General features: G+C 48.1%; 4 pseudogenes across 1 annotated transcript; 2 read left to right on the top strand and 2 right to left on the bottom strand.

The window, feature by feature from the left end:
• Positions 1 to 51753: 51753 nt before the first annotated feature.
• Positions 51754 to 73071, bottom strand: LOC147119614 (uncharacterized; annotated as a pseudogene).
• Positions 73072 to 111779: 38708 nt separating this feature from the next.
• Positions 111780 to 127272, top strand: LOC147119613 (uncharacterized; annotated as a pseudogene).
• A 4738-nt stretch (positions 127273 to 132010) lies between these two features.
• LOC147119611 (uncharacterized) lies at positions 132011 to 246065 on the top strand (annotated as a pseudogene).
• LOC147119612 (uncharacterized) lies at positions 155784 to 202688 on the bottom strand (annotated as a pseudogene). Its single transcript, XR_015078047.1, has 2 exons — positions 202417 to 202688; positions 155784 to 157081 (listed from the first exon to the last, which is right to left on the bottom strand). The product of XR_015078047.1 is annotated as an uncharacterized LOC147119612 (transcript).
• Positions 246066 to 261631: the final 15566 nt, after the last annotated feature.

Raw genomic sequence — 261631 nt, 5'->3', positions numbered from 1 at the left:
TTGGAGAGTAGGAGTGAAAGAGGAGTTGGGGTGAGGGGTTGGAGAGTGGGGGTGAATGAGGAGTTGGGGTGGGGGGTTGGAGAGATGGGGTGAAAGAGGAGTTGGGGTGAAGGGGTTGGAGAGATGGGGTGAAAGAGGAGTTGGGGTGAGGGGGTTGGAGAGTCGGGGTGAAGGAGGAGTTGGGGTGAGGGGGTTGGAGAGTAGGGGTGAAAGAGGACTCGGAGTGAGGGGGTTGATGAGTATGGGTGAAAGAGGAGTTGGGCGAGGGTGTTTTGGAGAGTAGGGGTGCAAGAGGAGTTGGGGTGAGGGGTTGGAGAGTAGGTGTGAAAGAGGAGTTGGGCTGAGGGGGGTTGGAGAGTAGGGGTGAAAGAGGAGTTGGGGTGAGGGGGTTTGGAGAGTAGGGGTGAAAGAGGAGTTGGGGTGAGGCGTTGGAGAGTAGGGGGGAAAGAGGAGTTGGGGTGAGGGGTTTGGAGCGTAGGGGTGAAAGAGGAGTTGTGCGGGGTTTGGAGAGTATGGGTGAAAGAGGAGTTGGGGTGAGGGGGGTTGGAGAGTAGGGGTGCAAGAGGAGTTGGGCTGAGGGGTTGGAGAGTAGGGGTGAAAGAGGAGTTGGGTTGAGGGGGTTTGGAGAGTAGGGGTGAAAGAGGAGTTGGGGTGAGGGGTTGGAGAGTAGGGGTGAAAGCGGAATTGGGGTAAGGGGGTTGGAGAGTAGGGGTGGAAGAGGAGTTGGGGTGAGGGGGTTTGGAGATTGGGGCGGAAAGAGGAGTTGGGGTGAGGGGGTTGGAGAGTAGGGGTGAAAGAGGAGTTGGGGTGAGGGGGTTGGAGAGTGGGGGTGAAAGAGGAGTTGGGGTGAGGGGGGGTTGGAGAGTAGGGGGGAAAGGAGTTGAGGTGAGGGGGGTTGGGGAGTAGGGGTGAAAGAGGAGTTGGGGTGAGGGGGTTGGAGAGTCGGGGTGAAAGAGGAGTTGGGGGTGAGGGGGTTGGAGAGTAGGGGGGAAAGGAGTTGAGGTGAGGGGGGTTGGGGAGTAGGGGTGAAAGAGGAGTTGGGGTGAGAAGGGTGGGAGAGTAGGGGTTAAAGAGGAGTTGGGGTGAGGGGGTTGGAGAGTAGGGGTGATAGAATAATTGGGGCGTGAGGGGGTTGGAGAGTAGGGGTAAAAGAGGAGTTGGCGTGAGGGGGTTGGAGAGTAGGGGTGAAGAGGAGTTGGGGTGAGGGGGTTGGAGAGTAGGGGTGAAAGCGGAATTGGGGTAAGGGGGTTGGAGATTAGGGGTGAAAGAGGAGTTGGGGTGAGGGGGTTGGAGAGTAGGGGTGGAGGAGGAGTTGGGGTGAGGGGGTTTGGAGAGTGGGGTGAAAGCGGAGTTGGGGGTGAGGGGTTGGAGAGTAGGGGTGAAAGAGGAGTTGGGGTGAGGGGTTTGGAGAGTAGGGGTGAAATGGAGTTGGGGTGAGGGGTTTGGAGATTGGGGCGGAAAGAGGAGTTGGGGTGAGGGGGTTGGAGAGTAGTAGGGGTGAAAGAGGAGTTGGGTGAGGGGGGTTTGGAGAGTAGGGGTGAAAGAGGAGTTGGGGTGAGGGGGTTGGAGAGTGGGGGTGAAAGAGGAGTTGGGGTGTGGGGAGTTGGAGAGTAGGGGGGAAAGGTGTTGAGGTGAGGGGGGTTGGGAGTATGAGGTGAAAGAGGAGTTGGGGGTGAGGGGGTTGGTGAGTAGGGGTTGAAGAGGAGTTGGGGTGAGGGGGTTTGGAGAGTAGGGGTGAAAGAGGAGTTGGGGTGAGGCGTTGGAGAGTAGGGGGGAAAGAGGAGTTGGGGGGTGAGGGTTTGGAGCGTAGGGGTGAAAGAGGAGTTGTGCGGGGTTTGGAGAGTAGGGGTGAAAGAGGAGTAGGGGTGAAAGAGGAGTTGGGTTAGGGGTTGGAGTGTAGGGGTGAAAGAGGAGTTGGGGTGAGGGGTTGGAGAGTTAGGGTGTGAAAGCGGAATTGGGGTAAGGGGGTTGGAGATTAGGGGTGAAAGAGGAGTTGGGGTGAGGGAGGTTGGAGAGTAGGGGTGAAAGAGGAATTGGGGGTAAGGGGGTGGAGAGTAGGGGTGGAAGAGGAGTTGGGGTGAGGGGGTTTGGAGATTGGGGCGGAAAGAGGAGTTGGGGTGAGGGGGTTGGAGAGTAGGGGGTGAAAGAGGAGTTGGGGTGAGGGGGGTTGGAGAGTGGGGGGTGAAAGAGGAGTTGGGGTGAGGGGGGGTTGGAGAGTAGGGGGGAAAGGAGTTGAGGTGAGGGGGGTTGGGGAGTAGGGGGTTGAAAGAGGAGTTGGGGTGAGGGGGTTGGAGAGTCGGGGTGAAGAGGAGTTGGGGGTGAGGGGGGTTGGAGAGTAGGGGGGAAAGGAGTTGAGGTGAGGGGGTTGGGGAGTAGGGGTGAAGAGGAGGTGGGGGTGAGAGGGTGGGAGTGTAGGGGTTAAAGAGGAGTTGGGGTGAGGGGGTTGGAGAGTAGGGGTTGATAGAATAATTGGGGCGTGAGGGGGTTGGAGAGTAGGGGTAAAGAGGAGTTGGCGTGAGGGGGGTTGGAGAGTAGGGGTGAAGGAGGAATTGGGGTAAGGGGGTTGGAGATTAGGGGTGAAAGAGGAGTTGGGGTGAGGGGGTTGGTGAGTAGGGGTGGAGGAGGAGTTGGGGTGAGGGGGTTTGGAGAGTGGGGGTGAAAGCGGAGTTGGGGTGAGGGGTTGGAGAGTAGGGGTGTGAAGAGGAGTTGGGGTGAGGGGTTTGGAGAGTAGGGGTGAATGGAGTTGGGGTGTGGGGGTTTGGAGATTGGGCGGAAGAGAGTTGGGGTGAGGGGGTTGGAGAGTAGGGGTGAAAGAGGAGTTGGGGTGAGGGGGGTTTGGAGAGTAGGGGTGAAAGAGGAGTTGGGGTGAGGGGGTTGGAGAGTGGGGGGTTGAAAGAGGAGTTGGGGTGAGGGGGGAGTTGGAGAGTAGGGGGGGAAGGAGTTGAGGTGAGGGGGGTTGGGGAGTAGAGGTGAAAGAGGAGTTGGGGTGAGGGGGGTGTGGAGTAGGGGTGAAGAGGAGTTGGGGTGAGGGGGTTGGAGAGTAGGGGGGAAAGAGGAGTTGGGGTGAGGGGTTTGGAGCGTAGGGGTGAAAGAGGAGTTGTGCGGGGTTTGGAGAGTAGGGGTGAAAGAGGAGTAGGGTGAAAGAGGAGTTGGGTTAGGGGTTGGAGTGTAGGGGTGAAAGAGGAGTTGGGGTGAGGGGTTGGAGAGTAGGGGGTGAAAGCGGAATTGGGGTAAGGGGGTTGGAGATTAGGGGTGAAAGAGGAGTTGGGGGTGAGGGAGGTTGGAGAGTAGGGTGAAAGAGGAGTTGGGGTGAGGGGGTTGGAGAGTAGGGGTGAAAGCGGAGTTGGGGTGAGGGGTTGGAGTGTAGGGGTGAAAGAGGAGTTGGGGTGAGGGGTTGGAGAGTATGGGTGAAAGCGGAATTGGGGTAAGGGGGTTGGAGAGTAGGGGTGGAAGAGGAGTTGGGGTGAGGGGGTTTGGAGATTGGGGCGGAAAGAGGAGTTGGGGTGAGCGGGTTGGATAGTAGGGGTGAAAGAGGAGTTGGGGGTGAGGGGGTTGGAGAGTGGGGGTGAAAGAGGAGTTGGGGTGAGGGGGGGTTGGAGAGTAGGGGGGAAAGGAGTTGAGGTGAGGGGGGTTGGGGAGTAGGGGTGAAAGAGGAGTTGGGTGAGGGGGTTGGAGAGTAGGGGTGAAAGAGGAGTTGGGGTGAGGGGGTTGGAGAGTAGGGGTGAAAGAGGAGTTGTGGGTGAGGGGGTTGGAGAGTAGGGGGTAAAGGAGCTGAGGTGAGGGGGGTTGGGGAGTAGGGGTGAAAGAGGAGTTGGGGTGAGGGGGTTGGAGAGTAGGGGTGAAAGAGGAGTTGGGGTGAGGGGGGTTGGAGAGTTGGGGTGAAAGAGGAGTTGGGGTGAGGGGGGTTGGAGAGTGGGGGTGAAAGAGTAGTTGGGGTGAGAGGGTTGGCGAGTAGGGGTAAAAGAGGAGTTGGGGTGAGGGGGTTGGAGAGTAGGGGTGAAAGAGGAGTTGGGGTGAGGGTTGGAGAGTAGGGGTGAAAGAGGAGTTGGGGTGAGGGGTTTGGAGAGATGGGGTGAAAGAGGAGTTGTGGTGGAGGGGTTTGGAGAGTTGGGGGTGCAAGAGGAGTTGGGGTGAGGGGTTGGAGAGTAGGGGTGAAAGAGGAGTTGGGGGTGAGGGGTTGGCGAGTAGGGGTAAAAGTGGAGTTGGGGTGAGGGGGTTGGAGAGTAGGGGTGAAGGAGGAGTTGGGGGTGAAGGGTTGGAGATTAGGGGTGAAAGAGGAGTTGGGGTGAGGGTTGGAGATTAGAGGGTGAAAGAGGAGTTGGGGTGAGGGGGTTGGAGAGTAGGGGTGAAAGAGGACTCTGGTGAGAGGGGTTAGAGAGGAGGGATGAACGGAGTTGGAGTGAGGGGGTTGGAGGGTGGGCTGATAGAATAATTGGGGTGAGAAGGGTGGGAGAGTAGGGGTAAAAGAGGAGTTGGGGTGAGGGGGTTGGAGAGTAGGGGTGATAGAATAATTGGGGTGAGAGGGGTTGGAGAGTAGGGGTAAAAGAGGAGTTGGCGTGAGGGGGTTGGAGAGTAGGGGTGAAAGAGGAGTTGGGGTGAGGGGGTTGGAGAGTAGGGGTGAAAGCGGAGTTGGGGTGAGGGGTTGGAGTGTAGGGATGAAAGAGGAGTTGGGGGGGTGAGGGTTGGAGAGTAGGGGTGAAAGCGGAATTGGGGTAAGGGGGTTGGAGATTAGGGGTGAAAGAGGAGTTGGGGTGAGGGGGTTGGAGAGTAGGGGTGGAGGAGGAGTTGGGGTGAGGGGGTTTGGAGAGTGGGGTGTGAAAGCGGAGGTTGGGGTGAGGGGTTGGAGAGTAGGGGTGAAAGAGGAGTTGGGGTGAGGGGTTTGGAGAGTAGGGGGTGAAAGAGGAGTTGGGGGTGAGGGTTTGGAGATTGGGGCGGAAAGAGGAGTTGGGGTGAGGGGGTTGGAGAGTAGGGGTGAAAGAGGAGTTCGGGTGAGGGGGGTTTGGAGAGTAGAGGTGAAAGAGGAGTTGGGGTGAGGGGGTTGGAGAGTGGGGGTGAAAGAGGAGTTGGGGTGAGGGGTTTGGAGAGTAGGGGTGAAAGTGGAGTTGGGGTGAGGGGGGTTGGAGAGTAGGGTGTGAAAGCGGAATTGGGGTAAGGGGGTTGGAGATTAGGGGTGAAAGAGGAGTTGGGGTGAGGGGGTTGGAGAGTTGGGGTGCAAGAGGAGTTGGGGTGAGGGGTTTGGAGAGTAGGGGTGAAAGAGGAGTTGGGGTCAGTGTTGGAGAGTTGGGGTGAAAGCGGAATTGGGGTAAGGGGGTTGGAGATTAGGGGTGAAAGAGGAGTTGGGGTGAGGGGGGGTTGGAGAGTAGGGGTGAAAGAGGAGTTGGGGTGAGGGGTTGGAGAGTAGGGGTGAAAGAGGAGTTGGGGTGAGGGGGTTGGAGAGTGGGGGTGAATGAGGAATTGGGGTGAGGGGGTTGGAGAGTGGGGGTGAAAGAGGAGTTGGGGTGAGGGGGTTGGAGAGTGGGGGTGAAAGAGGAGTTGGGGTGAGGGGTTTGGAGAGTAGGGGTGAAAGAGGAGTTGGGGTGAGGGGTTTGGAGAGTAGGGGTGAAAGAGGAGTTGGGGTGAGGGGTTTGGAGAGTAGGGGTGAAAGAGGAGTTGGGGTGAGGGGTTTGGAGAGTCGGGGTGAAACCGCAGTTGGGGTGAGGGGGTTGGAGAGTGGGGTGAAAGAGGAGTTGGGGTGAAGGGGTTGGAGAGATGGGGTGAAAGTGGAGTTGGGGTGAAGGGGTTGGAGAGATGGGGTGAAAGAGGATTTGGGGTGAGGGGGTTGGAGAGTCGGGGTGAAAGATGAGTTGGGGTGAGGGGTTTGGAGAGTAGGGGTGAAGGAGGAGTTGGGGTGAGGGGGTTGGAGAGTAGTGGTGAAGGAGGAGTTGGGGTGAGGGGGTTGGAGAGTAGGGGTGCAAGAGGAGTTGGGGTGAGGGGTTGGAGAGTAGGGGTGAAAGAGGAGTTGGGCGAGGCGGTTTTGGAGATTAGGGGTGCAAGAGGAGTTGGGGTGAGGGGTTGGAGAGTAGGGGTGAAAGAGGAGTTGGGCTGAGGGGGGTTGGAGAGTAGGGGTGAAAGAGGAGTTGGGGTGAGGGGGTTTGGAGAGTAGGGGTGAAAGAGGAGTTGGGGTGAGGCGTTGGAGAGTAGGGGGGAAAGAGGAGTTGGGGTGAGGGGTTTGGAGCGTAGGGGTGAAAGAGGAGTTGTGCGGGGTTTGGAGAGTAGGGGTGAAAGAGGAGTTGGGGTGAGGGGGTTGGAGAGTAGGGGTGCAAGAGGAGTTGGGCTGAGGGGTTGGAGAGTAGGGGTGAAAGAGGAGTTGGGGTGAGGGGTTTGGAGAGTAGGGGTGAAAGAGGAGTTGGGGTGAGGGGTTTGGAGAGTAGGGGTGAAAGAGGAGTTGGGTTAGGGGTTGGAGAGTAGGGGTGAAGGAGGAGTTGGGGTAAGGGGGGTTGGAGAGTAGGGGTGAAAGAGGAGTTGGGTGAGGGGTTGCAGAGTAGGGGTGAAGGAGGAGTTGGGGTGAGGGGGGTTGGAGAGTAGGGGTGAAAGAGGAGTTGGGGTGAGGGGTTGGAGAGTAGGGGTGAAAGAGGAGTTGGGGTGAGGGGGTTGGAGAGTAGGGGTGAAAGAGGAGTTGGGGTGAGGGGGTTGGAGAGTAGGGGTGAAAGAGGAGTTGGGGTGAGGGGGTTGGAGAGTAGGGTGAAAGAGGAGTTGGGGTGAGGGGGTTGGAGCGTAGGGGTGAAAGAGGACTCGGAGTGAGGGGGGTTGGAGAGGAGGTATGAACGGAGTTGGAGTGAGGGGTTGGAGAGTAGGGGTGAAAGAGGAGTTGGGGTGAAGGGGTTGGAGAGTAGGGGTGAAAGAGGAGTTGGGGTGAGGGGGTTGGAGAGTAGGGGTGAAAGAGGAGTTGGGGTGAAGGGGTTGGAGAGTAGGGGTGAAAGGAGTTGGGGTGAGAGGGGTTAGAGAGGAGGGATGAACGGAGTTGGGGTGAGGGGGTTGGAGAGTAGGGGTGAAAGAGGACTCGGAGTGAGGGGGGTTGATGAGTATGAGTGAAAGAGGAGTTGGCGAGGGGGTTTTGGAGAGTAGGGGTGCAAGAGGAGTTGGGGTGAGGGGTTGGAGTAGGGGTGAAAGAGTTGTTGGGCTGAGGGGGGTTGGAGAGTAGGGGTGAAAGAGGAGTTGGGGTTTGGAGAGTAGGGGTGAAAGAGGAGTTGGGGTGAGGGGTTGGAGAGTAGGGGTGAAAGTGGAGTTGGGGTGAGGGGGTTGGAGAGTAGGGGTGAAAGCGGAATTGGGGTAAGGGGGTTGGAGATTAGGGGTGAAAGAGGAGTTGGGGTGAGGGGGTTGGAGAGTTGGGGTGCAAGAGGAGTTGGGGTGAGGGGTTTGGAGAGTAGGGGTGAAAGAGGAGTTGGGGTCAGTGTTGGAGAGTTGGGGTGAAAGCGGAATTGGGGTAAGTGGGTTGGAGATTAGGGGTGAAAGAGGAGTTGGGGTGAGGGGGGGTTGGAGAGTAGGGTGAAAGAGGAGTTGGGGTGAGGGGTTGGAGAGTAGGGGTGAAAGAGGAGTTGGGGTGAAGGGGTTGGAGAGATGGGATGAAAGAGTAGTTGGTGTGAGGGAGGTTGATGAGTAGGGGGGGAAAGAAGAGTTGGGGTGTGGGGGGTTGGAGAGTAGGGGTGAAAGAGGAGTTGGGGTGAGGGGGGTTGGAGAGTAGGGGTGAAAGCGGACTTGGGGTGAGGGGTTGGAGAGGGGTGAATGCGGAATTGGGGTAAGGGGGTTGGAGAGTGGGGGTGAAAGAGGAGTTGGGGTGAGGGGGTTGGAGAGTAGGGGTAAAAGAGGAGTTGGGGTGAGGGTTGGAGAGTAGGGGTGATAGAATAATTGGGGTGAGGGGGGGTTGGAGAGTAGGGGTGAAAGAGGAGTTGTGGTGAGGGGTTGGAGAGTAGGGCTGAAAGAGGAGTTGTGGTGAGGGGTTTGGAGACGAGGGGTGAAAGCGGAGTTGGGGTGAGGGGGTTGGAGAGTGGGGGTGAAAGAGGAGTTGGGGTGAGGGGTTTGGAGATTAGGGGTGAAAGAGGAGTTGGGGTGAGGGGGGGTTGGAGAGTAGGAGTGAAAGAGGAGTTGGGGTGAGGGGTTGGAGAGTAGGGGTGAAAGAGGAGTTGTGGTGAGGGGTTTGGAGACTAGGGGTGAAAGCGGAGTTGGGGTGAGGGGGGTTGGAGAGTAGGGTTAAAGTGGAGTTGGGTTGAGGGGTTGGAGAGTAGGGGTGGAGGGGTTGGAGAGTCGGCGTGAAAGAGGAGTTGGGGTGAGGGGGGTTCGAGAGGAGGGATGAACGGAGTTGGAGTGAGGGGTTGGAGAGCAGGGGAGAAAGGAGTTGGGGTGAGGGGGGTTGGAGACTAGGGGTGAAAGCGGAGTTGGGGTGAGGTGCTTGGAGAGTAGGGGTGAAAGAGGAGTTGGGGCGAGGGGGGTTGAAGAGTGGGGGTGAAAGAGGAGTTGGGGTGAGGGGGTTGGAGAGTAGGGTGGCAGAGGAGTTGGGGTGAGGGGTTGGAGAGTAGGGGTGAAAGAGGAGTTGGGGTGAGGGGGTTTGGAGAGTCGGGGTGAAAGAGGAGTAGGGGTGAGGGGGTTGGAGAGATGGGGTGAAAGAGGAGTTGGGGTGAAGGGGGTTGGAGAGTGGGGGTGAAAGAGGAGTTGGTGTGAGGGGGGTTGGAGAGTAGGGGTGAAAGAGGAGTTGGGGTGAGGGGGTTGGAGAGTAGGGGTGAAAGAGTAGTTGGTGTGAGGGAGGTTGATGAGTAGGGGTGAAAGAGGAGTTGGGGTGAGGGGGTTGGAGAGTAGGGGTGAAAGAGTAGTTGGTGTGAGGGAGGTTGATGAGTAGGGGTGAAAGAGGAGTTGGGGTGAGGGAGGGTGGAGAGTCGGGGTGAAAGAGTAGTTGGTGTGAGGGAGGTTGATGAGTAGGGGTGAAAGAGGAGTTGGGGTGAGGGAGGGTGGAGAGTCGGGGTGAAAGAGGAGTTGGGGTGAGGGAGGTTGGAGAGTAGGGGTGAAAGAGGAGTTGGGGTGGGGGGTTGGAGAGTAGGGGTGAAAGCGGAGTTGGGGTGAGGGTTTGGAGAGTAGGGGTGAAAGTGGAGTTGGGGTGAGGGGGTTTGGAGAGTGGGGGTGAAAGAGGAGTTGGGTTGAGGGGGTTTGGACAGTAGGGGTGAAAGAGGAGTTGGTGTGAGGGGGGTTGGAGAGTGGGGGTGAAAGAGGAGTTGGGGGAGGGGCTTGGAGAGTGGGGGTGAAAGAGGAGTTGGGGTGAGGGGGTTGGAGAGTGGGGGTGAAAGAGGAGTTGGGGTGAGGGAGGTTGATGTGTAGGGGTGAAAGAGGAGTTGGGGTAATGGGGTTGGAGAGTGGGGGTGAAAGAGGAGTTGGTGTGAGGGGGTTGGAGAGTAGGGGTGAAACAGGAGTTGGGGTGAAGGGGTTGGAGAGTGGGGGTGAAAGAGCAGTTGGGGTGAGGGGTTGGAGAGTGGGGGTGAAAGAGGAGTTGGGGTGAAGGGGTTGGAGAGATGGGGTGAATGAGGAGTTGGTGTGAGGGAGGTTGATGAGTAGGGGTGAAAGAGGAGTTGGGGTGAGGGGGTTGGAGAGTAGGGGTGAAGGAGGAGTTGGGGTGAAGGGTTGGAGAGTAGGGGTAAAAGAGGAGTTGGGGTGAGGGGGTTGGAGAGTAGGGGTGATAGAATAACTGGGGTGAGGGGTGTTGGCGAGTAGGGTTAAAGTGGAGTTGGGTTGAGGGGTTGGAGAGTAGGGGTGAGGGGGTTGGAGAGTCGGGGTGAAAGAGGAGTTGGGGTGTGGGGGTTGGAGAGTCTGGGTGAGGGGGTTGGAGAGTCGGGGTGAAAGAGGAGTTGGGGTGAGGGGGATGGAGAGTAGGGGTGAAAGAGGACTCGGGGTGAGGGGGGTTCGAGAGGAGGGATGAACGGAGTTGGAGTGAGGGGTTGGAGAGTGGGGGAGAAAGGAGTTGGGGTGAGGGGGTTTGGAGACTAGGGGTGAAAGCGGAGTTGGGGTGATAGAATAATTGGGGTGAGAGGGGTTGAGAGTAGGGGTAAAAGAGGAGTTGGGGTGAGGGGGTTGGAGAGTAGGGGTGAAAGAGGAGTTGGGGTGAGGGGTGTTGGCGAGTAGGGGTAAAAGTGGAGTTGGGTTGAGGGGTTGGAGAGTAGGGGTGAAAGAGGAGTTGGGGTGAGGGGGTTGGAGAGTAGGGGTGAAAGGAGTTGGGGTGAGGGGGTTGGAGAGTAGGGGTGAAAGAGGAGTTGGGGTGAGGGGGTTGGAGAGTAGGGGTGAAAGAGGAGTTGGGGTGAGGGGGGTTGGAGAGTCGGGTGAAAGAGGAGTTGGGGTGAGGGGGTTGGAGAGTAGGGGTGCAAGAGGAGTTGGGGTGAGGGGGTTGGAGAGTAGGGGTGAAAGAGGAGTTGGGGTGAGGGGGGGTTGGAGAGTAGGGGTGAAAGCGGAGTTGGGGTGAGGGTTTTGGAGAGTAGGGGTGAAAGAGGAATTGGGGTAAGGGGGTTGGAGATTAGGGGTGAAAGAGGAGTTGTTGTGAGGGGGTGGGAGAGTGGGGGTAATAGAATAATTGGTGAGAGGGGTTGGACTGTAGGGGTGAAAGAGTAGTTGTGCGAGGGTGTTGGCGAGTAGGGGTAAAAGTGGAGTTGGGTTGAGGGGTTGGAGAGTAGGGGTGAGGGGGTTGGAGATTCGGAGTGAAAGAGGAGTTGGGGTGAGGGGGATGGAGAGTAGGGGTGAAAGAGGAGTTGGGGTGAGGGAGGTTGGAGAGTAGGGGTGAAAGAGGAGTTGGGGTGAAAGAGGAGTTGGGGTGAGGGGGATGGAGAGTAGGGGTGAAAGAGGAGTTGGGGTGAGGGGGTTTGGACAGTAGGGGTGAAAGAGGAGTTGGTGTGAGGGAGGTTGGAGAGTAGGGGTGAAAGAGGAGTTGGGGTGAGGGGGTTTGGACAGTAGGGGTGAAAGAGGAGTTGGTGTGAGGGAGGTTGGAGAGTAGGGGTGAAGGGGTTGGAGAGTAGGGGTGAAAGAGGAGTTGGGGTGAGGGGGTTGGAGAGTAGGGGTGAAAGAGGAGTTGGGGTGAAGGGGTTGGAGAGTAGGGGTGAAAGAGGAGTTGGGGTGAGAGGGGTTAGAGAGGAGGGATGAACGGAGTTGGAAGTGAGGGGGTTGGAGGGTGGGCTGATCGAATAATTGGGGTGAGAAGGGTTGGAGAGTAGGGGTGAGGGGGTTGGAGAGTGGGGGTGAAAGAGGAGTTGGTGTGAGGGGGTTGGAGAGTAGGGGTGAAAGCGGAGTTGGGGTGAGGGGTTGGAGTGTAGGGGTGAAAGAGGAGTTGGGGTGAGGGGTTGGAGAGTAGGGGTGAAAGCGGAATTGGGGTAAGGGGGTTGGAGATTAGGGGTGAAAGAGGAGTTGGGGTGAGGGGGTTGGAGAGTAGGGTGGCAGAGGAGTTGGGGTGAGGGGTTGGAGAGTAGGGGTGAAAGAGGAGTTGGGGTGAGGGGGTTTGGAGAGTAGGGGTGAAAGAGGAGTTGGGGTGAGGGGGTTTGAGAGTGGGGGTGAAAGTGGAGTAGGGGTGAGGGGGTTGGAGAGATGGGGTGAAAGAGGAGTTGGGGTGAAGGGGGTTGGAGAGTGGGGGTGAAAGAGGAGTTGGTGTGAGGGGGGTTGGAGAGTAGGGGTGAAAGAGGAGTTGGGGTGAGGGGGTTGGAGAGTAGGGGTGAAAGAGTAGTTGGTGTGAGGGAGGTTGATGAGTAGGGGTGAAAGAGGAGTTGGGGTGAGGGGGTTGGAGAGTAGGGGTGAAAGAGTAGTTGGTGTGAGGGAGGTTGATGAGTAGGGGTGAAAGAGGAGTTGGGGTGAGGGAGGGTGGAGAGTCGGGGTGAAAGAGGAGTTGGGGTGAGGGAGGTTGGAGAGTAGGGGTGAAAGAGGAGTTGGGGTGGGGGGTTGGAGAGTAGGGGTGAAAGCGGAGTTGGGGTGAGGGTTTGGAGAATAGGGGTGAAAGTGGAGTTGGGGTGAGGGGGTTTGGAGAGTGGGGGTGAAAGAGGAGTTGGGGTGAGGGGGTTTGGACAGTAGGGGTGAAAGAGGAGTTGGTGTGAGGGGGGTTGGAGAGTGGGGGTGAAAGAGGAGTTGGGGGAGGGGCTTGGAGAGTGGGGGTGAAAGAGGAGTTGGGGTGAGGGGGTTGGAGAGTGGGGGTGAAAGAGGAGTTGGGGTGAGGGAGGTTGATGTGTAGGGGTGAAAGAGGAGTTGGGGTGAGGGGGTTGGAGAGTGGGGGTGAAAGAGGAGTTGGGGTGAGGGAGGTTGATGTGTAGGGGTGAAAGAGGAGTTGGGGTAATGGGGTTGGAGAGTGGGGGTGAAAGAGGAGTTGGTGTGAGGGGGTTGGAGAGTAGGGGTGAAACAGGAGTTGGGGTGAAGGGGTTGGAGAGTGGGGGTGAAAGAGCAGTTGGGGTGAGGGGTTGGAGAGTGGGGGTGAAAGAGGAGTTGGGGTGAAGGGGTTGGAGAGATGGGGTGAATGAGGAGTTGGTGTGAGGGAGGTTGATGAGTAGGGGGTGAAAGAGGAGTTGGGGTGAGGGGGTTGGAGAGTAGGGGTGAAGGAGGAGTTGGGGTGAAGGGTTGGAGAGTAGGGGTAAAAGAGGAGTTGGGGTGAGGGGGTTGGAGAGTAGGGGTGATAGAATAACTGGGGTGAGGGGTGTTGGCGAGTAGGGTTAAAGTGGAGTTGGGTTGAGGGGTTGGAGAGTCTGGGTGAGGGGGTTGGAGAGTCGGGGTGAAAGAGGAGTTGGGGTGAGGGGGATGGAGAGTAGGGGTGAAAGAGGACTCGGGGTGAGGGGGGTTCGAGAGGAGGGATGAACGGAGTTGGAGTGAGGGGTTGGAGAGTGGGGGAGAAAGGAGTTGGGGTGAGGGGGTTTGGAGACTAGGGGTGAAAGCGGAGTTGGGGTGAGGGGTGTTGGCGAGTAGGGGTAAAGGTGGAGTTGGGTTGAGGGGTTGGAGAGTAGGGGTGAAAGAGGAGTTGGGGTGAGGGGGTTGGAGAGTAGGGGTGAAAGGAGTTGGGGTGAGGGGGTTGGAGAGTAGGGGTGAAAGAGGAGTTGGGGTGAGGGGGTTGGAGAGTAGGGGTGAAAGAGGAGTTGGGGTGAGGGGGGTTGGAGAGTCGGGGTGAAAGAGGAGTTGGGGTGAGGGGGTTGGAGAGTAGGGGTGCAAGAGGAGTTGGGGTGAGGGGGTTGGAGAGTAGGGGTGAAAGAGGAGTTGGGGTGAGGGGGGGTTGGAGAGTAGGGGTGAAAGCGGAGTTGGGGTGAGGGTTTTGGAGAGTAGGGGTGAAAGAGGAATTGGGGTAAGGGGGTTGGAGATTAGGGGTGAAAGAGGAGTTGGTGTGAGGGGGTGGGAGAGTGGGGGTAATAGAATAATTGGGGTGAGAGGGGTTGGACTGTAGGGGTGAAAGAGTAGTTGTGCGAGGGTGTTGGCGAGTAGGGGTAAAAGTGGAGTTGGGTTGAGGGGTTGGAGAGTAGGGGTGAGGGGGTTGGAGATTCGGAGTGAAAGAGGAGTTGGGGTGAGGGGGATGGAGAGTAGGGGTGAAAGAGGAGTTGGGGTGAGGGAGGTTGGAGAGTAGGGGTGAAAGAGGAGTTGGGGTGAAAGAGGAGTTGGGGTGAGGGGGATGGAGAGTAGGGGTGAAAGGAGTTGGGGTGAGGGGGTTTGGACAGTAGGGGTGAAAGAGGAGTTGGTGTGAGGGAGGTTGGAGAGTAGGGGTGAAAGAGGAGTTGGGGTGAGGGGGTTTGGACAGTAGGGGTGAAAGAGGAGTTGGTGTGAGGGAGGTTGGAGAGTAGGGGTGAAAGAGGAGTTGGGGTGAAAGAGGAGTTGGGGTGAGGGGGTGAAAGAGGAGTTGGGCTGAGGGGGTTGGAGAGTAGGGGTGAAAGAGGAGTTGGTGTGAAGGGGTTGGAGAGTAGGGGTGAAAGAGGAGTTGGGGTGAGGGGGGTTGGAGAGTAGGGGTGAAGGAGGAGTTGGTGTGAAGGGGTTGGAGAGTAGGGGTGAAAGAGGAGTTGGTGTGAGGGAGGTTGATGAGTAGGGGTGAAGGAGGAGTTGGGGTGAAGGGTTGGAGAGTAGGGGTGAAAGGAGTTGGGGTGAGGAGGTTGGAGAGTAGGGGTGAAAGAGGACTCGGGGTGAGGGGGGTTCGAGAGGAGGGATGAACGGAGTTGGAGTGAGGGGTTGGAGAGTGGGGGAGAAAGGAGTTGGGGTGAGGGGGTTGGAGAGTAGGGGTGCTAGAATAATTGGGGTGAGAGGGGTTGGAGAGTAGGGGTAAAAGAGGAGTTGGGGTGAGGGGGTTGGAGAGTAGGGGTGATAGAATAATTGGGGTGAGAGGGGTTGGAGAGTAGGGGTGAAAGAGGAGTTGGGGTGAGGGGGTTGGAGAGTAGGGATGAAAGAGGAGTTGGTGTGAGGGGGGTTGGGGACTTGGGGTGAAAGAGGAGTTGGGGTGAGGGGTTGGAGAGTAGGGGTGAACGAGGAATTGGGGTAAGGGGGTTGGAGATTAGGGATGAAAGAGGAGTTGGTGTGAGGGGGTGGGAGAGTGGGGGTGATAGAATAATTGGGGTGAGAGGGGTTGGAGAGTGGGGGTAAAAGAGGAGTTGGGGCGAGGTGGTTGGTGAGTAGGGGTGATAGAATAATTGGGGTGAGAGGGGTTGGAGAGTAGGGGTAAAAGTGGAGTTGGGTTGAGGGGTTGGAGAGTAGGGGTGAGGGGGTTGCAGAGTCGGGGTGAAAGAGGAGTTGGGGTGAGGGGGGGTTGGAGAGTAGTGGTGATAGAGGAGTTGGGGTGAGGGGGTTGGAGAGTAGGGGTGAAAGAGGAGTTGGAGTGAGGGGGTTGGAGAGTAGGGGTGAAAGAGGAGTTGGTGTCAGGGGAATGGAGAGTAGGGGTGAAAGACGAGTTGGGGTGAGGGGGTTGGAGAGTAGGGGTGAAAGACGAGTTGGGGTGAGGGGGTTGGAGAGTAGGGGAGAAAGAGGAGTTGGGGTGAGGGGGGTTGGAGAGTAGCAGTGAAAGAGGAGTTGGGGTGAGGGTTTTGGAGAGTAGGAGTGAAAGAGGAGTTGGGGTGAGGGGGTTGGAGAGTAGGGGTGAAAGAGGAGTTGGGGTGAGGGGGTTGGAGAGTAGGAGTGAAAGAGGAGTTGGGGTGAGGGGGTGGGAGAGTGGGGCTGATAGAATAATTGGGGTGAGAGGGGTTGGAGAGTAGCGGTGAAAGAGGAGTTGGGGTGCGAGGGGTTGGAGACTGGGGTGAAAGAGGAGTTGGGGTGAGGGGGTTGGAGAGTAGGGTTGAAAGAGGAGTTGGGGTGAGGGGGTTGGAGAGTAGGGGTGAAAGAGGATTTGGGGTAAAAGAGGAGTTGGGTTGAGGGGTTGGAGAGTTGGGGTGAAAGCGGAGTTGGGGTGAGGGGGGTTGGAGAATGGGGTTGAAAGAGGAGTTGGGGTGAGGGGGGGTTGGAGAGTAGGGGTGAAAGAGGAGTTGGGTTGAGGGGGTTTGGAGAGTAGGGGTGAAAGAGGAGTTGGGGTGAGGGGGGATGGAGAGTGGGGGTGAAAGCGGAGTTGGGGTGAGGGGGGTTGGAGAATAGGGTTGAAAGAGGAGTTGGGGTGAGGGGTTTTGGAGAGTGGGGGTGAAAGAGGAGTTGGGGTGAGGGGGTTGGAGAGTGGGGGTGAAAGAGGAGTTGGGGTGAGGGGTTTTGGAGAGTGGGGGTGAAAGAGGAGTTGGGGTGAGAGGGTTGGAGAGTAGGAGTGAAGGAGGAGTTGGGGTGAGGGGGGTTCGAGAGGAGGGATGAACGGAGTTGGATGAGGGGATTGGAGAGTAGGGGTGAAAATGGAGTTGGGTTGAGGGGGTTGGAGAGTCGGGGTGAAAGAGGAGTTGGGGTGAGGGGGGTTGGAGAGTAGGGGTGAAAGAGGAGTTGGGGTGAGGGGGTGTTGGAGAGTAGGGGTGAAAGAGGAGTTGGGTTGAGGGGGTTTGGAGAGTAGGGGTGAAAGAGGAGTTGGTGTGAGGGGGGTTGGAGAGTAGGGGTGATAGAGGAGTTGGGGTGAGGGGGGATGGAGAGTGGGGGTGAAAGAGGAGTTGGGGTGAGGGGGTTGGAGAGTCGGGTTGAAAGAGGAGTTGGGGTGAGGGGGGTTGGCGAGTGGGGTTAAAAGTGGAGTTGGGTTGAGGGGTTGGAGAGTCGGGGTGAAAGAGGAGTTGGGGTGAGAGGGGTTGGAGACTAGGGGTGAAAGAGGAGTTGGGGTGAGGGGGTTGGAGAGTAGGGTTGAAAGAGGAGTTGGGGTGAGGGGGTTGGAGAGTAGGGGTGAAAGAGGATTTGGGGTAAAAGAGGAGTTGGGTTGAGGGGTTGGAGAGTTGGGGTGAAAGCGGAGTTGGGGTGAGGGGGGTTGGAGAATAGGGTTGAAAGAGGAGTTGGGGTGAGGGGGGGTTGGAGAGTAGGGGTGAAAGAGGAGTTGGGTTGAGGGGGTTTGGAGAGTAGGGGTGAAAGAGGAGTTGGGGTGAGGGGGGATGGAGAGTGGGGGTGAAAGCGGAGTTGGGGTGAGGGGGGTTGGAGAATAGGGTTGAAAGAGGAGTTGGGGTGAGGGGTTTTGGAGAGTGGGGGTGAAAGAGGAGTTGGGGTGAGGGGGTTGGAGAGTGGGGGTGAAAGAGGAGTTGGGGTGAGGGGGTTGGAGAGTGGGGGTGAAAGAGGAGTTGGGGTGAGAGGGTTGGAGAGTAGGGGTGAAGGAGGAGTTGGGGTGAGGGGGGATGGAGAGTGGGGGTGAAAGAGGAGTTGGGTTGAGGGGGTTTGGAGAGTAGGGGTGAAAGAGGAGTTGGTGTGAGGGAGGTTGGAGAGTAGGGGTGAAAGAGGAGTTGGTGTGAGGGGGGTTGGAGAGTAGGGGTGAAAGCGTAGTTGGGGTAAGGGGTTGGAGTGTAGGGGTGAAAGAGGAGTTGGGGTGAGGGGGTTGGCGAGTAGGGGTAAAAGTGGAGTTGGGGTGAGGGGGTTGGAGAGTAGGGGTGAAAGAGGAGTTGGGATGAGGGTTGGAGAGTTGGGGTGAAAGAGGAGTTGGGGTGAGGGGTTTGGAGAGTAGGGGTGAAAGAGGAGTTGGGGTGAGGGGGGTTGGAGAGTAGGGGTGAAAGAGGAGTTGGGGTGAGGGGGTTGGAGAGTGGGCGTGAAGGAGGAGTTGGGGTGAGGGGTTGGAGAGTAGGGGTGAAAGAGGATTTGGGGTGAGCGGTTGGAGAGTGGGGGTGAAAGAGGAGTTGGGGTGAGGGTTGGCGAATAGGGGTGAAAGAGGAGTTGGTGTGAGGGGTTGGAGAGTGGGGATGAAAGAGGAGTTGGGGTGAGGGGTTGGAGAGTAGGGGTGAAAGAGGAGTTGGGGTGAGGGGTTGGAGAGTAGGGGTGAAAGAGGAGTTGGGGTGAGGGTTGGAGAGTGGGGTGAAAGAGGAGTTGGGGTGAGGGGTTGGAGAGTAGGGGTGTAAGAAGAGTTGGGGTGAGGGGTTGGAGAGTAGGGGTGAAAGAGGAGTTGGGGTGAGGGTTGGCGAATAGGGGTGAAAGAGGAGTTGGGGTGAGGGGTTTGGAGAGTAGGGGTGTAATAAGAGTTGGGGTGAGGGGTTGGAGAGTGGGGTGAAAGAGGAGTTGGGGTGAGGGGGGTTGGAGAGTAGGGGTGAAAGAGGAGTTGGGGTGAGGGGGTTTGGAGAGTGGGGGTGAAGGAGGAATTGGGGTGAGAGGGTTTGTAGAGTAGGGGTGAAAGAGGAGTTGGGGTGAGGGGGGTTGGAGATGTAAGGGGGAAATCTTAATTTGTAAGTCTCCCTGCTAACTAACATGAACTAAATCAGCTGATTCTATTATTAATTGTAGTTTACAGATTTCATTGTGTTGTCGCTGCCCTTATAATCCGGCTTTTAAAACCAGTGTAATCTGCCCTGTGTAGAAGCGGTTCGATTTTAAATGCCGGCCTTGGGCCTCCCTTGACACAGATTTTAAAATGAGGAACAGACAGCTTGTCTGTGGGACACAACTATCAAGGTCAGATGTGGTGCCACTGTGTGGAATGTTAAATCTGCCGAGAATTAAAAACATCGGCAAACGGCAAGGACACCATATCTCTACCGATGGAGACATGTTCCCTTTGTGTTGCTGTAACTACCCCACATACAGGTCTTGATGGTCAGAAACAGCTGATGTCAGGGTGTCGTGAGATGAGGAGCTGACAGGGGCAGGCAGGATCATTTGTGACGGGGCATCCCTGTAATTGGACAGGGCGGTTTCAGGTCTGAGTCAATGATTGGGTTAACTGGGCCCCACAGGCTTTGCTGGGAAGAAGAAGTATAAGAAGTGCTCTCTCAAATACTTCGGTTTTAGAGGCATTCGGCCTGAAACTTGGGAACATCTACCAGACGCCCCGAGCAGGGTTTCGGGTTGGCGGAGGACCCACACCCATCACACCGGGCGGATGAGCAAGCCTAGAGACCAGGTCCGATGGGGGGTTGACCTGTGGAGATCGCGTCTTCTACCCAGGGCCCAATGGGTAATATAAACCTTGATTGCACCTTGTTTAACTACTGCTCTGATGCTGTAATGTATGGACTCTCACTGTTCCTGAATGAAATATAATAACTGTCACTAACACGGGTAAAGTCGAATATTTCAGAACTCGGGAGTGAAATGGTTAACTGGCACAGCAATGAATAAACATTTTGTTCAGTGGAACTGGTGTCCTGAGATCTGTGGCCCAGTAATTTTTCTCGGCCAGGCTATCGATCCAGGAAGGAGAATCTCGGCGGGGTGTAGGACTAATCTCCTACCAGTAGTTGAGCGATCGGTTTGCTGAGCATGGCTAACCTGACAGAGCGTGCCAGGGACAAGGAACATGGGAAGCTGCTCCCTGCCACTGACTTGGTATCATTCCTCGCCAGTCCAGAAGGTAACTCGTACCGAAAAGCGGTCGATTCGGTCCAGAGTCAAATTGACGACGGCAAGTTCAAATTGGACAAAGGGAACCGTATATTGGCTTACGCAACCCACCTCTGCACGCAGACTTGAGAATCAAACAGGTGAGAGAGGAGAAGCATAAAGAGCAGGAGAGACAGTGGGAGCTAGAGAGGTGAAAAGATCTAAGGTGCAAGTTAACCTGTCTGAGAACTCAGCAAAGGGAAAAAACAGGGAATTCGGGAATAAGTTGCTGAGACGACAATTTAAAAGGCGAAAAAAAGAAACTTAAAGTTATAGAAGCAAAAGACAGAAAGGAGAAAAGCAAAAGGGGCAGTGAGAGTAATCAAGGGTTTAAATCAAACATGGCCACAGTAAATAATAATTCTAAAAGGTCTAAGAGTGTTAAAAAAACAAGCCTGAAGACTTTGTGTCTTAATGCGAGGAGCATTCGTAATAAGGTGGATGAATTAGCTGCACAAATAGATGTAAACGGATGTGATATGATTGGGATTACGGAAACATGGCTCCAGGGTGACCAGGGCTGGGAACTCAACATCCAGGGGTATTCAATATTCAGGAAAGACAGGCAAAAAGGAAAAGGAGGTGGGGTAGCATTGCTGGTTAAAGAGGAGATTAACACAATTGTAAGGAAGGATATTGGCTCTGATGATGTAGAATCTGTATGGGTAGAGCTCAGAAATACCAAGGGACAGAAAACATTAGTGGGAGTTGTATACAGACCCCCAAACAGTAATGTGGAGGTTGGGGATGGCATTAAACTGGAAATTAGAGATACGTGCAATAAGGGCACAGCAGTTATCATGGGTGATTTTAATCGACATATAGATTGGGCTAACCAAATTAGTAACAATACTGTGGAGGAGGAATTCCTGGAGTGTGTACGGGATGGTTTCCTGGACCAATATGTCGAGGAACCAACTAGAGATCAGGCCATCTTAGACTGGGTATTATGTAATGAGAAAGGAATAATTAGCCATCTTGTTGTGCGAGACCCCTGGGGCGGAGCGATCATAATATGATAGAATTCTTCATTAAGATGGAGAGTGAAGTATTTGACTCAGAGACTAGGGTCCTGAATTTAAATAAAGGAAACTACGATGGTATGAGGTGTGAGTTGGGTAGGATTGATTGGGGAATGTTACTCAAAGGGTTGACGGAGGATAGGCAATGGCAAACATTTAAAGATCGCATGGATGAACGACAGAATTTGTCATAAAAATAAAACAAAAAAGCTGAATCAATCATGGCTAACAAGGGAAATTAGTGACAGCATAAGATCCAAGGAGAGGACATATAAATTGGCCAGAAAAAGCAGCAAACCTGAGGATTGGGAGCAGTTTAGGATTCAACAAAGGAGGACAAAGGGATTAATTAAGAAGGGGAAAATAGCGTATGAGAGTAAGCTTGCAGGGAACATAAAAACTGACTGTAAAAGCTTCTATAGATATGTGAAGAGAAAAAGATTGGTGAAGTCAAGCGTAGGTCCCTTGCAGTCAGAATCAGGGGAATTTATAATGGGGAACAAAGAAATGGCCAATCAATTAAATACATACTTTGGTTCTGTCTTCACAAAGGAGGACACAAATAACCTCCCAGAGATGTCGGGGAACATAGGGTCTAATGAGAGGGAGGAACTGAAAGAAATCAGTATTTGTAGGGAAATGGTGTTAGGGAAATTGACGGGATTGAAGGCCGATAAATCCCCAGGGCCTGATAATCTACATCCTAGGGTACTTAAGGCGTGCTGTACCTCTGTGAAGACGAGGGTCAGGCTGCGCGTTGCTACCGTGAAAATCGTTCACAGATACGGGGTCACCAATTGTAGTGTAGGAATTGATGAACTCCCGTACTCATGTCGTTGGGTCACCAATGTAACGGTTCGTGTAGATCGCCACTAAATAAGAGAGTTTGACTTCGACGAACTATTAACAAGTTGTTTATTTACAGGAACAGACTAATTACATCAGGTAAGATGGCAGGTAAGATGGCTGACTGTAGGAGCATCGTGGTATAAGTCTTGTCCCAGCGGGGACTCCACGAGGACTGAGTTCGCAGTCCTGTGGGGAGCGTGATGACGTCATCGCGTTTGTATTGTGACGTCATCACGTTCGCATTTCCCGCACTTAGGCTGTCACGTGATGCACGTCGTTGCATCGCTGGCCGTTGAGGCCGAGGCTGCGAGGCCGGGGTGTGCCGGTGCTTGCCGCAGGAGCGGAAAATTGCGTTGCTCCCGTCGGCTGGCCGTTGAGGCCGAAGACGCTAGGCCGGGCTGTGCCGGCGGCCGTCCTAGAAGGCCGAGTCGGGCCGGCGGCCGCCGCACGCACGTCACGTCGTACGTGACATGACATCAGCGCGCTAGGGCGCGTCTTAAAGGGGCAATGGTCCCAACAGGTAAGTTAAAAGGGCAACGGCCCCAAAAGGTAAGTTAAACATACAGTAAGGTAAGTTAAAAGGAATTATGTATCTCAATGTAAGGGACAACCAGTGGTACCGCCACAAGGGCAGGTTGTGCAGTACATGGGAGTTTATGAACAGCGAGACTGTCCCAAGCAAACACATCAGCAATAGATGTCTCCATCTCGAATTTCTCTGGCTCAGAGACATTGAGCTGGAGTGTGAGTTGGAGACTCTCCAACACATAAGGGAGGGGGAGGAATTTCTGGACAGTTTTATCTAGAATACCTTCACACCCCAGGGGAAAGCACAGGTTCAGGAAAGGGAGGGTGTGACTGTTAGGGAGCCGGGTAGCAGGGATTTAGGAGAGGTTGAGAAGGAAGTCCCGCAGACCCTGGTCCTGTCCAACAGGTACGATGTACCTGTGAGGACAAGGATAAAGACTGGAGGGAGGACAGCCACAATGCAGACCAAGGCACCATGGCTCAGAAGGCTGTCCAAGGGGGGAGGGGGGAAGAGCAGAATAGAAATGCGGTAGTGATAGGGGACTCTATAATTAGGGGGAGAGATATCTTTCTCTGCAGCTAAGATCGAGAATCCCAAAGGGTGTGTTGCCTACCTGATGCCAGGTTAAGGGATATCTCATGGTGGCTGGAGAGGAACTTGGAAAGGGAGTGTGGAAATCCAGTTGTCATGGTCCATGTTGGAACAAACAACACAGGTAGGAACAGGGAGGAGGTCCTGCAGAAAGCGTATCAGGAGTTAGGATCTAAATTAAAAAGCAGGTCCTCGAGGGTAATAATCTCTGAATTATTACATGAGCCACATGCAAATTGGCATAGAAGCAGAAAGATCAGGAGAATTAACACATGGCTAAAGGGCTAGTGTGGGGAAGAGGAGTTCCTTTTCATGGGACAATGGCACCAGTTCTGGGACAGGAAGGAGCTGTACCGATTGGACAGGCTCCACCTGAACTGGGATGGGAACCGTGTCCCAGCAGAAAGGGTAAATAGGGAAGTGGCAAAGGCTTTAAACTAATAAGATTGGGGGAGGGATCTACAAGAAATGTAACCAGCCTAAATATAAATAGAACTGGAAAAGAGAGCACAGGAAAGAGTAAAGTAAGGGAGGACATTCATGGCAAGGGAATAAATAGAGTTATAGAACAGAAGTCTAAAAAGATGGTGAAACAGAAAGTGAGAGGAAATGAGTTAAACTGTCTGTACAGCAATGCACACAGTGTCTGTAATAAAACAGGGGAGCTGGGGGCAATCATACATTGCGAGGAACCGGACACAGTAGGGTTTACTGAGACGTGGCTACAGAAAAATCAGGACTGGGAATTAAACATTGCTGGGTATAACATATTTAGAAAAGATAGGGAGGGAAAAAGTGGAGGTGGAGTAGCTGTACTTATTAGGATAACATAATGGCAGTAGAAAAAAGTAACGCAGATATCAGTGAGACAAAAATAGAATCCATATGGAGAGAGATAAAAAATAATAAAGGACCAATCACACTAATAGGCATAGTCTACAGACCACCTAATAGTGGAAGGGAGGTGGAGGAAGAAATATGCAGGCAAATTAGGGAAATGAGTAAAAAACATAGAATAATAATCATGGGGAATTTCAACTACCCCGGTATTAATTGGACAGAAGAGGTGGGTAACGGGGATAAGGTAATGGAGTTCCTACAATGTGTATTGGACTCCTTTCTAACCCAATGTGTAAAAAGCCCAACAAGGGAGGATTCGATATTGGATCTAGTAATGGGGAATGAACCAGAGCAGATAAGATAATTAAAGGTAGGGGAACATATAGGCAATAGCGACCATAATATAATACGCTTTAAGATGATAATTGAGGAGGACATAAGTATGATGAAAACCAGGTTGATAGATTGGAGAAAAACTGATTTTGAGGGGCTGAGAATAGAACTTGGGAAACAAAAATGGGCAATAATATTGGCAAACAACGATGTAGAACAGCAATGGGAAACATTTAAAACGGTGTTCAACAGAGAGCAGGAAAAATATATTCTGCTAAAAGAAAAGAACAAACTAAACAATACTGAGACTCCATGGATGAATAAAGCCATAAGGGAACAATTGATGGTAAGGAAAGAGGCCTGCATTAAGTACGCAGACAGCATGGGAGTGCATGATAAGAGAGGATACAAAAAGATTAGGAGCGAAGTAAAAAGAAACAATTAGGGAGGCAAAGAGGAACTAAGAAATTAAATTATCAAGGAACATAAAATAAAATAGTAAAATATTTTATAGGCACATCAATAAAAAAGGAAGGTTAGGATGGGAAGAGGGCCATCAAGAGATAGTGAGGATAATACCACAGGTCATGATAGAGAGATGGCAGAAATATTAAATAATTAGTTTGCTTCAGTATTTACCAGGGAGATAGAACAGGTGGACATGACATTGGATGATGAGATTAGTAATGAGATAAGTGCATTTAAAATAAAAAAGGGGATATATTAAATAAATTAATCAAACTCAAAGAGGATAAAATCCCTGGTCTGGAGGGATTCCATCCATGCATTGTAAAAGAATCTAGGGAAGAGATAGCAAAAGCATTACTATGCATATTTAATAATTCGTTAAAAGAAGGTATAGTGCCAGGGGACTGGTGGATAGCTAATGTAATACCGATATTTAAGAAGGGGGATAGAACATGTTCAGGAAATTATAGACCAGTCAGCTTAACATGGGTGGTAGGGAAAATAATGGAATCCCTACTAAAGGAGAAAATAGAAGAACATCTAGAAATCAAAAACATAGTAATGAATAGTCAGCATGGATTTCAAAAGGGAACGCCTTGCTTGACCAACCTCATTGAATTTTTTGAAGAGGTAACAGAGAGAGTAGACAATGGTAATGCAGTAGATGTAATCTATCTAGATTTACAAAAGGCCTTCGATAAGGTACCCCATAATAGATTGACGAACAAGGTCAGAGAATGTGGAGTCAGGGGACAAGTAGCAGAATGGATAGCTAGCTAGCTTCAAGACAGAAAGCAGAGAGTAGGGGTAAAGGGTAGCTATTCACAGTGGCAGAAGGTGGGTAGCGGTGTTCCACAAGGATCAGTGCTGGGACCACAGTTGTTCACAATTTATATTAACGATTTAGACTTTGGAATCAAAAACACAATTTCTAAATTTGCGGATGACACCAAGTTGTCAATACTGAGGAGGACTGCAACAAATTACAGGAGGACATTAATAAATTTTCAGAATGGGCATATAATTGGCAAATGAAGTTCAACACAGATAAAAGTGAGGTATAACATTTTGGTAGGCAGAATAGGGAGGTCACTTATTACTTGGAGGGTGTAAGTCTAGGTGGGGTGGAGGCACAAAGGGATCTCGGAGTACAAATACACGAATCACTAAAGGTTGCGACACAGGTTAGCAAGGCCATAAAAAAGCAAACCAAGCACTGAATTTATTTCTAGAGGTATAGAATTGAAAAGTAAGGAAGTTATGCTAAACCTGTATCGAACCTTGGTTAGACCACACTTAGAGTACTGTGTATAGTTCTGGTCGCCATATTATAATGGTCTTTAAAATTATGAAAGGTTTTGATAGAGTAGATACAGAGAGAAGGTTTCCACTTGTGGGGAAGAGCATAACTCGAGGCCATCAATATAAGATAGTCACCAAGAAATCCAATAGGGAATTCAGAAGAAACTTCTTTACCCAAAGAGTGGTGAGAACATGGAACTCGCTACCACAGGGAGTGGTTGAAGCGAATAGTATAAATGCATTTAAGGGGAGGCTAGACAATCATATGAGGTAGAAGTGGATAGGGGGGTTATAGATAGAGTTAGATGAGGAAAGCTTGGAGGAGGCTCGAGTGGAGCAATCTATATTAATGATTCGGAGGAGGGAACCGAGTGTAACATATCAAAGTTTGCAGATGATACTAAGATGGGAGGGAAAGTAGTGAGTCAGGAGGACATAAAAAACCTGCAAGAGGACATAGACAGGCTAAGTAAGTGGGCAGAGATTTGGCAGATGGAATACAATACTGGAAAGTGTGAGGTTATGCACTTTGGCAGGAAAAATCGTAGAGCAAGTTATTATCTTAATGGCAAGAAACTGGAAAGTACTGTAGTACAAAGGGATCTGGGGGTCCTGGTGCACGAAACTCAAAAGGTTAGTATGCAGGTGCAGCAAGTGATTAAGAAGGCCAATGGAATGTTGGCTTTCATTGCTAGGGGGATAGAATATAAAAATAGGGAGGTATTGCTTCAGTTGTACAAGGTATTGGTGAGACTGCACCTGGAATACTGCATACAGTTTTGGTGTCCATACTTAAGAAAAGACATACTTGCTCTCGAGTCAGTACAAAGAAGGTTCACTCGGTTAATCCCGGGGATGAGAGGATGGACATATGAGGAGAGGTTGAGTAGATTGGGACTCTACTCATTGGAGTTCAGAAGAATGAGAGGCGATCTTATTGAAACATATAAGATTGTGAAGGGGTTGGATCGGGTGGATGCGGGGAGGATGTTCCCGATGATGGGTGAAACTAGAACTAGGGGGCATAGTCTTAGAATAAGGGGCTGCTCTTTCAAAACTGAGATGAGGAGGAACTACTTCACTCAGAGGGTGGTAGGTCCATGGAATATGCTGCCCCAAAAAGCTGTAGAAGCTACATCATTACATAAATTTAAAACAGAAATAGACAGTTTCCTAGAAGTAAAGGGAATAAAGGGTTACGGGGAGCGGGCAGAAATTTGGACATGAGTCTAGGTTCGGATCGGTCATGGCCCTGTGGGTAGCGGAGCGGGCCCAGGGGCCGTGTAGCCTGATCCTGCTCCTATTTCGTGTGTCTAATTCTGTTAGATTCAGGAGATGGTTCTGTGATAGTGGATTGGCAGTTAGGATCAGATCAGCCATGATCTTATTGAATGGTGGAGCAGGCTCGAGGGGCCGATTGGCCTACTCCTGCTCCTATTTCTTATGTTCTTATGTTAACCCTGGCACCGGGCAGGCAACACAACCTTCGGGACTCTCGCTCTCAGCTGAAAAGAACCCTATCTATCCCCCTTATGATACTATCCCCTACCACTACAACATTTCTTTTAACTCCCCCCACTTGAATGGCCCCCTGCTCCACGGTGCTGTGGCCAGGTTGCTCATCCTCCCTGCAGTCCCTGCTCCTGTCTCCACAGGGAGTAAGAGCCTCGAACCTGTTGGACAAGAGCAAGAGCTGCGGCTCCTCCAACACTACCTCCTGGATCCCCGTACCTGCCTCACTCATAGTCACACCCTCCTGTCCCTGACCAGGGACTACATCTGAATTAGTTAATCTAATTGGTGTGACTACTTCCTGGAACACAGAGTCCAGGTAACTCTCCCCCTCCCTGATGTGTCACAGTGTTTGAAGCTCGGACTCCAGCTCATCAACACGGAGCCGGAATTCCTCGAGCAGCCAACACTTACTGCAAATGTGATCACCGTGAGCATCAATGGTGTCCACCAGCTCCCACATATTGCAGCAGTAACACATCACCTGCTCTCCCATTCTATGTAATTAATTACATTTATTAGTATAATTTTTAAATACCCTCTGCCCCGATTCTAGATGATGAATATCACACCTTAGAAACTATAAACCACAGAGTTTATGTTTAAAAAGAGAGAAATACTCACCAACCAATCACTTACCTGCTTTCTGGTGACTGTAGAAGTGCCTTACTTCTTAGCTCTGGGTAATGACTCAATACACACTTGGATTCGTCAGACGGACAAGCCTTTTATTTTCCTTTTCTTGCAAGGGGAATCAGCACCTCTACTCAAGGGGTGAGGCTACTATTCCAATGATACAGCGTAAGCGTTCCATATTTATACAGTGTAACAAACAAGTTTGATTGACATTCCTTTGTTCCTCTATCAGGATACATTTTAGATTAATCATCAGGTAGAAATAACATATTGACAGAAGTATCCTGGACACATAAGTCAACCGTTAATGTATAACAGGGCATGAATCGTGTAACCGGAGGTCCTCTTTAATCATATATAGGGAGGCTAGCTTTACTTACGGTCACAAGTTATCAGGTCATTGGTACATCAAAGGAACTCATTATTTCACTTCTACATTCTCATTAGGTGGGCAGACATCTGTTCTTGGCTGTAGTCCGAGTACTTACAATAGCTCTAGTTACACATCGACACTTGCCCAGTGTCAAGTCTGAAAGCTTTTACCCAGCAAGCACTTGAAATTAACCCCTTATATCATGTAGATTTCCTCATTCCCCCCTTTTGTCCTTTCTAAGGACAATCTATTTCACTAAGTTTAAAAAACTCTACATCAAAGGTCTCACCCTTAATATCCTCATATTCAGACATCATTGGTACTGGAGGAGTTGACGTTAATAAGGAAAGGACTTTTGTACACAATAATTTTAAACAACCAATCAATAAACTAATTAAAATTATCATCACAATTGCGATTAAGGCTTCCAAAATTTGCTTTCCCAATGCTCCTCCCCATCCTGAAATCCAATCCCACATGGACCATGGTTCAGGTTGACGTAGTTTCTCTACAGCCTCCTTTATGTGGTTTACCAGGTTGGTGATATTCTCTGAGCTATCTGGGATATAGGTGCAACATTTGGTTTTTATGATTGCACATGTGCCCCCTTCTTTTGCCAACAACTAGTCCAGAGCCATGCGGTTTTGTAAGGCAACAGTGCGCAAAGCCACCATTTCTGCGTTTCCATCACTAAGAGCATCAGCAGTATCATTGGCTATTTGTTCCAACACTGCTGCCATGTTTATAGATTCTCTTGCTAACTTCCCTGTTCCATATCAGGGAAATGCTATAGCAAAGAACCTTTCAGTTTCTGTAATGGCTCGTTTTGCTCGTGTCCCAGGGTGGCTATCCTAAGATGAAATATGATGTATATAGGGCACTACATATCCCAAATAACATGACCCAGTCCAATTTTGTGGCAACCAAGGGTATGCTCTATGCCCACAGATGAAATAGGTGTTATTATAGGCTTCAAATTTGTTCCATATCTGGTGCATCATTCCTATTCCTTGTTCTCCTTTCCAGATTTTTTTTTACTAGTCAAATTTTGTACTGTGGACAGGTTCCACCGTCCCCAATAGGGCCATTCGACTGCGCCCGGTGGTTTAGTAGTAGTTTTAGTCAAAGTGTAGTTACATTTGCACTTACTCCATCTATCTTCTTCTACTATCTTATTCTGCCTAATCCTAAGACTCAGGGGTTGATACGGGGGTACCTGCATAGTGTGATCCTGAAGCTGAACCTTCATAGTCTCGTTATAGCATATAATATAAAAGAAATCACTGTTTAAAAGTACACATTCTTCTATGCATGGTTTGCCCTTCAGGGGATCTGGGTAAATCAATGTGGCAGTTTCAATTATCGTTGACAAAGAGAACAGTCTTGTTAAAGTCCAAATCCAGTTCATCTTGGCAGTGTATTATCTTCGACTGATGCCTTCTTACAATGGGATGCGTGTATCCATGTTGGTCGCTCCTTTACTTTCACAGCGGTGTTTGTGGTCAGGAGTACTTGGAAGGGTCCCTCAAATCTGGGTTGAAGGCTATTCTTTCGCTTGAAGATTTTTATATAGACGTTATCTCCTGGCTCGAAAGTATGGCACTTTCCTTCAGCGGGGTCGACCTGGGCTTCCTTCACCTGTTGATGGAAACTAGAAATGCATTTGGTTAGTGCAATGCAATAACTCAACATATCTTCCTCCATTTTATGAATGTCCATTTGTTTAGCTGTTAAAGGTGCCGAAAAGGGCAATCTCTGTGGCCTTCCCATGACGATCTCGTGAGGCGACAATCCTGTAGTTCTGTTGGTAGCAGACCGCATTGTCATTAAAGCTATGGGTAACAGATCAACCCATTTAAGTTCAGTTTCTTTACACAGTTTTGCAAGCTTGTTTTTCAGCATCCCGTTATATCTTTCCACTAGTTCAGCCGACTGTGGATGATAACTGCAATGGAGGTGCTGGTTAATCTGTAAGGCTTTGCATAGTTCCTTAATCACTGTTCCCGTAAAATGGGACCCATTGTCACTTGACAGTTTTGCTGGTATCCCAAAGCGAGGTACAATGTCCTTCAATAAACATTTAGCAACAGTGGTAGCGTCACTCTTTCTACAAGGAAACGCTTCAATCCATCTTGAAAACATATCAATAATAACTAATACATATTTAAAGCTCATACATACAGGTAATTCAATAAAATCCATTTGCAAGTGTACAAAAGGACCCATGGGGTTTGGATGGGATGCGGGCTGTACCTTCTTTATTTTTTTTTTCCTGCATTCATGGTCTGGCAGATAATACAATTTTCACATATTTGTTTTGCCAACTTTGAGATTCCTGGTGCATACCAGGTCTTGAGGATATAGTCCGCCATCCCCCTTTTGCCCGCATGGGTGAATTTATGAACACATCGGGCAATTGGTGATAGTAATGATTTGGGTGCCACCATGCGGCCGTCATGATGAACCCATAAGCCGTCAGTGTTTTTTAAAACAATGATTAACAACCCATTCCTTTACTTCATCAGAACTGGCCCTATCTTGATGGGTCAGCACATCATCTAAGGACGGGGGCTGCGGTATCTCTGGCTTTTCCCTAACAGGGAAGGCTGAAACTTGTCGTTCAGTACTTGATATAGCTACTGACTTAGCAGCGCTATCTGCAGCAGCGTTTCCAAGCGCAACCTTGTCCAAATGCCCCGTGTGCGCTTGGCACTTAATAATTGCAATCTGTTTACGTCTCTGAATAACTAGTAAAAGATTTTGCACTTCTTGTGCATTTTTAATCTGGGTTCCCGAGGAAGTCAGGTAACCGCGAATTTTCCAAATTTGTCATGCTCATGTCTGGTTATTTCTGAATAGTTCAATATCCATTGTCTACAATAGCCAGTCATTCCTAGAAAATGCTTCATTTCTCTTTTAGTTTTTGGCAACGATGTGTTGCAAATGACCTTTATTCTATCCGGCGTTAACTCCCTGTTTTAACAATGATTCCATCATTGGCTCAATTCCTTTTTCTGCTTTCTCTGACAATGGATACTGTGGCCTTTTGGGTAATGGTGCAGCTGGATTAATTGTAACTTTATAGGGCTGTGCAGTCTAATAGTTAGGTATTTTAAATTTAAAAACGGCTGATAATCTTGTCCTGTTTTGTCATAGCAGGCCGTGCAGTGCAATTTTGGATGCCATTTCCCTAGTTTCAGGGATTCCTGGTATTGTTTTATGGAGCTTGTAACGAATCCCCACGCTCCTAACAGACTGACAAGTTTGGGACTCAAACTTGGGTCGGCAATTTCCCATGCGTAAAGAACAGGGTGTTTTATTTCTGTTACTGGGTACGCATATGCCTTATCTACTTGGATTTCTACCATTACTCCTGATGGGGAGCAAATGATTGTAGCATTCATTTTGCACAGCAAGTCTCTTCCACATAAATTCATAGAGACATCTCCTGATAACAGAAAGGAGTGTTCTTCCTCAAATTCTTCTACTTTTACTGTGAGGGGAGTCGATTGATTCAAGCATTGTAGTATTCCAGCCAATCCAGCTATCGGGGTCTTTTTCCCATTAATAGGCATTCCTTCAGAATATCCTTTCCCTAACACCGAAAAGGTTGCTCCTGTATCTACTAAAATGACATAGGTCTCCCAGCTATTTGCATTTTAACTTCAGGTTCGCTGCGTGAATTTAAAGAAACAACCGGCATTTGGTGGTCTGTGGCGCCTGGGGCTGCTGGTGTCAGTCAGTAATTCTGATCTCTATTTCTCCTAAATCCCTGTCCGTTTGTAGGATAACCTCCTGACTGGTCCGAAAAAGGGTTATGGACAGTGAAATTAGGACCTTTATTCTCTAACGGAGGTCCATTATTGGAGGTTTTGTTCTGACGATTTTTCGCAGCACGGTGGCATAGTGGTTAGCACTGTTGCCTCACAGCGCCAGGGACCCGGGTTCGAATCCGGCCTCGGGTGACTGTCTGTGTGGAGTTTGCACATTCTCCCCGTGTTTGCGTGGGTTTCCTCCGGGTGCTCCGGTTTCCTCCCACAGTCCAAAGATATGCGGGTTAGGTTGATTGGCTATGATAAATTGACCCTTAGTGTTAGGGGGATTAAATACGTGGCGATAGGGTGGGATATGTGTTGGTGTAGGGGTTACGGGGATCGGGTGGGATATGTGTCGGTGCAGGCTCGATGGGCCGAAATGGCCTCTATCTGCACTGTGGGGTTTCTGTGATTCTGTGATTGGTTTGCCCAATGTCCGGGTTGTCCGCAATTGTAACAATTACCAGATCGTCCATACCCTCTTATTCTACCACGTCTTCCTCTATATTCCCCTCTATTCATCCTTCTATAGTTACCTTGTTATCCTACCATAATAGAGGAGAAAGGTGTTTCTTCGGGGTAATTTTTTTTTTTTTTCTTCTGACTCAACAAACATAGAGGCAGTCTTTTTATCTGGCTGTTCTCTATTTCTCCGTTAAACATTCCTCGAGGCAAGTAATTCTTTCTATGTTAAATGACTATCTGAGGGAAAGGGTCTAGTCTTATTTACAGTCCATTTGGACCAATTTGGTAGGTGATCAATGGATGATTGACCAGTTCTTTAACATAAAGGCTGCTGGCGTGCCTTTCTCGGGTGGCTTACTGGTGCTAGCACTCATTATAGCAGCTTAAATGGTTCACTTAAAACAATCTAAACTCCCGTGACAATCCATGATCTGCGTTGTACGCCTCTACAGATCAGATTAATAAACTATACATACGTATAAAACTCGAGGGTTCTCAACCCTCGTGGAAGGTATTTCTAACTGGGGAAAATACTGAATCCACAATAGCTTAGTGGATCATGTAAAAGACATCACTATTTTCTCAATAATACATTCCGCCGCGGGACTCACTTCCCCGGCTTGGGTTTTTTCCAACCCCTTCTGCAGTTTTTTTTTCAGCTTAAATATTTTAGTTAAAACATACAACAATTCCGTAACACTCTATGATCTGCGTGGGATGCCTCTACAGATCAGACATGACTAAACATTAATACATATAACAATAAACAATAAACAATACACTTGTTAAACAACAACCAAAGTGTTACTAAATCCCCAACCTATGCAGCCTTACTGGACAAAGCTGCAAAGTTGATTGACAATAACAAGTAGTTAAATACTCACTCTCATAAACATTAAACATTGACACTGTGTTTCAAACAACCGCCCACTCTTCTCTCTTTTTTTTTACCCTATTCCCTTTAGCCAAATCTTTAGCAAAAAGGGCCTTCAATTTGTCCCAGCTAACTTCAAGCTCTTCTCTCCTTCTACCCTACTCCCTTTAGCCAAATCTTTAGCAAAAAGGGCCTTCAATTTGTCCCAGCTAACTTCAAGCTGGAACCTTGCTAGTTCAATTTCCAGTAAATCGCTAGCTCCTTAGTTATCAAATTCCTGACTTAACCTTCTCTCTCAGCAAGCTGGAACCTTGCTAGTTCAATTTCCAATAAATCGCTAGCTCCTTAGTTAATCAAATTCCTGACTTAACCTTCTCTCTCTGGTACCTTTATACAGTCCTTTTCTGCACGATCCTGTTCGCGGGGCGTCAGCACCTCATGGCTGGTCCTCTGTTCCGTTTCTGAAAGGGAAGCAGTCACAACGGCAGTTTAACCTCCGAACCTTGTGAGTCAATTACCCGATGGCAGTACTGTCCAATGGAATAAACAGACTATGCGCAGCTATGCTTCTGGCAGGGAAAGTCCTAAAAATGTGGCAAAACACCACCTTCGGCCGATGGGATTTTCCCAACCGAGCAACGTACTCAGCGTCTGTTAACTCACCAATTGGTACAGCAAGCCATCTCGGTGGGACCTCCAAATTGTAGAAGTGCCTTACTTCTTAGCTCTGGGTAATGACTCAATACACACTTGGATTCGTCAGACGGACAGGCCTTTTATTTTCCTTTTCTTGCAAGGGGAATCAGCACCTCTACTCAAGGGGTGAGGCTACTATTCCAATGATACAGCGTAAGCGTTCCATATTTATACAGTGTAACAAACAAGTTTGATTGACATTCCTTTGTTCCTCTATCAGGATACATTTTAGATTAATCATCAGGTAGAAATAACATATTGACAGAAGGATCCTGGGCACATAAGTCAACCGTTAATCTATAACGGGGCATGAATCGTGTAACCGGAGGTCCTCTTTAATCATATATTGGGAGGCTAGCTTTGCTTACGGTCACAAGTTATCAGGTCATTGGTACATCAAAGGAACTCATTATTTCACTTCTACATTCTCATTAGGTGGGCAGACATCTGTTCTTGGCTGTAGTCCGAGTACGTGCAATAGCTCTAGTTACACATCGACACTTGCCCAGTGTCAAGTCTGAAAACTTTTACCCAGCAAGCACTTGAAATTAACCCCTTATATCATGTAGATTTCCTCATGACGTCACACTTCGATTATTTTTTACCTCTCTCCTTCCCTCTGAGTTCCGAGTTCAGAGACTGGTAAGCCTTACCTGGTCTCTGGAGCCTTTTATAGCCCCGCTGCTGCTGCTGAAATTCCCGCCAACGCTCTGACGCCTTACCTGGTCTCTGGAGCCTTTTATAGCCCCGCCGCTGCTGCTGCTGAAATTCCCGCCAACGCTCTGACGCCTTACCTAGTCTCTGGAGCCTTTTATAGCCCCGCTGCTGCCGCTGAAATTCCCACTTCATCCAATCTGCTGACAAACCAGCGAGTTCACACCGGGGAGAGGTCGTTCACCTGCTCCCGTGTGTGGGAAGGGATTCACTACTTCATCCAACCTGCTGACACACCAGCGAGTTCACATTGGGGAGAGGCCGTTCATCTGCTCTGTGTGTGGGAAGGGATTCACTCAGTCATCACACCTGCTGACATATCAGCGAGTTCATAAGTGACTGCAGGGGTTGGGTTTTGCTGTTAATTCTGCTGGTAATCACATCCCGGACTGAACCATGTTCACACTGACAGTTGGAGTTTGTTTCTGCTGATGTTAATAACCCCTGTAACTGGGCTGGACTTTAACATTCTGCGTAGATGCCAAATAAATCACTTTGTTTCAAGCAGACAGTGTGTTGAGTCCTCAACGTCTCCAAGATAAGAGGAGACTAATTGATGTCCTGTTACTGACTGCTCCATTTTTGGGCCTTTTCTCTTTTCTAATTTGAGCCTATTTCAGTTCTCATACCTTCGGTTACTCTCATGGACAAGTCTCAGCTCACCAAACCTTCCAAACTGCTAATTGGAAATTTCTAACTGATTTTTTTCTCTTTCAGAGTTTCAAGCGACCAGTTCCTTCTCTCAGAGAATCTCCAAGGAGACTCTTTGATTTAAACACAGCTCTCCCCTTTCATATCCGGGATTAGAGTCAAGGGGAATTTGAATACCTGAACACTCAAATGTAGAAGGACCTGTCAGTCATGTACAGACTGAACCAATCACACAGCTGAATGATTCCTCTCTCCAGCCTGTAACCAAGGAAACTTGTAACACTGAGGCTGAAATTCCACTTCCGTGAGCCGGGGGTGGAGGCAGTGCTGGGCACAGAGGGAGCAGCAAACCAGGTTCAGAGTGGGCACGCTGGGATTGCCCTTGACCGGGGATTGGCGATTGAGCCTGTGCTGGGGCCCAGTGGGCTTTCCCTGCTCCGGGGTATTTCCAGGCTTGTCCTCGCTGCCCCTGGAATTCCCAGGGTGTGAGGCCAGCGCTCTGTGCCTTTAAACACTGGAGCAAAGCCGAGTCCTGCAGGCACACAGTCACCAGGAGGAGCTTCTAACTGTCTGCACCCACCTTTTGGGGAGTTTAGTCCCACTTTTGGGCCAGTTGTGGTTTCTCCCCATTGTCCCGTTGCTTGTTCCCTTGGATTGGATCTTCATTTGTTCACTTTGGTTTGGTTTCAGTTTCACTGCTGGACCCACCACTCAAAGCACTTTGTCTGATCTTCCCCCGGGATGAGCAGACTCCTGCCTCACCCCCCACACTGCACCATCTCTCCCCGCGGTGTGTGATGCGCTATCAATTACTCATAAAAGACTGAGAGTTAAGAGAGTAACTAAAGGCTTTTATTAACAAAAGAATGAAGGTGTGCCTCGAGTGGTCGACCGGTCCAGAATACAAAGGGCTGGGGAGCAGTCACCTTTATACTAGGACTTGTGGGAGGAGTCAGCCGAGGCATGTCCAGGCATGTACACAGTGGAATACAAACAGTGGTTTACCACATTCACCCCTTGTTTAAAATTGAGTCCGGCGGGGTGAAGTGTATTAAAAGTTAGTGTATTGGAGTCTCTCCGGAGGTCTTGTCTGCTGCTGTGATCGGCGTGGCGACGGCAGGGGTAGTGGAGCTTCCGGCGTCGAGTCCTGCGTGGGCTGTGGCACAGGCGTGTCGTCCTCGTAGATGTCGAGCGGGTCGCGGGGCCCAGGCCTGCCGTCTGCTGGGGCTGGATATCAGATCGTGGGGGGGGGGTGGTGGTAGTGAGTAGTGGGTTACTGCGGCCCCCAAGGGTGCAAGGTCTCTTATGGAGACTTTGTCCTCCCGCCCGTCCGGGTATGCAATGTAAGCATACTGGGGGTTGGCGTGGAGGAGTTCGACCCTCTCGACCAGGGGGTCCGTTTTATGGGTCCTCGCGTGTCTTCTCAGTAGGACCGGCCCTGGGGACGTCAGCCATGGCGGTAGCGATGTCCCCGATGTGGACTTCCTTGGGAAGACAAACATTTTCTCGTGAGGGGTGGCGTTAGTGGCAGTGCAGAGCAGTGACCGAATAGAGTGGAGCGCATCGGGGAGCACATCCTGCCAGCGGGAGGTTGGAAGGCCCCTAGACTTTAAGGCTAGCAGGGCGGCCTTCCAGACTGTCGCATTTTCTCTTTCCACCTGTCCGTTCCCCCAGGGGTTGTAACTGGTGGTCCTGCTTGTGGCAATACCCCTAGTTAGCAGGTACTGACGGAGTTCGTCGCTCATAAACGATGAGCCCCGGTCGCTATGGATATAGCTGGGGAAACCGAACAGGGTGAAGAGGTCGTTCAGACATTTAATGACCGTGGCACTGGTCATGTCCGGGCAGGGGATGGCGAACGGGAAACGGGAGTACTCATCAATAATGTTGAGGAAGTACACATTGCGGTCGGAGGAGGGGAGAGGCCCTTTAAAATCAACGCGAAGGGGCAAGTGGCTTTTATCAGGTGGGCCCTGTCTGGTCTATAAAAGTGCAGTTTGCACTCAGCGCAGACTTGGCAGTTCCTGGTCATGTTCCTGACCTCCTCAATAGAGTAAGGCAGGTTGCGGGCCTTGATGAAGTGGAAGAACCTGGTGACCCCCGGGTGGCAGAGGTCATTGTGGAGGGCCCGCAGTCTATCGATCTGCGCGCTGGCGCAGGTGCCACGCGATAGCGCATCCGGGAGTTCATTGAGCTTCCCGGGCCGGTACAAGATCTCGTAATTGTAGGTGGAAAGTTCGATTCTCCACCTCAAGATCTTGTCATTTTTGATTTTGCCCCTCTGCTTGTTGTTAAACATGAAAGCAACTGAACGCTGGTCAGTGAGCAGGGTAAATCGTTTTCCGGCCAGGTAGTGCCTCCAATGACGCACAGCCTCCACAATCGCCTGGGCCTCCTTCTCAACAGCGGAGTGTCTGGTCTCCGGGCCTTGGAGGGTTCGTGAAAAGAAGGCCACGGGTCTCCCCGCCTGATTAAGGGTAGCGGCCAGGGCAAAGTCGGACGCGTCGCTTTCCACCTGGAAGGGGATGGATTCGTCCACTGCGTGCATGGTGGCTTTGGCAATGCCCTCCTTGATACGGTGGAAGGCTAAGCGGGCCTCTGCCGTCAAGGGAAAAGAGGTGGACTTGATCAGCGGACGGGCCTTGTCCACATAGTAGGGGACCCACTGGGCGTAATAGGAGAAAAACCCTAGGCACCTCTTCAGGGCCTTGAGGCAGTGGGGCAGTGGGAGTTCCATAAGGGGACGCATCCGGTCGGGGTCGGGGCCGATGACTCCGTGTTCCACAACACAGCCAAGGATGGCAAGGCGGTTTGTGCGGAATATGCACTTCTCCTTGTTATATGTCAGGTTCAGGAGTTGGGCGGTGCGGAGGAATTTTTCGAGGTTTGCGTCATGGTCCTGCAAGTCACGGCCACAGATGGTCACATTGTCCAGATATGGGAAAGTGGCCTGCAACGCATTTTGATCTACCATCCGGTCCATCTCCCTTTGGAAGACGGAGACCCCGTTGGTGACGCCAAAGGGAACCCTCAGGAAGTGATAGAGGCGGCCGTTTGCCTCAAAGGCTGAATACTGGCGGTCCTCAGGGTGGATAGGGAGCTGGTGGTACGCTGATTTCAGGTCAATGGTCGAGAAGACGCGGTACTGCGCGATCTGGTTGACCATATCAGCTATGCGGGGCCAGCAGGGTGTAGCGATTTATTGTCTGGCTGTAGTCGATGACCAGGCGCTGCTTCTCGCCGGTCTTAACGACCACAACCTGGGCTCGCCAGGGGCTGGTGCTGCCCTCAATAATCCCTTCCTTCAGGAGCCGCTCCACTTCGGTTTTAATGAAAACCCTGTCCCCGGCACTGTATCGCCTGCTCTTTGTGGCGATGGGCTTACAGTCGGGGGTGAGGTTAGCAAACAGTAGGGGGGGGGGTGAATCTGAGTGTGGAGAGGTTGCACCTGGTGCGCGGCGGGCAATTTGGAAGCTGCTGGCTGCGGACTGTGAGTGGGGGTAGGGGTCCACCGTACGCCATCGTAACACTTTTAAGGTGGCACTGAAAATCTAACCCCAGCAGGACGGCAGCGCAGAGGTCGGGCAGGACCAGAAGTTTAAAATGATCGTACACAGTCCCGTCTACTACGAGTGTCACCACGCAGTAGCGCCGATGTCCGCCGACTGGGACTCGGAGGCCATAGAAATCCGCTGGTGCGCAGGCAGGACTGGGAGAGAGCAACGCCACACCGTGTCGGGGTGGAGGAAGCTCTCCGTGCTCCCAGAGTCAAAAAGGCAGATTGTATCGTGACCATTTACCTTAATGTCCATTGTGGAACTGGCCAGCTGGTGCGGTCTCGCTTGGTCCAGTGTAACGGATGCCAGCGTAGGGGTCGGTGTGTCGCTGCGGGTATCAGATGAGGCGGTGTTGGGGGCCTGCTGCGTTCCGGCTGTCGTCCAAGATGGCGGCGTCCATGATCCCCATGTGGCTGGAGGCGTCCAAAATGGCTGCTGTACCGGTGGTTCGCACATGGCCGGGGAGGCCCAAGATGGCGGCCCGCATGGCCCACACGCGGCGCTGCTGGGGTTCGGGGTGGCTTTGGCCCTGCAGACGCTAGCGTAGTGTCCCTTCTTCCCGCAGCCCGAGCAGATCGCGTTTTTCACCGGGCAGCGCGCTCTGGGGTGTTTTGCCTGGCCACAGAAGTAGCATTTCTGGCCTTGGGGCACTGCTGTCTGGCCTTGGGACACTGCTGCAGTAGTTGGGCCGTTGCTGGGGTGGCACGGCGCTATGAGGCGGTCCTACCGTGTCCCAGGCTGTCATTCCCCGCGGCGTCCACGGTGCAGAGGAGTAGGCATCCATGCCCCGGTAGGCTGCATCCAATGATAGTGCGAGTTCAGAGGCCTTGTTGAGGTCGAGGTCACTCTGCTCCAACAGTCGCTGTCGGGTGTAATTGGATCTGTGGCCCGCTACAAAAGCGTCCCGGATAAGTTCCTCTGTGTACACGGCGGCCTTTACATCCTTACAACCGCAGGCCCGGCCAAGCACAGACAGTGCCTGAAGGTATTCCACGGTCGATTCCCCAGGTTGTTGTTTACGACTCCCCAGAAGGTGCCTGGCGTACACTTCGTTCACTGGGCGCGTGTACTGGTCCTTGAGGAGCTTGATAGCGTCCGCGTACGAGGTCGCGTCTTGGATGACCGAGTACACTCGGTGGTTCACTTTGGAGGTCAGGACATCCAGTTTGTCCTCGTCCGATTTGATTGCTGCGGAGGCGGTCAGGAATTTTTCGAAACACTTAAGCCAGTGAGTAAACTTGGTGGATGAGTCCGCCTCCCGATGATCTAAGTCCAGGCATGCTGGTGTGAGGATCTTCTCCATTATAAAAATTTTGTTAATAAAATTGATGCGCTATCAATTACTCATAAAGGACTGAGAGTTAAGAGAGTAACTAAAGGCTTTTATTAACAAAAGAATGAAGGTCTGCCTCGAGTGGTCGACCGGTCCAGAATACAAAGGGGCTGGGGAGCAGTCACCTTTATACTAGGACTTGTGGGAGGAGTCAGCCGAGGCATGTCCAGGCATGTACACAGTGGAATACAAACAGTGGTTTACCACAGTGTGCCCACATTCTGGGCCTTGGACCTTGCCCGGGGATTCTCAGTATGAACAGGTGGGGTGTGTTTTGAGACAGGGTGTCCCCGCTCTCCTCTTTTGCCCTTGGTTGTGTTCTACACTCTGGGCCTTGGGCCTTGCCCGGGGATTCTCAGTATGAACAGGTGGGGTGTGTTTGGAGACAGGGTGCCCCCGCTCTCCTCTTTTCCCCCTTGGTTGTGTTCCACACTCTGGGCCTGGGGATTCTCAGTATGAACAGGTGGGGTGTGTTTGGAGACAGGGTGTCCCTGCTCTCCCCCTTTAAAGGGACAAGGAGACGACCAGCTGGGCTGAATGGCCCTGCTTTATGACATCACTGCAGTGCCTAGCAACCAACCTCCCTGAGCCCTGCTCATTATGGGCTGGCAGTGTTTGATGGGACAGTGTAGAGGGAGCTTTACTCTGTATCTAACTCATGCTGTACCTGCCCTGGGAGTGTTTGATGGGACAGTGTAGAGGGATCTTTACTCTGTATCTAACCCGTGCTGTACTTGCCCTGGGAGTGTTTGATGAGACAGTGTAGAGGGAGCTTTACTCTGTATCTAACCCGTGCTGTACCTGCCCTGAGAGTGTTTGATGGGACCTGGAAGAATGAAAGGTGATCTCATTGAAACATATAAGATTCTGAGGGGGTTTGACAGGATAGATGCTGAGAGGTTCTTATGTTCTTAAGGTGACCACTGTTTTTGTTTGTTCATTCACAGGATGTGGGCATCGCCAGCAAGGCCAGCATTTATTGCCCATCTCCAATTGCCATCGAAGGTGGTTGTGAGCAGCCTTCTTGAATGCAACTGCATGGCTTGCCAGGCCATTTCAGAGGGCTGTTAAGAACATAAGAAATAGGAGCAGATGTCGGTCACACGGCCCCTCAAGCCTGCTCCGCCATTCAATAAGATCATGGCTGATCATCGACCTCAACTCCACTTTCCCGCCCGGTCTCCATATCCCTTGATTCCCCTAGAGTCCAAAAATCTACCGACCTCAGCCTTGAATATACTCAAAGACTCAGCATCCATAGCCCTCTGGGGCAGAGAATTCCAAAGATTCACAACCCTCTGTGAAGAAATTCCTCCTCATCTCAGTCTTAAATGGCCAAACCCTTATCCTGTGACTATGCCCCCTATACCTGTGACCCCTTCCACCTAGAAGGACAAGGGCAGCAGGCGCATGGAAACACCACCACCTCCAAGCACCCCTCCAAGTCACACACCATCCAGATTTAGAAGTATATCGCCGTTGCTTCATTGTCGCTGGGTCAAAATCCTGGAACTCCCTCCCTAACAGCACCGTGGGAGTACCTTCACCACACGGACTGCAGTGGTTCAAGAAGGTGGCTCACCACCACCTTCTCAAGGGCAATTAGGGATGGGCAATAAATGCTGGCCTTGCCAGCAACGTCCACATCCCATAAACTAATAAAATAAAACGTTCTAGACACTCCAGCCTGGGGAAACAACTTCTCAGCATCTACCCTGTCAATCCCCTTCAGAATCTTGTATGTTTCAATGAGATCCCCTCTCATTCTCCTAAACTCCAGAGAGTATAGGCCCATTCCAGACAACCTCTCATCATAGGACAGCCCTCTCATCCCAGGAATCAATCCAGTGAACCTTCGTTGCACCGCCTCCAAGGCAAGTATATCCTTCCTTAGATAAGGAGAACAAAACTGTGCACAGTACTCCAGGTGTGGTCTCACCAAGGCCCTGTGCAATTCACAGAATCACAACAGTGCAGATAGAGGCCATTTCGGCCCATCGAGCCTGCACCGACACATATCCCACCCGATCCCCGTAACCCCTACACCAACACATATCCCACCCTATCCCCGTAACCCCACGTATTTAATCCCCCTAACACTAAGGGTCAATTTTATCACAGCCAATCAACCTAACCCGCACATCTTTGGACTGTGGGAGGAAACCGGAGCACCCGGAGGAAACCCACGCAAACATGGGGAGAATGTCTGTGTGGAGTTTGCACAGTCGCCCGAGGCCGGATTCGAACCCGGGTCCCTGGCGCTGTGAGGCAACAGTGCTAACCACTATGCCACCGTGCTGCAATTGTAGCAAGACTTCCTTACTCTTATACTCCAAACCCCTTGAAATAAAGGCCAACATGCCATTTGCCTTCCTTATTGCTTGCTGTACCTGCATGCTAGCTTTCTGTGTTTCTTGTACGAGGAAACCCAAATCTCTCTGAACACCAACATTTAAAAGTTTCTCACCATTTAAAAAAATTCTGTTTTTCTATTCTTCCGACCAGTGAATAATTTCACATTTCCCTACATTATACTCCATCTGCCACCTTACTGCCCACTCACTTAGTCTATCTATATCCCTTTGCAGGTTCTTTGTGTTCTCCTCACAGCTTACTGTCCCACCTAGCTTTGTATCATCAGCAAACTTGGATACATTACACTTGGTCCCCTCATCGAAGTCATTGATATAGATTGTAAATAGCTGAGGCCCCAACACTGATCCTTGCAGAACCCCACTAGGTACAGCCTGCCAACCTGAAAAAGACCCGTTTATCCCAACTCTCTGTTTTCTGTCCATTAACCAATCCTCTATCCATACTACTATATTACCCCCAACCCCATGAGCCCTAATCTTATGTAATGTTATCTTATGGTATGTTGGCCCTCGTAGCGAGAGGGTTTGAGTACAGGAACAAGGATGTCTTGCTGCAGTTGTACCACATCTTGAGTATTGTGTGCAGTTTTGGTCGCCTTATCTGAGGAAGGATGTTCTTGCCATGGAGGGAGTTCAGCGAAGATTCACCAGGCTGATACCTGGGATGGCAGGAATGATGTATGAGGAGAGATTGGGTCGATTGGGCTTATACTCGCTGGAGTTTAGAAGAATGAGAGGGGATCTCATTGAAACTTATAAAATTCTGACAGGACTGGACAGACTAGATGCAGGAAGGATGTTCCCGATGGTCGGGGAGTCCAGAACCAGGGGTCACAGTCTAAGGATAAGGGGTAAGCCATTTAGGACAGAAACGAGGAAGAATTTCTTCACCCAGAAAGTGGTGAACCTGTGGAATTCTCTACCACAGAAGGCAGTTGAGGCCAATTCATTAAACATATTCAAGAAGGAGTTGGATATATTTCTTAAGGCTAAAGGGATCAAGGGATATGGGGAGAAAGCAGGGACAGGGTACTGAATTTGGATGATCAGCCATGATCGCATTGAATGGGGCCGTATGGCCTACTCCTGCTCCTAATCCTCATTATAGAATCATAGAAATTCACGGCACGGAAGGAGGCCATTTCGGCCCATTGTGTCCGCGCCGGCCGACAAAGAGCTATCCAGCTTAATCCCACTTTCCAGCCTAATCCCACTTTCCAGCCTAATCCCACTTTCCAGCTCTTGGTCTGTAGTCTTTTAGGTTACGGCTCTTCAAGTGTACATCCAAGCGCTTTTTAAATGTGGCGAGGGTTTCTGCCTCTACCACCCTTTCAGAGCAGGGAGGTTATGCTTGAATTGTATAAAACACTTGTGCACCATCAGCTTTTCAAAGATCTCTTATCTTCTCTAATGGCTGCTTTCATCTCTCTCCATTGTGGGTGATATTTCTCCCTATTCTCCTGTAAACTGAATCCATCTTGATCTGAACTGGGTTCAATGTGAGACAGTTCGGGGAGTCAGGCATCATTCACCCCTAGACTGACAGGTTAAACATCAGAAATTCAGTCTGGCCACTTTTGGGGCGGTAAAGTCGGGCGGTCGCTAAAGTTAGCGCCCGCCGGAAAGTGTAGGCCACTTCGCCGAAATTCAGTAGATTTGGCCAAGAGTTTGGGCGAGCGCTGAAACTGGCGTTGCACTGCTATCTTCAGGCGCTAAGCCGGCGATGCGGACTGATAACGCCGAGGCCGGGCGCAGCGCAGGTGCGGTCATGTTTTGATTGACAGCAGACACCCTGACGCCGGCCAGCTCTTAAAGGGGGAAGGGTCGACTTTGACTGCTGCCACGCCCTGCATAGTGGAGCCCTGCAGCTAGGCCTCAACACTGCTGGTGGACCCAAATAGCGCCTGAAGCCATGGAGAAGGCCCGTGAACGAGCGCAGCGCTTCTCAGAGCATGCTTTGAGGGTGCTGGTTAATGGTGTGGAAAAGAAAAGAGAGATCTTGTGCCCGGACAGTGGCAAGAAGGTTCCCAGGAGGCAGTACAGGAGAGCCTGGAAGAAAATCGCCCACAGGGTGTCATCCACCAGCGATGTCCCCAGGAGTGCGGACCAATGCCGCAAGAAGTACAACGACCTCACTCGGATGGTGAAGGTGAGTACCCTTTCCAGTGTCCTCCTCATCCTTGCATGTGCACCTCACATTATGGGCAAAGGGACCTCAAAGGCCTAATGGGCAGCCCTCCTCCCGCAGCTATGGCACTGGCATGATCATCAATAGCACTTTCTGCACTTAACACACTGGCCAAGCTATTCGACCATGGGAGGCAGTGCACACAGCAACAGGGCACTACACTGGCCAAGCTATTCGACCATGGGAGGCAGTGCACACAGCAACAGGGCACCACACTGGCCAAGCTATTCGACCATGGGGGGCAGTGCACACAGCAACAGGGCACCACACTGGCCAAGCTATTCGACCATGGGAGGCAGTGCACACAGCAACAGGGCACCACACTGTACATGGAGGCCGTCCTTTCTCTTGCAGGCCAAGCTGGCGTGGAATTTGAGGAGCCAGTCTGCCACCGGGGGAGGCCGTCCCCAGTACCAGGCACTCAGTGAGCTGGAGGAGAGCGTGGCTCGACTCATGCGTGGCCGGGTGACTGGCCCTGTTGCCATTGGAGATGCGGACCCTGTACTGGGACCCACTGGTAAGGACATGACCGGTTGGACCTCTCTTGTTGCCCTTGCGTTTCAGATCTACATCCTTTCCCACTGTCCGACCAATGCGCATAATGCCACCACTCATGCCTCCCTCGCTGACGCCCTGTCCTCACTCTAAAGCTACTCTTGTGCCTTCCTGCTTTCAGCTGGTGAGGAGGAGGTGGTCCCTGAAGCTCAGAGTGCCAGGCCCTTGGAGGAGGAGGACGACGAGGACCAGGAGGAAGGCGGCACATCGGGGGAACCCTCATCCGCGCCAGGGGATGGCAATGGAGGGGACACGTCTGGCCTGGAGGAGAGGCAGGGGGAAGTGTTGCAGGGGGGTGTAGCTCCTGGGCCCAGTGGGGTCGAGGCACGCGGGAAGGGTCGGGCAGCACGGCGGCCTTCTCCCCAGAGGGGAGAAGTGTTGCAGGGGAGGGCAGTTCCTGGGCCCAGTGGGGTCGAGGCACGCGGGAAGGGTCGGGCAGCTCGGCGGCCTTCTCCCCAGAGGGAGAGTCCGCCCTCCAGTCCGGAGACGGTCCTCGCCCAGGAGGTGCGCCTCCTTGATGAGATGTCCGCGGCGTCGGAGCGGCGCCACAAGGAGTTCATGGGGGTTGTGGGACAGTTGCCTCAGGCCATTGAGTCCCTGGCTCATAGTGTGGTCGCTTTCGGGGAATCACAGGCCAGGGGGGTCGAGCAACTCGCGGCAGCACATGACAGGGGTGTCCAGCAACTCGCGACAGTGCAGGACAGGGGTGTCCAGCAACTCACGGCAGCGCAGGACAGGGGTGTCCAGCAACTCGCGGCAGCGCAGGACGCGAGTCGCGAGTCCATGAGTGGTGCCGTCCAGACACTGGCAGATCTGATGCGGGCACATACCAGGGCAGTTCGGGCACTCACTTCTGCCACACTCGCTGTGGCGCGGAAGCATCGCCAGGGCACCCGCCGCCCTGCTGCAGCACAGCGGTCTGGCCTCCACCAGATTGCTGCGCTTGCTGCACTGCCAGCCCGGCCGAGTGCCAGTGTCTCTGGCGAACAGCGCGCGCCTGGCATCAGCCAGCTTGCCCCCATTGGTGCAGCCGACACTGCCACTCCCCCAGCCAAGGTGCGACGAGCTGCTGCTGAGACTGATGCTGGCCAGCCACAGCTGCAGCAGTCAGCAGCTGGCCCCTCCCGGGCCGGGCCTCGTCTAGGCCGACCCCCAAGGGCATCTGCCGTCACGCATTGTGGCCCTCATGAGCCTTCCCCCAGCCTTGCCACACCCACAGGGCCCAGGTTGAGGCGGAGCAGCAGGTCGGGCAGGGGCCGGAGAAGCCTGCATAAGGACTCGCCCTCTCGGCACACCCAGTAGAGTGTGGTGATAGCGTTTTTTTTTATATGGGGGTGTTTGTGTTCTGGGGGGGGCTTATTTTGGTAAGGCCGAAGATGAAGGCATTTTTTGTTTTTATGGGGGTGTTTGTGTTGTGGGGGGGGGGGCTTATTTTTGTAAGGCTGATGATGAAGGCCAATTGGATGGGCAAGTTTTGTTATTCCTCCCCAGGTTGTGGGAGTGACAGATGTTTTTGACTGTTTTTTGGGGGTCTCGTCTGTTTTTCTGTTTCATGTGGGAAGGGCCCTGAGTTTGTAAAATAAAGCTTTTTATTTATTCAGCATGTCCAGGTGTCATGTTTCAAGTGGTTGTTGCGTTAACCGGCTGAGGGCTTGCGGAGCGGCTGCATTCAGGTGCGTTCATTGCCACAGGCCATTCCCTGACAGGGGGCCTAGAAGTGTCGTTCAATAAGCCGCCGGCGGACGGCCCTTGGACCTTGTGGCTCCCTCCTGGGCTGGTACTCCTCCTCCTCCTCCTCATGGTCCTCCTGCTCGTCCTCCTGAGGTGGTGGTGCAACGTCAGGTGGCAGTGCCTGAGTCCTGCGGATAGCCAGGTTGTGCAGCATGCAGCACACGACGACGAACTGGGAGACTCTATCCGGCGAATACTGTAGAGATCCGCCGGAACGATCCAGGCAGCGGAACCGTTGCTCGAGGACGCCAATCGTTTGCTCTATGATGTTCCTTGTGGCTTGATGGCTTTCGTTGTATGCCTCCTCCGCTGGGGTCCTGGGCGTGCGGAGCGGGGTCATGAGCCATGTACACAAAGGGTAGCCCTTGTCCCCAATAAGCCATCCCCTTGGTGGAGGCTGTGCCTCGAACATGTCAGCCACAGTAGTCTGGCGCAGGATAAATGCATCGTGGCTGCTTCCTGGAAAGCGGGCATTGACAGCTAGGATGCGCTGCCTGTGGTCACACACCAGCTGTACATTGAGGGAATGGTAGCCCTTCCGGTTGCGGTAATCCTCGGCATTGTCGATAGGTGCCCGCATAGCCACATGCGTGCAGTCAATGGCGCCCTGCACCATGGGGAAGTCCGCGATCCTGCCAAATCCGACTGCACGCTGCTCCTGCCTCTCTAGGGTCATGGGGAAGGAGATGAATTGGTGTCTCCTCACGAAAAGTGCATCGGTGACCTGCTGGATGCAGCGATGCGCGGCGAACTGGGAGATGTTCGCTATGTCCCCAGCAGCGGCTTGGAAGGAGCCGCTTGCATAAAAGTTCAGAGTCACCGTGACCTTCACTTCCACCGAGAGAGACGTCCTGCACATCAGCTGTGGACGCAGATCTCTGTGAAGCAGCTGGCAGATCTCTGCAACCACCTCCCTTCTGAAGCGCAGCCTCTTAACACAATGCGCCGCAGTCATGGTGAGATAGGACACCTGCTGCCGGTATTGCCTGAGTGGGTAAGGCCTACGTTGCCGACGCCTGATGGCCCCTCTGCATCTAGGCATGGCTGGCCCTCTCACACAGCGTCTGCGAGCCCTTCGCACATAATGCTGCAACTGAGGGTTGGAACCCCATACAGCCCCCATAATAAACTTGCAAACAGTGAAATCACAATGATTCAAATGTCAAAGCTCTGGCCAGAAGCCAAAAATACCTCTCCTATGTTGTCCCAAATCAGTAAGCTCTGTTCCTTGGTCTCTGTCCAGAAATCCAAAGCAGTAAAGTCATTGCAGCAAAATGGCTGGGCTTTATAGGTCAGTGTAAGTGCCCTTTAATTAGCGCTCCCCGAGGCCCACAGGGCCTCTGTTGCGTTCCACTTCACAGTTCTTAACAGCGCCACGCCCACATTGGGCGGGCGCCACTGAATTTCCGGTTTGGGGCGCACAAACAGCGTTGCACGCCGAAATGATGTCATAAGCTGCGCGCGCAGCTGAGCGGGCGCAAACACTTTGCGCCGGCGCTAAATGTCTACTGAATTTGGGCGTAGGCGCAGATCGGCCTGCGCCCGGGCGCTAAGTGCCTAGCGCTGGAAATATACCCCTCTTATGGCGTTAACGGCTGGCGAACGCAACTGAATTTCTAGGCCCAGATGTTTCCTTAGTAAGGATTCCTCTGGTTCCTCACCATATAGTTGTCAGGATACTGAAACCCAGTTTTCTCACAGTCCACTCCTGGAGGCCCCACTCTCTGAGCCTACAACGTTCAGCAGGGTCAGTGGTGGAGTTCCACAGCGGGAGTGATCCCAGAGTAACTGTTGGGATCGCACCCTATGGATGTTCTGGGTCATGTATTTTTAGTTATCCTGGTGTCTAACATGCACACATCAATAAAACAGGGAATTCCTGGAAACACGCTGCAGGTCTTTCTTTATCTGGAGATCAAATGTCTGTTGTATAATTGTACCAGCAGTTTACAGGCTCCTGTGAACTCCTCCCTCTGCTATTTTAATGCAGACTTTAACCAATTTATTTTAAACAGGTTTATTTTAAATGAGCTAACACCTGCCTTAAAATGGTAGACTCAGGACTGTCACACACACATAGTAAATCTTCGTGGAATAATTACCAGTCATTTTTAGACTGGAATCTTAACCCTGCCATTTCACTTTCAGTCAGGTACAGATCGCAGTTTGACACCAATCTCTGATTTGACAGCACGTTTCCAGCATTCACCATTGTTCTTCCTGACTCTAATCACAGTTGTAAAGGAGCCTTCTGTTCCGTGCCCAGGAGCTCTGACCCATGGGAGAGAGCGGCTGGGACACATTCCATACAGGCCTCAAGATTAACCCACACGGGGACATTGCTGTCAGTGAAGAGAGACGAGAAAGACCAAAGTGCCGTTTGCCCCTCTCAGTGTGGCCTTGAAGGACTGTGTCCAGGCTGTAGTTCTGTTCCCGCCATATGATCCTCCCCCAGATTGTCCTTTCAGAGCTCCAGCCAGGTGATGCTAAACACTCAGGTGGGACCGACAAAAATCCACAACAATATGTTTAAAGCTAAGCTGATTTATTTGACATATATCCAGAATATTAATCTCCAGCCCAGTTACAGGAGTTATTAACATTAGCAGAAACAAACCCCAGTTGTCAGAATGAACATGATTCAGTCCGGGATGTAATTAACAGCAGCAATAACATCAGAATCCAAACCCTGCGGTCACTTGTGAACTCACTGGTGTCTCAGCAGGTTGGTTGACTGAGTGAATCCCTTCCCACACACGGAGCAGGTTAACAAGCTCTCCCCGGTGTGAACTCACTGGTGTACAGTGAGGTGAGATGATCGCTTGAACCCAGTCCCACAGTGAGAGCACCTGAACGGTTTCTCGTCAGTGTGAGCACATTGATGGTGCGTCAGTTCCCCGGAACTTTTTATAGCACTTCACGCAGTCCGGGCATTTAAAAGGTCTCTCGTCAGTGTGAACTCGCTGGTGTGTCAGCAGGTGGTACGAACATATGAATCCCTTCCCACACTCAGAGCAGGTGAACGGCCTCTCCCCAGTGTGAGTGCGCTGGTGTACAGTGAGGTGAGTGGATCTCCTGAACCCATCCCCACAGTGAGAGCACCTGAACGGTCTCTCGGCAGTGTGAACACATTGATGGTGTCAGTATCCTGGAACTTTTATAGCATTTCCCGCAGTCCTGACATTCAACAGGTCTCTCGTCAGTGTGAACTTGCCTGTGCTGCAGCAGATTGCATGACTGAGTGAATCCCTTCCCACACACAGTGCAGGTGAACGGCCTCTCCCCAGTGTGAGTGCGCTTGTGTCTCGACAGGTCAGAGGATCGGCTGAAGCCTCGTCCACACACAGAACACATGTACAGTTTCTCCCCGCTCTGAACGGTGCTTTCTGCTTTTATGTTCAAAGGTCCTGATGAATTGAGCGACTCAGTGAGATATTGAAGTGATGTTTGGTTTGAGCTTCCCATCTATAAATCCTCCCCTTCTAACACCCTGTAAAATTAATTTAAAACAGGAAAAAGGGAGGGTGAGAGAGAACCCACAAAAACACAAAGGCAGGTTGTGAAATTGAGCTGAATGAATCTGGCAATTTGTGGGGCCGGCACGAGAAAAAAGTGACCATGAAAGCTGCCGGATTGTCGTAAAAACCCAACTGGTTCACTAATGTCCTTCAGGGAAGGGAACCCACCGCCCGGTCTGGGCCTACACAAGACTCTGGCCTCTATGGGAGGAGAGAGAGCGAGCTGGGAGGGGGAGGGGTGAAGGAGAGCGACTTTATACATCTGCAACTCGACTAGAACTTTAACAGGACCTCCCAAACACGCGACCTCCACCACCTAGAAGGACAAGGGCAGCAGGTGCATGGGAACACCATCACCTCCCAGTTCCCCTCCAAGTCACACACTATCTTGACTTGGGCATATATCGCCGTTCCTACATCGTCACTGGGTGAAAATCCTGGAACTCCTCACCTAACATCATTCTGAGAGTACCTTCACCACACGGGCTGCAGAGGTTCAAGAAGAAGGCCCAGCATCACCTTCTCAACGGGCAACTGGGGACTGGCAATATCTGCTGGCCTTGCTAGTGACACCCACATCGAATGAATTAAAGAAATCTGTATATATAAAATGGATTGAAAGCCTCTACGGAATTATTTGTTCCTAAAACGATAATCTTTTACACTGTACGGACAGTGCCTGTTTAGCAACTTAATCTCCCCTAGAATCCACCTCCCTTCACAGTCCCACATTGGAAATTGTTGGGTCCCACTGGGCTCAGAAGTACTGGGGGTTAAACCCAGCAGCTTCTCCCCCCTCTCCACTCCAGCTCAAACTGATGCAACAAGAAAGCCCTACACAGGAGGCCAGGGACCGAGTTCCACATCCACCGTCCACCCTGATGCTAACCGGCTCTGAGTTGCTCCCTCTGCTGTGCCAAGGCCACTTGTTGTTTCTCCTGTCGGGTCACTCAGTCTCCGCCACTGCCCAACAATGAGCCTCTGCCGCGCATGCTCAGCTCCCGCTGCCCAGATGATTGACGGGAGCTCCGGACCAATAGGAAGAGCGGGACGGGCCTGGAGGACCGAGCGAGCGGCTGGTCCTCCAACCAATCGCAGTGTGTGAGGGGCGGGGCTTGCGGCACCCAGTGGGCGGGGCTGAGCCCGGATCTCCCTCATTGGCTGAAACCCTGCCTCATTGTTGAAGCTGATTTCTCTCAAACTCCAGGAGAAAACTGGACCTTTCTGTTGTGGCTTTGAACAGATGGAACCCTGTGGGGTGGAGCAAACATTGCAACATTTGGCAGTGAAATGGATTCACTCAGGACAGACAGCAGGGATTATTTCAGAAATAACACAGTGTAGTGAGAAAGGAAATGCAGTGGATGTTGTGTAGATGGATTGTCAGAAGGTGTTTGATAAGGCGCCCAGAGAACATAAGAAATAGGTGCAGGAATAGGCCACTTGGCCCCTCGAGCCATTCAATAAGATCATGACTGATCTTGGGCTCAAAGCTACTTCCCAGCCCGCTCCCCATAAACTTTCACTCCCTTATCTTGCAAAAATTTGTCTATTTCCACTTTAAATGTATTTAATGACCCAGCCTCCACAGCTCTCTGGGGCAGAGGATTCCACAAATTTACGACCCTCTGAGAGAAGAAGTTCCTCCTCATCTCAGTTCTAAAAGGGCGACCCTTTATTCTGAGACTGTGCCCCCGAGTTCTAGATTTCCCCATGGGGGGAAAACATCCTCTCTGCATCTACCCTGTTGAGCCCCCTCAGTATCTTATATGTTTCGATAAGATCACCTCTCATTCTTCTAAAGTCCAATGAGTATAGGCCCAACCTGCTCAACCTTTCCTCATAAGTCAAACCCCTCATCTCTGGAATTAACCTAATGAATCGTCTCAGAGAAATGATCTGGGCTTGGGTATGAGGGGCACAAGATCAAAATCTCCAGATGAGACCAAAATAGGGACCCTGGCCAACTGTGAAGAGGACTGTAAGTGACTTCAGTGTGAATACACAGGTTAGTAAATGGGGCCGGGAGATGTCAGCTGAAATTTCATGCAGAGAATTATGAGGTGATGCATTTTGGGAGGAAGAAAAAAGAAGGAAATCTACATTAAATGGTAAAAGTTTAAAAGGAGTAGAGGAGCAGAACAGTAAAGAGGTGTAAGATTCTAGCTGATGCCTTGTCTTATTAATTAGCAGGTTCGAGAGTCTCGTGTCAGCAACTTTAATACCTTATTAGAAATATAAGATGAGCAGATTCTCTGTCCTCTACCGTACCTTACATTGATCCATCAATCAGAGTAAACTTGCAAGTCCCGCGTGTCCACAGTAACTTACACGAGGTCAGCCCACTGGATGGAACCTCGGGCACCCTGAGCTTGATCTCCGGTGTCTCCAGTCCCGACTGTCCCCTTACATCAGGATCCCCTCACTTTTATACCCTGTAGTGATCCATCTCTGGCACCTGACTCTTCTTTGTCTTCTCTGCTGGGTTTTGGCAGGAAGCGAGGGAAAGACAGCTGGAACTTCTCTAATCTGTGATTTACAAGGACACTTTTCCTGGTTCCCGGCAGTTACTTTTCTTCAGTTATTTTCTCTTTATCTCTAAATTACTGTTAATTATGTTATTTTACTGTTTCACAATTATAGGCATAAACATCACACATTATAATCTAATCTATTCTATTACTCACTCTGGTTTATATTGTGGTTACTAACAGACAAACTCTGTTCTTTCCCCTGATCTGATTAGAGTTTCCACCCAGTGGATTCAGTGGAATGGAATGTCTTATCAGTGTTGCCATGGCGACCTGTCTGCAGTGAAACGCCTGTTTGAGTTTCTAACTCAGACTAAACTTCTCTCTCCCATAATACACATTATATCAGACTTTTAATGGCAATGTATTTTAACCATTTTATGTTAAAACATGTTCGTCTCTGAACATTATTGCCCAAAACCCTGCACAGATTTTAGCTCCATTTGAGATAGTTTTCAGTATTTGGGAAATCCCTTTAAAGATTATTTGGCAAAAGTAACAACAAACTCCACTGGAGGGAAACACAATCAGCAGTAATTTTACCCCCCTTTCAGGGACAAGGGTGACTCTGACCTTTCACCCTTTGGTTTATTTGACAGATATCCAGAATATTGAACTCCAGCCCAGTTATAGGGATTATTAACATCAGCAGAAACAAACCCCAACTGTCAGAATAAACATGATTCAATCCGGGATGTGATTAACAGCAGCAATAACAGCAGAATCCATCCCCAACAGTCAAATGTGAACTCACTGGTGTGTCAGCAAGTTAGATGAATGGATGAATCCCTTCTCACACACGGAACATTTAAATGACTTCTCTCTAGTGTGAACTCGCTGGTGTGTCAGCAGGTGAGAGGACTGGTTAAATCCCTTCCCACACATGGAGCAGGAGAACGGCCTCTCCCCAGTTTGAACTCGCTGGTGTGTCAGCAGGTGAGAGAACTGGTTAAATCCCTTCCCACACATGGAGCAGGTTAACGGCCTCTCCCCAGTGTGAACTCGCTGGTGTGTCAGCAGGTGAGAGGACTAGTTAAATCCCTTCCCACACATGGAGCAGGTGAACGGCCTCTCCCCAGTGTGAATATGCAGGGGCCTCATCAGGTGGGATGAGTTTGTAAACCTCTTCACACAGTGAGAACAAACAGGCTCTGATCAGTTTTAATACACTGGTGTCTCACCAAGTGGGATTGCTGAGTGAATCCCTTCCCACACGTGGAGCAAGTGAACTCTCTCCCCGACCCATCACCATTTACCCTTCATTTACAGATGCTCCTTGACCCATCACTATTTCCCCTTCATTTACAGACGCTCCCTGACCATTCCCCATTTCTCCTTCATTTACAGAAGATCCCTGACCATTCCCCATTTCTCCTCCAGTTAGACACTCCCGGACCATTCCCCATTTCTCCTCCAGTTAGACACTCCCTGACCACTCACCATTTCTCCTTCATTTACTGACGCTCCCTGACAATTCCCCATTCTGCTCCATTTACAGACTCTCCCTGACCACTCACCATTTCTCCTTCTTTTACAGATGCTCCCTGACCAGTCACCATTTCTCTTCCTTTTATAGAGGCTCCCTGACCAGTTACCATTTCTCCTTTTTTTTACAGACGCTCCCTGACCAGTCAGCATTTCTCCTCCATTTACAGACGCTCCCTGAGCAGTCACCATTACTCCTTCATTTACAGATAGAGGGGTCAGAGTAGGGAAAAATGGTAAAAAGACAAAATTAAAAGCTCTATATCTGAACACATGCAGCATTCGTAACAAGATAGATGACTTGACAGCACAAATAGAAATAAATGGGTATGATCTGATAGCCATTACAGAGACGTGGTTGCATGGTGACCAATGATTGGAACTGAATATTCAGGGGTATTTGCTATTTCGTAAGGATAGGCAGAAAGGAAAAGGAGGTGGTGTAGCTCTGTTAATAAGGGATGAGATCAGTGCAGTAATGAGAAATGATATTGGACTAGAAGATCAAGACGTAGAATCAGTTTGGGTGGAGAGAAGAAATAATAAGGGTAAAAAGTCACTGGTGGGAGTGGTCTACAGGCCCCCAAACAGTAGCCACACTGTGGGACAGAGAATAAATCAAGAAATAATAGAGGCTTGAAAGAAAGGTATGGCTATAATCATGGGAGATTTTAATCTTCATTTTGATTGGACAAAGCATATTGGCAAAGGTAGACTTGAGGAAGAGTTCTTAGAATGTATACGGGATGGTTTCTTGGAACAATATGTTGTGGAACCAACCAGGGAGAAGACTTGGTTAGAGTGGACTGGGAAAATATATTACAGGGTAAGGCTGTAGAAAAGCAGTGGCAAACATTTAAGGAGATATTTCATAACTCTCAGCAAAGATATATTCCAGTGAAAAAGAGAAGGATGAACCATCCATGGCTAACTAAGGAAGTAAAGGATGATATCAAATTGAAAACAAAAGCATACAATGTTGCGAAGAATAGTGGAAGGCCAGCGGATTGGGAATTTTTAAAAAACCAGCAAAGGACGACTAATAAAAAATAATAAAGAGAGAGAAGATAGCTTATGAGAGTAAGCTAGCAAGAAATATAAAAACAGACAGTAAGAGCTTCTACAAGTATATAAAAAGGAAGCGAGTAGCTAAAGTAAATGTTGGTCCCCTAGAGGATGAGTCTGGGGAAATAATAATGGGAAACAGGAAATTGGCGGAGACTTTGAACAAATATTTTGTATCGGTCTTTGTTGTGTCCGTCAGTAGTAAGACACAGACTGCAGGAGAACGGTACAACAGGTGTTTACTCAACGTGGCTCACTCTGGAACTGACTGTACAGATTACTACTCAGTGCTATATACAGGTGTGGTCACTGCCGGTACTACAGTATACATGAGCTGTAAAAAGTAGTTCCCCCCTTAAAGGTATATACATTACAATTCATCCCCTTTTAGATTAACAGTACCAGAACACTCATTTAACAATTAAATATCAAACTAATTGCAATTAACACTTTTAACATACAACGTTAGCTGAAAATAGTCCATATATATATTCAGTCTTTGGGGAGGCTTCCTGATCCTTTCTGGATAGCACCTTTCCCGAGTGTCTCGCTCTTGGTGCGGAGGCGATTCTGGCACCCTGTCGTCGGTTGGGTCATCAGCTTCCAATGCTACTGTTTCTGGGGTAGATGCAACCTGTACATCGGGTTCCTCACCAGGTATGTATGAGCGAGGCATGGGGTTGACTTGTTCCTGTGACTCTAGGATCTGGTCAGCATGGCGTCTCACGATGCTCTCCCCAACGTCCACTGTGTACATTAGTGGGCCCTGCCGTGTGCATATTGTTCCTGGCTGCCATTTTCTGTTCGGTAGTCGCGGGCCAAGGCTGGTTGCCCTACATTGAAACTCCTTGTTGGCTTCTCATGGATGTGCTGGAATTGCTTACTCTCAACATCTCTTCGTATGTTTGGTCTGAGCAAATCCAGGCGAGATCTTAACCTTTGGTTAAAGAACATCATGGCCGGGGCCTGGTTGGTGACTGCGTGTGTCGCATTCCGGTAGGCGAACAGGAAATTGTCCACCTTATGCTGCAGCGGAATGTTGTCATTGTACATAGCCTTTATTGCCTTCTTAAAGGTTTGTATGAACCTCTCAGCCAATCCATTTGTGGCTGGATGATATGGGGCGGATGTGTAATGCCTTACCCCATTCCTCTGCATAAACCTCCGGAACTCTTCGGACACAAACTGTGGTCCGTTATCGGAGCAAATCTGTTCTGGCAAGCCGTTCCTGGCAAAAATGGTCCGTAGGACTGCAATAGTTTTCTCCGTCGTGGTGGAGGACATTTTGATGACCTCAGGCCATTTCGAGTGCGCATCCACGGCTATTAAAAACATTGAGTCCATGAATGGACCAGCAAAATCAATATGCACCCGTTGCCATGGAGATGAGGGCCACTCCCATGGGTGTAGAGGGGCATGTGGTGGTGCATGTTGGACATTCTGGCATCCTGAGCAGCTCTTGGTCAGGTCCTCAATTTGTTTATCGATTCCCGGCCACCACACATAAGCCCTGGCAAGGCTTTTCATTTTTACCCCTCCCAGATGACCCTCATGAAGCTCATTGAGCACTCTATCCCTTAACTTGGGTGGAATTACCACTCGGGATCCACACATCAAGGTCCCCCGGCACACTGACAGCTGTTCTCTTCTTGTCGAGAATGCTGGCAACAGTGAGTTGCCATGTGCTGGCCATCCCTTCACCGTCAAATCATATACCCGAGACAGTGTCGGGTCATTTCGGGTCTCCTTTTCTATACGAGCGTTAGTTACCGGTAGGTATTCAACTATAGTCGAATGAAATATTTCGACAGGATCCACTGTAGGTGCTTCCTCCGCAGTAGGCAGTGGCAGGCGTGATAGCCCATCAGCATTTCCATGCTGTTTCATGCCCTTATATTCAATCTCATAGTGGTGCGCCCCTAGAAAGAGTGACCATCTTTGTAGTTGTTGCGCAGTCATCACCGGAACGCCCTTCTTCGGATTAAAAATAGAGATAAGAGGCTGGTGGTCAGCCAGCAAGGTGAATTTCTGCCCATGCAGATAGTGATTGAACTTTTTCACTCCCCACACTAGGCTGAGGGCCTCCCTGTCAATCTGGGCGTAGTTACGCTCGGCTGAGGTTGGTGATCGTGACGCAAAGCCTATTGGCCTCTCTGAGCCGTCCGAGAATTTGTGCGACAGCACCGCTCCAATGCCGTAGGGTGACGCATCACACACCAACCGAATTGGTAGTGCTGGGTTGAAATGGGCCAATACCTCTTTCGATGTGATTAGTGTTTTGCTCTTCTGGAAAGCTCGTTTACATTCGTCACTCCACTTCCATGGCACTCCAGTTTGCAGTAGGGTGTTCAGTGGGTGTAGTATTGTAGACAAATTTGGCAAGAACTTAAGGTAGTAGTTTACCAGCCCAAGGAACGACCTCAGTTGTGACACGTTTTCCGGTGCTGGAGCCTTGACTACTGCCTCAATCTTTTCTGGGGACTTATGTAACCCCTCTTTATCGATAACGTGGCCACAATACGAGATCTGTTTTTTAAAAAACTCGCATTTGGGGCGGTTAGCTCGGAGCCCATATTTCTTCAATCTAGTGAGCACCTGCTCCAGGTTGGCGAGGTGATCACTGTCATTTTCACCCGTGACCAGGATGTTGTCCAAATAACACTGGGTCCCTGGGATCCCTTGCAGGACTTGTTCCATTGCCCTTTGCCAAATAGCCGGAGCTGATGCTACCCCGAATACCAGCCGGTTGTATTGGTAGAGACCTTTATGGGTGTTGATTGTGAGGTATTTTTTTGATGCTTCTTCTACCTCCATTTGCAGATACGCCTGGGCCAGATCAATCTTAGTGAAGTGTTTCCCTCCAGATAGCGAGGTGAAAATATCTTCAATCCGCGGAAGTGGATATTGCACGGTGTTAAGGACTGGGTTCACTGTTACCTTAAAGTCCCCACAGATGCGAACCTTCCTTGGTTCCCCAGGCGTGCTGCTCAATGACTTTTTCATCACAGGGATGATGGGTGTAGCCCACTCGCTCCAGTCTACCTTGGACAGTACTCCTGAACGTTCCAAACTCTCCAGCTCTGCTTCGACGGCTGGGCGGATCTCATAAGGTACCGGTCTGGCCTTAAAAAATGTTGGGCTTGCGTTTCCTTCGATTTTAATTGTTGCTGTCATGCCTTTTAGTGTTCCGAGTCCTTGCTGGAACACTTCTTGCGTGTCGGTTCGGATCTTTGACAGTCGCCCAGGTGTGACGTCATCATCCTTTTTGGTAGCCACAGTCAGTGCTTGTATGGAATGCCAATCCAGCTGTATTTTCCGGATCCATTCACGTCCCAGTAATGGTGGTCCTCCATCTTGCAATACATACAGGTCTAGTTTTGGTGTTTCCTTACCGTTATATATAACGGTCACCCTTATTTTTCCTTTGGGGTAGACTTTTTGCCCCGTGCACATCTTCAAAATAATTTTTGTGTCTCTCAAGGGTATGTGTGAGAATAGCCACTCGTAGTCCCGTCGGTTTATGACTGTTAGGGCTGATCCTGTGTCCAATTCCATTTTTACCTGGACTCCTGCTATCTTGAGAGTGACCCAAATGATTCGGTGATCCTCCGTTTTGATCACATTATGTAGTTTCAGACAACTCAGCTCCCTGTTTTCGGAGTCGGTATCACTCTTTTGTTCGTCTGAACTATTCTCCGTCACCTTATGTACCTTCTTGTACTTTTCTTTTGGAGATTTCTTATTGCTGGTTTTCTTTCCCGACCTGCAGACTCGTGCTATGTGTCCTACTTTTCCACACTGTCTGCACACTTTGTCTTTGAACCAGCAATCATTGTGGTCATGTGTTGTTCTGCCGCAGCGATAGCACTTCTCTGTTCTGTATGACATTTCGTTTGTGCCATATTCTTGCGGTCTCTGTTGTATCTCTGCAGCGCCCCGTGCTGCTGCTTCATATGATACCGCAATGCTGAAAGCCTTGTCCAGCGTAAGGTCCTTTTCAGATAAAAGCCGCTTCTGGGTTCCTTCACTTTGAAGCCCACACACAAACTTGTCCCTTAAGGTATCTGCCAGTCCTGTTCCAAACTGGCAGTGTTTCGATAGTTTGTGCAGTTCTGTTAAATATTCAGCATTGCTTTCATCCTTATGCTGGTTCCGTTTGTAAAACTTGAATCTTTCTGCTATCAGCAGTGGTGTGGGGTTTAAATGTTCCTGTAGTATCGTCACTATGTCTCCAAAACTCTTTTCCACTGGCTTCGCTGGGGTTACCAGATTTCGTAATAAGCCATACGTCTTTGCACCCACTAAATTTAACAATACCGGCGCTTTCTTGTCATCCGACACCTCATTTGCCTTGCAGTATACCTCTATTCGTTCGACATATGTAGTCCAATCTTCAACTTCATTGTCAAATGCGGTGATACTGCCACTCTTCGGCATTTTGGGTGTGGTTTACAATGGCTTAAAATGGCGTCTCCCGCGCTTTCCTTCCTCCCGCGCTGCTGCCAACGCCGGTCTCGGCGGTCCTCGTGGCAATGGCGGCGCCCTGTAGGTTTCGCGCGCTTCTCCTGCGCTGCTGCCAACGCCGCTCTCGGCGGTCCTCGTGGCAATGGCGGCGCTTCGCAGGTTTCTCTCCCTCTCCTCGACGCTGCTCGGCCCCTGAACACCGGCTGCGCCCTGTGCGCTCTGCCCTCTCTCTCTCTCTCCCGTCGACGCTGCTCGGCCCTTTGATGTGCCGCTCGGTCGAGCACTAGCCTGCCACTGTCCGGGAAGGGTCTGCACACTACCTGTTGCCAGCCCATTTCGCTGGACCACCGCGACTGGAAAGCCAAGCCTGGCTCTCAACATCCTCCCCCGCAATTCTCGTGTCTCTGCTGGATGACTGGGCGGTTGCCCGTGGTCGACGCCTGTGTCTCTGGCCTTGACCTCCAATCTACTGGTCTCCAGGAACGAATCCATGGGAGGTGATGCAGAGTTGCAAGTAGGATCGAATTTGCCTCGTCGCCAATGTTGTGTCCGTCAGTAGTAAGACACAGACTGCAGGAGAACGGTACAACAGGTGTTTACTCAACGTGGCTCACTCTGGAACTGACTGTACAGATTACTACTCAGTGCTATATACAGGTGTGGTCACTGCCGGTACTACAGTATACATGAGCTGTAAAAAGTAGTTCCCCCCTTAAAGGTATATACATTACAGTCTTCACAGTAGAAGACACTAAAAGCATCCCAATAATGGATAATCAAGGGGCTATTGGGGTGGGGGTGGGGAACTTAAAACAATCACTATCACTAGAGAGAAAGTACGAGGCAAACTAATGGGACTAAAGGTGGACAAGTGTAAGAATTCACAATAATTTACAGTTCTGAAGATTCATTTTTTTGATTAAAGGATCCCTGAGCGATGTGCTTTTAAATTTCCAGGGATAAAATGGCAGTCACCACATGGCCGAGACAAAAAGGTTTGGAATGCAGCTTTCTGTGTCTGGAAGTAAGGTTCAATGAAGACAAAGGACAATGCTTTGTTTACAAAGCAACTGAATGCTATTAGCATTTGTTTAGATACACCTGAAACTGCAGAAGAGACTTTTGCACTGATGCGCTATCAATTACTCATAAAAGACGGAGAGTTAAGAGAGTAACTAAAGGCTTTTATTAGCAAAGAACAGAGCATGCCTCTCGTGGTTGACTGGGTTCTGAGAAGGCAGGGGGCTGCAGGTCAATCACCTTTATACCTGGTGCCTGTGGGTGGAGCCAGCCGAGACATGTTGAGGCATGCATAGGTACAGCAGTGTGCAACAACAACAACAGTGAATAACAATAACAGTGGTTTACCACATTCACCCCTTGTTTAAAATTGAGTCCGGCGGGGTGAAGTGTACTAAAGGTTCGTGTAAGTAAGTCTATCAGGTGGCCTTGTATGCCGTCCTGATCGTCGTGGTGGCGGCGGTGATGGTGCAGCATCCAACGTTGAATCTGGCGTCTCATTGAGTGGTTGGGTGGTCAATGACAGGTCCTGGGGCTGCGGCATGCCGTCTAGCGGGGTTGGGTTGTGGGTAGTGGTGGATGGCAATGGTAGTGTTTCAGGGGCACCCAAAGGTGTGAGATCTCGTGTGGGGGCTGTGTCCTCCCGCCCGTCCGGGTACGCTACGTAAGCGTACTGGGGGTAGGCGTGGGTAGTGGTGGGTGGCGAGGGAGGTGTTTCGGGAGCACCCGAAGGTGCGAGGTCTCGTATGGAGACTGTGTCCTCCCGCCCGTCCGGGTACACCACGTAAGCATACTGAGGGTTGGCATGGAGGAGGCTCACCCCCTCGACCAGGGGGTCCGTCTTATGGGACCTCACGTGCTTCCGCATTAGGACGGGTCCTGGAGAAGTCAGCCATGTCGGTAACGAGATCCCCGATGTGGACTTCCTGGGGAAGGAGAACATTCTCTCGTGAGGGGTAGCATTGGTGGCTGTACAGAGCAGTGACCGAATGGAATGGAGCGCCGCAAGGAGGACTTCCTGCCAGCGAGAGGTCGGAAGGCCCTTAGATTTCAAGTTTAAAAGGACTGCCTTCCAGACCCTCGCATTCTCCCTTTCCACATGGCCATTGTGCATTGTGGCCTTCGCAATATCTCCTTTTATGAGAGTGAAGGCTGCACAGGCCTCTGCTGTCAGGGGGAAGGAGGTGGACTTGATGAGGGGTCTGGCTTTGTCCGCATAGTTGGGCACCCACTGAGCATAGTACAAGAAAAACCCTAGGCATCTCTTAAGTGCTTTTTGGCAGTGGGGGAGGGGGAGCTCCATAAGGGGGCGCATCCTGTCGGGGTCGGGGCCGATGACTCCGTTCTCCACTACACAGCCAAGAATGGCAAGGCGCTTGGTACGAAACATACATTTGTCCTTGTTGTATGTTAGGTTCAGCCGCTGGGCCGTACGGAGGAATTTCTCTAGATTAACATCATGGTCCTGCTGGTCGCGGCCGCAGATGGTGACGTTGTCTAGATAGGGGAAAGTGGCCTGGAGCGCGTTCTGGTCAACCATCCGGTCCATCTCCCGTTGGAAGACTGAAACCCCGTTGGTGATGCCGAAGGGAACTCTGAGGAAGTGGTAGAGACGACCGTCAGCTTCAAAAGCTGAGTACTGGCGGTCCTCAGCCCTGATGGGGAGCTGGTGATATGCCGACTTCAGATCAATCGTCGAGAACACCCGGTATTGTGCTATCTGATTGACCATGTCAGATATGCGGGGGAGTGGGTATGCATCTAGCTGGGTGTAGCGATTGATCGTCTGGCTGTAGTCAATAACTAGGCGCTGTTTTTCGCCAGTCTTCACTACCACCACTTGTGCTCGCCATGGGCTGGTGCTACTTTCAATAATCCCTTCCTTCAGGAGTCTCGCTACCTCGGATTTAATGAAGCTCCTATCCCCGGCACTGTAACGCCTGCTTTTGGTAGTGATGGGCTTACAGTCGCGGGTGAGGTTAGCGAACAAGGAGGGGGGGGACTTTAAGGGTGGAGAGGCTGCAAATGGTGCGCAGCTGGCGATTTAAAAGCTGCTGGCTGCAGACTGTGAGTGGGGGGAGGGGTCCGTCATACGCTAATGTGACACTCTTAAGGTGGCACTGAAAATCCAACCCCAGTAGAACGGCAGCGCAAAGATGGGGCAGGACCAGGAGTTTAAAATTTTTGTATTCTGTGCCCCTTACTGAAAGGGTCACTACACAGTAGCCACCGACGTCCGCTGACTGGGCTTTGGAAGCCAAAGAGATCCGATGTCGTGTCGGCAGGACCGGGAGAGAGTAACTGCGCACCGTGTCGGGGTGGATAAAGCTTTCCGTGCTCCCGCTGTCAAAAAGGCAGGTAGTGGCGCGGCCGTTTACCGTAATGTCCATCATGGACCTGGACAGTTGATGAGGGAGAGATTGGTCCAGCATCACGGAGGCCAGCGTATGGTCGAGCGAGTCGATGTGGTCGTCAGATGAGGCGGTGGTTGAGTCCGGGTCCCCCGTGGTTGAAGTTGGAGACGTCCGAGATGGCGGACAAAATGGCGGCGCCCATGGTCCCGATCCCCACGCGGCTGGGGGAGCCCAAGATGGCGGACAAGATGGCTGCCCCCACGGTTCGCACGCGGCGCTGCTGGCGTTAGCGGTTTTACCTTTGCAGGTGCTGACATAGTGTCCTTTCTTCCCGCAGCCGGAGCAGGTAGCGTTTCTCGCCGGGCAGCGTGCTCTGGGGTGTTTTGCCTGGCCACAAAAATAACATTTCTGTGCCTTGGACATCGCAGCAGCAGTTGAAGGTGGCGGTCCCATGACCCAAGGTTGTGGCGTCCACGTTGCGGAGCGGTTAGGGGAGAAGGCGTCCATATTCCTGTGGGCCGCGTCGAGTGAGAGCGCGAGGGACACTGCCTTTCTCAGGTCCATTTCTCCCTTTTCCAACAGTCTCTGCCGGGAGTAGTCGGACCTTAGACCCGCAACGAAAGCATCTCGGATCAGTCCCTCCGTGTGTGCTGCGGCTGATGCTTCTTTGCAATCGCAGTCTCGGCCGAGTATCTGTAGTGCCCGTAGGAAGGCCTCCACCGATTCCCCGGGCTGCTGTCTGCGGGATCTTAAGAGGTGCCTGGCATAGACCGTATTTACCGGGCGTGCGTATTGCCCTTTTAGCAGATCGATAGCCGCCGCATAGGTCGTCGCGTCCTGGATTATTGTATAAACTTGGTGGCTCACCTTTGAGGCCAGGATTTCCAACTTGTTTTCGTCCAGGGTCACAGTTGAGGCTTGCAGGTAGGCCTCGAAGCAACGCAGCCAATGCGCGAACTTGGTAGCCGAACCCGCTTCTTGGGGGTCTAGGTCCAGGCATGTTGGTCTGAGGGCTTGCAGCAGCTCCTGCTGCTCAGCGTTTGGTGCAGCAGCCTGCTGTTCAGTGTTTGGTGCAGCAGCCTGCTGTTCAGCGTTTGGTGCAGCAGCCTGCTGTTCAGTGTTTGGTGCAGCAGTCTGCTGCTCAGCGTTTGGTGCAGCAGCCTGCTGTTCAGCGTTTGTCGACATTTTGTTTTTGCTAATAAAATTGATGCGCTATCAATTACTCATAAAAGACGGAGAGTTAAGAGAGTAACTAAAGGCTTTTATTAGCAAAGAACAGAGCATGCCTCTCGTGGTTGACTGGGTTCCGAGAAGGCAGGGGGCTGCAGGTCAATCACCTTTATACCTGGTGCCTGTGGGTGGAGCCAGCCGAGACATGTTGAGGCATGCATAGGTACAGCAGTGTGCAACAACAACAGTGAATAACAATAACAGTGGTTTACCACATGCACCTTGAATGGGAATCGTTCAAGATTTGAAATGGGTTTCCAATCACCCAGTACTGGACAATAGAGCTTTTGTATCTCCCTTTTGTTTCAGCACAGGGAGCTCTGAAAATCACATTAACTCAATCTAACCACTTTGAGTTAGCCTATCACAGCTTTCGACCCTTTTGGGTGGGGAATTTTTGCACACAGCCCTTGCAAGGCAGAACGGCAGGGGGGCTCACCAGGTATAAAGATAGATGCTGAAGCCAGCTCGCTCTCTTGACTCTTGACTCTCTCTTGACTTCCTGGGACCATGGGTGAGCTCTCTCTCTCTCTCTCTCTCTCTCTTCGCTGGACCACATGTGAGCACAGTTTCTGACTCCTCAACAAGGCAACCTAGCAGGAGTTTGGGGGGAGGGTGATTTAAGGGAATTGCTAAGATTGTTTAAATAACATTGTAGCCATTGTATCCCTCGTTTTTGCCGTCTGCCTTACCCCCTGTTAAGCAATTTTACAATTTTACTGTGTTCGTGTGGGATAGTTTGATATTGTGATTATAGTTTCTTTTAGTTAATAAAGCTTGATTTTTTTCTCTCATCCAAACCACGTGTTCCGTTTTAATATCATTAATTATAAGTTCCTCCACTCAGAACTAAAGGAGGGGTAGCGATTCGAAACCGCTGTTTGTAAATTGGTTTAGAGTGCAGCAGCAAAAAGACTGCTGGCCAGGTAGATTACCTTAAACCAGTTAAAAGAAGCCCCCGGAATCCTTACACAAGTCCCCTGGACCCGATGGCCTGCATCCCAGAGTCTTAAAAGAGGTCGCTGCAGAGATAGTGGATGCATTGGTTGTAATCTACCAAAATTCCCTGGATTCTGGGGAGGTCCCAGCAGACTGGAAAACCGTAAATATACCGCCCCTATTTAAGAAAGGAGGGAGACAGAAAGCAGGCAACTATCGACCAGTTAGCCTAACATCTGTCATTGGGAAAATGCTGGAGTCCATCATTAAGGAAGTGATGGGACATTTAGAAAATCATAATATAGTCAAGCAGAGTCAGCATGGTTTTATGAAAGGGAAATCATGTTTGACAAATTTGCTGGAGTTCTTTAAGGGTGTAATGAGCAGGCTGGATAAAGGGGAACCAGTAAATGTTGTGTATTTGGATTTCCAGAAGGCATTCAATAAGGTGCCACATAAAAAGTTATTACACAAGATAAGAGCGCACAGGGTTGGGGGTAATATATTAGCATGGATAGAGGATTGGTTAACTAACAGAAAACAGAGAGTCGGGATATACGAGTCATTTTCAGGTTGGCAACCTGTAACTCGTGGGGTGTCGCAGGGATCAGTGCTGGGGCCTCAACTATTTACAATCTATGTTAATGACTTGGATGAAGGGACTGAGTGTAATGTAGCCAAATTTGATGATACAAAGATAGGTGGGAAAGTAAATTGTGTGGAGGCAAAGAATCTCCAAAGGGATAGAGATAGGCTAAGTGAGTGGGCAAAAATCTGGCAGATGGAGTCTGATGTGGGAAAATTGAGTCTAATGTCCCACTTTGGTAGGACAAATAAAAAAGCAAATTAGTATTTAAATGGGGAGAGATTACAAAATGCTGAGGTACAGAGGGATCTGGGGGTCCTTATACATGAATCACAAAATGTTAGTATGCAGGTACAGCAAGTAATTAGGAAGGGAAATGGAATGTTGGCCTTTATTGCAAAGGGAATGGAATAGAAAAGTAGGGAAGTCCTGTTGCAACTGTACAGGGCATTGGTAAGACCACACCTGGAGTACTGTGTACAGTTTTGATCTCCTTATTTAAGGAAGGATATTACTTGCATTGGAGGCAGTTCAGAGAAGGTTCACAAGGTTGATTCCTGGGATGAAGGGGTTGTTTTATGAAGAAAGGTTGAGCAGGCTGGGCCTATACTCATTGGAGTTTAGAAGAATGATAGGGGATCTTATTGAAACATGTAAGATTCTGAAGGGGCTTGACTGTGTAGATGCAGAGAGGATGTTTCCCCTCATGGGGGAATCTAGAACTAGGGGACATAATTTCAGAATAAGGGGCAGCATTTTAAATCGGAAATGAGGAGGAATTTCTTCTCTCAGATGGTCGTGAATCTTTGGAATTCTCTTCCCCAGAGAGCTGTGGAGGCTGAGTCATTGAATATATTTAAGGTGGAGATAGACAGATTTTTGAACGATAAGGGAGTCAAGGGTTATGGGGAGCGGGCAGGGAAGTGGAGTTGAGGCCAAGATCAGATCAGCCATGATCTTATTGAATGGTGGAGCAGGATCGAGGGGCCGAATGACCGACTCCTGCTCCTACCTCTTATGTTCTGACCAGTCACCATTTCTCAAATAACAACAGAAAATGCTGGAAATACTCAGCAGGCCAGGCAGCATCCGTGGAGAGAGAAACAAGAGTTAACGTTTCAGGTCTGGGACCCTTCATCAGAACTGGAAAAAGCTGGAGATGTAATAGATATTAAGCAGGTGCAGAGACAGGGAGGGGGGGTTTAGGAGGGGAGGAAGAAATAGAAAGAACACCCTGTACTTTTGTAAGAGGCAGGAAAGATAAAATGTTGCAAATGGGAATGGCAAAAATCATACTGCATGAAAAATGGGGGCAGGGATAATTATCTGAAATTGTTGAACTCAATGTTGAGTCCGGAAGGCTGTAAAGTGCCCAATCGAAAGATGAGGTGCTGTTCCTCGAGCTTACGTTGAGCTTCATTGGAACAATGTAATAGGCCGAGGACAGAGAGATCAGAGTGGGAGTGGAGCGGAGAATTAAAGTGACAGGTGACCGGAAGCTCAGGGTCACCCGTACGGACTGAACGGAGGTGTTCCGCAAAGCGGTCGCCCAATCTGCGTTTGGTCTCCCCAATGTAGAGGAGACCGCATCGTGAGCAGCGAATACAGTATATTAAATTGCAAGAAGTACAAGTAAATCGCTGTTTCACCTGGAAGGGGTGTTTGGGGCCCTGGACAGTGGGAAGGGAGGAGGTAAAAGGGCATGTGTTGCATCTCCTGCGCTTGCACGGGAAGGTGCCAGGTGAAGGAGCAGGGCTGTTGGGAGTGATTGAGGAGTGGACCAGGGTGTCGCGGAGGGAGCGGTCCCTTCGGAATGCTGAAAGGGGAGGTGAGGGGAAGATGTGTTTGGTGGTGGGATCACGTTGGAGGTGGCGGAAATGGCGGAGGATGATCCGTTGAATGTGGAGGCTGGTGGGGTGAAAGGTGAGGACAAGGGGAAACTATCGTGGTTCTGGGAGGGAGGGGCAGGGCTGAGAGCAGAAGTGCGGGAAATAGAACGGACACGGTCAAGGGCCGTGTCAACCAAGGTAGAGGGGAATCCTCGGTTGAGGAAAAAGGAAGACATGTCTGAAGCACTAGTATGGAAGGTGGCATCGTCAGAACAGACGCGGCGGAGACGGAGAAACTGGGAGAACTCACATTGAACAACTTCTCCTTTGACTCCACTCACTTCCTCCAAATTAAAGGTGTTGCTATGGGAACCCGCATGGGCCCTAGCTATGCCTGCCTGTTCATGGGACACGTGGAACATTCTTTGTTCCAGTCCTACTCAGGTCCCCTCCCTCACCTCTTTTTCCGGTACATCGATGACTGTATTGGTGCCGTTTCCTGCTCTCACCCTGAACTGGATAAGTTCATTCACTTTACTTCCACTTTTCACCCTGCCCTCACCTTTACATGGTCCATCTCCGACTCTTCCCTTCCCTTCCTTGACTTCTCCGTCTCCATTTCTGGCGATCGGCTTTCAACAAACATCCACTACAAGTCCACCGACTCCCACAGCTACCTGGACTACACTTCCTCCCACCCCGCTTCCTGTAAGGACTCTATTCCATTCTCCCAGCTTCTCCATCTCCGCCGCGTCTGTTCTGATGATGCCACCTTCCATACGCTCCCAAGCAATGGGATAACAGTGCCTTTTTCCGTGATGTACTCACATTTTCTAGTCCAAGAGCAATGAGGTAGGTTTCAAAGGACTGTAACCAGCGAACCCATGGGATCGGCGGCTCACTGGGTAGTGCAAGGAAGGGAGGAGGTGGTGGAAGAGAGATTTCAGCCATCCTCGTCGCCAAATGTTGCATTTGCAAAGATAATCCAGAGGCCATAAGAAGAGCTCACTTCATGTTGCTTTTAATGGCTGATCCAAACACACTCTACAGGCAAAAGCAATCGAATACCTATATTCAATGTCAGACACAATACAACGATAATAGCACTATCAAACTCCATGTGCTCAGGCCAAGGCAATCGAGCACCTATCACCAATGTCAGACATAACAGATGGATTGTCAAAAGGTGTTTGATAAGGTGCCGGACAGGAGGCTTGTTGATCAAATGAAGGCTGACGGTATTAAAGGGAGTGGGGCAGCGTGGACAGGAAGTTGGGTAAAGGGCAGAAAACAGAGAATAGTGGTTAATGGATGTTCTTCAGTCTGGAGGGATGTACACAGTGGTGTCCCCCAGGGTCAGTGTTGGGAGCACTGCTCTTCTCAATATAGAGAAATGATCTGGGCTTGGGTATGTGGGGCACAAGATCAAAATCTCCAAATGAGGCCAAAATAGGGACCCTGGCCAACTGTGAAGAGGACTGTAAGTGACTTCAGTGTGAATACACGGGTTAGTAAATGGGGCCGGGAGATGTCAGCTGAAATTTAACACAGAGAAATGTGAGGTGATAGATTTTGGGAGGAAGAAAATGGTAGAAAAAGTACATTAAATGGAAAAAGTTTAAAAGGAGTAGAGGAGCAGAACAGTGAAGAGGTGTGGTTTACAAGGACACTTTCCCTGGTTCCCTTTTCTTCAGTAACTTTCTCAATATCCCTAAACTACCATGCCTACTGTTAATGATGTTATTTCTTATAGTTTCACAATTCTAGGTATAAATATCACACATTATAATCTAATCTATTCTATTACTCACTCTGGTTTAAGCTTATATTGCGGGTACTTACTGACAAACCCGGTTCTTTCCCCTGATCTGATTAGAGTTTCACCCCGAGCGGAATTTGTGGAACGGAATGTCTTATCAGTGTTGCCATGGCGACCTGTCTGCAGTGAAATGCCTGTTTGAGTTTCTAACTCAGACTAAACTTCTCTCTCCCATAATGCACATTATATCAGACATTTATGTTAATGTACTTTAGCCATGTTCTGTTAATATCACTAAAACCAACAAGTGGTTCAGATACACAAACCTTTAAAAGTGGGAGGGGCAAGCTGATAAAGTGTTTAAAAAGCACATGGGATCTTAGATTTTATAAATAGGGGTGTAGAGTACAAATGGCAGGTACAGTATGGATTAGATACAGAGTAAAGCTCCCTCTGCACTGTCCCAGCAAACACTCCCAGGGCAGGTGCAGCACGGGTTAGATACAGAGTAAAGCTCCCTCTACGCTGTCCCATCAAACACTTCCAGGGCAGGTACAGCACGGGTTAGATACAGAGTAAAGCTCCCTCTACACTGTCCCATCAAACACTCCCAGGGCAGATACAGCACGGGTTAGATGCAGAGTAAAGCTCCCTCTACACTGTCCTATCAAACACTCCCAGGGCAGGTACAGCACAGGTTAGATACAGAGTAAAGCTCCCTCTACACTGTCCCCATCAAACACTCCCAGGGCAGGTACAGCACGGGTTAGATACAGAGTAAAGCTCCCTCTACACTGTCCCATCAAACACTGCCAGCCCATAATGAGCAGGGCTCAGGGAGGTTGGTTGCTAGGCACTGCAGTGATGTCATAAAGCAGGGCCATTCAGCCCAACTGGTCGTCTCCTTGTCCCTTTAAAGGTGGAGAGTGGGGACACCCTGTCTCCAAACACATCCCACCTGTTCATACTGAGAATCCCCAGGCAAGGCGCAAGGCCCAGAGTGTGGAACACAACCAAGGGCAAAAGAGGAGAGCGGGGACACCCTGTCTCAAAACACATCCCACCTGTTCATACTGAGAATCCCCGGGCAAGGCGCAAGGCCCAGAGTGTGGAACACAACCAAGGGCAAAAGAGGAGAGCGGGGGCACCCTGTCTCCAAACACATCCCACCGGTTCATACTGAGAATCCCCGGGCAAGGCCCAAGACCCAGAGTGTGGAACACAACCAAGGGGGAAAAGAGAGTGGGGACACCCTGTCTCCAAACACACTCCACCTGTTCATACTGAGAATCCCCGGGCAAGGCCCAAGGCCCAGAGTGTGGAACACAACCAAGGGGGAAAAGAGGAGAGCGGGGGCACCCTGTCTCCAAACACACCCCACCTGTTCATACTGAGAATCCCCAGGCAAGGCCTAGGGCCCAGAGTGTGGAACACAACCAAGGGCAAAAGAGGAGAGCGGGGACACCCTGTCTCCAAACACACCCCACCTGTTCATACTGAGAATCCCCGGGCAAGGCCCAAGGCCCAGAGTGTGGACACACCGCGGGGAGAGATGGTGCAGTGTGGGGGAGGTGAGGCAGGAGTCTGCTCATCCCGGGGGAAGATCAGACAAAGTGCTTTGAATGGTGGGTCCAGCAGTGAAACTGAAACCAAACCAAAGCGAACAAATGAAGATCCAATCCAGGGGAACAAGCAATGGGACAATGGGGAGAAACCACAACTGGCCCAAAAGTGGGACTAAACTCCCCAAAAGTTGGATGCGGACAGTTAGAAACTCCTCCTGGTGACTGTGTGCCTGCAGGACTCGGCTTCGCTCCAGTGTTTAAAGGCACAGAGCGCTGGCCTCACACCCTGGGAATTCCAGGGGCAGCGAGGACAAGCCTGGAAATACCCCGGAGCAGGGAAAGCCCACTGGGCCCCAGCACAGGCTCAATCGCCAATCCCCGGTCAAGGGCAATCCCAGCGTGCCCACTCTGAACCTGGTTTGCTGCTCCCTCTGTGCCCAGCACTGCCTCCACCCCCGGCTCACGGAAGTGGAATTTCAGCCTCAGTGTTACAAGTTTCCTCGGTTACAGGCTGGAGAGAGGAATCATTCAGCTGTGTGATTGGTTCAGTCTGTACATGACTGACAGGTCCTTCTACATTTGAGTGTTCAGGTATTCAAATACCCCATGACACTAATCCCGGATATGAAAGAGGGGAGAGCTGTGTTTAAATCAAAGAGTCTCCTTGGAGATTCTCTGAGAGAAGGAACTGGTCGCTTGAAACTCTGAAAGAGAAAAAATCAGTTAGAAATTTCCAATTAGCAGTTTGGAAGGTTTGGGGAGCTGAGACTTGTCCATGAGAGTAACTGAAGGTATGAGAACTGAAATAGGCTCAAATTAGAAAAGAGAAAAGGCCCAAAAATGGAGCAGTCAGTAACAGGACATCAATTAGTCTCCTCTTATCTTGGAGACGTTGAGGACTCGACACACTTTCTGCTTGAAACAAAGTGATTTATTTGGCATCTACGCAGAATATTAAAGTCCAGCCCAGTTACAGGGGTTATTAACATCAGCAGAAACAAACCCCAACTGTCAGTGTGAACATGGTTCAGTCCGGGATGTGATTAACAGCAGAATTAACAACAAAACCCAACCCCTGCAGTCACTTATGAACTCGCTGGTGTCTCAGCAGGTGGGATGACCGAGTGAATCCCTTCCCACACTCAGAGCAGGTGAACGGTCTCTCCCCAGTGTGAACTCGCTGGTGCATCAGCAGGTGGGATGACCGAATGAATCCCTTCCCACACTCGGAGCAGGTGAACGGTCGCTCCCCAGTGTGAACTCGCTGGTGTGTCAGCAGGTTGGATGACTCAGTGAATCCCTTCCCACACTCAGAGCAGGTGAACGGCCTCTCCCCACTGTGAACTTGCATGTGTGTCAGCAGGCTGGATGACTGAGTGAATCCTTTTCCACACTCAGAGCAGGTGAACGGTCTCTCCCCAGTGTGAACTCGCTGGTGTATCAGCAGGTCGGATGACCGAATGAATCCCTTCCCACACTCGGAGCAGGTGAATGGCCTCTCCCCAGTGTGAACTCGCTGGTGTGTCAGCAGACTGGATGACTGAGTGAATCCCTTCCCACACTCGGAGCAGGTGAACGGCCTCTCCCCAGTGTGAACTCGCTGGTGTGTCAGCAGGTCGGATGAATTAGTGAATCCCTTCCCACACTCGGAGCAGGTGAACGGCCTCTCCCCAGTGTGCACTCGCTGGTGTGTCAGCAGGTGGGATGAATTAGTGAATCCCTTCCCACACTCGGAGCAGGGGAACGGTCTCTCCCCAGTGTGAACTCGCTGGTGTCTCAGCAGGTGGGATGACCGAATGAATCCCTTCCCACACTCTGAGCAGGTGAACGGTCTCTCACCAGTGTGTATTTTCTGGTGTGTCAGCAGGTGGGATGAACTTGTGAATCCCTTCCCACACTCGGAGCAGGTGAACAGCCTCTCCCCAGTGTGAACTTGCTGGTGTGTCAGCAGGTGGGATGAACGAGTGAATCCCTTCCAACACACAGAGGAGGTGAACGGTCTCTCTCCAGTGTGAACTCGCTGGTGTGTCAGCAGGCTGGATGACTGAGTGAATTCCTTCCCACACATGGAGCAGGTGAACAAACTCTCCCCAGTGTGAGTGCGTTGGTGTCTCAGCAGGTGCTGTTTGCTTTTAAAGCTCTTCTCACAGTCAGAACATTTGTACAGTCTCTTATCAGTGTGAACTCGCTGGTGTGTCAGCAGGCTGGATGACTGAGTGAATCCCTTCCCACACACAGGGCAGGTGAATGGTCTCTCTCCGGTGTGACTGCGCCGATGAATTTCCAGCTGGGACGGGTAACTGAATCGCTTCCCACAGTCCCCACATTTCCACATTTTCTCTGTGGTGCAGGTGTCCTTGTGTCTCTCCAGGTTGGACGATCAGTTGCAGCCTCGTCACACAGAACACGTTTACGGATTCTCCCCGCTGTGAATAGTGCGATTTTTTTTAGGCTGTGTAACTGGTTAAAGCTCTTTCCACAGGCAGTGCACTGGAACACTCGCACTTGGGTGTGTGTGTCTCGGTGCTTTTCCAGTCACACTGATGTTTGAAATCTTTTCCCACAGACAGAACAGACAAACATTTCTCCTTCCACATTCAAAGCCTGATGATATTCAGGTCCTGATGAATCGAGTGACTCTGTCAGATCTTGACGTGATGTTTGGTTTGTGTTTCCTGACTGCAAATCCTCCCCTTCTAATACCCTGTAAAAGGAGTTTACAAAACTTATCACTAAGTACAGGACAGAAATTCAGAACAGATAATTCAAGTTTCTATGGAACATTCTTTCCTCTCTTGTTCCTCCAAAGCTGTAAATCCCCGTCCCACACATTGTCCCTCCTCCCCATGTTAAAATCCAAACACATCGCACATCTCAAGACAGTTTGTTCTTTGCTCCCAGTTTTCGCCACCAACTCTGGCAGGGTTCAGTTCTACACTCACTGGTTCCCCTCCCTCTCCTCCCCTGAAGGTGCTGACTCTGGCTGGGTTCAGTTCTACACTCAATTCAATTCAATTCAAATCGCTTTATTGGCATGACAAGGTACATCTTATGTTGCCAAAGCATCGAAAAACATTCATGGTTGAACACAAAAAATACAGATCTATCCATACAGTGTATAAGCAGAAATATATCCCTGAGTGTATAAATATACATTCATATAATTTGTATATACTCTTTTCTTATATTTAGTGGTTGTCCCTCTGTTTATGGCAAGCTGTAACATAGTGTGCCGCTAAGGTTACACAATTTCTCTCTTCCCCTAGTAGGTATGGGAGTTTTTGGTCGTCATTCAAATTTCTGAATTCCGGGCATACTTTTGTGAATTTTGGGTAGAAATTCTCCCTTATGCCCTGATATTTTCTACAAGCTGTGAGGAAGTGCATCTCTGTCTCCACCACTCCCTGACTGCAGTGAGAGCATATCCTGTCCTCTCTTGGTAGCCGGGTCTGCCTGTGTCTACCTTTTTCGATCGCCAGGCTATGTTCACTAAGTCTGTACATTGTCAAGGTTTTTCTCAGTTTTCTATCCTTTACCATGGTCAGGTAATCAGCCCTGCTGTATTGTCTGTTTAGGGCCAAGTAGCAATTGAGTTTGTTTTGGGTTTTTGTTGTTTCTGCCCAATATGACAGATATTTTTCCTTTTGCTTAGTGACGATTGTGTTGGGTCGAATTCTTTGTGTTACGCTGTCACTGTCCTGGGGCTGGTTATTGTTAGTAGTGTTAGTAGTTACTTCACTGAGTCCCAGGACTAGTTCACTGAGGGTATTCTTCTTTATGGTCCTCTCTTGGCATTTCAGGGCTTCGTAATGATAGCAGTGGGGGTTGCTCATTTTCAGGTGTTTCCAAAATTTGGTGGCTCTTTTTTGGATAGTGATTATTAATGGATATTGGCCTAGTTCTGCCCTGCATGCATTGTTTATGGTTTTCCTTTGAGTCCGGAGGATACCTTTACAGAATTCTGCATGCAGGATCTCAATTGGGTGTTTGTCCCATTTTGCAAATTCTTGTTGTGTTACTGGTCCCCACACCTCACTGCCACAGAGTGCAATTGGTTCAATTACTGATTTAAAAATTTTGAGCCAAATGCTAATTGGGATTTCTATTTGGATTGATTTTTTAATGGCATAGAAAGCCCTTCTTGCTTTCTCTTTCAGTTCATTCACAGCCAGATGAAAATTTCCCATAGAACTGATTTTTAAGCCCAAGTATGTGTAGTTAGTGGTTTGTTCAATTTTGGTTGTTCCTAGTGTGAAATTTATTTTGGGTCCCTGATGTCTGGATCTTTGCTGGAACACAAGGACTTTGGTTTTTTGGGGATTTATTGTCAGGGCCCAGGTCTGGCAGAACGACTCCAGCAGATCCAGGTTCTGCTGTAGACCCTCCTTAGTTGGTGACAGCAGAACCAGGTCATCTGCATAGAGGAGGAATTTAACCTTGGATTCATATAGGGTGAGGCCGGGTGCTGTAGATTGTTCAAGTAGTTTTGCCAATTCATTTATGTAAATATTAAAGAGTGTCGGTGAGATGGGCGAGCCCTGCGTCACCCCCCGCCCCTGTGGGAAGTATTTTGTTTGTTTGTCTCCAATTTTAACTGCACATTTGTTGTTTGGATACATTGATTTAATTACATCATATGTTTTTCCCCCTACCCCGCTTTCGATAAGTTTTAGGAATAGACCGTCGTGCCAGATGGAATCAAAAGCCTTCTGGAAATCTATAAAGCATGCGTAGATTTTGCTTTTGTTTTGATGAACATGTTTGTCAATTAGGGTCTGTAGGGTGAAGATATGATCTGATGTTCTATAGTTTGGTAGGAATCCAATTTGGCTTTTACTCAAGACATTGTGCTCCTCAAGGAAGTTTATAAGTCTTTTGTTTATGATACTACAGAATACCTTCCCCAGGTTACTGTTTACACAGATGCCTCGATAGTTATTTGGGTCGACTTTGTCCCCACTTTTGTATATGGGTGTTATGAGTCCTTTGTTCCAGATATCAGGGAAGTAACCAACACTCAGAACCAAGTTGAAGAGTTTTAGGATAGCCAGTTTCATTTTATCGTCTGTGTGTTTAATCATCTCGCTTAGTATGCCGTCTGCACTGCAAGCTTTTCCAGGTCGCAGGTCCTTGAGTTTTTCAAATAGTTCTTTTTCTGTTATTATGGAGTTTAGCGGGTTTTGGTTATCTTTTATGGCCATTTCGAGCTTTTCCAGTTTTTTGCATATTTGGTGTTGCTCTGGCCTTAGTGTGTTTTTCTGGTATAATTTTTCAAAGTGGTTTTCCCATGTGTCTCCATTTTGAATGGCCAATTTGTCGTGTTGTTTTTTGTGTAATGTATTCCAGTTGTCCCAGAAACAATTTGAATCAATGGATTCCTCAATGGAGCTGAGTGTATTCTTAATATACTGCTCTTTTTTGGTTCTGAGTGTGTTCCTGTATTGTGTTAGTGTCTGACAATAAGTAAGGCGTAATTCCTCGTTTTCTGGCTGTCTGTGTTTTTGGTTTGATATTTTTCTAAGTTTTTTCCTCATGTTATGGCAATCTGGGTCAAACCATTTTTCATAGTTTTTTGTTTTGGGTTTGTTCTTGCGAGCTTTCAAGTTTGACCTTGTTGCCAAATTATCAAAAATATTATTTAGGTTATTTAGTGCCCAGTTTACGCCTTCTTTATTGTGAGTGTATATGTTATCCAGAAAGGTGTCCAAGAGAGCTTGAGTTGATTGATTGCTAATTGCTTTCGGTATTTCTCCGTGCTGTTTTTGGCCCATCTGTATGATTTTTTGGTGTTGTACAGCTTACTGGGTTGTGTTTCTATGTTGTTTGTTTCTGTCTTTTTAAAATACATAGTAATCTGACTGTGGTCTGACAGTGTTGTTTGTGGTTTGACTGTGAATGCTCTGAAAGAGGATGGGTCCAAATCCGTAATCATATAGTCTACGGTGCTACAGCCAAGAGGTGAGCAATAGGTCGATCTTCCTAGGAGGTCTCCCATGAACCTACCATTGACAATGTACAGACCCAGGCTTCGACAGAGCTGCAGGAGCTGTTTTCCGTTAGTATTTGTCTGTTTGTCGCAGTTATGCCTGTATGGATGGGAAGGGATATCGAAGTGGTTATTCCCGAATATGTAATTGTTTCCCTGATTATTGGTGAAGTCTGGTTCTTCGCCAGTTCTTGAATTGAGGTCACCACAGATCAACACGTTCCCCTGGGCCTGGAATTGGATAATCTCCCTCTCAATGTTGGAGAAGGTGTCCTCTTTAAAGTACGGGGATTCCATTGGGGGGATATAGAGTGCGCAAATGAAAACATCTTGAGTGTTAGAGATAATCCCCCTCTCAATTTTGAGCCACATGTGGTTTTCGCCCTTTTTTATAAATTTGATGCAATTCTTAAGCTCTGTTTTAAACCAAATCAGTATGCCTCCGGAGTCTCTGCCTTGGGTTACTCCTGGCAATTTATTGGAGGGGACCACCAGCTCTGTGTACCCTTGGGGACGGCCAGTGTGTCCTTCTCCTCTATACCAAGTTTCCTGTAAAATGATAATATCCAGATCTTTAGTTTCATCTATGAACTCTGGGGTCCTACTCTTCACGTCGAGCACCGAAGAGTGTAGACCTTGGATATTCCAGGTCGAAATATATAAGGATTTCATGTTAAGTTTGATCTTTTACTATGATAGGGTAAAGAATGATATGTGTTTGTTGTGTCTAAATGGGGGAAAAAAAGATCATCTCAATTGTCTATAAATGCTGATACTACTTGGTTACAACTCTTTCCAGTAATTCGTCCTTAAATTTAAAAAAATTTTTTTTTTTTAATTTTCTGATCCATAAGGTGGAAGTGGATGCTGCTGCACGTCTGCCTAGTGTCTCTTAATGGATTGTCTCTGTCTGAGGTATTGCGTACGCCCTGTGCATCTCTCCCTCTGTCTGGCTGGGGGCGGTCCTGTTCCCCTGTAGGACAGGAGTGGTGCAGGTCTGATATTGTTGTTGTACATGGGGATCCTCTCTGGTCCCGGTTGGTGTGGTGGTGGTCTCTGTAGTGTTCCTGATATGTACCCCGCTGACCTCTGGTGGTCGGGGGGGGGTCCTCTTGGAGTCTGGGTATGGACCCGGTTAAAAGCGACGTCCTTCAGGGCTTTAGCAAAGATCGATATTCGTTTCCTGTGGATATGGACGCGGTCGTGAAGACATTCCACATCGAGGGTGGGGTGTTGGGCCAGGTGCACGTTGTGTTTTAATTCACAGTCTCTTGCTATGCTGGCATTTATCTCACGAATTGTTTTGTTGTTAAAGTCTGTTCTCGGCAATATTGTGGAGACAGTGATTCTAGTGTTTGGGAATGTATTGCTTGCCTTCTCAATCACTGCTCTGAGCGAGGTTGCTACCCCTTTCTGCTGGGCCTTTAGGTCATTTGTGCCAGTGTGTATTATTATGTGTTGGGGGGAGCCTAATCGGGTTTTGGTCAGCCATTCCAGGGCTCTGTCTGTTGTTGGGCACCGGATCTTTTTTACTATATGTCTAGGGAAGAGCTTTTTCTCCCATAGAAATTTCCCATTTGCTTCAGTCAGTGGCTTGGTTCAGTTCTACACTCACTGGTTCTCCTCCCTCTCCTCCCCTGAAGGTGCTGACTCTGGCTGGGTTCAGTTCTACACTTGTACAAAAGTAAAATACTGCGACTGTTGGAAAACTGAAGTAAATTTCCCATTTCCCACTCACTGGTTCCCCTCCCTCTCCTCCACTGAAGGTGCTGACTCTGGCTGGGTTCAGTTCTACACTCACTGGTTCACCTCCCTCTCCTCCCCTGAAGGTGCTGACTCTGGCTGGGTTCAGTTCTACACTCACTGGTTCACCTCCCTCTCCTCCCCTCCCCTGAAGGTGCTGACTCTGGCTGGGTTCAGTTCTACACTCACTGGTTCCCCTCCCTCTCCTCCCCTGAAGGTGCTGACTCTGGCTGGGTTCAGTTCACTCACTGGTTCCCCTCCCTCTCCTCCCCTGAAGGTGCTGACTCTGGCTGGGTTCAGTTCCACACTCACTGGTTCCCCTCCCTCTGTTCCCCTGAAGGTGCTGACTCTGGCTGGGTTCAGTTCTACACTCACTGGTTCCCCTCCCTCTCCTCCACTGAAGGTGCTGACTCTGGCTGGGTTCAGTTCTACACTCACTGGTTCCCCTCCCTCTCCTCCCCTGAAGGTGCTGACTCTGGCTGGGTTCAGTTCTACACTCACTGGTTCTCCTCCCTCTCCTCCCCTGAAGGTGCTGACTCTGGCTGGGTTCAGTTCTACACTTGTACAAAAGTAAAATACTGCGACTGTTGGAAAACTGAAGCAAAACCAGAAACTGCTGAAAATACTCAGGCAGCATCTGTGCAGAGTGAAACAGAGTTAACGTTTCAGGTCGCTGTCCTTTCATCAGAACTCCTTCTACACTCCACATTGAACAAAGATTTGTCTCAGGGATCAGTTCTGAGTACAAGGGGCAAATCTGGGGCCCGTCTGTTACAAATGTGTGGGCTGTAAACCGTAACCCCGGCACTTCCCAGCGCCATCAGGAGAGATGGTGAGAAAGCCCCTGTAAGACGGGGGGAGGGATCTACAAGAAAGGAAACCAGCCTAAATATAAACAAAACAGGAAAGGAGAGCACAGGAAAGAGTAACGTTTGGGAGAACATTGATCGTCAGGGAATAAATAGAGTTATAGAACAGGAGTTTAAAAAGATGGTTAAAAATAAAGTGAGAGGAGCTGCTAATAAAAATGAGTAAAACTGTCTGTGCAGCAATGCACACAGTGTCTGTAATAAACAGGGGAGTTGGAGGCAGTCATGCGTTGAGAGGAATCAGACATAGTAGGGATTACTGAGACATGGCTACAGAAAAATTAGGGCTGGGAATTAAACATTGCAGGGTATAACATATTTAGAAATGATAGAGAGGGAAAAAGCGGAGGTGGCGTAGCTGTACTTATTAGAGATAACATAATGGCAGTAGAAAAAAGTGACGCAGCTACCAGCAAGATAGAAATAGAATCCATGTGGATAGAAATAAAAGATAATAAAGGATGAATCACACTAATAGGGATAGACTACAGACCACCAAATAGTGGAAGGGAGGTGCAGGAAGAAATATGCAGACAAATTAGGGAAATGATGAAAAAAAACTTGGAATGATAATCATGGGGGATTTCAACTACGAGATATTAATTGGACAGAAGAGGTAGGTAAAGGGGATAAGGGAATGGAGTTCCATCAATGTGTACAGGACTCCTTTCTAACCCAATATCTGCAAAGCTCAACAAGGGAGGATTCGCTATTGGATCCAGTAATGGAGAATGAATCAGTGCAAATAAGAGAAGTAAAAGTAGGGGAACATATAGGCAATAGTGACCATAATATAAGATGAATTAATGAAACTCAAAGAGGATAAACCCCCTGGTCCGGACGGATTACATCCGCGCATTTTAAAAGAATCTAGGGAAGAAATAGCAGAGGCATTACTACACACATTTAGTCATTCATTAGAAAATGGTGTAGTGCCAGAGGACTGGCAGATAGCTAACGTAATACCGATATTTAAGAAGGGAGATAGAGCATGTCCAGGGAACTACAAATCCGTCAGCTTCATATCGGTGGTAGGAAAAATAATGGACACAGGGAGTGGTTGAAGCGAGTAGTAAGATACATTTAAGGGGAGGTTGGACAAGCAGATGAGGGAGAAGGGAACAGAGGATTATAGATAGAGTTAGATGAGGAAAGACAGGAGTTGGCTCGATTGGAGCATGAACGCTGGCATAGACTGGCTGGGCCGAATGGCCTGTTACTGTGCTGTACATTCTACGTAATCCGATGTAATCCGTGTGTGCAGAGTGAGAGTAAAATCAATGAGTCCCCTGGCCACAGGAAGCCTTAAGCCCCGCCCACTCATTGTTCCTTTACAAATATGACCGCGCATGCGTATTAGCAGTCGATGAAGCAAGAGGGCGGCACATTGACCTTCCTTTGCAATGATGGCGGCCGTTAACCTGGGCCTGTTACCCCGAAAAAGCCCCGGAGCCGCAAACACGGAACCTGTAGGTTCTCATTCAGTCCTGCGGCCTACACCAGGTGTTTATGAAACTCACCCACCGGGTGCGTTACCTCCCTGCGCCCCGTTGATTCGTAATCGGCGATAAACTGCAGCTCCCGCCTCGGTCTGCTTCCCGCAATCGCCTGGCTCTGATCACAGTGAAATTGCGCATGCTCCAAATACAGGCGGGCACTGCGCCTGCGCACTGGGCTCCTCCTGTTTGAATAGGGCACTTTCGCCCCCGCGACGCATGCTGGGCAACAGCCCCGCCATTGAAAGCCCCATTAGTGAATGAAGAATGAGTTTCTGTGATCCCATTGAGAGAAAATTCATCAATAACATAGAAGATAGCAGCAGGAGTAGGCCATTCGGCCCCTACGAGCCTGTTCCGCCATTTATTGAGAATAATTCACACAGAAACCCAAGTGCACGGGCACTCTGCCATGGTTCAGTCCTGGATGTGATTAATAACAGAATCCAGACCCCTGCAGTCACATGTGAACTCACTGGAGTCTCAGCAGGTGGGGTAAACTTTTTCCCACACACAGGATATTGAAACAGCCTCTCTCCAGTATCAGTGCCCTGATCACACATCAGCTGCTTTGAACTTTGAAAGCTTTTCTCTCAGTCAGAGTATTTAAAGCAACAGTTCTCAATGTGGACACTCTGGAGTGTCAACAGTTGGGACAACGGAGTGAATCCCTTCCCACACATGAAGTATCTGAACGGTCTCTCTCCGGTGTGACTGTGCTGGTGTGCCAGTAAATGGGATGATTGATTGAATCACCTTCCACACACAGAGCAGTGAATGGATTCTTCCCATTACGAACATTTTTGTGTGCTAATAGGTGAGATGAGTGAATGAGTCTCTTTCCACACTCAGCTGGTGAACAGCCTCTTCCCGGTGAGACTGTATCCATGAGTTTCCATCTCAGACGTGCAACTGAATGCATTCCCACACTCCCCACATTTACACTGTTGATTCAGGTGGGTGCACGAATCTTGATGATTTGTTCAAGGTGGATCCCCACATATAACATGTGTCCTGTTTCTTCCCGCTGTGATTGGTGCGTTTTCCTTCTATATCCAAAGGCCGATGATATTCAGGTCCTGATGAATCCAATGAATCTGTCACATCTTGACGCGATGTTTGGTTTGAGTTTCGATCTGCAGATCCTCCCCTCTAATACACTGCAAATGGTGTTTACAACAGGATATAAATTCAGAACAGACAAATCTATCTCTATAGACACTTTCTTCCCTCCAGTCCCTCCTAAGCTGTAAATTCTCCATTCTACACACCCTTCTTCTATACTTACTGTCTAAAAACATCATTCATTACACCATCTGTGATTTTGTTTCTCCCCTTCTCTCTAGAAGGTGCTGAATCTGGCTGGGTGCAACAACAAGAACAACAACTTGTATTTACATAGTAAAATGTCCCAAGGCACTGCACAGGAGGAATTTGACACTGAGCCACATAAGGAGAAATTAGGGCAGATGACCAAAAGATTGGTCAAAGAGGTAAGTTTTAAGATGCGTCTTAAAGGAGGAAAGAGAGGTAGCAAGGTGGAAAGGTTTAGGCAGGGAATTCCAGAGCTTAGGGCCGAGGCAACAGAAGGCAATGCCAATAAAGGTTGAGTGATTATACTCAGGGATGCTCAAGAGGGCAGAATTAGAGGAGCGCAGATATCTCAGGAGGTTGTGGGGCTGGAGGAGATTACAGAGATAGGGAGGGGAGATGCTCTGGAGGGATTTGAAAACAAGGATAAGAATTTTGAAATCGAGGCGCTGCTTAACCAGGAGCCAATGTAGGTCAGCGAGCACAGAGATGATGGGTGAACGGGAATTGGTGCAAGTTAGGACACGGTCCAAGTTAGGACATGGGCAGCCGATTTTTGGGTCACCTCCAGTTTATGTAGGGTAGAATGTGGGAGGCCAGCCAGGAGTGCATTGGAGTAGTTATGTCTAGAGGTACCAAAGGCATGGATGAAGGTTTCAGCAGTGGATGAGCTGAGGCAAGGGCGGCGACGGACGATGTTATGGAGGTGGAAGTAGGCGGTCTTTGTTATGCTGCGGATATGTGGTCAGAAGCTCATTTCAGGGTCAAATATGACACCAAGGTTACAAACAGTGTGGTTCAGCCTCAGACAGATGTCAGGGAGAGAGTTGGATTCAGTGGCTTGGGACCAAAAACAATGGCTTCGGTCTTCCCAATATTTAATTGGAGAAAATTCTGCTCATCCAGAAAAGGGCAGCACGGTGGCATTGTGGTTAGCACTGTTGCCTCACAGTGCCAGGGACCCGGGTTCGAATCCGGCCTCGGGTGACTGTCTGTGTGGAGATTGCACATTCTCCCTGTGTTTGTGTGGGTTTCCTCTGGGTGCTCCGGTTTCCTCCCACAGTCCAAAGATGTGCGGGTTAGGTTGATTGGCTATGATAAAATTGAACCTTAGTGTTAGGGGGATTAAATACGTGGGGTTACGGGGATAGGGTGGGATATGTGTTGGTGTAGGGGTTACGGGGATCGGGTGGGATATGAGTCGGTGCAGGCTCGATGGGCCGAAATGGCCTCTATCTGCACTGTGGGGTTTCTGTGATTCTGTGATTCTGTGAACTGTATGTCAGACAAGCAGTCTGACAGTTTAGACACCGTGGAGGGGTCGAGAGAAGAGGTAGTGAGGTAGAGCTGGGTGTCATCAGCCTACATGTGGAAACTGACACTGAGTTTTCGGATGATCGCCAATGGGCATAATGTAGATGCAAAATAGGAGGGGCCAAGGCTAGATCCTTGGGGGAAACCAGAGGTAACAAGGCGTGAATGGGAAGAGAAGCCGTTGCAGGTGATTCTCTGGCTACGATTTGATAGATAAGAATGGAACCAGGTGAGTGCAGTCCCACCCAGCTGGACGACAATGCAATTAGCTCACCTCTGCATTTTGGTAGGAAGAACGAGGAGAGGCATTGGCCCAGAAATTAAGGTCAGAGGCTTCCCGCGCGTGCAAGCCCCCGACCTGCACTTACCTAGCGCGCCAGCCATTGTTCAGTGGGACCGCATGGAATTTCGATCCTGGGCCTCCTCCAACGGCCGGTGCGCAGTGCTTGTGTATCCCAGGGGCGCAGTTCATTTGAAGCATCCCCTGGGATCAAGTGGGCCAAGGAGAGCCAATGGTAGAAGGGAATCTGTATTCATAGATTTGACAGGAGGACCTGTCAAATTTATGAATACAATTCAGCCCCAAAACGTCACTAAAACTTCAAATAATTTTTTTTAGAAACATCACATTTTTAAAATATCTATAAATTACATAAAATAACTACTTTAAACAAAAATTTAAATTTTTGAATAAATTAATTACAGTGTCTAATGGGGCTAAAAATAAACTTACCTTTCTTTAAAGTATTTAAAAATAATAAACCTGTGGATAAAATGTTTTAATTTTACTTAATTCACTCCTGGAGACTTACCCTCCCGCAGAAACCTGCAAAAAAAACAGGAGTTCCAGGTCTACGCGCTGCCTCTCTGGCACACGTGTTCGACCTGTGAACCCCTTCATTTAAGAGAACGGAAGTTCCGGTTTCCCATGCATGCGCAGTGCATGCACGAAATTGGCACTTTCGTTGGGCCTACGGGTGAGTACCCAGCGCGTACTCACCCATGGGGACCCGAAGTTCTGGGCCAATATAAATTAAAAGGTACAATTCTAAAGTGGGTGCAGGAACAGAGGGACCTGGGGGTTTATGTTGAAGATGGCAGGGCAGGTTGAGAAAGCAGTTAAAAAAGCGTACGGGATCCTGGGCTTCATAAATAGAGGCATAGAGTACAAAAGCAAGGAAGTTATGACGAACCTTTAGAAAACACTGGTTCGGCCTCAACTGGCGTATTGTGTCCAATTCTGGGCACCGCAGTTTAGGAAGGGTGTGAAGGCCTGAGAGCTGGTGCAGAAAAGATTGACAAGAATGGTTCCAGGGATGAGGGACTTCAGTTACGTGGATAGACTGGGGAAGCTAGACTACAGGAAGATATCAATGGACTGATCAGGTGGAATTGAATTCAATCCAGGGAAGTGTGAGGTCATGCATTTGGAGAGGACTAACAAGGCAAGGGAATACACAATAAATGGTAGGACATTGAGAAGTGCAGTGGATCAGAGGGACCTTGGTGTGCATGTCCACAGATCCCCGAAGGTAGCAGGACAGGTAGATAAGGTGGGTAAGAAGGCATACAGGATACTTGCCTTTATTAGCTGAGGCATAGAATATAAGAGCAGGGAGGTTATGGTTGAACTGTATAAAACACTAGTTACGTCACAGTTAGAATACTGCGTGCAGTTCCGGTCACCACATTACAGGAAGGATGTGATTGCAATAGAGGGGGTGCAGAGGATATTTACGAGGATGTTGCCGGGGTTGGGGAATTTTAGCTATGAGGTAAGATTGGATAGGCTGGGATTGTTTTCTTTGGAACAGAAGAGGCTGAGGGGAGACCTATTTGAGGTGTATATAATTATGAGGGACCTAGATACAGTGGATAGGAAGGACCTATTTTCCTTAACAGAAGGATCAATAACCAGGGGACATAGATTTAAAGTACAGGAATCCCTCCCCAACCGCGGGGGATCTGTCCCTGTAAACCCCGTGGTTAGTAAAACCGCGGTTGGCAAATTCAGTATAAATGTGTATAAACACAATAAAAAAGAATATAAAAAGCATATAAATAGCATAAAAATCATGTTATTTACCTTATTCCTAAATTAAAAACCACGGATACGCGAATTTCACCGCCGCGGTTGGTGAAAATAGTCGCAGAGTGTAAACCATGTATACGTGAAATCCGCGTATGGCATAACCACGGTTGGGGCGGGATTCCTGTAATTGGTCGGAAGTTTAGAGGGAATTTGAGGAGAATTTTTTTCACCCAGAGGGTGGTGGGGGTCTGGAACTCACTGCCTGAAAGGGTGGTAAATTCAGACTTCCTCATCACATTTGAAAAGTACTTGGATATGCACTTGAAGTGCTGTAACCTACAAAGATATGGACCAAGTGCTGGAAAGTGGGATTAGGCTGGACAGCTCTTTATCGGCCGGCATGGACAAGATGGGCCGAATGGCCCCCTTCTGTGCTGTAAATTTCTATGATTCTAAGCTGGGATTGTTCTCCTTAGAGCAGAGAAGATTGAGAGGAGATTTGATAGAGGTGTTCAGAATCATGAGGTGTCCAGACAGAGTAGAGAGAGAGAAAGTGTTCCCATTGGTGGAAGGGTCGAGAGCCAGAGGACACAGATTTAAGGTGATTGGCAGAAGAACCAAAGGCGACATGAGAAAAGTCTTTTACGCAGCGAGTGGTTATGATCTGCAATGCACTGCCTGAAAGGGTGGTGGAGGCAGATTCAATCGTGGCTTTCAAAAGGGAATTGGATAAGGACCTAAAGGAAAATAAATGTCAGGGCTTCGGGGAAAGGGCGGGGTAGTGGGACTAGCTGAGGTGCTCTTGCAGAGAGCCGGCATGGGCTTGATGGGCCGAATGGCCACATTCTATGCTGTAACCATTCTATGATTTGAAGTATCGATATAGTTAATCTTCATTTATTCCTATTTTAATAACTTTTGCTGAATGTGGCCCTCGCCAAGGGCCAGGATATTGCATTCGGCCCACCATGGAAAATGAGATTGACACCCCTGAGGTAGACAATGTCAACCGGATTCCCCTCATCCCCCCAACCCAGCAACTTCTTCACAAAACTCAAACAAGTTCGCCTTGTTTTCTGGAAGCCATGTTGAATATCTCTAACCGCTCCTTCCCTTTCCCCGTGATCGAAAACAGCATCTCTTAGGGTCCCTTCAGGCACCTTCCCTGTGATCGATATCACACTGATGGGCCTCGAGTTCTCTTAGGGTCCCTCCAGGCACCTTCCCTCTGATCGATATCACACTGATGGGCCTCTAGTTCTCTTAGGGTCCCTGCAGGCACCTTCCTTGTGATCGATATCACACTGATGGGCCTCTAGTTCTCTTAGGGTCCCTGCAGGCACCTTCCCTGTGATCGATATCACACTGATGGGCCTCTAGTTCTCTTAGGGTCCCTGCAGGCACCTTCCTTGTGATCGATATCACACTGATGGGCCTGTAGTTCTCTTAGGGTCCCTGCAGGCACCTTCCCTGTGATCGATATCACACTGAAGAGCCTCTAGTTCTCTTAGGTTCCTTCAAGCACCTTCCCTGCAATCGATACCACACTCATGGGCCTCTAGTTCTCTTAGAATCCCTTCAGACACCTTCCCTGCGATTGATATCACACTGAAGAGCCTCTAGTTCTCTTAGGATTCCTTCAGGCACCTTCTCTGTGATCGGTATCACACTGATGGGTCTCTAGTTCCCTTATGATCCCTTCAAGCACCTTTCCTATGATCGATATCACACTGATGAGCCTCTAGTTTGCTTAGGATCCCTTCAGACACCTTCCTTTTGATCGATATCACACTGATGGGCCTCTAGTTCTCTTAGGATCCCCTCAGGCACCTTCCCTGTGATCGATATCACACTCATGGGCCTGGCTCTGATTTGTCCCCAATTTGGAAAATGGGAACTACGTGAGCTACCTTCCAATCTCAGGGAGCAATCCCTGACTCTATTAATTAATCAAGGATAGTCAGCATGGCTTTTTCAGGGGGAGATCATGTCTACCCAATTTGATTGAATTTTTTGAGGGGGTGACTAGGTGTATGGATGAGAGTAGTGCAGTTAATGTAATCTACATGGACTTCAGTAAGGCTTTTGACAAAGCATGGGAAACTCGTCAAGAAGGTAAGAGCCCATGGTATCCCAGGGCAATTTGGCACATTGGATCCAAAATTGGCTTAGTGGCAGGAGGCAGAGGGTGATGGTCGAAGGTTGTTTTTGTGACTGGAAGCCTGTGTCCAGTGGTGTACCGCAGGGATTGGTGCTGGGTCCTTTGCTGTTTGTAGTGTACATGAATGATTTAGATATGAATGTAGGAGGTATGATCAGTAAGTTCGCAGATGACACGAAAATTGGTGGAGTGGTAAATAGCGAGGAGGGAAGCCTCAGGCTACAGGATGATATAGACGGGATGGTCAGATGGGCAGAACAGTGGCAAATGGAATTTAACCCTGAAAAGTGTGAGGTTGCGGCAGAACCACTGAATGACTCTGGCTAACTACATAATTCTCTTTAACGATGTTCCAACACCAGCCTAAGCCTGTACCATTGTGTTAGGCATTACTGTGTTTTGTATATAGAGTTTGCATGTATGGGGCGTGGCCCCTTTGAGAGTGTGGGAAAACGTGGGCAAACACGATGACGTCATGTCGCAAACCACGTGACTGCCCAGGCAGTCCTCGTGGCATCTCCGTTGAGTAAAGACCTGTTTCATTGTTCTCCTGTGTCGATCTCAGTTATTTGTAGGAATTCGTCAATTCCTACATTGGTGACCCCGTTTTTGTGAACGTTTTCACAGAAGAAGAGCACAGCATGGAGGCAAACGCAGTTTCGCTAAAGCTACCGCAGTTCTGGGAGCAGCAAGTGCCCTCGTGGTTTATTCAGGTCGAGGCCCAGTTCATCCTAAGGAACATCGATGCAGATCAGACCAAGTATCTTTACGTGGTCTCCGCACTCCACAGCTCTATCGCCTCTCGGATCGTCAGCCTCCTCAAAAAAACCCCAACGGAACACAAGTATGAAACGCTGAAAGCGCGGTTACTGCAAGTTTTCGGGCTCACAAAATCGGAGCGCGCCCGGCGATTACTCGCTATGCCTGGGCTCAGGGACACCAAGCCTTCAGAGTTGATGAGCCAAATGCTCACACTCCTGGGCTCAGAACGGGAATGTTTTCTATTCCGCGAAATTTTCCTCAGCCAACTGCCTGAACAGGTACAAACTGCCCATGGCCAGATCTGAAACTAAAGACTGCGCAGCGGAGGCTGACAAAATTTTCGCTGTAACTCGGCAGTACTGTGCCGCCATGAGGCACCCATCCCCCACAGACATTGTCCCAGCTCGTCAGCCTGCTGGGCTGTGTTTCTACCACACGCAGTTCAGCGTGAAGGCGAAGCGTTGCCGCCCTCCCTGCAGTTTTCCCCAAAAGAAAAACCAGCATCATCTGACACTGTGGCCACCGAGGAACGGGTCTAACGGGCACCCCGCGGCAAAGATGGTGATTGGCAACGTGGGAAAATTGCTGTTCATCACCGATACCCTCTTCGGTCGTCGTTTTCTGTGTGACACCGAAGCACAGTGCAGCATTTTACCCGCATCCGCCCTCGATGTGCAGATGGGGAATCACAGCCCCGCCCTTGAAGCGGCCAATGGCGGCACAATTCGGACCTTCGGCAGATGGCGAGTGGAGTTGTGCCTCGGGGGGCAATGTTTTCACTGGGAGTTTGTTTCGGCAAAGTTTCCCAGCCCCTCCTCGGCGCGGATTTCCTGTGCGCCAACAGCCTCCTGGTCAACGTTCAGAACCGACGGCTGATCAATGCAGCCACTTTTAATTGCCTTCCATGTTACCGCAGTAACAATACGTCACGCACTGCCTCCTGTGCGTTCCCAACTCCTGATGAGTTCGCTCACCTGCTCAGCGAATTCCTCGACCTGACAAGACCCACGTTCTCCTCCACAGCCACGAAACATGGTGTGGAACACCACATCACCACCAACGGCCCCCTGGTCTACGCACGGGCCCGGCGCCTGGAACCTGGCAAGCTGGCGGTTGCAAAGGCGGAGTTCGCCACCATGGAATGGTTAGGGATTATTCACCGGTCATGCGGCGACTATCGACGACTAAACGATGCCCCCACTCCTGATCGGTACTCGATTCCCCATATCCAGGATTTCTCTGCCCATTTGGCAGGGAACACCGTTTTCTCAAAAGTCAACCTCGTCCGAGGCTACCACCAGGTCCCAGTTCATCCACAGGATGTCCAGAAGACCACAGTCGTCACCCCATTTGGCCTCTTTGAGTTTTTACGGATGCCGTTTGGGTTTAAGAACGCCGCCCAGGCTTTCCAACGCCTGATGGACTCCGTGCTGCGGGACCTCAAGTTCCTCTTCATCTATCTGGATGATATTCTAATTGCCAGTCCTACCAAGGAAGAACATACCTGTCACCTACGCATCCTTTTTCGATACCTCAGCCAACACGGCCTGATTATCAACCCGGCCAAGTGTCAGTTTGGCCTGCACCAAATTGACTTCCTGGGGCATCACATCACCTCAGAGGGAGCGGTTCCTTTACCTTTGAAGTTAGAGGTGGTGACATCCTTTCCACGCCCGCAGAACATAAAGGCCCTGCAGGAATTCCTAGGCATGGTAAATTTTTACCACCGTTTTGTGCCTAAGGCAGCACTACTTATGCGGCCCCTGTACGAGGCCCTCAAGGGCAAGACTGGCAAGAACCTGGTAGACTGGAAGGATGACATGGTCCGAGCATTTGCCGACACCAAAAGCACCTTAGCCAACGCGACTATGCTGGCACACCTGCTGCCAGGAGCCACTACGCAGTCGGTGCCGTGCAACAGCAGTGGGTGAACAGGATGTGGCAGCCATTGGCATTCTTCAGCCATCAACTACGGCAGAATGAGAAAGCATACAGCACGTTCAACCGGGAGTTGCTCGCCCTTTTTCTGGCCATCCGCCATTTTCAGTTCCTTCTGGAAGGACGTCCTTTCACCGCCTTTGTGGACCATAAGCCACTGACCTTTGCGATGTCCAAGACTGCCGAACCGTGGTTAGCCCGACAGCAGCGTCAACTGACCTACATATCCGAATTCACCATGGATATACGGCACGTGGCCGGTAAGGACAACCTGGTGGCAGGCTGCCTCTCCCGCGCGGTCATCAATACGGTTCATTTGGGCATCAACTATGCCCTCATGGCAGCAGACCAAGCCTCAGATCCGGAAGTCCAAGCTTACAGAATGGCCATCACCAGCCTCCAGTTGGCTGACGTCAAGTACCATTTGGCAGGTACCACGCTGTTGTGTGACATCTCCATCCAGGATCCTCGCACTGTCGTGCCAGTCGTCTGGCGCCACAAAGTGTTCAACGCCATACATGGGTTGTCACACCCTGGAATGAAGGCCTCTCAGAAGCTGATGTCTGTGAAATTCGTATGGCATGGCATGCATAAAGATGTCCGCGACTGGGCCAACACCTGCGTGGTTTGCCAAAAGGCAAAGGTACAGCACCACATCAAAGCTCCATTGGCCATCTTCACAGTTCTGGAGCGACATTTTGACCATGTCAACGTGGACCTGGTAGGACCACCCCCACCCTCCCATGGTTTTTCACACATCCTGACCATGGTTGACTGCACCACCAGATGGCCAGAGGCAGTTCCCCTGTCATCCACTACTTACGCGGAAGTGGCCAGGGCATTCATTTCCTCCTGGATCGCCCATGTCGGAGTGCCCACAGATATTTCATTGGACAGGGGACCGCAGTTTTCCTCCGAACTCTAGAATGCAGTGGCCCAAGGACTTGGTGTCAAATTACACCACACCACAGCCTACCACCCACAGGCAAATGGCCTCTGCGAATGCTTCCACCGCTCAATGAAAGCCGCCCTGAGGGCCAGCCTCCAGGACGCTGGATGGGCAGACAAGCTACCGTGGGTCCTGTTGGGCCTTCACATGGCCCCCCAAAGAAGACCTTCACTCTTCATCTGCAGAACTCGTGTATGGCCAGCCGCTGCGAGTCCCAGGGGACTTCCTACCAATATCGACGGAGCCATGGTCCGCATCTGCCCAACTTGCTAGTCACCAAGAGGCGGCCAGATGTTTCGCACCGGTGCCCACTTCGCACCACGGGCTGCAGAGGTCACACGTTCCCACAGAGCTTCACAAGGCTGAGTATGTTTTTATTCACCATGACGCATATAGGGATCCACACAAGGCCCCATATACCGGTCCCTTCCACGTGTTGGAAGCAGGGGACAAAACCTTCACAGTAGATGTCGGTGGTAAACTGGACCACATTTCCGTCGATCGCTTCAAGCCAGCACATTTGGACCTTGACCGCCCCGTCGAGACAGCACAACCGCCGAGATGGGGTCGGCCACCTATCGTCGTTGTGGCAGACCAAGTGCGACCGCCCGCCAGACCGCAGGCCGCCCTGCAGCCTCTGCCTCGAGAGTACAGGAGTCATTCTGACAGGCTCGTCAGACCCCCTCACCGTTTGACTTTGTCTGTTAAAACGAATTCTGGGGGGGGCGCATGTGGCAGAACCACTGAATGACTCTGGCTAACTGTACATAATTCTCTTTAACGATGTTCTAACACCAGCCTAAGCCGGTACCATTGTGTTAGGCATTACTGTGTTTTGTATATAGAGTTTGCATGTACGGGGCGTGGCCCCTTTAAGAGCAGAGGAAAACGTGGGCAAACGCGATGACGTCACGTCGCAAACCACGTGACTGCCCAGGCAGTCCTCGTGGCATCTCCGTTGAGTAAAGGCCTGTTTCATTGTTCTCCTGTGTCGGTCTCAGTTATTCGTAGGAATTCGTCAATTCCTACAAGGTGATGCATTTTGGGAGGAAAAACAAGGCAAGAGATGGTAGGACCCTAGGAAGGACAGAGGATCAGAGGGACCTTGGTGTGCATGTACATAGATCCCTGAAGGCAGCAGGACAGGTAGATAAGGTGGTTAAAAATGCATATGGGATACTTGCCTTCATTAGCCGAGGCATAGAATATAAGAGCAGGGAGGTTGTGATGGAGCTGTACAAAACGCTAGTTAGGCCACAGCTGGAATACTGTGTGCAGTTCTGGTCGCCACACTATAGGAAGGATGTGATTGCATTGGAGAGGGTGCAGAGGAGATTCACCAGGATGTTACCTGGGCTGGAGCGCTTCAGCTATGAAGAGAGACTGGACAGGCTGGGGTTGTTTTCCTTCGGGCAGAGAGGGCTGAGGGGGGACCTGATTTGAGGTGTACAAAATTATGAGGGGCATAGATAGGGTAGATAGAAAGGAACTATTCCCCTTAGTAGAGGGGTCAATAACCAGGGGGTATAGTTTCAAGGTAAGGGGCAGGAGGTTTAGAGGGGATTTGAGGAAAAACTTTTTCACCCAGAGGGTGGTTGGAATCTGGAACTCACGCCTGAAAGGGTGGTAGAGGCAGGAAACTTCACAACATTCAAGAAGCATTTAGATGAGCACTTGAAACGCCATAGCATACAAGGATACGGACCAAGTGCTGGAAAATGGGATTAAAATAGATAGGGCTTGATGGGGGGCACAGACACGATGGGCTGAAGGGCCTCTTTCTGTGCTGTATAGCTCTGTGACTCTATGACTGGACTGAACTGAAGACATGGGCAAGGGGCTCACAGAGCACACATCCGATCTCTTTAAACACCCTTGGGTGGAAATCCTCTGGACCTTACAGGCCTCAAGATTAACCTGCACGGTGACTTTGGTTTCAGTAAAGAGAGACGAGAAAGACCAAAGTGCCATTTGCCCCTCTCAGTGTGGCCCTGAAGGACTGTGTCCAGGCTGTAGTTCTGTTCCCACCGTACGATCCTCCCCCCAGATTGTCCTTTCTGAGCTCCAGCCAAGTGATGCTAAACACTCAGGTGGGAACGACAAAAATCCACAACAATGTCTTTAAAGCAAAGCTGATTTATTTGATGTATATCCAGAATATTAAACTCCAGCCCAGTTACTGGGGGTTAGTAACATCAGCAGAAACAATCCTCAACTGTAAGAATGAGCATGATTCAGTCCTGGGTGTAATTAACAGCAGCAATAACAGCAGAATCCAAATTTGCAGTCACTTGTGAACTCGCTGGTGTTTCAGTATGTTGGATGAACAAGTAAATCTCTTCCCACACACGGAGCAGGTGAATGACCTCTCCCCAGTGTGAACTCGCTGGTGCTGCAGCAGGTGGGATGACCGAGTGAATCCCTTCCCACACTCAGAGCAGGTGAACGGCCTCTTCCCAGTGTGAACTTGCTGGTGAGTCAGCAGGTGGGATGACCGAGTGAATCACTTCCCACTCTCGAAGCAGGTGAACGGCCTCTCCCCAGTGTGAACTCGCTGATGTTGCAGCAGATTGGATGAATCAGTGAATCCCTTCCCACACTCGGAGCAGGTGAACGGCCTCTCCCCAGTGTGAACTCTCTGATGTTGCAGCAGGATGGATGAATCAGTGAATCCCTTCCCACTCAGAGCAAGTCAACAGTCTCTCCACTGTGTGAAGTCGCTGGTGAGTTACAAGTTGGAATGACTCAGTTAATCCCTTTCCACACACGGAGCAGGTGAACGGTCTCTCCCAGGTGTGAAGTCGCTGGTGCCTCAGCAGCCTGGATGATGAAGGGAATCCCTTCCCACACTCAGAGCAGGTGAACGGCCTCTCCCCAGTGTGAACTCGCTGGTGTGTCAGCAGGGTGGATGAATGAATTAATCCCTTCCCACACACAGAACAAGTGAATGGTCTCTCCCCAGTGTGAACTCGCTGGTGTATCAGAAGGTTGCATGACCGAGTGAATCCCTTCAAACACATGGAGCAGGTGAACGCTCTCTCCCCAGTGTTTCAGCAGGTTGGATGACTGATTGAATCCCTTCCCACACTCAGAGCAGGTGAACGGCCTCTCCCCAGTGTGAACTCGCTGGTGTATCAGCAGGCTGGATGATGAAGGGAATCCCTTCCCACACTCAGAGCAGGTGAACGGTCTCTCCCGAATGTGAATTCGCTGGTGTTTCAGCAAGTGGGACGACGAATGGAATCCCTTCCCACACTCAGAGCAGGTGAACAGTCTCTCCCCGGTGTGAACTTGCTGGTGTATCAGCAGGTTGGATGACTGAGTGAATCCCTTCCCACAAATGGAGCAGGTGAACAGCCTCTTCCCAGTGAGAACTCATTGGTGTTTCAGCAGGGTGGATGACTGAGTGAATCCCTTCCCACACATGGAGCAGGTGAATGGCCTCTCCCCAGTGTGAGTGCGATGGTGAATTTCCAGCTCAGATGGGTAATTGAATCCCTTCCCACAGTCCCCACATTTCCACGGTTTCTCCATGGTGCGGGTGTCCTTGTATCTTTCCAGGTTGGACGATCAGTTGAAGCCTCGTTATGCAGAACACATGTACAGTTTCTCCCCGCTGTGAATGGTGCAATGTTTTTTCAGGCTGTGTAACTGGTTAAAGCTCTTTCCACAGTCAGTGCACTGGAACACTCTCACTCGGGTGTGTGTGTCTCGGTGCTTTTCCAGTCACACTGATCTTTGAAATCTTTTCCCACAGACAGAACAGACAAACATTTCTCCTTCCACATTCAAAGTCCATTGATATTCAGGTCCTGAGTAAACGAGTGACTGTCAGATCTTGACATGGTGTTTGGTTTGAGTTTCCCATCTGCAAATCTGCCCCTTCTAATACCCTGTAAAAGGAGTTTACAAAACTCATTACTTTAAGTATAGGACAGAAATTCAAAACAGACAATTCTAGTTTCTATGGAACATTCGTTCCTCTCTTCTTCCTCTGAAGCTGTAAATCCCCATCCCACATATTGTCCCTCCTCCCTGTGCTAAAATCTAAACACATCGCACGTCTCAAGATAGTTTGTCCTCCGCTCCCAGTTTTCAGTATGATCGCTGGCTGTGTTCACTTCTACACTCACTGGTTCTCTTCCCCCAAAGGTGCTGATTCTGGCTGTGTTCACTTCTACACTCACTGGTTCTCCTCCCTCGAAGGTGCTGACTCTGGCTGGGTTCAGTTCTACTCTCACTCGTTCCCCTCCCTCTCCTTCCCCAAAGGTGCTGACTCTGGCTGGGTTCAGTTCTACTCTCACTGGTTCCCCTCCCTCTCCTCCGCTGAAGGTGCTGACTCCAGTTCTACACTCACTGGTTCTCCTCCCCCGAAGGTGCTGAATCTGGCTTGGTTCAGTTCCAAACTCACTTGTTCCCCTCCCTCTCCTTCCCCGAAGGTGCTGACTCTGGCTGGGTTCAGTTCTACTCTCATTGGTTCCTCCCCCTCTCCTCCCCTGAAAGTGCTGACTCTGGCTGGATTCTATTTACACTCACTGGTTCCCCTCCCTCTCCTCCCCTGAAAGTGCTGACTCTGGCTGGGTTCAGTTCTACACTTACTGGTTCCCCTCCCTCTCCTCCCGTTAAGGTGCTGACGCTGGCTGTGTTCAGTTCTACACTCACTGGATCTCCTCCCCTGAAGGCGCTGACTCTGGCTGGGTTCAGTTCCAATAATCACTGGTTCCGCTCTCTCTCCTCCCCTTTTGGAGCTGACTCTGGCTGAGTTCAGTTCCACACTCACTGGGACCCTGACTCCTCGCCCACGTTTGGGTCCTTTACAAAGATGGCCACGCGAATCAAGTTGGCAGCCAACAAAGACACTGCGTTTCTTTACAAAGATGGCCACCGTTAACCAGGCCTGTTCCCAGGAAAAAGCCCTGTAGCTGCAAACGTGGAACCTGTAGGTTAACATTCGGGGCTTGCGGCCTACACCAGATGCTTATAAAGCTCACCAGCTGGGTGCGTTACCTCCTGGCGCCCCGCTGATATGTAATCGGCGCAAAAACGACGTCTCCCAACTCGGCCCGCTCCCGGCACTCGCCTGGTGCTGATCACAATGACACTGCTCATGTTCCAAATATAAGCAGGCACTGCACCTGCACGTTGGGCTCCTCCTGTGTGAATAGGGCACAATCTCCCCGTGGAGCATGAAACATGGGAACATAGAAACATAGAAACATAGAGGATAGGAGCAGGAATAGGCCATTCGGCCCCTCGAGCCTGCTCCACCATTCAATGAGATCATCCAAATTCAGTACCCTGTCCCTGCCTTCTCCCCTTGATCCCTTTAGCCTTAAGAAATATATCTAACATCTTCTTGAATATATTTAATGAATTGGCCTCCACTGCCTTCTGTGGTAGAGAATTCCACAGGTTCACCACTCTCTGGGTGAAGAGATTCCTCCTCATCTCTGTCCTAAATGGCTCACCCTTTATCCTTAGACTGTGACCCCTGGTTCTGGACTCCCCGGCCATTGGGAACATCCTTCCTGCATCTAGTCTGTCTAGTCTTGTTAGAATTTTATAAGTTTCAATGAGATCCCCTCTCATTCTTCTAAACTCCAGCGAGTATAAGCCCAATCGACCCAATCTCTCCTCATACATCATTCCTGTCATCCCAGGTATCAGTCTGGTGAATCTTCGCTGCACACCCTCCATGGCAAGAACATCCTTCCTCAGATAAGGTGACCAAAACTGCACACAATACTCAAGGTGTGGCCTCACCAAGGCTCTGTACAACTGCAGCAAGACATCCTTGTTCCTGTACTCAAACACTCTCGCTACGAAGGCCAACATACCATTTGCCCTCTTAACCACCTGCTGCACCTGCATGCTTACCTTCAGCGACTGGTGCACAAGGACACCCAGGTCTCGTTGCACTTCCCATTCTCCCAATCTATTGCCATTCAGATAATAATCTGCCTTCCTGTTTTTGCCACCAAAGTGGAAAACCTCGCATTTATCCACATTATACTGCATCTGCCATGCTTCTGCCCAATCACCCAACCTTTCCAAATCATACTGGAGTTTCTCGGCATCCTCCTCACAGCACACATGCCCACCCAGCTTTGTGTCATCTGCAAACTTGGAGATATTACATCTAGTTCCCTCGTTTAGATCATTTATATATATTGTGAATAGCTGGGGTCCTAGGACCGATCCCTGCGGTACCCCACTAGTCACTGCCTACCACGCGGAAAAAGACCCATTTATTCCAACTCTTTGCTTCCTGTCTGTCAACCAGAATAGATAGGCGTTTCTGCAGCCGCAAACGAGACCCCAGGATGGTGTGTTGCCTCCCTGGTGCAAGGGTCAAGGATGTCTCAGAGTGGCTGCAGAATATCTTGGAAGGGGAGGGTGAGCAGCCAGTTGTCGTGGTGCATATAGGTACCAACGACATAGGTAAAAAACGGGATGAGGTCCTAAAAGCTGAATATAGGGAGTTAGGAGGTAAATTAAAAAACAGAACTTCAAAGGTAGTAATCTCAGGATTGCTACCAGTGCCATGTGTTAGTCAGAGTAGAAATAGAAGGCTATTTCAGATGAATACGTGGCTAGAGGAATAGTGACAGGGGGAGGGATTCAAATTCCTGGGACATTGGAACCGGTTCTGGGGGAGGTGGGACCAGTTTGCACCTGGGCAGGGCTGGGACCGATGTCCTAGGGGGAGTGTTTGCTAGTGCTCTGGGGGAGGGTTTAAACTAAAATGGCAGGGGGTTGGGAACCTGAGCAGGGGGACAGAGGAAAGGGAAACAAGGATAAAAGCAAAAGATAGGAAGGAAAAAAACAAAAGTGTCAGTCAGAGAAATCAACGGTTTGAATCAAACATGGCCACAGTAAATAATAATTCTAATAGGTCTAAGAGCGTTACAAAAACAAGCCTGAAGGCTTTGGCCTAGAAATTCACTATGGCCCCGCCAGCTGGCTAGCGCCCAAAAGTTAGCGCTGGGCGGGAAACCTATAGCGATCGTCAGATATTCATTGTTAGCGCCCCAATTCGGAACCGAGCGCTATACCAGGGTGTGCCCGCCTCCGCTTGGGGCGCTGACACTGAATATCAGCGTTCTTGGCGCCGCTGCGCCAGCCGCTGTGGAGCAGCAAGCTGCGGTACTGCAGGCCTCCTCCTTCTCTTAAGGGGGAGCTGCCTGCAATGGGGAGATCGCCGCTGGATAGTGCCGGGAAATGAACCCGGCACCACGGAGAAGTGCCGGGCTCGTGGAAAGCAGCCGGCAATGCCGCGGGGGGGGGGTTGGAGGAGGCCGGGGAAGGAGGTGCGGGCAGGCGGCCGCCAAAAAAGCGGCCGGCTGCACCTTCCGCTTTAATGCGCCCCACTAAGGCAGGAGGACGGCCCCGTTTTCTGGTCGCTGTTTGCGGCCGCTTCGGAGGAGGCGGCCGCAACTAAATATGGGGATCGGGCCGGTTTTGGGGCGGAACCGGGGCACTGCGCACACCGATGACATCATCGGTGCCGGCGCAGCGCTAACGGCTACCGCCGCCAATACTGCTGCGCTGAATATCTGCGCAAACTCATTTCTGGCGCAAAATCACTATTTAGGCGTTAACTGGGCGCAAAGCTGGCAGCGCCTTAATGAATTTCTAGGCCTTTGTGTCTTAATGCGAGGAGCATTCATAATAAGGTGGATGAATTAGCTGCGCAAATAGAGGTAAATGAATATGATTTGATTGGGATTACGGAAACATGGCTCCAGGGTGGCGAAGGCTGGGAACTCAACATCCAGGGGTATTCAATATTCAGGAAAGATAGGCAAAAAGGAAAGGCAGGTGGGGTAGCATTGCTGGTTAAAGAAGGGATTAACACAATTGTAAGGAAGGATATTAGCTCTGATGATGTGGAATCTGTATGGGTAGAACTGAGAAATACCAAGGGGCAGAAAACGTTAGTGGGAGTGGTATATAGACCACCAAACAGTGATGCGGAGGTTGGGGATGGCATTAAAAGGGAAATTAGAGAAGCATGCAATAAGGGCACAGCAGTCATCATGGGTGACTTTAATCTACATATAGATTGGGCTAACCAAATTAATAACAATACTGTGGAGGAGGAATTCCTGGAGTGTTTACGGGATGGTTTCCTGGACCAAGATGTCGAGGAACCAACCGGAGATCAGGCCATCTTAGACTGGGTATTATGTAACGAGAAAGGATTAATTAGCAATCTTGTTGTATGAGGCCCCTTGGGTCGGAGCGATCATAATATGATCGAATTCTTCATTAATATGGAGAATGAAGTAGTTGACTCAGAGACTAGGGTCCTGAATTTAAATAAAGGAAACTACGATGGTCTGAGGAGCGAGTTGGGTAGGATTGATTGGGGAATGTCACTCAAAGGGTTGACGGTGAATAGGCAATGGCAAACATTCAAAGACCGCATGGATCAACTACAGAAATTGTTCATCCCAGTCTGGCATAAAAATAAAACAAAAAAGGTGACTCAACCGTGGCTAACTAGGGAAATTAGGGATAGCATAAGATCCAAGGAGAGGACATATAAATTGGTCAGAAAAAGCAGTAATCCAGAGGATTGGGAGCAGTTTAGGATTCAACAAAGGAGGACAATGGGATTAATAGGAAAATAGAATATGAGAGTAAGCTTTCAGGGAACATAAAAACTGACTGTAAAAGCTTCTGTAGATATGTGAAGAGAAAAAGATTGGTGAAGTCAAGCGTAGGTCCCTTGCAGTCAGAATCAGGGGAAATTATAGTGGGGAACAAAGAAATGGCAGGCCAATTAAATGCATATTTTGGTTCTGTCTTCACAAAGGAGGGCACAAATAACCTCCCATAGATGTTGGGGAACATAGGGTCTGATGAAAGGGAGGAACTGAAAGAAATCAGTATTTGTAGGGAAATGGTATTAGTGAAATTGATGGGATTGAAGGCCATTAAATCCCCAGTGCCCGATAATCTACATCCTAGGGTACTTAAGGAAGTGGCCCTAGAAATAGTGTATGCATTGCTGATCATCTTCCAAAATTCGATGGAATCTGGAACAGTACCCATGGATTGGAGGGTAGCTAATGTTACCCCACTATTCAAAAAAGGTGGTAGAGAGAAAACGGGGAATTACAGACCGGTAAGCCTGACATCGGTAGTGGGGAAAATGCTAGAGTCCATTATAAAAGATGTAATAGCAGAGCGCTTGGAAAACAGTGACATGGATTTACAAAAGGTAAATCGTGCTTGACTAATCTACTGGAATTTTTTGAGGATGTAACTAATAAAATAGATAAGGGAGAACCAGTAGATGTGGTGTATTTGGACTTTCAGAAGACTTTCAATAAGGTCCCACATAAGAGATTAGCGTGTAAAGTTAAGGCACATGGGATTGGGGGCAAGGTTGGATAGAGAACTGGTTGGCAGATAGAAAGCAAAGAGTTGGAATAAACGGGTCTTTTTCTGAGTGGCAGGCAGTGACTAGTTGGTGTACCGCAGGGATCGGTCCTTGGACCCCAGCTATTCACAATATGTATTAATGATCTAGACAAGGGAACTAGATGTAATATCTCCAAATTTGCAGATGAGACAAAGCTGGGTGGCCGTGTGTGCTGTGAGGAGGATGCCGAGAAACTACAGTATGATTGGACAGGTTGTGTGATTGGGCTGAAGCATGGCAGGTGCAATATAACGTGGATAAATGTGAGGTTATCCACTTTGGTGGCAAAAACAGGAAGGCAGATTATTATCTGAATGGCAATAGATTTGGAGAAGGGGAAGTGCAACGAGACCTGGGTGTCCTTGTGCACCAGTCGCTGAAGGTTCGCATGCAGGTGCAGCAGGCGGTTAAGAAGGCAAATGGTATTTTGACCTTCATAGCAAGAGGGTTTGAGTACAGGAACAAGGATGTCTTGCTGCAGTTGTACAGGGCCTTGGTGAGACCACATCTTGAGTATTGTGTGCAGTTTTGTTCGTCTTATCTGAGGAAGGATATTCTTGCCATGGAAGGAGTTCAGTGAATATTCACCAGACTGATACCTGGGATGGCAGGAATGACGTATGAGGAGAGATTGGGATGATTGGGCTGGAGTTTAGAAGAATGAGAGGGGATCTCATTGAAACTTATAAAATTCTGGCAGGACTGGACAAACTAGATGCAGGGAGGATGTTCCCGATGGTCGGGGAGTCCAGAACCATGGGTCACAGTCTAAGGATAAGGGGTAAGCCTTTTAGGACAGAAATGAGGAGGAATTTCTTCACCCAGAGAGTGGTGAACCCGTGGAATTCTCTACTACAGAAGGCAGTAGAGGCCAATACATTAAATATATTCAAGAAGGCGTTAGATATATTTCTTAAGGCTAAAGGGATCAAGGGGTATGGGGAGAAAGCAGGGACCAGGTACTGAACTTGGATGATCAGCCATGATCACATTGAATGGCGGAGCAGGCTCGAGGGGCCGAATGGCCTACTCCTGCTCCTATCTTCTATGTTTCTATGTTTCTATTAACCAGTTCTCTATCCAAGTCAGTACTTTGCATCCCAATCCCATGTGCTTTAACTTTACATGCTAATCTCTTATGCAGGACCTCATCGAAAGCCTTCTGAAAGTCCAAATACACCACATCCACTGGTTCTCCCTTATCTATTCTACCAGTTATACCCTCAAAAAATTCCAGTAGATTAGTCAAGCAAGATTTAGCTTTTGTAAACCCATGTTGACTTTGTCCGATCCTGTCACTCTTTTTCAAGTGCTCTGCTATTACATCTTTTATAATGGACTCTAGCATTTTCCCCACTACCGATTTCAGGCTTACCGGTCTATAATTCCCCGTTTTCTCTCTACCACCTATTTTGAATAGTGGGGTAACATTAGCTACCCTCCAATCCATGGGAACTGTTCCAGAGTCTATAGAATTTTGGAAGATGCCCAGCCCCAGCAATGCATCTACTATTTCTAGGGCCACTTCCTTAAGTAACCTAGGATGTAGATTATCAGGCCCTGGCAATTTATCAGCCTTCAATCCCTTCAATTTCCTTAACACCATTTCCCTACAAATACTGATTTCTTTCAGTTCCTCCCTCTCATTAGACCCTATGTTCCCCGACATCTCTGGGAGTTTATTTGTGTCCTCCTTTGTGAAGATAGAACCAAAGTATGTATTTAATTGGCCTGCCATTTCTTTGTTCCCCATTTTAAATTCCCTTGATTCTGACTGCAAGGGACCTACGCTTGACTTCACCGATCTTTTTCTCTTCACATATCTATAGAAGCTTTTACGGTCAGTTTTTATGTTCCCTGAAAGCTTACTCTCATACTCTATTTTCCCCTTCGTAATTAATCCCTTTGTCCTCCTTTGCTGAATCCTAAACTGCTCCCAAACCTCAGGTTTGCTGCTTTTTCTGGCCAATTTATATGTCCTCTCCTTGGATCTTATGGTATCCCTAATTTCCCTTGTTAGCCATGGCTGAGTCACCTTTTTTGTTTTATTTTTATGCCAAACAGGGATGAACAAATTCTGTAGTTCATCCATACGATCTTTAATTGTTTGCCATTGCCTATCCACCATCAACCATTTAAGTAACATTCCTCAATCCATCCTACCCAACTCGCGCCACATAGCATTATAGTTTCCTTTATTTAAATTCAGGACCCTAGTCTCTGAGTCAAATACTTCACTTTCCATCTTAATGAAGAATTCCATCATAGTATGATCGCTCAGCTCCAAGGAGCCTTGCATAACAAGATTGCTAATTTATCGTTTCTCATTACATAATACCCAGTCTAAGATGGCCTGATCTCTCATTGGTTCCTCAACATATTGGTCCAGGAAACCATCCCGTATGCACTCCAGGAATTCCTCCTCCACAGTATTGTTACTAATTTGGTTAGCCCAATCTATATATAGATTAAAGTCACCCATGATAACTGTTGTGCCCTTATTGCATGCATCTCTAATTTCCCATTTAATGACATCCCCAACCTTCGCATTACTGTTTGGGGGTCTGTATACAACTCCCACTAACGTTTTCTGCCTCTTGGTATTTCTCAGCTCTACCCATACAGATTCTACATCATCAGAGCTAATATCCTTCCTTACTATTGTGTTAATTTCCTCTATAACCAGCAATGCTACCGGACCTCCTTTTCCTTTTTGCCTGTCTTTCCTGAATATTGAATACTCCTGGATGTTGAGTTCCCAGCCTTGGTCACCCTGGAGCCATGTTTCCATAATCCCAATCATATCATATCTGTTTACATCTATTTGCACAGTTAATTCATCCACCTTATTACGAATGCTCCTCGCATTAAGACACAAAGCCTTCAGGCTTGTTTTTTTAACACTCTTAAACCTTTTAGAATTATTATTTGCTGTGACCCTGTTTGATTTAACCCCTTGATTTCTCTGTCTGCCACTTCTGCTTTTCTCCTTCCTGTCTTTTGCTTCTATCCTTGTTTTCCTTTCCTCTGTCTCCCTGCATAGGTTCCCAACCCCCTGCCATTTTAGTTTAAACCCTCCCCAACATCACTAGCAAACACTCCCCCTAGGACATCGGTCCCGGTCCTGCCCAGGTGCAAACTGTCCAGTTTATACTGGTCCCACCTCCCCCAGAGTCGGTTCCAATGTCCTAGGAATTTGAATCCCTCCCCGTTGCACTATTCCTCTAGCCACGTATTCATCTGAAATATCCTTATATTTCTAAACTGACTAGCACGTGGCACTGGTAGCAATCCTGAGATTACTACCTTTGAGGTCCTATTTTTTAATTTACCTCCTAACTCCATATATTCAGCTTTTAGGACCTCATCCTGGTTTTTACCTACATCGTTGGTACCTATATGCACCACGACAACTGGCTGTTCACCCTCCCACTCCAGAATGCCCTGTAGCCGCTCTGAGACATCCTTGACCCTTGCACCAGGGAGGCAGCATACCATCCTGGAGTCTCGTTTGCGGCCGCAGAAACGCCTATCCATTCCCCTTACAATAGAATCCCCTATTACTATAGCTCTCCCACTCTTTTTCCTCCCGTCCTATGCAGCAGAACCACCCATGGTGCCAGGAAGTTGGCTACTGCTGCCTTTCCCCGATAAGCCATCTCCCTCAACAATATCCAAAGTGGTATATCTGTTTGAGAGGGGGATGGCCACAGGGGACCCCTGCACTTCCTGCCTGTGCCTACTACTCTGCCTGGCGGTCACCCATTCCCTTCCTGCCTGTGCAACCTTTACCTGCGGTGTGACCAACTGATTAAATGTGATATCTATGATGTCCTCAGCATCGCAAATGCTCCAGTATGTATCCATTCGCAGCTCCAGCGCCGCAATGCGGCCTGCCAGTAGCTGCAGCTGGATACACTTCCCGCACACATAGTCATCAGAGACACCGGAAGTGTCCCTGATTTCCTACATAGTGCAGGAGGAGCATGCCACGGTGCCGAGCTGTGCTGCCATGACTTACCCTTCAATTAATATAAATTAACAAATCAAATCAATACCACCAATTACACTACAATTAAATGATATACTCAAGGGCCCTTGGTTATTAGCACTCCCCGATACACAACAGAGACCTTTGAAACTATAACAACAAAAATTAAGACCTTCTAAACGTTATAAACTATTAGCCTTAACTGTCAAACTACAGAGTAGTATAAATACTCACCTGGCCGTACTCACCCAATCCTTTGCTTCCTCTTGCCCGCGTCACTTTTGGAATTGTGGCATGGCTCTGGAACGCCACCACCAGTCTGAGAGATTGACCGGCCTTTGAGAAAAAGCCCGCAAAAGTGAGTTTAAAAACTCACTACTCTCCTGCTGCTCCCGACACCCTCTTTTTAAATCAGCCTCTCCCGCTCTTGGAGCTCTGTTTAAATCAGCCTCTCCCACTCTTGGCTCTGTTATGACTTACCCTTTAATTAATTTAATTTAATTTAAATCAAATCAATACCACTAATTAAACTACAATTAAATGATATCCTCAAGGGCCCTTGGTTACTAGCACTCCCCGATACACAACACAGATCTTAGCAAGTATAACCACAAAAATTAAGACCTTCTAAATTTAATAAACTATTAATGTTATCTATCAAACTATAAAGTAGTATAAAAATTCACCTGGCCGTACTCACCCAATCAGCTGCTTCCTCTTGCCCGCATCACATTTTGAATCATGACGTGGCTCCAGAACAGCACCACTGGTCTGTAAGATTGGTAAGCCTCTGTAAAAAAGCCCGTGAAAGTGAGTTTAAGTACTCACTGTACCGCCGCTCTCTGCTCCACCCAAAACTGGCCTCTGTTCCAGGTTTTTCACCCAGCAACAATGTAGGAATGGCAATATATGCCCAAGTCAGGATAGTGTGTGACTTACATAGAAACATAGAAGATTGGGAAGCATTTAAAAGTCAGCAAACAACAACTAAAAGATTAATTAAGAAAGGGAAGATAGATTATGAAAGTAAACTAGCAAAAAATATAAAAACAGATAGCAAGAGTTTCTACAGCTATATAAAAAGAAAAAGGGTGGCTAAAGTGAACATTGGCCCCTTAGAGGATGGGACTGGGAAACTAGTGGTGGGGAACATGGAGATGGCAAAGATGCTGAACAAATATTTTGTATCAGTCTTTACAGTAGAGCACACTAAAAATATCCCAACACTGGACAAACAGGGGGCAATGGGGGGGGGGGAGGAGCTAAACACGATTAAAATCACTAAGGAGATGGTACTCAGTAAAATAATGGGACTTAAGGTGGATAAATCCCCCGGACCTGATGGCCTACATCCTAGGGTCTTGAGAGAAGTGATGGTAGGGATTGTGGATGCATTGGTGATCATTTTCCAGAACTCCCTGGACTCCGGAAAGGTCCTGGCAGATTGGAAAACTGATAATGTAACACCCTTATTTAAGAAGGGAAGTAGACAAAAAGTTGGAAACTATAGACCAGTTAGCCTAATATCTGTGGTTGGCAAAATGTTGGAGTCCATTATTAAGGATACAGTAACAGAGCATTTGGATAAGCATAATTTAATAGGACAGATTCAGCATGGTTTTACGAAGGGGTAGTCATGTTTGACAAATTTGCTCGAATTCTTTGAGGATGTAACATACAGGGTGGATAAAGGGGAACCAGTGGATGTAGTGTATTTGGACTTCCAAAAGGCATTTGACAAGGTCCACACAAAAGATTACTGATCAAGATAAAAAATCACGGGATTGGGGGTAATATACTGGCATGGGTAGAAGATTGGCTATCTAACAGAAAACAAAGAGTTGGGATAAATGGTTCATTCTCAGGCTGGCAATCAGTAACTAGTGGTGTTCCGCAGGGGTCAGTGCTGGGATCCCAACTCTTTACAATCTATATTAACGATTTGGAGGAAGGGACCGAGACCAAGTTTGCCGACGATACAAAGATGAGAGGGAAAGCAGTGAGTGAGGAGGACATAAAAAACATGCAAAAGGACATAGACAGGCTAAGTGTGTGACGGTGCCAGTCAGTTCCTTCTCTAGCCTCTAGATGGCACCTTCACTTGTTTTGGCTCTAGCCTTCTGTTAATTGTTCCTAACCTCCTGTGTTAATTCTTAACGGCCTGTTAGCCGTTCATGGGTTGCACCTGGTTTTCTTGGTATATAAGTTCTGTGGTTGCTCCCTTCCTTGCTCAGTCCTAACCGGGGAATCCAGGGACTAGCCGCCGTTCTATGGCTCCTGGCTTTGACTAGCTGGTTGCCATGGTTCTCTCGAGTTCTGTATTTAAGATGTAACTAACTCTGTGTCCTTGTTTCTTAGTCTTGATAAGGTGCTGGACTGGACTGGCGTGTTGCCATGCTGGCACTTGTCTTGAGCTCTATTGAGAAGCCTGTTACCCCTGCGGCAGCCCCTCGTGATAGCTTGTCTTGAGTCTCGTCTCGGCAAGCTGGTTGCGCTTGTGGTAAGCTTATCCCAGCTCAGTATGGACAAGTATGTTGCCTCATGGAAGCTGTCCTGAGTTTCCTATTCTTGACTAGCCATTTTGTAACTTGTCTCGAGTTCTATGTATATTGTTCTTCTCTCGAGTTCTATGTATGATGTGGTGTTCCTGTCTCGAGTTCTATGTTTATTGTTGTGTTCCTTGTATGAATCTAGTTAAGTAATGAATAAAGTACTGTTCCTTAAGATTGTATACCTGCCTCTAGCCTGGTTTCTGCACTTGGGTCCAGAACCTACCTTGCCCGGCGAGCACGGCCCCGTATCTACACGGTCCCGTGGCTCCCCAACCCTGACAGTAGGACTGAGCCATACATGGACCCAGTAGAAACCAACCGGCTAAGGTTTGAAACTCTCGAGTTAATTTTCGAGTTCTCTTGGGCAATATAAACTCTCGAGTTAATTTTCGAGTTCTCTTGGGCAATATGCGGTTCTCCTAGGAAGGAGACCCCCACTGTGTTAAGTTTTCAAGTGTACTTTCAAGTCTTGTGTTAAATTTTTGAGTGAATTTTCGAGCCTCCTAGTGTTAAATTTTCGAGTGAACTTTCTAGTCTCTTGGGCCTTCATTGTGTTAAAATTTCGAGTAAACTTTCATGGGCCTTCGTTGTGTTAAATTTTCAAGGCTACCCCTCAAGCTTCTTGGGCCTCTACTGTTAGACCCCCAAGTCAACTCTCAAGCTCCTTGGGCCTCTACTGTTAGACCCCCAAGTAAATTCTCAAGCTTCCTGGGCCTCTACTGTGTTAAACCCCAAGCAATTCTCAATTTTCCTGGGCCTTCATAGAGTGAAATTTTCGAGTGAACTCTCAAGTCTCCTGGGCAAATTAAGCTTTCAAGTTCTCCTAGAAAAGTTAAGTTTTCAAGTTCTCCTGGGCAAGTTAAGATTTCAAGTTCTCCTAGAAAAATTAAGTTTTCAAGTTCTCCTGGGCAAATTAAGATTTCAAGTTCTCCTAGAAAAGTTAGGTTTTCAAGTTCTCTTGGGCAAATTAAGTTTTCAAGTTCTCTGGGGCAAATGACTCCCCCCTGTGTTTCTGTGTTTAATTCTCGAGTTCCCTAGGAAGAAGACCCCGTTGTGTTTTGCTATTCTCCTGGACAAGTTAAACTTTCGAGCTCTCCTGGATAACATACTTTCGAGTTCTTCTGGACAAATAACTTTCGAGCTCTCCTGGATAAGATACTTTCGAGTTCTCCTGGACAATTAAATTCTCAAGCTCTCCTGGACAAGTTAGATTCTCGAGTCTTTGCCCTTCTTGCATCCCTTCGGAATATAATCCATTGAGCGTGCTAACTCTGGAGAAACGATGGCTCCGTTGCTTACCAAGATTTTGGTCATATGATCGCCACGACATGTCTCTGCCGCTAGTGGATGAAGAGGATGATTCTGTCTTGAGATTTCTGAACATCTGCAGTTTGTGAACAGTTGGAATGGGGAATATCATTGCTTGAAAAGCTAAGAAGATTCGCCCTGTGTATTAGCGCCCTGTGTATTAGCGCCCTGTGTATTAGCGCCCAATGTATTAGCGCCCAGTGTATTAGCGCCCAGTGTATTAGCGCCCAGTGTATTTCGAGCCCAGTGTATTTCGAGCCCAGTGTATTTCGAGCCCAGTGTATTTCGAGCCCAGTGTATTTCGAGCCCAGTGTATTTCGAGCCCAGTGTATTTTCGAGCCCAGTGTATTTTCGAGCCCAGTGTCTTTTTGAGCCCTGTGTCTTTTCGAGCCCTGTGTCTTTTCGAGCCCTGTGTCTTTTCGAGGCCTGTGTCTTTTCGAGCCCTGTGTCTTTTCGAGCCCTGTGTCTTTTCGAGCCCTGTGTCTTTTCGAGCCCTGTGTCTTTTCGAGGCCTGTGTCTTTTCGAGCCCTGTGTCTTTTCGAGCCCTGTGTCTTTTCGAGCCCTGTTGTCTCTCGAGCCCTGTTGTCTCTCGAGCCCTGTTGTCTCTCGAGCTCTGTTGTCTCTCGAGCCCTGTTGTCTCTCGAGCCCTGTTGTCTCTCGAGTCCCCCTGTGTCTCTCGAGTCCCCCTGTGTCTCTCGAGACCCCGGTGTCTCTCGAGCCCCCCGTGTCTCTCGAGCCCCCCTGTGTCTCTCGAGCCCCCCTGTGTCTCTCGAGCCCCCCTGTGTCTCTCGAGCCCCGTGTTTGGAACGTCAGGAGCCGTTCCTGGGGGGGTGGTCCTGTGACGGTGCCAGTCAGTTCCTTCTCTAGCCTCTAGATGGCACCTTCACTTGTTTTGGCTCTAGCCTTTTGTTAATTGTTCCTAGCCTCCTGTGTTAATTCTTAATGGCCTGTTAGCCGTTCATGGGTTGCACCTGGTTTTCTTGGTATATAAGTTCTGTGGTTGCTCCCTTCCTTGCTCAGTCCTAACCAGGGAATCCGGGGACTAGCCGCCGTTCTATGGCTCCTGGCTTTGACTAGCTGGTTGCCATGGTTCTCTCGAGTTCTGTATTTAAGATGTAACTAACTCTGTGTCCTTGTTTCTTAGTCTTGATAAGGTGCTGGACTGGACTGGTGTGTTGCCATGCTGGCGCTTGTCTTGAGCTCTATTGAGAAGCCTGTTACCCCTGCGGCAGCCCCTCGTGATAGCTTGTCTCGAGTCTCGTCTCGGCAAGCTGGTTGCGCTTGTGGTAAGCTTATCCCAGCTCAGTATGGACAAGTATGTTGCCTCATGGAAGCTGTCCTGAGTTTCCTATTCTTGACTAGCCGTTTTGTAACTTGTCTCGAGTTCTATGTATATTGTTCTTCTCTCGAGTTCTATGTATGATGTGGTGTTCCTGTCTCGAGTTCTATGTTTATTGTTGTGTTCCTTGTATGAATCTAGTTAAGTAATGAATAAAGTACTGTTCCTTAAGATTGTATACCTGCCTCTAGCCTGGTTTCTGCACTTGGGTCCAGAACCTACCTTGCCCGGCGAGCACGGCCCCATATCTACACAGCCCCGTGGCTCCCCAACCCTGACAAAGTGAGTGGGCAGAGATTTGGCAGATGCAATATAATGTTGGAAAGTGTGAGGTTATGCACTTTGGCAGAAAAAATCAAAGAGCAAGTTATTATCTAAATGGAGAGAAGCTGCAAAGTGCTACAGTACAAAGGGATCTGGGGGTCCTGGTGCATGAAACACAAAAAGTTAGTATGCAGGTGCAGCAGGTGATCAGGAAGGCTAATGGAATCTTGCCTTTTATTGCAAGGGGCATGGAGTATAAAAACAGGGAAGCCTTGCTGCAGTTATACAGGGTATTCATGAGGCCACACCTGGAATACTGCGTGCAGTTTTGGTTTCCATATTTAAGAAAAGATATACTTGCTCTCGAGGAGGTTCAGAGAAGGTTCATTCGGTTGATTCCAGAGATGAGGGGGTTGACGTATGAGGAATGGTTGAGTAGGTTGGGACTCTACTCATTGGAGTTCAGAAGAATGAGAGGCGATCTTATCGAAACATATAAGATTGTGAGGGGGCTTGATCGGGTGGATGCAGTGAGGATGTTTCCACTGATGGGTGAGACTAGAACTAAGGGGCATAATCTTAGAATAAGGGGCTGCCCTTTCAAAACTGAGATGAGGAGAAACTTCTTCATTCAGAGGGTAGTAAATCTATGGAATTTGCTACCCCAGAGAGCTGTGGAAGGTGCAACATTAAATAAATTTAAAATGGAGATAGACATTTCCCTAGCAGATAAGGAATTAGGGGTTACGGGGAGAGGGCAGGGAAGTGGACGTGAGTCTAGATTCAGATCAGCCATGATCCTATTGAATGGCGGAGCAGGCCCAAGGGGCCATATGGCCTACTCCTGCTCCTATTTCTTATGTTCTTATAGGAGCAGTAGTAGGCCATTCGGCCCCTCGAGCCTGCTCCGCCATTCAATGAGATCATGGCTGATCATCCAAATTCAGTGGAGGGGAACTGGGAAGTGATGGTGTTCCCATGCACCTGCTGCCCTTGTCCTTCTAAGTGGTGGAGGTCACGTGTTTGGGAGGTGCTGTGAAAGTTCTAGTCAAGTTGCAGATGTATAAAGTCACTCTCCTTTGCCCCTCCCCCTCCCACCTCACTCTCTCTCCTCCCATAGAGACCAGAGTCTTGTGTAGGCCCAGACCGGGTGGTGGGTTCCCTTCCCTGAAGGACATTAGTGAACTAGTTGGGTTTTTATGAAAATCCGGCAGCTTTCTTGGTCACTTGTTTCTCGTGCCAGCCCCACAAATTCCCAGATTCAGTCAGCTCAATTTCACAACCTGTCTTTGTGTTTTTGTGGGTTCTCTCTCACCCTCCTTTTTTCCCATTTTAAATTCATTTTACAGGGTGTTCGAAGGGGAGGATTTGCAGATGGGAAACTCAAACCAAACTTCACTTCAAGATCTGACAGAGTCGCTCAATTCATCAGGACATTTGAGCATGGAAGAAGGAAGCACCGTTCAGAGCGGGGAGAAACTGTTCACGTGTTGTGTGTGTGGACGAGGCTTCAGCCGATCATTCAACCTGGAAAGACACAAGTGCAGTCACACTGGGGAAAGGCCGTTCACCTGCTCTGAGTGTGGGAAGGGATTCACTCAGTCATCCAGCATGCTGAAACACCAGCATGTTCACACTGATGGAAGACCTTTTAAATGTTCTGACTGTGAGAAGTGATTTAAAAGCAAAAAGCATCTGCTGAGACACCAGCGAGTTCACACCAGGGAGAGGCCTTTCACTGCTCCGTTGTGTGGGAAAGGATTCATTCAGTCATCTACCCTGCTGACACACCAGCGAGTTTACACTGGGGAGAGGCCGTTCACCTGCTCTGTGTGTAGGAAGGGATTCACTCTGTCATCCAACCTGCTAACACACCAGCGAGTTCACACTGGTGAGAAGGCGTTCACCTGCTCCGTGTGTGGGGAGGGATTCAGTCAGTCATCGCACCTTCTGAAACACCAGCGAGATCACACTGGGGAGATGCCGTTCACCTGCTCTGAGTGTGGGATGGGATTCATTCAGTCATCCCACCCACTGACACACCAGCGAGTTCACACTGGGAAGAGGCCGTTCACCTGCTCTGTGTGTGGGGAGAGATTCACTCAGTCATCCCACCTTCTGACACACCAGCGAGATCACTCTGGGGAGAGGCCGTTCACCTGCTCCGAGTGTGGGAAGGGATTCACTCAGTCATCCGACCTTCTGAAACACCAGCATGGTCACACTGATGGTAGACCTTTTAAATGTTCTGACTGTGAGAAGAGATGTAAAAGCAAAAAGCATCTGCTGAGGCACCAGCGAGTTCACACCGGGGAGAAGACATTCACCTGCTCTGTGTGTGGGAAGGAATTCACTTGTTCATCCCACTTTGTAACTCACCAACGAGTTCACACTGGGGGGAGGCCGTTCACCTGCTCCGTGTGTGGGAAGGGATTCACTCTGTCATCCACCCTGCTGAGACACCAGCGAGTTCACAAGTGACTGCAGGGGTTTGATTCTGCTGTTATTGTTGCTGTTAATCACAGCCTCGACTGAACCATGTTCATTCTGACAATTGTTGTTTGTTTCTGCTGATATTAATAACTTCTGTAACTGGGCTGGAATTTAATATACTGGGTATATGTCAAATAAATCAGTTTGCTTTAAATGCGTTGTTGTAGATATTTATCATTCCCACCTGAGTATGAAATGTGTCCCAGCCACTCTCTCCCATGGTTCAGAACTCCTAGGCATGGAACAGAAGGCTCCTTTACAAATGCATTTAGAGTCAGGAAGTACAAAAGTGAATGCTGGAAATGTGCTGTCAAATCAGAGATTGGTGTCAAACTGCGGTCTGTTCCTGACTGAAAGTGAAACAGTAGGGTTAAGGTTCCAGTCTGAACATGAGTGGTAATTATTCCACGAGGATTTAATATGTGTGTGACAGTCCTGAGTCTACCATTTTAAGGCAGGTGTTAGCTCATTTAAAATAAACCCGCTTAACATAAATTGGTTAAAGTCTGCACTAAAATAGCAGAGGGAGGAGTTCACAGGAGCCTGTTAACTGCTGGTACAATTATACAACAGACATTTGATCTCCAGATAAAGAAGGACCAGCAGCGTGGTTCCAGGAATTCCCTGTTTTATTGATGTGTGTGTGTTAGACACCAGGATAACTCAAAATACACGACCCGGAACATCCACGGGGTGCAATCCCGACAGTTACTCTGGGATCACTCCCGCTGCGGAACTCCACCACTGACCCTGCTGAAGGTTGTAGGCTCAAGGATTGGGACCTCCAGGAGTGGACTGTGAGAAAGAAGGGTTTCAGTATCCTGACACATATATGGTGAGGAACCAGAGGAATCCTTACTAAGGAGCCATCTGAGGTTTTATCTACCAGCGTAGGTCTAGTGGTAAATTATTCCTGACTCGCTGAACTGTCTCACATTGAACCCAGTTTGGAACAAGATGAATTGAGTTTACAGGAGAATCGGGACAAATATCATCCACAATTGAGGGAGGCAAAAGCAGCCATTAGAGAAGAAAAGAAAAGATAGACTTGCATTTATATAGAGCTTTTCATGACCACCGTATGTCCCAAAGTGCTTTACCGCCAATGAAATACGTTTTGAAGTGTAGTCACTGTTGTAATGTAGGAAATGTGGCAGCCAAATTGTGCACAGCAAGCTCCCACAAACAGCAATGTGATAATGACCAGATAATCTGCTTTTAGTAATGCTGATTGAATGATAAATATTGGCTAGGAGACCAGGGATAACTCCCCTGCTCTTCAAAATAGTGCCATGAGATCTTTTACATCCACCTGGGAGGGCATCAGGGCCTCGTTTTAATGTCTAATCTGAAAGACGGCACCTCTGACAGTGCAGCACTCCCTCAGTACTGCCCTGGAGTGTCAGCCTAGATTTTTGTGCTCAAGTTCGTGGAGTGGGACTCCAACCCACAACCTTCTGAAACTTTTGAAGCAAAGAGATCTTTAGAAAAGAAGATGGTGCACAATTGTGGTAATACCAAATACTTTTCCAGCTACGTCAGGAGTCAGAAGCCTGTTAAAGATGGTTTGGTGCCACAGTTCAGGGCAGATTGAAACAGATGCCCAGGCTGTGGCAGAGCTGTGAAATGACTTTCACATCAGTCTACACTCCTGTGGATGATGCTCAGATTCTGGCTGTGAGATGTGCTGTCGACAATAACCTCAGCAATATTAAAATAGAAAGAGATTGTCATAGAATCAGTGCATAGTACAGCACAGAAGGAGGCCATTCGGCCCATCAAGTATGCGCCGGCTCTTTCGAAGAGCAATCCAGTTAGTCCCACTCCTCACCCCCGGCTCTTTCCCCATATCCCTGCAATTATTTCTCCTTCAAGTATTTATCCAATTCCCTTTTGAAGGCTGCTATTGAATCTTATCCACCACCCTATCAGGCAGTGCATTCCAAACCACTCGGTACATAAACAGGTTTTTCCTCTATCAATCTCAGTTTATTGCTCCACCTCACCAAACGCACTTCTCCCGAGCCTAAGATCCAACTCATCAGAGAGACTAACTTTCCAATCAGTGAAAGGGGTCAATGGTGGAGTGCCATGCCCAGAATGCACCGGAGGCAGAAAGCGCCCTATCTGATCAGTGGACCTCAGCGCGCAGGCGCGGGAGAGGCCAATTGTTGGGCAGTGTGAGCTAAGCATGAACAGCTCCAGCGGGGAAAGGGAGGCAGGTCAAAAAAACCCAGGAGAAAGAGAGAGTGGTCAGGGAGCGTCTGTAAATAAAGGAGAAATAGTGACTTGTCAGGGAGCATCTGTAACTGGAGGAGAAAGAGTGAGTGGTCAGGGGGCGTCTGTAAATGGAGGAGAAATGGTGAGTGGGCAGGGAGGGTCTGTAAATGGAGGAGAAAGGGAGCGTGGTCAGGGAGCATCTGTAAATGGAGGAGAAACGGTGCGTGGTCAGGGAGCTTCTGTAAATAGAGGAGAAATGGTGAGTGGTCAGGGAGCGCCTGTAAATGGAGGAGAAATGGTGCGTGGTCAGGGAAAGTGTGTAAATGGAGGAGAAAGGATGAGTGGTGAGGGAGCATCTGTAAATGTAGGAGAAATGGTGATGGTCATGGAGCATCTGTAAATGAAGGAGAAATGGTGCGTGGTCAGGGAGTGTCTGTAAATGAAGAAGAAAGAGTGAGTGGTCAGGGGGCGTCTGTAAATGGAGGAGAAATGGTGAGTGGTCAGGGAGCATCTGTAAATGGAGGAGAAATGGTGAGTGGTCATGGAGCGTCTGTCATTGAAGAAGAAAGAGTGAGTGGTCAGGGGGCGTCTGTAAATGGAGGAGAAATGGTGAGTGGTCAGGGAGTGTCTGTAAATGGAGGAGAAATGGTGAGTGGTCAGGGAGCATCTGTAAATGGAGGAGAAATGGTGAGTGGGCAGGGAGCATCTGTAAATGGAGGAGAAATGGTGAGTGGACAGGGAGATTCTGTAAATTGAGGAGAAATGGTGAGTGGGCAGGGAGCATCTGTAAATGGAGGAGAAATGGTGAGTGGGCAGGGAGCGTCTGTAAATGGAGGAGAAATGGTGAGTAGGCAGGGAGCGTCTATAAATGGAGGAGAAATGGTGAGTGGCTAGGGAGCGTCCCTAAATGAAGGTGAAATGGGGATGGGTCAGTGAGCATCTGAAAATGATGGAGAAATAGTGAGTGTCAGGGAACATCTGTAAATGAAGGAGAAAGAGTGAGTGATCAGGGAGCATCTGTAAATGAAGGAGAAAGAGTGAGTGGTCAGGGAGTGTGTGTAAATGGAGAAGAAAGAGTGAGTGGTTAGGGAGAATCTGTAAATGGATGAGAAAGAGTGAATGGTCAGGGAGCATCTGTAAATGGAGGAAAAATAGTCGTCAGGAGCATCTGCAAATTGAGGAGAAAGAGCGAGTGGTCAGGGAGCATCTGTAAATGGAGGAGAACGAGTGAGTGGTCAGGGAGCATCTGCAAATTGAGGAGAAAGAATGAGTGGTCAGGGAACATCTGTAAATGGAGGAGAAAGAGAGTGGTCTTGGTCCGTCTGTAAATGGAGGAGAAATGGAGACTGGTCAGGGAGCACCTGTAAATGGAGGAGAAATGGTGCATAGTCAGGGAGTGTCTTTAAATGGAGGAGAAAGGGTGAGTGGTGAGGGAGCATCTGTAAATGTAGGAGAAAGGGTGAGTGATCAGTGAGTGGGTGTAAATGGAGGAGAAAGAGGAAGTGTCTGTAAATGGAGGAGAAATGGTGAGAGTCAGGGAGCGTCTGAAAATGAGGGAGAAATAGTGACTTGCCAGGGAGCATCTGTAACTGGAGGAGAAAGAGTGAGTGGTCAGGGAGCATCTGTAAATGAAGGAGAAAGAGTGATTGGTCAGGGAGCATCTGTAAATGAGGGAGGAAGAGTGAGTGGTCAGGGAGTGTGTGTAAATGGAGAAGAAATGGTGAGTGGTCAGGGAGCATCTGTAAATGTAGGCAAAGCTTCGAGTGGTCAGGGAGCGTGTGTAAATGGAGGAGAAAGTGTAACTGGTCAGGGAGCATCTGTAAATGGAGGAGAAAGAGTGAGTGGTCAGGGAGTGTCTGTAAATGGAGGAGACAGGGTGAGTCATCAGAGAGCGTGTGTAAATGGAGGAGAAATGGTGAGTGGTCAGTGAGCGTGTGTAAATGGAGGAGCAAGAGGAAGTTTCTGTGTTATAAATCTCATCATTCAAGAAACTACTCGTGAAATAACGCTGGACGGCCAGCTGGTGGTGCCGTCCAAGGAGTATAAATACTCGGGCATCGGCCCCAGCTTGCCAGGGACATTTTGTAAGACAAGAAACTAGTGAAGTACAACTAGACCTCCATGTTCTGAAATAAGTTGATTAAAGCCTTGCTTTATACTCAAACCAAGTGCGTAGTGAGTTTTATTACGTCAATTTTATCAACTTGATATCGACACTATGCTTTGGATGATTCGGGGACAGCCAGCTACGACTCGAACCATAGAAGGGAACTCAGACAAGTAATCGATCCATCATGGAGAACTACTCAGACCCGCCCGTCTCGACCTGGACCCGAATTCACTTACCACTGCTAAGGTATGGAAACACTGGTATCGTACCTTTAGCATCTTCCTTGAGGAGTGTGGTGAGAATGTTCCTAACAAGTTACAAATGCTTGCTAATTATATATCCCCTCATGTGTTTGATTATATCAAAGACTGTGTGGACTATGACGCCGCTATCCAAATACTACAGCAGCTATACGTCAAGTCCACAAATGAAATTTTTGTTTGGCATCTACTGGCCACAAGTCGACAACAACCCGGGGAATCACTCGACGAATTCCTTCAGAAACTTTGCAGGCTCAGCAAGGATTGTAATCTTAAAGCTGTTACAGCTGAGCAGTACCAGGAGGAGTTAATTCGTGGTTCCTTTATTAATGGGATTGCATCTCCCTTCATACGTCAGTGTCTGTTGGAGAATGAAACCCTCAAGTTACAGGCTGCCTATGACCAGGCATGTTCTCTGGACTTAGCAAAGAGGAATGCAGACACCTATCTTTCACCACGTGCACGGGCTGCTGCTATCACTTTTAGTGACTCTTTCAATAGGCCTCGGGCGGAAGCCCTCATGGATGACAACTCCAACCCGGCTGATGACAACTCTACCCATAGAAACCTACACTGATGACGACCCTGCCCTAGCGGCATCTTGGCAATCTGGAAGGAAGTGTTTCTTCTGTGGAGGTGCGTTCCATTGTAGGAAATGTTGTCCTGCTCGTAACGCAACCTGCAATCATTGCAGCAAGAAAGGTCACTTTTCTAAGGTATGCCAGTCAAGAGCCACTGTTTGTAAGAAAGGCCCCCTTTCTAAGGTATACTGGTCGAGAGCTCCTGTTAGTTTTGCAGCTACTATCTATAAAACTGCTCCTCCACCAAGAGCCACTACTAAGGTTACAGCTGTCAAGGGTAAAACTGCCCCTCCTCCCATCACAGCTGTTTTTCCCCAAAGTCTGTCCCATGCAGCCACAAAGGTTTCAGTAAATGGATACATTTTGAGTGCACTAACCGACTCATGCAGCTCTGACAGCTTCATTAGTGAGCGGGCTGTCAGTAAGTTAAAACTGCGTATTTACCCCTCAGACAGGGAAATTGCAGTGGCTCTGACGACACAGACCACCAATTCTTCCGGCTTTTGTCTTGTTGACCTAATTCTCAATGGCCGCACTTATTTCTCTACCTGGCTCAGGGTGCTCTAGAACCTATGCAGTGATGTGCTCCTGGGACAGGATTTCCAGAAACAACACAAAAGACTCACTTTCGAGTTTGGAGGGTCAAAGTCAGAGCTTACTATTTCCAAAGTACTGTTCTGTGCGCTTTTGGCGGCTTCGCTCAATGAGCCCTCCTTGTTTGCCAATCTTTCCCCCCGATGTAAGTCCATAGTCACTAAATCACAACGTTTCAGCCAAGATGATCGATCCTTTATCGAGACAGAAATCTCTCGCCTTCTAGCTGACGGTATCATTGAGCCATGTTCATCTTCCTGGCGGGCTCAAGTCGTTGTTAAAAATCCTCTGAAGCAACACAAGAAACGTCTTTACATCGATTACTCGCAAACTAGTAACCAGTATACCGACCTTGATGCCTACCCACTACCATGCATCGATGACATGGTTAATAACCTTGCCAACTACAAGGTATTTCCAACTTTTGATTTAAAGAGCGCATATCATCAAGTGCCGTTAAAGGACTCTGACAAGATGTATACGGCCTTTGAGGCCAATGGTCTGCTTTACCAGTTTTGTCGCCTTCCATTTGGGGTCACCAATGGGGTGGCCATCTTTCAACGGGCAATGGATAGCCTAGTCAAACAGGAGAGCTCAACAGACACTTTTCCATATCTGGATAATATCACCATTGCTGGTCATGACCAGAAGGAGCATGATGCCAAACTCCAGAAATTTTTTGACGTTCTCTGTCATCGCAACTTAACCTTAAATGAGTCCAAATCTGTGAAATCAGTGCCATCAGTCAACATCCTTGGCCACTAGGTGGGCAACGGTGTCATCAAACCGGATCTGGAGTGACTTCATCCGCTTCAGGAGCTCCCTCCCCCTATGCATCTCGGCTCTCTTCGTCGGGCACTCGGCATGTTTGCCTATTATGCAAAATGGATACCCCACTTCTCCAACAAGTTCCAGCCCCTGCTTCATGCAAAGTCATTTCCATTTGAGGCAACGGCTATTTCAGCTTTCAACCTCCTCAAGCGACAACTGGAAAAAGCCACGCTTCGTTCCATTGATGAAAATTTTCCTTTCGTAGTCGAGTGCGATGCATCGGATGTGGTGATCTCTGCTACCTTGAATCAAGGTGGTTGACCCATTGCATTTCTGTCCAGAACTTTGCAGGGTAGCAAGCTCCATTATCCTCCTGTCGAGAAGGAGGCTATGGCCATCATCGAAGCATTACATAAATGGAGTCATTTTCTCGCTCGTCGCCATTTCACACTTATAACCGATCAGCGCTCCGTGGCCTTTATGCTGGATAACCGGAAACGCAGTAAGATCAAAAATAACAAAATACAACTCTGGAGGATGGAATTGGCTACCTTTGGATACGCCATACATTATCGACCCGGCAAAGAGAATGTGGCCCCAGATACCCTCACACGGGCATTCTGCTCTTCTATGTCAACTTCGACTCTGGAGGATCTTCATACTGACTTATGCCATTCTGGCATTACCCGTATGTTGCACTTTGTGCGATCTAAAAATCTCCCATTTTCTATGGAAGATGTGGAAAGAACGTGCTCCTCCTGTAGAATTTGTGCGGAATTAAAACCGCAATTCTTCCTTCCATCGGATGGCTCGCTCATACACGCTATGCAGCCTATGCAGCGACTCAGCATTGACTTTAAAGGGCCATTGACCTCCTCAATGTGAAACACCTACTTACTGACTATGGTGGACGAATATTCACGCTTTCCATTTGCTTTCCGCTGTCCCAATATGCTTACTTCCACAGTGATCAAATGCCTTGATCAAGTCTTTTCCCTTTGCGGTATGGCCAATTTCATCCACTCTGATCGGGGTCCCTCCTTCATGTCAAGTGAACTCAAAAGTTATCTCTCCCAACGGGAATCACCACAAGTAAAACAACACTGTACCAGCCCATCGGTAATGGACAGGTTGAGAGATACAAAGCTATCATTTCGAATGCTGTTCATCTTGCGCTGAGGTCACGCAAACTACCAGACCAGCAGTGGGAATCTATGCTCCCTGACGTGTTGCATTCCATCAGGTCTCTCCTTTCTACGTCTACCAATGTCACACCTCACGAGCGATTCTTCAGCTTCCAGCGTCGCTCCACCCATGGGATGTCTCTACCATCATGGTTGGCAGCTCCCAGCCCCATGCTGCTCCGAAGATTCGTCCAATCATCTAAAACTGATCCTCTCGTCAATGAGGTGGAACTCACGGATGTCAACCCCACGTACGCGCACGTGCGGTATCCTGATGGCCGGGAGTCCACCGTTTCGCTCCAGGGCCTGGCTCCCTGTCTGGCCATATCCATGGACTCAACTGATAGAGGGACCCACGGGGATGATGCCTACACTCTGCGCTCCCCCGAAGATGATGCCCTACCTGGGGCATCGAGAGATCTGCCAGCTGCCCCACTGGATCCACTCAGGGAGCCGAGCACGCCCCGTGGGATGGCCACCCGCGGCCAGGACACTGGTCAATCCCCGGCTATCCAACAGGATGAAGCCAGTTCTGCGCCTGTAGGAACCCACACCTGGAGTCACAATCTCCCCAGCCTCCCTTGGGTTGATCAGAGCAACACGGGCCCAGCTGATCCACCGGTATGGATCAAGCGGCCCAGGGACCAAGACGTCCCTTCTAGCCATAAACAAATATCTAACAGACTGCGGCTATTCGTGGTCCGCCTCATCCGCTAAGAGGAAGTCGGCAGACTTCCAAATCCTTTAGGCAGGAAGAATGTTATAAATCTCATCATTCAAGAAACTACTCATGAAATAATGCTGGACGGCCAGCTGGTGGTGCTGTCCAAGGAGTATAAATACTCGGGCGTTGGCCCCAGCTTGCCAGGGACATTTTGTAAGACAAGGAACTACTGAATTACAACTAGACCTCCATGTTCTGAAACAAGTTGATTAAAGCCTTGCTTTATGCTCAAACCAAGTGCGTAGTGAGTTTTATTACGTCAGTCTGTAAATGGAGGAGAAATGGTGAGTGGTCAGGGTGCATCTGTAAATGGAGGAGTATTGGTGAGTGGTCAGGGAGCGTCTGTAAATGAAGGAGAAAGAGTGAGTGGTCAGGGAGCGTGTGTAAATGGAGGAGAAATAGTGACTTGTCAGGGAGCGTCTGTAACTGGAGGAGAAAGAGTGAGTGGTCAGGGGGCGTCTGTAAATGAAGGAGAAATGGTGACTGGTCAGGGAGCGTCTGTAAATGGAGGAGGAAGGTTGAGTGGTCAGGGAGCATGTGTAAATGGAGGAGAAATGGAGACTGGTCAGGGAGCATCTGTAAATGAAGGAGCAATGGTGAGTGGTCAGGGAGCATGTGTAAATGGAGGAGAAATAGTGGTCAGGGAGCATCTGCAAATTGAGGAGAAAGAGCGAGTGGTCAGGGAGCATCTGTAAATGGAGGAGAACGAGTGAGTGGTCAGGGAGCATCTGCAAATTGAGGAGAAAGAATGAGTGGTCAGGGAACATCTGTAAATGGAGGAGAAAGAGAGAGGTCTTGGTGCGTCTGTAAATGGAGGAGAAATGGTGTGTAGTCAGGGAGCATCTGTAAATGAAGGTGAAGCTTCGAGTGGTCAGGGAGCATGTGTAAATGGAGGAGAAAGAGTAACTAGTCAGGGAGCATCTGTAAATGGAGGAGAATGAGTGGGTGGTCAGGGAGCGTCTGTAAATGGAGGAGACAGGGTGAGTCATCAGGGAGCGCCTGTAAATGGAGGAGAAATGGTGAGCGGTCAGAGAGCATGTGTAAATGGAGGAGAAAGAGGGAGCGTCTGTAAATGGAGGAGAAATAGTGAGTGGTCAGGGAGCGTCTGTAAATGGAGGAGAAATGGTGCGTGGTCAGGGAGCGTCTTTAAATGGAGGAGAAAGAGTGAGTGGTCAGGGAGAGTCCATTAAAGAAGAAGAAATGGCAACTGGTCAGGGAGCATCTGTGTATGAAGTAGAAATGGAGACTGGTCAGGGAGCGTCTGTGAATGAAGAAGAAATGGGGACTGGTCAGTGAGCATCTGTAAATGAAGAAGAAATGGTGAGTGGTCAGGGAGCGTCTGTAAATGGAGGAGAAATGGTGCGTAGTCAGGGAGCGTCTGTAAATGGAGGAGAAAGGGTGAGTGGTCAGGGAGAGTCCATTAAAGAAGAAGAAATGGCAACTGATCAGGTAGCATCTGTAATTGAAGGAGAAATGGGGACTGGTAAGGGAGCATCTGTAAATGAAGAAGAAATGGTGAGTGGTCAGGGAGCGTCTGTAAATGGAGGAGAAATGGTGCATAGTCAGGGAGCGTCTGTAAATGGAGGAGAAATGGTGCGTGGTCAGGGAGCGTCTTTAAATGGAGGAGAAAGGGTGAGTGGTCAGAGAGCGTCTGTAAATGGAGGAGAAATGGTGAGTGGTCAGGGTGCATCTGTAAATGGAGGAGAAATGGTGAGCGGTCAGGGAGCATCTGTAAATGAACGAGAAAGAGTGAGTGGTCAGGGAGTGTCTATAAATGAAAGAGAAATGGTGAGTGATCAGGGAGCGTCTAAAAATGATGGAGAAATGATGAGTGTCAGGGAGCATCTGTAAATGTAGGAGAAAGAGTGAGTGGTCAGGGAGCGTCTGGAAATGAAGGAGAAAGAGTGAGGGGTCAGGGAGTGTGTGTAAATGGAGGAGACAGAGTGAGTGGTTAGGGAGCATCTGTAAATGGACGAGAAAGGGTGAATGGTCAGGGAGCGTCTGTAAATGGAGGAGAAATAGTGGTCAGGGAGCGTCTGCAAATTGAGGAGAAATAGTGGTCAGGGAGCGTCTGCAAATTGAGGAGAAAGAGCGATTGGTCAGGGAGCATCTGTAAATGGAGGAGAAAGAGAGAGGTCTTGGTGCGTCTATAAATGGAGGAGAAATGGTGCATAGTCGGGGAGCATCTGTAAATGAAGGAGAAATGGTGCGTGGTCAGGGAGCGTCTGGAAATGCAGGAGAAAGGATGCGTGGTGAGGGAGCATCTGTAAATGCAGAAGAAATGGTGAGTGGTCAGGGAGCGTCTGTAAATGGAGGAGAAATGGTGCGTGGTCAGGGAGCGTCTTTAAATGGAGGAGAAAGGGTGAGTGGTCAGTGAGCGTGTGTAAATGGAGAAGAAAGAGGAAGTTTCTGTGTTATAAATCTCATCATTCAAGAAACTACTCGTGAAATAATGCTGGACGGCCAGCTGGTGGCGCCGTCCAAGGAGTATAAATACTTGGGCGTCGGCCCCAGCTTGACAGGGACATTTTGTAAGACAAGGAACTAGTGAAGTACAACTAGACCTCCATGTTCTGAAACAAGTTGATTAAAGCCTTGCTTTATGCTCAAACCAAGTGTGTTGTGAGTTTTATTACATCAGTTTGTAAATGGAGGAGAAATGGTGAGTGGTCAGGGTGCAAATGTAAATGGAGGAGAAATGGTGAGTGGTCAGGGAGCGTCTGTAAATGAAGGAGAAAGAGTGAGTGGTCAGGGAGCGTCTGTAAATGGAGGAGAAATAGTGACTGGTCAGGGAGAGTCTGTAAATGAAGAAGAAATAGTGACTTGTCAGGGAGCGTCTGTAACGGGAGCAGAAAGAGTGAGTGGTCAGGGGGCATCTGTAAATGAAGGAGAAATGGTGACTGGTCAGGGAGCATCCAAAAATGGAGGAAAAAGGTTGAGTGGTCAGGGAGCATGTGTAAATGGAGGAGAAATGGAGACTGGTCAGGGAGCGTCTGTAAATGAAGGAGAAATGGTGAGTGGTCAGGGAGCATATGTAAATTGAGAAGAAATGGTGAGTGGTCAGGGAGCATCTGTAAATGTAGGCGAAGCTTTAAGTGGTCAGGGAGCGTGTGTTAATGGAGGAGAAAGAGTACCTGGTCAAGGAGCGTCTGTAAATGGAGGAGAAAGAATGAGTGGTCAGGGAGCGTCTGTAAATAGAGGAGAATGAGCTTTCAGGGAGCGTCTGTAAATGGAGGAGAAATGGTGAGTAGGCAGGGAGCATCTGTAAATGGAGGAGGAAGGATGAATGGTCAGGGAGCATCTGTAAATGGAGGAGAAATTGTGCGTAGTCAGAGAGCATGTGTAAATGGAGTAGAAAGAGGGAGCGTCTGTAAATGGAGGAGAAATGGTGAGTGGTCAAGATGCGTCTGTAAATGGAGGAGAAAGAATGAGTGGTCAGGGAGAGTCTGTAAATGGAGGAGAAAGAGTGAGTGGTCAGGGAGCGTCTGTAAATCGAGGAGAAATGGTGAGTGGTCAGGGAGCATCTGTAAATGGAGGAGAAATGGTGAGTAGGCAGGAGGCATCTGTAAATGGAGGAGAAATGGTGAGCGGTTAGGGGGCATCTGTAAATGGAGGAGAAAGAGTGAGTGGTCAGGGGGCGTCTGTAAATGAAGGAGAAATGGTGACTGGTCAGGGAGCGTCTGTAAATGGAGGAGGAAGGTTGAGTGGTCAGGGAGCATGTGTAAATGGAGAAGAAATGGTGAGTGGTCAGGGAGCATCTGTAAATGTAGGCGAAGCTTTGAGTGGTCAGGGAGCATGTGTTAATGGAGGAGAAAGAGTACCTGGTAAGGGAGCGTCTGTAAATGGAGCAGAAAGAATGAGTGGTCAGGGAGCATCTGTAAATAGAGGAGAAAGAATGAGCTTTCAGGGAGCATCTGTAAATGGAGAAGCAATGGTGAGTAGGCAAGGAGCGTCTGTAAATGGAGGAGAAATGGTGAGTAGGCAGGGAGCATCTGTAAATGGGGGAGAAATGGTGCGTAGTCAGAGAGCGTGTGTAAATGGAGGAGAAAGAGGGAGCGTCTATAAATGGAGGAGAAATGGTGAGTGGTCAGGATGCGTCTGTAAATGGAGGACAAAGAATGTGTGGTCAGGGAGAGTCTGTAAATGGAGGAGAAAGAGTGAGTGGCCAGGGAGCGTCTGTAAATTGAGGAGAAATGGTGAGTGGTCAAGGAGCATCTGTAAATGGAGAAGAAATGGTGAGTAGGCAGGGGGCATCTGTAAATGGGGGAGGAATGGTGAGTGGTCAGGGAGCATCTGTAAATGAAGGTGAAATGGTGAGTTGTCAGGGAGTGTCTGTAAATGAAGGTGAAATGGTGATTGGGTCAGGGAGCGTCTGTAAATGATGGAGAAAAGGTGAGTGGTGAGGGAGTGTCTGTAAATGAAGGAGAAAGTGAGTGGTCAGGTAGTGTGTGTAAATGGAGGAGAATGTGTGAGCGGTTAGGGAGCATCTGTAAATGAATGAGAAATGGAGAATGGTCAGGGAGTGTCTGTAAATGGAGGAGAAAGCGTGGTCAGTGAGCGTCTGCAAATTGAGAAGAAAGAGTGAGTGGTCAGGGAGCGTCTGTAAAAGGAGGGGAATGAGTGAGTGGTCAGGGAGCACCTGCAAATTGAGGAGATAGAATGGGTGGTCAGGGAACATCTGTAAATGGAGGAGAAAGAGAGTGGTCTTGGTGCGTCTCTAAATGGAGACTGGTCAGGAAGCGTCTGTAAATGGAGGAGAAATGGGGAGTGGTCCGGGAGCATCTGTAAATGGAGGATAAATAGTGACTGGTCAGGGAGCATCTGTAAATGGAGGAGAGTGAGTGGTCAGGGAGCGTCTGTAAATGGAGGAGGAAGGTTGAGTGTTCAGGGCGCGTGTGTAAATGGAGGAGCGTGTCCAAAGATGTGCGGGTTAGGTTGATTGGCTATGATAAATTGACCCTTAGTGGTAGGGGGATTAAATACGTGGGGTTATGGGGATAGGGTGGGATATGTGTTGGTGTAGGGGTTACGGGGATCGGGTGGGATATGTGTCGGTGCAGGCTCGATGGGCCGAAATGGCCTCTATCTGCACTGTGGGGTTTCTGTGATTCTGTGAAATGGGGATTGGTCAGGGAGCATCTGTAAATGAAGGAGAAATGGTGAGAGGTCAGGGAGCATCTGTAACTGAAGGAGACAAACTGAGTGGTCAGGGAGCGTCTGTAAATAGAGGAGAAAGAATGAGTTTTCAGGGAGCAACTGTAAATGGAGGAGAAAGGGTGAGTGGTTAGGGAGCGTCTGTAAATGGAGGAGGCAGGGTGAGTGGTCAGGGAGCGTCTGTAAATGGAGGAGAATGGGTGAGTGGTCAGGGAGCGTCCGTAAATGGAGGAGAAAGGGTGAGTGGTCAGGGAGCGTCTGTAAATGGAGGAGAAAGAGTGAGTGGTCAGGGAACTTCTGTAAATGGAGAAATGGTGATTGGTCAGGGAACGTCTGTAAATGAGGGAGAAATGGTGACTGGTCAGGGAGTGTCTGTAAATGAAGCAGAAGTGGTAATGGGCCCGTTAGGGAGACAATTCACTTTTTCCATGTGTGGGAAGGGATTCATTCAGCGGTCCCACTTGGTTAGACACCAGCGTATTAATACTGATCAGAGCCTGTTCGCGTGTTCTCACTGTGCGAAGAGGTTTACAAACTCATCCCACCTGATGAGGCACCTGCCTATTCACACTGGGGAGAGGCCGTTCACCTGTTCCGGGTGTGGGAAAGGATTTAACCAGTCCTCACCCCCGCTGACACATCTGCGAGTTCATACTTGGGAGAGACCGTTCACCTGCTGTGAGTGTGGGAAGAGATTCACTTGGTCATCCCACTTGCTGAGGCACCAGTGAGTTCACACTGGGGAGAGGCCATTCACCTGCTCCGGGTGTGGGAAGGGATTTAACCAGTCCTCCTCCCTGTTGACTCACCAGCGAGTTCACACTGGGGAGTGGCCCTTCACCTGCTCCCAGTGTGGAAAAGGATTTAACCAGTCCTCGCTCCTGCAGATAGACCAGCAAGTTCACACTGGGGAGAGGCCGTTCACCTGCTCCGGGTATGGAAAGGGATTTAACCAGCCCTCTCCTCTGCTGACACACCAGCGAGTTCACACTGGGGAGAGGCATTTCACCTGCTCCAGGTGTGGGAAGGGATTTAACCAGTCCTCGCTCCTGCTGATACACCAGCGAGTTCACAAGTGACTGCAGGGGTTGGATTCTTCTGTTATTGATACTGTTAATCACATCCAGGACTGATTTGTGTTCATTCTAACAGTTGGGGTTTGTTTCTGCTGATGTTAATAAACCCTATAACTGGGCTGGAGTTCAATATTCTGAATAGATGTCAAATAAATCAAAGGGTGAAAGGTCAGAGTCACTCTTGTCCCTGAAAGGGGGGTAAAATTACTGCTGATTGTGTTTCCCTCCAATGGAGTTTGTTGTTACTTTTGCCAAATACTCTTTAAAGGGATTTCCCAAATACTGACAACTGTTTCAAATGGAGCTAAAATCTGTGCAGGGTTTGGGGAAATAATGTTCAGAGACGAACATGTTTTAACATAAAATGGTTAAAATACATTGCCATTAAATGTCTGATAGAATGTTCATTATGGGAGAGAGAAGTTTAGTCTGAGTTAGAAACTCAAACAGATGTTTCACTGCAGACAGGTCGCCATGGCAACACTGATAAGACATTCATAGAAACATAGAAACATAGAATATAGGAGCAGGAGTAGGCCATTCGGCCCCTCGAGCCTGCTCCGCCACTCAATGAGATCATGGCTGATCATTCAAATTCAGTACCCTGTCCCTGCCTTCTCCCCATATCCCTTGATCCCTTTAGCCTTAAGAAATATATCTAACTCCTTCTTGAATATATTTAATGAATTGGCTTCTACTGCCTTCTGTGGTAGAGAATTACACAGGTTCTCCACTCTCTGGGTGAAGAAATTCCTCCTCATCGCTGTCCTAAATGGCTTACCCCTTAACCTTAGACTGTGACCCCTGGTTCTGGACTCCCCGGCCATCGGGAACATCCTTCCTGCATCTAGTCTGTCTAGTCCTGTTAGAATTTTATAAGTTTCAATGAGATCCCCTCTCATTCTTCTAAACTCCAGCGAGTATAAGCCCAATTGACCCAATCTCTCCTCATACATCATTCCTGCCATCCCAGGTATCAGCCTGGTGAATCTTCGCTGCGCTCCCTCCATGTCAAGAACACCCTTCCTCAGATAAGGCGACCAAAACTGCACACAATACTCAAGATGTGGTCTCACCAAGATCCTGTACAACTGCAGCAAGACATTCTTGTTCCTGTACTCGAACCCTCTCGCTACAAAGGCCAACATACTATTTGCCTTCTTAACTGCCTGCTGCACCTGCATGCTTACCTTCAGCGACTGGTGCACAAGGACACCCAGGTCTCGTTGCACTTCCCCTTCTCCCAATCGATTGCCATTCAGATAATAATCTGCCTTCCTGTTTTTGACACCAAAGTGGATAACCTCGCATTTATCCACATTATATTGCATCTGCCATGCTTCTGCCCAATCACCCAACCTGTCCAAATCATACTGGAGTTTCTCGGCATCCTCCTCACAGCACACATGTCCACCCAGCTTTGTGTCGCCTGCAAACTTGGAGATATTACATCTAGTTCCCTCGTCTAGATCATTAATATATATTGTGAATAGCTGGGGTCCTAGGACCGATCCCTGTGATACCCCACTAGTCACTGCCTGCCACTCGGAAACAGACACGTTTATTCAAATCAAATCAAATCAAATCAAATCAACTTTTATTGTCATTGTTAGTGCACAAGTGCAGTACAACGAAATGTAGGCTTGCGGCTCCCGAGAGTGTACAATTTGGATTAGGACACTTAAACATTCAACATACATTTATACATTTGGCTTGCAGTATATTAGCATAAATATGACCATAATAAAGTGCATTGGCAGATGTGCAGGCTTTAGTGTTTATTTGTGGAGTTCAGTAGGATGACAGAACTACTCTTTGCTTTCTGTCTGCCAACCAGTTCTCTATCCAAGTCAATACCTTGCCCCCAATCCCATGTGCCTTAACTTTACACGCTAATCTCTTGTGCGGCACCTTATCAAAAGCCTTCTTAAAGTCCAAATACACCACATCCGCTGGTTCTGCCTTTTCTATTTTACCAGTTACATCCACAAAAAATTCCAATAGATTAGTCAAGCACAATTTACCTTTTGTAAATCCATGTTGACTTTGACCGATCCTCTCACTGCTTTCCAAGTGCTCTGCTATTACATCTTTTATAATGGATTCTAGCATTTTCCCCACTACCGATGTCAGGCTTACCAGTCTATAATTCCCCGTTTTCTCTCTACCACCTTTTTTGAATAGTGGGATAACATTAGCTACCCTCCAATCCATGGGTACTGTTCCAGGGTCTATCGAATTTTGGAAGATGACCAGCAATGCATCTACTATTTCTAGGGCCTTTGAATCCACTGGGTGGAACTCTAATCAGATCAGGGGAAAGAACAGAATTTGTCTGTTAATATCAGCTTAAACCACAGTGAGTAAAAGAATACATTAGATTATAATGTGTGATGTTTAAACCTAGAACTGTAAAGCTGAAAAATAACATCATTAAAGCAGGCAGGGTAGTTTAGGGATAATAACAAAATTACTGAAGAAAAGTAACTGCCGGGAACCAGGGAAAGTGTCCTTGTAAATCACAGATTAGAGAAGTTCCAGCTGTCTTTCCCTCGCCTCCTGCCGAAAGTCAGCAGAGAAGACAAAGAAGAGTCAGGTGCCAGAGATGGATCACTACAGGGTATAAAAGTGAGGGGATCCTGATGTAAGGGGACAGTCGGGACTGGAGACACCGGAGATCAAGCTCAGGGTGCCCAAGGTTCCATCCAGTGGGCTGACCTCGTGTAAGTTACTGTGGACACGCGGGACTTGCAAGTTTACTCTGATTGATGGATCAATGTAAGGTACGGTAGAGGACAGAGAATCTGCTCATCTTATATTTCTAATAAGGTATTAAAGTTGCTGACACTGGACTCTTAAACCTGCTAATTAATAAGACAAGGCATCAGCTAGAATCTTACACCTCTTTACTGTTCTGTTCCTCTAATCCTTTTAAACTTTTACCATTTAATGGTGATTTCCTACCTTTTTCTTCCTCCCAAAATGCATCACCTCATAATTCTCTGCATTAAATTTCAGCTGACATCTCCCGGCCCCATTTACTAACCTGTGTATTCACACTGAAGTCACTTACAGTCCTCTTCACGGTTGGCCAGGGTCCCCATTTTGGTATAATTTGGAGATTTTGATCTTGTGCCTCACATACCCAAGCCCAGATCATTTCTCTATATTGAGAAGGGCAGTGGTCCCAACACTGACCCTGGGGGACACCACTGTGTACATCCCTCCAGTCTGAAGGACATCCATTAACCACTACTCTCTCTGTTTTCTGCCCTTTACCCAACTTCCTGTCCACACTGCCCCACTCCCTTTAATACCATCAGCCTTAATTTGATCAACAAGCCTCCTGTCCGGCACCTTATCAAACACTTTTTGACAATCCATCTACACAACATCCGCTGCATTTCCTTTCTCAGTACACTGTGCTATTCCTGAAATAATCCCTGCTGTCTGTCCTGAGTGAATCCATTTCACTGCCAAATGTTGCAATGTTTGCTCCACCCCACAGGGTTCCATCTGTTCAAAGCCACAACAGAAAGGTCCAGTTTTCTCCTGGAGTTTGAGAGAAATCAGCTTCAACAATGAGGCAGGGTTTCAGCCAATGAGGGAGATCCGGGATCAGCCCCGCCCACTGGGTGCCACAAGCCCCGCCCCTCACAAAGTCCGATTGGTTGGAAGACCAGCCGCCCGCTCGGTCATCCAGACCCGCCCCGCTCTTCCTATTGGTCGGAAGCTCCCGTCAATCACCCGGGCAGCATGAGCTGAGCATGCGTGGGAGAGGTCATTGTTGGGCAGTGGCGGAGACTGAGTGACCCGACAGGAGAAACATCAAGTGGCCTTGGCACAGCAGAGGGAGCAACTCAGAGCCGGTTAGCATCAGGGTGGACGGTGGATGTGGAACTCGGTCCCTGGACTCCTGTGTAGGGCTTTCTTGTTGCGTCAGTTTGAGCTGGAGTGGAGAGGGGGGAGAAGCTGCTGGGTTTAACCCCCAGTACTTCTGAGCCCAGTGGGACCCAACAATTTCCAATGTGGGACTGTGAAGGGAGGTGGATTCTAGGGGAGATTAAGTTGCTAAACAGGCACTGTCCGTACAGTGTAAAAGATTATCCTTTTAGGAACAAGTATTTCTGTAGAGGCTTTCAATCCATTTTATATATACAGATTTTTTAAAATTCTTTCGATGTGGGTGTCACTAGCAAGACCAGCAGATATTGCCAGTCCCCAGTTGCCCGTAGAGAAGGTGATGCTGGGTCTTCTTCTTGAACCTCTGCAGTCCGTGTGGTGAAGGTACTCTCAGAATGTTGTTAGGTGAGGAGTTCCAGGATTTTCACCCAGCGACGATGTAGGAACGGTTATATATGCCCAAGTCAGGATAGTGTGTGACTTGGAGGGGAACTGGGAGGTGATGGGGTTCCCATGCACCTGCAGCCCTTGTCCTTCTAGGTGGTGGAGGTCGCGTGTTTGGGAGGTGCTGTCAAAGTTCTAGTCGAGTTACAGATGTATAAAGTCGCTCTCCTTCACCCCTCCCCCTACCACCTCACTCTCTCTCCTCCCATAGAGGCCAGAATCTTGTGTAGGCCCAGACCGGGTGGCGGGTTCCCTTCCCTGAAGGATATTAGTGAACTAGTTGGGTTTTTGCGACAATCTGGCAGCTTTCACGGTCACTTTTTTCTAGTGCCGACCCACAAATTCCCAGATTCATTCAGCACAATTTCACAACCTGCCTTTGTGTTTTTGTGAGTTCTCTCTCACCCTCCCTTTTTCCTGTTTTAAATTCATTTTGCAGGGTGTTCGAAGGGGAGGATTTGCAGACAGGAAACTCAAACTAAACATCACTTCAGGATCTGACAGAGTCACTCAATTCATCAGGACCTTTGAACATGGAAGCAGAAAGCACCATTCAGAGTGGGGAGAAACCGTACACGTGTTCTGCATGTGGACGAGGCTTCAGCCGATCCGCTGGCCTGTTGAGGCACCAGCGAGTTCACACTGGGGCGAGGCTGTTCACCTGCTCTGAGTGTGGGAAGGGATTCACGTGTTCATCCAACCTGCTGACACACCAGCGAGTTGACACTAGGGAGAGGCCATTCACCTGCTCTGAGTGTGGGAAGGGATTCACTCAGTTATCCCACCTTCTGACACACCAGCGAATTCACACCGGGGAGATGCCATTCACCTGCACTAAGTGTGGGAAGGGATTCACTGATTCATCCAACTTGCTGAAACACCAGCGAGTTCACGCTGATGAAAGACCGTTCAGGTGCTCTCACTGCAGGAGTGGGTTCAGGCAATCATCTGATCTCACTGTACACCAGTGCACACACACCAGGGAGAGGCCATTCACCTGCTCTGAGTGTGGGAAGGGATTCACTCGGTCATCCCACCTGCTGAGACACCAGTGAGTTCACACTGGGGAGAGGCCGCTCACCTGCTTTGAGTGTGGGAAGGGATTCAGTCAGTCATCCTATCTGCTAATGCACCAGTGAGTTCACACTGGGGAGAGGACATTCACCTGCTCCGAGTGTGCGAAGGGATTCATTGATTCATCCAACCTGCTGCAACATCAGAGAGTTCACACTGGGGAGAGGTCGTTCACCTGCTCCAAGAGTGGGAAGGGATTCACGCGGTTATCCCACCTGCTGACGCACCAGCGAGTTCACACTGGGGAGAGGCCGTTCACCTGCTCTGAGTGTGGGAAGGGATTCACTCAGTCATCCCACCTGCTGACGCACCAGCGAGTTCACACTGGGGAGAGGCCATTCACCTGCTCCGAGTGTGGGAAGGGATTCACTCGGTCATCCCACCTGCTGCAGCACCAGCGATATCACACTGGGGAGAGGACATTCACCTGCTCCGAGTGTGGGAAGAGATTAACTTGTTCATCCAACCTGCTGAAACACCAGCGAGTTCACAAGTGACTGCAGAGATTGCATTCTGCTGTTATTGCTGCTGTTAATTACACCCAGGACTGAATCGTGTTCATTCTTACAGTTGGGGTTTGTTTCTGCTGATGTTAATAACCCCTGTAACTAGGCTGAATTTAATATTCTGGATAAATGTCAAATAAATCAGTTTGCTTTAAAGACATTGTTGTGGATTTTTGTCGTTCCCACCTGAGTGTTTAGCATCACCTGGCTGGAGCTCAGAAAGGACAATCTGGGGGGAGGATCTTATGGCAGGAACAGAACTACAGCCTGGACACAGTCCTTCAGGGCCACACTGAGAGGGGCAAATGGCACTTTGGCCTTTCTCGTCTCTCTTTCCTGAAACCAAAGTCATCGTGTGGGTTAACCTTGAGGAGTGTAAGGTCCAGAGGATTTCCACCCAAGGGTGTTTAAAGAGATCGGACATGTGCTCTGTGAGCCCCTTGCCCATGTCTTCAGTTCAGTCCAGTCATAGAGTTATACAGCACAGAAAGAAGCCCTTCGGCCCATCGTGTCCGCACCCCCCATCAAGCCCTGTCTATTCTAATCCCATTTTCCAGCACTTGGTCCATAGCCTTGTATGCTATGGCGTTTCAAATGCTCATGAAAATGCTTCTTGAATGTTGTGAGGTTTCCTGCCTCTATTACCCTTTCACAGAATCACAGAACAGAATCACAGAAACCCCACAGTGCAGATAGAGGCCATTTCGGCCCATCGAGCCTGCACCGACACATATCCCACCCGATCCCCGTAACCCCTACACCAACACATATCCCACCCTATCCCCGTAACCCCACGTATTTACTCCCCCTAACACTAAGGGTCAATTTATCATAGCCAATCAACCTAACCTGCACATCTTTGGACTGTGGGAGGAAACCGGAGCACCCAGAGTAAACCCACGCAAACACGGGGAGAATGTGCAAACTCCACACAGACAGTCGCCCGAGGCCGGATTCGAACCCGGGTCCCTGGCGCTGTGAGGCAACAGTGTTAACCACTATGCCACCGTGCAGTTTTTCCTCAAATCCCCTCTAAACCTCCTGCCCCTTACCTTGAAATTATGCCCCCTGGTTATTGATCCCTCTACTAAGGGGAATAGTTCCTTTCTATCTACCTATCTATGCCCCTCATAATTTTGTACACCTCAATCAGGTCCCCCCTCAGCCTTCTCTGCTCTAAGGAAAACAACCCCAGCCTTCCAGTCTCTCTTCATACCTGAAGTGCTCCAGCCCAGGTAACATCCTGGTGAATCTCCTCTACACCCTCGCCAATGCAATCACATCCTTCCTATAGTGTGGCGACCAGAACTGCACACAGTATTCCAGCTGTGGCCTAACTAGCATTTTGCACAGCTCCATCATAACCTCCCTGCTCTTATATTCTATGCCTCGGCTAATGAAGGCAAGTATCCCATATGCCTTTTAATCACCTTATCTATCTGTCCTGCTGCCTTCAGGGATCTATGTACATGCAGACCAAGGTCCCTCTGATCCTTTGTCCTTCCTAGCGTCCTACCATTCATTGTGTATTCCCTTGCCTTGTTTGTCCTCCCAAAATGCATCACCTCACACTTTTCAGGGTTAAATTCCATTTGCCACTGTTCTGCACATCTGACCAACCTGTCTATATCCTCCTGTAGCCTGAGGCTTCCCTCCTCACTATTTACCACTCCACCAGTTTTCGTGTCATCTGCGAACTTACTGATCATACCTCCTACATTCATATCTAAATCATTCATGTACACTACAAACAGCAAAGGACCCAGCCTGTGTACATCACTGGACACAGGCTTCCATTCACAAAAACAACCTTCAACCATCAACCTCTGCCTTCTGCCACTAAGCCAATTTTGGATCCAATGTGCCAAATTGCCCTGGATACCATGGGCTCTTACCTTTTGACCAGTTTCCCATGCTTTGTCACAAATACTTTGTCAATAGCCTTACTGAAGTCCATGTAGATTACATCAACTGCACTACCCTCATCCACACACCTAGTCACCCCCTCGAAAAATTCAATCAAATTGTTTAGACATGACCTCCCCCTGACAAAGCCATGCTGACTATCCTTCATTAATTAATAGAGTTAGGGATTGCTCCCTGAGATTGGAAGGTAGCTCACGTAGTTTCCGTTTTCCAAATTGGGGACAAATCAGAGCCAGGCCCATGAGTGTGATATCGATCACAGGGAAGGTGCCTGAGGGGATCCTAAGAGAACTAGAGTCCCATCAGTGTGATATCGATCACAGGGAAGGTGCCTGAAGTGATCCAAAGAGAACTAGAGCCCCATCAGTGTGATATCGATCACAGGGAAGGTGCCTGAAGTGATCCTAAGAGATGCTGTTTTCGATCACAGGGAAAGGGAAGGAGTCGTTAGAGATATTCAACATGGCTTCCAGAAAACAAGGCGAACTTGTTTGAGTTTTGTGAAGAAGTTGCTGGGTTGGGGGGATGAGGGGAATCTGGTTGACATTGTCTACCTCAGTGGTGTCAATCTCATTTTCCATGGTGGGCCGAATGCGATATCCTGGCCCTTGGCGAGGGCCACATTCAGCAAAAGTTATTAAAATAGGAATAAATGAAGATTAACTATATCGATATTTCGAACCATAAAATGGTTACAGCACAGAATGTGGCCATTCAGCCCATCGAGCCTGTGCCAGCTTTCTGCAAGAGCACCTCAGCTAGTCCCACTACCCCGCAATTTCCCCGGAGCCCTGACATTCAAACTGTCCTCTCCGGCTCCCGCTCCTTTCAAACTGTCCTCTCCGGTGCTCACTCCTTTCAAACTGTCCTCTCCGCCTCCCGCTCCTTTCAAACTGTCCTCTCCGGTTCCCGCTCCTTTCAAACTGTCCTCATCGGTTCTCGCTCCTTTCAATCTGTTCTCTCCGGTTCTCGCTCCTTTCAAACTGTCCTCTCCGGTTCTCGCTCCTTTCAAACTGTCCTCTCCGGTTCCCGCTCCTTTCAAACTGTCCTCTCCGTCTCTCGCTCCTTTCAAACTGTCCTCTCCGGTTCTCGCTCTTTTCAAACTGTCCTCTCCGGCTCCCGCTCTTTTCAAACTGCCCTCTCCGGCTCTCGCTCCTTTCAAACTGTCCTCTCCGGCTCTCGCTCCTTTCAAACTGTCCTCTCCGGCTCTCGCTCCTTTCAAACTGTCCTCTCCGGATCTCGCTCCTTTCAAACTTCCCTCTCCAGCTCCTGCTCCTTTCAAACTGTCCTCTCCGGCTCCCGCTCCTTTCAATCTCTTCTCTCCGGTTCTCGCTCCATTCAAACTGTCCTGTCCGGCTCCCGCTCCTTTAAACTGTCCTCTCCGGTTCTCACTCCTTTCAAACTGTCCTCTCCAGCTCTCGCTCCTTTCAAATTGTTCTCTCCGGTTCTCGCTCCTTTCAAACTGTCCTCTCCGGTTCTCGCTCCTTTAAACTGTCCTCTCCGGTTCTCACTCCTTTCAAACTGTCCTCTCCGGCTCTCGCTCCTTTAAACTGTTCTCTCCGGTTCTCGCTCCATTCAAACTGTCCTGTCCGGCTCCCGCTCCTTTAAACTGTCCTCTCCGGCTCTCGCTCCTTTAAACTGTCCTCTCCGGCTCTCGCTCCTTTAAACTGTCCTCTCCGGTTCTCGCTCTTTTCAAACTGTCCTCTCCGGCTCTCGCTCCTTTCAAACTGTCCTCTCCGGCTCTCGCTCCTTTCAAACTGTCCTCTCCGTATCTCGTTCCTTTCAAACTGTCCTCTCCGGCTCCCGCTCCTTTCAAACTGTCCTCTCCAGTTCCCGCTCCTTTAAACTGTCCTCTCCGGTTCTCGCTCCTTTCAAACCGTTCTCTCCGGTTCTCGCTCCTTTCAAATTGTTCTCTCCGGTTCTCGCTCCTTTCAAACTGTCCTCTCCGGTTCTCGCTCCTTTCAAACTGTCCTCTCCGGTTCCCGCTCCTTTCAAACTGTCCTCTCCGTATCTCATTCCTTTCAAACTGTTCTCTCCGGTTCTCGCTCCTTTCAAACTGTCCTCTCCATATCTCGCTCCTTTCAAACTGTTCTCTCCGGTTCTCGCTCCTTTCAAACTGTCCTCTCCATATCTCGCTCCTTTCAAACTGTTCTCTCCGGTTCTCGCTCCTTTCAAACTGTCCTCTCCATATCTCGCTCCTTTCAAACTGTCCTCTCCGGTTCTCGCTCCTTTCAAACCGTTCTCTCCGGTTCTCGCTCCTTTCAAACTGTCCCTTCCGGTTCTCGTTCCTTTGAAAATGTTCTCTCCGTCTCCCGCTCCTTTCAAACTGTCCTCTCCGGCTCCCGCTCCTTTCAAACTGTTCTCTCCAGCTCCCGCTCCTTTCAAACTGTCCTCTCCGGCTCTCGCTCCTTTCAAACTGTTCTCTCCGGCTCTCGCTCCTTTCAAACTGTCCTCTCCGGCTCTCGCTCCTTTCAAACTGTTCTCTCCGGCTCTCGCTCCTTTCAAACTGTCCTCTCCGGTTCTCGCTCCTTTCAAACTGTCCCTTCCGGTTCTCGTTCCTTTGAAAATGTTCTCTCCGTCTCCCGCTCCTTTCAAACTGTCCTCTCCGGTTCTCGCTCCTTTCAAACTGTCCCTTCCGGTTCTCGTTCCTTTGAAAATGTTCTCTCCGTCTCCCGCTCCTTTCAAACTGTCCTCTCCAGCTCCCGCTCCTTTCAAACTGTTCTCTCCAGCTCCCGCTCCTTTCAAACTGATCTCTCCGTCTCCTGCTCCTTTCAAACTGTCCTCTCTGGTTCTCGGTCCTTTCAATCTGTTCTCTCCATCTCCCGCTCCTTTCAAACTGTCCGCTCTGGCTGCCGCTCCTTTCCAACTGTCCTCTCCGGCTCCCGCTCCTTTCAAACTCTCGTCTCCGGTTCTCGCTCCTTTCAATCTGTTCTCTCCGGCTCCCACTCCTTTCAAACTGTCCTCTTCGATTCTCGCTCCTTTCAAACTGTCCTCTCCGGCTGCCGCTCCTTTCAAACTGTTCTCTCTGGCTACCGCTCCTTTCAAACTGTTCTCTCTGGCTCCCACTCCTTTTCAAATTGGCCTCTCCGGTTCTCGCTCCTTTCAAAATCTATGTCCCCTGGTTATTGATCCTTCTGTTAAGGGAAATAGGTCCTTGCTATCCACTCTATCTAGGCCCCTCATAATTTTAAACACCTCAATTAGGTCTCCCCTCACCCTCCTCTGTTCCATTGAAAACAATCCCAGCCTATCCAATCTTCCTTCATGGCTAATATTCCCCAGCCCCAGCAACATCCTCGTACATATCCTCTGCACCCCCTCTAGTGCAATCACATCCTTCCAGAAATGTGGTGACCAGAACTGCACGCAGTATTCTAGCTGTGGCCTAACTAGTGTGTTATACAGTTCAAGCAGAACCTCCCTGCTCTTATATTCTATGCCTCAGCTAATAAAGGCAAGTATCCTGTATGCCTTCTTACCCACCTTATCTACCTGCCCTGCTACCTTCAGGGATCTGTGGACATGCACTTCACGGTCCCTCTGATCCTCTGCACTTCTCAGTGTCCTACCATTTATTGTGTATTCCCTTGCCTTGTTAGGCCTCTCCAAATGCATGACCTCACACTTCCACGGATTGAATTCCATTCCACCTGACCAGTCCATTGATATCTTCCTGCAGTTTAGCTTCTCCAGTCTATCCACGTGACTCAAGTCCCTCATCCCTGGGACCATTCTTGTCAATTTTTTCTGCACCCTCTCTCAGGCCTTCACATCCTTCCTAAACTGTGGTGCCCAGAATTGGACACAATACTCCAGTTGAGGCTGAACCAGTATTTTCTAAAGGTTCATCATAACTTCCTTGCTTTTGTACTCTATGCCTCTATTTATGAAGCCCAGGATCCCATACGCTTTTTTAACTGCTTTCTCAACCTGCCCTGCCACCTTCAATATTAACCCCCAAGGTCCCTCTGTTCCTGCACCCACTTTAGAATTGTACCTTTTAATTTATATTGGCCCAGAACTTCGGGACCCCATGGGTGAGTACGCGCTGGGTACTACCCATAGGCCCAACAAAAGTGCCGATTTCGTGCATGCACTGCGCATGCATGGGAAATCGGAACTTCTGTTCTCTTAAATGAAGGGGTTCACAGGTCGAACGCGTGCGCCGGAGAGGCAGCGCATAGACCTGGAACTCTTGTTTTTTTTGCAGGTTTCTCCGGGAGGGTAAGTCTCCAGGAGCTACGCTTGTAAAAAGCAGTCGCAAGGCCTGCTTTTAACAAGGTAAGTGGGGAATTAAGTAAAATTAAAACATTTTTTCCACAGGTTTATTATTTTTAAATACTTTAAAGAAAGGTACGTTTATTTTTAGCCCCGTTAGACACTGTAATTAATTTATTTTAAAGTTTAAATTATTGTTTATAAGTTATTTTATGTAATTTATAGATATTTTAAAAATTTGATTAAAAAAGAATTATTTGAAGTTTTAGTGATGTTTTGGGGCTGAATTGTATTCATAAATTTGACAGGCTTGCACACGCGGGAAGCCTCTGAACCAAATTTCTGGGCCAATGCCTCTCCTCGTTCTTCCTACCAAAATGTAGAGGTGAGCTAATTGCATCTTCGTCCAGCTGGGTGGGACTGCACTCACCTGGTTCCATTCTTATCTATCAAATCGTAGCCAGAGAATCAGCTGCAATGGCTTCTCTTCCCACTCACGCATTGTTACCTCTGGTGTCCCCCAAGAATCTAGCCTTGGCCCCTCCTATTTCGCATCTACATTTTGCCCATTGGCGACATCATCCAATAACTCAGCATCAGTTTCCACATGTAGGCTGATGACACCCAGCTCTACCTCACTACATCTTCTCTCGACCCCCCCATGGTGTCTAAACTGTCAGACTGCTTGTCCGACATACAGTTCTGGATAAGCAGAAATTTTCTCCAATTAAATATTGGGAAGACCGAAGTCATTGTTTTCGGTCCCTAGCCACTGACTCCAACTATCTCCCTGACATCTGTCTGAAGCCAAACCACACTGTTCATAACCTTGGTGTCATATTTGACCCTGAAATAAGCTTCTGCCCACGTAACCACAGCATAACAAAGACCGCCTACTTCCACCTCCATAACATTGCCCGTCTCCGCCCCTGCCTCAGCTCATCCGCTGCTGAAACCCTCATCCATGTCTTTGTTACCTCTAGACTTAACTATTCCAGTGCACTCCTGGCTGGCCTCCCACATTCTACCCTACATAAACTGGAGGTGATCCAAAAATCGGCTGCCCATGTCCTAACTCAGACTGTGTCCTAACGTGCACCAATTCCCATTCACCCATCACCTCTGTGCTCGCTGACCTACATTAGCACCTGATTAAGCAGCACCTCGATTTCAAAATTCTTATTCTTGTTTTCAAATCCCTCGAGGGCATCTCCCCTCCCTATCTCTGTAATCTCCTCCAGCCCCACATCCCCCTGAGATATCTGCGCTCCTCTAATTCTGCCCTCTTGAGCATCCCTGATTATAATCACTCAACCTTTGTTGGCATTGCCTTCTGTTGCCTCGGCCCTAAGCTCTGGAATTCCCTGCCTGAACCTCTCCACCTCGCTACCTCTCTTTCCTCCTTTAAGACGCATCTTGAAACTTACCTCTTTGACCAATCTTTTGGTCATCTGCCCCAATTTCTCCTTATGTGGCTCAGTGTCAAATTCCTCCTGTGGAGTGCCTTGGGACGTTTTACTACGTTAAAGGCACTATATAAATACAAGTTGTTGTTCTTGTTGTTGCACCCAGCCAGATTCAGCACCTTCTAGAGAGAAGGGGAGAAACAAAATCACAGATGGTGTAATGAATGTTGTTTTTAGACAGTAAGTATAGAAGGAGAGTGTGTAGAATGGAGAATTTACAGCTTAGGAGGGACTGGAGGGAAGAAATTGACTATAGAGACTAGATTTGTCTGTTCTGAATTTCTATCCTGTTGTAAACACCATTTGCAGTGTATTAGAAGGGAAGGATCAGCAGATCGAAACTCAAACCAAACATCGCGTCAAGATCTGACAGATTCACTGGATTCATCAGGACCTGAATATCATCGGCCTTTGGATATAGAAGGAAAAAACACCAATCACAGCGAGGAGAAACAGGACACATGTTATATGTGGGGATCCACCTTTAACAAATCATCTAGCCTGTGAGGTTCGTGCACCCACCTGAATCAACAGTGCAAATGTGGGGACTGTGGGAATGCATTCAGTTGCCCGTCTGAGGTGGAAACTCATGGATACAGTAACACTGAGGAGAGGCCATTCACCAGCAGAGTGTGGAAAGAGACTTATTCACTCATCTCACCTATTAGCACACGGACATTTTCGAAATGGGGAGAATCCGTTCACTGCTCTGTATTTGGAAAGAGATTCAATCAATCACCCCATTTACTGACACACCAGCACAGTCACACCAGAGAGAGACTGTTTAGATACTTCACGTGTGGGATTCACTGTTGTCCCAACTGTTGACATTTCAGAGTGTCCACATTGAGAACTGTTGCTTTGAATACTCTGACTGAGAGGAAAACTTTCAAAGTTCAAAGCAGCTGATGCGCGATCAGGGCACTGATACTGGAGAGAGGCTGTTTCAATATCCTGTGTGTGGGAAGAAATTTACCCCACCTGCTGAGACTCCAGTGAGTTCACATGTGATTGCAGGGGTCTGGATTCTGTTATTAATCACATCCAGGACTGAACCATGGCAGAGTGCCCGTGCACTTGGGTTTCTATGTGAATTATTCTCATTAAATGGCAGAACAGGCTCGAGGGGCCGAATGGCCTACTCCTGCTCCTATCTTCTATGTTATTGATGAATTTTCTCTCAATGGGATCACAGAAATTAATTCTTCATTCACTAATGGGGCTTTCAATGGCGGGGCTGTTCCCCAGTATGCCCCGCGGGGCAGAATGTGCCCTATTCATTCTGGAGGAGCCCAGTGCGCAAGCGTAGTGACCGCCGGTATTTAGAGCATGCGCAATGTCATTGTGATCCGAGCCAGGCGAGTGCGGGAAGCGGACCGAGGTGGGAGCAGCAGTTTATCGCCGATTATGAATCAACGGGGTGCACGGAGGTAACACACCCGGTGGGTGAGCTTCATAAACACCTGGTGTAAGCCGCAGGATCCGAATGAGAACCTACAGGTTCCGTGTTTGCAGCTCCGGGGCTTTTTCGGGGTAACAGGCCCAGGTTAACGGCCGCCAGCTTTGCAAAGGAAGGTGGAAGGGTCAATGTGCTGCCATCTTGCTTCATCGACTGTTAGAGCGCTTGCGCGGTCATATTTGTAAAGGAACAATGAGTGGGCGGGGCTTCAGGCTTCCAGTGACCAGGGGACTCATTGATTTTACTCTCACTCTGCACGCAGGGATTACATCGGATTACACAGAATGTACAGCACAGTAACAGGCCATTCGGCCCAGCCAGTCTATGCCAGCGTTCATGCTCCACTCGAGCCTCCTCCTGTCTATCTCCCTTCTTAAATAACGATATTACGTTAGCTATCCCCCAGTCCTCTGGCACTACACTGTTTTCTCATGAATGTCTAAATATGTGTAGTAATGCCTCTGCTATTTCTTCCCTAGATTCTTTTAAAATGCGCGGATGTAATCCGTCCGGACCAGGGGTTTTATCCTCTTTGAGTTTCATTAGTTTATTTAGTATATCTCCTCGTTTTATTTTAAATGCAGTTAACTCATTACTAATCTCTTCATCCGATGTCATCTAAACTTGTTCTATCTCCCTGGTAAATACTGAAGCAAACTAATTATTTAATATCTCTGCCATCTCTCTATTGCTGCCTGTGGTATTATGCTATCCATTCCTTAGTGGCCCTATTCCCATTCCGACCTTCCTTTTTTTAATTTACGTGCCTGTTTTTACTATTTTGTTTTATGTTCCTTGATAATTTAATTTCATGGTTCCTCTTTGCTTTCCTAATTGTTTTTTGACTTCTCTTCTAATCCCTTCGTATTCTCCCTTATCGTGCTCTCCCCTGCTGTCCATGTACTTAATATATGCCTCTTTCATTATCCTCAATTTTTCCCTTATGGCTTTATTCATCCACGGTGTCTCATTAGTGTTGAGCTTGTTCTTGTTTTTTAGCGGAATACATTTTTCCTGGATTCTGTTGAACACCATTTTAAATGTTTCCCATTGCTGTTCTACATCATTGTTTGTCAATATTGTTGTCCATTTTATTTTCCCAAGTTCTATTCTGAGCCCCTGAAAATCAGCTTTTCTCCACTCTGGTCTTTGTCATACTTTGTCTTTCTCAATTATCATCTTAAAGCGTCTTATATTATGGTCACTATTGCCTATATGTTCCCCTACTTTTACTTCTCTTATTTGCACTGGTGCATTCTCCATTACTGGATCCAATAGTGAATCCTCCCTAGTTGAGCTTTGTAGATATTGGGTTAGAAAGGAGTCCTGTACACATTGATGGAACTCCATTCCCTTATCCCCTTTACCTACCTCTCCTGTCCAATTAATATCTCGTAGTTGAAATCACCCACGATTATTATTCCAAGTTTTTTTTTACTAATTTCCCTAATTTGTCTGCATATTTCTTCCTGCACCTCCCTTCCACTATTAGGTGGTCTGTAGTCTATCCCTATTAGTGTGATTGATCCTTTATTATCTTTTATCTCTATCCAGATGGATTCTATTTCTGTCTTGCTGATAGCTGCGTCACTTTTTTCTACTGCCATTATGTTATCTCTAATAAGTACAGCTACTCCGCCTCCGCTTTTTCCCTCTCTATCATTTCTAAATATGTTATACCCTGCAATGTTTAATTCCCAGCCCTAATTTTTCTGTAGTCATGTCTCAGTAATCCCTACTATGTCTGGTTCCTCTCAACGCATGATTGCCTCCAACTCCTCTGTTTATTACAGACACTGTGTGCATTGCTGCACAGACTGTTTCACTCATTTTTAATAGCAGTTCCTCTCTCTTTTTTTTAACCATCTTTTTAAACTCCTGTTCTATAACTCTATTTATTCCCTGATGATCAATGTTCTCCCAAACGTTACTCTTTCCTGTGCTCTCCTTTCCTGTTTTGTTTATATTTAGGCTGGTTTCCTTTCTTGTAGATCCCTCCCCTGGTCTTACAGGGGCTTTCTCACCATCTCTCCGGAAGGCGCTGGGAAGTGCCGGGGTTACGGTTTGCAGCCCACACATTTGTAACGGACGGGCCCCAGATTTGCCCCTTGTACTCAGAACTGATCCCTGAGACAAATCTTTGTTCAATGTGGAGTGCAGAAGGAGTTCTGATGAAAGGAAAGCGACCTGAAACGTTAACTCTGTTTCTCTCTCCACAGATGCTGCCTGAGTATTTTCAGCAGTTTCTGTTTTTACTTCAGTTTTCCAACAGTCGCAGTATTTTACTTTTGTACAAGTGTAGAACTGAACCCAGCCAGAGTCAGCACCTTCAGGGGAGGGCAGAGAGGGAGGGGAACCAGTGAGTGTAGAACTGAACCCAGCCAGAGTTGGTGGTGATAACTGGGAGCAGAGGACAAACTGTCTTGAGACATGCGATGTGTTTGGGATTTTAACACAGGGAGGAGGGACAATGTGTGGGATGGGAATTTACAGCTTTGGAGGAACAAGAGAGGAAGGAATGTTCTTTAGAAACTAGAATTATCTGTTCTGAATTTCTGTCCTGTACTTACACTGATGAGTTTTGTAAACTCCTTTTACAGGGTATCAGAAGGGGAGGATTTGCAGACGGGAAACTGAAACCAAACATCACGTCAAGATCTGACAGAGTCACTCGATTCATCAGGACCTGAATAACATCAGGCTTTGAATGTGGAAGGAGAAATGTTTGTCTGTTCTGTCTGTGGGAAAAGATTTCAAACATTGGTGTGACTGGAAAAGCACCGAGACACACACACCCGAGTGAGAGTGTTCCAGTGCACTGACTGTGGAAAGAGCTTTAACCAGTTACACAGCCTGAAAGCACATCGCACCATTCACAGCAGGGAGAACCCGTACACATGTTCTGTGTGTGACGAGGCTTCAACTGATCGTCCAACCTGGAGCGACACAAGGACACCCATACCACGGAGAAACCGTGGAAATGTAGGGACTGTGGGAAGCGATTCAGTTACCCGTCCCAGCTGGAAATTCATCAGCGCAGTCACACCGGGGAGAGGCCGTTCACCTGCACCGTGTGTGGGTTGGGATTCACTCGTTCATCCCACCTGCTGACACACCAGCATGTTCACACTGGAGAGAGGCAATTCACCTGCTCCGTGTGTGGGAAGGGATTCACTCAGTCATCCACCCTGCTGAGACACCAGCGTGTTCACACTGGGGAGAGGCCGTTCACCTGCTCCGAGTGTGGGAAGGAATTCGCTCAGTCATCCACCCTGCTGAAACACCAGCGAGTTCACACTGGGGAGAGGCCATTCACCTGCTCCGTGTGTGGGAAGGAATTCGCTCAGTCATCCCCCCTGCTGAAACACCAGCGAGTTCACACTGGGGAAAGGCCGTTCACCTGCTCTGAGTGTGGGAAGGGATTCACTGTGTCATCGGACCTGCTGACACACCAGCTAGTTCACACTGAGGAGAGGCCGTTCACCTGCTCTGAGTGTGGGAAGGGATTCACTCGGTCATCCGACCTGCTGACACACCAGCGAGTTCACACTGGGGAGAGACCGTTCACCTGCTCCGTGTGTGGGAAGCAATTTATTCAGTCATCCAACATGCTGAAACACCAGCGAGTTCACAAGTGACGGCAGAGGTTGGATTCTGCTGTTATTGCTGCTGTTAATCACATCCCGGACTGAACCATGTTCATTCTGACAGTTGGACTTTGTTTTTGCTGATGTTAATAACCCCTTTAACTGGACTGGTGTTTAATATTTTGATATTTCAAATAACACAGTGGGTCGATATTTGATGTCTCCAAGATAAGAGGAGACTAATTGATGTCCTGTTACCGACTGCTCCATTTTTGGGCCTTTTCTCCTTTCTAACTCGAGATTATTTCAGTTCTCGTAACTTTGGTTACTGTTATGGACAATTCCCAGCTCCCCATACCTTCCAGAGTGCCTCTCCTAGCCTTGGTATCCAGGGAAGGTCTCGGTAGCACACCCGGGATCACTAAACACAAAACCCAGTCTGTTAATCACTTTCAGCTACTGGACTTAGCATGTGTCCCACAGCATCTCTCACCTTCGATGTGTGAATAGAGCATCATGTCTGCAAACCTGCTTTCAATTTAAATTTGAATCCACTCAGCAAGTGTATTTAAAAAAGTACGTACAAGTAAACAGATCACATCAAATAATTGACAAAGGTTTAGAGTCAAAAAGATGAACAAGTGAACACATCACGGCCCAATACCCCAACTCTATATTCACAGGAGAAAGTCTGTTATCTAACTCCTCGAGTGGACAGAATAGAGACAGATCCCGACTCTAAGAACATCTAGAATCTGTTGTAAATATCTTTCACATCCTGACTGGTCCAATCTGTCGGTTTCCTTTCAATTGAAGTGAATGGAAGGTGAGAGGGGTGTTGGCATATGGACCTCGGTTAATTCAGCTTCTGGAAGGTGTTCATGTTTAGTTCATTCGATATCGGGGAAAATGTGGTTGGTATCATTAGAGAGAGAGAGAGAGATTTCACTGAGCAACAGCTGGTGTTTGCAACCAACTGGCCTTGGATATTTTCATCACAGAATGTTTCGATCAGAAATATGATGTTGGGATAAGAAAAGTCTGGAGACTAGTGGTTTGTGCTGCCCCAGGAAGGCCAGTGTTTTTACTGCTTCTAACGTTGTTGATGTGTGTTGAAGAAAATGCAGACTTGTGTCTCTGGACTGTGCAGTAGCCAGAGACGACCATATTAGGCAATGCCAGCTCCAGTTTGATAAGAGGTTGATGGCAGACCAAGAGATCCAGCAGTTTTAAGAATTTATCTCGTTATCTGCAGACATCGAATGTCGCAGCGTGCTGACAAAATTGGACTTAAGACTTTAACCTATTGGGTGAGATTATTGGGATCGATTGTTATAGAATTGAATTGTTATAGAATGGAAAAGTAGTGAAGTTATGCTAAACTTGTATCGAACCTTGGTTAGAACACACTTGGAGCACTGCGTACAATTCTGGTCGCCATATTATAAAAAGGATATAGAGGCACTGGAGAGGGTGCAGAGAAGATTTACAAGGATGATACCAGAAATGAGAGGGTATACCTGTCAGGAAAGGATGGACAGGCTGGGTCTCTTTTTCCATTGAAAAAAGAAGGCTGAGTGGTGACCTAATAGAGGTCTTTAAAATAATGACATGTTTTGATAGAGTGGATACAGAGAGAGTGTTTCCACTTGTGGGGAAGAGCATAACTAGAGGCCATCAATATAAGATAGTCACCAAGAAATCAAATAGGGAATTCAGGAGAAACTTCTTTACCCGGAGAGTGGTGAGAATGTGGAACTCGCTACCACAGGGAGTGGTTGAAGCAAATAGTATAGATACATTTAAGGGGAGGCGAGACAAGCCTATGAGGGAGAAGGGAATAGAGGGTTATACTGATAGAGTTAGATGGGGAAAGACGGGAGGAGGCTCGAGTGGAGCATAAACGCCAGCATGGACTGGTTGTGCCGAATGGTGTGTTTCTGTGCCGTATATCCTGTGTAATCCTATTTTCCAAGACACATTGTCGAAGGGGAGGATAAATGACTCGCATCCAAATGCAATTGTTACATTTGTCTTCTTTGTAAAATCACATAGTTTGTGAAATTAAAACTGATCATATGGACTGGAAGTAATTGAATCAGGAAATGTATTTTATAATGATGTGCATTTTGAAATTGTACTTGGAACATCTCCTCCTTAAAGATCACCCATTGTTCCATTACAGTTTTTACTGTCAGTCTTTGGTTCCACTTTACCCTGGCTAGATCTTTTCGCATCCCATTGAAGTTAGCCCTATTCCAGTTTAGAAACATAGAAGATAGGAGCAGGAGTAGGCCATTCAGCCCCTCGAGCCTGCTCCGCCATTCAGTGAGATCATGGCTGATCATCCAAGTTCAGTACCCTGTCCCTGCCTTCTCCCCATATCCCTTGATCCCTTTAGCCCTAAGAAATATATCGAACTCCTTCTTGAATATATTTAATGAATTGGCCTCAACTGCCTTCTGTGGTAGAGAATTCCACAGGTTCACCACTCTCTGGGTGAAGAAGTTCCTCCTCACCTCTGTCCTAAATGGCTTACCCCTTATCCTTAGACTGTGACCCCTGGTGGTCATCGGGAACATCCTTCCTGCATCGAGTCTGTCCAGTCCTGTTAGAATTTTATAAGTTTCAATGAGATCCCCTCTCATTCTTCTAAACTCCAGCGGGTATAAGCCCAATCGACCCAATCTCTCCTCATACGTCATTCCTGCCATCCCAGGTATCAGTCTGGTGAATCTTCGCTGTTCAGATAAGGCGACCAAAACTGCACACAATACTCAAGATGTGGTCTCACCAAGGCCCTGTACAACTGCAGCAAGACATCCTTGTTCCTGTACTCGAACCCTCTCGCTACGAAGGTCAACATACCATTTGCCTTCTTAACCGCCTGCTGCACCTGCATGCTTGCCTTCAGCGACTGGTGCACAAGGACACCCAGGTCTCGTTGCACTTCCCCTTCTCCCAATCTATTGCCATTCAGATCATAATCTGCCTTCCTGTTTTTGCCACCAAAGTGGATAACCTTGCATTTATCCACATTATACTGCACTGCCCAATCACCCAACCTGTCCAAATCATACTGGAGTTTCTCGGCATCCTCCTCACAGCACACACGCCCACCCAGCTTTGTGTCGGCTGCAAACTTGGAGATATTACATCTAGTTCCCTCGTCTAGATCATTAATATATATTGTGAATAGCTGGGGTCCTAGGACCGATCCCTGTGGTACCCCACTAGTCACTGCCTGCCACTCGGAAAAAGACCCGTTTATTCCAACTCTTTGCTTCCTGTCTGCCAACCAGTTCTCTATCCAAGTCAGTGCCTTGCCCCCAATCCTATGTGTCTTAACTTTACACGCTAATCTCTTATGCGGGACCTTATCGAAAGCCTTCTGAAATCCAAATTCACCACATCCACTGGTTCTCCCTTATCTATTTTACCAGTTACATCCTCAAAAAATTCCAGTAGATTAGTCAAGCACGATTTACCTTTTGTAAATCCATGTTGACTTGGTCCGATCCTGTCACTGTTTTCCAAGTGCTTTGCTATTACATCTTTTATAATGGACTCTAGCATTTTCCCCACTGTCAGGCTTGCCGGTCTATAATTCCCCGTTTTCTCTCTACCACCTTTTTTGAATAGTGGGGTAACATTAGCTACACTCCAATCCATGGGTACTGTTCCAGAGTCTATAGAATTTTGGAAGATGACCAGCAATGCATCTACTATTTCTAGTGCCACTTCCTGAAGTACCCTAGGATGTAGATTATCAGGCCCTGGGGATTTATCGGCCTTCAATCCCGTCAATTTCCCTAACACCATTTCCCTACAAATACTGATTTATTTCAGTTCCTCCCTCTCATTAGACCCTATGTTCCCCTGTTAAGCTAGGTGTTAATCCAATACTGCTGTACCAACGATTCGCAAGGCATGATGGACTACTTGACATGCAGTGAATAGTTTAAATGTAAAAACTGATGCAGGGCTGTGGGAATGCAGTACAAATAGATAAGAAAGGACAAGAACAGAATGTTTAGATAACTGGTGGAGACAGTCTCATGGTCATTATCTGTTGAAAGTTAAATGTGAAACTTAAGCAAAACTCTGTAAAAAAACAAGTGACTCGTGGAGCGCGTGATCACCTAGTTTTCTGTTTTCCATGACTTGCAATTTATGAAAATGTATAAATATTGTAGCCCCATGAGTCTTGGGGCTCACTCTTTGGGAGGCATACTTGTGTGCAAACACAATTGGGTTTCTCAGAGTGAAGTCCAGGTACCTTAATAAAACTTTACTTATTTTACAGTTTCTGACTTTGTGTATTACTGAGAAAGTGATAGACTGACCGGCGTGTTTAGTCTCCTAAAGCAGCGAACCCTGACCCCAAGTTAGGGGTAGATCCTCCTCACAGAAGCGAGGGGTTAACACCCCGACATCTCTGGGAGGTTATTTGAGTCCTTCTTTGTGAAGACAGAACCAAAGTATGTATTTTAGAAGTTCCACTCTGGGTTGTTCCTTGCTCCTTTCCATTGCTAATCTAAATCTTATGATACGATGATCACTCATACCCAAGTGTTCTCCCACAGACACTTGGTCGACCTGACCCACCTCATTCCCCAGATCCAGCTGGGCCAAGAACATACTGGTCAACGAAATTCTCCTGAACACATTTCAGAAATTCCTCCCCCTCATTTCCTTTTACCCTAGCATTATCCCAATCGATATTTGGGTAATTAAAGTCCCCCAATATCACCACTCTTTAGCTCTTGCATATCTCTGTGATTTCCCTGCAGATTTGCTCTGCTACCTCCCTCTCACTATTTGGAGGCCTGTAGAATACCCCCAATAGTGTGATCATACCCTTTTTGCTCCTCAACTCTAACCAAATGGATTCTGTCCTTGTCCCCTCAAGAACATCCTCCCTTTCCAACACCTCCCTTTTTTCCTTCCCTATGTTTTCTGAACACCTTGTACCCTTGAATATTAAGTGCCCAGTCCTCACCGTTTTTAAGCCACGTTTCCGTTATTGCCACAACATCATATTGCCGCACCGCTAATTGTGCTTGTATCTCACCAACCTTATTCACCACACTTTGTGCGTTTACGTACATGCATTCTGAACCCATTTTTAAATTTTTTGTAGTCTTTCTTAGTCTGCTCCTATATAATATGGTACTACAGGTAGACTACCTTTTATCCGAACTTCCGAAAACCGAAACCCTCTAAAAACCGAAGGTTTTTTTGTTCAGCGTAAGTCGTGCGCACGACATGACCAGAGTGGTGCACGACCCCAACCCCCGCCGACGACCCCCCGCGGACCCCCCCCGCCGACCCCGACCCCCCCACCGACTCCCGCGGACCCCCGCCGACCCCGACTTCCGCCGACCCCCCCGCCGACCCCGACTCCCGCCGACCCCCCCCCCGGACCCCCGACGACCCCCCCCGCCGACCCACCCCCGACAAATTTCCCAGTCTTATAAAATACCTTCCGAAATCCGAAATTTTCCGAAAACCGAAACACAGCTGGTCCCGAGGTTTTCGGATAAAGGATAGTCTACCTGTACTTCCACCTTTAGCACACAGTCAGAATGTGTTTTTGCTGATCTTAATAACCCCTATACCTGGGCTGGAGATTAATATTCTGCATAAATATCGAATAAAGCAGCTTTGTTTCAAACACAGTGTATTGAATATTTGATTTCTCCATGATCAGAGGAGACTTATTGATGTTCTGTTACCGACTGCTCCATTTTTGGGCTTTTCTTACTCTTGATTATATCACTTCTCACCTAGTTCACCTTCTACCACATCTAACCCCAAGCTGGTTCCATTTGACTACATGGCTTGTGGGTGTCATAGACTGAACTACAGCGTCTCACTTTATACTCATCTGAAATTCCTTTCAACCAATGCTTGAAGGAACTCTCTTGCTTCAGATTTGAAATCAGTTATTGTGTGCATGGTTTAACACTTCTTGGATGTGGTTAGTCCAACTCCTCCACAGGTCCTGCATGTGACAGCCTTTGGAATGTTCAGATCTTTGTCATTGTCTTTGCTGATTGTGATGGTGTCCTTGATTTAATCTCCTGGAACTAACACACCGTGCACTATTTCCTCCATCGAGATCATTGTTTCAAATACTGAGCTTGAGCACAGAGCTTGGAGACAGAGCCGGGAGATTCGCAAACACAGTGATTCACAAGCAGAGTGGGCGCAGGAATTGGTGGAGAGGAAGAAGGCGGTGGAGACGTCTGACTGAAAAGGAGGAGTGGAGCCACAGAACCCAAGTTAATGGACACGAGAGCGGAGCTGTAGGACAGCGAGAGGAGCGGCCGCAGATAAAGACAGGCCCAAGAGCCCGGAGGGAGCGCCAGTGTCAGAGAGGGGGGTAAGTGACCTCAGCACAAGGGAAGGAGCAGATTGGGGAGGGATTGTTTTTAAGTCTCGAGTTTATTTCTATTAAGTTACTTAAAAAGAAATTAGTTAATAGTCGAATAATTAAAGGCACAGCAGGGCAACTCGGTCCAGCGGATGCACATCCTGTGCCTTTCCACCATCTAAAAGGCACAAGTCAGGAGTGTGATGGAATACTCTCCACTTGCCTGGATGAGTGCAGCTCCAACAACACTCAAGAAGCTCGACACCATCCAGGACAAAGCAGCCCGCTTGATTGGCACCCCATCCGCCACCTTAAACATTCACTCCCTCCACCACCGGCGTACCATGGCTGCAGTGTGTACCATCTACAAGATGCACTGCAGCAACTCGCCAAGACTTCTTCGGCAGCACCTCCCAAACCCGCGACCTCTTCTACCTAGAAGGACAAGGGCAGCAGATGCTTGAGATCACCACCACCTCCAAGTTCCCCTCCAAGTCACACACCATCCTGACTTAGAAGTATATCGCCGATCCTTCATCGTCGCTGGGTCAAAATCCTGGAACTCCCTCCCTAACAGCACTGTGGGAGGGTGATGGTTCCTCTGTACAGCCAGGGCCAAGTCCATGGCACCATGGGTGGCTCAGCTGCACAGGGGTGGAGGAGGAAGACAGGGAAGGCAATACTGGTAGGGGATTCAATAGTTAGGGGAGCAGACAGGCGTTTCTGCAGCTGCAGACCTGACTCCAGGATGGTATGTTGCGTCCCTGGTGCCAGGGTTAAGGATGTCACTGAGCGGCTGCAGGACACTCTGAGGGGGGGAGTGTGAACAGCCAGAGGTCGTGGTCCATATCATACTAACAACGTAGGTAGAAAGAGGAATGAGGTCCTGCAGACAGATTTTTGGGAGTGAGGAAAGAGATTAAAAAGCAGGACCTCAAAGGTAGTAATCTCTAGATTACTCCCGGTGCCACGTGCGAGTGCGTATAGAAATAGGAGGATAGAGCAGATTAATGTGTGGCTGGAGAGATGGTGCAGGAGGGAGGGCTTCAGATTCCTGGGGAATTGGGGCCGGCTCTGGGGGAGGTGGAACCTGTACAGGCCGGACGGGTTGCACCTCAACAGAGCCGGTACCAATATCCTCACGGGGAGGTTTGCTAGTGCTGTTGGGGAGGGTTTAACTAAGTTGGCAGGGGGATGTGTAGTGTATGTGCCTTTAAGAGCCCCCTGTGTACTGTAATGCTGGTAATGGCCACTCGGGCTATATAAGCCTGTATTATGTGTTGTATCAGTTCGTTCCCCTCCAGACTTTGTTCAGTAAACACCTGTGAAACCAACTCCTGTCTTCAGTGTCTCTATTAACACACGGACACAACAGGATGGGCACCAGGATGTAACATTAGAAAGGGGAAATAAAGTGCTCAAAGGATTGGGAGAGGCAGAGAGCACTAAAGTAAGAAATAGTAAGGTATTAGTTGGGGTCAAACTAAGAGAGAATACAGGATGGTCTAAGATGGGTTTACAGTGTATGTGTGTGAACGCACGAAGCGTAGTAAACAAGGTCATTGAGCTGCAGGCACAAATAGCCACCGGGGAATATGATGTTGTGGCAATAACTGAGACCTGGCTCAAAAAAGGGCAGGATTGGGTATTAAATATTCCTGGTTATAAAGTGTTCAGGAAAGATAGGGAAGGGAAGATTTGTGGCAGTATTGGTTAAGGAGAATGTTACAGTGCTGGAGAGGGAGGATGTCCTGGAGGGATCAAGGACAGAATCTATATGGCTAGAGTTAAGAAATAATAGAGGTACCATTACACTACTAGGTGTATTCTATAGACCACCAAATAGTGGGAAAGATATGGAGGAGCAAATTTGCAGAAAAATTACAGAAAGGTGCAAGAACTATAGAATAGTAATAATGGGGGACTTCAACTATCCTAATATAGACTGGGATCATAATAGTGTTAAGGGCAGAGAAGGGGAAGAATTTCTGAAGTGTGTTAAGGAGAACATTCTTGGTTAGTACGTTTCTGGCCAAACGAGGGAGGAGGCATTGCTGGATCTGGTTCTGGGGAATGAGGTGGGTCAAGTGGAGCAAGTGTCAGTAGGTGAACATTTAGGGAACAGTGATCACAGTATCATAAGGTTTAGATTAGCCATGGAAAAGGACAGGGAGCAATCTACTGTAAAAATGTTTAACTGGGGGAAGGCCAATTTCAGTGGGATGAGAACGGATCTGGCCCGGGTAAACTGGAATCAAAGATTAGCAGCAAAACTGTAATGGAACAATGGGCTGCCTTTAAAGAGGAAATAGTTCAGGTACAGTCGAGGTACATTCCCACTAGGGGGAAAGACAGGGCAACTAAAGTCAGGGCTCCCTGAATGACGAAAGAGATAGAGAATATGGTGAAGCAGAGAAAGAGCGCGTATGACAGATGTCAGGTTGCAAATACATCTGAGAATCAGGCTAAATATAGAAAGGTCAGAGGAGAAGTGAAAAAGAAACTAAGAGGGGCAAAGAGAGGAAATGAGAATAGAATGGCAGCCAACATAAAAGGTAATCCAAAAGTCTTAACCATAAGTAGTAACCAGGTAGTAAGAGGAGGGGTGGGGCCAATTAGGGACCATAAAGGAGACCTATGCATGGAGGCAGGGAGTATGGCTGAGGTACTAAACGAGTACTTTGCATCTGTCTTCACCAAGGAAGAAGATGCTGCCATAGACATAGCAAAGGAGGAGGTAGTGGAGATACTTGATAGGATAAAAATTGATAAACATGAGTTATTAGAAAGACTGGCTGTACTTAAAGTAGATAAATCACCAGGAGTGGATGGGATGCATCCTAGGATGCTGAGGGAATTGAGGGAGGAAATTGCAGAGATACTTCTGGCACCACCCCCTCCTTGGATACGGGGGTGGTGCCAGAGGACTGGAGAATTGCAGAAGTTACACCATTGTTCAAAAAGGGATAAACCCAGCAACTACTGGCCAGTCAGTTTAACCTCGGTAGTGGGGAAGCTTTTAGAAACAGTAATCAGGGACAAAATTAATCGTCACTTGGATAGGTGTGGATTAATTAAGGAAAGCCAGCACGGATTTGTTAAAGGCAAATCGTGTTTAACCAACTTGATCAAGTTTTTTGATGAGTTAACAGAGAGGGTTGATGAGGGCAATGCAGTTGACATGGTGTTCATGGATTTCCAAAAGGCATTTGATAAAGTGCCACATAATAGCCTATTGCTCTTCCTGACTCTAAACACAGTTGTAAAGGAGCCTTCTGTTCCGTGCCTAGGAGCTCTGACCCATGGGAGAGAGCGGCTGGGTCACATTCCTTACAGGCCTCAAGATTAACCCACACAGGGACATTGCTGTCAGTGAAGAAAGACGAGAAAGACCAAAGTGCCATTTGCCCCTCTCAGTGTGGCCCTGAAGGACTGTGTCCAGGCTGTAGTTCTGTTCCTGCCGTACGATCCTCCCCCAGATTGTCCTTTCAGAGCTCCAGCCAGGTGATGCTAAAAACTCAGGTGGCAATGACAAAAATCCACAACAATGTGTTTAAAGCAAACTGATTTATTTGATCTATATTCAGAATATTAAACTCCAGCCCAGTTACCGGGGTTATTAATATCAGCAGAAACAAACCCCAACTGTCAGAATGAACATGATTCAGTCCTGGATGTGATTAATAACAGCAATAACATCAGAATCTATTCCCTGCAGTCACTTGTGAACTCGCTGCTGTGTCAGCAGGGTGGATGACTGAGTGAATCCATTCCTACACATGGAGCAGGTGAACGGCCTCTCCCCAGTGTGAACTCGCTGGTGTGTCAGCAGGTCGGATGACTGAGTGAATTCCTTCCCAAACTCAGAGCAGATGAACGGCCTCTCCCCAGTGTGAACTCGCTGGTGTACAGTGAGGTGACATGATTGCCTGAACCCAGTCCCGCAGTGCGAGCACCTGAATGGCCTCTCTTCAGTGTGAACACGTAGATGGCGCATCAGGTCCCCGGAATTTTTATAGAACTTCCTGCAGTCTGGGCATTTAAAAGGTCTTTTGTCAGTGTGAACTCGCCAGTGCTGCAGCAGGTTGAATGAACGAGGGAATCCCTTCCCACACTCAGAGCAGGTGAACGGCATCTCCAGAGTGTGAACTCGTTGGTGTGTCAGCAGGCTGGATGAACACGTGATTCCCTTCCCACACATGGAGCAGGTGAACGGCCTCTCCCGGGTGTGAACTAGCTGGTGTGTCAGCAGGCTGGATGACCGAGTGAATTCCTTCCCACACTCAGAGCAGGTAAATGGCCTCTCCCTGGCGTGAACTCGCTGGTGTCTCAGAAGGCCAGATGAACATGTGAATCGCTTCCCACACTCGAAGCAGGTGAACGGCCTCTCCCCAGTGTGAACTCGCTGGTGTTTCAGTAGGCCGGCTGAAAACGTGAATCCCTTCCCACACTCAGTGCAGATGAATGGCCTCTCCCCAATGTGAACTCACTGGTGTCTCAGAAGGCCAGATGAACATGTGAATCCCTTCCCACACTCGGAGCAGGTGAACGGCCTCTTCCCAGTGTGAAGGCGCTGGTGTCTCAGAAGGTCGGATGGACACATGAATCCCTACCCACACTCAGAGCAGGTGAAAGGCCTCTCCCCGGTCTGACTGCACTTGTGTCTCGACAGGCCAGAGGAGCGGTTGAAGCCATGTCCACACACAGAACAGGTGTACGGTTTCTCTCCGCTCTGAATGGTGCTTTCTGCTTCCATGTTCAAAGGTCCTGATGAATTGAGCGACTCTGTCAGATCTTGAAGTGATGTTTGGTTTGAGCTTCCCATCTGTAAATCCTCCCCTTCTAATACCCTGCAAAGTTAATTTAAAACAGGATAAAGGGAGGGTGAGAGAGAACCCACAAAAACACAAAGGCAGGTTGTGAAATTGAGCTAAATGAGTCTGGGAATTTGTGGAGCTGGCACTAGAAAAAAGTGACCATGAAAGCTGCTGGATTGTTGTAAAAACACCAACTCGTTCACTAATGTCCTTCAGGGAAGTGAACCCGCCACCCGGTCTGAGCCTACACAAGACTCTGGCCTCTATGGGAGGAGAGAGATGAAGGAGAGCGACTTTATACATCTGCAACTCGACTAGAACTTTGACAGAACCTCCCAAACACATGACCCCCACCACCTAGAAGGACAAGGGCAGCAGGTGCATGGGAACACCATCGCCTCCCAGTCCCCCTCCAAGTCACACACTATCCTGACTTAGGCATATATCGCCGTTCCTACATCGTCGCTGGGTGAAAATCCTGGAACTCCTCACCTAACAGCATTCTGAGAATACCTTCACCACACGGACTGCAGAGGTTCAAGAAGAAGGCCCAGCATCACCTTCTCAACGGACAACTGGGGACTGGCAATATATGCTGGCCTTGCTAGTGACACCCACATCGAATGAATTTAAAAAATCTGTATATATAAAATGGATTGAAAGCCTCGACAGAAATACTTGTTCCTAAAATGATCATCTTTTACATTGTGCGGACAGTGCCTGTTTAGCAACTTAATCTCCCCTGGAATCCACCTCCCTTCACAGTCCCACATTGGAATTTGTTGGGTCCCACTGGGCTCAGAAGTACTGGGGGTTAAACCCAGCAGCTTCTCCCCTTCTCCACTCCAGCTCAAACTGATGCAACAAGAAAGCCCTACACAGGAGGCCAGGGATCGAGTTCCACATCCACCGCCCACCCTGATGCTAACCGGCTCTGAGTTGCTCCCTCTGCTGTGTCAAGGCCACTTGTTGTTTCTCCTGTTGGGTCACTCAGTCTCCGCCACTGCCCAACAATGAGCCTCTCCCGCGCATGCTCAGCTCCCGCTGCCCAGATGATTGACGGGTGTTCTGTACCAATAGGAAGAGCGGGGCGGGGCTGGAGGATCAAGCGGGCGGCTGCTCCTCCAACCAATCAGAGTGTGTGAGGGGCAGGGCTTGCGGCATCCCGTGGGCGGGGCTGAGCCTGGATCTCCCTCGATAGCAAAATACTGCAGATGCTGGAAATCCGAAATAACAAAAGAAAATGCTGGAAAAACTCAGCAGGCCAGGCAACATCCATGGAGAGATAATAGAGTCAATGTTTCGGGTCAAATCGGGTCTTGACAAAGGATTTCACCCGAAACGTTGACTCTATTTTCTCTCCACGGATGTTGCCTGGCCTGATGATTTTTTCCAGCATTTTCTGTTGTTATCCGGATCTCCCTCATTGGCTGAAACTCTGCCTCATTGTTGAAGCTGATTTCTCTCAAACTCCAGGGGAAAACTGGACCTTTCTGTTGTGGCTTTGAACAGATGGAACCCTGTGGGGTGGAGCAAACATTACAACATTTGGCAGTGAAATGGATTCACTCAGGACAGACAGCAGGGATTATTTCAGGAAATAACACAGTGTAGTGCGAAAGGAAATGCAGTGGATGTTGTGTAGATGGATTGTCAAAAGGTGTTTGATAAGGTGCCCAGAGAACATAAGAACATAAGAAATAGGAGCAGGAATAGGCCACTTGGCCCCTCGAGCCTGCTCCACCATTCAATAAGATCATGACTGATCTTGGGCTCAAAGCCACTTCCCAGCCCGCTCCCCATAAACCTTCACTCCCTTATCTTGCAAAAATTTGTCTATTTCCACTTTAAATGTATTTAATGACCCAGCCTCCACAGCTCTCTGGGGCAGAGGATTCCACAAATTTACAACCCTCTGAGAGAAGAAGTTCCTCCTCATCTCAGTTCTAAAAGGGCGACCCTTTATTCTGAGACTGTGCCCCCGAGTTCTAGATTTCCCCATGGGGGGAAAACATCCTCTCTGCATCTACCCTGTTGAGCCCCCTCAGTATCTTATATGTTTCGATAAGATCACCTCTCATTCTTCTAAAGTCCAATGAGTATAGGCCCAACCTGCTCAACCTTTCCTCATAAATCAAACCCCTCATCTCTGGAATTAACCTAATGAATCGTCTCAGAGAAATGATCTGGGCTTGGGTATGAGGGGCACAAGATCAAAATCTCCAGATGAGACCAAAATGGGGACCCTGGCAAGCTGGGAAGAGGACTGTAAGTGACTTCAGTGTGAATACACAGGTTAGTAAATGGGGCCGGGAGATGTCAGCTGAGATTTCATGCAGAGAATTATGAGGTGATGCATTTTGGGAGGAAGTTAAGAGTAGGAAATCGCCATTAAATGGTAAAAGTTTAAAAGGAGTAGAGGAGCAGAACAGTAAAGAGGTGTAAGATTCTAGCTGGTGCCTTGTCTTATTCATTAGCAGGTTCGAGAGTCTCGTGTCAGCAACTTTAATACCTTATTAGAGATATAAGATGAGCAGATTCTCCGTCCTCTACCGTACCTTACATTGATCCATCAATCAGAGTAAACTTGCAAGTTCCGCGTGTCCACAGTAACTTACACGAGGTCAGCCCACTGGATGGATCCTCGGGCACCCTGAGCTTGATCTCCGGTGTCTCCAGTCCCGACTGTCCCCTTACATCAGGATCCCCTCACTTTTATACCCTGTAGTGATCCATCTCTGGCACCTGACTCTTCTTTGTCTTCTCTGCTGGGCTTTGGCAGGAAGCGAGGGAAAGACAGCTGAAACTTCTCTAATCTGTGATTTACAAGGACACTTTCCCTGGTTCCCGGCAGTTACTTTTCTTCAGTTATTTTCTCTTTATCTCTAAATTACTGTTAATTATGTTATTTTACTGTTTTACAGTTATAGGTATAAACGTCACACATTATAATCTAATGTATTCTTTTACTCACTGTGGTTTAAGCTGATATTAACAGACAAACTCTGTTCTTTCCCCTGATCTGATTAGAGTTTCCACCCAGTGCATTCTGTGGAATGGAATGTCTTATCACTGTTGCCATGGCGACCTGTCTGCAGTGAAACGCCTGTTTGAGTTTCTAACTCAGACTAAACTTCTCTCTCCCATAATACACATTATATCAGACTTTTAATGGCAATGTATTTTAACCATTTTATGTTAAAACATGTTCGTCTCTGAACATTATTGCCCCAAAACCTACACAGATTTTAGCTCCATTTGAGATAGTTGTCAGTATTTGGGAAATCATTTAAAGATTATTTGGCAAAAGTAACAACAAACTCCATTGGAGGGAAACACAATCAGCAGTATTTTTACCCCCCTTTCAGGGACAAGAGTGACTCTGACCTTTCACCCTTTGATTTATTTGACAGATATCCAGAATATTGAACTCCAGCCCAGTTATAGGGATTATTAACATCAGCAGAAACAAACCCCAACTGTCAGAATAAACACGATTCAATCCGGGATGTAATTAGCTGCAGCAATAATAGCAGAATCCAACCCAACAATCAAACGTGAACTCGCTGATGTGTCAGCAGGTTGGATGTATGGATGAATCCCTTCTCACACACGGAACATTGAAATGACCTCTCTCTCGTGTGATCTCGCTGGTGTGTCAGCAGGTGTGAGGACTGGTTAAATCCCTTCCCACACATGGAGCAGGTGAACGGTCTCTCCCCAGTATGAATACACAGGTGCCTCATCAGGTGGGATGAGTTTGTAAACCTCTTCACACAGTGAGAACAAACAAACAGGCTCTGATCAGTGTTAATACACTGGTGTCTCACCAAGTGGGATTGCTGAGTGAATCCCTTCCCACATGTGTAGCTAGTGAACTCTCTCCCTGACCCATCACCATTTATCCTTCATTTACAGATGCTCCCTGACCCATCACCATTTCTCCTTCATTTACAGACGCTCCCTGACTAGTCACCATTTCTCCTTCATTTACAGATGCTCCCTGACCATTCCCCATTTCTCCTTCATTTACAGACGCTCCCTGACCATTCCCCATTTCTCCTTCATTTACAGAAGATCCCTGACCACTCACCTTTTCTTCTCCATTTAGACGCTCCCTAACCAGTCATCATTTCTCCTTCATTTACAGATGCTCCCTGACCACTCACCATTTCTCCTTCATTTACAGATGCTCCCTGACCATTCCCCATTCTGCTCCATTTACAGACACTCCCTGACCACTCACCATTTCTCCTCCATTTATAGATGCTCCCTGACCAGTCAGCATATCTCCATCATTTACAGATGCTCCCTTACAAGTCACCATTTCTCTTCCATTTATAGATGCTCCCTGACCAGTCAGCATGTCTCCTTCATTTACGGACGTTCCCTGACCATTCCCCATTTCTCCTGCATTTACAGACGCTCCCTGACCAGTCAGTATTTCTCCTCCATTTATAGACAGAGGGGTCAGAGTAGGGAAAAATGGTGAAAAGACAAAATTAAAAGCTCTATATCTGAATGCAAGTAGCATTCATAACAAGATAGATGACTTGACAGCACAAAAAGAAATAAATGGGTGTGAACTGATAGCCATTACAGAGACACGGTTGCAAGGTGACCAATGATTGGAACTGAATATTCAGGGGTGTTTGCCATTTCGTAAGGATAGGCAGAAAGGAAAAGGAGGTGGTGTAGCTCTGTTAATAAGTGATGAGATCAGTGCAGTAATGAGAAATGATATTGGCCTGGAAGATCAAGACGTAGAATCAGTTTGGGTGGAGACAAGAAATAATAAGGGTAAAAAGTCACTGGTGGGAGTGGTCTACAGGCCCCCAAACAGTAGCCACACTGTAGGACAGAGAATAAATCAAGAAATAACAGAGGCTTGTAAGAAAGGTATGGCTATAATCATGGGAGATTTTAATCTTCATTTTGATTAGACAAAGCATATTGGCAAAGGTAGACTTGAGGAAGAGTTCTTAGAGTGTATACGGGATGGTTTCTTGGAACAATATGTTGTGGAACCAACCAGGAAGAAGACTATTTTAGATCTGGTAATGTGTAATGAGGCTGGATTAATTAATGATCTCGAAGTGAAGGATCCTCTTGGGAAGAGTGATCATAGCATGGTAGAATTTCAAATTCAGTTTGAGGGTGAGAAAGCTAGGTCTCAAACTAGTGTCCTGAACTTAAACAAAGGTAATTACAAAGGTATGAAGGCAGACTTGGTTAGAGTGGACTGGGAAAATATATTACAGAGTAAGACTGTAGAAAAGCAGTGGCAAACATTTAAGGAGATATTTCATAACTCTCAGCAAAGATATATTCCAGTGAAAAAGAAAGACTCTAAGAGAAGGATGAACCATCCGTGGCTAACTAAGGAAGTAAAGGATGGTATCAAATTGAAAACAAAAGCTTACAATGTTGCAAAGAATAGTGAAAGGGCAGAGGATTGGGAATTTTTTAAAAACCAGCAAAGGACGACTAAAAAAAATAAAGAGAGAGAAGATAGCTTATGAGAGGAAGCTAGCAAGAAATATAAAAACAGACAGTAAGAGCTTCTACGGGTATATAAAAGGAAGAAAGTAGCTAAAGTAAAAATTGGTCCCCTAGAGGATGAGTCTGGGGAAGTAATAATGGGAAACAAGGAATTGGCAGAGACTTTGAACAAATATTTTGTATCGGTCTTCACGGTAGAAGCACCCCAATAATGGATAATCAAGGGGCTATTGGGATGGGGGTGGGGGACTTAAAACAATCACTATCACTAGAGAGAAAGTACTAGGCAAACTAATGGGACTAAAGGTGAACAAGTCCCCTGGACCCGATGGCCTGCATCCCAGAGTCTTAAAAGAGGTGGCTGCAGAGATAGTGGATGCATTGGTTGTAATCTACCAAAATTCCCTGGATTCTGGAGAGGTCCCAGCGGACTGGAAAACTGCAAATATACCGCCCCTATTTAAGAAAGGAGGGAGACAGAAAGCAGGCAACTATCGACTAGTTAGCCTAACATCTGTCATTGGGAAAATGCTGGAGTCCATCATTAAGGAAGTGATAGGAAATTTAGAAAATCATAATATAGTCAAGCAGAGTCAGCATGGTTTTATGAAAGGTGTAGTGTATGTGCCTTTAAGAGCCCCATGTGTGCTGTAATGCCGGTAATGGCCACTCGGGCTATATAAGCCTGTATATTGTGTTATATCCGTTAGTTCCCCTCCAGACTTTGTTTAGTAAACACCTATGAAACCAACTCCTGCCTTCAGTGTCTCTATCAACGCACAGACACAACAGTGGCGATGAAGTGGAAACGGACTTAACTGCAATTCGGCAGCACCTCAAGGACATCGATTCCTCTGGCGTCCAGAAGAATCAAGAAACAGAAAAAAGCTGTGGTTTCACCAGCTGGCCAAGCTGGTGGCAGGTACTGCGCTAATCCTTCCTGGGCGTCAGGCTGGGGCTCCAGCGGCTGGTTCTACAGCTGGGCCAAGCAGCAAAAGTGGAGGCAAGCAGTAACAGACGGGGAGGGAGCACTCGGGAGACGGCCGGCGCTGCAAACAGGTCGGCGTTCAGGCCTAGAGAAAAAGTCCGGCGGGAACGAGTCTCCAACTGTAAATAAATAAATTTTAAAAAAGAACGGAAACCGCGGGAAACAGCGTTGTCATCGGCATCAGCGGCGGGAAAGCGTGGGAAGCGCCATATCTTTTCTGCAGAAAAGAAAGAAAAGCGCGGGAAGCGCCATATCTTTTCTAAGATGCCTAAGTCTGGCAATATTGATGCTTTTGATAGCGAGATAGAGGATTGGACCACATATGTGGAAAGAGTGGAGGTATATTGCACTGCAAATGGAATAGAAGATGAAAAAAAAGCTTCAGTACTGCTAAATCTAATGGGCGCAAAGACATACGTGCTGTTATGAAATTTAATCACTCCAGCCAAACCAAAGGACAAGGATTTTAAAGAAATTGTTGATACCCTACAGGAGCACTTAAACCCAACACCGCTGCTGATAGCGGAACGATTCAAATTCTTCAAGAGAAATCAACACAAGAATTAAGAAAGCTATCAAAACACTGCCAATTCAGGGCAGGACTAGCAGATTATCTTCGAGACAAATTCGTCTGCGGTCTCCTAAGTGAAGGAACACAGAAAAGGCTGCTTTCTGAAAAAGATTTAACACTGGACAAGGCTTTCAGTATGGCTGTATCATATGAAGCAGCCGCAAGAGGAGCTGCAGAGATACAACAAAAGACACAGGACTTCGGCACCCATGAAATGACACAGGGTTTCGAGAGATGTTATCGCTGCGGCAGATCCACCCATGACCAGAGGGACTGCTGGTTCAAGGACAAAGCATGCAGGCAATACGGAAAGATTGGACACATTGCACGGGTATGCCGATCTGGACAAAATAAATCCACAGACAGGAAAAAAAAAATCATTAAAGAAAAGTACAGAAAGGTACAAATGATGACGGACAGTAGCTCCGAAGACCAGAAGAGCGATAGCGACTCCGAAAACAAGAGACTAAGCTGTCTCAAATTACATAATGTACTTGCCAAAGATGATTACCAGACCATTTGGGTTACCTTCACGACAGCAGGGTCCCCAGTTAAAATGGAGCTAGATACAGGATCAGCTCTGACCATAATAAATCGACGGGATTATGAGAGGCTATTTCCGCATATACCTTTCAAAGACACATCCATTATCTTGAAAACATATACGGGGCAGAAAGTATACCCCAGAGGAAAAATAAGGGTGCCTGTTGTATACAACGGCAAGGAAATACAAAAGTTGTATTTATACATTCTACAAGATGGTGGCCCACCGCTGTTAGGACGTGAATGGATCAGGAAGTTCTTAAAAAACAATGGGGTTGAGCACTACACGTCCGCCCCATACCATCCCGCCACCAATGGATTGGCTGAAAGGTTTGTCCAGACCTTCAAGAAGGCCATAAAGGCCATGGGTAATGAGGACATAAAACTTCAGCACAAGGTGGATAACTTCTTGTTCGCATACAGGAATGCAACACATATGGTTACCAACCAAACTCCCGCCATGATGTACTTCAATAGAAGCCTAAGATGCCGGCTGGATTTGATCAAACCCAACATCAGAAGGGACGTGGAGAACCGGCAATTTCAAGGCATGAATGAAAGGCCAACTAGAACCTTCCAGATAGGTCAACAAGTTTTGGCCCGGGACTACCGTACCGAGAAATGGCAGCCTGGAACTATCTGCACACGACTAGGACCGCTGATGTATACCGTGGACATCGGAGAAAGCATAATAAGGCGCCATGCTGACCAAATCATAGAGTCATCCGAAAAGGGACAACCTACACCACAACTCTATATGCCTAACGATGAAGTAGAGATACCCATATCTACCTCCGATCCGGTGATACTGGAACCCGATGAACCCGACACTGGCATTCAAGCCGAATCAGCCTTGCCAAAAGAACCTACTACACCACCAGAAACTACTACACCACCGAGGCATTATCCGGACCGAGTCAGGAAGCCTCCAGAGAGACTGACTTATAATTAACTAGCTGAAGTGCCCGGCGGTGCCGAGGGTCTTTTGGAGGGCATGTTGTTGTTGGAAGAGAGAGAGAGAGCGACTGGGGGGAAGAGAGAGAGCGACTGGGGGGAAGAAAGAGAGCGACTGGGGGGGAAGAGGGGAGGGGGGAAGGGGAGGGGGGGAGGGTGAGGGGGGGAGGGTGACGGGGGGAGGGGGGGGAGGGGAGGAGTGGGAGGGGGGAAGGGAAGGGGAAGGGGGGAAGGGGGAAGGGAGAGAGGGGGGGGAGGGGGAGACTCCCCGAGCCCCCTGATCCCCGAGGCTCGCCCCCCACCCCCCCGAACTCCCAAGCCCCCTGATCCCTGCCCCCCCGAGGCTCACCCCCCCCGAACTCCCGAGGTTGGCCCCGCCCCCCAACCCCAACCCACCCACCCACCCCCCCCCCCCAAGCACCGAACTCCGGAGGCCCGATCTTCCGAGCACGGCCCCCCGCCCTCCGGAGCCCTGCCCTCCCGAGCTGGCTTCAAGACCGCCGATTGCGGCTGTGAGACGGCCGGCGGGCCCGGTTGCCGGGGTAACCCTTCCCGCTCACCAAGCCCCGGCCGGGATCCGCACTCCCGAGAGCCCCGCCCCCCCCCGCCCGAGCCGAGCGGGGAAGAGAGAGAGACGCCGCGTCTCAGCTGCTCCTGCTGCGCGCGCACCCTGACCCTCGTGGCTGACGCCGTTGCCCCGGGTAACGTGACACCGGGGGGGGGTGGGGGGGAGCTTTGCAAAAGCCGTGGGACAATTACCTAGCTCGGGCCTGGCTGGGCAAGAAAGCCCCAGGCTTTCAGGCCTAACAAAAACGGGGAAAGGTAGGAAAAACAATCTTCAGGTTAGAGAAAATATTTACAAATGAATGAAGTTTTTTTTTAAACAATGTAATGAAAGCAATTTTATTTTGCTGGAAATGTATATTTGAAAAGAAAGACGCAGAAAGCAGGAAAAAGAATGGAAGCAAGATGGCGGCTACTCACCTCGGTTCAGAACGATAAGGCCTGCCCACACACGCACCGATTGTTCGACCGTCAGGTCACCAAAGCATAGGATTGGTCAATCGTCCCGTCACTCGACCGTAGGAGGGCCCGGCGGCATGCACCAGCAACCCGGCGTACGATTGGTCGACCTCGAGGTCACTCTGTCACTAATGAGCGGATAATGAGATGCTAATGAGCGGAATGTTGAAGGTTTTTCAGATACCGCGGGCGCGATTTTTGTCCAGCCGAAACGTAAATACGCTTAAGACCGTTTTGGAAAGGTAAGCTTTCTTTCGACGTAACGCACGCGTAGGTACGATCTATAACTTTCGAGCGCATACCATACAGACGCACACGTGAGGACAGACAGACAGACAGAAGGACAGACAGAAGGACAGACAGACAGACAGAAGGACAGACAGACAGAAGGACAGACAGATCGACCGATTTATATATATAGATTAACTGCAGCAATGTGTATATTATTTTTCTTATAACATGTAATTAATAATTACTTAAAATATTATGTACTGGTTAGCTAAAAGGGGAGGAATTGTAGTGTATGTGCCTTTAAGAGCCCCATGTGTGCTGTAATGCCGGTAATGGCCACTCGGGCTATATAAGCCTGTATATTGTGTTATATCCATTAGTTCCCCTCCAGACTTTGTTTAGTAAACACCTATGAAACCAACTCCTGTCTTCAGTGTCTCTATCAACACACAGACACAACAAAAGGGAAATCATGTTTGACAAATTTGCTGGAGTTCTTTAAGTGTGTAATGAGCAGGCTGGATGAAGGGGAACCAGTAAATGTTGTGTATTTGGATTTCCAGAAGGCATTCAATAAGGTGCCACATAAAAAGTTACTACACAAGATAAGAGTTCACGGGGTTGGGGGTAATATATTAGCATGGATAGAGAATTGGTTAACTAACAGAAAACAGAGAGTTGGGATATATGGGTCATTTTTAGGTTGGCAAATTAACTAATGGGGTGCCGCAGGGATCAGTGCTGGGGCCTCAACTATTTACAATCTATGTTAGTGACTTGGATGAAGGGACTGAGTGTAATGTAGCCAAATTTGCTGATGATACAAAGATAGGTGGGAAAGTAAATTGTGTGGAGGCTAAGAATCTCCAAAGGGATAGAGATAGGCTAAGTGAGTGGGCAAAAATCTGGCAGATGGAGTTTAATGTGGGAAAATGTGAGGTTATCCTCTTTGGTAGGAAAAATAAAAAAGCAAATTATTATTTAAATGGGGAGAGATTACAAAATGCTGAGGTACAGAGGGATCTGGGGGTCCTTATACATGAATCACAAAATGTTAGTATGCAGGTACAGCAAGTAATTAGGAAGGGAAATGGAATGTTGGCCTTTATTGCAAAGGGAATGGAATAGAAGATAGGAGCAGGAGTAGGCCATTCGGCCTAGTAGGGAAGTCCTCTTTCAACTGTACAGGGCATTGGTAAGACCACACCTGGAGTACTGTGTACAGTTTTGGTCTCCTTATTTAAGGAAGGATATACTTGCATTGGAGGCAGTTCAGAGAAGGTTCACAAGGTTGATTCCAGAGAGGAAAGGGTTGTTTTATGAAGAAAGGTTGAGCAGGCTGGGCCTATGCTCATTGGAGTTTAGAAGAATGATAGGGGATCTTATTGAAACATATAAGATTCTGAAGGGGCTTGACATTGTAGATGCCGAGAGGATGTTTCCCCTCATGGGGGAATCTAGAACTAGGGGACATAATTTCAGAATAAGGGGCACCTTTTTAAATCAGAAATGAGGAGGAATTTCTTCTCTCAGATGGTCGTGAATCTTTGGAATTCTCTTCCCCAGAGAGCTGTGGAGGCTGGGTCATTGAATATATTTAAGGTGGAGATAGACAGATTTTTGAACGATAAGGGAGTCAACGGTTAAGGGGAGTGGGCAGGGAAGTGGAGTTGAGGCCAAGATCAGCTCAGCCATGATCTTATTGAATGGTGGAGCAGGCTTGAGGGACCAAATGACCGACTCCTGCTCCTACCTCTTATGTTCTCATGTTCTGACCAGTCACCATTTCTCCTTCATTTACAGACACTCCCTGACCAGTCCCCATTTCTCCTCCATTTACAGATGTTCCCTGTCCAATCTCCATTTCCCCTTCATTTCCAGACACTCCCTGACCAGTCACCCTTTCACTTCCATTTACAGATGTTCCCTGTCCAATCTCCATTTCCCCTTCATTTCCAGACACTCCCTGACCAGTCACCCTTTCACTTCCATTTATAGACGCTCCCTGACCAGTCATCATTTCACTTCCATTTATAGACACCCCTCACCAGTTAGCATTTCTCCTCCATTTACAGATGCTCCCTGATCATTCACCATTTCACTTCCATTTATAGACGCTCCCTGACCAGTCACCATTTCTCCACCACTTATGGACGCTCCCTGACCAGTCACCATTTCACTTCCATTTATAGACACTCCCTGACCAGTCACCATTTCTCCTCATTTATAGACACTCCCTGACCATTCCCCATTTCTCCTTCATTCATAGACACTGGCTGACCAGTCTACATTTCTCCTTCATTTACAGATGCTCCCTGACCAGTCTGCAATTCTCCTCCATTTAGAGACACTCCCTTACCAGTCCCGATTTCTCCTTAATTTACAGATGCTCCCTGACAAGTCCCCATTTCGCCTTCATTTACAGACTCTCCCTGACCATTGACCATTTCTCCTCCATTTAAAGACGCTCCCTGACCACTCCCCATTTCTCCTTCATTTACAGACGCTCCCTGACCATTCACCATTTCTTCCACATTTACAGACGCTCCCTGATCAGTCACCATTTCCCCTTCATTTACAGACACTCCCTGACCAGTCTCCAATTCTCCTCCATTTATAGATAGTCCCTTACCAGTCCCCATTTCTTCTTCATTTACAAATGCTCCTTGACCAGTCCCCAATTCTCCTCCATTTACAGACGCTCCCTTACCAGTCCCCATTTCTCCTTCATTTACAGATGCTCCCTGACAAGTTCCCATTTCTCCTTTATTTACAGACTCTCCCTGACCATTGACCATTTCTCCTCCATTTACAGATGCACCCTCACCACTCATCATTTCCCCTTCATTCACAGGCACTCCCTGACCATTCCCCATTTTGCCTTCATTTATAGACACTCCCTGACCACTCACCATTTCTTCTCCATTTACAGACGCTCCCTGACCAGTCACCATTCCTTCTCCATTTACAGACACCCCCGACCACTCACCATTTCTTCTCCATTTACACACTCCATGACCAGTCACCATTTCCCCTTCATTTACAGACGCTCCCTGACCAGTCCTCATTTCTCCTCCATTTTCAGACGCTCTTACCAGTCCCCATTTCCCCTTCATTTACAGATGCTCCCTGACCAGACCCCATTTCTCCTTCATTTGCAGATGCTCTCTGACCAGACTCCATTTCTCCTCCATTTACAGATGCTCGCTAACCAGTCACCAATTCTCCTCCATTTACAGACGCTCCCTGACCAGTCTCCATTTCACCTCCATTTACAGACACCCCCTTACCAGGCCCCATTTCTCCTTCATTTACAGATGCTCCCTGACCAGTCCCCATTTCTCCTTCATTTACAGAAACTCCCTTACCAATCCCCAGTTCTCCTTCATTTACAGATGCTCCCTGACCAGTCTCCAATTCTCCTCCATTTACAGACGCTCCCTTACTAGTCCCCATTTCTCCTTAATTTACAGATGCTCCCTGACCAGTCCCCACCTCTCCTCCATTTACAGGCGCTCCCTGGCCATTCCCCATTTCTCCTTCATTTATAAACGCTCCCTGACCACTCACCATTTTGTCTCCATTTACAGACGCTCCCTGACCATTCACCATTTCCCGTTCATATACAGACACTCCCTGACCAGTCACGATTTCCCCTTCATTTACAGATGCTCCCTGACCAGTCAGTATTTCTCCTTCATTTACAGATGCTCCCTGACGAGTCACCGTTTCCCCTTAATTTGCAGATGCTGCCTGACCAGTCACCATTTCTTCACCATTTACAGACGCTCACTGACCAGTCACCATTTCTGCTTCATTTACCGACGCTCCCTGACCAGTCTCCATTTTTACTTCATACACAGATGGTCCCTGACCAGTTGCCATTTCTTCTTCTTTAACGGACTCTCCCTGATCACTTTCATTATCCTCCATTTACAGATGCTCCCTGACCAGTCCCCATTTCCCCTCCATTTTCAGACGCTGTAGCCAGTCCCCATTTCTCTCATTTACAGACACTCTCTGACCAGTCCCCACTTCTCCTCCAGTTATAGATGCTCCCTGATCAGTATCCATTTCTCCTTCATTTACAGACGCTCCCTGACCACTAAAATTTCTCCTCCATTTAAAGTTACTCGCTGACCAGTCCCCAATTCTCCTCCATTTACAGACGCTCCCTGACCAATCTCCATTTCTCCTCCATTTACAGATGCTCCCTGACCAGATCCCATTTCTCCTCCATTTACAGATGCTCCCTTACCAGTCCCCATTTCTTCTTCATTTACAGGCGCTCCCTGACCAGTCCCCATCTCTCCTCCAATTACAGACGCTCCCTTACCAGTCCCCATTTCTCCTTCATTTACAGATGCTCCCTGACCAGTCTCCATTTCTTTTCCATTTACAGACGCTCCCTGACCAGTCTCCATTTCTTTTCCATTTACAGACGCTCCCTGACCAGTCCCCATTCCTTCTTCATTTACAGACGCTGCCTGACCAGTCTGCATTTCCTCTTCATTTTCAGATGCTCCCTGAACAGTCACCATTATTCCTTCATTTACACACTCCCTGACCAGTCACCATTACTCCTTCATTTACAGACACTCCCTGACCAGTCACCATTTCCCCTGCATTTACAGACGCTCCCTGACCAGTCTCCATTTCTACTTCATTCACAGATGCTCCCTTACCAGTTGTCATTTCTCCTTCAACGGACTCTCCCTGACCACTCACATTATCCTCCATTTACAGATGCTACCTGACCAGTCCCCATTTCCCCTTCATTTTCAGATGCTGTAGCCAGTCCCCATTTCTCTCATTTACAGACACTCTCTGACCAGTCCCCACTTCTCCTTCATTTGCAGACGCTCCCTGACCAGTCCCTAATTCTCCTCCATTTACAGACGTTCCCTTACCAGTCCCCATTTCTTCTTCATTCACAGATGCTCCCTGACCAGTCCCCAATTCTCCTTCATTTACAGACCCGGCCTGACCAGACACCATTTCTCCTGCATTTACAGACACTCTTTTACCAGTCCCCAATTCTCCTTCATTTACAGACTCTCCCTGACCAGTCTCCCTTTCTCATCCATTTACAGATGCTCCCTTCCTAGTCCCCACTTCTCCTTCATTTACAGATGCTCCCTCACCAGTCCCCATCTCTCCTCCATTTACAGACGCTCTCTTACCAGTCCCCATGTCTCCTTCATTTACAGACGCTCCCTGACCAGTCTCCATTTCTTCTTCATTTACAGACGCTCCCTGACCAGTCCCCCATTTCTCCTTCATTTACAGACAATCCCAGACCAGTCAGCATTTCTCCTTCATTTTCAGACACTCCCTCACCAGTCACCATTACTCCTTCATTTACAGACACTCCCTGACCAGTCACCATTTCCCCTGCATTTACAGACGCTCCCTGACCAGTCTCCATTTCTACTTCATTCACAGATGCTCCCTGACCAGTTGCCGTTTCTTCTTCTTTATCAGACTCTCCCTGATCACTCTCATTATCCTCCATTTACAGATGCTCCCTGACCAGTCCCCATTTCTCCTCCATTTTCAGACGCTGTAGCCAGTCCCCATTTCTACTTCATTCACAGATGCTCCCTGACCAGTTGTCATTTCTTCTTCTTTATCACTCTCCCTGATCACTCTCATTATCCTCCATTTACAGACACTCTCTGACCAGTCCCCACTTCTCCTCCAGTTACAGACGCTCCCTGATTAGTCTCCATTTCTCCTTCATTTACAGATGCTCCCTGAACACTCACATTTATCCGCCATTTACAGTTGCTCGATGACCAGTCCCCAATTCTCCTCCATTTACAGATGCTCCCTGACCAGTCCCCATTTCTCCTCCATTTATAAACACACCCTTACCAGTCCCCATTTCTCCTTCATTTACAGGTGCTCCCTGACCAGTCCCCATCTCTCCTCCATTTACAGATGCTCCCTTACCAGTCCCCATTTCTCCTTCATTTACAGATGCTCCCTGACCAGTCCCCATCTCGCCTCCATTTACAGGCGCTCCCTGGCCATTCCCCATTTCTCCTTCATTTATAAACGTTCCCTGACCACACACCATTTCTTCTCCATTTACAGATGCTCCCTGAGCATTCACCATTTCCCATTCATTTAGACGCTCCCTGACCAGTCACGATTTCCCCTTCGTTTACAGATGCTCCCTGACTAGTCAGCATTTCTCCTTCATTTACAGACGCTCCCTGACCAGTCAGCATTTCTCCTTCATTTACAGATGCTCCCTGACCAGTCCCCATTTCTCATTCATTTACAGACTCTCCCTGACCAGTCCACATTTCTCCTCCATTTACAGACGATCCCTGATCAGTCTCCATTTCTCCTTCATTTACAGATGTTCCCTGACCACTCACATTTATCCTCCATTTACAGTTGCTCGCTGACCAATCCCCAATTCTACTCCATTTACAGACGTACCCTGAGCAGTCCCCATTTCTTCTCCAATTGCAGATGCTCCCTTACCAGTCCCCATTTCTTCTTCATTTACAGACTCTCCCTGACCATTGCCCAATTCTCCTCCATTTACAGATGCTCCCTGTCCAGTTCCCATTTCTCCTTCATTTACAGATGCTCCCTGACCAGTCAGCATTTCTCCTTCATTTACAGACGCTCCCTGACCAGTCCCCATTTCTGCTTCATACACAGATGCTCCCTGACCAGTTGCCATTTCTTCTTCTTTAATTGACTTTCCCTGACCACTCACCTTTCTCCTCCATTTACAGATGCTCCCTGACCAGTCCCCATTTCTCCTCCATTTTCAGATGCTCTTGCCAGTCCCCATTTCTCTTTCACTTGCAGATGTTCTGACCAGTCCCCATTTCTCCTCCATTTACAGACGATCCCTGATCAGTCTCTATTTCTCCTTCATTTACAGATGCTCCCTGACCACTCAAATTTCTCCTCCATTTACAGTTGCTCACTGACCAGTCCCCAATTCTCCTCCATTTACAGATGCTCCCTGACCAGTCTCCATTCCTCCTCCATTTACAGACACACCCTTACCAGTCCCCATTTCTCCTCCATTTACAGACACACCCTTACCAGTCCCCAATTCTCCTCCATTTACAGACGTGCCCTGAGCAGTCCCCATTTCTTCTCCAATTGCATATGCTCCCTTACCAGTCTCCATTTCTCCTCCATTTACTGACCTTCCCTTACCAGTCTCCATTTCTACTTCATTTACAGATGCTCCCTGACCATTCCCCAATTCTCCACCATTTACAGATGCCCCCTTACAAGTCCCCATTTCTTCTTCATTTACAGACGCTGCCTGACCAGTCCCCATTTCTCCTTCATTTACAGACTCTCCCTGACCATTGACCATATCTCCTCCATTTACAGACTCTCCCTGACCAGTCTCCTGTTCTCCTCCATTTACAGATGCTCCTTTACCAGTCCCCCCTTCTCCTTCATTTACAGATGCTCCCTCACCAGTCCCCATCTCTCTTCCATTTACAGATGCTCCCTGACAAGTCCCCATTTCCCCTCCATTTACAGATGCTCCCTTATCATTCCCCATTTCTCCTCCATTTACAGACGCTCCCTGACCAGACCCCATTTCCCCTTCATTTTCAGATGCTGTAGCCAGTCCCCACTTCTCCTTCATTTGCAGACGCTCCCTGACCAGTCCCTAATTCTCCTCCATTTACAGACGTTCCCTTACCAGTCCCCATTTCTTCTTCATTCACAGATGCTCCCTGACCAGTCCCCAATTCTCCTTCATTTACAGACCCGGCCTGACCAGACACCATTTCTCCTGCATTTACAGACACTCTTTTACCAGTCCCCAATTCTCCTTCATTTACAGACTCTCCCTGACCAGTCTCCCTTTCTCATCCATTTACAGATGCTCCCTTCCTAGTCCCCACTTCTCCTTCATTTACAGATGCTCCCTCACCAGTCCCCATCTCTCCTCCATTTACAGACGCTCTCTTACCAGTCCCCATTTCTCCTCCATTTAAAGACGCTCCCTTACCAGTCCCCATTTCTCCTTCATTTACAGGTGCTCCCTGACCAGTCTCCATTTCTCCTTCATTTGCAGACGCTCCCTTACCAGTCCCCATGTCTCCTTCATTTACAGACGCTCCCTCACCAGTCACCATTACTCCTTCATTTAGACACTCCCTGACCAGTCACCATTTCCCCTGCATTTACAGATGCTCCCTGACTAGTCACCATTACTCCTTCATTTACAGACACTCCCTGACCAGTCACCATTTCCCCTGCATTTACAGACGCTCCCTGACCAGTCTCCATTTCTACTTCATTCACAGATGCTCCCTGACCAGTTGCCATTTCTTCTTCTTTTTCAGACTCTCCCTGATCACTCTCATTATCCTCCATTTACAGATGCTCCCTGACCAGTCCCCATTTCCCCTCCATTTTCAGACGCTGTAGCCAGTCCCCATTTCTCTCATTTACAGACACTCTCTGACCAGTCCCCACTTCTCCTCCAGTTACAGACGCTCCCTGATTAGTCTCCATTTCTCCTTCATTTACAGACGCTCCCTGAACACTCACATTTATCCTCCATTTACAGTTGCTCGCTGACCAGTCCCCAATTCTCCTCCATTTACAGATGCTCCCTGACCAGTCCCCATTTCTCATTCATTTACAGACTCTCCCTGTCCAGTCTTCATTTCTCCTCCATTTACAGACACACCCTTACCAGTCCGCATTTCTCCTTCATTTACAGGTGCTCCCTGACCAGTCCCCATCTCTCCTCCATTTACAAATGCTCCCTTACCAGTCCCCATTTCTCCTTCATTTACAGACACTCCCTGACCAGTCTCCATTTCTCCTCCATTTACAGACGGTCCCTGACCAGTCCCCATTTCGCCTCCAATTACAGATGCTCCCTTACAAGTCCCCATTTCTCCTTCATTTACAGATGCTCCCTGACCAGTCCCCATTTCCCCTCCATTTACAGACGCTCCCTGGCCATTTCCCATTTCTCCTTCATTTATAAACGCTTCCTGACCACACACAATTTCTTCTCCATTTACAGATGCTCCCTGAGCATTCACCATTTCCCATTCATTTACAGACGCTCCCTGACCAGTCTCCATTCCTCCTCCATTTACAGACGCTCCCTGACCAGTCCCCATTTCTCCTCCATTTTCAGATGCTCTTGCCAGTCCCCATTTCTCCTCCATTTACAGATGATCCCTGATCAGTCTCTATTTCTCCTTCATTTACAGATGCTCCCTGACCACTCAAATTTCTTCTCCATTTACAGTTGCTCACTGACCAGTCCCCAATTCTCCTCCATTTACAGATGCTCCCTGACCAGTCCCCATTTCTCATTCATTTACAGACTCTCCCTGACCAGTCTCCATTCCTCCTCCATTTACAGACACACCCTTACCAGTCCCCATTTCTCCTCCATTTACAGACGATCCCTGATCAGTCTCCATTTCTCCTTCATTTGCAGATGCTCCCTGACCACTCACATTTATCCTCCATTTACAGTTGCTCGCTGACCAGTCCCCAATTCTCCTCCATTTACAGACGTGCCCTGAGCAGTCCCCATTTCTTCTCCAATTGCAGATGCTCCCTTACCAGTCTCCATTTCTCCTCCATTTACAGACCTTCCCTTACCAGTCCCCATTTCTACTTCATTTACAGATGCTCCCTGACCATTCCCCAATTCTCCTCCATTTACAGATGCCCCCTTACAAGTCCCCATTTCTTCTTCATTTACAGACGCTCCCTGACCAGTCCCCATTTCTCCTTCATTTACAGACTCTCCCTGACCATTGACCATTTCTCCTCCATTTACAGATGCTCCCTGTCCAGTCCCCATTTCTACTTCATTTAGAAATGCGCCCTGACCAGACACCATTTCTCCTTCATTTACAGACTCTCCCTGACCATTGACCATTTCTCCCTCATTTACAGACTCTCCCTGACCAGTCTCCATTTCTACTTCATTTAGAAATGCGCCCTGACCAGACACCATTTCTCCTGCATTTACGGACACTCCCTTACCAGTCCCCAATTCTCCTTCATTTACAGACGCTCCCTTACCAATCCCCATTTCTCCTTCATTTACAGACTCTCCCTAACCAGTCTCCCGTTCTCCTCCATTTACAGATGCTCCTTTGCCAGTCCCCCCTTCTCCTTCATTTACAGATGCTCCCTCACCAGTCCCCATCTCTCTTCCATTTACAGATGCTCCCTGACAAGTCCCCATTTCCCCTCCATTTACAGACGCCCCCTGACCAGACCCCATTTCTCCTCAATTTACAGACGCTCCCTTACCAGTCCCCATTTCTCCTTCATTTACAGGTGCTCTCTGACCAGTCCCCATCGCTCCTCCATTTACAGATGCTCCCTTCCCAGTCCACATTTCTCCTTCATTTACAGACGCTCCCTGACCAGTCTCCATTTCGCCTCCATTTACAGACGCTCTCTGACCAGTCCCCATTTTTCCTCCATTTACAGACACTCCCTTTCCAATCCCCATTTATTCTTCATTTACAGACGCACCCTGACCAGTCCACATTTCTCCTTCATTTACAGACAATCCCTGAACAGTCAGCATTTCTCATTCATTTTCAGACACTCCCTCACCAGTCACCATTACTCCTTCATTAAACACTCCCTGACCAGTCACCATTTCCCCTTCATTAACAGATGCTCCCTGACTAGTCACCATTACTCCTTCATTTATAGACACTCCCTGACCAGTCACCATTTCCCCTGCATTTACAGACGCTCCCTGACCAGTCTCCATTTCTACTTCATTCACAGATGCTCCCTGACCAGTTGCCATTTCTTCTTCTTTAACGGGCTCTCCCTGATCACTCTCATTATCCTCCATTTACAGATGCTCCCTGACCAGTCCCAATTTCCCCTCCATTTTCAGACGCTGTAGCCAGTCCCCATTTCTCTCATTTACAGACACTCTCTGACCAGTCCCCACTTCTCCTCCAGTTACAGACGCTCCCTGATCAGTCTCTATTTCTCCTTCATTTACAGATGCTCCCTGACCACTCAAATTTCTCCTCCATTCTGAGTTGCTCACTGACCAATCCCCAATTCTCCTCCATTTACAGATGCTCCCTGACCAGTCCCCATTTCTCATTCATTTACAGACTCTCCCTGACCAGTCTCCATTCCTCCTCCATTTACAGACACACCCTTACCAGTCCCCATTTCGCCTCCATTTACAGATGTTCCCTGAGCAGATCCCATTTCTCCTCCATTTACAGTCGCTCCCTTACCAGTCTCCATTTCTCCTCCATTTACAGACGCTCCCTGCCAAGTCCCCATTTTTCCTCCATTTACAGACGCTCCCTTACCAGTCCCCATTTCTTCTTCATTTACAGATGCTCCCTGACCAGTCCGCATTTCTCCTACATTTACAGGCAATGCCTGACCAGTCAGCATTTCTCCTTCATTTTCAGACGCTCCATGAACAGTCACCATTATTCCTTCATTTACAGACACTCCCTGACCAGTCACCATTTCCCGTGCATTTACAGATCCTCACTGACCAGTCACCATTACTCCTTCATTTACAGACACTCCCTGACCAGTCACCATTTCCCCTGCATTTACAGACGCTCCCTGACCAGTCTCCATTTCTACTTCATTCACAGATGCTCCCAGACCAGTTGTCATTTCTTCTTCTTTAACGGACTCTCCCTGACCACTCACATTATCCTTCATTTACAGATGCTCCCTAACCACTCCCCATTTCCCCTTCATTTTCAGATGCTGTAGCCAGTCCCCATTTCTCTCATTTACAGACACTCTCTGACCAGTCCCCACTTCTCCTCCAGTTACAGATGCTCCCTGATCAGTCTCCATTTCTCCTTCATTTACAGATGCTCCCTGACCACTCAAATTTCTCCTCCATTTATAGTTGCTCGTTGACCAGTCCCCAATTCTCCTCCATTTACAGACGGTCCCTGACCAGTCCCCATTTCTCCTCCAATTACAGACGCTCCCTTACCAGTCCCCATTTCTCCTTCATTTACAGACGCTCCTGACCAGTTGCCATTTCCCCTCCATTTACAGACGCTCCCTTACCAGTCCCTATTTCTCCTTCATTTACAGATGCTCCCTGACCACTCAAATTTCTCCTCCATTTATAGTTGCTCGTTGACCAGTCCCCAATTCTCCTCCATTTACAGACGGTCCCTGACCAGTCCCCATCTCTCCTCCATTTACAGCCGCTCCCTTACCAGTCCCCATTTCTCCTTCATTTACAGACGCTCCCTGACCAGTCCCCATTTCTCCTCCATTTACAGATGCTCCCTGACCCGTCTCCAATTCTCCTCCATTTACAGATGCTCCCTTACCAGTCACCATTTCTTCTTCATTTACAGATGCTCCCTGACCGGTCCCCATTTCATCTTCATTTACAGACGCTCCCTTACCTCTTCATTTACAGATGCTCCCTGACCAGTCCCCATTTCTTCTTCATTCACAGACGCTCCCTTACCAGTCCCCATTTCTCCTTCATTTACAGATGCTACCTGACCAGCCTCCATTTCTTCTTCATTTACAGACTCTCCCTGACCATTGACCAGTTCTCCTCCATTTACAGATGCTCCCTCACCAGTCCCCATTTCTCCTTCATTTACAGACCTTCCCTTACCAGTCACCATTTTCCCTTCATTTTCAGACGCTCCTTAACCAGTCAGCATTTCTCCTTCATTTACAGACGCTCCCTGACCAGTCACCATTACTCCTTCGTTTACAGACATTCCCTGACCAGTCACCATTTCCCTTTCATTTACAAATGCTCCCTGACCAGTCTCTATTTCTACTTCATTCACAGATGCTCCCTGACCAGTTGCCATTTCTTCTTCTTTAACGGACTCTCCCTGAACTGTCCCCATTTCTCCTCCATTTTCAGATGCTGTTGCCAGTCCCCATTTCTCTTTCATTTACAGACGCTCCCTGACCACTCACATTTCTCCTCCATTTACAGTTGCTCACTGACCAGTCCTCAATTCTCCTCCATTTACAGATGCTCCCTGACCGGTCCCCATTTCTGCTCCAGTTACAGATGCTCATTAACCAGTCTCCATTTCTCCTTCATTTACAGACACTCCCTGACCAGTTCCCATCTCTCCTCCATTTACAGACGCTCCCTGACAGTCTCCAATTCTCCTCCATTTACAGATGCTCCCTTACCAGTCCCCATTTCTTTTCCATTTACATATGCTCCTTGACCAGTCCCCATTTCTCCTCCATTTACAGATGCTCCCTTACCAGTCCCCATTTCTTCATTTACAGATGCTCCCTGACCAGTCCCCATTTCTCCTTCATTTACAGACTCTCCCTGACCATTGACCATTCCTCCTCCATTTACAGATGCACCCTCACCACTCACCATTTCTCCTTTATTCACAGGCGCTCCCTGACCATTCCCCATTTCTCCTTCATTTACAGACGCTCCCTGACCACTCACCATTTCTTCTCCATTTACAGAGACTCCCTGACCAGTCACCATTTCTTCTGCATTTACAGATGCTCCCCGACCACTCACCATTTCTTCTCCATTTACAGACACTCCCTGATCACTCACCATTATTCCTTCATTTACAGACGCTCCCTGACCTGTCACCAGTGCCCCTTCATTTACAGACGCTCCCTGACCAGTCTCCATTTCTACTTCATTCACAGATGCTCCCTAACCAGTCTCCATTTCTACTTCATTCACAGATGCTCCCTGACCGGTTGCCATTTCTTCTTCTTTAACAGTCTCTCCCTGACCATTCACATTTCTCCTCCATTTACAGACACTCCCTGACCACTCTCCATTACTCCTTCATTTACAGACGCTCCCTGACTTGTCACCAGTGGCCCTTCATTTACAGACGCTCCCTGACCACTCCATTTCTACTTCATTCACAGATGCTCCCTGACCAGTTGCCATTTCTTCTTCTTTAACAGTCTCTCCCTGACAACTCACATTTCTCCTCCATTTACAGATGCTCCCTGACCAGTCCCCATTTCTCCTCCATTTTCAGACGCTCTCTGACCAGTCCCCATTTCTCCTCCATTTTCAGACGCTCCCTGACCACTCACATTTCTCCTCCATTTACAGTTGCTCCCTGACCAGATTCCATTCATCCTTCATTTACAGACCCTCCCTGACCAATCTCTTTCTTCATTTACAGATGCTCCCTGACCATTCCCCATTTCTCCTCCATTTACAGACGCTCCCTGACCTGTCTCCATTTCTCCTCCATTTCAAGACACTCCCTTACTCACTTCCTGTCCTGAACTTTACCGCGGGCCCGTTTTGTGGACCTTCTGTTGTTTGCTCCACACCACAGATGGAACCCTGTGGGGTGGAGCAAACATTGCAACATTTGGCAGTGAAATGGATTCACTCAGGACAGACAGCAGGGATTATTTCAGGAATAACACAGTGTAGTGAGAAAGGAAATGCAGTGGATGGTGTGTAGATGGATTGTCAGAAGGTGTTTGATAAGGCGCCGGACAGGAGGCTTGTTGATCAAATTAAAGCTGACGCTATTAAAGGGAGTGGGGTAGCGTGGATAGGAAGTTGGGTAAAGGGCAGAAAACAGAGAGTAGTGGTTAATGGATGTCCTTCAGTCTGGAGGGATGTACACAGTGGTGTCCCCCAGGGTCAGTGTTGGGACCACTGCTCTTCTCAATATAGAGAAATGATCTGGGCTTGGGTATGTGAGGCACAAGATCAAAATCTCCAGATGAAACCAAAATAGGGAGCCTGGCCAACTGTGAAGAGGACTGCAAGTGACTTCAGTGTGAATACACAGCTTAGTAAATGGGGCAGGGAGATGTCAGCTGAAATTTAACACAGAGAATTATGAGGTGATGCATTTTGGGAGGAAGAAAAAGGTAGGAAATCAGCATTAAATGGTAAAAGTTTAAAAGGAGTAGAGGAGCAGAGAGTCTTTGGGGTGTAAGATTCTAGTTGTTGCCTTGTCTTATTAATTAGCAGGTTCGAGAGTCTCGTGTCAACAACTTTAATACCTTATTAGAAAAGTTCCCTCTACACTGTCCCATCAATCACTCCCAGGGCAGGTACAGCACGGGTTAGATACAGAGTAAAGCTCCCTCTACGCTGTCCCATCAATCACTCCCAGGGCAGGTACAGCACGGGTTAGATACAGAATAAAGTTCCCTCTACACTGTCCCATCAAACACTCCCAGGGCAGGTACAGCACGGGTTAGATACAGAGTAAAGCTCCCTCTACACTGTCCCATCAAACACTCCCAGGGCAGGTACAGCACGGGTTAGATACAAAGTAAAGCTCCCTCTACACTGTCCCATCAAACACTCCCGGGGCAGGTACAGCACGGGTTAGATACAGATTAAAGCTCTCTCTACACTGTTCCATCAAACAATCCCAGGGCAGGTACAGCATGGGTTAGATACAGAGTAAAGCTCCCTCTACACTGTCCCCATCAAACACTCCCAGGGCAGGTACAGCATGGGTTAGATACAGAGTAAAGCTCCCTCTACACTGTCCCATCAAACACTGCCAGCCCATAATGAGCAGGGCTCAGGGAGGTTGGTTGCTAGGCACTGCAGTGATGTCATAAAGCCGGGCCATTCAGCCCAGCTGGTCGTCTCCTTGCCCCTTTAAAAGAGGAGAGCGGGGACACCCTGTCTCCAAACACACCCCACCTGTTCATACTGAGAATCCCCAGGCAAGGCCCAAGGCCCAGAGTGTGGAACACAACCAAGGGGGAAAAGAGGAGAGTGGGGACACCCTGTCTCAAAACACACCCCACCTGTTCATACTGAGAATCCCCGGGCAAGGCCCAAGGCCCAGAGTGTGGAACACAACCAAGGGGGAAAAGAGGAGAGCGGGGACACCCTGTCTCCAAACACACTCCACCTGTTCATACTGAGAATCCCCAGGCAAGGCCCAAGGCCCAGAGTGTAGAACACAACCAAGGGGGAAAAGAAGAGGAGAGCGGGGACACCCTGTCTCCAAACACACCCCACCTGTTCACACTGAGAATCCCCAGGCAAGGCCCAAGGCCCAGAGTGTGGAACACAACCAAGGGGGAAAAGAGGAGAGTGGGGACACCCTGTCTCAAAACACACCCCACCTGTTCATACTGAGAATCCCCAGGCAAGGCCCAAGGCCCAGAGTGTGGAACACAACCAAGGGGGAAAAGAGGAGAGTGGGGACACCCTGTCTCAAAACACACCCCACCGGTTCATACTGAGAATCCCCGGACAAGGCCCAAGGCCCAGAGTGTGGAACACAACCAAGGGGGAAAAGAGGAGGAGAGAAGGGGAGGAGTAGGGACTGAGGGACACCAAGCTTCAGTTTTAGAGCCTGTAGACTTCAGGAGGGAAGACTGAGTTCAGTAGTTTTAGGATCCAGGGAGAGAACAAGGAGCAGATGGGGAGACTGGTGTGGATTCCAGCACAGTGAGGATGTAGGGGGAGGGAGCTTGTGTAAGGCCGTGTATTAGGGGTGTAGGAGGGACAAGAGAGAGGAAAGGTCAGAGGAGCAATTACTGCAGCAGTGTCCATGAATAGTGAGAGAGAGAGAAGGTGGGGGGTTAGAGTGGACCATGGGCAGTCTGTTAAACATAAGAACATAAGAAATAGGAGCAGGAGTAGGCCAATCGGCCCCTCGAGCCTGCTCCGCCATTCAGTAAGATCATGGCTGATCTGATCCTAACCGCCAATCCACTATCACAGAGCCATCTCCTGAATCTAACAGAATTAGACACATGAAATAGGAGCAGGATCAGGCTACACGGCCCCTGGGCCCGCTCCGCTACGCACAGGGCCATGACCGATCTGAACCTAGACTCATGTCCAAATTCCTGCCCACTCCCCGTAACCCTTAATTCCCTTTACTTCTAGGAAACTGTCTATTTCTGTTTTACATTTATGTAATGATGTAGCTTCTACAGCTTTTTGGGGCAGCATATTCCATGGACCTACCACCCTCTGAGTGAAGTAGTTCCTCATCATCTCAGTTTTGAAAGAGCAGCCCCTTATTCTAAGACTATGCCCCCTAGTTCTAGTTTCACCCATCATCGGGAACATCTTCCCCGGATCCACCCGATCCAACCCCTTCACAACCTTATATGTTTCAAGAAGATCGCCTCTCATTCTTCTGAACTCCAATGAGTAGAGTCCCAATCTACTCAACCTCTCCTCATATGTCCATCCCCTCATCCCCGGGATTAACCGAGTGAACCTTCTTTGTACTGACTCGAGAGCAAGTATGTCCTTTCTTAAGTATGGACACCAAAACTGTACGCAGTATTCCAGGTGCGGTCTCACCAATACCTTGTACAACTGAAGCAATACCTCCCTATTTTTATATTCTATCCCCCTAGCAATGAAAGCCAACATTCCATTGGCCTTCTTAATCACTTGCTGCACCTGCATACTAACCTTTTGAGTTTCGTGCACCAGGACCCCCAGATCCCTTTGTACTTCAGTACTTTCCAGTTTCTTGCCATTAAGATAATAACTTGCTCTACGATTTTTCCTGCCAAAGTGCATAACCTCACATTTTCCAGTATTGTATTCCATCTGCCAAATCTCTGCCCACTTACTTAGCCTGTCGATGTCCCCTTGCAGGATTTTTATGTCCTCCTCACTCACTACTTTCCCTCCCATCTTAGTATCATCTGCAAACTTTGATATGTTACACTCGGTCCCCTCCTCCAAATCGTTAATATAGATTGTAAAGAGTTGGGGACCCAGCACTGACCCCTGCGGAACACCACTAGTTACTGATTGCCAGTCTGAGAATGAACCATTTATCCCAACTCTCTGCCTTCTGTTAGATAGCCAATCCTCTATCCATGCCAGAATATTACCCCCAATCCCGTGATTTTTTATCTTAAGCAATAATCTTTTGTGTGGCACCTTGTCAAATGCCTTTTGGAAGTCTAAATACACTACGTCCACTGGTTCCCCTTTATCCACCCTATATGTTACTTCCTCAAAGAACTGTCTGTTTGCTGTGACTACATAGGATTACATAGAATATGTGGCACAGAAACAGGCCATTCGGCCCAACCAGTCTATGCCGGCGTTTATGCTCCACTCGAGCCTCCTCCCGTCTTTCCCCATCTAACTATCAGCATAACCCTCTATTCTCTTCTCCCTCATAGGCTTGTCTAGCCTCCCCTTAAATGCATCTATACTATTCACCTCAACCACTCCCTGTGGTAGTGAGTTCCACATTCTCACCACTCTCTGGGCAAAGAAGTTTCTCCTGAATTCCCTATTTGATTTCTTGGTGACTATCTTATATTGATGGCCTCCAGTTATGATCTTCCCCACAAGTGGAAACACTCTCTGTATCTACTCTATCAAAACCTTTCATGAACTTAAAGACCTTTCATGAAATTAGGTCACCCCTCAGCCTTCTTTTTTCAAGAGAAAAGAGACCCAGCCTGTCCATCCTTTCCTGACAGGTGTACCCTCTCATTCCTGGTATCATCCTTGTAGATCTTCTCTGCACCCTCTCCAGTGCCTCTGTATCCATTTTATAATATGGTGACCAGAATCACTTCCCTTCTGTGAAATAATCGCCTCCTGTGGCCCATTGACACAAGCAGCCCATTAAACTCCACCAATGGCCTTTATTGCAGGGGGTTGGAGGACAAGTGTGAGGAAGTCTTGCTTTCTAACTAATGAAGAATTGTTTGTCTGACTGGAGGGAAGTGTGCAGTGGGGTCCCCCAGGGGTGGGCATTAGGACCATTGCCTTTCCTGCTTTCTAGAAATAACCTGGACTGGTATCGGGAGGACAATTCAACGTTTGCGGATGATACAAAACTTGGCCACATAGAGTGAGCGGGATAGCAGCAGACTTCAGGAGGACTTCGAGTGGTTGGTGAAATGGGCGGACACATGGCAGGTGCAGTTTAATCTGGATCATTGTGAAGAGATGCACTGTGGGAGAACATCATCGAGGGGCAGGAAAATTGAAATGGTTCAACATTGAGGGGGAATATTCACAAATCTGTGAAGGTGGCAAGGCACGATGATAAGGTTATTAAGAAAGCTTATGGGATACTTGGCTTTATACACAGAGGCATTGAGTACACAAACAAGGAAGTCGGACTAAACCTTCGAATTACCGAATCTTACCGCACAGAAAAAGACCATTCAGCCGCTGTGCTTGTGTCGGCCTTTTAATGTCTCCAGGTTTGCTGACGATAGAAAGCTAGGTGGGACAGTAAGCTGTGAGGAGGACAGAAAGAGTCTGTAAAGGGATATAGACAGGTTAAGTGAGTGGGCAAGAAGGTGGCAGATGGAGTATAATGTGGAGAAATGTGAGATTATTCACTTTGGTAGGAAGAATAGAAACACAGAATATTTTTAAATGGTGAGAAATTCTGAAATGTTGTTGTTCAGAGGGATTTGGGTTTCCTCAAACACAAATCACAGAGAGTTAGCCTGCAGTACAGCAAGTAATTAGGAAGGCAAATGGCATGTTGGCCTTTATTGCAAGGGTGTTGGAATAGAAGAGTAAGGAAGTCTTACTACAATTGTACGGGGCTTTGGTGAGACCACACCTGGAGTTCTGTGGACAGTTTTGGTCTCTGTACCTAAGGAAGGATATACAGGCCTTAGAGAGGGAGCAACGAAGGTTGACTAGATTGATTCCTGTGATGAGAGGGTTGTCCTGTGATGAGAGATTGAGTAGATTGGGCCTAGACTCTCTGGAGTTTAGAAGAATGGGAGCTGATCTCATTGAAACATATAAGATTCTGAGAGGGCTTGACAGGGTAGATGCTGAGAGGCTGCTTCCCCTGGCTGGAGAGTCTAGAACTAGGGAGCATAGTCTCAGGATAAGGGGAGGTCATTTAGGACTGAGAGGAGAGGGTTGTGAATCTTTGGAATTCTCTACCCCAGAAGGCCGTGGATGCTCAGTCGTTGAGTATATTCATGGCTGAGATCAATAGATTTTTGGATATTAAGGGAATCAAGGGATATACGGAGCGGGTGGGAAAGTGGAGTTGAGTTCTAAGATCAGCCATGATCTTATTGAATGGCGGAGCAGGATCAAGGGGCCGTATGGCCTACTCCTGCTCCTATCCCGTGTAGTCCCACACTCCAGCTTTTTCCCATATCATTTCAAATTAGTCCTCTTCAAACTAATGGGACTAAAAGCCGACAAATCCCAATGACCTGACGGCCTACATCTGAGGGTTCTAAAAGAGGTGGCTGCAGAGATAGTGGATGCATTGGTTGTGATCTTCCAAAATTCCCCAGACTCTAGAACAGTCCCAGCAGATTGGAAGGTAGCAAATGTAACACCGCTATTCAAGAAAGGAGGGAGAGAGAAAACAGGGAACTACAGGCCAGTTAACCTGACATCAGTCGTCAGGAAAATGCTGGAATCCACTGTTAAGGAAGTGGTAACAGGACACTGAGAAAATAATAACATGATTAGGCAGAGTCAACATGGTTTTATAAGGTAAATCGTGTTTAACAAATTTATTAGAGTTTTTTGAGGATATAACTAGCAGGGTAGATAAAGGGGAACCAGTGGATGTAGTATATTTGGATTTCCAAAAGGCATTTGATAAGGTGCCACATAAAAGGTTGCTATGCAAGATATGGGCTCATGGGGTTAGGGGTAATGTATTAGCATGGATAGATAGAGGATTGGTTAACAGGCAGAAATCAGGAAGTGGGTCATTTTCCATTTGGCAGCCTGTAACTAGTGGGGTGCTGCAAGGATCAGTGCTTGGGCCTCAGCTATTTACAATCTGTATCAATGACTTTGATGAAGGGACCGAGTGCAATGTATCCAAGTTTGCTGACGATACAAAGCTAGGTGGGACAGTAAGCTGTGAGGAGAACACAAAGAATCTGCAAAGGGATATAGACAGGTTAAGTGAGTGGGCAATAAGGTGGCAGATGCAGTATAAGGTGGGGAAACATGAGGTTATTCACTTTGGTCAGAACTGTAGAAAAACAGAATATTTTTTATACGGTGAGAAACTATTAAATGTTGGAGCTCAGAGAGATTTAGGTGTCCTCGTACAGGAAACACATAAAGATAGCATGAAGGTACAGCAAGCAATTAGGAAGGCAAATGGCATGTTGGCCTTTATTGCAAGGGGGCTGGAGTACAAGAGTGAGGAAGTCTTGCTACAATTGTACAGGGCCTTGGTGAGAGCACACCTGGAGCTTTTGTCTCCTTATCTGAGGAAGGACAGACATGCCTTAGAGGCGGCGCAACAAACGTTCACTAGATTGATCCCTGGGATGAGAGGCTTTGTCCTATGAGGAGAGATTGTAGATTGGGCCTATACTCTCTGGAATTTAGAAGAATGAGAGGTGATCTCATTGAAACATAAGATTCTGAGGGGGGATTGAGAGGTTTTCCCCCCCTGGCTGGAGGGTCGGGAAGTTAGTGCTGTTGGGGAGGGTTTAAATTAATTTGTCAGGGGGATGGGCGCCAGGATGTAGCATTAGAAAGGAGAAACAAAGGATTGGGAGAGACAGATAGCATTATAGTAAGACAGAGGAAGGTAATAGATGGGATCAGACTAAGAGAGAATACAAGAAGGTCTAAGATAGGTTTACAGTGCATGTGTGTAAACGCACGAAGCGTGGTAAATAAGGTTGGTGAGCTGCAGGCGCAGATAGCCACATGGAAATATGATGTCGTGGCGATAATGGAGATCTGGCTCAAAAAAGGGCAGGATTGGGTCCTAAATATTCCTGGATATAATGGGCACTTGGAGAGGTTTAAGCTAATTAAGGAGAGCCAACACGGATTGGTAAAAGGCAGATCGTGTTTGACTAATCTAATTGAATTTTAGATGAAGTTACAGGGAGGATTGATGAAGGGAATGCAATGGATGTTGTCTACATGGACTTTAGGAAGGCGTTTGACAAAGTACCACATAGAAGGCTGGTTAACAAAATGGAGGCTCATGGAATAGGTGGGTCAGTGGCAGCTTGGACAAGGAATTGGCTTAAGGACAGAAAACAGCAAGTTGTGGTAAATGGCTGTTTTTCAGACTGGAGGATGGTAGACAGTGGTGTTCCCCAAGGGTCAGTGCTGGGGCCACTGCTTTTTTTGATATATATAAATGACCTGGATATTGGAATACAGAGTAGAATTTCTAAATTTGCCGATGGCACCAAACTCGGGGGTGTGGCAATGTGAGGATGATACCAATCGACTGCAGCAGGACATAGAAAGGCTAGCAGAATGGGCAGAGAAGTGTGAGGGGATGCATTTTGGTAGAAGGAACAGGGAGAGGCAATATACACTTAATGGCACATTTTAAAGAGTGTGCAGGGACAGAGGGCTGCCTTTAAAGAGGAGATGGTTTGGGTACAGTCAAGGTACATTCACACGAGGGGAAAAGGAAGGACAACCAAAGCCAGAGCTCCTTGGATGACGAAAGAGAGAGGGAGTAAGATGAAGCAGAAAAAGGGGGAGTATGACAGATGTCAGGTGGAGAATACAAGTGAGAACCAGGCTGAATATAAAATGTTCAAAGGGGAAGTGATAAAGGAAATAAGAGGGGCAAAGAGAGAGTATGAGAATGGACTGGCAGCTAACATAAAAGGCAATCCTAAAGTCTTCTATAGTGTATAAATAATAAAAAGGGTAGTAAGAGGAGGGTTGGGGTCAATTAGGGACCAAAAGGAGACCTATGCATGGAGGCAGATGACATGGCTGAGGTACTAAATGAGTACTTTGCATCTGTCTTTACCAAGGAAGAAGATGCTGCCAAAGTCACAGTGAAAGAGGAGGTAGTTGAGATACTGGATGGGAGAAAAATTGATAAAGAGCAGGTACTATAAAGGCTGGCTGTACTTAAAGAAGATATATCACCAGGACCTGATGGGATGCATCCCAGGATGCTGAAGAAGGTAAGGGTGAAAATTGCAGAGGTACTGGCCATAATCTTCCAATCCTCCTTAGATACAGGGGTGGTGCCAGAGGACTGGAGAATTGCAAATGTTACACCATTGTTCAAAAAAGGGTGTAAGGATAAACCCAGCAACTACAGGCCAGTCAGTTTAACCTCGATGGTGGGGAATCGTTTAGAAATGATAATCCGGGACAAAATTAACAGTCACTTGGACAAGTGTGGATTAATTAAGGAAAGCCAGCATGGATTTGTCAAAGGCAAATCGTGTTTAACTAACATGATTGAGTTGTTTGATGAGGTAATAGAAACAGTTGATGAAGGCAATGCAGTTGATGTGGTGAACATGGACTTCCAAAAGGCGTTTGACAAAGTGCCACATAATAGGCTAACCAGCAAAGTTGAAGCCCATGGAATAAAATGAACAGTGGCAGCATGGATATGAAATTGGCTAAGTGACAGGAAACAGAGAGTAGTGGTGAACGGTTGTTTTTTGGACTGGAGGAAGGTATACAGTGGTGTTCCCCAGGGGTCGGTTCTAGGACCACTGCTTTTCTTGATATATATTAATGACTTGGACGTGGGTGTACAGAGCACAATTTCAAAATTTACAGATGACACAAAACTTGGCAGTATAGTGAACAGTGAGGAGGATAGTGACAGACTTCAAGAGGACAGAGACAGGCTGGGGAAATGGGCAGACACGTGGCAGATGAAATTTAACGCAGAAAAATGCAAAGTGATAAATTTTGGTAGGAAGAATGAGGCGAGGCAATATAAACTAAAGAGTAGAATCCTAAAGGGGGTGCCTGAACAGAGAGACCTGGGGGTTAATGTGCACAACTCGTTGAAGGTGGCAGGGCAGGTTGAGAAAGTGGTTAAAAAAGCTTACGGGATCCTGGGCTTTATAAGTAGAGACATAGAGTACACAAGCAAGGAAGTTATGATGAACTTTTATAAAACACTGGTTCGGCCACAACTGCAATATTGTGTCCAATTCTGGGCCCCACACTTTAGGAAGGATGTGCAGGTTTAGAGAGGGTGCGGAAAAGATTTACGAGAATGATTCCAGGAATGAGGGACTTCAGTTACGTGGATAGAGTGGAGAAGCTGGGGTTGTTCTCCTTAGAGCAGAGAAGGTTGAGAGGAGATTTGATAGAGGTGTTCAAAATCATGAGCTGTCTGGACAGAGTAGATAGAGAGAAACTGTTCCCATTGGCAGAAGGGTCGAGAACCAGAGGACACAGATTTAAGGTGATTGGCAGAAGAACCAAAGGTGATATGAGAAAAAACTTTTTACGCAGTGAGTGGTTAGAATCTGGAATGCACTGCCTGAAAGGTTGGTGGAGGCAGATTCCATCGTGGTTTTCAAAAGGGAATTGGATGAGTACCTGAAGGACAAAAATTTGCAGGGCTACGAGGGAAGGGTGGGGGGATTGGGACTAGCTGAAGTGTTCTTGCAGAGAGCCAGCATGGGCTCAATGGGCCAAATGGCCACCTTCTGTGCTGCAACGATTCTATGATTCTACGAACACGTTAAATCTTCGTGGAATAATTACCAGCCACTTTTAGACTGAAATCTTAACCCTGCCGTTTCACTTTCAGTCAGGAACAGATCGCAGTTTGACACCAATCTCTGATTTGACAGCACGTTTCCAGCATTCACCGTTGTTCTTCCTGACTCTAAACACAGTTGTAAAGGAGCTTTCTGTTCCGTGTCCAGGAGCTCTGACCCATGGGAGAGAGCGTTTGGGAGACATTCCTTACAGGCCTCAAGATTAACCTGCACGGGGACATTGCTGTCAGTGAAGAGAGACGAGAAAGACCAAAGTGCCGTTTGCCTCTCTCAGTGTGGCCCTGAAGGACAGTGTCCAGGCTGTAGTTCTGTTCATGCCGTACAATCCTCCCCCCAGATTGTCCTTTCTGAGCTCCAGCCAGGTGATGCTAAACTCAGGTGGGAACGACAAAAATCCACAACAATGAGTTTAAAGCAAACTCCAGCCCAGTTACAGGGGTTATTAACATCAGCAGAAACAAACCTCAACTGTCAGAATGAACACAATTCAGTCCAGGATGTAATTAACAGCAGAATCCAACCCCTGCAGTCACTTGTGAACTCGCTGGTGTGTCAGCAGGTGGGACGAACAAGTGAATCCCTTCCCACACTCAGAGCAGGTGAACGGCCTCTCCCCAGTGTGAACTCGCTGGTGTATCAGCAGATCCTCTTTGCTTTTAAATCCCTTCTCACTGTCAGAACATTTAAAAGGTCTATCATCAGTGTGAACTCATTGGTGTGTCAGCAGGCTGGATGCCCGAGTGAATCCCTTCCCACACTCGGAACAGGTGAACGGTCTCTCCCCGGTGTGACTCCACTGGTGTATCGACAGGACAGAGGATCGGCTGAAGCCTCGTCCACATACAGAACACATGTATGTTTTCTCCCCGCTCTGAACGGTGCTTTCTGCTTCCTTGCTCAAAGGTCCTGATGAATCGAGCGACTCTGTCATAAGAACATAAGAAATAGGAGCAGGAGGAGGCCAATTGGCCACTCGAGCCTGCTCCGCCATTCAATAAGATCATGGCTGATCTGATCCTAACCGCCAATCCACTATGACAGGACTATCTCCTGAATCCAACAGAATTAGACACACGAAACAGGAGCAGGATCAGGCTACACGGCCCCTGGGCCCGCTCCGCTACCCACAAGGCCATGACCGATCCGAACCTAGACTCATGTCCAAATTCCTGCCCGCTCCCCGTAACCCTTAATTCCCTTTTCTTCCAGGAAACTGTCTATTTCTGTTTTAAATTTATGTAATGATGTAGCTTCGACAGCTTTTTGGGGCAGCATATTCCATGGACCTACCACCCTCTGAGTGAAGTAGTTCCTCCTCATCTCAGTTTTGAAACAGCAGCCCCTTATTCTAAGACTATGCCCCCTAGTTCTAGTTTCACCCATCATCGGGAACATCCTCCCCGCATCCACCCGATCCAACCCCTTCACAATCTTATATGTTTCAATAAGATCGCCTCTCATTCTTCTGAACTCCAATGAGTAGAGTCCCAATCTACTCAACCTCTCCTCATATGTCCATCCCCTCATCCCCAGGATTAACCGAGTGAACCTTCTTTGTACTGACTCGAGAGCAAGTATGTCCTTTCTTAAGTATGGACACCAAAACTGTATGCAGTATTCCAGCTGCGGTCTCACCAATACCTTGTACAACTGAAGCAATACCTCCCTATTTTTATATTCTATCCCCCTAGCAATGAAAGCCAACATTCCATTGGCCTTCTTAATCACTTGCTGCACCTGCATACTAACCTTTTGAGTTTCGTGCACCAGGACCCCCAGATCCCTTTGTACTTAAGTACTTTCCAGTTTCTTGCCATTAAGATAATAACTTGCTCTACGATTTTTCCTGCCAAAGTGCATAACCTCACACTTTCCAGTATTGTATTCCATCTGCCAAATCTCTGCCCACTTGCTTAGCCTGTCTATGTCCCTTTGCAGGTTTTTTATGTCCTCCTCACTCGCTACTTTCCCTCCCATCTTAGTATCATCTGCAAACTTTGATATGTTACATTCGGTCCCTTCCTCCAAATCGTTAATATAGATTGTAAAGAGTTGGGGACCCAGCACTGACCCCTGCGGAACACCACTGGTTACTGATTGCCAGCCTGAGAATGAACCATTTATCCCAACTCTCTGCCTTCTGTTAGATAGCCAATCCTCTATCCATGCCAGAATATTACCCCCAATCCCGTGATTTTTTACCTTACGCAATAATCTTGTGTGGCACCTTGTCAAATGCCTTTGGAAGTCTAAAGACACTACGTCCACTGGTTCACCTTTATCCACCCTATATGTTACTTCCTCAAAGAACTCCAGCAAATTTGTCAAACATGACTTCCCCTTCATAAAACCATGCTGACTTTGTCCTATTAAATTATGATTATCCAAATGTCCTGTTACTGTCTCCTTAATAATGGACTCCAAAATTTTACCTACCACAGATGTTAGGCTAACTGGTCTATAGTTTCCAGCCTTCTGTCTACTGCCCTTTTTAAATAAGGGTGTTACATTAGCAGTTTTCCAGTCTGCCGGGACCTTTGCTGAGTCCAGGGAGTTTTGGAAGATTATTACCAATGCATCCACAATCCCTACCGCCACTTCCCTCAAGACCCTAGGATGTAAGCCATCAGGTCCAGGCGATTTATCCGCCTTGAGTCCCATTATTTTACCGAGTACCACTTCCTTAGTGATTTTGATCGTGTTTATCTCCTCCCCCCCCTATAGCCCCCTGCTTGTCCAGTGTTGGGATATTCTTGGTGTCCTCTACTGTAAAGACTGATACAAAATATTCATTCAGTGTTTTTGCCATCTCCATATTTCCCACCATTAATTTCCCGGTCTCATCCTCTAAGGGACCGACATTTACTTTAGCCACCCTTTTTCTTTTTATATAACTATAAAAACTCTTACTATCTGTTTTTATATTTTTTGCTAGTTTACTTTCATAATCTATCTTCCCTTTCTTAATCAATCTTTTTGTTATTTTTTGCTGTCTTTTAAAGTTTTCCCAATCCTCTATCCTCCCACTAGATTTGGCTACCTTATATGCCCTTGTTTTTAGTCGAATACTATCCTTAATTTCTTTACTTAGCCACGGATGGCTGTCTTTTCTTTCACACCCTTTTCTTCTCAGTGGAATATACTTTTTTTGGAAGTTGTAAAATAACTCCTTAAATGTACACCACTGATCATGTATCGTCTTACCCTTTAATCTATTTTCCCAATCCACTTTACTCAATTCCGCTCTCATACCTTCATAGTCTCCTTTATTCAAGCTTAGCACGCTTGTTTGAGATACAACCTCCTCACCCTCTAATTGAATATGGAATTCAACCATGTTATGGTCACTCATTCCAAGGGGATCCTTTACTAGGACATTTTTAATTAATCCTGTCTCGTTACACAGGACCAGATCTAAGGTTGCTTGCCCTCTGGTCGGTTCAGTTACATACTGCTCAAGAAACCCATCCCTAATACACTCAATGAACTCATCCTCAAGGCAGCCCTGCCCAATTTGATTTGTCCAATTAATATGATAGTTAAAATCCCCCATAATTATAGATGTTCCCTTATTACAAGCCTCAACTATTTCCTGATTGATACTCCGTCCAACCGAGTTGCGACTGTTCGGAGGCCTATAGACTATGCCCACCAGTGTTTTTTTCCCCTTATTATTCCTTATCTCCACCCAAACTGTTTCATTATCCTGATCTTTTGACCCAATATCATTTCTCTGTATTACAGTGATTCCTTCCTTTATTAACATAGCCACCCCACCTCCCCTTCCTTCCTGCCTGCCTGTCCTTCCGGATTGTTAAATAACCTGGTATGTTTAATTCCCAGGCATTGTCACCCTGCAGCCATGTTTCTGTAATGGCCACAAGATCATACCCATATGTAGCTATTTGTGCCATTAACTCGTCTATTTTGTTACGAAAGCTACGTGCATTCAGATAGAGAACTTTCAAATGTGTTTTGTGACACTTAGTTCCTGCTTTTGCCCTTTTTATTATTTAACCTTTTACTCCATACCTCCTGCCCCTTCCTGACACGCTCTGGTTTTTAATTTCCCCACTGCTACCTAAGTCTATGACCTTCTCTGTTGTCATTTATTTTATTTGTTCTCTGGGAACCTCCCCCCCACTAGTTAGTTTAAAGCCCTCTCTACAGCCCTAGTTATATGATCCGCCAGGACTCTAGTCCCAGCACTGGCCAAGTGAAGCCCGTCCCAACGGAACAGCTCCCTCCTGCCCCAGTACTGGTGCCAGTGTCCCAGGAAGCAAAACCCATTTCTCCCACACCAGCCTTTGAGCCACGCATTGAACTCTCTTATTTTATTTGTCCTAGCCAAATTCGCTCGTGGCTCAGGTAATAATCCAGAGATTATTACCCTTGAGGTTCTGTTTTTTAATTTGACCCCTAGCTGCTCATACTCCTTTAACAGAACCGGCTTCCTAGTCCTATCTATGTCGTTTGTACCAACATGGACCACGACGACTGGATCCACCCCCTCCCACTGCAAGTTTCTTTCCAGCCCAGAGGAGATGTCCTTAACCCTGGCACCGGGTAGGCAACACAGCCTTTGGGACTCTCGCTCTCGGCTGCAGAGAACTCTATCTGTCCCCCTAATAATACTATCCCCTACCACTACAACATTTCTATTTACTCCCCCCTCTTCAATGTCCCCCCACTCCACGGTGCTGTGGCCAGGTTGCTCATTCTCCCTGCAGTCCCTGCTCCCGTCCACACAGGGAGTAAGAACCTCGAACCTGTTGGACAAGAGCAAGGGCTGCGGCCCCTCCAACACTACCTCCTGGATCCCCGTACCTGCCTCACTCGTAGTCACACCGTCCTGACCCTGGCCATGGGCTACATCTGAATTAGTTAACTTCATAGGTGTGACCACCTCCTGATACACAGAGTCCAGGTACTTCTCCCCCTCCCTGATGTGTCGCAGTGTCCAAAGCTCAGACTCCAGCTCATCAACACGGAGCTGGAGATCCTGTAGCAGCAGACACTTGTCACAGATGTAATCACCGTTAGCCTTAATGGGGTTCACCGGCTCCCACATCTCGCAACAGTAACACATCACCTGCTCCATTCTATGTAATTAATTTAAAAAAAAATTATTGTTAGTTATGGACACCCTTTGCCCTCTGCACATCCTGAAGTGATGTTTGGTTTGAGTTTCCCGTCTGCAAATCCTCCCCTTCGAACACCCTGTAAAAGGAATTTAAAAAACAGGAAAAAGGGAGGGCGAGAGAGAACCCACAAAAACACAAAGGCAGGTTGTGAAATTGAGCTGAATGAATCTGGGAATTTGTGGGGCCGGCACTAGAAAAAAGTGACCATGAAAGCTGCTGGATTGTCGTAAAAACCCAACTGGTTCACTAATGTCCTTCAGGGAAGGGAACCCGCCACCCGGTCTGGGCCTACACAAGACTCTGGCCTCTATGGGAGGAAAGAGAGCGAGGTGGGAGGGGGAGGGGTGAAGGAGAGTGACTTCATACATCTGCAACTTGACTAGAACTTTGACAGCACCTCCCAAACACGTGACCTTCGCCACCTAGAAGGACAAGGGCAGCAGGTGCATGGGAACACCATCACTTCCCAGTTCCTCTCCAAGTCACACACTATCCTGACTTGGGCATATATCGCCGTTCCTATATCGTTGCTGGGTGAAAATCCTGGAACTCCTCACCTAACAGCATTCTGAGAGTACCTTCACCACACGGACTGCAGAGGTTCAAGAAGAAGACCCAGCATCACCTTCTCAACGGGCAACTGGGGACTGGCAATATCTGCTGGCCCTGCTAGTGACACCCACATCGAATGAATTAAAAAAATCTGAAAAAATAAAATGGATTGAAAGCCTCTACAGAAACACTTGTTCCTAAAATGATAATATTTTACATTGTATGGACAGTGTCTGTTTAGCAACTTAATCTCCCCTAGAATCCACTTCACTTCACAGTCCCACATTGGAAATTGTTGGGTCCCACTGAGCTCAGAAGTACTGGGGGTTAAACCCAGCAGCTTCTCCCCCCTCTCCACTCCAGCTCAAACTGATGCAACAAGAAAGCCCTACACAGGAGGCCAGGGACCGAGTTCCACATCCACCGCCCACCGTGATGCTAACCGGCTCTGAATTGCTCCCTCTGCTGTGTAAATGCAAGTTGTTGTGTTTCTTGTCTGGGGGAGGCGCTGCACCCCACTAGTCACTGTCTGCCACTTGGAAAAATACCCGTTTATTCCAACTCTTTGCTTGCTGTCTGCCAACCAGTTCTCTATCAAAGGGGCAGCACAGTGGCATAGTGGTTAGCACTGTTGCCTCACAGCGCCAGGGACCCGGGTTCGAATCTGGCCTCGGGTGACTGTCTGTGTGGAGTTTGCACATTCTCCCCGTGTTTGCGTGGGTTTCCTCCGGGTGCTCCGGTTTCCTCCCACAGTCCAAAGATGTGCGGGTTAGGTTGATTGGCTATGATAAATTGATCCTTAGTGTTAGGGGGATTAAATACGTGGGGTTACGGGGATAGGGTGGGATATGTGTTGGTGTAGGGGTTACGGGGATCGGGTGGGATATGTGTCGGTGCAGGCTCGATGGGCCGAAATGGCCTCTATCTGCACTGTGGGGTTTCTGTGATTCTGTGAAAGTCAGTACCTTGCCCCAAATCCCATGTGCCTTAACTTTACACGCTAATCTCTTATGTGGGACCTTATTGAAAGCCTTCTGAAAGTCCAAATACACCACATCCACTGGTTCTCCCTTATCTATTCTACCAGTTACATCCTCAAAAAATTCCAATAGATTAGTCAAGCATGATTTACCTTTTGTAAATCCATGTTGACTTTGTCCGATCCTGTCACTGCTTTCCAAGTGCTCTGCTATTACATCTTTTATAATAGACTCTAGCATTTTCCCCACTACCGATGTCAGGTTTACCGGTCTATAATTCCCCATCTTCTCTCTGCCACCTTGTTTGAACAGTGAAGTAACATTAGCTACCTTCCAACCCATGGGAACTGTTCCAGAGTCTATAGAATTTTGGAAGATGACCAGCAATGCATCTAGTATTTCTAGGGCCACTTCCTTAAGTACCCTAGGATGTAGATTATCAGGCCCTGGCGATTTATCGGCCTTCAATCCCATCAATTTCCCTAACACCATTTCCCTACAAATACTGATTTCATTCAGTTCCGCCCTCTCATTAGACGCTATGTTCCCCGACATCTCTGGGAGGTTATTTGTGTCCTCCTTTGTGAAGACAGAACCAAAGTATGTATTTAATTGGTCAGCCATTTCTTTGTTCCCCATTATAAATTCCCCTGATTCTGACTGCAAGGGACCTACGCTTGACTTCACCAATCTCTTTCTCTTCACATATCTATAAAAGCTTTTACAGTCAGTTTTTATGTTCCCTGCTAGCTTACTCTCATACTCTATTTTTCCCCTCTTAATTAATCCCTTTGTCCTCCTTTTCTGAATCCTAAACTGCTCCCAATCCTCAGATTTACTGCTTTTTCTGGCCAATTTATATGTGCTCTCCTTGGATCTTATGCTATCCCTGATTTCCCTTGTTAGCCACGGTTGAGTCACCCTTTTTGTTTTATTTTTATGCCAAACAGGGATCAACAAATTCTGTTGTTCATCCATGCGATCTTTAAATGTTTGCCATTGCCTATCCACCATCAACCCTTTGAGTAACATACCCCAATCAATCCTACCCAACTCGCGCCTCATACCATTGTAGTTTCCTTTATTTAAATTCAGTAACCTAGTCTCTGAGTCAACTACTTCACTCTCCATCTTAAATGAAGAATTCTATCATATTATGATCGCTCTGCCCCAAGGGGCCTCACACAACAAGATTGCTAATTAATCCTTTCTCATTACATAATACCCAGTCTAAGATGGCCTGGTCTCTAGTTAGTTCCTCGACATATTGGTCCAGGAAACCATCCCATATACACTCCAGGAATGCCTCCTCCACAGTATTGTTACTAATTTGGTTAGCCCAATCTATATGTAGATTAAAGTCACTCATGACAACTGCTGTGCCCTTATTGCACGCATCTCTAATTTCCTGTTTAATGCCATCCCCAACCTCCGCATTACTGTTTGGGGGTCTGTATACAACTCCCACTAACGTTTTCTGCCCCTTGTTTTTTCTCAGTTCTACCCATACAGTTTCCACATCGTCAGAGCTAATATCCTTCCTTACAATTGTGTTAATCCGCTCTTTAATCAGCAATACTACCCCACCTCCTTTTCCTTTTTGCCTGTCTTTATGAATATTGAATACCCCTGGATGTTGAGTTCCTAGCCTTGGTCACCCTGGAGCCATGTTTCTGTAATCCCAATCATATCATATCCGTTTACCTCTATTTGCACAGCTAATTCATCCACCTTATTACGAATGCTCCTCGCATTAAGACACAAAGCCTTCAGGCTTGTTTTTTTAACAGTCTTAGACCTTTTAGAATTATTATTTACTGTGGCCATGTTTGATTTGAACCGTTGATTTCTCTGACTGCCACCTTTGCTTTTCTCCTTCCTGTCTTTTGCTTCTATCCGTTTCCCTTTCCTCTGTCTCCCTGCAAAGGTTCCCAACCCCCTGCCATTTTAGTTTAAACCCTCCCCCAGAGCACTAGCAAACACTCCCCCTAGGACATCGGTCCCAGTCCTGCCCAGGTGCAAACTGTCCAGTTTGTACTGGTCCCACCTCCCCCAGAACCGGTTCCAATGTCCCAGGAATTTGAATCCCTCCCCCTTGCAGCATTCCTCTAGCCACATATTCATCTGAAATATCCTTCTATTTCTACTCTGACTAATCCTGAGATTACTACCTCTGAGGTCCTATTTTTAATTTACCTCCTAACTCCCTATTTTCAGCTTTTAGGACCTCATCCCATTTTTTACCTACATGCACCACAACAACTGGCTGTTCACCCCCCCTTCCAAAATGTTCTGGCCGCTCGGAGACATCCTTGACTCTTGCACCAGGGAGGCAACATACCATCCTGGAGTCTCGTTTGCGGACGCAGAAATGCCTATCTACTCCCTTACAATAGAATCCCCTATTACTTTAGCTCTACCCCTCTTTTTCCTCCAGTCCTGTGCAGCAGAACCACCCATGGTGCCAGGAAGTTGGCTGCTGCTGCCTTCTGCCGATAAGCCATCCTCCCCAACAATATCCAAAGCAGTATATCTGTTTGAGAGGGGGATGGCCACAGGGGACCCCTGCACTACCTGCCTGCGCCTACTACTCTGCCTGGCGGTCACCCATTCCCTTCCTGGCGGTCACCCATTCCCTTCCTGCCTGTGCAGCCTTTACCTGCGGTGTGACCAACTCATTAAACGTGCTGTCCACGATGTCCTCAGCCTCGTGAATGCTCCAGTATGTATCCATTCGCAGCTCCAGTGCCGCAATGCGGTCTGCCAGTAGCTGCAGCTGGATACACTTCCCACACACATGGTCATCAGGGACACAGGAATTGTCCCTGATTTCCCACATAGTGCAGGAGGAGCATACCATGGCGTCGAGCTGTACTGCCATGACTTACCCTTTAATTAATTCAAATTAAATTAAATCAAATCAATCCCACCAATTACATTATAATTAAATGATATACTCTAGGGCCCTTGTTTACCAGCAGACCCCGTTACACAACAGAGACCTTAGAAAGTTTAAACCACAAAATTTAAGTTTGGAAGAAAGCGAGAAAGAGAGAAATACTCACCAACCAATCACTTACCTGCTTTCTGGTGACGTCACACTTCAATTACTTTTTACTTCTCTCCCTCCTCTCGCAGGTCCGCCTCTCCCACTCTCGGAGCTCAGTTTAAATCAGCCTCTCCCGCCTCTCCTCTCGCAGGTCCGCCTCTCCCACTCTCGGAGCTCGGTTTAAATTAGCCTCTCCCACCCTTCCTCTCGCAGGTCCACCTCTCCCGCTCGCAGAGCTCAGTTTAAATCAGCCTCTCCCACCTCTCCTCTCGCAGGTCCGCCTCTCCCGCTTTTGGAGCTCGGTTTAAATCAGCCTCTCCTCTCACAGGTCCGCAAGAGGAGAAGTGGGTTCCATTTGTCCTCACCTTTCACCCCACCAGCCTCCACATTCAACGGATCATCCTCTGCCATTTCCGCCACCTCCAGCATGATCCCACCACCATACACATCTTTCCCTCAACTCCCCTTTCAACATTCCGAAGGGCCCGCTCCCTCTGCGACACCCTGGTCCACTCCTCTATCACCCCAAATCCCCTTCACCTGGCACCTTCCCATGCAAGCGCAGGAGATGCTATACATGCCCTTATACCTCCCCCTTCCCACTGTCCAGGGCCCCAAACACTCCTTCCAGGTGAAACAACAATTTACATGTACTTCTTGCAATTTAGTATACTGTATTCACTGCTCACAATGTGATCTCCTCTACACTGGGGAGACCAAACGCAGATTGGGTGACCGCTTTGTGGAACACCTCCGTTCAGTCCATAAGGGGGACCCCGAGCTTCCGGTCACCTGCCACTTTAATTCTCCACTGCACTCCCACTCAGACGTCACCGTCCTCGGCCTCTTGCATTGTTCCACTGAAGTGCAACGTAAGCTCGAGGAACAGCACCTCATCTTTCGATTAGGCACTTTACAGCCTTTTGGACTCAACAAAAAGAGTTCAACAATTTCAGATCATAACCTCGGCCCCTATATATATTTTTTTCCACACATTTTTTTGTTTGTGTTTTTCTTCTCTTCTCGCACATGGCAGCTGTCTTTCATTCTGCCAGCACAATTTACACTTCATCTAGAGCCATCCTTTGATTCTTAACCTGTCCCATTACCATCTCCTCTCCCGCCTTCCATCCTATCACAGACCTTCCCTTTTGTTCTTTCATCCACTCCCCCTTTCCCAGCTCCTACACTTGCTTACAGATCTGTTCCATTTCCTGCTTTTTTCCAGTTCTGATGAAAGGTCATCGACCTGAAATGTTAACTCTGTTTATCTCTTCCACTAGGACGCTGTTGGGAACAGACACTGAAGCCCCGCCCACTCTTTGTTCCGGCACCAAGATGATCGCACATGCGCTTTGCTACTCACTGAATCAAGATGGCGGCCGTTTGCCTCGGCCTGTGACAGGCAAAAGGAAAGGTGCTGCAAACGGGGGATCTTCAGGTTATTATTCGGAGTTTGTGGCCTACCCCAGTTGTTTCTGAAACCTCTTCATCCACTGGCCAGTCTATTACTCGCCTTTGTCCAGCCGCATCTTACCATTGTATCTGGAGACCATATAGCAGCCTCCATTATACACCATTCCATGCACCGCGCATGCTCCAAACCCGGGTCCCGCGCCTGCGCACTGGGCTCCTGTAGTCTGGGTGCAGCACATTCTCCCCCGCGGGGAATGCTGGGTAAAATCCTCGCCATTGAAAGACCACATTAGTGACTACAGCAGGATTTACTGGGATTGCATTGAGCACTGAGCCATGTTCACTCTGGCAGTAACAGTTTGTTTCTGCTGATCTTAATAAGCCCTATACCTGGGCTGGAGATTAATATTCTGTATAAATATTGAATAAATCAGCTTTGTTTCAAACTCACAGTGGGTCGAATATTTGATTTCTCCATGATCAGAGGAGACCAATTTATGTTCTGTTGCCGACTGTTCCATTTTTGGGCCCTTTCTTACTCTAACTTATATCACTTCTCCCCTAGTTCGCTTTCTACCACATCAACCCCAAGCTTGTTCAGTTTGAGTACATGGCTTGTGGGTGTCATAAACTGAACTGCAGTGTCTCACTTTACAGTCATCTGAAGTTCCTTTGAAATACCCCTTTATTGAACTGTCTTGCATAAAATTTGAAATCCATTATTTTCTGCATCATTTACCCCTTTTGGTCCGATCTTGTTGAATTACTCTCTTGTTATTAAAATACCTTGCACTATTTCTTTAATGGAGATATTTGTTTCAAATACTTCCTTTATCAGGTTTTTAGCTCCCCCATTGAGCCCTGTCAATAATCCTTGCTTAGGGTTAGGTGTCAGGGGCTGGCATTAGGAGCAGGGTTTAGAGATAGTGATTAGGTATAGAAGCCACTATTGACAACGCCAATGTCACTAATCATGTCCTTTTTCATTTCATGTTCTTTAACCTCATGCAGGCAAATCGCTAAGCAGCCTCATGAATTGTTAATTCAAGGAACCTTCTTTCTGGCCCGAGCGTGATTTCCTCCCTTCTTTCACATCTCTACATTCCCACAGAAAAAGCCCTTGAGGACATTAGACTTTGGGATTTTGTGACAAGAACAGGCGGATCCAGGTGTGACCCTAAGGCTTTGTCACGATGACACAGTCAACCCATAGTAGGGATTACTGAGATATGGCTACAGAAAAATCAGGACTGGGAATTAAACATTGCAGGGTATGACATATTTAGAAAAGATAGGGAGGGGAAAAGGGGAAGTGGAGTAGCTGTACTTATTAGGGATAACTTTATGGCAGTAGAAAAAAGTGATGCTGAAATAGAGTTCATATGGATAGAGATAAAAGATAATAAAGGATCAATCACACTAATAGGCGTAGTCTACAGACCACCTAATAGTGGGGAGGTGGAGGAAGAAATATGCAGACAAATTAGGGAAATTAGTAAAAAACATAGAATAATAGTCATGGAGGATTTCAACTACCCCAGTATTAACTGGACAAAAGAGGTAGGTAAAGGGGATAAGGGAATGGACTCCTTTCTAACCCAATGTGTAAAAAGCCCAACAAGGGAGGATTCGCTATTGGATCTAGTAATGGGGAATGAACCAGAGCAGATAAGAGAAGTAAAGTTAGGGGAACATATAGGCAATAGTGACCATAATATAATACACTTTAAGATGATAATTGAGAAGGACATATGTATGACAAAAACCAGATTAATAGATTGGAGAAAAGCTAATTTTGAGAGGCTGGGAACAGAACTTGGGGGGAAATGGGCAACAATATTGGCAAACAACAATGTAGAACAGCAATGGGAAACATTTAAAATGGTTTTTAACAGAGTGCAGGAAAAATATATTCTGCTAAAAGGAAAGAACAAACTAAACAATAATGAGACTCCATGGATGATTAAAGCCATAAGGGAACAATTGAGGGTAAGGAAAGAGGCCTACATTAAGTACACAGACAGCAGGGGAGTGCATGATAAGAGAGAATACGAAAAGAGTAGGAGAGAAGTCAAAAAGACAATTAGGGAGGCAAAGAGGAACTATGAAATTAAATTATCAAGGAACATTAAACAAAATAGTAAAATATTTTACATCAATCAAAAAAGGAAGGTTGGGATGGAAATAGGGCCATTAAGGGATAGTGAGGATAATACCACAGGTAACAATAGAGAGATGGCAGAAATATTAAATGGTTATTTTGCTTCAGTATTTACCAGGGATATAGAACAGGTGGACATGACATTAGGTGATGAGGTTAGTAATGAGATATGTGCATTTAAAATAAAAAGAGGGAATATATTAAATAAATTAATCAAACTCAAAGAGGATAAAACCCCTGGTCTGGATGGATTGCAAACATGCATTTTAAAAGAATCTAGGGAAGAGATAGCAGAGGCATTACTTAACGGGCAGAAAACAGAGAGTAGGAATAAATGGGTCACTTTTGGGTTGGCAGGCTGTAACTAGTCGGGTACGGCAAGGATCAGTGCTTGGGCCTCAGCTATTTACAATCTATATCAATTACTTCGATGAGGGGACCGAGTGTAATGTATCCAAGTTTGCTGATGATACAAAGCTAGGTGGGACAGTAAGCTGCGAGGAGGACACAAAGAGCGTGCAAAGGGCTATAGACAGGTTAAGTGAGTGGGCAAAAACGTGGCAGATGAATATAACATGGAGAAATGTGAAGTTATCCACTTTGGTGGGAAAATAGAAAAGCAGAATATTTTTTAAGTGTTGAGAGATGAGGAAATGTTGGTATTCAGAGGGACCTGCGTGTCCTTGTACACGAATCACAGAAAGTTAACATGCAGGTACAGCAAGAAAATGGTAAGTTAGCCTTTATTATAAATGTATTGGGGTATAAGAGTAAAGAATTCTTACTGCAATTATATAGGGCCTTGGTGAGACCACACCTGGAGTACTGTGGACAGTTTTGGTCTCCTTTCCTAAGGAAGGATATACTTGTCTTAGAGGGAGTGCAATGCAGGTTCACCAGACTGATTCCTGGGATGGGGGGATTGTCCTATGAGGAGAGATTGAGTAGACTAGGCCTATATTCCCTAGAGTTTAGAAGAATGAGAGGTGATCTCATTGAAACATATTTCTTATGTTCTTATATGTTCTTATGGTTCCTCTGCTGTATAAATGCAAGTTGTTGTGTTTCTTGTCTGGGGGAGGTGCTGCACCCTGGGGTTAATGGTGCTGGGGTCCTGGCAGCACGTCCGCCAGCTCTGAATCGGGCCCTGAGACCCACACTCGGTGTTGCTGAGGCCCGGCGGCTCTGACTAAACAGTTTAACATTTGTCAGTATTTTGTTTCCCTGGAGTTCCTGTTCTGAGTTTCAGACACTTCAGTGCCAAGTGAACAGGTGTTTAAAGGTCATTCACTTCCCTCTTTCCATGTCACTGTTAGTTAAAGGTCCAGAAATTGACTTCCCCTCATTATGCATCTGTTTGTGATAATTAGAGGGACAATGTCTCACCTTTCTGCACCTTTAGTAGTTAAAGAAACATCCTTCCTATTAGTAGTGAGTCACCTTCTGTACTGGAGGAAATGGCTGGTGGCTTCAGTCTTTGAAAGTCTAATTCTCTTGTTCAGCTCCCTCTAAGGCCCTATCTCTGTGACCTCCTCCAGCCCTACAACCCTCTTATTAAGGAGAAGCTTTTTCCAGTGTCAGAAGGGTCGGTAACTAGTGGACACAGATTCAAGGTAATTGGCAAAAGAACCAGAGGTGACATGAGGGAAAAAACATTTGTAGCGAGTTGTTATAATCTGGAATGCACTGCCTGAAAGGGTGGTGGAAGCAGATTCAATAGTAACTTTCAAAAGGGATAAATGCTTGAATTGGAAAAACTTGCAGGGCTATGGGGAAAGAGCAGGGCAGTGGGACTAAATTGGAAAGCTCTTTCAAAGAGCCAGCACAGGCACGATGGCCCGAATGGCCTCCCTCCGTGCTGCATCCTAAGAACATAAGAAATAGGAGCAGGAGTAGGCCATTCACCCTTCAAGCCTGCTCCACCATTCAATAATATCACGACTGATCTTCAACCTCAACTCCACCTGCCCGCATTATCCCCATATCTCGTGATTCCCACAATATCCAAAAATCTATCCATCTCTATCTTGAATATACTCAACGACTGAGCCTCCACAGCCCTCTGGGGTAGAGAATTCCAAAGATTCACCACCCTCTGCATAAAGAAATTTCTCCTCATCTCTGTCCTAAATGGCCAAGCCCTTATCCTGAGACTGTGGCCCCTGGTTCTAGACACTCCAGACAATGGAAACCACTCCCAGCATCCACCCTGTCAAACCCTGTAAGAATTTTATATATTTCAATGAGATAAAGTGACATTCATAGTTTAAATGTTATTTGCTTTCAATACAATACTCAACACCAAGCAATGTAAACATTTAAGTTTTTCCAATGTTATTCCCGCTGGTTGTTTTATGGTAGATGTAAAGGAAATCCCTACCATTCTTAGTCGAGGCTTAGAATATAAGAGCAGGGAGGTTATGCTTGAACTGTATAAAACACTAGTTAGACCACAGCTAGAGTACTGTGTACAGTTCTGGTCATTACATTACAGGAAGGATGTGATTGCACCAGAGAGGGTGCAGAGGAGATTTACGAGGATGTGGCCACAACTCGGTAATTTTAGCTATGAGGAAAGATTGGATAGGCTGGGATTGTTTTCTTTGGTGCAGAGGAGGCTGAGGACAGACTTAATTGAGGTGTACAAAATTATGAGGAGCCTAGATAGAGTGGATAGGAAGGACCTATTTCCCATAGCAGAAAGGTCAATAACCAGGGGGCATAGATTTAAAGTAATTCGTAGAAGGATTAGAAGGGAGTTGAGGAGAATTTTTTTCACCCAGAGGGTGGTGGGGGCCTGGAACTCACTGCCTGAAAGGGTGTTGAGGCAGAGATCCTAATCATATTTTAAAAGTACTTGGATCTGCACTTGAAGTACCGTAACCTACAGGGCTACGGACCAAGAGCTGGAAAGTGGGATTAGGCTGGATAGCTCTATTTTTGCCAGCAGACATAATGGGCCGAATGGCCTCCTTCTGTGCCATAACTTTCTATGATTCTATGAGTGGACAACTGAATACACAAGGAAAGGGTAACATATATATTGCACCCGGAGAGGGGGGGGGAGCATGCGGGGGCTATGAATCTCACAGTGGCACAGAGGGGTGACACTCATACAGGGGGAGGTGTAACATTTTCACAAGCAAAGTGTAACTGTTGCATTCACTATCAATGGACGAGTCAAGCTTTAAACCCACTCCTATTCAATCCAAAAGGAGTTTTAATTTGTTTTGCCATTAAGATAATCTTCCAAAAGTGCTTTAGGTGTAGTGTGCTGGTCAATAGCTGAATGCCACTGATTGTAAATATGCAGGAAAGTCATTCTGTATGTTTACACTACTTCGATAACTTTGATTTGCAACCTCCACTCCTCCCAGCTCACCATAAAGGTGCAGTTTTATTGACATATACTTACTGTTCTCCCTGTGTACGACTCACGGGTAGTCTGGGCTGTGGAGTGCAGTGGACCAACTCCGAGCCGGTTAGTATTGGGGGGGCATTGGATGCGGGGCTCGGTCCCTGGCCTCCTGTGTAGGTCTTTCTTGTTGCATCAGTTTGAGCTGGAGTGGAGAGGGGGGAGAAGGTGCTGGGTTTCAATCCATTTTATATATACAGGTTTTTAAAATTCATTCGACGTGGGTGTCACTAACAAGGTCAGCATATGTTGCCAATCCCCAGCTTCCCATTGAGAAGGTGATGCTGGGCCTTCTTCTTGAACCTCTGCATTCCGTGTGGTGAAGGTACTCTCAGAATGCTGTTAGGTGAGGAGTTCCAGGATTTTCAACCAGCGATGATGTAGGAACGGTGATACATGCCCAAGTCAGGATAGTGTGTGACTTGGAGAGAAACTGGGAGGTGATGGTCTTCCCATGCACCTGCTGCCCTTGTCCTTCTAGGTGGTGGAGCTCGTGTGTTTGGGAGGTGCTGTCAAAGTTCTAGTCGAGTTGCAGATGTATAAAGTCACTCCTTCACCCCTCCCCCTCCCACCTCGCTCTCTCTCCTCCCATAGAGGCCAGAGTCTTGTGTAGGCCCAGACCGGGTGGCGGGTTCCCCTCCCTGAAGGACATTAATGAACCAGTTGGGTTTTTACAACAATCTGGCAGCTTTCATGGCCACTTTTTTCTAGTGCCGGCCCCACAAATTCCCAGATTCATTCAGCTCAATTTCACAACCTGCCTTTGTGTTTTTGTGGGTTCTCTCTCACCCTCCCCTTTTCCTGTTTTAAATTAATTTTACAGGGTGTTAGATGGGGAGGATTTGCAGACAGGAAACTCAAACCAAACATCACTTCAGGATCTGACAGAGTCGTTCAATTCATCAGGACCTTTGAGCATGGAAGCAGGAAGCACCGTTCAGAGCGGGGAGAAACCGTACACGTGTTCTGTGTGTGGATGAGGCTTCAGCCAATCATCTAACCTGTCGAGACACAAGCGCAGTCACACCGGGAAGAGGTCATGTAAATGTGGGGACTGTGGGAAGCGATTCAACTATCCATTTGAGCTGGAAACTCATCGATGTGTTCACACCGGGGAGAGACCGTTTACCTGCTCCTAGTGTGGGAAGGGATTCACTCAGTCATCCAGCCTGCTGACACATCAGCGGGTTCACATTGGGGAGAGACCGTTCACCTGCTCTGTGTGTGGGAAGGGATTCATGTGGCCATCCCACCTCACTGAACACCAGCAAGTTCACACTGGGGAGGGACTGTTCACCTGCTCTGTGTGTTGGAAGGGATTCACTCGATCATCCCATCTGCTGAGACACCAGCGAGTTCACACTGGGGAGAAACCATTTATCTGTTCCCAGTGTGGGAAGTGATTCACTCAGTCATCCCACCTCACTGAACACCAGCGAGTTCACACTGGGGAGAGGCCGTTCACCTGCTCCGTGTGTGGGAAGGGATTCAATTGTTCATCCAACATGCTGAAACACCAGCGAGTTCACAAGTGACTGCAGAGGTTGGATTCTGATGTTATTGCTGCTGTTAATCACATCCTGGGCTGAATCGTGTTCATTCTGACAGTTGCGGTTTGTTTCTGCTGATGTTAATAACCCCTGTAACTGGGCTGGAGTTCAATATTCTGGATATATGTCAAATAAGTCAGCTTTGCTTCAAATACATTGTTGTGGAGTTTTGTTGTTCCCACCTGAGTGTTTAGCATCACCTGGCTGGAGCTCAGAAAGGACAATCTGGGGGAAGGATCATATGGCGGGAACAGAACTACAGCCTGGACACAGTCCTTCAGGACCACACTGAGAGGGGCAAATGGCACTTTGGTCTTTCTCATCTCTCTTCACTGAAACTAAGGTCACTGTGCAGGTTAATCTTGAGGCCTGTAAGATCTAGAGGATTTCCACCCAAGGGTGTTTAAAGAGATCGGACAGGTGCTCTGTGAGCCCCTTGCCTATGTCTTCAGCTCAGTAGAGTCAGGGATTGCTCCCTGAGATCGGAAGGTAGCTCACGTAGTTCCCATTTTCCAAATTGGGGACAAACCAGAGCCAGGGACTAGAGGCCCATCAGTGCGATATCGATCACAGGGAAGGTGCTTGAAGGAATCCTAAGAGATGCTGTTTTCGATCACGGGGAAAGGGAAGGAGCCATTAGAGATATTCAACATCGCTTCCAGAAAACAAGGCCAACTTGCTTGAGTTTTGTGAAGAAGTTGCTGGGTTGGGGAATGAGGGGAATCCAGTTGACATTGTCTACCTCAGGGGTGTCAAACTCATTTTCCATGGTGGGCCAAATCTGATATCCTGGCACTTGGTGAGGGCCACATTCAGCAAAAGTTATTAAAATACGTATAAATGAAGATTAACTATATCGATACTTAGAATCATAGAATGGTTACAGCAGAGAATGTGGTCATTCGGCCCGTCGAGCCCGTGCCAGCTGTCTGCAAGAGCACCTCAGCTAGTCCCACTCCCCCGCCCTTTCCCCAGAGCCCTGACATTTTGTTCCTTCAGGTCCTTATCCAATTCCCTTTTGAAAGCCACGAATGAATCTGCCTCCACCATCCTTTCAGGCAGTGCATTCCCGACCATAACCACTCGCTGTGAAAAAGGTTTTCCTCATGTTGCCTTTGGTTCTTCTGCCAATCACCTTAAATCTGTGTCCTCTGGTTCTCGACCCTTCCACCAATGGGAACCCTTTAAGAACATAAGAACATAAGAAATAGGAGCAGGAGTCAGCCATTCAGCCCTTCAAGCCTGCTCCGCCACTCAATGAGATCATGGCCGATCTTCTGCCTCAACTCCATTCACCGGCCCTATCGCCATATCCCATGATGTCTTTACTAGTCAGAAATCTATCGACTTCTGTTTTGAATATACCCAATGACTGAGCCTCCACAGCCCTCTGGGGTAGAGAATTCCAAAGATTCACCACCCTCTGTGTGAAGACATTTCTTCTCATCTCAGTCCTGAAAGGCCGGCCATTGATCCTGAGGCTCTGACCCCTGGTTCTAGACTCCCCAGCCTAGGGAAACATTCTCCCAGCATCCACCCTATCAAGCCCTGTAATAATTTTGTATGCTTCAATGAGATCCCCTCTCATTCTTCTGAATTTCTCTCTATCTACTCTGTCTGGACCCCTCATGATTCTGAACACCTCTGTCGAATCTCCTCTCAATCTTCTCTGCTCTAAGGAGAACAACCCCAGCTTAGAATCATATAAATTTACAGCACAGAAGGAGGCCATTCAGCCCATCTTGTCCATGCAGGCCGATAAAGAGCTATCCACCCTAATCCCACTTTCCAGCTCTTGGTCCGTAGCCTTGTAGGTTACAGCACTTCAAGTGGATATCCAAGTACTTTTTAAATGTGATGAGGATCTCTGCCTCTACCACCCTTTCAGGCAGTGAGTTCCAGACCCCCACCACCCTCTGGGTGAAAAAAATTATCCTCAAATCCCCTCTAAACTTCCGACCAATTACTTTAAATCTATGTCCCCTGGTTATTGACCCTTCTGCTAAGGGAAATAGGTCCTTCCTATCCACTCTATCTAGGCCCCTCATAATTTTATACACCTCAAGTAGGTCTCCCCTCAGCCTCCTCTGTTCCAAAGAAAAAAATCCCAGCCTATCCAATCTTTCCTCATAGCTAAAATTCCACAGCCCAGGCAACATCATCATAAATCTCCTCTGCACCCTATTTAGTGCAATCACATCCTTCCTGTAATGTGGTGACCAGAACTGCATGCAGTATTCTAGCTGTGGCCTAACTAGTGTTTTATACAGTTCAAGCATAACCTCCCTGCTCTTATATTCTATGCCTCAACTAATAAAGGCAAGTATCCCGTATGCCTTCTTAACCACCTTATCTACCTGTCCTGCTACCTTCAGGGATCTGTGGACATGCACTCCAAGGTCCCTCTGATCCACTGCACTTCTCAGTGTCCTACCATTTATTGTGTATCCCCTTGCCTTGTTAGGCCTCTCCAAATGCATTACTTCACACTTCCCCAGATTGAATTCCATTCCACCTGACCAGTCCATTGATATCTTCCTGCAGTCTAGCTTCTCCAGTCTATCCATGTAACTGAAGTCCCTCGTCCCTGGAACCATTCTTATAAATCTTTTCTGCACCTTCTCTCAGGCCTTCACATCCTTCCTAAACTTTGGTGCCCAGAATTCGACACAATACTCCAGTTGAGTCCGATCCAGTGTTTTCTAAAGTTTCATCATAACCTCCTTGCTTTTGTACTCTATGCCTCTATTTATGAAGCCCAGGATCCCGTACTCTTTTTTAATTGCTTTCTCAACCTGCCCTGACACCTTCAATGACCAGAGCAGACCTGCGAGGGAGCAGTGAGCAGCTGAGGAGTTTAAAACCGACGGCTGATTCAGCGAGGCGAGGCCCGACCAGAGCGGACCTGCGAGGGAGCAGTGAGCAGCTGAGGAGTTTAAAACCAGCGGCGGATTCAGCGAGGCAAGGCCCGACCAGAGCATCGGACCTGCGAGGAGCAGTGAGGCATACCAATTCAGCAGCAGGGGAGAGAGGTCAAAAGTAATCCAAGTGTGATGTCACCAGGAAGCAGGTAAGTGATTGGTTGGTGAGTATTTCTTTCTCCTTTACATTACAAGCTTAAATTCTGCGGTTTATATTTTTTTGGGTCTCTGTGGTGTAGTGGGGACAGTTGCTAAATAAGTGCCCTAGAGTATATCTTTAACTGGTGGTATTGAATTAATTTAAATTAATTAAAGGAGTAAGTCATGCCAGGAGAGCCCAGTCCCGTGTTATGCTCCTCTTGCTCTATGTGGGAATTCAGGGACGCTACCAGTGTCTCTGACGACCACGTGTGCCAGAAATGCATCCAGCTGCAGCTACTAACGGGCTGTATGGAGGCGCTGGAGCTGTGGATGGATGGGTTGTGGAGCATTCACGATGCTGAGAGGGTCGTGGATTACACGTTTGATGAGTTGGTCACGCCGCAGGGTAGGTCTGCACAAGCAGAAGGGAAATGGGTGACCACCAGGTGGCGCAATAGAAGCAGGCAGGTAGTGCAGGGGACCCCTGTTGCCATCCCCCTTTCAAACAGGTATACCAGTTTGGATACTGTTAAGGGGGATGACTCACCAGGGGAAGGCAGCAGCAGCCAACTTCCTGGCACCAGGGGCGCTTCTGCTGCTCAGGAAGGGAGGAAAAAGAATGGGAGAGCAATAGTGGTAGGGGATTCTATTGTAAGGGGAACAGATAGGCGTTTCTGTGGCCATAGATGTGACTCCAGGATGGTTTGTTGCCTCCATGGTGCCAGGGTCAAGGATGTCACTGAACGGCTGCAGGGCATCCTGAAGGGGGAGGGTGAACAGGCAGAGGTCGTGGTTCACATTGGGACCAACGACATAGGTAGGAAGAGGAATGAGGTTCAGCAGCAAGAATTTAGGGAGCTAGGTAGCAGATTAAAGAGTAGCACCTCAAAGGTTGTAATCTCTGGATTACTCCTGGTGCCACGTGCGAGTGAGTATAGGAACAGGAGGATAGAGCAGATGAATGCGTGGCTAATGAGTTGGTGCAGGAGGGAGGGCTTTAGTTTCCTGGATCACTGGGCCTGCTTCTGGGGAAGGTGGGACTTGTACAAGTCGGATGGGTTGCACCTGAACCAGAGCGGGACAAATATCCTTGCGGGGAGGTTTGCTAGCACTGTTCGGGGGGGTTTAAACTAAAATGGCATGGAGTTGGGAACCTGAGTAGGGAGACAGAGGAAAGGAAAACAGGGATAAAAGCAAAAGATAGGAAGGAGAAAAACAAAAGTGGCAGTCAGAGAAATCAACAGTTTAAATCAAACGTGGCCACAGTAAATAATAATTCTAATAGGTCTAAGAGTGTTAAAAAAACAAGCCTGAAGGCTTTGTGTCTTAATGTGAGGAGCATTTGTAATAAGGTGGATGAATTGGCTGCGCAAATAGAAGTAAACAAATATAATTTGGTTGGGATTACGGAAATGTGGCTCAAGGATGGCAAAGACTGGGAACTCAACATCCAGGGGTATTCGATATTCAGGAAAGATAGGCAAAAAGGAAAGGGAGGTGGGGTAGCATTACTGGTTAAAGAAGGGATTAATGCAATTGTATTGAAGGATATTAGCTCTGATGATGTGGAATCTGTATGGGTAGAATTGAGAAATACTAAGGGGAAAGAAACATTAGTGGGAGTGGTATATAGACCTCCAAACAGTAAGGCGGAGGTTGGGGATGACATTAAAAGGGAAATTAAAGAAGCGTGCAATAAGGGCACAGCAGTCATCATGGGTGACTTTAATCTACATATAGATTGGGCTAACCAAATTAGTAACAATACTGTGGAGGAGGAATTCATGGTGTGTTTACGGGATGGTTTCCTGGACCAATATATCGAGGAACCAACCAGAGATCAGGCCATCTTAGACTGGGTATTATGTAACGAGAAAGGATTAATTAGCAATCTTGTTGTACGAGGCCCCTTGGGTCAGAGCGATCATAATATGATCAAATTCTTCATTAAGATGGAGAATGAAGTAGTTGACTCAGAAACTATGGTCCTCAATTTAAATAAAGGAAACTACGATGGTCTGAGAAGCGAGTTGGGTAGGATTGATTGGGGAATGGCACTCAAAGGTTTGATGGTGGATAGGCAATGGCAAACATTCAAAGACCGAATGGATGAGCTACAGAATTTGTTCATCCCAGTTTGGCATAAAAATAAAACAAAAAAGGTGACTCAACCGTGGCTAACAAGGAAATTAGGGAAAGCATAAGATCCAAGGAGAGGACATATAACTTGGCTAGAAAAAGCAATAATCCTGAGGATTGGGAACAGTTTAGGAGTCAACAAAGGAGGACAAAGGGATTAATTAAGAAAGGGAAAATGGAATATGAGAGTAAGCTATCAGGGAACATAAAAACTGACTGTAAAAGCTTTTATAGATATGTGAAGAGAAAAAGATTGGTGAAGTCAAGTGTAGGTCCCTTACAGTCAGAATCAGGGGAATTTATAATGGGAAACAAGGAAATGGCAGACCAACTAAATACATACTTTGGTTCTGTCTTCACAAAGGAGGACACAAATAACCTCACAGAGATGCCAGGGAACATAGGGTCTAATGAGAGGGAGGAACTGAAAGAAATCAGTATTTGTAGGGAAATGGAGTTAGGAAAATTGATGGGACTGAAGGCCGATAAATCCCCAGGGCCTGATGGTCTACATCCCAGGGTACTTAAGGAAGTGGCCCTAGAGATGGTAGATGCATTGCTGGTCATCTTCCAGAACTCGATAGACTCTGGAACAGTACCCATGGATTGGAGGGAAGCTAATGTTACCCCAGTATTCAAAAAAGGTGGTAGAGAAAAAGTGGGGAATTATAGACTGGTAAGCCTGACATCGGTAGTGGGGAAAATGCTAGAGTCCATTATAAAAGATGTAATAGCAGAGCACTTGGAAAGCAGTGACAGGATCAGACAAAGTCAACATGGATTTACAAAAGGTAAATCATGCTTGACTAATCTACTGGAATTTTTTGAGGATGTAACTGGTAAAATAGACAAGGGAGAACCAGTGGATGTGGTGTATTTGGACTTTCAGAAGGCTTTCGATAAGGTCCCACATAAGAGATTAGCGTGCAAAATTAAGGCACATGGGATTGGGGGCAAGGTATTGACTTGGATAGAGAACTGGTTGGTGGACAGAAAGCAAAGAGTTGGAATAAATGGGTCATGTTCCGAGTGGCAGGCAGTGACTAGTGGGGTAGCACAAGGATCGGCCCTAGGACCCCAGCTGTTCACAATATATGTTAATGATCTGGACGAGTGAATTGGATGTAATATCTCCAAATTTGCACATGACACAAAGCTGGGTGGGAGGGTAAGCTGTGAAGAGGATGTCGTGAAACTCCAGTACGATTTGGACAGGTTGGGTGATTGGGCAGAAACATGGCAAATGCACTATAATGTGGATAAATGTGATGTTATCCACTTTGGTGGCAAAAAACAGGAAGGCAGATTATTATTTGAATGGCAATAGATTGGGAGAAGGGGAAGTGCAAAGAGACCTGGGTGTTATTGTGCACCAGTCGCTGAAGGTAAGCATGCAGGTGCAGCAGGCAGTTAAGAAGGCAAATGGTATGTTGGCCTTCGTAGCAAGAGGGTTCGAGTACAAGAACAAGGATGTCTTGCTGCAGTTGTACAGGGCCTTGGTGAGACCGCACCTTGAGTATTGTGTGCAGTTTTGGTCACCTTACCTGAGGAAGGATGTTCTTGCCGTGGAGGGAGTGCAGCGAAGATTCACCAGGCTGATACCTGGGATGGCAGGAATGACGTATGAGGAGAGATTGTGTCGATTGGGCTTATACTCACTGGAGTTCAGAAGATTGAGAGGGGATCTCATCGAAACCTATAAAATTCTGTCAGGTCTGGACAGACTAGATGCAGAAAGGATGTTTCTGATGGCCGGGGAGTCCAGAACCAGGGGTCATAGTCTAAGGATAAGGGGTAAGCCATTTAGGACTGAAATGAGGAGGAATTTCTTCACCCAGAGAGTGGTGAACCTGTGGAATTCTCTGCCACAGAGGGCGGTGGAGGCCAGTTCATTAAATATATTCAAGAAAGAGTTGGATATATTTCTTGAGGCTAAAGGGATCAAGGGATATGGGGAGAAGGCAGGGACAGGGTACTGAATTTGGATGATCAGCCATGATCTCATTGAATGGCAGAGCAGTCTCGAAGGGCCGAATGGCCTACTCCTGCTCCTGTCTTCTATGTTTCTATGTGCACGTAAACCCCCAGGTCTCTGTTCCTGCACCCCCTTTAGAATTGTACCTTTTAGTTTATATTGCCTTTCCTCATTCTTCATACCAAAATGTAGAGGTGAACTAATTGCATTGTCATCCAGCCAGTTGAGACTGCACTCACCTGGTTCCATTCTTATCTATCTAATCATAGCCAGAGAATCACCTGCAATGGCTTCTCTTCCCACTCACGCATCGTTACCTCTGGTGTCCCCCAAGGATCTATCCTTGGCTCCCTCCTAATTCTCATCTACATTTTGCCCCTTGGCGACATAATTCGAAAATACAGCGTCAATTTCCACATGTAAGCTGATGACACCCAGCTCTACCTCACTACCTCTTCTCGCGACCCCGCCACGGTCTCTAAATTGTCAGACTGCTTGTCTGACATACAGTTCTGGATGAGCAGAAGTTTTCTCCAATTAAACATTTGGAAGACCGAAGCCATTGTTTTTGGTCCCACCACAAACTCCGTTCCCTAGTCATTGACTCCATCCCTCTCCCTGACATCTGTCTGAGACTGAACCACATGATTACAACCTTGGTGTCATATTTGACCCTGCAATTAGCTTCCGACCATATATCCACAGCATGACAAAGACCGCCTATTTCCACCTCCATAACATCGCCCGTCCCCACACTTGCCTCAGCTCATCCACTGCTGAAACCCTCATCCATGCCTTTGTTACCTCTAGACTTGCCCATTCCAATGCACTCCTGGCTGGCCTCCCACATTCTACCCCATGTAAACTTGAGGTGATCCAAAAATCGGCTTCCCATGTCCCACCTTGGACTGTGTCCTAACTCGCACCAATTTCCGTTCACCCATCACCCCTGTGCTCGCTGACCTACACTGGCTCCTGGTTAAGCAATGCCTCGATTTGAAAATTCTCCTCCTTGTTTTCAAATCCCTCCATCGCCTCACCCCTCCCTATCTCTGTAATCTCCTCCAGTCCCACAACCCCCTGAGATATCTGTGTTCTTCTAATTCTGCCCTCTTGAACATCCCTGAGTATAATCGCTCAACCATTGATGGCCGTGCCTTCTGTTGCCTCGGTCCTAAGCTCTGGAATTCCTTGCCTAAACCTCTCCACCTCGCTACCTCTCCTTTAAGATGCACCTTAAAACTTACCTCTTTGAGTCATCTGCCCTAATTTCTCTTGTGGCTCGCTGTCAATTTCTTTTGTCTTACAATACCCTAGTGCAGCACCTTGGGACATTTTACTATATTAAAGGTGCTATATAAATACAAGTGGTTGTTGCACTCAGCCAGGTTCAGTTCCTTCTGGAGAGACGGGGAGAAACAAAATCACAGATGGTGTCATGAATGTTGTTTTTAGACAGTAAGGATGGAGGGAGAGTTTGTAGAATGGGGAATTTACAGTTCAGGAGGGACAGGAGTGAAAAAAATATCTGCAGAAACTAGATTTGTCTGTTCCGAATTTCTATCCTGTTGTAAACACCATTTGCAGGGTATTAGAAGGGGAGGATCTGCAGATGGAAACTCAAACCAAGCATCACTTCAAGGTCTGCAGATTCATTGGATTCATCAGGACCTGAATATCATTTGCCTTTGGATATGGAAGGAAAAAAGCACCAATCACAGTGGGGAGAAACAGCACATGTGTTATGTGTGTGGATCAACCTTTAACAAATCGTCTAGCCTGTGAGATTCGTGCACCCACCTGAATAAACAATGTAAATGTGGGGACAGTAGCCCGTCTGAGGTGCAAGCTCATCGAAACAGTCACACCAGGGAGAGACTGTTCACCAGGTGAGTGTGGAAAGCGATTACCACACTAACATGTTTGCAGTAACCAAATTAATATCATACTTTAATTTATGTTAGAATATTTATAATGTAGCACCAGTGTACAGGGTGGGGGTAGCGAATTAATTCATACCCTAAGTTAAACGGTATATAGGTCTGTATTTATTGCATTTATCCAGCTAAGCTTGAGGTGATGGTAAATTAAACTGCGAAGCCAGCTGCAGCTCGTGGGAAGATTGGGGAGGATGCCTATTCAACCAGACAGGGCAGCACACATACAAGATAACATACATAAGAATTGAGTAACAAGGTGACCTTCATTCGTTTGTGAAGCTACAACATGGTTGTCTAAAAGACAAAATGGCTTACATCAAAGTCTGGTGGAACTAATTACAAATATGCTTGCCTTGCAGAAGTAACATGAGCAGGTTACAAGGACAGAATCTGTGCTTTGCAGAGATAGTTCAGACCAGTAGGCTGATTGAACAAGAACTGTTATCTTATGGAAACCTGTTACTGAGCCAGAACATCTGGCAGAGACAATGGACGACTGTGGCTCCAGGCTACAAGAGTAGATAAGAAATAGCCACGGTGATAAAGGAGTTGGAATAAGTCAAACAAGCAAACAACATGATTAACTGCGGGATGTGGGGAGAAGCATAAAAATGTCACATGGTAGAAGCAATGGATATAATGGAATACTAGAGACTATGATTGATAGATTTGTACCCGCACCTAGGGCAGGATGTGATTGATAAGATTATGTATAAGAATGTAACTCACTAAACTTTCGGTGGAGTCGGATCTGAGAAGGGTCTCAGAAGGTTCTCCCCAGGCCTGTGAATAAAGACCGTTTTGAACCTCCGATCGAAGTCTGTCATCCGTACGTAGCTGACCGTCAACTTTGTTTATCACTTAGTCCACTCTGTGGGGGAAAGGGTTAAGTGTCGACTTGGCAAATCACCAGGTCCACTTTCCGGATACATCAATTGGCGTAGTCGGCAGGATTGCAGACTCTGAATGGTCCATGGGAATGTTGAGCTAAGAAGGGTGGGGATGTTTTAAATTACCACCCATAAATTAGAATGCTCAGAATGTCCTGTGAGAATCGGTAGGTCTGCGATTAAAAGGACATAGGGAGACAAACTCGAGAAAGGGGTGCGGTCTGATAAGCTGGGAAGGTGACAAATCCTCTAAGCTGGGGAGGCGGCAAAATCCTCTGAGCCAGGAGGTGGCGAATCCTCTAAGCCTGGAAGCGGCGAATCCTCTAAGACGGGAGGTGGCGAATCCTCTAAGCCGGGAGGTGGTGAATCCTCTAAGCCGGGAGGCGGTGAATCCTCTAAGCCGGGAGGTGGCGAATCCTCTAAGCTGGGAGCTGGCGAATCCTCTAATCTGGGAGGTGGCAAATCCTCTAAGCCAGGAGGCAGCGAATCCTCAAAGCCAGGAGGCAGCGGATCCTCTAAGCCGGGAGGCAGCAAATCCTCTAAGCCAGGAGGCAGCAAATCCTCTAAGCTGGGAGGCAGTGAATCCTCCGAGCTGGGAGGCAGCGAATCCTCTAAGCCGGGAGGCAGCGGATCCTCTAAGCTGGGAGGCAGCAAATCCTCTAAGCCAGGAGGCAGTGAATCCTCCAAGACTGGAAGCAGAGAATCCTCTAAGCCGGGAGTTGGCAAATCCTCTGAGCCGGGAGGTGGTGAATCCTCTGAGCCGGGAGGTGGTGAATCCTCTGAGCCGGGAGGTGGTGAATCCTCTGAGCCGGGAGGTGGTGAATCCTCTAAGCTGGGAAGCAGTGAATCCTCTGAGCTGGGAGGTGGCGAATCCTCTAAGCCAGGAGGTGGCGAATCCTCTAAGCCAGGAGGTGGTGAATCCTCTAAGCTGGGAGGTGGCAAATCCTTTGAGCTGGGAAGGCGGCGAATCCTCTGAGCCGGGAGGTGGCAAATCCTCTGAGCCGGGAGGTGGTGAATCCTCTGAGCCGGGAGGTGGTGAATCCTCTAAGCTGGGAAGCAGTGAATCCTCTGAGCTGGGAGGTGGCGAATCCTCTAAGCCAGGAGGTGGCGAATCCTCTAAGCCGGGAGGTGGTGAATCCTCTAAGCTGGGAGGTGGCAAATCCTTTGAGCTGGAAGGCGGCGAATCCTCTAAGCTGGGAGGTGGCGAATCCTCTAAGCCGGGAAGCGCCAAATCCTCTAAGCCGGGAGGTGGCGAATCCTCTAAGCCGGGAGGTGGTGAATCCTCTAAACTGGGAGGTGGTGAATCCTCTAAACTGGGAAGTGGCGAATCATCTGAGCCGGGAGGCAGCGAATCCTCTAAGCCAGGAGGCGTTGAATCCGCTGATCCGGGAGGCAGTGAATTCTCTAAGACGGGAGGCGGTGAATCCTCTAAGCCGGGAAGTGCCAAATCCTCTAAGCTGGGAGGTGGCGAATCCTCTAAGATGGGAGGCGGCGAATCCTCTAAGCCGGGAGGTGGCGAATCCTCTAAGATGGGAGGCGGCGAATCCTCTAAGCCGGGAGGTGGCGAATACTCTAAGCCGGGAGGTGGCGAATCCTCTAAGACAGGAGGTAGCAAATCCTCTAAGACAGGAGGTGGTGAATCCTCTAAGCCGGGAAGCGCCGAATCCTCTAAGCCTGGAGGTGGTGAATCCTCTAAGCTGGGAGGCGGCGAATCCTCTGAGCTGGGAGGTGGCGAATCCTCTGAGCCAGGAGGTGGCGAATCCTCTGAGCTGGGAGTTGGCGAATCCTCTAAGCTGGGAGGCGGCGAATCCTCTGAGCTGGGAGTTGGCGACTCCTCTAAGCTGGGAGGCAGCAAATCCTCTAAGCTGGGAGGTGGCGAATCCTCTAAGCTGGGAGGTGGTGAATCCTCTAAGCCGGGAGGGTGGCAAATAGGCTGTAAAGTCCTATGAATAATGGATCCTTGAGTCACAGAGTTATCGACATGGACAAGGGTGGTTGACTATCCCAAACACCTAGCCTGAGCATGAATTAAGAGGATGTAGTCCCACGTAATGGTCAGGATCAAGTAGGTGTAGGGAACTATAAATACCACAGGATCATGATCCCGTGACGAGTGAATGTGCGCAAAATAAGTGTGTGTGGGTGAATGATAGAGTAACATAAGAACCATTGAGAAGTAAGTCAGAAGTTATATAGAATGCCTAAAAAGGATGCAGAAACAAAAGAGGAGGCACCATCTCCGTGGGGAGATCCCAACTCTGTCACTCGCTATGGAGCGGATAAAAATCAGAAACTTATTGAGATCATGACAAAGAAAGGGTGGGATCCCGAAGGCAGTGCGGAAAGCCAATGGGCTTGGTGGAGGGGACAAACCAAAGACAAGGAGGAAAAAGGGGGAATGGTAATCTTAGCATGCTACCAGAAACAATGTAAGGAATTGAAACAAAAGAAAGAGGAGGAACGGAAAAGACAGGGAGCTGCCCCTCCTAGAGAAGAAGGAAAGGGAACCCCGATAGCAGCGGCAGATCTTAGTAGTACGCCCTCGTACCGAAGATACCAGGGAACGATACTATAGACTGGGATGGGTTACAGAAGGAAGCATCAGAATACAGTAAGGGAGGGGACCAGAAGAAAATAATCTCCCACCACCCTATAATCCGGTGCACCATGCGGTAAAAGCGGCCCCGGTAAAAACTGAAGTACTCCCAGGACACCCAGAGAGCCCCTGTACCGCCATGGTCCCCGCAGCAGGAGGAAACCTGGAAATCCCAGCAGTCCCCGCAGTTCCGGCAAGACCCCAGATAATTCGAACCACCTACCAGCCCTTCAAACCCTTAGCGAGACAAATGCTGGTGGACAAATTACCCCAGCTGCAACCTCGAGAGAATAACTACCCATTTTGGCAAAAGATGAGGGAACTGAGGATCAGTCATAATTTACACAATAAAGATATAAACCAGTTGGTGCGAGCAAAAATTTCGGATGACCATTGGGACCAATTACCCTTGAATTTCAGGGATGGAACCTGGTGCCTAGCGTATAATCCCACTCTGCAACAGTCAGACCAGCACTACGAGGCCTTCAAGTGAGCAGTAGAGGAGGTTATGGGACAGGCCCCGGTAAATTGGGCAGACATAACCAATATAACTCAGGATAAGGGAGAATCTGCCGTAGACTATAGCAAACAAAAATGGGAAAGGTTTGTAGGATGTTCCGGCATCCTAAACCCCACTAGAGAGAACCAATGTTTCCTGCAATCATTTAAAGCTGGACTAAGTCCCACACATCAGGCAGCAATACGATTAGGAATTGTTACAATGAACAACTATGATGATTTAATTAGGTGGGCAACCGAAGTAGATAACATGCAAAAGGCTAAGATAGCTGCTGCAGAGGCGTTGGTGAACAAGAGGAAGCGGTGGGAATAGCAAGATGTTATGCTTGCGGGGAAGAAGGACATTTCGCTAAAGAATGCAGACAGAAGCAGAGAAGAGATGTCAGACCAGCATCAGATCCAAAACCAGCTTGCTATAATTGTAACAAGCCACGACATAAGAAATCAGGCTGTTGGAAGAAAGGGGGAGGAAGGGAAGGCCAGTGGCCAAAACAAAGCGGGGGTCCCCAAAGAGGACAGCCCGGAAGAAATGGGGGAAGGGCGGATTTCAAGAAATGGATGAGGGAGGAAAGAGAAGAGCAGGAGGAAAGAGACAGAGAGAGGCAACGCCGGAGGGATAGGGTAGAAAGGGAGGAAAGGGAATCTAGGAACAGGAGAAATACTCAGTATGAGAGGCGATATGGGTATGACTCGGAGGACAGAGAAGAAGGCGATGTATGCACTATGAGGCAGATGAGAGACATGATAAAGAAGTTGAATATTAAATGAAAGGTAGCGGCCCTCAGGAAAAATAGAGAGGAAGACCCAAGTATGTTTGTTGACACATTGGTAGGGGGCCGGCAGTGCAAAATGTTGATAGACACAGGAGCTTCAATCTCGCTGACAGACTTGCCCTTGTCCCAAAACCAAACTAAACTTTCAATTAATGTGGCAGGAATAGGGGGAAGAAGACTTAAGGCTTATAAGAGTGAAATAATTCTATTAGAAATTGGATGTATAATAATACCTACACATTTGTGTGATTTCCAGCAAAAAAAATGTTTTTTGTCTGTTTTTTTGTTTTTCATACAGACCCCAGCATCTGCAACATTTGACCCCTTGTGACCCCACCTCATTGTTCATTGATGTAATGTTTTCCTGACTGACCTGTTTGGACACCATTCACACCTTTGATTGCTATGATTATCTCTCTGCCGAGGTGTGATAAATGGCAGTTGGAAAGATTACCTGTAAACATCTGAAATTATTCTCTGACTATATAAGCTGTGTCTTTGTGCATTTCTCCACTTCATCTGACGAAGGAGCAGCGCTCCGAAAGCTTGTGATTTCAAATAAAGCTGTTGGACTATAACCTGGTGTTGTGTGACTTCTTACATTTGTCCACCCCAGTCCAACACCGGCATCTCCACACCATGGCTACTATCGACACCACAAACTGCCGGCTCAAAGTGGAGAGGATCTCCAAGAAGATCGCACATATCGACACAGACATCAAGTTTCTACAGAGATGCAAGAAAGCAGACAAGATCCCGAAAGGACTACAGATCACGAATCCACTCAAGTCGACCTACAATACAGACTACGCTGAGAGACTCTGCCATCGTACCTCTCCCACACTCCTCAACCATCTCATACACCAGCTCTACAGCAGACGCTGCAACCTCGAAACCGAGATGGAGTCCATGTTATCAGCCTGTGCTCAGGACACAGCAGACCAGCTACGAGACACCGCCAAACAGACGAGGCAATGGAACTACGCTGCCTACATGCACACCAAGAACAGGAAGCTTGAGAAACTCGGCATCACCAGCAGCAGCAACCAAGCCTCCCCCGGTACCACAGCTGAAACCACAGGGAAGTCCATCATCAACCTGTCCGACCACACCCTTCAACCAGATGAAATTGAAGTTCTCAGCCGAGGGCTCAATTTCTGCCTCACCACCAAAATGGACCCCATCGGTCTCACGGCAGACACAGAGGAATTCATCAGGAGAATGAGGCTCTGGGAATTCTTCCACAAATCCCAAGATGTCAGCAGTGAATCCAATGAGACAATCAATGATCCGGAACAGCAGACAGAGGGATCCGCAGTGCAGCAACCGAAAAAGAAAGAGTCAAATTGGACCCCTCCGGAGGGTCGCTGCCCTAAGCTTGACATGTATGCTCAAGCTGTCAGGAGATGCATCAACACCAGATTCATCAGCTGCACTCACAAGACAGTCCAGAATGTCACCCGAGCACAACGCAATGCCATCCACGCTCTCAAGACCAACTGCAACATCGTCATCAAACCAGCAGACAAAGGAGGAGCCATCGTCATACAGAACAGAACGGACTATTGCAAAGAAGCATACCGACAACTGGACAACCAGGAACACTACAGACAGTTACCCGCAGATCCGACCAAAGAACACACCCGCCAACTCAACAGACTGATCAAGACCTTCGATCCAGACCTTCAAAGCATCCTACGTGCTCTCATCTCACGTACTTCCCGCGTGGGAGACTTCTACTGCCTCCCAAAGATACACAAAGCCAACACACCCGGATGTCCTATCGTATCAGGCAACGGAACCGTGTGTGAGAACCTCTCTGGATATGTCGAGGGCATCCTGAAACCCACCGTACAGGGAACCCCCAGCCTCTGTCGCGACACTACAGACTTCTTACAGAAACTCAGCACCCATGGACCAGTTGAACCAGGAACACTCCTCGCCACGATGGACATCTCGGCACTCTACACTAGTATCCCCCACGATGACGGCATCGCTGCGACAGCCTCAGTACTCAACACCAACAACAGCCAATCTCCAGACGCCATCCTACAACTCATCCGCTTCATCCTTGACCACAATGTCTTCACCTTCAACAACCAGTTCTTTACCCAAACACACGGAACAGCCATGCAGACCAAATTCGCACCCCAATACGCCAACATCTTCATGCACAAGTTCGAGCAAGACTTCTTCACTGCACAGGATCTCCAACCAACGCTATACACCAGATACATCGACGACATTTTCTTCCTATGGACCCATGGCGAAGAATCACTGAAAAGACTACACAATAACATCAACAAGTTCCATCCCACCATCAAACTCACCATGGACTACTCCTCAGAATTGGTTTCATTCTTGGACACACGAATCTCCACCAAAGATGGATACCTCAGCACTTCACTCTACCGCAAGCCCACAGACAACCTCACGATGCTCCACTTCTCCAGCTTCCACCCTAACCACGTTAAAGAAGCTATCCCCTATGGACAAGCCCTGCGAATACACAGGATCTGCTCAGAAAAGGAGGAATGTGATGGACACCTACAGACGCTGAAAGACGCCCTCATAAGAATGGGATATGACGCTCGACTCATCGATCGACAGTTCCGACGGGCCACAGTGAAAAATCGTATAGACCTCCTCAGAAGACAAACACGGGACACAACCAACAGAGTACCCTTCGTCGTCCAGTACTTCCCCGGAGCGGAGAAACTATGACATTTTCTTCGCAGCCTTCAACATGTCATCGATGATGATGAACACCTCGCTAAGGCCATCCCCACACCTCCACTACTCACCTTCAAACAGCCGCCTAACCTCAAACAGACCATCGTTCACAGCAAATTACCCAGCTTTCAGGAGAACAGCGACCACGACACCACACAACCCTGCCACAGCAACCTCTGCAAGACATGCCAGATCATCAACACAGATACCATCATCACACATGAGGACACCACCCACCAGGTACATGGTACATACTCATGTGACTCGGCCAATGTTGCCTACCTCATACATTGCAGGAAAGGATGCCGCGGAGCATGGTACATCGGCGAGACCATGCAGACACTGCGACAACTGATGAACGGACTCCATGCAACAATCGCCAGGCAGGAGTGTTCCCTCCCAGTCAGGGAACACTTCAGCAGTCAAGGACATTCAGCCTCCGATCTTCGGGTAAGCATTCTCCAAGGCGGCCTTCGAGACACACGACAATGCAAAATCGTCGAGCAGAAACTGATAGCCAAGTTCCGCACCCATGAGGACGGCCTCAACCAGGATCTTGGGTTCATGTCATGCTACATGTAACCCCACCTGATGTAGGGTCATCCAGACTCGAGTCATCGTTGGCTTGTTCTCTCTACACAGATGCGGCCGGACCTGCTGTGATTTCCAGCAAAAAAAATGTTGTTTGTCTGTTTTGGTTTTTTTTGTTTGTTTTTCATACAGACCCCAGCATCTGCAACATTTGACCCCTTGTGACCCCACCTCATTGTTCATTGATGTAATGTTTTCCTGACTGACCTGTTTGGACACCATTCACACCTTTGATTGCTGTGATTATCTCTCTGCCGAGGTGTGATCAATGGCATTTGGAAAGATTACCTGTAAGCATCTGAAATTATTCTCTGACTATATAAGCTGTGTCTTTATGCATTTCTCCACTTCACCTGATGAAGGAGCAGCGCTCTGAAAGCTTGTGATTTCAAATAAAGCTGTTGGACTATAACCTGGTGTTGTGTGACTTCTTACATTTGTGGGTATGCGAGAATACCGAAGGAACAATCCTAGGGATAGACTTACTGTGGGAAGTAGGAGCTTTAATCGACCCTAAAGCGAATAAAGTGATCTGGCCACCAGATCATAAGTTGAACAAACAAACAGCCCCGGGAAACAAAACAGATCGGTTAGGTGCAATTAAGATTATAGACCCAGAATGGTATAAGAAGGGACTATGGGCGATCCCATGCAGAGAGCATATTGGGGTGTGGGCAATGCATAAACAAGATTGTGGATTAGTCCAAAGCCACCCGGTAAAAATACCAGGACCAATGCATCGCCCACATAAACAATATCCTTTAAAGGAGGGAGCCAAAGCAGCAGTATGGGTAATAGTGTTGGAATTAACCAAACAGGGAATCTTACGAGAAACTATATCTGAAACTAATTGCCCGGTATGGCCAGTAAGGAGGGCTGAAACCAGAACACAAAGTTTTTAAAGTACTAGATATTGCAAATGGGTTCTGGTCCATACCATTGGACAAAGAATCGCAAGAGAAATTTGCCATCACACTAGATGGGAAACAATATACTTGGACGAGGGTCCCCCAAGGGTTCCATAATAGTCCAGCTATATTCCACCGACACATGGCCAAGGCCCTGGAGGAAGTAAAATTAGAGGAGGACAGCAGTACTGGGTTGCAGTATGTCGACGATTTACTGATAGCCTCCAAGAACACTCAGGGGCATGTTAAAGACTTGTCCAAAATTCTGAAAGCACTCCAAGGTGCAGGCTTTAAAGTAAACCCCACCAAAGCTCAAGTAGGAAAATCAGAGGTAACCTATCTGGGCTATAATATCAGCATGGGCAAGAGAGCCATGCCAGAGGATCGAAAATGGGCCATAAACGATATGCCCAAAACTGTAAATGTAAGGGGAGTGCAACAAGTCCTGGGACTATTTAATTACAGCAGAAATGTTATTGAAGGATTCTCATAACTAGCTGCACCTTTGTATGAATTGACCAAAGGGTGAAAAGCTGCAGAGGAACCCATTGAATGGACAGCGTTATAGGCGGAAGCCTTTACTAAATTAAAACAAGCACTTAGGATTACCCGATATGGGGAGGCCATGTCATATAAGAACATAAGAACATAAGAAATAGGAGCAGCAGTAGGCCAATCGGCCCCTCGAGCCTGCTCCGCCATTCAATAAGATCATGGCTGATCTGATCCTAACCGCCAATCTAGTATCACAGAATCATCTCCTGAATCTAACAGAATTAGACACACGAAATAGGAGCAGGAGCAGGCTACACGGCCCCTGGGCCCGCTCCGCTACCCACAGGGCCATGACCGATCCGAGCCTAGACTCATGTCCAAATTCTTGCCCGCTCCCCATAACCCTTTATTCCCTTTACTTCTAGGAAACTGTCTATTTCTGTTTTAAATTTATGTAATGATGTAGCTTCTACAGCTTTTTGGGGCAGCATATTCCATGGACCTACCACCCTCTGAGTGAAGTAGTTCCTCCTCATCTCAGTTTTGAAAGAGCAGCCCCTTATTCTAAGACTATGCCCCCTAGTTCTAGTTTCACCCATCATCGGGAACATCCTCCCCGCATCCATCCGATTCAACCCCTTCACAATCTTATATGTTTCAATAAGATCGCCTCTCATTCTTCTGAACTCCAATGAGTAGAGTCCCAATCTACTCAACCTCTCCTCGTATGTCCATCCCCTCATCCCCGGGATTAACCGAGTGAACCTTCTTTGTGCTGACTCGAGAGCAAGTATGTCTTTTCTTAAGTATGGACACCAAAACTGTATGCAGTATTCCAGGTGCGGTCTCACCAATACCTTGTACAACTGAAGCAATACCTCCCTATTTTTATATTCTATCCCCCTAGCAATGAAAGCCAACATTCCATTGGCCTTCTTAATCACTTGCTGCACCTGCATACTAACCTTTTGAGTTTCGTGCACCAGGACCCCCAGATCCCTTTGTACTTCAGTACTTTCCAGTTTCTTGCCATTAAGATAATAACTTGCTCTATGATTTTTCCTGCCAAAGTGCATAACCTCACACTTTCCAGTATTGTATTCCATCTGCCAAATCTCTGCCCACTTACTTAGCCTGTCTATGTCCCCTTGCAGGTATTTTATGTCCTCCTCACTCACTACTTTCCCTCCCATCTTAGTATCATCTGCAAACTTTGATATGTTACACTCGGTCCCCTCCTCCAAATCGTTAATATCGATTGTAAAGAGTTGGAGACCCAGCACTGACCCCTGCGGAACACCACTAGTTACTGATTGCCAGTCCGAGAATGAACAATTTATCCCAACTCTCTGCCTTCTGTTAGATAGCCAATCCTCTATCCATGCCAGAATATTACCCCCAATCCCGTGATTTTTTATCTTAAGCAATAATCTTTTGTGTGGCACCTTGTCAAATGCCTTTTGGAAGTCTAAATACACTACGTCCACTGGTTCCCCTTTATCCACCCTATATGTTACTTCCTCAAAGAACTCCAGCAAATTTGTCAAACACGACTTCCCCTTCATAAAACCATGCTGACTTTGTCCTATTAAATTATGATTATCCAAATGTCCTGTTACTGTCTCCTTAATAATGGACTCCAATATTTTACCTACCACAGATGTTAGGCTAACCGGTCTATAGTTTCCAGCCTTCTGTCACCTGCCCTTTTTAAATAAGGGCATTACATTAGCAGTTTTCCAGTCTGCCGGGACCTTTGCTGAGTCCAGGGAGTTTTGGAAAATTATTACCAATGCATCCACAATCCCTAACGCCACTTCCCTCAAGACCCTAGGATGTAAGCCATCAGGTCCAGGTAATTTATCCGCCTTGAGTCCCATTATTTTACTGAGTACCACTTCCTTAGTGATTTTGATCGTGTTTAGCTCCTCCCCCCCCCCCCATAGCCCACTGTTTGTCCAGTGTTGGGATATTCTTAGTGTCTTCTACTGTAAAGACTGATACAAAATATTCATTCAGTGTTTTTGCCATCTCCATATTTCCCACCATTAATTTCCCGGTCTCATCCTCTAAGGGACCAGCATTTACTTTAGCCACCCTTATTCTTTTTATATAACTATAAAAACTCTTACTATCTGTTTTTATATTTTTTGCTAATTTACATTCATAATCTATCTTCCCTTTCTTAATCAATCTTTTTGTTATTTTTTGCTGTCTTTTAAAGTTTTCCCAATCCTCTATCCTCCCACTAGATTTGGCTGTCTTATATGCCCTTGTTTTTCGTCGAATACTATCCTTAATTTCTTTACTTAGCCACGGATGGCTATCTTTTCTTTTACACCCTTTTCTTCTCAGTGGAATATATATTTTTTGGAAGTTGTAAAATAACTCCTTAAATGTACACCACTGATCATGTATCGTCTTACCCTTTAATCTATTTTCCCAATCCACTCTACTCAATTCCGCTCTCATACCTTCATAGTCTCCTTTATTCAAGCTTAGCAAGCTTGTTTGAGATCCAACCTTCTCACCCTCTAATTGAATATGGAATTCAACCATGTTATGGTCACTCATTCCAAGGGGATCCTTTACTAGGACATTTTTAATTAATCCTGTCTCGTTACACAGGGCCAGATCTAAGGTTGCTTGCCCCCTGGTCGGTTCAGTTACATACTGCTCAAGAAACCCATCCCTAATACACTCAATGAACTCATCCTCAAGGCAGCCCTGCCCAATTTGATTTGTCCAATTAATATGATAGTTAAAATCCCCCATTATTATAGATGCTCCCTTATTACAAGCCTCAACTATTTCCTGATTGATACTCCATCCAACAGAGTTGCAACTGTTCGGAGGCCTATAGACTACGCCCATTAGTGTTTCTTTCCCCTTATTATTCCTTACCTCCACCCAAACTGTTTCATTATCCTGATCTTTTGACCCAATATCATTTCTCTGTATTACAGTGATTCCTTCCTTTATTAACATTGTATGTACCTTTAAGAGCCCCTGTGTACTGTAATACCGGTAGTGACCACTCGGGTATATAAGCCTGTATAGCGTCTTGTATCTTTTAGTTCACCTCCAGACTTTGTTCAGTAAACACCTGTTAAACCAACTCCTGCATTCCGTGTCTCCATTAACACACGGATACAACAGTGGTGACGAATTGGAAACGGACTTACCTGCAATTCGGCAGCACCTCAAGGAGATCGATTCCTCAGATGAAGGTCGAAGAAAAAAAAACTGTGGTTTCACCAGCTAGCCGGGCTGGTGGCAGGTACTGCACTAATCCTTCCTGGGCGGCGGGCTGGGGCTTGATCAGGTGGCTCTGCAGCGGGGCCAAGCAGCGAGTCGGAAGGCGGAGGCAAACAGAGACGGAGGGTGGAGCACTCGGGAGACGGCCGGCGCTGCAAAGCAGGTCAGCGTTCGGACCAAGCAGAGGGAGGGAAAGGTCCCAGAGAGTCCGGCGGGAATGAGTCTCCAACTATTAAAAATATCTGTGTAAATAAAAACCGCAGAGAACAATGTTGTCAGCAGCGGCAGCGGTGGGAAAGCGCGGGAGATGACATTTTTTTCTTGGCAGGGAAGAAAGGAAAGCGCGGGAGGCGCCATTTTTGATTTTCAGGATGCATAAGACTGGCAATATTATTGCTTTCGATAGTAATATAGAGGAGTGGACCATATATGTGGAAAAAGTGGAGGTATCTTGCACAGCGAATGAAGTAGAGGGTGATAAAAAGGCATCGGTACTTCTAAATCTGATGGGCGCAAGGGCATACGGGCTGTTACAAAATGTAATCACTCCAGCCAAACCGATGGACAAGATTTTTAAGGAGATTGTTGATACCCTACAGGAGCACTTAAACCCAACACCGCTGCTGATAGCGGAACGATTCAACTTCTTCAGGAGGAATCAGCACAAGAATGAAAGTAACGCTGATTACCTCACCGAATTAAGAAAGCTGTCAAAGCACTGCCAATTCGGGGCAGGACTGGCAGATTCTCTACGAGGCAAATTCGTCTGCGGTCTCCTAACTGAAGGAACACAGAAAAGGCTACTTTCTGAGAAAGATTTGACACTGGACAAGGCTTTCAGTGTGGCTGTATCATACAAAGCAGCAGCAAGAGGAGCTGCAGAGATACAGCAAAAGCCACAGGACTTCGGCACCCATGAAATGACATGGGGTTTCGAGAGATGTTATCGCTGCGGCAGATCCACCCATGACCAAAGGGACTGCTGGTTCAAGGACAAAGCATGCAGGCAATGCGGAAAGATGGGACACATTGCACGTGTATGCCGATCTGGAAACAAAAAATCCACTGACAGAAAAAAAATCAATAAGGAAATGTACAGAACGGTACAAATGATGACGGACAGTAGCTCCGAAGACCAGAAGAGCGATAACGACTCCGGAAACAAGAGACTAAGCTGTCTCAAATTACATAATGTAATTGCCAAAGAAGATTACCAGACCATTTGGGTTACCCTCACGATAGCGGGGTCCCCAGTTAAAATGGAGCTAGATACAGGATCAGCTCTGACCGTCATAAGTCGACGGGATTACGAGCGGCTTTTTCCGCATATACCTTTGAAAGACACATCCATTATCTTGAAGACATATACGGGGCAGAAAGTATACCCCAGAGGGAAAATAAGGGGGCCTGTTGTATACAACGGCAAGGAAATACAGAAGTTGTATTTATACGTTCTGCAAGATGGTGGTCCACCATTGTTGGGACGTGAATGGATCAGGAAGATACGTTTAGACTGGCACTCCATTCAGGCACTGACGGTGACCAGTAAGAAAAAAAATGATGATGACGTCATACCTGAACGATTAAAAGACATCTTGGCTAACGCCAAAGAAGTGTTTCAACAGGAACTAGGAACCTTGAAAGGCGTCACCGCCTCAATAAAAGTGGAAGATGCGGCAATTCCCAAGTTTTTTTAAGGCAAGGCCAGTGCCATACGCAATTCGTCCAGCAGTCGAGGCAGAGCTGGAGAATTTGGAAAAAGCAGGCGTGTTATCCAAGGTAGATTGGAGCGAGTGGGCAACACCCATCGTCCCGGTCATGAAGAAAACGTTGAATAATGATTAATCTGAAGAACAGAGAAAAATTCGCATCTGTGGGGACTTCAAAGAGACTGTAAACCCGGTCCTTCACATGATACAGTATTCTCTTCCGAGGATAGAAGATATTTTTGCCTCACTATCCGGAGGGAAACGTTTCACCAAAATTGACTTGGCACAGGTATATCTACAGATGGAGGTTGAGGAGGCCTCTAAAAGTATCTCACGATAAACACACACAAAGGCCTGTACCAGTACAGTCGACTGGTTTTCGGTGTAGCGTTAGCTCCAGCTATCTGGCAAAGAGCTATGGAGCAAGTCCTGCAAGGGATTCCGGGGACTCAATGCTACCTAGTGGACATCCTTGTAACAGGAGAAAATGACAACGAGCACCTTGCCAATTTGGAGCAGGTGCTCATTAGGCTGAGAGAACGGGGCCTACGAGCAAATCGCCCCAAGTGCGAATTTTTCCAGAAACAAATATCATATTGTGGCCATATAATTAAAGAAGAAGGGTTGCATAAGTCACCTGAAAAAATTGAAGTGGTCATTAAAGCCCCAGCACCTGAAAATGTCTCACAATTAAGGTCGTTCCTGGGATTGATAAATTACTATCATAAATTTTTACCGAACTTGTCAACTGTTCTGCACCCTCTTAACGCACTGCTACAAATGGGAGTAATTTGGAAATGGAGCGAAGAATGTAAACGTGCCTTCCATAAATGCAAAGGCTTGATCACGTCCAAGGAAGTGTTGGCTCATTACAACCCATCACTGCCAATCAGACTGGTGTGCGATGCATCCCCTTATGGTGTAGGAGTGGTATTATTGCATAGATTCCCTGATGGCTCGGAGCGGCTGATAGTTTTTGCATCACACTTATTGAACTCAGCTGAGCGTAACTATGCCCAGATCGACAGGGAAGCACTCAGCCTGGTGTGGGGAGTGAAGAAATTCAACCATTACCTACACGGACAAAAATTTACCTTGTTGACTGACCATCAACCCCTCATCTCCATATTCAACCCTAAAAAGGGCGTTCCCATTATGACAGCACAAAGGCTACAGAGGTGGTCCCTTTTCCTAGGGGCACACCAATATGACATAGAATACAAAGGATCAAAACAGCATGGGAATGCTGACGGTTTATCACGCCTACCGTTGCCAACGGTAGAAGAGGCACCTACAGTGGACCCAGTGGAGATGTTCCACTCAACCATAGTGGAATGTCTACCAGTAACAAATTCTACCATTGAAAAGGAAACGAGAAATGACCCGACTCTCTCACGAGTCTACGATTTAACGGTGAGGGGATGGCCAGCACATAGCGAACCACTGTTGCCAGCATTCTCGCAAAGAAGAGAACAGCTGTCAGTGTGCCGAGGAACCTTGATGTGTGGATCCAGAGTGGTGATTCCACCCAAACTCCAGGATAAAGTGCTAAAGGAGCTTCACGAGGGGCATCTGGGTGGAGTGAAAATGAAGAACCTAGCCAGAGCATTTGTGTGGTGGCCAGGTATCGATGGAGACATCGAAGAAATGACCAAGAGCTGCCTAGGATGCCAGAAGGTCCAAAACGCCCCACCACAAGCCCCTCTACATTCATTGGAGTGGACCTCATCTCCATGGCAAAGGGTACATATCGACTTTGCTGGTCCATTTATGGACTCAATGTTCTTAATCACGGTTGATGCACACTCCAAGTGGCCGGAGGTAATAAAGATGTCCTCCACCACCACGGAAAAAACCATCACAGTATTAAGGACCATATTTGCCAGGAATGGGCTGCCTGAACAGATCTGTTCTGATAATGGACCACAATTTGTGTCTGAAGAATTCAGGAAGTTCTTAAAAAACAATGGGGTTAAGCACTACACGTCCGCCCCATACCATTCCGCCACCAATGGATTAGCTAAAAGGTTTGTCCAGACCTTCAAGAAGGCCATAAAGGCCATGGGTAATGAAGACATAAATCTACAACATAAGGTAGATAACTTCTTGTTTGCGTACAGGAATGCAACACATGTGGTTACAAACCAAACTCCCGCCATGATGTTTTTCAATAGAAGACTAAGATGCCGGCTGGATTTGATCAAGCCAAACATCAGAAGGGACGTAGAGAACCGGCAATTTCAAGGCATGAATGAAAGGCCAACTAGAACCTTCCAGATAGGTCAACAAGTTTTGGCCCGGGACTACCGTACCGAGAAATGGCAGCCTGGAACTATTTGCACATGACTAGGACTGCTGATGTATACCGTGGACATTGGTGAAAGCATAATAAGGCGCCATGCTGACCAGATCATAGAGTCATCCGAAAAGGGACAACCTACACCACAACTCTATACGCCTAATGATGAAGCAGAGATACCCATCGTATCTACCTCTGATCTGGTGATACTGGAACCAGATGAACCCGACACTGGCATTCAAGCCGAATCGACCTTGTCAAAAGAACCTACTACACCACCGAAAACTACTACACCACCGAGGCATTATCAGGAAGCCTCCAGAGAGACTGACTTATAATTGATTAACTGCAGCAAATGTGTAGATTATTGTTCTTGTAAACATGTTAATTAATGATTACTTAAAATGTTATGTACTAATTATCTAAAAGGGGAGGAATTGTAGTGTATGTACCTTTAAGAGCCCCTGTGTACTGTAATACCGGTAGTGACCACTCGGGTATATAAGCCTGTATAGCGTCTTGTATCTTTTAGTTCACCTCCAGACTTTGTTCAGTAAACACCTGTTAAACCAACTCCTGCATTCCGTGTCTCCATTAACACACGGATACAACAAACATAGCCACCCACCTCCCCTTCCTTCCTGCCTGTCCTTCCTGATCATTTTCTCACAATCATGGGGGACATTATAGTGCAGTGGTAGCACAAAAGCATGGGGATTAGATGAGACCCATAGCTTACTATTCAACACGGAGATCCCCAATAGTAGCCGTTATGCCAAGATGCGTTGCCGCGATTGATTGTGCACGGTGGTCAGTAAAAGTGAGTGAACCTGTAATAATGACAGGGGATATTGTGTTACATACACAACACACCTTAGTGGAATTATTAAACACCAGACGATTGAAAACCGTCTCAAACGGCTGGAAGGCTGCTTGGGAGGTTGTCTTGTTGCCCAAAGATAAATCTATACAGATAGTTAGTGATATGAGCCAGAACCCCGCAGCTATGATGGGAATGGAAGGAGAGGAACACTGTTGCATCAGTGAAGAAGAGTTAGAGTATGTAGACAGGATCAGGGAATTACCTTTGACAAAGGCAGACCTAGAGCTATACATGGACGGGTCCCATAAATATGTTAACGGAACACCATGAACAGGTTGGGCTGTAGTGATGGGAAACGGCACCATCCAGAGGGAAGGAAGATTACCAGTGGATAGTTCAGCACAAGTTGCTGAGTTAACGGCATTGACAGAGGCATTAAAATTGGCAGAAGGTAAATGGGTGAATATCTATACCGATAGCTGCTATGCTTTTGCCATAGTACATGATTATATGGCAGCCTGGAGTAAAATGGGGTACATCGCCTCGGGGGGCAAACCTATACAGCATGAGGACTTAGTAAAGAAGTTGATAGCTGCCTCAGGGTTACCCACTGAAACAGCAGTAGTAAAGGTAAAAGCACATCAGCAAGGGAATTCCCCCACAGAAAAGGGGAACAGAGCCACCGATCATGCAGCCAGAAAGGTGGTAGAGCAACAGACTGCAGCAGTAAACAAGATCGAAGTAGAACCAGAAACGCAAATAGACATAGCTGCTATTACTGCATTCCCAGAGGATATAGACATATCCAAATTACATAAGGAAGTATCCCAGGAGGAGAAACAGCTATGGGAATGAAGGGGTGCAAGAGAAAGGGCATTGGGAATATGGAGAAAAGAACATCAAATATGTACACCAAGCTGTATACAACAAGAATTAATGAAAATGTACCATGGTAGACAACACACAGGTATATCCAATATGTTGAACAACCTCCAGCGATGCTGGTGGTGGCCCGGAATGAAACAAGCTGTGGACAGATTCTGTAGACACTGCCCCATATGTGCGCAGTATAACATAGGGAAACCTGTCAAGGTAAAGTGGGGACATCAGCCGAGACCAAGAGGCCTATGGGAGAGGTTGCAGATAGACTTTACTGGACCTCTACCAAAATCAAAGGGAAAAATGTACTGTTTGGTAATAATAGATCAATTTACTAGATGGGGTGAAGCATTCACCACTAGAGATTGTACGGCAGCAACCGTAGCACGAGTAATGGTGGAAGAGGTAGTACCACGATGGGGGGTCCCGCTGCAGATTGATTCAGACCAGGGAACGCACTTTACAGGGAAGGTTATAAAGGAAACATGCGCATTACTAGGCATCAGACAAAGGTGCCACATACCATACCACCCTCAGAGTTCAGGGATGGTGGAAAGGATGAACCGGACTTTGAAATTATCCTTAGCTAAAGCAATAGAAGACACAGGGAAGGGATGGGCGGAGTTACTCCCGAGTATACTGATGAGATTTAGGGCAACCCCGAATAGAACTACGGGGCCGATACCTTTTGAACTAATGACCGGACGAGCAATGACACTGCCGGAAGGAGTCGCTACCGGGGGTGAGGATGTCGGGCCCCTGAAGGATAGAATTAGGAGATTTATTAAACAATTGTGTACGCAATTACACGCTCTCAGACATGAGGCCAAAGACCAACAAATTATACGGGGTCTAGAGCAGGATACATGGGACGACCAGAAGGAGGTCCCAGCAATAGGTAGCAAGGTGATGGCAAAAATAATACCAGCCAAACCAAGGTTAGCACCTAGATGGTCAGGACCATATGAGGTATTGATGAACAGTGACACATGCGCTTGTATAGATGAGTCCGGAACGGGTAAAGGAAGGTGGAAGCACTGGACTCAGTTAAAGATATATAACAAAGACAATGAATAAGCCAGAGATGGTGCCTTTTGAGGAGAGTGAGGATTATGCTAGAAGGTTTAAAGAATGGGAAGGGGAGTTACTACATATATCAATGATAGGGCTGTGCATGATGTTAATGTTATACACCGTGGTCTGCATCTTCAAGTATATCTGGCAACAGAGCCACAGACCAAGAAATGAACAAGATGTACAACATCTCGAACTGATAGAGCAAATAAGAATAGAATAACTCTAACCAGCTGGTGATGACTGGCCCCTTTATCTATCTTTACAGGAATGATAAACTCATAGAAAGATGATGTGGAGCATCATTCATGCTCTCATAGGGATTCTATGGCTAAGTATAAGCGCTGAGTCTAATGGGAGGCGCGAGCAACTCGGGAGTTTATGGTTAAGTATACGCCCTGAGTCTGTAGTGGGACTTCTGATGCTCTTTGGTATCGACCAGACTTCAAACGTTATCATCATCCAGAATGGAATCAAGATGCCAACCAACGATACACCATCATTAGAATGGGGAGCGGCTTCAGGAGACGAATGTGATATGACTGTGTACTGTGATTATTGTGAACACGAGAATACGGCTAATGGGACTTTGTATATCCAGGCCAGAGAGGGCAAAGGGATTAAAATAGAGTGTCTATGTACTAAAGACAATGTTAAAATAACCCCAAAGTTTCAATTAGGAAAAGGAAAATTTGTAGATATAGGATTCGGATTTGACAAAGCGGTTGAGATTACACCAAATTATATAGGGATCCCATATCTGGGACAGAGTTCGAATACACTGAATTGGCCCAAAATAGGTAAAAAAACATAGGGGAATGATAGGATATTTTAATGCGGAACGCAAAAAGGGAACCAGGCAAGGACAAATACTACAGATGGAAATCAGGGGAAGAACAGAGGAGATAAGGTTACAAAGGAAAAGCAACAAGCATAAAAATACCATAATCCCACTAACTTGCCCGTCAATGGAAAAAGCACCAGGGGGTTTAATATTAAGAAAAACACAAGATGAGGTGTATTTTAGTGTAACACATAGAGTTATTAAGCTTGCCATTAATATGAGTACTTTTGAGATGCCCGCGATGTGTAACAATCATACAAAACAAATATGGAACTCCCTGTGGGTAAAACAATTAGAGGGTCCACAGGGAAAATCTATCTTACAGAGACGTAAGAAACAGGGAGTATTGGAAATGGCCGGAGCAGGGTACGCAGCCGGGTTAGCAACAGTTAATAGCTTGGGCATAGAAGGAGTAAATGAAGGAGTAGAAGAACTACAAGCAAAGATAGAGAAATTACTAAAACAAGCCACTGGAAATAGCCAGCAAATGGCACTGGCAGGAAAACAAACGACAATACAACTGTTGGGGGTGGAAGAGATAGTAGCCCCCCATGCAGAAACAATCAATACAATTATTGATCGACTTAACAATGCATCTCGCCAAACCCATAAGGAATTGGTATGTGCCATGTATGGCTCATGGCTATTGTCGAATGCTCAGCATAACACGAAGCAAATAAATAATGGACAAATCCCTGATTGGATTACTAATAAGGATCTGGAACCTTGGATTGACACAAATAAAAATCTATGTAAAGGGCATAAAATGGGACAAGTATGTCGGGCAGGCAATTGTCTGACTCCATGGACTAAGATGATTGGCTTTGTACTGGCCATCCCACAACTCCCAGAAGAGGGACAGCCCCTATACGATGTGATTAACATAGGAGAGATACAACGGGAGAGTTGGGTTAAATATCATGATGTTCCCACCAAGGCAATTTGGGAAAGGGATGAAGATATTAACCAGAAGAATGGGACCTTAAGAGGGGTGGTAATGGACGGATGCCACCACAAGGGAAGGACCTCAGTGTGTACACCACCCCCCACCCCCCGCCGAGGGAGACACAGCCGAGTGCAGAATTACGAAAACCACCAATTGCACCCTTGAGGTACACCCAAGGGGGATACACTGAACAAGGGTAGCACCGAAGCACAACGAGACATTTTGTGTCACCGCAACTGAACAGAAATATGAATATCAAGATCTGACGTCCCATTCCCCAACCAAACTTTTGTTTTTATCCAAAGATATCTACACAGATAAGACACCAATATATACACCCACCAAGACCACAGGAAGGGAAAACCTGGTCACTTGATAATATGGGACTTAATAAAGAGGTTGAAACTTATGTCATACCAGAGCCCAAGGCAATTCCTAAGTTAGAGGAAGAGAAAGCTTGGAAGAAATTACAGCAGGAAACGAAGGAAATTTTAAAGTATTATCATAAAATAGAAGAAGACTTAAAGAAACAACAAAAAGACATTAGTACAACATTAGCAGAAACTCCTTGGTACAATAAGATCTGGAACTGGGGGCAAAATGTCGATATACACCCCTGGATAAGGATCATATCACACGTGTTGGTAGTTGTGCAAGGCACCGTATTAATGATCCTTTTGTTATTACTTTGTGGATATTGCCGGTGGTGGAAGAACCAAAACCTAGCACAAGCTGTAACCAAACAAATAAAGAAGGAAGGAGAGAAAGAAAGACTGTTGCTAACCACTAACAAACAAGGGGTAGGGCATGAGAAAAAATATTTTGAAAACTGTGTTTAGGATTGCGGATGTATGAGTACTAGACACCCTGGGCTGGTACGACCAGGGCGACGGGAACTTATAGCAAACAATCTTAAACTGTAGCATAATGGCCATATTGGGTCAAGGTGACCAATGGGACATAAGGGGGGACTGCAGTAACCAAATTAATATCATACTTTAGTTTATGTTAGAATATGTATAATGTAGCACCAGTGTACAGGGTGGGGGTAGCGAATTAATTCATACCCTAAGTTAAATGGTATATAGGTCTGTATTTATTGCATTTATCCAGCTAAGCTTGAGGTGATGGGAAATTAAACTGCGAAGCCAGCTGCAGCTCGTGGGAAGATTGGGGAAGATGCCTATTCAACCAGACAGGGCAGCACACATACAAGATAACATACATAAGAATTGAGTAACAAGGCGACCTTCGTTTGTTTCTGAAGCTACAGCGTGGTTGTTTAAAAGACAAAATAGCTTACATCAAAGTCTGGTGGAACTAATTACAAATATGCTTGCCTTGCAGAAGTAACATGAGCAGGTTACAAGGACAGAATCTGTGCTTTGCAGAGATAGTTTGGACCAGTAGGCCGATTGAACAAGAACTGTTATCTTATGAAAACCTGTTACTGAGCCGAACCATCTGGCAGAGACAATGGACGACTGTGGCTCCAGGCTACAAGAGTAGATAAGAAAAAGCCACGGTGATAAAGGAGTTGGAATAAGTCAAACCAGCAAACAACATGATTAACTGCGGGATGTGGTGAGAAGCATAAACATGTCACATGGTAGAAGCAATGGATATAATGGAATACTAGAGACTATGATTGATAGATTTGTACCCATCCCTAGGGCAGGATGTGATTGATAAGATTATGTATAAGAATGTAACTCACTAAACTTTCACTGGAGTCGGATCTCAGAAGGATCCCAGAAGGTTCTCCCCAGGCCTGTGAATAAAGCCTGTTTTGAACCTCCGATCGAAGCCTGTCATCTGTATGTAGCTGAGTGTCGACTTTGTATATCACTTAGTCCGCTCTGCGGGGGAAAGGGTTAAGTGTCGACTTGGCAAATCACCAGGTCCACTTTCTGGATACATCAATGTTCGTAATGGGGACAATGCGTTCACTGCTCTGTATGTGGAAAGTGATTCAATCGATCATCTCATTTACTGACACACCAGCACTGTCACACTGGAGAGAGACCGTTTAGATACTTCACGTGTGGGAAGGGATTCACTCTGTTGTCCCAACTGTTGACACTCCAGAGTGTCCACATTGAGAACAGTTGCTGCAAATACTCTGACTGAGAAGAGCTTTCAAAGTTCAAAGCAGCTGATGCACGATCAGCGCATTGATACTGGAGAGAGGCTGTTTCAATATCCTGTGTGTGGGAAGAAATTCACCCCACCTGCTGAGACTCCAGTGAGTTCACATATGACTGCAGGGGTTTGAATTCTGTTATTAATCACATCCAGGACTGAACCATGGCAGGATGCCGGGAATTATTGATGAATTGTCTCTCAATGGGATCACAGAAACTCATTCTCCATTCACTAATTGGGGCTTTCAATGGCAGTGCTGTTGCCCAGCATTCCCCGCGGGGGAGAATCTGTTCTATTCACACTTGGAGAAGCACAGTGCGCAGGCACAGTAACCGCCTGTATTTGTAGCATGCGCAGTGTCATTGTGATCAGAGCCAGGCGAGTGGTGAGAGTGGATAGTTGATGGAGACACGGTTTTTGTGGCGATTACGAATCAGCGGGACGCAGGGAGGTAACGCACCCGGCGGGTGGGCTTCACAGACTCCTAGTGTAGGGCGCAAGCCCTGAATGAGAACCTACAGGTTCCGCGTTTGAAGTACCGAGGCTTTTTCCCGGTAATAGGCCCAGGTTAACGGCGGCCATTTTTGTAAAGGAAAGCTGAAGATTTATGTGCCGGAATCTTGCTTTATCAAGCGGTAAAGCGCAAGCGCGGCCATCTTTGTAAAGTAACCATTGGTGGGCGAGGCTTCAGGGTCCCAGTGAGTGTAGAACTGAGCCCAGCCAGAGTCAGCACCTTCAGGGGAGGAGAGAGAGGGGAACCAGTTAATGTAGAACTGAACCCAGCCAGAGTCAGCACCTTCAGGGGAGGAGAGGGAGGGGGAACCAGTGAGTGTAGAACTGAACCCAGCCAGAGTCAGCACCTTCAGGGGAGGAGAGGGAGGGGAACCAGTGAGTGTAGAACTGAACCCAGCCGGAGTCAGCATCTTCAGAGGAGGAGAGAGAGGGGAACCAGTGAGTAGAACTGCACCCAGCCAGAGTCAGCAGCTTCAGGGGAGGAGAGGGAGGGGAACCAGTGAGTGTAGAATTGAACCCAGCCAGAGTCAGCACCTTCAGTGGAGGAGTCATATAGTCTTAACGGCACAGAAGCAGGTAATTTGGCCCATCGAGTCCGTGCCGGCTCTCTGTAGAACAATCCAGTCAGTCCCATTACCCCGCTCTATCCCCGTGGCCCTGCAAGTTTATTTCCCTCGAGTGCCTATCCAGTCTCCCCTTGAAAACATTGAGTGTCTCCGCTTCCACCACTTTCATCGGCAGCGAGTTCCAGGCCCTCGCCACTCGCTGCTTAAAAACGTTTTTCCTCACATCCGCCTGTACCTCTTGCCCAAAACCCTAAATCTGTGTCCCCTAGTCCTTGTATCATCAACTAGTGGGAACAGCCTTTCCCTGTCTAGCCTGTCCAAACCTGTCATAATCTTGGACACCTCTATCAAATCACCCCTCAACCTCCTTTGCGCTAATGAAAACAAATCCAGCTTCTCCAAACTGTCTTTGTAGCTAACATCCCCCCTCCCCTGAACTATTCTGGTAAATCTCCTCTGCACCCTCTCAAGGGCCTTCACATCCTTCCTAAAGTGTGGTGACCAGAACTGGACGCAATACTCCAGTTGTGGCCTAACCAGCGCTTTATAAAGGTTCAGCATAACTTCTCTACTTTTGTACTCAATACCTCTATTTATGAAACCCAAGATCCCATAGGCTTTGTTAACCACTCTCTCAATATGTCCTGCTACCTTCAGGGACCTATGCACATTAACTCCCAGGTCCCTCTGTCCCTGCACACTCTTTAAAACTGTGCCATTAAGTGTATATTGCCTCTCCCTGTTCCTTCTGCCAAAATGCATCACCTCACACTTCTCTGTATTAAAATCCATCTGCCACTTGTCTGCCCATTCTGCGAGCCTTTCTATGTCCTATTGCAGTCGATTGGTATCATCCTCACTGTTTGCCAGACCCCCAAGTTCGGCAAATTTAGAAATTCTACCCTGTATTCCAATATCGAGGTCATTTATATATATCAAAAAAGCAGTGACCCCAGCACAGACCCTTGGGGAACACCACTGTACACCATCCTCCAGTCTGAAAAACAGCTATTTACCACAACTCTCTGTTTTCTGCCCTTAAGCCAATTCCTTATCCAAGCTGCCACTGACCCACCTGTTCAGTGAGCCTCAATTTTGTTAACTGGAGGGTGGGAGGGGAACCAGTGAGTGTAGAACTGAACCCAGCCAGAGTCAACACCTTCAGGGGAGGAGAACCAGTGAGTGTGGAACTGAACCCAGACAGAGTCAGCACCTTCAGGGGAGGAAGGGGAGGGGAAACCAGTGAATATAGAACTGAACCCAGTCAGAGTCAGCACCTTCAGGGGAGGAGAGGGAGGGGAACCAGTGAGTGAACTGAACCCAGCCAGAATAAGCAACTTCAGGGGAGGACGGGGAGGCGAACCAGTAAGTGTCAGCACCTTCAGGGGAGGAGAGGGAGGGGAACCAGTGAGTGTAGAACAGAACCCAGCCAGAGTTGGGGGAGAAAACTGGGAGCAGAAGACAAACTGTCTTCAGATGTGCGATAGTTTTGGATTTTAGCTCAGGGAGGAGGTACAATGTGTGGGGCGGGGATTTACAGCTTTGGGGGAACAAGAGAGGAAAGAATGTTCCATAGAAACTAGAATTGACTGTTCTGAATTTCTGTCCTGTACTTACAGTGATGAGTTTTGTAAACTCCTTTAACAGGGTATTAGAAGGGGAGGGTTTGAAGATGGGAAACTAAAACCAAACACCACGTCAAGATCTGACAGAGTTACTCGATTCATCAGGACCTGAATATCATCGGCCTTTGAATGTGGAAGGAGAAATGTTTGTCTGTTCTGTCTGTGCGTAAAGATTTCCAACATCAGTATGACTGGAAAAGCACCGAGACACACACCCGAGTGAGAATGTTCCAGTGCACTGAGTGTGGAAAGAACTTTAACCAGTTACACAGCCTGAAAAAACATCGCACCATTCACAGCGGGAAGAAACCGTACACGTGTTCTGTGTGCGACGAGGCTTCAACTGATCGTCCAACCTGGAGAGACATGAGGACACCCGCACCACGGAGAAACCATGGAAATGTGGGAACTGTGGGAAGGGATTCAGTTCCCCGTCTCAGCTGGAAATTCATCGACGCAGTCACACCGGGGAGAGGCCGTTCACCTGCTCTGAGTGTGGGAAGGGATTCCCTCAGTCATCTGCCCTGCTGAAACACCAGCGAGTTCACACTGGGGAGAGGCCGTTCACCTGCTCCGCGTGTGGGAAGGGATTCACTAATTCATCCCACTTACTAATTCACCAGCGAGTTCACACTGGGGAGAGGCCATTCACCTGCTTCGTGTGTGGGAAGGGATTCCTGAATTCTTCCAGCCTGCTGATACATCAGCGAGTTCACACTGGGGAGAGACCATTCACCTGCTCTGAGTGTGGGAAGGGATTCACTCGGTCATCCCACCTGCTGACACACCAACGAGTTCACAAGTGACTGCAGGTGTTGGATTTTGCTGTTATTGCTGCTGTTAATCACATCCAGGACTGAACCATGTTGGAGCTGGAGTTTGCCTCTGATGTTGTTAATAACCTCTATAACTGGGCTGGAGTTTAATATTTTGATATTTCAAATAACGCAGTGTGTCGATATTTGATGTCTCCAAGATAAGAGGAGACTAATTAATGTCCTGTTGCCAACTGCTCCATTTTTGGGCCTTTTCTCCTTTCTAATTCGAGATTATTTCAGTTCTTGTACCTTCGGTTACTCTCATGGACAAGTCCCAGCTCTGCATACCTTCCAGGGTGCGTCTCCTAGCCTTGGTATCCAGGGAAGGTCTCGGTAACACACCCGGGATCACTAAACACAAAACCCAGTCTGTTAATCACGTTCAGCTACTGGACTTAGCGTGTGTCCAACAGCATCTCTCTCACCTTCGATGTGTGAATAGAGCATCACGCCTGCAAACCTGCTTTCAATTTAAATTTGAATCCTCTCAGTAAGTGTATTTTAAAAAATACATACAAGTAAACAAATCACATCAAATAATTGGCAAAGGTTTAGAGTCAACAAGATGAGCAAGTGAACACATCACGGCCCAATACCCCAGCTCTATATTCACAGGAGAAAGTCTGTTATCTAACTCCTCGAGTGGACAGAGTAGAGAAAGATCCCGACTCTAAGAACATCTAGAATCTGTTGTAAATATCTTTCACATCCTGACTGGTCCAATCCGTCGGTTTCCTTTCAATTGAAGTGAATGGATGATGAGAGGGGTGTTGACATATGGACCTCGGTTAATTCAACTTCTGGAAGGTGTTCATGTTTAGTTCATTCGATATCGGGGAAAATGTGGTTGGTATCATTAGAGAGAGAGAGATTTCACTGAGCAACAGCTGGTGTTTGCAACCAACTGGCCTTGGATATTTTCATCACAGAATGTTTCGATCAGAAATATGATGTTGGGATAAGAAAAGTCTGGAGACTAGTGGTTTGTGCTGCCCCAGGAAGGCCAGTGTTTTTACTGCTTCTAACGTTGTTGATGTGTGTTGAAGAAAATGCAGACTTGTGTCTCTGGACTGTGCAGTAGCCAGAGACGACCATATTAGGCAATGCCAGCTCCAGTTTGATAAGAGGTTGATGGCAGAGCAAGAGATCCAGCAGTTTTAAGAATTTATCCCCCGTTATCTGCAGACATCGAATGTCGCAGCGTGCTGACAAAATTGGACTTAAGACTTTAACCTATTGGGTTAAATTATTGGGATCGATTGTTATAGAATTGAATTGTTATAGAATGGAAAAGTAGTGAAGTTATGCTAAACTTGTATCGAACCTTGGTTAGACCACACTTGGAGCACTGCGTACAATTCTGGTCACCATATTATAAAAAGGATATAGAGGCACTGGAGAGGGTGCAGAGAAGATTTACAAGGATGATACCAGAAATGAGAGGGTATACCTGTCAGGAAAGGATGGACAGGCTGGGTCTCTTTTCTCTTGAAAAAAGAAGACTGATTGGTGACCTAATAGAGGTCTTTAAAATGATGAAAGGTTTTGATAGAGTAAATACAGAGAGAGTGTTTCCACTTGTGGGGAAGAGCATAACTAGAGGCCATCAATATAAGATAGTCACCAAGAAATCCAATAGGGAATTCAGGAGAAACTTCTTTACCCAGAGAGTGGGGAGAATGTGGAACTCGCTACCACAGGGACTGGTTGAATCGAATAGTATAGATGCATTTAAGGGGAGGCTAGACAAGTATATGAGGGAGAAGGGAATAGAGGGTTATGCTGATCGAGTTAGATGGGGAAAGACGGGAGGAGGCTCGAGTGGAGCATAAACGCCGGCATGGACTGGTTGGGCCGAATGGTGTGTTTCTGTGCCGTATATCCTGTGTAATCCTATTTTCCAAGACACATTGCTCGAAGGGGAGGATAAATGACTCGCATCCAAACACAATTGTTACTTTTGTCTTCTTTGTAAAATCACAAAGTCTGAGCATAATTTGTTTGTGAAATTAAAATTGATTATATGGACTCGAAGTAATTGAATCAGGAAATGTATTTTATAATGATGTGCATTTTGAAATTGTTAATTGAAATCGAAAGTGTTAAACATGAGCTTGAATCTGTCAACTAGATTATGTGAAGGGAGATATTCGCAATTAATAGACAACATGGTTGGAGAATTAGTAAAGGATGTGTTAGTAAAGAATAGAAAACAGGAACCAAGGGATGAGGAAGATGGGGAACAGAAGGAGAATCTGATTAAATCGCAATGAACGGGAGAGCTGACAGGATCGCTGGGAATAGGAGCCTCGGCAAGGTTAGCAGGAGTAAACAGAATAGATATAGAAAGTATGGGGGAACACGATGGGGTAATGAAGAGGCAATTAAACAGATTATTGTCAAACAATGAGGCTAACCAGAATCAAGGCCTTACTCGAGGCATCGTGTGCAGCCTCTGTGTGACATTTGTGATGAATGTGGTACAGGAGGGACTGGACAACATCGAGGGGAATCAAATCCCTTTGTTTATTCATGAAGAACAACAGAGAAAATGGTTTAAAGGAACCAAGACATAGACGATGATGTGAGGCAGCAAATGGGAATGGTGTTTCTGGCCCCGAGGGAAGGGGATTGAAATGAAGATATTAGTCCAGTGGGATTGGTCTTGTCTTTGTTAAGGAGAAATGGAAATGAAACGAACCCTTGGAAGGTGTATCGAGTAGAATGGGTTGGAATGGGGGAAGACTCCGAGTTTGGTCCGATCCATAAACAGAATGAGGAATAGCCAAGATATCTGATTAAGAAGGGGGGAACTTGGATAGCACCAGCTCTGCAGTGTTGTACTCTGAAAGGGACAACATGGGTTTTTAGATGTGACGTTGTCCATCAACAGACTGTTCCAGCTTGTGGGTTCACCCTCGACAAAGAATCACCAAAATGCCAGATTGGAATAAGTAAATGGGGCGAAGACCAAACTGATAGCGTGTGTAAAGGAAAAGGACAGGATTGTGTGACTACTACTGCCACTGATATGACTGTGGGTTCACCCCGATGCCCCATACTAGAACATCACTTTTGTTTGATTCCAGCGAGAAACAGGCGTATCGGTGCTAAAACACTGCGACTGGTCCATCATCATAACGCCACTTATCTGCAGATGAGACGGCCTCTGGAAGATGAAGCCATTTGAGCCATTCCACATATGGGACACTATATACCTCCCCTGTCTCTGGCTTTAAAGGGCAAAACTGAGCGAATTAGGATATCCCAGAAACACACAGTGCAAATGATACAGACACATAGAGAGACAGAACAGGCAATCCCCAGACTTGGGAATCATGAATAGTGGGAAGTAGTATCTAGTGTGGAACTACATCCTTGGGCTAGATTGTTCCCGATGGGATTGGTGAGAGCATTCTGGTCATTGCGGTCTGCTGTGTAAGGAGGTCGATAAGGGACATAGAAAATATCATGAAAGGTAAGGAGATAGCAAGGGCACCAAGAGGAAGCCAGGATTATTAAAGACAAAGAAGGATATCAAACACTTTGCCAAGAGGTAACGTAACCCATAAAAAGCAAAAAAAGTGGGACATGCTGGCATATGGACCCCGGTTAATTCAGCTTCTGAAAGGGGTTCATGTTTAATTCATTCGATAAAGGGAAACATGTGGTTCGTATCATTAGAGAGAGAGAGAGAGAGAGATTTCACTGAGCAACAGCTGGTGTTTTGTGACCAACCAGCCTTCGATATTCACAATAGAATGTTTGGATTAGAAATCTGATGTTCGGATAAGGAAAGTCCAGAACTCGTGGTTTCTGCTCACCGTACCAAGGCCACGATGTTTATCTGTGTGTTGTTGATGTGGACGTGTGTCTCTGGGCTATGCAGGAGCCAGAGGCGACCATATTAGGCAATGCCTGCTCCAGTTTGATCAGAAAACAGTCTATAAATGTCAGCTTTGTCCTTTGTTCGGGAGCACGGAGATCCCCAGGCCTAGGTACACGGGCCCCACCTGGGACTGGACTCCGCTTGTAAATTGCTTTTTACACTGAAGTTAAAGAATAAAATGATCAGAAACAGAAGACTGAATTCGTTACTGCTCAAGTGAACAAACAGAAGTTTGTTTTAAATCAACACTTGGTTTTTTTTTTAAAGTCTTTGTAACTTCAAAACTTCCTTAGGAATTAAAAATCCGTTAAAACAGCAGAAATCATTAGTAAAGCTTCATTATTAACTGTGAATAAAACAGCTCCGTTAACTTCAATAATTCCAATTTAATTCGGAGCAATATTTTATGAACTAAACACAATACAGAACAGATAAAATAAAACAAAATAGCACACGCTGAGAGATAACAGTGAATTACCTCATCGTTACCTTCAGGCACTTTCCCAAAGGACTAAAAATACTGAATATAACTGGAGAAAAATTGGCTTTTCACATTTAAACAAATTAAATCAAAGGGCTTTGGAAATTTCAAACCAAGGATCAGGCACATGGTGACCATAACTCCAAGGCTGAAGCTTATCTTTTGTAAAACAAACTCTTGCCGGGTTTTCAGAGTGGCCCAACTTGCCCCAGTCACAATATATCCCCAGCAGTGTCTTTAACTTCTAATGTAAATCACAAAGCCTCCCCCTGCTTCTAGTCCCACAATCTGAAATTGGAATGAACAAACTCAACATATTCACACTTGCTTAAAACTCCCAACATCCAAGACAAGACGACAAAATATTTGGACTTCCAAAAGGCATTTGACAAGGTGCCACACAAAAGATTACTGATCAAGATAAAAAAATCACGGGATTGGGGGTAATATACTGGCATGGGTGGAAGATTGGCTATCTAACAGAAAACAAAGAGTTGGGATAAATGGTTGGTTCTCGGGCTGGCAATCAGTAATTAGTGGTGTTCCGCAGGGGTCAGTGCTGGGACCCCAACTCTTTACAATCTATATTAATGATTTGGAGGAGGGGACCGAGTGCAACATATCCAAGTTTGCTGATGATACAAAGATGGGAGGGAAAGCAGTGAGTGAGGAGGACATAAAAAACTTGCAAAAGGACATAGACAGGCTAAGTGAGTGGGCAGAGATTTGGCAGATGGAATATAATATTGGAAAGTGTGAGGTTATGCACTTTGGCAGAAAAAATCAAAGAGCAAGTTATTATCTAAATGGGGAGAAACTGCAAAGTGCTACAGTACAAAGGGATCTGGGGGTCCTGGTGCATGAAACACAGAAGGTTAGTATGCAGGTGCAGCAGGTGATCAGGAAGGGCAATGGAATCTTGGCTTTTATTGCAAGGGGGATGGAGTATAAAAATAGGGAAGTCTTGCTGCAGTTATACAGGGTATTGGTGAGGCCACACCTGGAATACTGCGTGCAGTTTTGGTTTCCATATTTAAGAAAAGATATACTTGCTCTCGAGGCGGTTCAGAGAAGATTCACTCGGTTGATTCCGGAGATGAGGGGGTTGATGTATGAGGAACGGTTGAGTAGGTTGGGCCTCTACTCATTGGAGTTCAGAAGAATGAGAGGCGATCTTATCGAAACATATAAGATTGTGAGGGGAATTGATCGGGTGGATGCGGAGAGGATGTTTCCACTGATGGGTGAGACTAGAACTAGGGGGCATAATCTTAGAATGAGGGGCTGCTCTTTCAAAACTGAGATGAGGAGAAACTTCTTTACTCAGAGGGTAGTAAATCTATGGAATTTCCTACCCCAGAGAGCTGTGGAAGCTGCAACATTAAATAGATTTAAAATGGAGATAGACAGTTTCCTAGCAGATAAGGGAATTCGGGGTTACGGGGAGAGGGCAGGGAAGTGGACGTGAGTCTAGGTTCGGATCAGCCATGATCCTATTGAATGGCGGAGCAGGCACGAGGGGCCATATGGCCTACTCCTGCTCCTACTTATGTTCTTATGTAAAGGGTTAAACGGCCTTTAGTGCAGTGCACAGGAAACTGGGCGGAGCTAAAACAAACACAACAGACACTTTTCTTTAAAGACAGACTTTCAGACAAAAGGAATACTGTAACTTCTTAAACATTCATGGTCAGGAAAACTTCCACACTTTAACGCACACTTTCACACAAATTGAAATTCCAGCATCCTTTAAAGTTCCTTTCACTCAGTAATCTTGGGCTTTATTTTTCATGGCACAGAGCTGACAGCTTCAGTGTCGGTTTCAACTTTAAGTTTTTTTTTTGCCTTTTAAATTGTCGTCTCGGCAACTTATTCCCTAATTCCGTTTTTTCCCTTCCTTTGCTGAGTTCTCAGACGGATTAGCTTGCCTCTTAGATCTTTTCCCCTCTCTCGCTCCCACTGTCTCTCCTGCTCCTTATTCTTCTCCCCTCTCACCTGTTCCTTTCTCTAGTCTGCGGGCAGAGGTGGGTTGCGTAAGCCAATATACGCTTCCCTTTGTCCAATTTGAACTTGCCCTCATCAATTTGACTCTGGACCCAATCGACCGCTTTTCAGTACGAGTCACCTTCTGGACTCACAAGGAATGATACCAAGTCAGTGGCAGGGAGCAGCTTCCCATGTTCCTTGTCCCTGGCACGCTCTGTCAGGTTAGCCGTGCTCAGCAATCCGATCGCTCAACTACTGGTAGGAGGTTAGTCCTACACCCCCCAGAGTTTCTCCTTCCTGGATCGATCGCCTGGCCGAGAAAAATTACTGGGCCACAGATCTCAGGACCCCAGTTCCACTGAACCAAATGTTTATTGATTACTATCTGTCAAGTCGTCCTGCCGCGGTCGCCAATTTGTTGAGTTTCTGGGTCTGTGCCAATTAACCCTTTCACTCCTGAGTTCAGAAAGATTTGACTTGACCCGTATTGGTGACAGTAATTATATTTTATTCACTGACAGTGAGACTCTATACATTACAGCATCAGAGCAGTAGTTAAACAAGGCACAATCAAGGTTTATATTACCTGTTGGGCCCTGGGTAGAAGACGCGATCTCCACAGGTCAACTCCCCATCGGACCTGGTCTCTAGGCTTGCTCATCCGCCCGGTGTGATGGGTGTGGGTCCTCCGACAACCTGAAACCATCCTCGGCGCGTCTGGTGGATGTTCCCAAGCTTCAGGCCGAATGCCTCGACAACCTAAGTATTTGAGAGAGCCCTTCTTATACTTCTTCTTCCCAGCAAAGCCTGTGGGGCCCAGTTAACCCAATCATTGACTCAGACCTGAAACCCCCCTGTCCAATCACAGGGATGCCCCGTCCCTAATGATCCTGCCTGCCCCTGTCAGCTCCTCATCTCACGACACCCTGACATCAGCTGTTTCTGACCATCAAGACCCGTATGTGGGGTAGTTACAGCAACACAAAGGGAACATGTCTCCATCGGTAGAAATATGGTGTCCTTGCCATTTGCCGATGTTATTAATTCTGGGCAGCTTTAACATTCCACACAGTGGCACCACATCTGACCTTGATAGTTGAGTCCCACAAACAAGCTGTCTGTTCCTCATTTTAAAATCTGAGTCAAGGGAGCCCAAAGCCGGCATTTAAAATCGAAACACTTCTACCCAGGGCAGATTACATTGGTTTTAAAAACATAATTATAAGGGCAGCAACAACACAATGAAATCTTTAAACTACAATTAATAATAGAATCAATTGATTTAGTTCATGTTAGTTAGTAGGGAGACACAGAAATTAAGATTTCCCCCTTACATCTCCAACCCTTCACACCAACCACTTTCACCCCTAATCTCCAACCCCTTCACCCCAACTCCTCTTTCACCCCTACTCTCCAACCCCCCTCACCCCAACTCCTCTTTCACCCCTACTCTCCAACCCCCCTCACCCCAACTCCTCTTTCACCCCTACTCTCCAACCCCTCTCATCCCAACTCCTCTTTCACCACTACTCTCCAACCCCCCTCACCCCAACTCCTCTTTCACCCGTACTCTCCAACCCCCCTCACCCCAACTCCTCTTTCACCACTACTCTCCAATCCCCCTCACCCCAACTCCTCTTTCACCCGTACTCTCCAACCCCCCTCACCCCAACTCCTCTTTCACCCCCACTCTCCAACCCCCCTCACCCCAACTCCTCTTTCACCACTACTCTCCAACCCCCCTCACCCCAACTCCGCTTTCACCCCTACTCTCCAACCCCCTCACCCCAACTCCTCTTTCACCACTACTCTCCAACCCCCCTCACCCCAACTCCTCTTTCACCCGTACTCTCCAAACCCCTCACCCCAACTCCTCTTTCACCCCCACTCTCCAACCCCCCTCACCCCAACTCCTCTTTCACCACTACTCTCCAACCCCCCTCACCCCAACTCCTCTTTCACCACTACTCTCCAACCCCCCTCACCCCAACTCCTCTTTCACCCGTACTCTCCAACCCCCCTCGCCCCAACTCCTCTTTCACCCCCACTCTCCAACCCCCCTCACTCCAACTCCTCTTTCACCCCTACTCTCCAACCCCCCTCACCCCAACTCCTCTTTCACCCCTACTCTCCAACCCCCTCACCCCAACTCCTTTTTCACCCCTACTCTCCAACCCCCTCACCCCAACTCCTCTTTTACCCCAAGTCTCGAACCCCCTCACCCCAACTCCTCTTTCACCCTTACTCTCCAACACCTCACCCCAACTCCTCTTTCACCCCTACTCTCCAACCCCCTCACCCCAACTCCTTTTTCACCCCTACTCTCCAACCCCCTCACCCCAACTCCTCTTTTACCCCTACTCTCCAACCGACTCACCCCAAATCCGCTTTCACCCCTACTCTCCAACCCCTCACCCCAACTCCTCTTTTACCCCAAGTCTCGAACCCCCTCACCCCAACTCCTCTTTCACCCCTACTCTCCAACCCCCCTCACCCCAACTCCGCTTTCACCCCTACTCTCCAACCGACTCACCCCAAATCCGCTTTCACCCCTACTCTCCAACCCACTCACCCCAACTCCTCTATCACCCCTACTCTCCAACCCCACTCACCCCAACTCCACTTTCACCCCTACTCTCCAACCCCCTCACCCCAACTCCACTTTCACCCCTACTCTCCAACCCCCTCACCCCAACTCCACTTTCACCCCTACTCTCCAACCCCCTCACCCCAACTCCGCTTTCACCCCTACTCTCCAACCCCCCTCACCCCAACTCCTCTTTCACCCCTACTCTCCAACCCCCTCACCCCAACTCCTCTTTCACCCCTACTCTCCAACCCCTCATCCCAACTCCACTTTCACCCCAACTCTCCAACCCCTCACCCCAACTCCTCTTTCACCCCTACTCTCCAACCCCCTCACCCCAACTCCGCTTTCACCCCTACTCTCCAACCCCCTCACCCCAACTCCTCTTTCACCCCTACTCTCCAACCCCCCTCACCCCAACTCCTCTTTCACCCCTACTCTCCAACCCACTCACCCCAACTCCGCTTTCACCCCTACTCTCCAACCCCTCACCCCAACTCCTCTTACCCCCCACTCTCCAACCCCCCTCACCCGAACTGCTCTTTCACCCCTACTCTCCAACCCCCCTCACCCCAACTCCTCATTTCACCCCTACTCTCCAACCCACTCACCCCAACTCCGCTTTCACCCCTACTCTCCAACCCCTCACCCCAACTCCTCTTACCCCCCACTCTCCAACCCCCCTCACCCGAACTCCTCTTTCACCCCTACTCTCCAACCCCCCTCACCCGAACTCCTCTTTCACCCCTACTCTCCAACCCACTCACCCCAACTCCGCTTTCACCCCTACTCTCCAACCCCCTCACCCCAACTCCGCTTTCACCCCAACTCCTTTTTCACCCCTACTCTCCAACCCACTCACCCCAACTCCTCTTTCACCCCAACTCCTCTTTCACTCCTACTCTCCAACCCACTGACCCCAGCTCCTCTATCACCCCTACTCTCCAACCTACTCACCCCAACTCCTCTTTCACCTCTATGCTCCAAACCCCTCACCCCAACTCCTCTTTCAGCCCTACTCTCGAACCCACCTCACCCCAACTCTTCTTTCACCTCTACTCTCCAAACCCCCTCACCCCAACTCCTCTTTCAGCCCTACTCTCGAACCCACCTCACCCCAACTCCTCTTTCACCTCTACTCTCCAAACCCCCTCACCCCAACTCCTCTTTCACCCCTACTCTCCAACCCCCTCACCCCAACTCCTCTTTTCCCCCTACTATCCAACCACCTCAACCAAACTCCTCTTTCACCACTATTCTCCAACCCCCCTCACCCCAACTCCTCTTTCACCCCTACTCTCCAACCCCCCTCACCCCAACTCCTCTTTCACCCCTACTCTCCAACCCCCCTCACCCCAACTCCTCTTTCACTCCTACTCTCCAACCCCCCTCACCCCAACTCCTTTCACCCGTACTCTCCAACCCCCCTCACCCCAACTCCTCTTTCACCACTACTCTCCAACCCCCCTCACCCCAACTCCTCTTTCACCACTACTCTCCAACCCCCCTCACCCCAACTCCTCTTTCACCCCTACTCTCCAACCCCTCATCCCAACTCCTCCTTCACTCCTACTCTCCAACCCAACCACCCCAGCTCCTCTATCACCCCTGCTCTCCAACCCCTCACCCCAACTCCTCTTACCCCCCACTCTCCAACCCCTCACCCCAACTCCTCTTTCAGCCCTACTCTCGAACCCACCTCACCCCAACTCCTTTATCACCCCTACTCTCCAACCCCTCACCCCAACTCCCCCTTCACCCCTACTCTCCAAAGCCCCTCACCCTTACTCCTCTTTCCCCCCTATTCTCCAACCCCCCTCACCCCAACTCCTCTTTCACCACTATTCTCCAACCGTCCTCACCCCAACTCCTCCTTCACCCCTACTCTCCAACACCCTTACCACAACTCCTCTTTCAGCCGTACTCTCCAAACCCCACAACCCCAACTCGTCTTTCACCCCTGCACTCCAAACCCCCGCACCCCAACTCTTCTTTCATCCCTGCTCTCCAACCCCCTCACCCCAACTCCTCTTTCAGCCCTACTCTCCAACCACCCTCACCCCAACTCCTCCTTCACCCCTACTCTCCAACCACCCTCACCCCAACTCCTCTTTCACCCTATTCTCCAACCCCCCTCACCCCAACTTCTCTTTCACCACTATTCTCCAACTGTCCTCACGCCAACTCCTCTTTCACCACTACTCTGCAAACACCCTCACCCCAACTCCCCTTCACCCCTACTCCCCAAACCCCCTCACCCCAACTCCTCTTTCACCACTATTCTCCAACCGTCCTCACCCCAACTCCTCTTTCACCCCTACTCTCCAACACCCTTACCCCAACTCCACTTTCACCACTATTCTCCCACCCCCCTCACCCCAACTCGTCTTTCATCCCTACACTCCACTCCCCCGCACCCCAACTCCTCTTTCATCCCTGCCCTCCAACCCTCTCAACCCAACTCCTCTTTCAGCCCTACTCTCCAACCTCCCTCACCCCAACTCCTCTTTCACCCCTACTCTCCAACCCCCTCACCCCAACTCCTTTTTCACCCCTACTCTCCAACCCCCTCACCCCTACTCCTCTTTTACCCCAAGTCTCGAACCCCCTCACCCCTACTCTCCAACCCCCCTCACCCCAAATCCTCTTTCACCCCTACTCTCCAAACCCCTCACCCCAACTCCTCTTTCACCCCTACTCTCCAAACCCCTCACCCCAACTCCTCTTTCACCCCTACTCTCCAACCCCCCTCACCCCAACTCCTTTCACCCCTACTCTCCAACCCACCAACCCCCCTCACCTCAACTCCTCTTTCGCCCCTACTCTCCAACCCCTCACCCCAACTCCTCTTTCACCCCTACTCTCCAACCCCCTCACCCCAACTCCTCTTTCACCCCTACTCTCCAAACCCCTCACCCCAACTCCTCTTTCACCCGTACTCTCCAACTCCCCTCACCCCAACTCCTCTTTCACCCCTACTCTCCAACCGTCCTCACGCCAACTCCTCTTTCACCACTACTCTGCAAACCCCCTCCCCCCAACTCCCCCTTCACCCCTACTCTCCAAACCCCCTCACCCCAACTCCTCTTTCACCACTATTCTGCAAATCCCCTCACCCGAACTCCTCCTTCACCCCTACTCTCCAACCCCCTCACCCCAACTCCTCTTTCACTCCTACTCTCCAACCACCCTCACCCCAACTCCTCTTTCACCCCTACTCTCCAAACCCCCTCACCCCAACTCCTCTTTCACCCCTACTCTCCAAACCCCCTCACCCCAACTCCTCTTTCACCCCTACTCTCCAACCCACCAACCCCCCTCACCTCAACTCCTCTTTCACCCCTACTCTCCAACCCCCTCACCCCACTTCCTCTTTCACCCCTACTCTCCAACCCCCTCACCCCAACTCCTCTTTCACCCCTACTCTTCAAACCCCTCACCCCAACTCCTCTTTCACCCCTACTCTCCAACTCCCCTCACCCCAACTCCTCTTTCACCCCTACTCTCCAACCGTCCTCACGCCAACTCCTCTTTCACCACTACTCTGCAAACCCCCTCCCCCCAACTCCCCCTTCACCCCTACTCTCCAAACCCCCTCACCCCAACTCCTCTTTCACCACTATTCTGCAAATCCCCTCACCCGAACTCCTCCTTCACCCCTACTCTCCAACCCCCTCACCCCAACTCCTCTTTCACTCCTATTCTCCAACCACCCTCACCCCAACTCCTCTTTCACCCCCACTCTCCAACCCCCTCACCCCAACTCCTCTTTCACTCCTATTCTCCAACCACCCTCACCCCAACTCCTCTTTCACCCCCACTCTCCAACCCCCTCACCCCAACTCCTCTTTCATCCCTACTCTCCAACCCCCTCACACCAACTCCTCTTTCAGCCGTACTCTCCAACCCCTCACCCCAACTCCTCTTTCACCCCTACTCTCCAACCCCTCACCCCAACACCTCTTTCACCCCTACTCTCCAACCCCCTCACCCCAACTCCTCTTTCACCCCTACTCTCCAAACCCCTCACCCCAACTCCTCTTTCACCCCTACTCTCCAACCCCCCTCACCCCAACTCCTCTTTCACCCCTACTCTCCAACCCACCAACCCCCCTCACCTCAACTCCTGTTTCACCCCTACTCTCCAACCCCCTCACCCCACTTCCTCTTTCACCCCTACTCTCCAACCCCCTCACCCCAACTCCTCTTTCACCCCTACTCTTCAAACCCCTCACCCCAACTCCTCTTTCACCCCTACTCTCCAACTCCCCTCACCCCAACTCCTCTTTCACCCCTACTCTCCAACCGTCCTCACGCCAACTCCTCTTTCACCACTACTCTGCAAACCCCCTCCCCCCAACTCCCCCTTCACCCCTACTCTCCAAACCCCCTCACCCCAACTCCTCTTTCACCACTATTCTGCAAATCCCCTCACCCGAACTCCTCCTTCACCCCCTACTCTCCAACCCCCTCACCCCAACTCCTCTTTCACACCTACTCTCCAACCACCCTCACCCCAACTCCTCTTTCACCCCTACTCTCCAAACCCCCTCACCCCAACTCCTCTTTCACTCCTATTCTCCAACCACCCTCACCCCAACTCCTCTTTCACCCCCACTCTCCAACCCCCTCACCCCAACTCCTCTTTCATCCCTACTCTCCAACCCCCTCACACCAACTCCTCTTTCAGCCGTACTCTCCAACCCCTCACCCCAACTCCTCTTTCACCCCTACTCTCCAACCCCTCACCCCAACTCCTCTATCGCCCCTACTCTCCAACCCCACACCCCAACTCCTCTTTCACCCCTACTCTCTAAGCCTGCTCTCCAAACCCTCACCCCAACACCTCTTTTACTCCTACTCTCCAGCCCCCTCAACCAAACTCCTCTTTCACGCCTACTCTCCAACCGGCCTCACCCCAACTCTTCTTTCAACACCACTCTCCAACCCCCGACACATCAAATTATCTTTCACCCCTACTCTCCAACCCCTCACCCCAACTCCACTTTCACCCATACTCTCCAACCCACCTCACCCCAACTCTTCTTTCATCCCAGCTCTCCAACCCCCTCACCTCAACTCCACTTTCCCCCCTACTCTCCAACCCCCTCAACCCAACTCCTCCTTCACCCCTACTCTCCAACCCCCTCACCCCAACTCTTCTTTCACACCTACTCTCCAACACCCTCACCCCAACTCCTCTTTGAGCCGTACTCTCTAATCCCCCTCACCCAAACTCCGCTTTCACTCCTACTCTCCAACCACCCTCACCCCAACTCCTCTTTCACCACTATTCTGCAAACCCCGCTCACCCCAACTCCTCTTTCACCCCCACTCTCCAACACCTCACCCCAAATCCTCTTCCACCCCTCACCCCAACTCCACTTTCACCCCCTCTCCAACCCCTCTCACCCCAACTCCTCTTTCACCCCTACACTCCAACTCCCTTCACCCCAACTCCTCTTTCATCCCTAGTCTCCAACCCCCCTCACCCCAACTCCTCTTTCACCCCTACTCTCCAGCTCCCCTCACCCCAACTCCTCTTTCACCCATACTCTCCTACCCCCTCACCCCAACTCCTCTTTCATCCCTGCTCTCCAACACCCTCACCTCCACTCCTCTTTCACAACTACTCTCCAACCCCTCACCCCAACTCCTCTTACCCACTACTCTCCAATCCCCTCAACCCAACTCCACTTTCACCACTATTCTCCCACCCCCCTCACCCCAACTCCTCTTTCACCCCTACTCTGCAATCCCCTCACCCCAACTCCTCCTTCACCCCTACTCTGCAATCCCTCACCCCCAACTCCTCCTTCACCCCTACTGCCCAAACCCACTCACACCAACTCCTCTTTCACCCCCTAATCTCCAACCCACTCACCCCAACTCCTCTTTCACCCCTAATCTCCAAACCACTCCCCCCAGCTCCTCCTTCACCCCTACTCTCCAACCCACCTCACCCCAACTCCTCTTTCACCTCTACTCTCCAAACCCCCTCACCCCAACTCCTCTATCACCCCTACTCTCCAACCCCTCACCCCAACTCCTCTATCACCCCTACTCTCCAACCCCTCACCCCAACTCCTCTTTCACCCCTACTCTCCAAACCCTCACCCCAACTCCTCCTTCACGCCTACTCTCCAACCGCCGCTCACCCCAACTCTTCTTTCAACACCACTCTCCAACCCCCAACACATCAAATTATCTTTCACCCCTACTCTCCAACCCCTCACCCCCAACTCCACTTTCACCCATACTCTCCAACCCACCTCACCCCAACTCTTCTTTCATCCCAGCTCTCCAACCCCCTCACCTCAACTCCACTTTCACCCATACTCTCCAACCCCCCTAACCCCAACTCGTCTTTCACCCCTACTCTCCAACCCCCTCACCCCAACTCTCCAACCCCCTCACCCAACTCCTCTTTCACCCCTACTCTCCAACCATCCTCACGCCAACTCCTCTTCCACCACTACTCTGCAAACCCCCTCACCCCAACTCCCTCTTCACCCCTACTCTCCAAACCCCCTCACCCCCAACTCCTCTTTCACCCCTACTCTCCAACCCCCTCACCCCAACTCCTCTTTCCCCCTACTCTCCAACCCCCTCAACCCAACTCCTCTTTCACCACTACTCTGCAAACCCCCTCACCCCAACTCCTCCTTCACCCCTACTCTCCAACCCCCTCACCCCAACTCTTCTTTCACACCTACTCTCCAACACCCTCACCTCCACTCCTCTTTCACACCTACTCTCCAACCCCTCACCCCAACTCCTCTTTCCACCCCTACTCTCCAACCCCCCTCACCCCAATTCTTCTTTGACCCCTACTCGCCAAAACCCCCACACGCCAAGTCCTCCTTCACCCCTACTCTCCAACACCCCTCACCCCAACTCCACTTACACCCCCACTCTGCAAACCCCTCACCCCAACTCCTCCTTCACCCCTACTGTCCAAACCCACTCACCCCAT

The sequence above is a fragment of the Somniosus microcephalus genome, chromosome 4 (genome assembly GCF_052327205.1).
Source record: "Somniosus microcephalus isolate GS21.2 chromosome 4, FLI_Smic_1.0, whole genome shotgun sequence".
NCBI classification, from domain to species: Eukaryota; Metazoa; Chordata; class Chondrichthyes; order Squaliformes; family Somniosidae; genus Somniosus; species Somniosus microcephalus.
Note: the sequence above shows the minus strand (reverse complement) of the source record. Positions and strands in the feature narration are given on the sequence as shown.